The sequence below is a fragment of the Sarcophilus harrisii genome, chromosome 3 (genome assembly GCF_902635505.1).
Source record: "Sarcophilus harrisii chromosome 3, mSarHar1.11, whole genome shotgun sequence".
Lineage (NCBI taxonomy): Eukaryota > Metazoa > Chordata > Mammalia > Dasyuromorphia > Dasyuridae > Sarcophilus > Sarcophilus harrisii.
The window spans coordinates 276,774,667-277,018,459 of record NC_045428.1 but is presented as its reverse complement, the minus strand read 5'-3'; the positions used below and the strand labels follow the sequence as shown (position 1 = coordinate 277,018,459).

The following is a 243,793-nucleotide window of genomic DNA, read 5'->3' as shown; positions in this document are numbered from 1 at the left end:
GATAGTAGGTAGTTTGATTAGAGAATAAGTGCAGAATATCTTTGTTATCTTTATATGCCAATTGTTAGTGTTTATTTCTGAGACTGGAAATCTTTGTAATATTTTCAGCCAGAGCTGAGTGGAGAATACTTTTTGGTGCAGTAAAAAGGTCATTGCAAAGGGGACAAGTAGAGATTAAGATAACATTTACAATGTGCTCTTTATGTTTTCAGGCCATTTGTTTCACTTTTATTTCAGCCACGTGAAAAAGCTCCATTTTTTCATTGTGTGGTTATTCAGTCATTTCAGTTATGTCTGATTCTTCGTGACTCCATTTGGGGTTTTCTTGGCAAAGATACTGGAGTGATTTACTAGTTTCTTCTTCAGCTCATTTTACAAATGAGGAAATTGAGGCAAAGACAGTTAAGTGATTTGCCTAGGCTTACAGCTAGTAGGTATCTGAGGCTAGTTTGAACTCTGAAAGATGAGTCTTTTTGACTTCAGGAGTCAAAATGTCAAGCCTGAAACATTATCGACAATGCCAAATTAAAAATAAAAAAATACACACACACACACACACACACACACACATATGCAATAAAAGTTTGAGAAGGGATATTACAAAGTCATCTGATTTGATCATTATGTAGGGAAGTTAGTCTCCTATTGAAGATCTTTAGGGACTCATGATCCATAAATTCCCTTGGCAGCTCTTTCTAGTATTTATCATACTGTCAAAAACAGTGTTAGTATGGGGCTTTGTATCAGGACATGGAAATGATCTTGTTATTGCAGAACTGGACATCATGATGGCTAAGTATAAAATGGACCTCTCTAAAGTAACAGAACATATTAAAATTAGTGAATGTCTTGAAGCAGATCTGCTTCTTTATCACAGTCTCTTTTTCTTTCATGATTTGCAAAGTAGAATAATATAGAACAACTTTTTTTTTTACATGACCAAACCGTTATTTTGCTGTACAAAAAGAATCAGACTCTGAAATATTGTACAATTAGCTTGTGAAGGAAATCAAAAATGCAGGTGGGCATAAATATAGGGATTGGGAATTCAATGTAATGGTTTTTAGTCATCTCCCAGAGTTCTTTCGCTGGGCATAGCTGTTTCATTTCATTACTGCTCCATTGGAAATGATTTGGTTGATCTCATTGCTGAGGATGGCCAGGTCCATCAGAACTGGTCATTATATAGTATTAGAACAACTAAGTTTTTGATGGGTGCTATTCACCCAGAAGTCTCTCATTGTAGAGGGAATCAATAAAAACTCACATTTATATTATTATTTTAAGGCTTATTGCTTTAAGAAGGTTTCCTTAACTCTATCAGGAAACTAATCAAATATTATTATCCCCATTTGACAGAAGGAGAAAACCAGGGTTGCATGGCTAATAAGTCACAATTAGGACATGTCTTCTAATTCCAAGACCAATCTTCTTGATACTACACCATGTGGGTCATACCTGTACCATATCGAAGGACTATATGTGGTTCTAATAATATTAAGTAAGAGAAACAAAAGAAGAATACTTTTAAAGATATTTAATAAGAATTTTTTTTCAGATCAGTACAAAAATTTAAATACAAAAATGATTTGCTATTGACAAGTCTCAAATCTACAGTGGAAACTCAATAAAGTTACCAGTCTTTTTACTCTTTGACATATTCTGTAAGATATTTGAGGTTAGGCACCCACTAAAGTTTTTTCCCTCCTCATAGATTATCATGCTGCATTAAAATTCTGTACTTAAATAATGGTAATGCCTGTTTTGTCCATTTTTTCCTATGGTCAAATTCTAGTTAATTTCTAATTAAATAGAGATTATTGTTCAGAACAGATTCATGTTAGGTCTGCTTTTACACCAAAGCAAAAGTATAACATATAACACTCAAAGGGGAAACACACACATATAGATAATTATTTTAAACTCTGTTTTTAAATTAAGTGAAAAAATTCATCATTTTGCTATGAGATTAGCACCATTGTAGAACAAACAGTACTTGCATAGGATTTTTCCTCTCCCTCCCCGCCATCTACACATTAGAAGCTTATGCCTGCTAATATACAAATTTAGGCAAATAAGTAACACAACCAATAAATAAGTTTGGAAGCAACTATTATTAATTCTGATAAGTGAAATTTCATTTCAGTTGATTAGGAAATTTCTCCTCACTTCGATGGAGAACTAACTGGAATGTGTGTATATATATTTATATATATATATATGGAAACTATTTCACAAATGAGTTGCCCCAGTTGACCATTTTTATTTCAAGTTAATTTGAAAGCATCTACTCATACACCAGATGGAACACCGATTTGTATTATACTATGTGAGGTTTATTTGTCCCATCAAGAACCCATTATTCTTGTCACATTAATCATTTGAGAGAATAGATATAAAAACTTTATATCTATCAGATGCTATCTGCTGTGAAAATGAATGCTGAAGCTTCTTTGATGAAAACCTTTGGCATTCAAGTAGTAGTGAATAAGTTATTTTATGGCAAGAAATTCATTGATTTTCAGCCCTCTTCAGGAAAAAAAAAAAAACTTGTCTTCCATATCTCACATAGAGAAAGTATATCAGATCAATAAAAATATTTTTTCTGGATTAATTTAGTTAACTAATTAGAACTAGTTCCATTAGAAGTCATTTGCATTGGGAATATACACTACACACTGTGTTTATATCATGTTTCTCTAATTATTTCCTGCTCATTTTTTTCTTCTATGCTACAATCTGAATTTTTAGAGTATTGTCTTTATTCTCCACATTACTAATCATGTCAATAGCCAGGCAGAAATAAGTTTGAAGTGGCTCTTTTGTTTCTTTGAGACCAGAAGAAATGATTTGCTCTCAATAAGTCTTAGATTTATGTGGAAATTCAATAAAGTAACCAACCAGTCTGTTCATTTTTTGGTGTACTCTATATTTGAGGTGAGGTACCTTCTAAAGTAATGTCCTTTGCCATAGGTTATCTTGCTGCATTAAAACTCTGTATTTAACAAATATGCCAAGTGAGCATGTCTTTAGGTCTCTGGATACCTACTTGGAAGTAATTAAAATGTTTTTCCCTTTTCTGAAGAAATTAAATCTATACAAAGGTCCCGATCTGATGCCTTATTTTGGAATGAAGATGATTCTGGGTCCTGGAAAGCTTATCCCAGTGAAGTGCAAGCTGGGGCAGATTCTGTTATACATGGAAGGCTTCACTTGTGGGCTGCTAATGAACTATATGTCTATTGTCTGAAAACCAACCTAGCTAAGTTTGCAAAGGCTTATCAACCTATTGGCCAGAGACAGGGTGAAGAGATTTTTCAGCTGCAGCAGCTCTTGAAGATTACCTATTAAATTTAGAGGAGATGAGATCTAGAAAAGCAATTGAGAAAGGATTGTCTTCTTTCTAGTTGAAGTTTCACAGTGGCTATTTTTAGTGGTGATGGACCCACTTTTTAAAAATTATAGATTCTTGAAGTAGTGAAATAAGAATTGTTGGAACTTAAAAAAATTTTTTTTTTCTAATTCTATAATTTTCATTGATGTAGGGAACAGCCTTCCAGAGAAATAGATCCTTTTACTGGTTCAGTGGGCACTGTTTTGCAATTTATAGTTGCCTAGTGACAATTTTGGAGTGTAAGTGATTTCTCCAACATGTGTGTGTGTGTGTGTGTTTGTGAGAGAGAGAGAGAGAGAGAGAGAGAGAGAGAGAGAGAGAGAGAGAGAGAGAGAGAATGTGTTTGTGTGAGTGTATGAAACAAAACTTGAATCCAGGTCTTCCTAAATTCTAGGACATCTGTCTACTTTGTCACACTGTCTTGCAAGCACACAATTAAATATAGAGATGAAAATGCATGTCTTCAGTTGTGTAGTAAACTTTTATCATACCATTTCTTTAATCTATGGGGCAACATGAAAATCATATGATGTTATGTCCTCTGAAATTATAATTGGGTCTTCAGCAATTTATTTCTATAACAATTCTTGATATCATTTTTCATCATATACATCAGAAAACCATAAGTGGTCTTACTTTCAAGTTCCAGAGATTGATTTTCAAATAAAGGTTTATTTTCCCATAGAATCCTGAAGTTTTTTTTTTTTTTTACCTGTTTTTTTTTAAGTTACTTTGCAACCTTAAAATAGTTTGAATTGATTTTTCATAGTTATTGTTAGGCAAGAAAGTCCCTTTGACATTGAAAAGTGATTGAGAAATTATAGTTTGTCTTCTCTCTGGCTATGGCTTCACAGTGGCTATATTAATTTTTTTTTATAAATATACATTTAATTTACAATTGATGCCTGCTATTAGTAATGAATATCATACAAAATCTGAAGGTTACTGAGGGTAGGGAGCACTTATTTCATTGACTCCAATCTCTTTTCTTCCCAAATAACTTCCAAGATTTTTTTTTTTGGTCTAGTTAGATCTAGTAAAAAATAATAAGAACCAAAGCATATGAAAGAAACCTTAGGGAAAAGTAATATTTCAGGAATAAACAGGTTAACCACTATTCTCATTTCCCAGCAACATTGTAAGCATCTTGAAGATACAGTCCATAACTTGTCCTTTTGTGTCCTCCAGGGCCCTTCTTGGTACATCATCTCAACATCTTCTGGTACTCAATAAATACTTGTTGATTAGTAGATTCAGTGGCTCCCACTGAGTAACAACCCTGTGCCAAGTAAGAATCCTGATGCCAAAACCCCAGCAGCTGGTCGGAAGGGAGCTATCCTTTGGATGTTGTACATTACCTTAGATTACCTCTGCAAAGGTAGTATTACTACATAATTTCCCCCTTCCTGTGTTTCACTAGTAAAATTATTGTGAAAGTATGGGGTAAATGATGTAAGTAAATATGGTATGTGATTATTATTATTTTTGGTCATTGATGCTTCTTTAAGATTTATTCTTGTGTACTTTGAAGTAAACAATATGAATGAATGACTTGCGTTAGCTATGATCCTTCATAATGAAATATTTTGACAACTTTAGAAAGCATGGTATTGTGGAAATGTATAATGTATATTTGCTAATATGATTCAGTGGGTACAGAACATCTGTTAGAAATGTGATACATAGATTCTTCCTGTCATTTTAATAACAAGCTCTGCAGAACATTAAACTTGCATTTTTATTGTTTTTTGACTTTTTTTTTATATGATGGTCCAAACTTCCATTTAAATATAACTTTTCAACAGTATAAACACTTTGAAGCAATTAGGTGTTTTGTGTTTAGTTTGTTTCTGTCACTTCACTTTTCTCTTTTGCTGTCTTTTTGTTTCCTTGTATTTTTCTTACTTAAAAACAAATTTACATGGGATATAATAAATATCCTGAAAAAGAGGAATGGACATATTGTCCCGCGTATAGTCCTGCAGCTTGCTCTGAGGGCATCTGGAGAAAAACCCGGTCTCCTGGTCTAAGCTGTAGCACAGCACTCCCTGAGGCCTGATCCAGAAAGCCCTTTTTGTATTCATCATACGTGTACATCATAGGGTCATTGTTCTTGAACAAAGCTACCCATACATTTCCTCCTTTGCAGTGGACATGGTATGCAAAGTAGTAGACACCAGGGACTTCGCAGGTGAAGATGCCAGTCTGTGGGTTGTAGTTCTGTCTGCCGTTGTAGAGCAATTTGTCAAACTTTACTGGAGCCCCCACTGGTGGGAAGGGCGTGGTCAACTCGGCTGTAAAGGCAGGCATCTCATAAGCTACTCCTCCGTTTTTGCCCTTTTTGCCTCCATAAGCATGTGGAGTTTTTACTCCATCAATCCCTGGCCCCATTTCTGGCAAATACTCTCCATGGGCTGGTGGTGTGGGAGGCATCACAGCTGGGGGCCCCGGGGGACCTGGAGGTCCCGGGGGTCCTGGAAGGCCCGGCTGGCCTTGAGGACCAAGAGCCCCAGGCTTCCCTGGGGGTCCATGGAGTCCTGCTACTCCAGGTTTTCCTACCCCAGGGAACCCAGGAGGACCTGGTAGACCTGGTTCTCCTTTAGGACCTGGGAGTCCAGGAGGTCCAATTGGACCACTTGGCCCCCCAATTCCTGGAATTCCAGATGGGCCTTGTAAACCCTGATCACCTGGAATTCCTGGTTCCCCTTTGGGTCCAATAAGCCCTGGGGCACCAGGGATACCTGGTAAACCTTTATGCCCAGCCTCCCCTTTGGGCCCAATTGGACCTGGCAAACCTCTCATGCCCGGGGGTCCTACTTCACCAAGGAAACCTGGTTTCCCTGGGAAACCCTGTAACCCTGGCTCGCCTTTGGGACCCAATGGTCCTTGTGGCCCCACAGCTCCACCTTCTCCTTTGGGCCCTGGAAAGCCAATAGCACCTGGAGGTCCCATGGGACCTGGAATTCCAGGCAAGCCTGGTTCCCCTGGGGGCCCCCCCATTCCGGGTGCACCTATGGGGCCCTTCTCTCCTTGAGGTCCAAGAGCTCCAGGAAGACCCCCCATACCTCGGTCACCCTTAGGCCCTGGGAACCCTGGCTTCCCAACCCCTGGAAGGCCAGGGGGTCCTGGCACCCCAGGTAATCCTTGTTCCCCTTTGCCACCGGGAAATCCAGGTCGTCCAGGGATGCCATCCTGACCTGGCTTTCCAACTCCAGGCACGCCAGGTGGGCCTTGAATCCCAGGTACGCCTATGGGACCCCGCGGGCCTGGTTCACCTTGCAGGCCTGGTTTACCGAGAGGACCCTGTGGCCCTGGAAATCCTGTCACTCCTGGTTTGCCTACTCCCGGCAGTCCCACAGGCCCAGGAGGTCCGTGCATTCCCGGAGGACCCTTTAGTCCTGGCAGACCTGGCATCCCAAAGCCCTTGTCTCCTTTGGGCCCTTGGAGACCTGGAGGCCCTGGCTGTCCTTTGGGGCCCGGCTCACCCTTGGGTCCTTGTTGTCCTGGGAACCCTGGGCCACCTGGCTTTCCAATGCCAGGGAGTCCGTGAGGTCCTGGGGGGCCTTGAGGCCCAGGCAGGCCCATAGGTCCAATCTCCCCCTTGGGTCCAGCTTCGCCTTTTGCCCCAGGCATGCCCATGCCTCCAGGCTTTCCAGGCATTCCAGGCATACCTGGTTTGCCAATGCCAGGGTAGCCTTGGGGGCCTGGCTTTCCTTTGGTTCCTGGTATCCCATGGCCTGGTAAACCTGGGGGTCCAGGGGGTCCTCTTGGGCCAGGTTCTCCACGGGGACCTTGCTCTCCTCTTAAGCTGGCTAATGGGATTTCTATTGAAAGAGAGAAGGAGAGAGAGGGGGAGAAAAGGAGGATGAGAGGGAAAGGGAGGGAGGGAGGGAGAGAGAGAGGCAGGGAGGAAGGGAGGAAGAGAGGGAGAGGAGGGGAGAGAGAGAAGGAGGCAGGAAGGAAGAGGAGAAGAGAGAGAGAGAGAGGGGAAGAAGAAGAGGAAGAGGGAGAGGGAAAGGGAGAGGGTGGGGAGCATAAGACAGAGGGAGAAGGAGGAGAAGAATAAGAGAGAGAAGGAGAGGGAAGAGGAGAGGGAGGGGGAGAATAAGAGGGAGAGGGAGGAGGAGAATAAGAGGGAGAGGAAGAGGGTAGGGGAGAGTAAGACACAGAAGGGGTGAGAGAGAGGAAGGAAGAGGAGTGAGAGAGAAAAAGAGGAAGAGAGGAAAGGGAGAGAGGGAGGGGGAGGAGAGAGAGGCAGGAAGAAAGAGGGGGAGAGAGGTAGGGAGAAAGAGGGGGGGAGAGAAGAAAAGAAAGAGAGAGAGGGAGAGAAAGAGAAAGAACATGGTGAGATCCATTCCATTTGTCTTAACTTCAACAAAGTTGAAGTCCTGCTTAGTTCAGCTAAATTAAGATACTATTTATTTAGTAAGATAAAGAACAGGAATGGAAAAAGTTGGAACTGTGTGCTATACATTTATAGAATTATACTGAATAAAACTGACACTTCAATGAAACATGTTTTAGAGTATGAAAAGCACTGAGTTTTTTTTCTTCTTCAGTGCTAGCTAATGAAATAACACTGCTCTCCTTCCCGACTTCCCAAGAAACCACTTACCTAGACTCATAACAGATAGTCATTATTGACTCTTATAGAAGAAGTCTTTCCTGTCTTTCTCAATTCTAGCATCTCCCCTCTCTTTATTATTTCCTTTTTTTCCCCTCCTGAATATGGCTTATTTGTATATATTTATTTGCATGCTGTCCTCCCCATTAGATTGTAAGCTCTAGCAGGGCAGAAAGTGTCTTTTACTTCGTTTTATATCTCCAGTACTTAGCATAGTGCCACATATAGTAGGTCCTTAATAAACACTTAGTGACTTACTTTGCAGTAGTTACCCCTCACTTCTAGTCGACTGACAAGTCAAGTCCTGTCTATTCTACAAACATAATATCTCTCATAGTCATCCCTTCCTTTCCATTATTGATGTTCCTCTCCTAGCTCAGGCCCTCATTATTTCTTGCTTTAGCTGCTATAGTTTCCTCCCAACTCATTCTCCTTTAAATCTTCTACCTAGAAGAGATTGTGTTAGCTCTTTTTCAGCCCCCTTTAGTTTTTTTTTCAGTCATGCCTGATTCTTCATAACTTCAGTTATGAAGTTGCCAAATTAATCTTTCTACTACACCATTTTCATCCTGCCATACTTCTTGCTCAAAAATCTTTGATGCTTTTCTATTACCTTTGGAATAAAATCCAACACCCCCCCCCCCAATTTAGTGTTCAAAGTTTCTCATGTTCTGTATTTTGCCCACTTTTCCATTCATACTTTATATTAAACTTTAGATTAGCCTCTCCACTGATTAGGAGGCACATTTCAAGCTTTCCTTCATCTCTTACATTTAGTATATTTTGTTTTATGTGTCCTTCAAACCTTAGCTTCAATGACATTTCTTTCTGTGGAGTCTTCCATGATCCTTCAGGATAGAAGTGATTTCTTCCTTCTCTGAACTCTCAGTACACTGTGTGTGTTCACTGATTCTTACTTATTAAACCATTAAATGCATCTCTACACTTATCTCCTCGTTTCTATTGGAATGTAATCTTCTTAAGGCAGAGATCTAGTTTCCTTGAAAAATCCTAGGGAGCCAATTAGGGGCAGCAAAGTGACACAGAGATAGACTACTAGTCCTGGAGTCAGGAAGATGTTTTGAGTTCAAGTCAGACATTTATTAGCTATCTGAACAAATCATTTAACCCTATCTGCCTCAATTTCCTCATCTCTAAAATATGCCGGAGAAGGAAATTACAAACCACTTGCCAAGAAAACTGAAGTTATGAAGAATCAGACATGACTGGGGAAAAAAAAAAACTAAAGGGAGCTGAAAAGGAGCTAACAAAATCTCTTGCAGATAGTAGGCTCTAAAAAAAATGAACAAATGAATAAAATAACAAATGGAAGAAAGATGCATTTTTTATCTTCCAAACTCTTAAGTATAGGGATCACAGGATTATATCTAGAGCCAGAAGGGACCTCAGAGGTCATCCAATAAACAACCTAATTTTACAAATAAGAAATTGAGGTATAGATGGGTTAAGTGCCGTGTCCAAGGGCACCCAAATAATAATTGTCAGAGATGGGATTTGAATCTAGATGCTGTGACTCTAGAGTCAGTGTTTTATTTATTGTACCTCCCTGTAGCCTTTTTCTATTGTACCCTCCTACTGAAGGCCTTCTAGTCTCTCTCTTTCCCTCTTCTTTTCTTCTATTTAGACAATAAAAAACTTGCATGTATAGTGTTATTTGCATGTTGTGTATGTAACTGGCAACTTATTATTCACAATCTAATGGGGATATCAAGTTGCCATTAGACTGTGAACTCCTTGAGGGAAGGGACTGTGTTTTTAGCTTTCTTATATCTCCAGCTCTTAGTACAAGGTCTAGCACATGATATGATCTTAATAAATGGTTGTTGATTAATTGTCTATTTTTTCTCTTTTTTTAAGAAAGCAAACCCCTTAAGCATTGTGTCTTATGTTACAAGTCTTTGTACAGTTGTATACTTTATACCATTGTATACTTTGTACAATTGTATAGCAGGGTGTAGTGCCTGACACTCAGTAGGCATTTTATAAGAATGAACAGAAAACTAAAAAGTAAAATTTAAAATATGTTATTCTCACTCTCTCTACTTTCAGAGTCATAATTCTAAACCAAACGGATCTCAGATTCTCTCTAGTCCAACCTTCCCCTTTATTAAGATTAGGAAATCTGGGGCCCCATTATCTTATATGCAGATATAATATCTTATTTATCTTTGTTTTCCAGTACCCATACACTTCATTTTATACTAGTCTTTCCAAAACATTCATTTAAGAAACATCTGTTGAAAAAAATAATTTAAAAGTTGTTATTTATTTTGACTTAGCCCATTCTAATTCATCCTATATACTTGTAGCCGAGGTAACTTTCCTGAAGGAAAGACCACATCAAGGATCTACTCAACCAACTCTAATGGCTTCCTATTGCCTCTAGGATAAAATATAAACTCTTCTGTTTAGCTTTTAGAAGTCCTAGACAACATGGCTCCTTGTCTATCTTTTCAGTTTTATTTGACAGTACTTTCCCTCCACATGGCAATCCAATCAAATTGATCTTTCTCTTCTTCATTTCCTCCTTTCATCATCACTCCATCTCCCTTTGCAAGGGGTTCTCCTTCATGTCTGGAATGTACTTTCTCCTTAAACCTGCTTCATAGAATCATTCTCTTCCTTTAAGTTTTAGCTGGCATCATTATCTGCACGAAGAATTTTCTGATCCCCCCTTCTGCTAATTTTTTCACTTCCAAGTTAACATGTATTTGACTACTTACTCTGTATGTGTGTATTCACTTTATGTGTATGCTGTATATGTTTATATATGTACTTCTCTCCCTACCTCTACTAGAATGTAAGAGTTTTGTGAGTAAGGATTGCTTCATATTCACTGTATTTATAGCCCTAGCACCTAGCACTGTGCCTCATATGCAGTTGTTGCTAAATAAATACTTATTAATTGATTTTACCTTTGCTTTTCTTGGGAGCTGCCTCCTTGCCCATCCTGGGCACCTGTGGAATTTCCTTCATATACTGGGGTAGGTGTGGGTATTCTTTGCCATACTGCATGTGGGGCATCTCCTTACCCATGGGAAGTCCATCTTTGCCCAATGCCATGTGAGGTACTTGTTGTCCCAGGGCCTGGTATTGGGGTATCTGAGCTGGGATTTGAGGTGGAAGCTGTTTGATCCCATAATAGGCACCTCCATGAATGGACCTGATGAAACTGAGATGAATGAGGATCACCACTTCCAGTAGCTGAAGAGGGGTCAGGGGAACAGCCATCACCTGTAGAAGGAAAGGGACACATCAACATTGTGAAAGTCTGAAGATTGATCCTATTGGAGGTATGGCAATCTGAAAGAGCAAGTCAGAGAAATTTACAGTTCCACTAGAAGTCACTATAAAGGAAAAGGAAAAGGAAATTGAAATAAAATATTGCATGCTACATGAAGAAATAGGTTGAATTGGAAAATAGAAGCAATGGTTGGCAAATAGAAGCAATATCTTTAAAAAAGATCCAACCATCTCTTCCAATTTGGGATTTAAAGCTTTAAAAGAAACAATGATAATACTCTGAAAGATATTTTTTCAGATGAACAGATGTTTAGTTCAACAAAGATGAAGAGATTTAGTTTTTAAAAAGGCCATTTTTTTTTGCCTATTAATAGGATGCCTCCGTTACTTCAATTCTGTCAGTTAAGTGTAAAAATTAAGGCCACTGAGGAATAGGAGAAACCTTCCTAATTGGAGAAAATGTGATGATGTTATTATTTCTATTATTTTTATTAAATGCCATTTTTACTATAATTTTGAATAAATTAAGGTGGCTAGTAATGGATAGAGTGTTGGACTTACAGTCAGGAAGACCAAGTCCATGTCTTGTCTCAGCCTTAGATATTTGGAACTGTCAAATCTCTTTGTGGCTCAGTTAATTCACTTGCAATAGAGGGAAGTGGACTCTATGTCTCTGAAGTCTAAATCTATGATCTTGTAATTCTACAGTAAAAATTTCCTTAATTTGTATTAATTCTGGAAGATCTCAGATAATTACTTAACCTCTAAGGACTTCAGCTTCCTAATCTGTAAAACTGCACAGTTGAAAAAAAATTACCATTGTTCAACTAGATTTCAATCATTAAATTAAAATTTACCTTAGAATTCTCCACGAAGGGAAAAGTTTAATAAATAAATTCATAGTTTTTGATAAATGTCTGATTTATGAAAACATTGTTTGTAAGTAAATTTTATCTATTTGAACATGAAATCTGTGCCAGTACATTGCCCTCTTCTCCATTTGAATTACACATTTTGTTTTGTTTTGAAGGTGATTGAGATTTTTGCTAATAAATCATAAGGAAAAAGAGCAGATAAGTAAAATTGTCCTAAGCAAGTGCTCAGGATGTGCAAGAAGCTTCCTGAAAGAGACAGGGAAGTGACAAAATTAGCCAATGGAAGCTTAGGTCTGGAATTTCCTTCTGTTTGCCCTAAGTTAGCCCTGGGTGACTTCCTGGGAATAGGGAGAAGAGTGTAATGGGCTGAGGTTTGAGCTGATGCACTGAGGTCCCAAGTACATGAGGCTAGATAATAATTGGGCTATACTCTATTAATATACATGATTGGATTAAGAATGGTCCCTGCCCACTCTCCTTGCAAGTCCTGATGTGTTGTATAGGAAATGACGATTTTGGTGGGTGGAGGCAGAGAGGGAAGAAGAGAAGCTTGGGGAGATTGGGCTGAGTTCGAGACTCTGAGCTGCTGGTTGTGTGGCTGCTGGTCGAGCTAGCTTCTTGACTCAGCTGCACACATTGCTATCGCCGATTCTCTTCCACCTCCGATCCTTCTTCACTGAGAATAAAGACTGACGATTTTCCCCTAACCTGAATTCCTGTCTCGTGCTGATCTTAAAATACAAGATCTTAACAGAAGAGAACCACTTGGATTATATTGAGACTTTCTGTTCCACATGTCAATGACTGGTAGTTAACTTTGGGTGTACAAAATGCTAGGAGATAGTGTATATTGAAACCTGGGACTTTATCTGAGGCAATTGGCATCAGAGGAGGAGGAGGAGCTAAGACCAATGGGGAGACAACCTCTAGATCTGAGGTAGGACTATCTATGTCTATATCTATATCTATATATAGATTTATATATCTATATTTATATATCTATATTTATATCTATATAGGAGGAGAGAAGGACCTGAGTACTCAAGACTGAGCTCTTGTTAATCCTAAGTGCTTAGTGAATCAAAGACTGTTAGATTTAGAATGATCTTGATGAATGTGTAGATAGCATCTTAATCAAAAAATATGATTCCCTTGTTTTCCTTTGTTTATATATAGCTTGGAGAGGGGTTCTCAGACACATAATCTTCTTCCCCCAACCTCTTTGATATAGGGTAAAAATGAGGTTTTGGAATTCCCTGGCCAAACACTGAAAAACTAGGATAAGCAAGAGGAACTTGGAGAAAGATTAGAAGTATAAGTCTATAGGAGAGAGGATTCTGGGAAGGTGGGGAGTAGATCAGTAAATTTTAAGCTCTCCATATTTTCCCCCAAAACAGAACAAATTTATGGCTTAGGATGAATTAGAAGTATAAGTCTATAGGAGAGAGGATTCTAGGAAGATGGTAGAGTAGGTCAGTAAATTTCAAGCTCTCCATATTTTCCCCACAAACAGAACAAATTTATGCCTTAGGATGAATATAAAGGATGAATATAGACTGGTAAAAAATCAAGAAGGCTTGGGACAACCCAAGATCAGCACCTCAAAAAGATCCTTTGTGAAAGACATATAGGAATATTGTTGCCAAATTTTGAAACTCCCAGATCAAAATTTTTTCAAGAAACAAGAAAAAAATAACTCAAATATGCTGGAGCTACAATTAGAATTGTGCAGGACTAATCAAAAGTCACAATAAATGACCACAGGTCTTGGAATCATATATGCTGACAATCAGAAGAACTAGGCATGGTGGTCAAAAAATATCATATCTGGAAAAATTATCCATAATATTGAATGAAAAAGAATAGACATTCAACAAACTTTCAGATTTCCAGGACTTTTTTTTTCAACCAAACCTAAATTTTTTTTTTTTTATTATAGCCTTTTATTTACAGGATATATGCATGGGTAACTTTACAGCATTAACAATTGCCAAACCTCTTGTTCCAAAACCTAAATTAAAAGAGCATTTAACATATGAGTCAATCTCAAAGATTAATTTCAAGGAAGTTAACAGATAAATTATTTATGTTTTATACATGGAAATGTATACCATATGTTTAAGATTGATATGAGTAATGAGTTAGCTCAAAAGGAAGATTAGAACAGAGTTGAATATTATTTGACTCTCAAAAGCAAAACTGTCTAAGAAAAGGTAAAAATTAGTAATTGTGCTATACAAATGAGGTTCAGAGAGAATAGACATAGAGGTATTAGAGGGGGGAAGGAGGGCTCATTTTGAAAACCTTCTCATATTGGGAATGGGTTAAATATGCAACACTGCTTATTTACCATGAAGGGTATAGTACTTTTCAAAATCTATGAAGAAATAAGGGGGGGGGGGGAGGAGGAAGGGAATGTAATAAAGTGAGTTACAGAAAGATGTGTGGCTTTTTGGCAGAGACAAGTTATATAGATAATGAAAAAGGGATAAAGAGGGATGGGAAGGGTAGATAAGTGTGGGTACAGAACTGTCTTTAGATTAATGTAAGGTATGTTAAGGTGTGTAGATAAACACAAATGGAATAAAGAAGGAAGGAAAGAGTGAAGAGACAAGATAAGGTAGTGTTCCATAGGTGAGAGAAGGTTAAATAATAATAGCAAGACAAGTTAAAAAATAGAATTAAAGAGAAGAATTAGCAGGGATAGGAAATAAGAGATATATACAAACATTAAAACAAGGATCTGCAGTAGAATTTATTAGAAAAAAAAGTAGGGCTATTAATCATTGATCCTAGACAAAGTCAAACTTGAAGATTCAATCAAGAGAAATCTACATTAAATTTCAACCATATTATTGTTTTAGATGAATATTTACATATGGATAAATGCATATACATATATATGTGTCTGAGTATGTGTGGGTATTGTGCATATAGATTTAGATATGTGTGTATAGATATGTGTTTATATTTGTGAATCTGTGGGTGGGTATGAATGTGTATATAGGTGTGTGTATATATAAATCTATATGCACTTGGCTATAGCTTCCTTGGGGGGAAGTGTAGGGATGAAAGGGAAAAAAAAGAATAAAGTAAAAAGTGCTCAGGAGAGAACAAAAGAATAACCTACAAAGAAGCAAAGAAAAGATGGACACTCATGAATATAATTTCTTCTATTATATGTGTTTTCTTGAAATGGAAATTTATTGTTATATATTTTGAATCTTTCTTTATATTCTGCTGGGCACATGACAATGTTTACTTTAAAAATTTTTCTTTTCTGTATTTCTTTTTTCTATTCTGTCTTTTCTCATTTTGTATTTAGTTCAATAGAAAAAAAAGGGAGGTTAAAAAAAAAGAAGTCTATAGGAGAGCTTAATGGTTTGTAGGCATTTTTTTTCCATGTTCCCTGTGTTCAATATACTATGTGGCCACAGTATGCCGAGTAATTGTGTCCTGTGGATTTAGGATTTAGGGGTCATTAAAAAAAAAGAACATATTAAAGAGTGTTGATATTCCTTATTATTTCCTAGCTAAATTTTAAACCCAGCCAGTCCTGCCACTAAAAGCTGTTTTGAATTACTTATGGAGATTGAGGTGAGAGTAGGGAGAGAGTGGTTTAGATATTTGGTTGAGTGTCTTTTGATGACCAATATTGGTACTGCAGTCTTTTGGGAAGCTTTCCTATCTAAGTGAGTTTCTGTAGGAAGGAAGTGAGTTGGCTGCTAAATTGATCGTTCAGGAAAAGCCTTATCTAATAAGTAGTTCAGATATTATAATCCCTGGGTAATTAATATAGCAACACACTGATTTTTTATGGTTGGAAGAAGACAGCTCATAAACTGGTTAAGGTCGCTTACATTACTATGGTGCCTTAAATATCACCTCAGTGTATTCACAAAGATCATACTTAAAATTGGGCTAAGAGATTTTGTATAAATATTATCTCATTTGATCTTTGTTACTATCTTAAGAGATAATTATTCCTATTTTGTAGATGAGAAAATTGAGGCAAATAGAAAATAAGTGATTTATCAAGGATCATACAATTAGTGTGTCTGATAACCAGATTTGAATTCATATGTTTCTGATCCCAGACTTATCACTATATTCACTGAATTGTCACTTGTTTATGTACACAAAGTCCATAAAGTGCCATATATGAATCTCCTTTTCATCAAAGCAAAAGAAAAGAGCTGCCTTGGAATTTCATAGTATTTCATTAAGTATATGAAATAGTAATCTCAGTAGAAGACCACCAGATGGCGCATTAAATCCATATTATTGAATTTGTTCAATGAATTCTTTTAAAGAGTGTATTCAGTTAACATTGGGAATATGACTTTTTTTTTTTTTTAATACCCTATGGATCCTGAAAGTCAAAAAATAATGATACATTTAAAGTATATGAAACTCAGATCTCTAGTTGTCATACTATTCGTTCAAAGGAAACCAGATTTTTAACATTAAAAATTGGTATCATAGAAAAACTATTTAGAGAAAACTCGAATTTTATTTGGGGGGAAGGTTGTTTTCCTGGATTTTTCACTTTTTTCTTGACTCATATTTTCTTTTTATTCTATCCTTTAGGATCCTGTATATCAACCTATTATTTGACAATATTAAGAATGCAAGAAGATATCTATTTATTAATCTACTTAATAGGAGTCTCAATTACAAATCTTATTGAAATGAAATATTTCTAAGTTTAATAATGATATCTTTTTTATTTGAAAAACTGGAACAAATAGATGTCTAACTGATAAACTTTCAATTTTGTAATTTTAAGTTGTGCATTTCAGTAACATTTTGTTCACCAAGATAATAGGGAATATAGTAATAAAGTCATAAGAGATAGAACTTACTGATTATCTTTCCTTGAATGAATTTCTAACTGCTGTATTTCAGCTAGCAAAAACTACCAAAAAATTCAAGTAATAAAAGTTATATAATCACAAATAGAATTTTTTTCCTAGTTCACTCATTGATCCATCATGGGAAAGCAACAGGTTTAAGCATCACCCAACAATAACCAGTGAAGGATAGGGGAAAAAAACCCTATTTACTTGGAAGTCACTTAATCCAACCCCATCCTTTTACTGATGAGAATAAAGTAAGCCAAATTAATTCATCGGCGGCTACATAGCTAATGAATGGAAGAATTAAAACTTGAGCTCATACACTCTGTTATTCTAAATTTAATGTTATTTTTGATCTACCCATGGTATTCTCCATATATGAAACAATTACCTTTCAGGGTTTTTATTAAAAAGTGAAGAATGTTAGGTTGGTTTGAGATGGGAAAAAAATTCAGCTAAGTTACTAAAGCCTAAATGACTCTTCCATATATGACAGAAACAACTTCTGGAACATGGTAAATTTGGGTTGATTGTCCTGCCAGAGCTCCTGGGGTTTTAGTAATGCAAGGGAACAGAGGTTAGAGTGCCAGATCTGGAGTCAGGAAGACTCATCTTCTAAGTTCAAATCCAGTCTCAGACCCTTATTAGGTACATGGTCTTGGGTAAGCCACTTAACTCAATTTGCCTCAGTTTCCTCATTTGTAAAATGAGCTGGAGAAGGAAACAACAAACCACTCCATTGTTTCTGTCAAGAAAATTTCAAATGAGGTCACAGAGAGTCAAAAATGACAAATAGTGTGATGCTGGGAAAATCACTTGACCTTTTTCTGTTCAGTATCTGCAACCATAAAATAGGGTTCACCCACCTCCCAGTTTTGTTGTGGAGATCAAATGTGATAGCATTTGTAAAACTTTTAGCACAATACCTGGCACATACTAGGTACTTAATAAATGCATATTCCTTTCCCTTCTTTACTAATACTTATTTTGAATATATTACAACATTATTGTGGGTATTTTGAAGTTTTTAGTTGGCAGTAGAGAGCAACTTGGCAGCTAGAGCCCAACAATGACCACAAAAAATACTCCTTAGAGAAAAGACAGAATGACCAGGACAAAAATGACTCACTCAGAAAAGACAATAAAGCCCAGGAGGGGAGGAAGGGAGGGAGCAAATTAGCATTTCTAAAATGTCTTTTTTTTGTGCTAGACATTTTGCTTTTTTTTTTTTGGTGGGGCAATTTAGGTTAAGTGACTTGCTCAGGGTCACATAGCTAGGAAATATTATATGTCTGGGGCTGGATTTGAACTCAGTTTTTCCTGACTCTAAGGTCAGTACTCTATCCACTATGCCATCTAGATGCCCCTAAATGTTTTTTTTAAACATCCCATTTGATCCTCACAACAGTTCTTCAAAGTAAGTGTAATTATTATGCTCATTTTTATAATTGAGGAACTAAGGCAAATAGAACTTAAATGACAAAGTTAAGACATGACACTCAAACATTAGAATTGTGATATCAGTAGTTCTGCAATATCAGAGGAGTAAATTGCTCTGGAATTATATGTGCTCTGGCCATATATATTTCTTACATGTGTATCTGGCATGCAATTGCCCAGGCAAAGTAGGTTCTAGGTATATTTCCCTTTTTGCATATTCCCTGGCCACATATTTTTAGTATGTGTTCCTTGGACATACCTTTTTTATGAATTTCTACTATCCCCTCATTGGTGATGTACTAAATTATGGGAGTATTTACTCAGTTGTGTCTTGGGAGATATTTCTGTATTAATTTATCTGCTATGCTGTTTAGTTAAAAGGATTTTGTTTTGAACTAATGTGTTTCAGGATTAAATATAATCACAGTAGTGAGGGCTCACAAGCTATGGTTTTGAATGTTGAATACCTTCTAGTTACTACTTGGATAGATAGGCATACTGATTACCTAAACACAAAACACCAATCCTTATAATTTTAAATAGCCCTAACTTTTTTTGACTAAGCACTTATCTGTAAATAGGTCAGTTTCCATACATAATACCTGTAACCAATATCCATGAAGCATTTTAAGGCTTACAAAATGCTTATGGCCTATCACAGAACATATGCATAAAGGTAATACATAATATGCACACATATATATATGTATACACACACACACATATATATATACTGAATGAATATATGTATATTAGTATATATCTATCTCTCTGGATTAGCACTGTGCCTATCATATTATATATTATAGGCTTTTAATAAATGTCAATTAATTATTAATAGTGATTTGACAATTTGCAAAATGCTTTAACATATATTATTTCTTTTTTTATTCCCACAACAAGCCAATCAATCCTGGATGTAGGCTATATTATTATCTCCATAACATAGATAAGGCAGAGTAGGATGTTAAGTGACTTGCCCAACATCACATAGTAAGTGTCAGAAGGAAGATTTGAACTTAGATCTTTATTCTAGGTCTAGTACTCTATCCAACATTCCAACCAAGTACTTCTGCCCCCAAAAGCAATACAAAATAAATAGTTCTTGAAATATATGAAAGCAGTTGTTGTGTTCCCTTCTTTTTTCTCTTCTATTAGTTTCAACAGCCAGTTCCTCTAACCATTCCTCATCTCTCATCATTTCCTTATCTGTCACCATCCTGGCAATTCTGTTTGGGATGTGTTTTAGCTTATCAATATTCTTTTTTAAAGTGTGGCATTCAGAACTGGGTAGTCTAACCAGTGTAGACTACTATGGCACTTTTGCTTTTCCTGATATGGAAATTATACAAACTAATAACTATGTAGATATATAGATGCATATATACATACATGTTAAATATTGGATTATTATTATTTTTTTAATGTTTCATTAAAAATAACTCCCATCAAGCTTATGGGCAACCAAAATTTCTAGGACTTTTTTTTTTTTTCTGAAGCAATTGGGGTTAAGTGACTTGCCCAAGGTCACACAGCTAGGAAGTGTTAAGTGTCTGAGACCAGATTTGAACTCAGATTCTCCTGACTTCAGAGCTGGTACTCTGCCAGTATGCCACCTAGTTGCCCCCAAAGAATGTCTTCTTCATATGACTACTCATTCCAGTAGGATTCCAGGATACCAGTTTAGTATCATTAAGGTAAAGAATGGATGGATGGCTTTGGGCAGAGGGGCCTTCTCAGATGTTGGAGCAGAGCAGGAGAGAATGGGTAATGATTTTGAATGAATTCAAAGTATCAACTTGGGAATAAGATGGACTTTAGAATAGATGGTTTTATTTTCTCTTATAATAAAGCAAGGACCTCTCTGAAAAGGAAGGAGGTAGAGAGGATGGCTTAAGATTAAGGCTTTCTTAAGAAGAGAATATTTAGAACAGATACTGTGAGTTGTCCTATAAAGAGATAATTGAGGAAGAGTAAAAGGATTGCCATGCAGGGGTGAAATTAGAGAAAATAAATTTATATTTAAATCTCTCAGCACAGTTATTTTCAGTGATATTTTGTAGCACAGAAATAAAATAATATTATATAGCTGGGGTCAAATCAGTGCTAGGTTTGGATTGGCTTGAGTAATAAAATGACAAAGGAGAGGCAGTAAACAGTGTAAAATTGAACTGATTAACTCTAGGACCAAGATTTCAAAGAAAGGAAAACTTAAGAAGCTCAAGTTCTATCTTCTTCAAGAAGCTTTTTGAGGTCCTTCTTGATCTTAATGCCTTCCCTCTGAAACGATCCCTCAATTTATCCTCTACACACCTTGTTTGTGGATAATTGTTTGTATGTTGTCTCCTCCATTAGACTGTGAGATTTTTGAAATCAGAGATGTTTATGGTCTTTCTTTTATATCTCCAGTGCTTAGAGTGAGCATCTAATAAATGCTAATTGATTGACTTACTGAGTGAATGAAGCAGAGGGAATATTGTAATGCTTTTAATCTGAAAGAGTAATTTTAGCATTTCAAATCATAATGGCTGAAGATTTACTGGTGAGATGAAGGATATGTTTGTGCCTGTATGCTGCTGAATTAGTCAACTTGGAAATTGAGGATATTGATGATCTAGGAGGAATAGATGGCCAAATTAAAGCTAGAACTCAAGTTTCTTTTTCTTTTCTTTCTTTTTTTTCTTTTTCAGTATGATAGTCTTAGCATACTAATTTGTTTGACATGACTTGTGTGTAATAAATTCATAATGGAGTTTAATGGGTTCTTTCTCTTCTAGATGGTTACAAACTGACAATTTAATAATTCAGACTAGAATTTTTCTGGAGAATGACAACACCCTTTCTATGATGAATAGGAAGAATCAGAGAAGCATGGGAAAAGATACAAATTGATACAGAATGAAGTAACCAGAAACAGGAAAATAGTGGCTACAACAAATATTAGTCTTAAGAACAAAAAAGAAACAACTCTGTATTTATAATAACCAAGTTTGGATATGAAGAAGAGATGAAGAATGACGCTTTCTCCTTTCTTTGCAAATGGGGAGGACTTTAGGTATGGAAAATTGAATATGTGGGGTTGATATTAAAAAAATTATTACTTTCTTATATTAATAACTATTTTTTTCTCTTTTTATTTCCTCATTCAAAGTCCTGTCCTTGTGAAACAAAGAGCTAACAATGAGACATTCTCTTTAATCTTAGGTGAGATCCCACCCAACTGGGAAAGCTTATTTCTAATAAAAGGGTAAAGATAATCCAATCTAGGTGAATTTCAACCCTTTGTCTAGGTTGCCTGAGGTGGGGATGGTCTGACTAGATTATCCGTCTTTTTTGTCTCAGAGAACTGAGATGATCAAAGTCACTTTCCCCAGCCTCTCATTAAGGAAAAAAAAGCCTACCTCTAATTATAATATTCATTCTCTCATTAATTGTTAATCAATAAGAATTGAGTTTTACTCCCAGAGACACCTCCTTTTCCAGGGTATTTAAACATTCGGCAGTAGTCATATAGTCTTTAGTTCCCGAGGGAAACACTGATCTCAATCTGTTGTTTATTTCTTAGTCTAATTAATAAATTGATTATTAATTACCCAGAAACTATGTTTCTCAGGCTTCTCATTCATTTCAACGTGCTAATTAGCCTTTTTTTCTCTCTATTCTATTTTTTGTTATTAGGGATGGCTCACTGGGAAGAAGCTATGTTAGGAAATATAGATGATGTAAAAACAAAAGTTAACAAAAGTAATTTAAATGAAAAACAAACAAACAATCTAGTATATAGTTTGGGGAATCAGATGTTTTCCCTTCTCCAAATTTTTGAAATAAGCAAGTCTGCTACTGATTTTCAAGAATAAGTAGCAGAGTTGCTTATTTCTGATCTGATGACTTAAAAACAAAATCTTTCTGATTCACTAGCTTCCCAGGTAGTAACAATTCTATTTTCTTCACAACTTTCATGGTCCTCTTTTTAACTCCATTTACTTTCCCCTCCTCTCCCAGCAGATTACCTAATTATAATAGCCTTCCAGATGGTCTCCCAGATTCCAGTCTCTCCCTGACTCTATCCAACCTTCACACAGCTGAGATCATGTCCATCTCCTTCTCAGAGATCATCAGTAGCTCCCCACTGCTTCTAGAATAAAATATAAACTCTTTATTTTGGCATTTAAGGCTCTCCAGACTGACAATTGCTTACCCCACTCTTCAGTAAGTAGTTCCTCAGGGCAGATTTCACAGCATTCTTGGGTAACCTGTTGCCATGTCTCCCCTACCTTAACATATGCTTCCTAATACCAAAATTCCAAAAAACCTCTCTCCCCAAACTTTAAGCTCATTTCCTCCTTTTCTGTCCTGGGAGGAGGTGGAAAACATCTGGAGAATATTTTTTTTCCCTTGAAATAACCATTCACATACTTGAAGTCCGTTTTTAACTCATTTTACTTTGGCCTCTGTAAGCACAGTAGTTTCATCAAAGTACAAAATAGTTTAAGTAATAAAAGGTTCAGTGGGAGCCCTAAAAGAGAAACTTCTGAAACAGAGTAAGTTTTTCTCATGTAGCAAAACGAGTAGTGGACCAAGAGAATCAATTCTAAAGACCTAATTTCCAGGCAAGTCACTTCTCTATGAGCCTCAATTTAAAATAGGGGGAGGGGAAGAATGGTGCATTATTGTTCTGGAGAAGAGTGAGACCTACATTTGGGTCTAGAATTCTGGCTCTGTTACTAATTACCTTTGGGGTTTGGGGCCTCAGTTTTTCCATCTGTAAAGTGAAGAGTAAGAAGGAAATAAGCATTTATTAAGTTCTAGGCACAGTGTAAAGTGCCTTACAAATATTAGCTCGCTGATCCTCACAACAACTCTGGGACTTGGTGCTATTATAATCCTTATTTTATAGCTGAAGAATCTGAGGCAGTCAGTGGCTTGTCCTTGATCAGTTAGTAGAGTCTGAAGCTGGATTTGAACTCAAATCTTGTTGTGTCTAGAGTCAGTGCTACCTAGCTGCTTTCAGACTGGACTAGCTGATCTAACCTATCCTTTCCAACTCCAAATCTACAATATTAGATGATTCTTGGTGTCCCATCCAACTCAAAAATTCTGATTCTATGGCCCTGAAATTACAAATTGGGACAAAATCTGTAAGGCAATTTCTAATCCTCAATTCTATGACTTTTTTTTTTAGCTTATTCCTTAACACATGCTATAAAGAACCTATTTTAAAAATGAGGAACATTTCCCAACTTATTTTGTTGAAGGAATTCAAAAGAGCAAATAGATTAGACTGTCTTTTCATTTTCAAATGTTTTGTGGTATTTTGTACTTTCTTGCTGGGAATAAAGATGAAAAGAGAGTGGCCTGAATACCTTAAGAAATATTATTCGGGTAAAATTTGTAATTCAACCTGATCAGAAGCCAATCTTTGACAGGATTATATATTATTTGCATTTTAAAATAACAATACCATATTTTAGGAAGATTATCAGCAAAGGGAGTATGTCCAGAATGGAGCAGAATTAGATTGGTGAAATAATTGAAGACCATGTGAAAGTCAGAGGAATAAAGTAGAGAACATTTGATGCCTATAGGGAAGGAGATGTAATATTTTTCTTGAGTCTTGAAGGTAGGAAAAAAGAATACATTCATACTGTTTGGTTCCAAAAGGAAGATATAGAATCAATAAGTGTGATTTGAAGAGTCAACTTTAGGCAACTTTCTGATGATATCCAAAAAGGGAATGGATTAACTTGAAAGGTAGTCTATCCTTCTATTACTTCAGGTCTCTGATCAGAAGGAGAATGACCTTTTGTTGGGGATATTATAGAATATGGATAGATCATCCTAGCCTACTTTGAAGTCCCTTTCAACTATGAGATCCTATGATTTTGCAGTTCTGTTTAAGTTCAAATTCATGGTCCACATAGTCAAATTTCTACCATATCCTGGTAGAAGAGAGCCTTTATCACCTTGGATGCTATTCACTCCTGGTGTTGCTCTGGATGTGGAGTAAGAAAAGGGACCCTACAAAGGATGTAGGAAAGTACCACTGTCCATTTCTATCAGAATAAATCTTTCTTTTCTACCATCCTAGTTGGTGACTCATCCTTACGCTTTTAAAAAAAAATCATATGTAAAATTAGTACTGGGGATGGGGTATGCAATTCAATTTTCCATGTGAGCTTTCAATCTCTACTATTGGCATCATATGTGTAGAGTGGGCTGTACATTTCAACATTTGTTATAGTAAATAATGGAACAAGAAAAGTTCCTGAGCCAAAGAAGTGACTTTAACACAAACTGTGTCTTTAACCATTTTAGAACATCTGGTTAAATCCATCAGCTCATTGAAAAAAAATAATTGAACACTTTTTGGGAGGATAACCATTTTGTGTGTGTGTGTATGTGTGTATGTGTGTGTGTGTGTGTGTGTGTGTGTGTGTGTGTTTCCTTGCTAGAGGTCTTTTTTTAAAAATTATTTTATTATAGCTTTTTATTTACAAATCATATGCATAGGTAATTTTTCAACATTGAACCTTACAAAATCTTCTGTTCCAAATTTCCCCCTCCTTCCATCCATTCCTCCCCTAGATGACAAGTAGTCCAATACATGCTAAATATGTTAAAATATATGTTAAATCCAATATATGTATACATATTTATACAGTGGATACCATTTGTTAAAGTAAAATTTTCACTTTTTACTTGGTTGCTTTGGTGTCCTGCAGATAATCTCAATCATCTTAACTAAGTTTTTCCTGAGCTTTACATAACCTTAAATAACTTGATGCAATTGAAACACTAAAACTTTTATAGCACATGTGCAAAACATTAATTCAAACCATTATAACTTGGAAAATAATTAACCGATTAGTCTTGAGGTTGACATGATCTTCCCCTTCAGTCAAGATGACAATTCAGCCAAGTTTGTAGTATTTAGTTTTTTTAGCAGTTCTGAGTTTTATACAAAAGCCCCAAAACATCTTGACAATTTCTTGGTCAGTAAAAATGTGTATTTCACCCCACTTTTCTCACATAGTTCAAAATCAGTAGAGTGCATTCATCTGCCCCATTCCAAAATACATTAAGACAAAATTTAATCTCCCCCCCCCCCTGCCATTAATTTTGGAATGTTTTTGATCAATGATTAGCAGCAAGACAGGATCTAAAACCCATCCCCTTTTTAATCTTGCATTTTTGGAGACAACTTTCCAGTTAACATCTAACTCTCTAATAGTCAAAGACAAACAAAAAGCATTGAGAGGCGGGAAACCACAGTTACCTTGGGACTGTACATTTCATTTAAGTAACACGTGGAGTTTATTTTGAAGGAGAGAGAGATGGATTTGCTGTCAGGGTAAAAATCCTAAGGTTTTCACAGCTGATCCATTGAACATATTTAAGACAGGGGTGTGATGGAAGTACAGAGAGGAGATGCCAAAGAATTAGGTGAGAGGCACCAATTTGGGGGAATTCATAAATCAAGGAAACAAGAGTGTGGGAGATTTTTTAAAATGAGTAAGATTTATTATAAAGCATGTGCATTAAGGAAAAACAAAAATCCTACTGACAAGAAATATTAATAATTTAAACGAATCTAATATTGTATGATATAGTAGAAGAGACACGGGTAGAAATAAGGTTTGGGTTGTGGTTTCAACTCTACATAGTGCATGGCCTAGAACTGAAGACCTCAGGTTTAAATAAATTCAGTCTGGGAAGGGGCTCTCAACAAGGAAGATAGCTGACATATTTCTTGTCCTTCTCCCCAGCACAGCAGATTTTGATTTGTGCTTAGCTGTCCACGGGAACAAAATGGAAAAAAGCAAAACAAAACAAAACAAATAAGCAGACCAAAAATAAAAACCAAAAACCAAAAAACAAAAAAAACAAACCAGGTGTGCATGGGAGCTAGCTTGAACTAATTCATGAAGACTCAATATTAAATTTTCAATGTGAGAATTTCTCCCTTAGAAACTGGAAAATTCTAGAAATCAGGGCTTGATTTGTTCTTCTGTTACTTTTCTAGACTTAAGAAAATGATGGAAAAAGCATAGTGCTTTTATATTAATAATATAATTAATGCAGATAATGCAGATTGAATTTCAAAGCTGTTGCCATATAGTTTGGCCAGAAAGCTGGTTGTTAAATATTTACTATGATACCACTGGGAAAACCTCTTCGCTCCCAAGTGTGTTTTAGGCTAACATTAACATTTCATATAAGGTAAGCCTTATTTAACATTGCTTAACATTTCTTCCTGCCTCCCTCCCTGTTTCAGGCCCTCCAAAAAAGAGATGGAATTATGTTTGAGCCTATATATAATCAAAATTCTCCTTCACTTTTCTGTGCTTTACATAGGAATCTGACATGATTTTAAACCTTCCCTTCCCTAATTTCTCACCTATAGAATGAGAGATTTGGACCAAATAGTCTCTAAAATCTAAATGGTATGCTAATTAGAATTTCCTTTGACTTGTTTTGTCTATTTTTCAAGTTCCCAAGTTTTTTCTACCCTGCCATGTTAACAAAGAACCTTGCCCTTTTTCTTGCAGTGATCTGAGAACAAATAACAAATTCAAAACATTTTAAAAGTATGAGTTTGTGACTCCTGCACAACATATAATGTCCCTTTTGCAGAAGAGTTTGTATACTAGAAGGGCGAGGGAATTTTGTTTCCTGTTATTTATTGGGTTGTTGTTATTGTTTGTTTGTTTGTTTTTTTAAATTTCTCATTCTTTTGTTCTAAGCCTCATTTAGAAATATGGTTTATAAATAAATTGTCATCCTGGCTGTCATTCCAGAACCTGGCAAGAGTATGGTACATTTCCTAAATATTATGTCTGCTTTCCTAAAACTATTTTAAATGTGTACCCTGCTTGATTTGCCATATGAGAAAAATCAGCTTCAAAGACCCATCTCCACTTGTTCCCCTTCCATCTGAGAGGACAGCTCAGCAGCTCTCTTTGAGCTGATTCCAAAGAGATTTGGCTTTGGAAGAAAGAACTGAAAACTTTTCTGTGCAATGACAGCAGTATGTTGGGCTTGTCTGAATGGCAGTGGGGGGTTAGGATGTTTTTGAACTCTGATGGAAGGACTTAGGAAAATTAGAAAGTAATAATAGGTTTACACTTCCTAAGGGAGGAAAAGGATCAGCATGCATTCGAGAAACAGAAGCTGTCAGTGCCATTGTTAGGAGAATTAAATTGGAAAAATTCAACCTTTGTCTTTTAAGACACTCTACATAACAAAGACTTTTGTGGAGCGTTTAATTTCGAGATAATGTTTATATCTTTGGCTCTTGTCAGTCTTAAGAATCATACAAATCTCAAGGCAAATTAATATACAGTTCCTTTGTTTTGTAAAGGAAAGGTAAACCGAATAACTGCACCACAAAACAAATCAAACCACATAAATCTCCTTACTATAATAAATCACTCAAATGAATCGTTGAATTAGAGCAGCTCTAAGATGACTTCTAAATTATCCTCATGATGCCATATTTCTGTTATATTATGGGAAAACCTGGAGCAGGATGGAGGTAAGTGAGGGGACCCAGAATGGATGGACTTAGAATGGATTGACTGTAAGATCATGGAAATGAATGAATGGTGGGAAGTTAGAAGAAAGACAAGCATTCTCTCTTTGTAGTGTGGCCCACCTGTGGTAAAATTTCATAATTTTAAGTTTTGTATGGTTTTACCCTTTAGCAATTCTCTGGTTTTAAGACCACACAGCCTTGTCCTGACTGTAGTTCTCTTTGCTTTGGGGAAACTAGCCAAAGATACAATATTGACAGACTGTTCATTTTCTTACGTGGGATGATTCTCCAGACTTATTTTCTTTGCTCTCTTTTCCTGCTGGTTTACAGCCTTCCCTTATGTAGCAGTAAAAGCTCTTGGAAAGTCCTTTTAGGAATGAATTAATGCCACTTAGCTGTATTTCCGTCAGCTGTCTTTTGATGATTCTCTTAAAAAGAGAGGGAGGGAATGACTGCTTCTTTTTGTAATTTTCCTTCCTTTGGTTTCATGTCACCACTCCTCAGAAACTTTAAGTTCTACTCCAAAAGAGCTTTGCTAACAATAAAAAATGTCTGGGAAATATTGTCTGAAGACAAACATCATCTTTCAGACATTTTTTTTTTTATTGGAAAGGTATTTCTATTATAAATAGGCACAATCCAGGATATGTGTGCTTTCCTTGTATTCCTTCAAATACCAGAAAATGTGTCTGAATTCCAGAGAAGTGGAACATGATCTTGTTCTCCACCCTAATAACAAACAGATTAAGAACTGGTCGATGATAGCCTTCCTTCTTCATGTGGATCATAACCTATTTTCTGCTTTCCCTGTTCTGTGTTTTATTCATCCACTGCCATTCTGAGTTTCATTTGGGTCTATCTTCCCTTCTGGGAAATAGCATCAGAGAAATGTTGGAGCACTTTTTCTTATTACTATGGGGCTAGGAATGGGAAAATGTGAGTTTTGGGCCCAAATCTGACATTATGCTGCCTGTGTGGCCTTGAGTATATCTTTCGGATTTTGTAGAACTCAAATTCTTTTGTTATGAAATGGGAAATGCAATGACATCCTGAATTCTAGATTTGTATAGTAGAAAGACCACTGAATATAGAAGATCTGGATTCTAGGGTACTAATTATCTGGGTGATTTCTAAAACATAATTTCCTTTGTCTGTTCCTTATTTTCACCATTGATAAAAGGGATAAGAAGTTAAGGGTTATTTTTTTTTAAAGCTTTTTATTTTCAAAACATATGCATGGATAATTTTTCAACATTGACTCTTTCGTAGTCTTGTGTTTCAGATTTTCTCATCCTTCTCCCATCCCCTTCCGTGGATAGCAAGCAATCCAATATATGTTATACATGTTAGAATATATGTTAATTCAATATGTCTAAACATATTTATACTATTCTCTTGCTATACAAGAAAAATCAGATCAAAAAGGAAAGAAAATGAGTAAGAAAACAAAATGCAAGCAAATAATAACAAAAAGAGTGAGATCTAACAATGGAGTGCTAGGTCTCTAGTCAGGAAGCCCTAAATTCAAACCTGGCCTCAAACACTTACTAGTAGTATGATCCTGGGGAAGTCATTTAATCTCTGCACATCTGGGGAGCATAATAATACCTATTTCCCAGTGTTGTTTGTGAGTATCAACTGAGATAATATTTGCAAAGTTCCTGGACCACAGGTGCTTAATAAATGTTTTTTTTTTTTCCTTCTCTTCCTTTCATCTTTTGATGTGAGTAACATCACAAAAATACCAAAGAGGGGTGGACGTGAATTAAGTAGAGGGTAAGTTTCAAATTCTGGGTTTGGATACTATTTCTGACATATATAAATTATGTACATCGTAAGCTCAATTTCTTCATCTTTAAAATGTAGATTAGAATATCTCACATCAGGGTTGCTGTGAGAATCAATTGAAATCACTCATTTGATATGCTTTAATAAATGTTGCATAAATGTTAGTGATGTTTGTTTTCTCCTATTTCTCCTATTTGAAAATGCACTTTAAATATAAATTATTATAAACTGATAGTATAATTTTACCTTGAAAAATCAAATTTTCATACTATCATCTTGGAGATGTGCACATACATTGGGTTAATAGACAAAACTTGGTCTTTCAAGATTAATTTAATTCTGTCTTTTGACAAATTTGAAGAGAATCTTCTTAAAAAAGAAAGAGGGGGGTGGTGACTGCTTCTTTTTGTAATTTTCTTTCTGTTGGTTTCATGTAACCACTCTTCAGAAACTTTAAGTTCTACTTCAAAAGAGCTTTGCTAACAATACAAAAAATATCTGGGAAATACTGTCTGAAGACAAACATCATCTTTCATATGGTAAACATATATATCCTTATTTTGTGCTCCATTTGATTCTGTTAATCATATAGTAAAGATATCTCCTCTATCAAGTAAGTTAATATGATCTCAACATATTCATAGGAGGCACTTTGTTAGAAGAAAACTCTTGTGGCAGTGTTTTGCTCCACCTCACATTATGTGCTGAGGTAGTGGAATCTACACATGGCCATCCTATTATCTTTGTATAGGTTGATTTTTGGACAGCAGATTATTTAAATATATTTAATTGAATTTGTGGCAATTACTTAAATGTCTTCTTATCTTTATCCTTTCTATTAATTGGGTATTGATTTTCCCCATTGTTTTAATTAACTGATGTTCTGGTTTTACGTACACATCTGATTTGGAAAAAGTTCCTACATCTATAATCATTTTTTTCCTGTTTATTGAGATATACACTTTTTAATTTGTTGTGATGTTGTTTATTATTTGCTAGGTTCAGTGTTTTCTGATGCTTCTCTTAAAGAAAGTATTAATGATATGTGTCAGGTTTATACATGTATGAGATGAACTGAGTGAAGACCTCTCATGACGATGTGGTTTCGACCTATGCCATAACTGTGACTTGAGATTTTGCAATAACAAGTTAATCTATAGCCAAAAAAAAAAAAAAAAAAAAAAAGCTGCAGATGTATTATTATCTTAGATAAACAAACATTTCTCTTCTGTCTCTGCTCCTCTCCCAACCCTTTTCATTAACATTTAAGTATGCAATACTGGGTTCCATATTTAGTCTCTGAGTAAATTAAATTCTCCAGACAATGGGAGAAAAGGTCAGAGGGTGGGGTAGGGGCTTCTGGTTAGGGTCTATATAATCCCATATTTGCAGTTTGTCTTTCTGTCTTCTACTGATACTTGTTTGTTAGGAGTTGCCTTTTCTCATGAGACTGTAATAAATTCCTTTTTGCTTTTTCTTACCTCAAGACTCTGATTGTTTTTGTGGTTGATACTGTCTTACACATTTTGGGGGGCTTGTCTGGGATATTTCCTGTTCATAAGGGGTCTCTTCTGTACCAAATCCCTGGGCAGGCGCCCTCTGGAGAGTTCTCCAGTAGTACATGGACTTGGCTTAGGAACTCCCACTCCAATCAGGTACACTCTTGAAGAGAGACACTTGGAGAAAGCAAAAATGGAAGGGGCTAGCACAGATAGAGGACTAATTTGGCTCAGGAGACAAGCCAGCAGAAAAAGGTTTGAATTGGCCATGTAAGTCATGCACAACCCAGGTGAGTGAGGAATGGTGAGATGGGGAGAGACTAAAAAGAGGATAAGATACTGTGAAACTTGGAAAAGGCCCATTTTCCTTGGTAAGAGTGAATTAGTCCTCCATACTTTTCCTCTGCCAAGAACTAGTGAACTATCTGGGTGACTGCGACTGGCATTGAGAGAATTTAAGATTCCCATTTCCTTTGATATTGGGAAAATTCTAAATGGTTCAAATCCATAAGAATTCTCCTATTTTCCTTTGGTAAGATTGGGTGAGTCACCCATTAGAGAAGACAAGATATTGTGAACCTTGGAAAAGGAATAATCTATCTGGCTCTATCTAGTGTCCTGGGAAGATAGACCTTTAGGAAGAATTGGGATGAAGTACCAACATTTATAGGGATTAAATATCATTGTTTTACTTGGGCAGATGCCCTGCTTATTCGGAGTTAGTTTTTAAGCATCTTAAAGCATAATGATTTGTGTCATGTTGAATTAAGCATCTTAAAGCATTATGATTTGTGTCATGTTGAATTTAAAGTCCATCTACTTAGATATGAAGATAAGCTGTGAACTTCCTAGGATGAATCGCTTACTATTATCAATGTAATTAGGTATAGTCAATACTTATTTAGGATATGTGATCCTTGAGAGCTAAATTCAACTGAAGCTTCAATTAATGAAAATTGCTATTTGAGATAACATCTCTTGGCACTGTCACTGATATTATTTGGAGTTTTGAATGCAGATATGATTGTATGATGGATCATCAAGTCAGTAATCCACCATCTAAAAGAAACATGTCATAAGCTACTCAGAGTAATGTAATCCTGAATTGTTACAGGTAGAGATTAGTATCTGGGCAAGAGTTGGGAGAACAAGTTTGGTGTCCACTTAAGATGGGATCCTTCTGACTCAGTTTTCCTGTGGTGTTCCTTTGAATAAGAACTCACCTTATTATTCCTGAGGCTGGCCATAAGAAGGAATTGTTATTGAGTACATGTAGCTAAGGATGCTTTATCCTGTCATGTATGTGCTCTCAGGCTGAGGCCTGAAAAAAACTAGTGATTATAATTATGTCCCTACTTTTTCCTTTTATAGCAAATTTGTATAATCAGGGCAAGTTTTCAATATAATGTAAGATCTTGCAGTTTTCTATCTGAAAATATGTGGTCATTATATTCTAAATAAATAAGTGAGTATTTGGTTTAGTCATCTGTCTGTTGCTAGATGCATATATCTGTCTATTTATTTTAGCATTTTTGTTATTGCTGACTTTCCTGATGAGCATTTTTATTTGCAAAAGGATATTTACTCCAATTACTAGAGACACAAATGGTTTGGGTGATAGATGGCCCCAGGTTGGGAGGTGGGAATACAGAACTCCATTGTATGCTCAATAGGACTCCAGACCATGGTCAAAATAATTACTTTTTTTTTTTTTCCCTTTTATTACATAATTTATTACTTTGCTGTCTTATTTCCTATTTTTTTCTTTCTTTTTTTTTTTTTTTAATTTAATAGCCTTTTATTTACAGGATATATACATGGGTAACTTTTCAGCATTAACAATTGCCAAACCTCTTGTTCCGATTTTTCCAAAATAATTACTAACCAGACAACAAAAGCATGGATTTGTTAGCAGACCAGGCCATTAAGACTAGAGAAGCAATACTCCAGAATAGATTAGTATTAGACTACTTGTTGACTAAAGAAGGTAGAATTTGTGGGAAATTAAATTTTTGCTGGGTAAAAATTGATGATAATGGACAGGGAGTGAAGGAAATTGCCAAAGATATCAGAAAATTGGTCTTTGTCCCATTCCAGAACTGGTCTTCACTGATGGGATGTGTGGTGTGGGATTTGTCACCAAATGATGGCAGGCACCAAAAGTTGGGGTTCGGTCATAAGAAAAATTCACAATGGTCATTTTTCTTTGGGTGGAGTGGGGGCTTCTGGTTGGAGTGGGGGCTTCTGGTTGGAGTGGGGGCTTCTGGTTAGGGTCTATATAATCCTGTATTTGCATTTTGTGTTTTGCACTCCTCTACTGACACCTTGTCTGTTAGAAGTTGTCCTTTCTTGTGAGATGGTAATAAATCCCTTCTTGCTTTTTCTTACCCACAAGTCTCATACATAATCTATAAGCTTTTTTTTTCTTTTACAATTTCTTTATGCTGAGCAGAACATTGCACAGTTATTATTAGAAAACTGAGGGGGACATAGAGGCAGCCAGGTAGCACTGTGGAGAGATTACTGGGCTTGGAGTTAGGAAACGCTGAATTCAAATTAGTTCAAAACACCTCAAACAAAAGTGGCTCTGTTTGCCTCAATTTCCTAATAATAATGGTTAGCATTTGTATAGCATTTTTAACATATACAAAATGCTTTATATGTTATCTTGTTTGATTTTCACAACAACCCTGTGAGGGAGATACTATTACTATCTATACTTTACAAATAAGAGCCATAAGCTTTTAATGTATGATTCTAGTCATTATCATGTTTTTCTAAATATTAAGTAGATAAAAAATTTTGCATCCAGTAGTGATGTGTTGTACAATTTCTACCATTTCCTCCCATTATCTGTATTGATTGATAAGTCTGGGTTCCTTAAGGAGAATCTTTGGGTAAATTTTAAAAAATGTTATTAAATAGAGATACATGAATAAACACAAACATTTCATTATTAAAAAAAGAAGAGAAAAAGAGGATCATACACAATGAAATAAATTTCTCTTGCCTCCAGATAAAAGTTTTTTTTTTTTTTTTTTTTTGGTGGGGGGTGAGGGTACATATTTGGTAGAGTTCAGTAGTTCCAACATTGTGCTGATTATATGTCACTTTCTAAACTTCCTTTCATTCTCCCTTTTTAAAAAAAATGTTTCATTGATGCTCTTTTATTCTTTTCTTTTTAAAAAAATCACTATCCATTCCTTATAATTCTCCCTTACCAAGGGAAAAATTAATTTTCTCTGCTGTGACAAATAGTATAGTAAAATAAAACAAATATGTACATTTATCATGTCTGACATGTACTTCTCATTCTAAACCTTTAGTTCATGATCACTCTGTCAAGATTGGGAAGCAATTTTAATCATTAGGCTTCAGATCATTACAATGATTTAACTTTTACTATGTTGTAGTCATTGCATAGGGCTGCTAGAGGGTACAGTGGATAAAGTGGCCAGACCTGGAGTCAGGAAGATCAGAGTTCAAATCTAGTTTCAGACACTTACTAGCTGAGTGATCTGGACAAGTGATAACCCTGTTTGCCTCAATTGCCTCACCTATCAAATGAACTAGAGAAGGAAATGGCAAATAGTCTAGCATCTTTGCCAGATAAACTCCAAATGACCTCATAAAGTCAGGCATTACTAAAATAACTGAACAACATTAACAGAAGTCATTTGTACAAAGTATTTCTCTTGATTCTGATCATGTCCATTTTTTGTCAGTTAGTATAAGTCTTCTCATGCTTCTTTGAATCCTTTTGTCATTTCTTAAGGTAAAATGGTACTCCACCATATTCTAATTTTTTGCCACAACAATTGCTGCTAGAAATACTTTTGCAAATAAGGACTCTTTCCTTCTTTCTTTAATCTCTTTGGGGTATAGAAGGCAACTTATGGTATTGCTGGGTCAAAGGATATCTACGGATTGGTGAATATTTCAGTATTGATCCAAATTGCTTTTTAGAATAGTTGAATTAGTGTAGAGCCCCACTAATAGCACATCTCGCATACAATTTATAAATCAAATTTGCATTTCTCTTGTTATTTGTGATTTAAAGTCCTTTTTTCCCCCCATAAGGTTATTGATATCTTAGATTTTTTTCTCTTGAGAACATTCTTTCTCAAATCCTTTGACAATTTATTGCTATATATTTATATTAATTCCATATATATCTTGGGAACTAGATTTTTATTGGAAAATGTTGCTATGAAGATTCATTTCCTGGTTCACTATTTCTAGTTTGATTAAAATGGAAATAGTGTTTCTCAAGTTTCTAGTTAGATATTCATTAATTTTATCTGTACAAAGTATTTTATATGTTATGAAATATTTTATTTAAGCAAAACTCTCCATTTTTTTCCCTGTGATCTTCTTATCATTTGTTTAGTCAAGAACTCTTTCTTTATCCCTAGTTTTGAATTATATTTCTTTCCCTATTCCTCTCATTTTTTTATGTGACCTTTAATAGCTAGATTATGTATCCACCTGGAGTTCATTATGGTATATGGCATGAGATACTGATCTAAACCTAATTTCTGCCAGATTGTTTCCAGTTTTTCCAAAAGATTTATTGCTTAATGAGTCGAGTCTTTACCCCAGGAGTTGGAGACTTAGAGTTTATCAAAGATTATGTTATTATGATAGAATGAATTTGGAGATCATAGAGCTAATTTGTTCCACTGAACACCATTTTTTTTCTTAACCAGTAACCACCATATGATGGTAGTGATTATTGCCTTGTAATGTAGTTTGGGATCTAGTACTCTTAGGTTCATCTACTCACATTTTTTTTTCATTATTTCCCTTAAGATTCTTGACCTTTATTACTATAGTTATAGTTTATTATTTTTTACTTTGGTAATCTGATGGATTTGATACTAAACCTGTAAATTATTTTTGGTGGAATAATTTTATTGTAATCACTTTGCCTAACATTAGCAATTAACATAACTCAAATTATTTGTCTGTCTTTAGTTGTATGAAGAATGTTTTTAATTATGCTCATATAATTCCTGCATATTCTCCAGCAAGTGGGTTTCTGAATATTTTATACATTTTAAAATCATTTTAAAAAGATTTTTTCTTTTTTATCTCAACTTGTTTCGGGTTTTTTGGGAGGTAATTCAGAGACACATTGATGATTTCTGGATATTTATTTTCTATCTTGCCACTTTGCTTACATTATTAATTTTTTCAATTGATTTTTATTTGAATCTTTATGTTTGTTTTAGAAAACCATTATATAACTTCAAAAAGTAATTATTTTGTCTTTATATACATATACTCAATGCATTTTTCTTGTTGTATTTCTATAATTAAGGTTTCTAAGCAATATGAAATACTGGTGGTGACAATGGACATTTTTGCTTGATCTCATTGGAAGACCTTTAGCATTACTATTACCAATTCTTGGCTTTATATATATTCTGTTTACAAAATTAAGAAATGATCCATTTATTGCTATGCTTTTTAAACATATAGGATAATTATATTTCATCAAAAGTTTTTTCTTCATTTATTGATTATTTGATTCCTATGGCTCTTTATTCAGAACCAATCTACTTTCCTGATATATGTCCAATCTGGTCATAATAGATATTATTTTTGTACTGATATTTATTTGTGATATTTGTTGTAATTTTCTCTCTTCACGTTGTCTTCCCTAGTTGAAGTATCAGCACAATATTTCCATGTTAAAAGCAATTTTGTGGCTTTTATTTGTTTTTCAAAATAATTTACATAATATTGATATTAATTATTCACTGAATATTTGATAACATTCACTTATAAATACATCAAATGCTGCTTCCTGATTGGAAGTTCCTTTATGGTTTGTTCATTTTTTTCCTCTGAGATTGAATTATTTAAATTCTCTATTTCTTAAGTCACATATTTTGATTTTTTGGTAAATATTCATCCATTTCTTTATATTATCAGTTTTGTTGGCATATAATTTGGCAAAATGTTTTCTAATAATTTCATTTGAAAGTGTTTCAAATATTTATATTGCTTTATAAATTTTGAGAATTTGGTTTTCTTCTCTTTTTTCTGAGATTAGCTAATAGCTTACCTATTTTATTAGTTTTTTTTTTTTTTTAAAGTCAACTCCTACTCACATTCGTCCATCTTTCAACTTCATCCATTTTTTTTTTTTCAGAATTTCTAGTTTTATATTTAGGTGTATTTAAATTTTTTTTTTTAGTTTTTAAAGTATATACTCAGTTTATTGATGTTTTCTTTCTAGTTTTTGTTAATGAAAGTGTTTAGTGTTATAAGTTATACTAAAAGGATTTGTTTGTTTGCATCAGAAGTTTTGATATTTTGTCTCATTATTGCCATTTTTTTTGACGAAGCTGGCACTATTACTGATTTCTTATTTGACTCAACAATTATTTAGAATTAAGATATTCAGTTTCCAATTAAATTGATATCCTTAATTGATGATAACTGTTATTACATTTGGGATAATAAATAATGGATTTAAAAGTTTTTATGACCTAGAAAATTGTCAATTTTTGTAAAGGTTATATGCATAGCTGAGTGATAGGTACATCTCTTTCTATTCCTAATTAGTAATCACTGGAGAATAGTTCTTTTTTATCTTTTCATTAGCTGTCTCTAGATCTGAAAGGGGCAGAGTCTGATTTCAAGCTATTATCATTGTTGGATGGAGGAACTTAAGTTTTTCTTTGATTATCTTTTCATTATTCCTTCTGACAGATAATCAAATGAAAAACTTAAGTTCCTCCATCCAATAATCCAATAATTGGAGAAGGAAATGGCAAACTAGTTGGAGATGTTTCATGTCACCATCTTAGCCAGAAGTTCAATAAATTTTGGTGGTGATGACCTGGTTCTGAATTGCTACTTATTCCCATGGCCAGACTCATTATTACTATGCATATACATGAATCAATCATTTATTTTGTAGACATTTGTCATCTGAGTATGATTGCACTAAAGAACCTTAATTACGTCATAAATTCCATCTGGAGGTGAATCACTTTCAGTTACATTCCCAAAATCTTGCACTATATTTTTGTTGTTAAACTTTATTGTGGTTCATATGATGTCTTTTTTGTTCTAGAACTATTTCTGTGAGGTTTTTCTTGGCCTGTTTGTCATTACTCTGGGAATATCTAGTCATTCTTTTCCTCTTTTTTCATAAGGAAGTAATAGTTTTTCTAAGGCTTCCTTAAGATAATGGGCCTTGGGTTTTGCTAAAATTGTATGGATTTTGGTTAAGAATTTCCAAATTTATTATGATCCATTTTACAGTTCTGGAAGTGCATGTTACAACTGGTATTGCATATGATTTCATTATTTTGAGCATTTTTTTCTTATTCATGTTTGATTTCAGTGTATCAATAAATCTCTGGTATCTGCTAAAGCTTTTTCTTTTCTTTTCCTATGGTAACTTTTCTTTTCTTCCATTTTTGATGAATCTGTCCAATTTTCTCTACTCACTTTTTTTCTCGAGCATCTCTCTTATTTATTAAATACCATACACTTTCAAATTTTTCTCATCTTTTTGGATGGGGATTATATGGAAACTGTCCTGAGACAAGACATTATCTTGCTATTTATTCCTTTGTATTAAGTTTTATGAAGTGTAGTGAAAGTAGATTAAATAACTGCTTTTTGTCATTGAATAAATGAATAACATTATTATGACTGTTCCACTATAAATACATTTTAATTCATGACCTTGGGGATTTTAGAACACCAAAGACACCAAAGAGTTGGAAGGGCCCTTAGAAATCAGGTCCAACCATCTCATTTTACAGAGTCAACTTGCCAAGGTTGATGAGGTGACTTGCCACAAATCACATAATTTATTAGTATCAGACTGAGACTAGGACCTCTAAAACTGTGAATCTTTCCAATGGGACCATGCTATCTTCCTTGTCTTTTCATTTAATGCTGAGAATTGTTGGTAGGTTAATTGATGAAAATGCTCAAGAAGTTGAATATGACATCCAAAACTTAGCACAAATCCTGGCACACAGTAGGAGCTTAATAAATGTTTATTTTCTGACATCTAGTTGTTTCAAATATAATAACTATTGGAAATGGAAGATGTCAATGTTATTCTGATGACCTAAATTTTACCCTACAATGATACTGTGTAATAATAATAATAAAAATATATTCACATAATGCTTTACAGACTGGAAAGCAAATTCACAAGTACTTATGAGGATGGTAGTGCACATGTTATCAGCCTTATTTTACAAATGAGGAAACAAGCTCATATTGTTTAAATGTTGTATTCAAAGCTATAAAGGCAGTAATTGCCATTGATGAATAGTGCAGGCTGCAGTCCAGGTCTTCTATCTCCAAATCCAGTGCTCTTTATATTATACTATAATGCTATCATTTGGCTTGTCAATGTTTCCTTAGAAGTTTCTCAAAACATATGTTGACCTTTTATAATTTATATATCATTAAGTAGCATATTTCCTTAACAATGGATTTCAGAGGTAGCTTTCATCCAATGATAATCTTTATATGGAAGGTTTTTGGGTTTTTTTTTGATTTAGGTTAAAACAATATACTGTGCAATTTTTGCCTAGGGCCAAGCACTTATAACTTTTCCCTTCTTTCTACCCCATTCTCACTCCCAATATGTGACTAAATGTGTTCATAATGTTTATGAAAGAAGGTTGAAATGTTTATTTTATGGAATACAGCTTAGTATAGACCAAGGTTTCTTAAACTTTTTCCACTCACAACCCCTCTTTGCCTAAGAAATTTTTCATGATCCTGGTTATATAGGTATATAAAATAGGTACACAAATACATATTTACTAATAATAACTCATAATTTCACAATCCCTACATTCAGCTATGAGACGCCATATGGAATTGTTTAGTTTAAGAAGTAGCAAATAGTAAGACTACTTCTTTGCAAGTTTTTGCAAGTTAATTACTAAGCTATCAGGTAGGTATATATCTATATCTATATCTATCTATATTAAGTATATATATATATGTATACACACATACACACAAATATGTATATGTAAAAATGACAGTAATAGCTGACTTTAATATATATTATAGCACTTTGCATATATTAGCTTATTTGATCTTTACAACAATGCTGTAAGGTAGGTACTATTATTGTACCCATATTTATAAATGGAGAAACTTAGGATCAGGGAGGTTAATTAACTAGCCTATGGTTATGTTACAATTACTGATTAGCTTGGTTGAGAGTCAAACCCAGGTCTTTCTTCGTAAATCCAATTTCAATTAGTCAAGAATATCAAGTAAGACACCACGCTAGTCACTGGGTCAGAAAGGCAAAGGTGAAATGGCCTCTTCCCTCAAGGAGTTTACAATCTAGTCAGGTCTCTACCCATTTTGTACCACTACCTTTCTAAAAGAAAGAACAATGAATTTGTGACCTCAGGCAAATTACTTTCCTTCTCTGAATCCGTTTCCTCATTCTGTAAATGAAAGGATTAGATCAGAAAAGCACTAACTTCTCTTCTAACTATATCTCTTATAATGTTCCTATAATAAAAAATCTTGATTTTTAAGAGTTCTATCTTAATGATCAAACTGATTTTACTTAGCTTATCATTTTAAATTCATTTAGTTGTTTAATCCTTGATTTTGAAGACAAAAAGAATAACCAAATCAAAAAGAGTTGAATCAGTGGTGACATGAAAATACAGATTATATTGGAGAAAGCATTCGAAGCCTTGGTACCCTTTAAAGCTGAAGTTGGTTGGATTCTCATATATAAGACATTATTTGGCTTTATAGGAAAGAAAATTAAGGAAATGGAATGACTGACCCAAAGATGTTTTATTTTTAAGACTATTATTAATTTACCTTGATGATATCTGATGACTATTTGCAACATGCTTGTTTGGACTACTTTTGAAATCATTAGTATAAATATTTTAGCCTCAAGTTACATTTTAGTTGTGAATAGATGAGTTGCCTCTTGAGGAGTTTGCTGATTATGGCAATCTTTTCATAATATAATCAAAGGATAGGGAGAAGGGTACATTTCCCATATTTCTTAACATATTCTTTTAGTGTTTGTTTTGTTTTTTAATCATAACATTTTCATCATTCTTTTCTGGTGAATATGTTTTATTTTTCCTGCCTTTCACCTTTCTCTTGAATTTCTGTCTTATCTTATTTAACATCATACACCTTCATATTTTTCCCTCCCACATATGATTCAGAGACTCTGAGGAGGTATCATTATATGGTGATCTACTTTTTGATATTCCACTGAAATGGGGATGATGTGTTGCAGTGTATTTGGTTTGGAACAAAACCTTCATCATAATGAAATGTGACTTTATGAAAGAAATACTCTTAATCCTCTCAAGACATAAGCCAGGTCATCAAGGGTAAATGGGAGGTATTTGAGGTTTCTATTTTCCAGAAAAACATGTTGCATCTACCAGCTGTTACCAAGAACATTAATAAAAATATTGTCAGGTTAGAGTTATTGCTGTTCCTGAAGAAAAGACAAATGTATATATTTTTTAATCTGGACATATGAGAGTTTAAAAAAATATTGTTGTAGAGTTTTCCTGGCTACTTTTCCTTAGCTCTTTCCAAGCTCTGAGCTGGAGGAACTTGAAAGTTTCTGTGCCAAAGTGAAATATTAAATGAAATCCTTGTGTCTGCTGAGCATGAGGATTAATAAGTTGTGGGGAAATAGGTAAGATCCCAAATCAGCAGAGAAAGGGAAAGATAGAAGACGAATGAATCTGTGCTATAAAATTTATGATCTTTTGATACAAGAAAAATCCCACAGGGAAATCAATGGCTAGCATTCATAGAAGAACCTTTGGAAGTTGTATTGACCCTTTTAAGGTCTTATTCTGCTTACTCCTTGCCAAGGCAATATCATCTTAGATGAATCTGAAAAAGTAGGGATCTTTAATAAATAATGTCAATAGAAAGATGCATGATCAAAAATTAGGAGGGATCTTAGAAATAACAACAACCACCATAATAATAGTTGGCACTTTTAGATTTGCAAAGTGTTTTGCAAATATATTTCATTTGAACCACAAAATAATCCTGTGAGAGAGGTACTTTAGGTAATATGGTCTCCATTTCTCAAATCACAGAGGTAATATGTAGTAAGAGAAAATTTAAACTGAGAATTTTTGACTTCATTTGTAGGCTATAATCTCATATTGATCACTCAATCAATCAGCAAACATTTATTAAGCCCTTGCTGCATGCCAGTCACTGTTCTAAGCAGTGGAGATACAAAAAAGGGCAAAAGATACTTCTTGCCCTTGAGGTTCTCACAATTTAATAAGCAGGTTTTCCAAAATCAAAGATTAAGTCTTTTTGAAAGAACTCACTTTAAAAAATAAATTTCCCCTCTTAGGTTATGATTTTTAATCTCAAAGGAAATTCTTAGTTGAGATGAAGTGTCAGTCAAGAGGCAATATAAAGTATAGCAGACAGTTCAGTGATGTAGTATATAGAGCTCTGGGTCTAGAAACAGGAAGACCTGAGTTCAAATTCAGCTTCAGATATTTACTAGCTTTATGACTCTGGAAAAGTTCCTTAACCACTTTATACTTCAGTTCCTCATCCATAAAAGAAGGATAGTAATATCTATGTTCCAGAGTTGTTGCGAAAATCAAATGAGACAACATCTATAAAGTATAAAACTTAGTTCATTGTTGCTATTTGAATATTAGGCAATACATAAATGTTAACTATTTTTATCATCATTATTAATTATGTTTAGAGTCAATAACCTGTTGTATTTGGAGTCAGGAATATATGGGTTCAAATTCCCCCATGACAATTACTATCTGTGTTATACTAGGTAAGTCACTTCTACTCTGTTTGCCTCAGTTTCTTCATTTGTAAAACGAAGAAGGCTGAACTCAAGACAACTTTTTTTTTTTTTTTTACTATTTTATCTTTGTATTTCCAGAATATTCACATTTATTGTTTGTTAATTTTTTGAAAGCTTTTTATTTTCAAAACATATGCATGGATAATTTTTCAACACTGACACTTGCATAGATTTGTATTGCAAATTTTCCCCTCCTTCCCTCTACTTCCTCTCCTAGATGGCAAGCAATCCAATATATTTATCCATGTTAAAATATATGTTAAATCCAATATATGTAAACATATTTATACCTTTATCTTACTGCATAAAATAAGATCAATAAGGAAAGAAAATGACTAAGAAAACAAAATGCAAGTGAACAATAATAAAAAGAGTGAGATTGTTATGTGTGATCACACTCAGTTCCCACAGTCCTCTCTCAGACAACTTTTAAAATTCCTCTAGTTCTCAATACATCATCCTATGGATGCATGATAGATTAGCACAGGTAAACAGGGAATCTGGAGGCTTTACTACTCTCCACTCCTGAGTATACTATGAATTTGCAATACAGTGTAGGATAAATGGAACAGATCAATTAGTTGTGCCTCAGTTTAATTCTTTTTTAAATAGGGCTTACTTATCATGTAGCTCTTTCCTATGAATGATATAAAAATTATGCAGTATTTATTAAGGGTCTTGAAATAGAGTTCTTTACAGTCTAAACACATGTTGAATATTATTAGTGGTGGTAAGATGGATAGTACAGTGGGCTTGGAGTTAAGAAGACTTAAGTTCAAAACTCCTTCCCAAGGCTTCCTAACTGTGTAGCTCTGTACAAATCAGTTAGTCTCCCTGTCTCACTTTCCACATTGGTAAAATGGGAATAATAATAATAGCATCTATGTGACAGAGATGGTTAAACAAGACAATATTTGTCAAATGCTTTGCAAACTTTAAAGTGCTATGTAAATGCACTTATTATTACTACTATGATTAATTCAATCAATTATGCTATTCACTGCATCCTTGGTAAGATAATATGTATTGAATCTGAAATAGTAGGGATCTTTAATAATGTTAATAGAAAGATTCATGATCAAGAATTAGGAGGGATTAGAAATGATTATAAGAATCATAATAATAGTTGGCACTTTCAAATTTGCAAGATGTTTTACATCTTATTTCATTTAAACCCCAAAATAAGCCTATGAGAGAGGTACTTTAGGTAGTGATCTCCATTTCCCAGATCACACAGGTAACATGTAGCAGGACAAAATTTAAGCTGAGGAATTTTGATTTCATTGTAGGCTAATATTTTATATTGATCAATCAATTGATCAGCAAAAATTTATTAAGCCCTTGCTACATGCCAATAACTGTGTTAAATCTATGCAATTAAATTTACTAATAATTTATAAGCCTATCTATGTGGAAAGCTCCTAAGTTTAATTTTTGTCTTATCACTAGAATCTAGCACAGTGTCTGGTGGTATATCTGACTTTATGATTCCACTGAACACAGTGCTATCCTCTCTCTCTCAAAGTCTGTCCAAGTTCACTTTCATTGTTTCTATGAAACTATCTAACCATCTAATCCTCTGTCATTCCCTTTTCTTTTTGCCTTTAATCTTTCTCAACATCAGGATCTTTTCCAGTGAGTCCTATCTTCCCATTATGTAACCAAAGTATTTCATATTTAGCTTCAGCATTTGACCTTTCAGTGGTCATGATACCCTAATTAATTTAAGTATTGACTGATCTAATCTTTTTGCTGTCTAAAGAATTCTCAAAAGTCTTCTTCAGCACTATTTTTTGAAAGCATCAATTCTGTGGCACTCAGCTTTCCTTATGTTCCAATTCTTACAGCCATACATTGCTATGGAAAAGCCATAGCTTTGCCTACATGGACCTCTGCCAGCACGGTGATGACTCTGCTTTTCGGTCTGTTATACATGTTTGCCTTAGCTTTCCTTCCAAGAAACAAGTATAATAAATTCTTATTTAATTGAACTAAATTGAAGGTGAGTGGCCAGTGTAACAAAACTAGTCTTAGAATCAAGAACACCTACATTAGGCACATTTAGGTGGTATTGTGAATGAAGTGCCAGCCCTGGAATTAGAAGGACCTGAATTCAAATTCAGTCTCAGATATTTTCTAGCTGTGTAACTGGACAAACAATTTAATCTTGATTGCTTTCCCTTCCCCTATTGTCCCCCTCCCAGAATACCTCGGTACAAGTCCTGCCTTTGACCCACATTAGCTGGATGACCACAGGCAATACCTTAATTTCTTTGTATCCCAGAAAACTTTTTACAACTACTGGGGGCATGGGATGTTAAATACAAGGTAGAGAGAACTGTTGGTACAGGGGATTTAAAAGATTTTAACAGAGATTTCTTAGAGATCCACAGTATGCAGAGTAATATGCTAGACATTAGGTGTGATACAAGGTTAAGTATTTTATGATCCCTGCCCTCATAGAATTTACAACTTCATAGGGAGAAAAGACACAAAACAGATACAATATTACATGGCAAGTGCTAACATGAGATTTTGGTGTGGTGGAAAGAACACAAGATTTGGAGTCAGGACAGACCTAGGTCCCATTTTGTAGCTCTGTGTCTTTCAAACACTGAGTTTTCTCATCTTTAAAATGGGGATATTAACACTTGTTTTATCTAGCTCCCAGGATTCTTAGGAGGAAAACACTTTGTATCCCTCAAAGTGCTATAAATGTGAAGTGTTATCATTAGAGTTACAAAACCTGTGAGGACTATTAGGATAAGTTGTTTCTGACAACTGGGAGTGTTTTGAGGAGGAGGTAGCATTTCATAGATCTTTCAGAGGGAGAAAAGCCTGAGTGGATAGCTAGTCTGATGCATTCACACAAGACTGTGCAGTGGTATAGACAATAGGTGATCATCAACTTTTGCTAAAAGATCTCTCAGGGGCAGGCAATCCATCGCCTGTTGGGGTTGCCCATTCCACTTTTGGATCACTCATTGTTAGGAGTTTTTCCTTACATTAAGACTACATTTCCATCTTTGAAACATCCACTGTTTTTATTGGGGCCAACAAAATAAGTCTAATTCTATATTTCACAAATCAGCCCTTCGAATACCTGAGTATTGTTCACATAAACATGTCCCCACTTTAGTCTTCACTTCTTTGCAGCTCAAATCTCCAGTTCGTTCAGCTAATCCTCATATAAGATAGATTTATTACCCTTGGACATTTTTTTTTTTGAGGCAATCAGGGTTAAATGACTTGCTCAGGGTCACAAAGTTAGTTAAAGGTCTGAGGCTAGATTTGAACTTGGGTCCTTCTGACTTCAGGCTTGTACTCTGTTCACTGTGCCACCTAGCTGCTTTTAGACATTCTTTATTCTTTTAAAATGTTTTATTTATTCTTTTTATTTTTCATTTAGTATTTTATTTTTCTCAATACATGCAAAGACAGTTTTTAACATTAACCTTTGCAAAACCTTGTGTTCCAAATTTTTCTCCCTTTCCTCCTTTCTAAGACAGCAAGCAATCTGAAATAGGTTAAACATTTACAATTGTTCTAAACATATATCTAAATTCATTAAACATTCTTAATAGCTTCCTTTAACTGTGGTCTCCAGATCTGAACACGATAAATCCAAATGATTTCAACTTTAAGATATGGGTAAGAATTCCACAAAAATACTTCTGAAGATAAAGAAATTGCCTTCCATTTTATTATCATCAGCAAATGAAAAAGGAACGATTCTACTAAAATGAAGCTGAAAACTAGATAATTTTAATGACCAATCTTGGCCTAGAAAAGAGAGAAGGAAATGTATCATGTTCTTTAGCTGAAGACATAGGGGATTCTGGGTATGGAATATTGTCTACATTGTCAAATGCTATAGCTGTGTAGGTTGATTTTGTTGAACTGATGTTCTTTGTTAAAAAGTAAGGATCACTGCTTCTGAGAAGGTGCAGAGAGGGAATATATCTAGAAATAATTGTGATATTAAATTTAAAAAATCAATAAAGCTTTTTGTTTTAAAGGGCTAGTTTTAAAATAGAAAAGATCAGCTCTAAGATTCATGAGCGTAAATAACCTAATGAAATCTTCAGAACTATCTAGAGATGGTTCTGGAAAGCAAGCACCTGTCTTTTAAATGTAGTATAACAATGATTATTACTTTAACCTAATTAAGTACTTTTGTGAATGAATAGGACTAGATGTCCACTAAAGTCTTCTCTCACTCTAAGAAGTCTGTGAAATACCACCTCCTCTTTGAAGTCATTCTTGATGCACCAGTCAGAAACAATTTCTCCCATCACTTTACCTAAAGTTAAACATATGTTAGGGGCATGTCTTCCAAAACAAAAACATAATCTTGATGCTAGGACAGTCAAGACTATTCTTCTCTCCATAACTTACATTTTCACGAAGGGACTTGACACTTCTGTGATGATCAGGGACAAATGCTATATTTGGGAATCAGATGTTCTTCATTGCACTCAAAATGTAGTTTATTTTTTAGGGAATTTATGCATGAAGAAATTGATCAACTCTCTAATACTTTAAATCTTCAAATTTTCTTGGGATAAACTCTGGTAGGAGCATTTTCAGCTTAGAACATTTTGATCTAGCTGTGTATATTTTTATTGATATTCATTTGTGTCTGACTCTGTGACCCCATTTAGAATCTTCTTGGCAGAGATAGTGGAGTGGTTTTTCATTTCCTTCTCCAACTCATTTTATAGATGAAGAAACTCAGGTAAACAGGCTTAAGTAACTTGCCCCCCAGGGTCATACAATTAGAAAGTGTCTGAGATCAAATTTGAATTTACATCCTCCAGATTCCAAGGCCTGTTTCAAACCCAGTTCTTTAAAGACAGGCACAATACCATGCTAACTGCCCCAGCTTGCATATAGACTCTTTCTTACATGGTTGTACTTCAGAAACTGTTTTGTAAAGTTTATTTGATTTTTTCTCTTTTGCTCAGAGCTGGGAGGATCTTGTGGGGAGAAAAAAGAATGGTGCTTGTTTGGACCTTTCAATCCTAATTTTATTTTTAAAATATTAGGGTTTCTTCAAGTGATAAAAAGTACAAGATGGAGTAGACATAGAGAATAGTTTGACTGAAAAAGATTGGGGTTTTAGTGAATTACAAACTGAATTGGAGTTCACAGTGAGACATAGTGAGCCAAAAAAGTTAATGCTATACTAGATTACAATGAGGGGCAGAATTCCAGGTTGAAGTAGTTCATATTGTTTCTGTACTTTGTCATGGTCAGACTATAGTTGGAGTATTGTGAGAAGTAGGTACTATATATATATCTATATATCTATATATCTTTTTTTAAAATGTTGTATCTTGTTTTATTTTAATAGCTTTTTATTTACAAGATATATACATGGGTAATTTTTCATCATTGAAAATTGCAAAACCTTTTGTTCCAATTTTTCCCCTCCTTCCCCTCACCTCCTCCCCGAGATGGCAGGTTGGTAGGTAGCATATTTAAGAAAGAAAATAGGCAAGTGAGAACCTGTCTAGAAAAGAATAATCAGGATAGTGAGTAGCCAAGAAATGAAAACATAATATCAAAGATAATTGAAGAGACCGAAGATGAGGAGATTTCAAAGTCAAGTATTTTTTGAAGGGCAATCTGGAAAACAGATTTCGTCTTTCTAGTTGACTCCAGAGGGTAAAACTAAGGGTAGTGATTAGAAGTTGCAGAATGGCAGGTTTTTAGGCTTGATGTGGAAAAAAAAAACCTTTATAACATTTAGAGCTATTCAAGAATGCAATAGCTTAAAGGGGCAGTGGATAAAGCAGTGGTTCTCAGAGAGACCCTGGAGGTCTCTGAAACTCTGTCAAAGGGTCTACAAATTCAAAAGTAGTTTTTATTTTTAATATGGCAAATGTCTATAAATATAACCCACTTAAACAAAAACTCTTTGGACAGATCTTCAATAATTTTTAATAGCATAAAGATACAGAGAATCAAAGTTTGAGAACCACTGGGATAGAGGGGCCTGGGGCTGGAGTGATATTCCTGAGTTTAATTCTGAGCCCAGATACTAGTTGTGTGACCCTGGGCAAGTCAATTAACCTTGTTTATCTCAGTTCCTCATCTTTAAAATGAGTTGGAGAAGGAAATGACAAATCACTCCACTATCTTATCCAAGAAAACCCCAAATGGTGTCACAGAGAGTTGGATATGACTGAAATGAACGAACAATAGTGGCAAGAAAGAAACAGGCTTCTATTGGAGGGGGTCACATTCTATTGCTACAGGCTTTTACGTAGAGGCAGGATTATCACTTGTGAGGAATATAGAGAAGGAATTCTTTTTAAAGGACTGGTCTGACAACCACCAGAAGATCTCTGAGTTTTCTCCTACATCTGAGGTTGTGATTCTCTCTAGTCAACAGAGAACTGAACATGGAGTCAGAGATTGGATTTAATTCTTGGCTCTACTATATCCTGGTATTTAACTCTCTTGGCCTTAGTTTCTTCACTTGCAAAATGGATACAAATATATATTGCATATAATTATTATTATATTACATTTTGCAAAATGGATATAATAATAATAATAATTATTATATTACACCTGTCACAAGATTATTCTGAGGAGATAGTGTGATTCATAGAATCATTTAATTAGAGTTAGAAGTTATTTTAGATCTCCTCTGGTCTAACTTCCCTAATTTTATAGTCTAAGCCCTATAAGATAAATTGGATGAATTGATTTGAAATTTGAATTCAGGACTAGAAAGTGGAATTACTTTGAATTTCAAATTTAAGTGATTTGCCCAGGGTCACATAGCTAGGAAGTGTCTAAGTCCAGATTTGAACTCACAAAGAGGAGTCTTCCTGATTCTTGACCTGGCACTCTATTCATTGTGTCATCTAGCTGCCCTCTGTGTAGCTAGGTTGATCATATTTTCCAAATCAAAAATCAGGACACAAGGCATTTTAAAGAATATTCCTTTTGTAACATTTTACCCTAAATATGCATTCTCTTTTTGAAATTGGAAATGCCTTGAGAAATCAAAGTTGTGCCATTCCTCTTTATGCAGCTGAAAATCCTTTACTTTTGATGAGTTCTTGAGATTAATTGAATCTTAGATACAGAATGTTTATACTCATTAAAGAAATTGTTCTCTCTCCTCTCATCCTCCAAGGATAGATTTTTCTATACACCAGATTTATTATTAGAACAAGGAATCTTTACTTAGGTATAGGCATAGATGTCAAATGTGAATTTCATGATGGAAAAAAATTACTCCTGAATTTTCATTAAAAACTAAATAAAATTTGGCATTTCTTTCCATTTAAAAAAAACTTTATTCTGAAAAAGGATTCATAGACTTTGTCAGAGGTCTTTCTACCTGTCTGTCTCTCTGTCTGTTTCTCTCTCTCTCTCTCTCTCTCTCTCTCTCTCTCTCTCACACACACACACACATACACACCGGTATTCTACATGGATGTTTTGCAGAAAGTGAGATCAAAGATATTTTGTTTGTGGATCTCTAATTATGATCCCTAGATTTCAGCCTTACTTTTCATGAACTTTCTAATACTCTCACAAAGTCAACCACTTGTTTCTATTGTCATTGGATTGTTTTTTCTCTCTACTTTTAAATATTCTTGGTATTTAAGCTGGAGATGTATAATTGTGAAAGAGATTTTTTTAAACCCACCAAAAAAGGCAAAGAAACATCAGTCATTTTTTTGACTGATCTTGTACCAAGATCCCATCTCAAAATCTGGTGATCTTATGAATGCTAGAACCATAAAACATTTATATTAGTGTTTAAATGAACCTTAGAGAAAATTTGATCCCCCCTAAGTCATGCAGGAATGCTCTCTACTGAATTCTTTAAAAATGTTCATATAATCTTCATATAGCCTTTTGTGACAGCAAATCCCTTACCTCATAAGACAGCCCACTTCATTTTTGGACACTTCTGGTTGTTAGATCTTTTACTTGCTTAAAATGAGTTTTAAGATTTTCTTTTGTCTTTGCTCTATTTTAATATATTTTTATTCTTATTTTCCATTGCAAATGCTCTCTCTCTCCCCTCCATCCCCCATGACCATCACCCATTGAGAAGACAAGAAATACGACACTTATTACTCATGTGAAGTCATGCAAAACATTTTCATGTTAGCCATATTTTTGTCTTTACTTTAGAAGTTCAGATGCTAGTCAGGTTCTAGTTTTTAAGAAAACAGACAAAGTCTTATACTAAGTGGATCTAATCATATGATCTCTTGAATTACATGCAAATTCCCGTAGCATGCCCTCTCATTCAGGAATGTACAAGTGTTTCTTTGTTTCTGGTCTTTGTCTCACCTAGGAAAATGAAATTGCACTTATGGTGCTCCCAGAAAGTCAATTTTATCAAGATCAATAGGTCTACTAATATATGACATAATGGAGAGAGATAGAAACAGTCAGTAAGAGCTGAGTTCATATCTCCTTCAGACACTTACCAAATGGACATCTTTCAGCTAGTCACTTAAGCTCTGTTTGCCTCAGTTTCCTCAACTGTAAAATAAGGATAATAATAGCACCTACATTATAAGGATCAAATGACATAATTGTAAAATGCTTAACATAGAATCTGGCATATATAAGGTATTCTTTAAAGGCTAATTATTGTTACAGTCACTGTTATTGTTACTATACAGCTAGGTAGTACAGGGGATAGAGTGTTGGGCCTGGAGTTAGGAAGACTAAGTTCAAATTCAGCCTCAGACAGTTATTTACCTATAAGTCCCTAGGTAAATCACTTAACCCTGTTTGCCTCAGTTTCCTCATCTAAAATGATCTGGAGGAGGAATTGGCAAACCACTCCAGTATGTTTGCCCAGAAAATCCCAAATGGGGTCATGGTCAGAGATGATTGAATGACTGAACAACAAAAATTGTTATTATAATTATTATTATTATCATCATCAATTGACTATTTGGTCGGCAGAGTAGGTTTATATAGAGAATGACAAAAGGAGTCTTATAACTTCCAATCCTGACAAAGTTAGAAGAGGGGAAACAAATATTGGTAGAATTCCTCTAGAATCAAGGCATGAGCTCAAAGATGATTTTCAACAATCACTTTTAGCTGTCTCCATTTGTATATGTAGTAGATGAGAGCAACAAGTATCTGGGTAGGGTAATATATAAGAGCATAGATGGAAAAAGGAATGGACAAGACTGAAGGGTCAATGGGGACCAAGGAACATACCAAATATTTTAACTCCCTCATGTCATTTTAGTTTATATTACAATCAGATCTTTCCTTTTTGGGAGTGGGGATGAAGAGGAGGGAAGGATAGAATTCTTTATGAGTTCCATACACAAATCTCAGAAGCCCTTGTCGTTTCCTAATCAGAGGTGACAAAATTGCAAATATGAAGATTTATGCCTCCATCACAGGTCTGACACTTGGCAAAGCAGAAAGTTTAGGCATCCCCAGAGAAGTTCTTTCCTTTCCTCCTCAGGTATGTAGTGAGTTGGCTGATGGTATGGTCCAAACTGCTGAGAATGATACAAACAGGGTTTATACATTTTTACTGCCAGAAATTTTCAAGTCTTTTTGAAGTCTGATCAATTGCTTTCTTGAACATTACACATAAGCAGACTTCTTTCGGAAATGGGAGCCAGATGAATATTTTTTTTCCTCAGGAGTTCCTTGGAAAAATGTCATAAAATAGTCAAACAACATTCTTTACTTTTGTTCTGGCCCTTTTCAGAGATGGATGACATAGCACTGAGTCCAGGTTATACATGTAGAGACAGTGTTCCAGTAAATCCAGGGAGAGTTGTAGGTAAAACTTTTTAAAAACAACATTTAAAAACATGCAGAAAAATTGTAATGGCCAAACATGACTTGGATTAAACTGAAATCTATTCTTATAAGACAGTAGTTCTCTAGCACACAAGGCCCTAAATGATTTTTTATTTTTGTTTTTGAACTGCCAAGGAGTATAAGACCCTCAATAAAATGATAGCTCAAATTCTTACAAATTTCTTCTGGGGAACTTTTATATATAGTACCACTATAGCACAGAATGACCAAGAGACCTGCATATTTGAGATTGTTGCTATTTCTCCCAGAAATCAAAAATCCAACTTTTGATTCATCCAGTCTGACATTTCTTATGATGTACTTTGCATAGAAGTTAAATAAATAACAATATACAGCTTTTTCAATCTTAAACTTGTTAGTCATTCCATGTTCAAGTCTAACTGTTCCTTTTTGGTCCTTAAATAGGTTCTTTAGGAGACAAGTAAGATGATTTGATTCTCCCATTTCTTTGAAGACTAGCCATATTTTCTTGTGATTGATTTAGTGTTCTCAAGGAAGAAGAATAATAGTTTTTCTATAATTCCCTTGCTTTCTTCACAACCCAGAAAATGTTATCGAATTTGGTCTATCAGGGCACAGTTTTTGTTTTTGTGTTGCTGTATCTCTATGATGTATGGCAAAATGATTATGGAATGATTTGGGCTTTGTCTTTCTTTCAAATATATCAGCTGTGCTGCATCTTTAAAGGGATACATTAAATGTGATGACTAGGTCTCTGCTGATGGCAATATTTGTATTGACTGTGATGGATCTGTGTTTTCCCATTAGATGGGGGAATTGAATAATTATCTTTGTTTCTTCCTGCTAAGATAAATCTTTGATGTTTTGAGAAAATGTTTAAATTAGGATTACAGCCACAATTAGGTTAGAATGAATGAGGCTCTTCCTCAAATCACCATAACATGAGGGGAGTGCTTTCTGCTTAAGCGAAGTATTCTTATTTCTTCCCTGTTGTGACCACCATTCCCACAGCTTGCCTTGTGGCCTGCCTTAATGTACTAAAGTGCAACCACCCCTGGGCTATCTTCCCCTTGTCCTAGGGTTCACTTTTATACTCCTCACCCCAACCTGCTGAGGTAAAACTGGCTATTCTGGTAGGCTGACTTCCTCTTTTGGCACAAATTAACCTGATTTTGAATTGTCCTATATGTTGCTACTATAGGTTCCATATATGCAAAGCAAAATAATTTATATATTATGGGTTGCTATCTTTAATTTATTACAGAACTCTGTAAACATGCTCAGATCTTTCCTATCCCCCAAACAAAACAAATCTCCACACTTTCCTTTAATTTTTAACCATCCCCTCAACTTATTATTTTATAACGCTTCTTGATTGCCACTGTTAAACTCTTAGATGAAGTACTTTTTAGTCCTTAGGAAATATCTTATCCTCAGCTCCTTGCCAATGGAAGTCTATTGCTTCTAATCTCAGCTTTCTACTGAGATTCAAGTCCAATGACTTCTTAATTATTAAATTCAATATTATTTTCTCAACTCTTGTCTTTCGTATGTCTGTGGCTTCATTAATTTTGTCTTTCTTAACTATTCTCTTTTTCTAGATGCTTTCTCTCTTCCCTTGGTTTCCTGTATACTTTTTCTTCCAGGTTTTCTCCTATCGGTCTGGCTATTGAATCAATTTTGCTGGTTCATCATCGGTCTTCTTACCCCTAGGCATGATTGTTCCCAAAAATTCTGTCATAGACTCTCATGCCTTTAAATTCTAGCTCTTTGTAATCTCATTAATTTGGGGGGTTTCATTATCATCTTTACATACAAAATCTGAGTAGAAAGTATTCTCCAAATTCTCATTTCTTTCTCTACATTGTACCTTTTTTTTTTTTTTTCTTTAATAGCCTTTTATTTACATGATATATACATGGGTAATTTTACAGCATTAACAATTGCCAAACCTCTTGTTCCAATTTTCACCTCTTACCCCCATCCCTCCCTAGATGGCAGGATGACCAGTAGATGTTAAATATATTAAAATATAAATTAGATACACAATAAGTATACCCGAACAAAACGTTATTTTGCTGTAGAAAAAGAATCAGACTCTGAAATATTGTACAATTAGCTTGTGAAGGAAATAAAAAATGCAGGTGTGCATAAATATAGGGATTGAGGAATTCAATGTAATGGTTTTAGTCATCTCCCAGAGTTCTTTTTCTGGGCATAGCTAGTTCAGTTCATTACTGCTCCATTAGAAATGATTTGGTTGATCTCGTTGTGAGGATGGCCTGATCCATCAGAACTGGTCATCATCTAGTATTGTTGTTGAAGTATATAATGATCTCCTGGTCCTGCTCATTTCACTCAGCATCAGTTCATGTAAATCTCTCCAGGCCTTTCTGAAATTATCCTGTTGGTCATTTCTTACAGAACAGTAATATTCCATAATTTTCATATACCACAATTTATTCAACCATTCTCCAACTGATGGACATCCATTCAGTTTCCAGTTTTAGCCACTACAAAGGGCTGCCACAAACATTCGTGCACATACAGGTCCCTTTCCTTCTTTATAATCTCTTTGGGATATAAGCCCAGTAGTAACACTGCTGGATCAAAGGGTATGCACAGTTTGATAACTTTTGAGCATAGTTCCAAACTACTCTCAAAATGGTTGGATTGTTCACAACTCCACCAACAATGCATCAATGTCCCAGTTTTCCCACATCCCTCCAACAATCATCATTATTTTTCCTGTCATCTTAGCCAATCTGACAGGTGTGTAGTGTATCTTAGAGTTGTCTTAATTTGCATTTCTCTGATTAATAATGACTTGGAGCATCTTTTCATATGACTAGAAATAGTTTCAATTTCTTCATCTGAGAATTGTCTGTTCATATCCTTTGACCATTTTCAATTGGAGAATGGCTTGATTTTTTATAAATTAGAGTTAATTCTCTATATATTTTGGAAATGAGGCCTTTATCAGAACCTTTGACTGTAAAAATATTTCCCCAGTTTATTGCTTCCATTCTAATCTTGTCTGCATTAGTTTTGTTTGTACAAAACTTTTCAGTTTGGTATAATCGAAATTTTCTATTTTGTGATCAGTAATGATCTCTAGTTCTGCTTTGGTCATAAAGACCTTCCCCTTCCACAGGCCTGAGAGGTAAACTATCCTATGTTCCTCTAATTTATTAATAATTTCATTCTTTATGCCTAGGTCATGAACCCATTTTGACCTTATCTTGGTGTATGGCATTAAGTATGGATCAATGCCTAGTTTCTGCCATATTAGTTTCCAATTTTCCCAGCAATTTTTATCAAACAGTAAGTTCTTATCCCAAAAGCTGGGATCTTTGGGTTTGTCAAAGACTAGGTTGCTATATTTGTTGACTGTTTTATCCCTTGAACCTAATCTATTCCACTGATCAACTAATCTATTCCTTAGCCAATACCAAATAGTTTTGGTAACTGCTGCTCTATAATATAATTTTAGATCTGGTACAGCTAAGCCACCATCATTTGATTTTTTTCATTAATTCCTTGAAATTCTTGACCTTTTGTTTTCCATATGAACTTTGTTGTTATTTTTCTAGGTCATTAAAATAGTTTTTGGGAGTCTGATTGGTATAGCGCTAAATAAATAGATTAGTTTAGGTAATATTGTCATCTTTATTATATTTGCTCCCTATCCAAGAGCATTTAATATATTTCCAATTGGTTAGATCAGACTTAATTTGTGTGAAAAGTGGTCTGTAATACATTGTACCTTATATAAAGGTTGAGGGAAGGGAAATGACTGTATATTGGAAATATAGCTTTGTTACTTTAATTCTCTCTGACTATAAAAATTTATAGATAACTTTATCCTGTAGTAGAATGGGCATAACTATCCCTGCCCTCTGAGTGACTGAGCTTCCTTGTTGTTGACAGAAAGGAGTCATTTAGGAAAGTGTGAGAGATAGAATGTGGGAATGAGTGGATTACTGTTTCATGCATATTTGTAGAGAAGGTAAATAATTGTGCAGAAGAAGAATCTTTGGACACTGACTCATAGAGTTGTTTCTGTGACTTTTCTTGGCTAAGATGTTCCCAGTATGAATGCCCAATTCTCTGTTAGATATCTGGGGAAAGGGCACCTCTGCTAGCAAGTAAATGGATATAAACATTGGTCCATTGTTAATCCCCACAGAATGATAACAGTGATTGAGGTTTAATGAGTAACTGTGGTTGATATGATCTCACATACAGGATCTGAATTGGCATTTTTAAAAAGATACAGGATAAGAGAATGCTAATAGGAAAGTGAATGGATCCAGAGCAAATGGAGAGATTACAAATACCATGCGTGTCTCTATCCCTGACACACTGGCAATGTCACCCAGTCCCATGGGTTCACTTATCACCCCTCTGTAGATGAATCCCAAATCTCCATAACTAGCCTCAATCTCTTAATTAAACTTCTATCCAACTGCTGAGTGTCTTCATCTGGATGTCCCAGTAGCACCTCAAATTTAACATGACCAAAAATATACTCATTATTCCTCCTCACTAAACCTGACCTTATTCCTACCTTTCCTATTTCAGATACAGAATCATTATCCTGTCAGCCACTCAGACTTGAAGTCTTAATCTTTTAATCTTTTTACTTCCTCATCTTACCTTACCTCAGTTGTCAAATCCTGCCTTACCTTCTCACATTCATCCCCAACCCTCCATTCATAGTCACCACTTTATCCCAGCTCCATGTCTCTTCTTTATTATTATTATGACAACTTCTTACTCTCCTTCCTTCCAGCCTTTCTTTTCACTATCCCATCCTTTACACAAATGCTGAAATAAATGCACATCTAGTAATGTTTCTTGACCCCTCAAAAAAATTGTTGCCTCTTAGATAAAAGACAAATTCCTTAACCTATCCTCAGTAAAGGCTCTCCACCATTTGGCCCAACTCTGCTATTCATTTGATCCAGTCATTTCTTCTTCTGTGCATTATCCTAAGTGTGTCTTATTCCTTAGAATACACTCCCTTAGGACCTTTGCCCTTTGAAATTCCCTCCCCCCTCCCCCCCAGGCATAGCTAAAATTCTATCTCCTTCAGGAAGTTTTTCTGATGATCTAATCTTCACCCCTGAAATTTTCTTAATGCAATGGTTTAATAAAATAAGCACCTAGTCTTGTGGAGCTAGTTCTGGAGAAACATAATGTTAAGCATTGGACCTGCGATTTCACAGGGAACTTCCAGGGGAGAAGTCTTCCTTACCTAGGGCAGGTTAGCACCTTTCTTTATAATTTATTGTCCTAGATGTGATTTTAGAGAGTTACATAGAGCATTGAGAAGCTAAGTGATTTACCTAGTGCCACATAGCAAACATGTACCAGAAACAGGACTTAGATTTGGGTCTTCATGGCTTTGAGTTTGGCTCTCTATCCACTGTTATGTTTATTCTCTTATTTATATAAGACAAAACCAAAATAGTCTCTGTCCTCAAGAAGCTTATATTATATTGAAAAAATTCTTCAAGGCCTCCAATAATGCCTTGTATATATAGGTAACTTGAAAATATTTGTTGAATTAATCAATAATTTTGCTTCTCATAACATGGAACTTTGCAGTGGTTACTAACTGTAGTTTCTTATTGTAAAACAGTTAATATAGCAATACAATAAAATAAATTCTTTCTTGACAATATCCATGTAGATAAATGGGAAGAAATGGGAGAGATGAAAATATATTTTGATGAGCTGTAATTGATGGAAGAAATAGACTTAATAAGAAAACAGGAACCATCTCTCTGCTAAGTCCTTGCAAAAAATAATCTTATTAAAAACAATTTAATTCAACACATATTTATTAAATATTGAATACATATAAGTCACAATGCTCTGTGCTCGATAGATACAAAGATGAAAAATAACATAAGACTTGTGACCAAGGATTTGAAAATCTAGTGGGAAGTGAAGTGGAATGTGATCCATATGCAGATTTTCCTGATATAAGATGATAAGATCAAAGGAAGAATCTAAAATGCTTTGGGAAAATTTAAAGACAATTAACATAAAATCTGTGCAACAAAGCTTAGTGTTTTTTAAAATTCTAAATATTTTCCAGCATAGTTGGACCAATTAATAGCTCCATCATTAATTATTATGACTATTTTCCTGTAGCCTTTTTGACATTGTTTCCATCTCTTACAATCTTTGTTAAGTTGCTTAGATAAAAATCTCAGATTAGTTTTAATGAGTATTTTTCTCTTATTAGTGGTTTGGAGCAATCTTTCATATAGTTGTTGATAGTCTTAAAAAAATCTGAGAAGAAAAATATTACTTTTGGGTAAGGAACTGGGGAAAGTTTCAAGGATCAGTACCATTCAATTTTGACCCCTAAAGGAACTGAAGAATTTCAACAGATAGAGTTGTGGAGAGATGGCTTTTTAGGCATGAGAGACAGACTTCACATATACAAGAAAGGCAAGAAAGTATAGCATATGGCATGTTCACTATGGACCAGCAAAACTAACTTAATTTTTTAAAACACTATTATGCATGTAGATACTGAGATGAGTAGATACTATGGCTTAGTAGAGACCTGACTTTGTAGTCAGGAAGCCCTGGGTTTAAGTGCCCCCTCTGAATGGGGAATAATGGCTCTATTATCCTGGGCAAGTCACTTCATTTCTCACCACTCTAGGCAACTTTCTAAGACTACAGAATACAGAGAAAGTGCTTATCTACATTGATAGAAGGAGTTTTTTCATTGGGAGTTCCATATGCCCAGGAAATCGCCGGTCCAGGTCCCATCTTGAATAGAACTCTATAATTGGGCTCAGAAAACCAACCATACAAATTTAGGATATAAGAGGCAAGTCTAAACATCAAGCTAAACATCAAATCATTAAAATGATTCAAGAATGTGAACTGATTGATAAAACAAAAAATCAAGTATAATCTCAGGTTGTTATATGCACTTTAATGATAAAGATAGCAGTCCTTTCATTTTCCACCAGATTGTCCTTGGACTGGATTCTAACAAGCCCCCAGGAAAACTCCTTATCCTGTTGACACTAGTCAGCACTGGTATTCACACCTCATCAGTATTCTAGTATTCTCTGCCCTTCCAATTGGAGAGCTGGAGGGCAGAGCAAAAATCTCTTCCCAAAGCTTCCATTTAAATTGGGCTCTGAAATCAGTCATCTCTTCATTTCTTACCAGTTACTCTCCTTTGGACTGGACTCCATCATGTCCTTATGCTGCATACCTTCTTCCCTCTTCCCCATTTCATCTTCTTTTTCTGTATTGTTTTTCCTCATTAGATTGTAAGTTTCTTGAAGCTAGTGACTATCTTTCTGTTTTACATTTGTATTCCAGCACTTGGCATGGTGTCTGACACACACTAGGTGTTTTATAACTGTTGACTAATTTCCTACTATTGAGTTGGTCTGACTATATCTAAAGTACTGTATTCGTTTATGAATTTTAGGAAGGAATTTGACAACTGGAAGGCAGACTAGGTAGGTAAAAAAAAAACCGTTTTGAAAAATGTTGGTTGAAATAACTGGGTAAGTTTTAGTCTGGAGAAGAAAAGTCTTGGTGAGGATGGAGAGAGGTAGGGGAATGATAGCTTTCTTTAAGTATTAGAAGGATTGTCACATAGAAAAGGAATTCAATTTGTTCTGTTTGGCCCCAGAACACATAAATAGGAACACTTGATGGATTTGTAGGAAAGCAGATTTCAGCTTGCTATAAGAACAATTTGCTAAGCATTAAAAGCAATCCCAAAGTGGAATGTACAGCCCTGTGAAATGCTTAAGAGTTATCTTCCTATACTTAACTCCAAGTTATTTGGGACCTAAGGACAGAAAGAGAAAACCACATATAATAAGTGGAATTAAACAAACAAACAAGCACCAAGATGGAAAGGAAAGGATCTTTCATAATGCTGGTAGTATTTTTGATAATGTTTAAATAATTTGTAGGTGAAACCATATTGGACATTCTCTCCTCCTCTCCTCTTTTCTCCTTCTCTCTCCTCCCTTTCTCTGTTCTCTCCTCTCCTCTTCTCTCCTGTTACTTTTCCTTTCTCTTTATCTCTTTTTTCTCTATTCCCTCTTTTTTTCTCTCTCTTATTACATAAACAGCCAACTCGATTATGATTGTATTGATACTGCTTAATCAATCAGATAGCCTGACAGCAATCTTTTTGAATGAATCAAACCATTTGTTTTCAAGAATGATAGTTTTGGACTTATATGTTAATATTTATAGCAAAAATTATAGCAGCTCTTTTCTGGGGGCAAATAATTGGAAACTGAAGAGCTGCTCATTAATTGGGGAATGGTTGAATAAATTGTAGTATGTGCTTATAATGGAATACTGTTGTGGTATAAGAAATGATGAGCAGGATGCTTTCAGAAAAACCTGGAAAAACTTCCATGAGCTGATGCAAAGTGAAATGTACTATGTACAAAGTAATAGCAATATTGTAAGATGTTTAGCTGTGAATGCTGTAAGTATTCTCAGCAATACCATGATCTAAGACAATTCTGAGAGAGTTTTGATGAATGAAAAATGCTATCTATACCCAGAAAAGAAACTGATAATTTCTGAATGCAGATTGAAGCATACTTTTAAAACTTTCTTTCTTCTCCTTGAGGTATTTTTGTTTTGTTTTGGTCTTTATTCTTTTATAACATAATTATGAAAAAGTTTTTCATGACCATACATGTATAAATTATACTGAATTGCTTGCATTCTCAACAGGCACGGGGGTGGGGGGACGGGGTAGGATAGGGAGGGAGGAAAAGGAGAGATTCTGGAACTCAAAGTATTTTAAAAAATGAATCATTTCAGATGTAACTGGGGAAAAATAAAATACTAAAGTGAAGGGGAAAAAATGATAGTTTTGAGGTCAGGAGCCTGGAGTTTGAATTTCTTTTTGGACTTTTACTTGCTAAGTGACCTTAGACAAATTACTCAGCCCTTTTGATACTTATATTCCTCCAATATGAAAATGAACAATGATATTTCTACTGCCCATTTCACCATATTGTTGTAAGGCTTTGTGAGCCAGGAATGTAAATGTTTACTACTACTGTTATTAGCATTTTATTGAAAAAGCTAGTTTCACTAATTTCTTAAATAAATTAGTTTTGTTGCTATATAGACAAAGTCTGATTGGCCTAATGAAAAGGAGCAGTGGCCAATTCAAACATCACATCCCAAAATAAGAATGTTTAGTTTGGGAATGTATTTTATTTAAATATATATGTACATATTTATTTGTATATATGCATATTTATATATTCAAATATATATATATATTAGTACATATATACATACATACATAAGCTTTTGAAATCTTGGAATTTCCACCAACACAATGAAGGTGTTTAGATTTTCTACCTTAAATGGTGCTTAGACACTTTCATTTTCTTTCATGATGGGGAAGTTCTTGGAGATTTTTTCAGGAATGGTATTTCAATAATAGACAACTTAAAGTTCTAAGGAGACTTCTGAATTTTGGATTATCTTAATTCTAGTTCCTAGGAATGTTCTGAAGAATCTTTGTGGAGATAAGTGAGAATCCATTATTATATCAAAGTTGAACCTTACAATATCCTGTTGAATTTCACCTTATTAGATTCAGCTCAGTCTCTAACTTGTCAAATTCTAGAGGATTTGGGTTTAAATCCAGATTCTCACATTAAGTGATCATGGGCAAATCATTTAACCTCCCTGGGCCTCAGTTTCCTCATCTGAAAAGTAAAGAGGCTAAATGAACTTAAAAGTGAAGACTTTTGAGGTGATTAGGCGCTCAGATTCTTTGTTTCTAAGATTTTTATGGATCCTGACTGTCATCCAGGTTTATGGTTTGCAGATTCTATTCTTTTCTATTTTTTGAAAATCTGGATAACATTTTCTCTTCCTCCATTCTGTGTTACCTCTTTCATTTCCCATCATCTTTCAAATATTACTGATGTTGGCTTAGCAACCACATCTGCCAATTCTTTCAGTTTTTTTTTAATTTAATTTTTTTTTAGTAGCCAAGGATATATAGTTCATCTGGGCCAAGTGACTTGAATTCATCAAGTGTACTCTTACTATCTCCTTATTTATTTTGGCTATAAGCGCCTTATTAGCCATTTTTGTTCTGCTATTTCCAGTGTAAAAGTTATTTTCATTGGCAGAGAAAGCAGAAGCAAAATAAAAACTAAATAGTCCTACTTTCTCTCTGTTGTCAGTTATCATCCACTGAAAACAGTGGTCCTATCCAGAGATGGGCTAGTAAATGTTTAACAACTGGCTTTCTTTGAAAAAAATGTAAGAATCACACACAAGTTTAATCTGTATCATTAACATTTTCTCCATCACTTTCTTAAGTTCAGACAATTGACAAAACAATAAATCAAGCCTTGATTTCTAGTATTTGCCAGTTTCCAAGGTATAAATTCTTACAGTGAAAATATAACAATGGGCTTTCAAAAGCAAATTGGGACTGGCTCCAACATATACCTGTACTCTTACCCCTTCCTCATAGCTTTCCTTTTTCTTCAATATAATTTTTAAAAATACCCTTTTTGCTGTCCTTAATTTCCTTTGTCAGCCTTAACTGATTATGAACTTTACAAGCCTGATACTGTAAAAAAAAATCTGAATTTGTTGATGAGTTTCCTCTGTTTCAAAATTAGTTTTCAGACAGATTCATGTTTTTCTTTCTTATTGAAATTGTTTCTCCTTTGTATCTTTAGACTTAAAGTTTTATTGATTTTTCCTTCTTCAGGTGACTTCCCCTATAGCATTTTTAGTTTATGGGAAATTACAGATCCTTTACCCTTCACCCTTTGAAATCTTCTTTCCCCCATATCAAGGGTCCAGAATAGACTAGGCTCAGTTTTTTTTTCCTTTCTTCCAAATTCTAGGACAGAACAATCTCTTTCTTCTAATGTTCCCATTTTTTCAACCCCAGCCACCATTCCTTTAGGTTAATGAGAATTATATTCTACTATTGAATTTTTCCTTATTCGAATATTTCAAAGATGAAATTATTATTAATGTAAGTCAAAACATTATTTTCTGCAGTATTTATTATGATAGAGAGCTAGAGAGAGTGCTAGTTAATGTTAGGTAATTCAAGACACTCATCACCATTACATAAAGCCTTTGTGCCAGGCTTATTTTCTCTTTCTTGAACTCAACTCTTTCCTCTTGCCTTCTAGGTGTTCTACAGTAAGGTGTGATGACAAAATCACTTCTGTTTCTATTTCTATTGATCTTCATCTAAATGTTGTCCCTCATACTTCCTTTTCTGATTCTTGGACTTCCTCACATGATTAATGTTTTCTTACAATGCAATCCTACATCAGCCCTATCTTGCTTTTTTTTTTTTTTTTTTAAACAGATAGGCTCATCTAGAACCATATTCTAGTCACAGATTTCATTTTACCAATTGTCAGTGATACCAATGAGGTCAATATTCTCTCCTTGTCCCAGAGGACAGAATTAGCAGCAGTGAATAAACGTTGTAGAGGACTAGAGCTAGGCTTGATGCAAAATAGAACTTTTTAACAATTAGAGCTATTCAAAAGTGCAATGGGCACTTTTGCCCATAGGATGTGATGGGCTCCTCTTCACTAGAGGTGATTGAATCAAGAGGGGAAGACTACTTGTTGGAAATGTTCTAGAGCAGACGATATTAACCTTTTGTACATCTGTTTAGTAATCTGGTGAAACCTTTGAACTCTTAGAAATATTTTGTTTTATTTTAAAATCATAATTAAAGGACACGTTATGTTTCACTTCAAAGTTTACTGAAAATAAAGAAGTAATGTTTTCAACCAAGTTTGTGTATTCCCTGAAATCTACCCACAGACCCTTTAAGGGTAGAGGTTAAGGACTCCTATTTTTAAAGAGACATTTTATTCAAATATGGTTGGATTAGATGAACTCTGTGGACACTTCTAATTCTGAGCTTCTGTGATTCTATAACCATGCCGTAGAATGTAAGTTTCTTGACAACAGCAATATTTTCAATTTTGGTTTTGTATCTTTAGTGGTGAATACAGTATCTTGCATATAATAGACACTATGTTTATTATTGTATTGAAGTTGAGGGATGTAAATTCAGGATGGTGATTAGCTGGATAAATACAGTGGAATACTCCAGCTTGTGTGAAAAAAGTTTACAGATTAAATTTAAATTTGACTACAATCCATTTCAATATTTCCTCCAAAATCCTGTGTCATCTTGAATTGCATTAATAGCAATATAATGTCTGAACAATGTCAGGCCTATTGTACTTTGTATTGATTAGACTATATTGGAAGTATTGTGTTCAGATTTAAGAGTTTAATTTTCTGGTTTATCTTCTAGGAAGCATCCAGAGGAATATGACTAGGATGGTTAAGGGTCTAGACAATATGCTTTAATGAAGAATGATTGAAGGAATATGGGATATTTAACATGGAGAGGAGAATTCTCTGGTAGTGGGAGGCATTTGATCTATTACTTTTGCCTGAGACATAAGAATAAAGATGAAAAAGTCAAGAAAGTGATGTGCAAAATTGAAGAGCAACTTGTCTGGTGTGTAAAAAAGGTCAATATTGTTAAACAATGATAAAGGTCAAGAAACATGAAAATAGAGAAAATTCAATTGGGTTAGTAGTTATGAGATCACTCATGACCTTTGAGAGAACAGTTTCAATAAAGAATTTGACAGAAGCCAGACTAAAAAAAAATGAGTGGCTGTTGAGCTGTCTAGGTAGCAATGAGAAAAAAAAGAAAAAAGAGAGTAATGTGAAGAAATTAGTAGGTACTAGGTAAATATACTTTAAGGTTAGGAAACATTTGAATGCAGAACTAATGGACACAAAGATTTTCCAGATTGGATAGGAAGAAGGGGACAATTGATGGCACAAGGAGATGATAGTAACATAGTTGGAGAGATTAATTATAAAAAGAAGAGGAGATTTTTTTCTTGAGACAGGAAGAAAGGATGATGGAAGTCATAGAGATAGTTTCAGTTGAGGTAAAAAGGGAAGGGAGGGAGCTTACATCTGATGGCTTCATTCTTTTCAGTAAAATACAATAGGGGATTAGGCAATTAGCTGAGAAAGAGAAAAGTATAAAATTCTGAAATAGCCAGAAGGAGTCTGATAGACAAGAAATGTCCATCAAGATCCCATCAAACTTTAAGAGTTTATGATTCTAAGATATCCATTGGGGATTTCTCACTCTTTTCCTCTGCACCCTGAGAAGATACTATTTACTCTGGCTCATATATGTATTATGTTGTCTCCAACATTGGTGTGGTGGAAAGATCACTGAATTTGGGAGCCTTGTGTCTTGAATTCAAATATGGGTTTGGTCACTTACCTAGATAACCTTTCTAATCTCTGAAATGAAGATATTGGATTTAGATGATCTCTGAAGTGCCTCCTAGTTCTAGTTCTAAAATCTAACCTTCACATCTAGCTCTATTCATTCTTAACTTTTCCTTGGATTATGAAACTATCCCCTACTATAATTCCTTTTCCTGAACGAAAGTTGCATCTATATAATGCTAACATGATGCATTTGGAAAGTTAAAAAAAAAAGCCTCACATGCAAAGTTAACTTGTTTTGACTATTTGAAGATTAAAGATTGACTTTTTCTTTGAATTTTGCTATTTTTGGTATCATGTAGATACACAGATAAAGAGACATTGTTCTCCTGTTCTTTCCTTCACCTTCCTATTGGTCATTCATATGAGAAAGTTTAGCTTAGAAATATTGGTATATATCATATGTTTAAGATAATGTCTGACAGTATGTGTGTTTCACTGTTTTGGTATAGGCACATAACAGAATTTTTTTGGGGTTGTAGTGTGCCTTGATATTGCTTTCTTATATATTCAAACCTTTGCTTTCTTTTCTACCTTAAATTCCCTCCCATTTTAATCCATCTTCTAATCAATGCTAAAAATGTTCTTCCTAAAGTCTGGCCATATTATCCTTCTACTCAACAAACTCAAGTGACCCCTTCTTTCATATGGGATTAAATCTTCTTGCAATTCAAAGTTCTTTATGGCTTAGCCTCCTAAATTTCCAATTTCCTCAATTCCTCATCAAGGATTCTGTGATCCAGTGATACTGGCCTCTTAGCTGTTCCTCATTTAAGACACTAACTACATCTTCTATTTTGTGCAATTTTACCAGCTGTCCCCCATGACTGGAATTCTGTCCTTCTCTGCCTTCTTTCAAGTCCCAGGACAAGTGCCTGTCCTCTGTTGATCATCTCCAGTTTATCTTATGTACTCATATATAGTTATTTGCATATTGTCTTTCACCAATAGACTTTGAGCTCCCTAAGAGCAGACACTATCTCTTGTCTCTCTTTTTGTATCTATACTGCCTAACATAATGCCCAGCACACAGAAGTTACTTGATAAATGCTTTTTCACTTGACTTGACTTCAGATTCCCCATCAGTGAGGATACAATTAAGCATGAATTGATTTTTATTGATATTTATATTGATTAAAATAGATATAGATAAATATATTTTTATAGTTATATTATCTAAATATCTGGTCATAATTGGAATTCTACTAAATGTTGATAAGCAATATTCAGCTAAGAAATGCTTTAAAACATTACTTTGGAGGAAGAGCTCCCTATTTTTGGAGCTGTAATATGGTGGGATGCTGTTTTAAAACAGACATCCTGCGATCCTCAGACATAGCTTTTTAGCAGCTCCTGCGCTGAAGCAGGGTGATATGTGTTTTGGATTAATGTGCTTTTGGCTCAGGTTTGGAACGTCTGCCTTGTACTTAAAAAGTGTCATTTAAAACCTGCCAAGGGGAGGGGGAGAGGAAGGATTTTTTTTACCTTTTAGAAAGATGATGCCAGTCAGTGTTTTTGCCAGAGGCTCTTTAGTTCTGGAAGCATTTCTAGTTGTAAGTAGATTAGACTCACTGAAATTCCTCCATTGGGTTCCTCCCCATATCTATTTTTAAGTCATAATATTACCAAAATGTAAGATGGGAAAGATGTATTACATTATCTCTTGTTGCCCTTTTACTAGCTCCATCTTTTTCCTGTTTAGACTTTTAACTTTAAAATAATAGAAACATTTCTCAAAAAGCCTTTCTATAAGAGTCTGAGTACTTTGACAAACTTTGATTCAAGTGAAATTAAAGTGATTTATCTTATAAGTGACCTTTAAAGTCTTCTTTGTTGGGGAGAGGTGGTGGTGACTCTACTCATGTGGGAGAATGTTTGCTATGGAAATTCACTTCATTGCAGACCAACAACTCGTCTGTAAATTATTGGCTTAGAGCAGGGGCTTTTAGCCCAAGGTCTATAGATCCCTAAGGAGTCTATGGGTAGATTTCAGGGGTGTCTGTGAGTTAGATGTGGAAAATACAGCATCTTTATTTCACTTACTTTTCACTAAAATTTAACATTTCTCCCAATTCTTTAAAAACGCTTCTGAGAAGGGGGACCATAGGATTCAGTAGATAGCCAAAAGGAAGCATGACACACAAAAAATTAGGAACATCTACATTACAAAGACAAATTAAATGATTTGTCTAGAGGTGCATAGCGCATGTATCAGAGGCAGAATCTAAATTCCCATCTTTGTGACACCTTTTTGTACCATTCTACACAGCTTTATCAAGAATAGCCAGTAGATAGAGCACCAGACCTAGAATTGAAAAGACCTGAGTTCAAATTCAGTCTTAGACCCTTACTAGCTATGAGACCCTGGGTAAATCACTTAACCCTGTTTGCCTCAATTTCCTCATCTATAAAATGACCTGAAAAGGGAAGTAGAAAACCACTATAATTTCTTGCCAAGAAAACTCCCAGTGGGGTCACAAAGAGTTGGACATGACAAAAATAACTAAATAACAACATCATCAACAACACTGCCTTAATGCTCTCTAAAACAACATAGGGCTTCTCTTCACCTATCAAAAGTCTTTATGGAGATGATCTGATGAAGGAATGGAGTATGTCCCACCCTACTTTCATCTCTCTCTTCCTGCTTCCATCATGATGACCCCTTACCAACAAACATCTCAATTTAAATTTGAGTTAAAATGCTATACAACCAATGTAGGGCTGGGAAATGGAGAGAAGAGACAAGAGTGTGAGTGAATTGAGGATGAAGTGGCCAATCCTGGGACTGAGATCAGAACTACAACAATTTGGTAAATAGTAGGTCCTTAATAAATATTTATTGGTTGATTGAACAGGTGAAAAAGTAGGAGCGGGTACAAGATAGAAGTCAAATGTGGCATCTTAAAGCAAGTGGGAGGACCCCCCAAAAGACTTGTTTGACGACTGCTCTATTGTCTGTTATTCATTATGACTGAGGGTCAGGACTGGGAATTCCATTAAATTGAGATTGTATAGAATGGGTTATAAACACTGATCGAAAAAGAAAAAAAAAACCCAAAAACAAATCCTCAATAGAACCTTAAAAAGAGATTCTGCGAATACTTAGTTTGTGAATCATTAAAAATTATAAGCCAGTAAGATTTGAGAATGAGTCACCTGAGACAGAAATACATGCTAGATAACAGCAGCCCCTCTTCAGAGTAAGCCCCTTTTCATACTTTTGGCTATGTTTCATTTGGCAAAGATAGTTATTTGCAAAATTGATATACTGTTTTCATCCCCCATTTCCATTTTTCTGTCATCTCTTTAAGTTTTTCATCTCCTTTAGTATTCAATCTTTCATCACCCATTCTGTGGGCACAAAATGGGAAATTAGTAATCCTGAAACGTAAGCTATTGGATTTGTATTTGTATGAGTCCATCTTGAGGTTGTCTTATCACAGAATCACAGAATTTGAGATTTGGAAGATATTTCAACAGCTATCTAGTTTACCCCATACATAAAATAAATTTCCCCTGTGATATTCTTAAGGAATGGGTAATTGACCAACCTTTTTTTTTTTTTCTTTCAGACCTCTATGGAAGATGAACCAACTACTTCCTAATGCAGCTGATGCTACTTTCAAATAGCTATGATCATTAGGAAACTTTTCCTGATGTCAAGTACAAATTTATCTTTTTGCAATTTCTACTCATTTCTCTGCTTCCCAGGACCAAACAGAAGTCCTACCTTTCCTCCAAGTGATAGTTCTTTAAATAGTTGAAAGCAGCTATTATGTTATTATGTTGTTTCCTAATTCCTCTCCTCCAAGTGTCTTTTATTCATGTCCAGCCTCCTACCATCCTATCCTCTCAGTATGAAGAAAGTGAAAATTAAGTGACTTGTCCAAAGTGCTAATGATCATAGACAGTAAGTAATTGAAACCAAGTTCCAGTACTATTGTCACTGTAGCATAGTGACCAGAATCCAGTTTTGGGAAGAACAATGACTCTATTGTAGATATTATATATACACCAGGAAAGCAAAGAGATGCTCTCTGTTTAATATATCACTTCATATAAGTCATTTAATGTCTGGGTTCAACTTTAACTTAGTTCTGCTCTGTTTGAGATAGATGATCTCTGTATATATCAATGATGTCTTCTGGTCCCAATCTATTTTCCAGAGATATTATAACTTTCTTAAATCCTCAAGTACCAATTCTATGGCTCCAAGCAAGATAATTTACAAGAAACTCAAGAATTTGGCTTCCTCAGAACAGATTTTGGTTCACATGTTCAGGCATAGGCTTCCATTCTCCCATACTTTTTCCCTCCTTTGTAATATTTCCCCCCTTCAATAGCTTAAATCTCAAGCTGGTATTTCACATTCCTTTGGACTGAGCTATGGACTTTCACCTTGTAATTCCCAAAAGGAGACAGAGTATAAGCTCCCATTATTTGACATTGGTAAACATGCCTGAAGCCAACAAATGGTTTTTAATTATCCAGCCATGGGTCTTTGAAATACTTTTACATAAGAACATTTGGAAATGTCACTTGGGGTCAGGTATTGGCCAACCATCCAGCCTACTGGCAATAGCATCAAGTTTTATGCTCTATATACAAAGCCATTTGTAGCTGCTCTTCATGTGATCCATATCCATATTTTAGGAATACATGCCCAATAACCTTCCTTTTCTCACTATCCAAAGGCTTATAGGAATTCTGAACAGAGGCAAATAGGATCAACTATGCTACTCTCTAATCAGCCAACTTCTTTTTGAAGACCTCCAAAGAAGAGGAATCAACTACTTACCAAGGCAGCTGATTCCACTTTAAAATAGCTTTAATTGTTAGGAAGATTTTCCCCCTAGAATTTTAGAGGCTACAAAGTTTCTGAGAATTGTATGCATAATTCTAAAAGTTAATTTTATCTTGTATTTTATTAATAGAGGCAGTTTGGTGTTGAGGATTGGGTGCTAGCTATGGATATAGAGAGACCAAGATTTAAGTAATACCTATGACACATTCTAGTTATTGACTCTGGGTAAGTGACAGTCTCTCAATGCTTTGGGTCATTTTTTAAAATTGTAATTTATAGGGAAGGTGTCAACCTGATTGCAGAATGAATCTTCTTACTAAAGAAGAGTTCCTCTATACTAATAAAATCACAGATACAGGCCCTATTCCTACATTACAGGCCTAAATACATATATTTCTGTTTTGGGATGTTGACAGAGGGGTGGTGCAATGGATAGAGTGCTGTCCCTGGAGTTAGAAGAATCTGAGTTCAAATCCAACCTCAGATACTTAACTGTGTGTGACCCTAGGGAAGTAATTTTTATCCTGTTTGCCTCAGTTTCTCCATCTGTAAAATGAGCTATAGAAGGAAATGGCAAGCTACTCTAATATTTTTGATAAGGAAATCCCAAATAGGACCACAAAGATTTGGACATGACTGATGCAACTCAACAATAACAACAAAAAGATGGGAGGAGAGGGGCAGAGAAAGGAGGGACAGGGAACAAGCATTTATTGTCAGGTATTGTGCTAATAGAAAGAGATGAGACTGCTAGAATATCTTATTTGTTTGTGAGGAACCTGTATGTGGGTCAAGAAGTAACAGGTGGAACTGAACATGGAATAATTAGTTGGTTTAAGATTGGGAAAGGAATATGTCAAGGCTATATATTGTTACCTTTTTTATTTAACTCACATTTAGGATTCATCATGTGAAATGTCAGGCTGGATAAATCAAAAGCCAGAATTAAGTTTTCTGTGAGAAATATTAAGTATTTCAGACATGCATATAATACCACTCTGATGGCAGAAAGTAAAGAAAAATTAAGTCTTTTGATGAGGGCTAAAGAGGAGAGTGTAAAGGCTTGCTTGAAGCTTAACTATTAAAAACCCCCCCAAAATCTAAGATCATGACAATTGCCCCATTACTTCCTAGCAAACAGGAGAAGAAATGGAAGGAATGTCAGATTTTCTATTTTTGGGCTCAACATCATGGTTGATAGGGATTGCAGCTATGAAATTAAAAGGTGCTTGTTTCTTGGAAGGAAAGTTATATCAAATTTGGATAGCAGACTAAAAAACAGAGACATCACCTTGTTGACAAAGATCTGTAGAGTCAAAGCTTTGGTTTTTCCAATAATTATGACTGTGAAAGTTAAGAAAAGCTGAGTAGTGAGTATTGAAAATTGACATTTTTGAGTTATAGTTAAGGAGAAAACTTTTGAGAGTCCTTTTGTAAGTAAAAAGGTCAAATCAGTCAATACTGAAAAAAATTAATTCAGAGTAAACATTGGAAAGTCAAATACTAAAGATGAAGGTAAAATACTCTGGCCACATGATAGGAAGATAGGACTCATTGGAAAAGACCCCAGTGTTGGGAAAGATTGAAGGCAAAAGGAGAAAAGGATGGCAGAGGATGAGATGGATAGATGGTGCCATGGAAGCAACAAATATGAGGTTGGACAGACTTTAGGAGACAGCAGAAGATAGAAGGGCCTGGCAGTTAGGTGGTAGAGTGGGTAGAGCACTGGCCTTGGAATCAGGAGGACATGAGTTCAATCTGACCTTAGACATTTACTAGCTATGTAACTCTGCCAAGTCTCAATCTCCTTTGCCTCAGCTTCCTTACCAGTCAAATGAGCTGGAGAAGGAAATGGAAAACTATTCTAGTATCTTTGCCAAGAAAACCCCCAGTGGGATCATGGAGGGTCTGACATAACTGAAACATCTCAAGAAAGAGAAGAAGGAGGAAGAGAAGAAAAAGGAGGAGGAAGAAGAGAAGAAGAACAACAGTAGAAGAACCTGATATACTATGGTTCATGGGGTTGTAGGATATTGGATATTACTAAACAAATAAACAACAATATTGTGCTAAAGACTTTACAAATAATACCTTATTTGCAACAAAAAGTCTAAAAATGTCCCAATTTCTATTCTGCATCCAGTGAGGGTTATTTCTCAGTTGGAAGGTGAATAGCATGCTCCCTCCCTGTGGACCATTTTACAGAATGTCCCAAAGTCATAGTGAATTTTTAAGCTATTAAAACTTAAACCTTCCCTAAGCCTTTGGAAATATTCCATACATGAGAACCTGATAATATGGCAGTGGAGAACACTTCACTTGTCCAAGTCTGGAACTCCATTTCTGTATCTATAAAAGGGCTCAATAGTCTTTAAGGTCCTTTTCAGCTCTAAGCCCTGTGATCTTATTAGCACCCATGCCTCAGGAAGAATATGCTTAGAAAAGTTGTGAACAACCTGAAGGTTGTTGCCATTTTGTATGAATTTGAAAGGCAGGATCCTCCTATTCCAACATGGAATGAGGGGAAACCAGAAAATTCCAGAATTTTAGAGATGCAAGGGATTTTAGAGATCACTTAATTCAATCCTCTTATTTTATAGATGACAAACTCAAGGTCCTGAGAAAACAAATGATTTTCTTTAAAGCATATGTATATTTAGACAAGAAAAGGGACAAAATCAACTCTCAGTTATTTTGTCTCCTAACTTTCTCTGCTATAGTGTTCTCTGCCTCTTAGACTGGGAGGAGCTGAGCAGGAGGCCTTGACAAGGAAGCTAAGCTCTAGGCAGCTTCCCTATCCTTCTTCATAGGGCACTTTCCAGTTCTTGTAAATATACTATGAATTCCTAAAAGTTGAGAAAATTTCTTATTCAATATAGATTTCAAAATTAAAACCACAGGCCAGATAGAAATAATTTTTAGATGTGTTGTTTAACCATTTGAGTTATCTGTACCATAGCACCACTCTGACAATGTGAATAATTGAGATTTTTTTTTTTAAGCAAGAGCCTCTGCTTTTTGTACTCTCTTTTTTCTCTTTTCTTCACTTCTTATCATTTTTCAATTCTCTCATACATTCCTCACTCACACCCACTTTTAAGTGTATTTTGGTGTTTAAAGTAGGAAACCTTTTTCTTGGAAACATTCAGATAAAGCAAGGTTTACTCTTATTATTTTATAGTTGATGTCAATCTTCATGAATCATGCTCTACATTCAGAGATATTACCACTGAAAATTCTCTTGTAACATATGTTTGTGACTTGCAATTTGAGCTATCAAAGAGAGAAGAAACTATAGTGTTTCAAGAAAGGTTTGGCCTGTCACTCTATCTTTCTATCTCCCCCTTCTCTCTACCAGTTTCTCCTCCCTTCCTCGATATGTGTGTACATATGTCTGTCTGTCTCTTGCCATGTGTATATTCATCTATCCATCCTCTAAAAGATATTACTGCTAACAATTCTTATTGACTTTAAATGAATATTAAAATCTAGGGGTGGAACAGAAAGCTTGTTCTCTTTAAGGAGCCTTTGTCAAAGAAGCCCAGAGGATTAATATCAATGAAGTTGCTAAATTAGAGCTGGAAACTTAATTGCAGAAATCAGGTGGGAAAACATGCTTCAGAAAAATGTAGCAAGCCTTTTTTTCCTCTCCCTCTTCTAACAATTCATGAGATTAGAGAGCATGCAGTGGCTTAGACATCAGAAAGGTAACCATAGCCTTTGCTGGGAGAAATGAAATGAGGTCTTGACTTTCCTTAGTGGATCTTCTAATTCATTGGGCTTAACTTGATGGGACCTTAGACATCATCTGCTGCAACCCCCTTTGCATTGAGTTTCCATAAATAGCCAACCAGTCAGTATGAAAGAACTTTGGACTTCCATTAAGAGAGAGATTAGAAATCTTTGTCTCTTGACATTCATTAGCTAGTCACCTTTCCTCTTTAAGCCTCAGTTTCTACATCTGAAAAAATGGGAATGGTAGTAATTGCCTCACAGGGTTGTAAAGTCAAATGAGAATTATATACATACACACACACAAACACCCCCCACACCCCCCCACCTCCCATATATATATATATATATATAATATATATATATATATATTTACATACCCATCTACCTATCCATACTCACAGCCACACATAAATATATACACATACACACACATATACATATATACACACACACACATATACGTTAAATTGCATAGTAATGGCTAATTTGCTTTGATAGATGGATTCCCTTGATGAAGGTTGTCTACACAAATGAAACCGCAGGTACAAACCCCAAATTAAAAATAAATATCAATTATTAACATATCAGCACTCTTGGAAAAGAAGAGGCAGAATGATCAAGTTAATATTACCTTTCAACAATCTTCTTTCTAGCACAGAGGATAGTTTGGGAAAGCCTATCATAGCTTATATTTATGCCATGTCTTGGATTTGTGAATAGATTTAAGGAGACGGTGAGCATGTAGGGGAAAGACTGCATCTTTATTTTTACTAATGTCTAGCTGAAATTGAGCATATTCTTTAATTATTTAAAAACATTATTGTGAGAAGGAATCCATTTGCAGGCTTTACCAGACTGCCAAAGAGTTCCAGCACACAAAAAAGAAGAATCTCCGATTTACATAATTCCTCTTCTTTTCTTTAATCAGGCTGTAATTTAAACTTAAATCATATGAATTATTAAACAAAAATAATAATTATATATTTTATACAATTATCCTTTCATAAGTTTATATATACTTTAAAATTCAATACCATATTTTGAATGATTAGAAAACTGCCAAGTATTTCAAAGTTATGATATCATATCATTAGAGCTGGAAGAGATGTTAGATGTCTAACCCCTTTATTTTGCAGAGAAAGGAAATAGAAAAAAGAGAAGTTAGGGATTTGACAAAGCACAGACAGGTGACAGGTGGCTGGGCCAGGATTTGAGCCAAGTTTCCTTCCATTTTTCTAACTTAAGAAATTCCTCCAAAAAACCTATGATATTTTAAACAATTGAAGTAATTGCTATTTGTAGTTGACATATTTTAAATTTGGAATATTCTTGATCCTTTGCATGATAGTTAGATACAAATACAAGAATATCTTTAAACATTAATAATTATTTTTAGGGTTGTTAGAGAACATTAGCTTTTGAATCAGATTACTCTGGGTTAGAATCCCAGAAGAATTATGCTGGGCAAATCACATTGTATTTATGGGCCTTGTTTTTTTTTTTTTTTTTTTTTTTGTAAATCTGGAAAATTAGAAGGATTGGACTAGATGGGTTATAAGATTTCTTTGAGCTCAAAATCTTAGAATCATTTGATTAAAGATTATGAGAAAGGATGGTTAGACCTGTAGTCAGAAAATCTGTATTTTCATCTTGGTTCTTTTATTTGCAACCTCAGAGATCTTGCACAGATGACTTAAACTCTATGGGTCTCAGTTGTCTCATTTGTAAAAAGAAGTTGGACTAGATCATTTCTGAGGTCTTCCCTACCTCTAAACTGATGGTTTAATCCCAAAAAGCTGTTTTCGAAAATCGGAAAAAGATCTGGTCTATATTTTATTACTGTCATATTTTCAAATGGCCACTAGATGACAGCTATGTTCTATTTGACTTACAACCACTTTTTTTTTTTTTTTTTTTAAGACCACTGCAAAATCCCAAGTAAATCTATTTCTTTCTATTTCAACTGACTGACTAGCTGCATTGGTGTTGCTGATTCTTTCACATTGTTCCAGCCTCAACTAAAATAGAGAGGTAAAGTTCAGGGTAGCCCCTCAATGCTGATATTCTCTCCGCAGGATCACCATCTCTCTGCTCCCCCAAAGATGGGAGGGCAGAGAAGTTCCAAGGGTTCTTTCCCTAATTCTCCTGTTATCTTCTCATCATTAGCATTTACACTTTGTCTTATTGACTTAGGAACTATCAGAGAAATTCACATCATTTTTATATCCATTATCTTTTTGCCCCCTCCTAATTTACTAGGCAAATTAAAAGGCATAAATGACTGTTAATTTGCCTGAGGGGGGTGTGTGTGTGTGTGTGTGTGTGTGTGTACTCACATAAATACATTTATGTATATATATATTTATATTTGTAAACATGTATATATATATATATATATATATACACACACATACATAAATATAGCACAGGGAATATGAGAAAATGTGAATTGGATGGATGGAATGTGAAACACGATCTTACTTCAAAGTAGTTGTTTGGCAGGGATATTTCATTAATTCCAAAAATATTGTCACTGCTCAAAACATTTTTGGAAGTCATATCAAAAGCAATCTTCATATCTGGTGATTTCCAGTGCATGGGGTAGGAATAAACCTACCTCCTTTCTCCCTCCCTTCTTTTTTTCCTTCCTTCCTTTCTCCCTCCCTTCTTTCCTTCCTTCCTTCTTTCTTCCCTCCCTTTTTTCCTTCCTTCCTTCTTCCCTCCCTTTTTTCTTTCCTTCCTTCCTTCCTTCCTTCCTTCCTTCCTCCCTTCTTTCCTTCCTCCCTCCCTCCCTTCCTCTCTTCTTTCCCCTCTTTTTCCATCCATCCATCTATCTATCATGTGTGTGTGTGTACACACACCTTGGCAGCCATTTAGTTCAATTCCCTTCAATTTGTGCAAGAGAAAAGTGCAGCCAAGGAAATTTAAGTGGCTTATACAAAATCATATAGGTAATAAACATCATAGGTGGGGTTTGAAATCAGTTCCCCTGACTCCTAGCTAATAGTTATACAAGGCCTAAGGCAGCTAGGAGGTACTATGGATAGAGTCTCAGGCCTGAATTCAAATTCAGTCTCTGACTCTCACTGGCTATGTAATTCTGGGCAAGTCACTTGACCCTGCTTGACTCAAGTTTCCTCACTGGTAAAATAGCTAAAGGAGAAAATGACAAGTCCCAGTATCTTTGCCAAAAAAACTCCAAAAGGGGCCATGAATGGTTATACATGTTTGAAATGACTGAACAACAACATATAGTGCATGCTATGTGCCAGAAACTGTGCTAAGTGCTCTCCCAACATTATCTCATTTGCTCTTTATAACCTGGTGAAGTAAGTATTATTATTATCCTCATTTTGCAGTTGAAGAAATTGAGAAAGGTAGAGGTTAAGTGGATTACTCAAGGTCACATAACTAGTAAGAGTCTGAGCTAGATTTGAATTCCGATTTTCCTAACTCCTGCTGCTCTATCCATTGCACCATTCAGTTGTCTCAATGGTATTTTTGCCTCTTTCCTCTTCATTGCTCCTCACATTTAATCAATTGCAAAGTTCTGTTCATTCTCCTTCCATAATCCCGTGCCTCAATTTCCTCCTTTCATTCTCACAGGCCTAAAGCTACATCAGATCTTTATTACTTTTAGTCTAGAGTATTGCATAAACATCCCAAGTAGTCTCACCTTTAGTCTTTTTCATAGGTTACTAAGATCAGAGATTTAAAATTAAAGGAGATCTTAGGTGAAATTTGGTGGGGATTTCTCCACATTTTATAGGTGAAGGACTAAGGCCTAAAGAGTTTAAGTTATTTTCCCAAATTTTCCCCAAATCTCTCAAATTCTCAATTCCTAAATATCCCAGTACTTGAATGGTAAAATAGCCCATACTATATATACCATTCTCATGGCAATAGTTCTCTTCCTTCCTTCCTTCCTTCCCTACTTCCCTCTCTTCCTTCCTTCCTTCCTTCCTTCCTTCCTTCCTTCCTTCCTTCCTTCCTTCCTTCCTTCTTTCCTTCCCTACCTCCCTCTCTTCCTCCCTCCCTTCCTTCCTTCCTTTTTCTTTCAAATTTAATAGTGTCTTATTTTTCCAAATACACAGAAAGATGATTTTAAACATTCATCTTTGCAAAAATCTTGTGTTCCAAATTTTCTCCCTTTCCCTACCTTCTCTTCTCCTAGACAGCAAGCAATCTGATATAGTTTAAACATGTGCAAGTCTTCTAAACATATTTCCATATTCATCATGCTGTGCAACAAAAATAAGATCAAAAGGGAAAAAACATGAAAAAAAATAGGCAAACAAACAAACAACAACAAAAAGGTTAAAATACTATTCTTTGGTCCACATTCAGTCTCCATAATTCTCTCTGGATATGAATGGCACTTTCCATTACAAATCTATTGGAATGTGGCAGTATTTCTAATGAACGGATAAAATTAAATCACACATTGTGCAAAAATCCTTTCTGTGGAAGAAAATTTGTTTTTTTCTAAGATTCAAGGCATTTTACAAACTATCTCAACCCTTCCCTTTTCAACTTTATTTCTCCTTGATCTCCTTCCCTTAGGAAGGAACCATTTTGGTTTTTGCTTTTTATTTTAACCTCTAGCACACTGCCTGATAGATTATAAATGTTTAATATATTTCTGATATTTTGCATTGAATGAGATATTTATTTTTAAATATTCAGACAGAACAGATGCTTCTGTATACATTATTACTTAGAATCTTAGGACCCAAGACCTTCACCCCTTGTCAACCTGTTGAAATCCTAATACCTTCTGTTCCATAAAGGATTTTGTTACCCTCTAAGGCAAAAATAACCTCTCCTTTCTCAGACATTTGTTCCTTTCCTATGTGTTCATGTTTCATTTTATATTATTGAGATTATATAGCTGTTTTGACATCCTATAATTATAGATTTCAAGTTTTTAGAATGGTGAGATAATGTCCATTTATTTGTATATTTTCTTCCATCCTTTGCAAGGTGCTTTACTTCTAGGAAGATCTTGATAATTTTGAATTATTGAATTCAATCTGTTCCCTAATAATGTTTAGGACAAAAATGAAAATAATAAAAAATGTCAATAACAAATAATTACTGAGAGGTTTATAAAACAGATCACTATTCTGTGAGGCAGTCTATTCCATTGTTAATTATTGGAAAATATTTATTTGTATCAAGCCAATATTTGCCTATTTATAATATCTGATCATTGATGCTGATCCTAGATCAGCAAAGAATATACTTAATCCCCTTTCTAGGAGACAGCTCTCCTGGTCCTCCCTTTAAGTCTAGATAGCCAGGTAGTACAGTGGATAGAACACTGGGCCTAGAGTCAGGAAGACCAGAATTCAAGTCCAGTTTCAGATCCTTGTTAGCAGTGTGATCCTGGGAAAATCACTTAACAATTGTTTGCTTTAGTTTCCTCAAATCTAAAGTGGGATTGATTTCAATACTTATCTGACAGGGTTAATCATGAGATCAAATGAGATGATATTTATAAAGCACTTGACCCATAGCGAGCACTATATAAATACTTATTCCCTTTCCCTTCTTTTCCAGATGAAATCTTCCCAGTTCCATTAACTATTTATACCTCATAGGAGACTATTTCCAGACCTCCCACCAGGGTAATCACTCTCCTTTGAGTACAGTATAGTTTACTGAAGCCTCTTCTAAAATGTATCAACCAGAATGGCATTGAATTATGCAGTTGTGATCAGCCTAGTGCAGAGTACAGTGAGAGTATTGCCTTCTTTGTTCCAGACATTAGGTTTATATTGATGTAACATTAAATTGCATTAGGGCTTTTTATTCTTTTTCAAGTTATGGCTCTCTGTTGACTTATATTGAGTTTCCAGGCAGCTACGGCATCCTGGCCTTTTTCCTGTGAGCTGTTACAAACTCAAATCTCTTCCATTCTGTACCTGTGCAAATACTTTTTTGAACCCAAATGCCAGATTTTTTTTTAATCGTGTTTAATTTATTCTTGTTAACACTGTTTGAACGTTTTGTTCTATATTTTTGTTATGAGATGTAATACTTATTTATCTCTTCCCTCCTTTGTATAAGTTAGGTATTTGTAAGTTATGCCTATCTCTATTCTTCCTCTGTTTTTAGTCAAAGTTTGATATAAATGTCCTATAAATAGAACATGGCCAACTACAGAGCCATATAGCATGCCATATAGCATCTCTTTCCAGATTACACATTCTTATCCTTTGTTAAATGTTTGGATTCCTTTGATATCTAGTGAAATCTATGGATTTCTTAGAACAATGTTTAAAAATGCACAAAATATCTAGAATAATAAAGGAACATAGTTCCACTGAAATATAGTTATAAAAATAAAAATTTTTAAGAAAACCTTTAGTTACATGGACCCCAGATTAGAAACCCCTGTTTCAGATTTATATCAGCTCCTAACAATTTGTGTGATTTTATGTGAATCACTCATTTTCTCTGTACTTCAGTTTCTTCAGTTACAACACTGAGGCTTTAGACTACATAATCTCTATGTTTATCAGAATTTTATTGGTCACAGCGTATTGGAATACTTACACAATAAAAAGTAGGTAAAATGTTATCTTTAAAATAGGTTTTATATGTGTATATATATATATATATATATATATATGTATATATATATATATATATGTATAAAAGAACCACAAAGTTAGAGCTTGTAAATGTAGGATGGAGGCAACATTTCAGTTATTTCATAAATGGAGACATCAGACTAATATTTCAGTTCATCATTTTAACTGTGCTGTCTAAAGTGACTTTAGTGCCATGCGTTAAAGCTCTCCCAACTTCCTTCCAGGTCTAAAAAATTTTTGTGCTTCATTCAAAGGTGACATTTTACCTATCCCAGGGAATTGATATTATTGAAACCATTAACAAGCAGGTTCTATTTTTATTGAGACATAGGATCTGGTTTTGGGTGGAAGAAGCATGCTTTTATATTAGCATATAGATTGTCTTTTTGTTAAGAATATTGAAATCTTCAACCTTGATCTCTCTGCTTGGCCTTATAGAAAATAAGATTGCCTTCTTAAGAAAATCAAAGGAGTACATTTCTACCATGGTTTTCTCTCATCTTGTTTAGGAAGGTTGAATTTCCTGCATCTCTCTCACTATCTTGAGCCAGAAGAAGGAAAAAAAAGATTGTCATAAAGGATATACTTAAAAATATTTGCCTTCATTGGTTTCCAGGAGTGCAAGCTTCAAACATAACTCTCCATAGGTTGCATTTTGGCTTTCTAAGCTTAGGATCCCTGTGCATATATTCTCCCTAGTCTGATGTGGGATCCAAGTCTGGGTTCGAGCCCTAAAAAGCATTATTTTCACATAGCATATTTGTATTATAGATAACTGCAATCATCTTTTAGTTTTTTACATATTGTAAGCTTTGATGTCACATTGATTTCTGTTTAGATTCTCTTGAGAGGGGTTTTAGTTATCCTGGGATTTCTAGAGGGAAGTGTCCAATAATGATCCATCTGGATCTTTTCCCCCAGACTTCTAGCCTTACAGTCTCCACAGCTGGAGCCACTTAATCCCCTACTTGCACAGCTCTGGGATAACTCCAGTTCCCAGGCAGGGGAAATAGGACATGTGGATCCATAGATTGGGTGGCTCAGAACCATCAGGTTTATAGTTGGTCTAGCTTGTTCTTCCTAGTCTTCTGTCCTGTTTCTTAAGCTTGAGTACCTGTATTATTTTCCCCACTTTCTCCTAGAGATTGGAGTTCTGCCCTTGAACCCTAGTCCTTATGGCTGGGTCCTGGCTACCTGCTGCCAGACCTCCCTAAGGCCAAGCATCTGCCTGTTTGGACCTCAGCTTATTGCCTTTTGCCAAACTCCCTTGACACTCCACCCTCCTGTCTAGACTTCCTCCTATTGCCTGCTGCTCGGACCTTCCTGGATCACCTGCCTTGCCCCAGTGGGTTTGTCTAGTCTCTGGTTTCTGACCATCCCCCATCTAGTCTATCCTTCTGCCAACTAGGCTCTAGGTAGTGACATATAAAATACGTACAACATTATGTACCAAAGGCATTCTTTGCTCATACAGAAGATGTATTCCTGTAAGTATGTATAAACAATCACATTTTTATAAATCAATTTTCATATCATATATTATTGAGCAGCTCATTGTTTAAAAGAATGTTATTCTGAATAATATTTTGTAAAGTAAAACATTCTATTTTGCAAAGCAATTAAACCTTCCATTTTATCTTATTTATATTTCTGGTTTTTTTAATATGAAGTGAGATAAACATGTCCTAAATATTTGTTTTAGATTCATTATGGTTTGCTCATTAATAACTTTAATGGATAATATTGTGAAGTCAGGAATAATATGTAGACATGTAGAATATTAATTGCTAGTTTTTTTTTTCTAGAAAATATTTCCTCTAAGTTACTTTCTAAGGAAATAGTAGGTAAAGAGTTCAACTGAAAAGTAAGAAATCTGATGCATTGGGAGATTAAAAGTAGGGAGGAATGTCACAGGCTGTAACAGGATCAGGATGAATGTGAATCATGTTAATCCACTGAGGCTAAATATTTCATTATAGCTAGACAATACAATGATAGATTTAGAACTATAAGGGATCCTAAGGGCTACCTAGTCCTAGAAGTCTCTCTTTTTATTTTTATAATTGAGGAAACCAAATTCTGGAGAGGCTAAATGACTTCCCTGGAGTCACTCAGGTATCACATAGAAGACTCACTATTGAAATACCCAAATCTGGCACTTTCCACATGCTACCATCACTAAAACATTGTCCTTGAACATTTTTTGATGGGCATATGAGAATCTGAGGCTAATAGATGTATCTTTTGCTTCACATAGAGGACATTTAGATTTGGGACTTTAGGCTAGGAACAACCAAATCCTGCAATCATTCTTTGTCTGTCATTTGTCTTTTTTTTTTTTTTTTTAAACCAATCATGACCATTCCCCAAAACTCACGTCTCATTGTTAGTAGAGACAAGAATAGGATCTGGGACATTTGACATTCAGCCTTATGTTTCACTAGAATGTATACTCCAGGCTATATTTTTAAAAAATTCTTTGGTAAATCACTATTATTCATCCTTCCCAACCCCCTCTCCCAAATTAGTAAACAAAATCCTGCTCTGCCCACCCCATATTTATTTAGTAAAATGATAACTCTTAATATTAATCCATCTTTTGGGTCATTGCACTGAGCAATGCTGTCATATGCAGTAGCTAAGCTCAGCATAAACTGAGTTTATACATCCCAAGTTACAGCTGTCAAATGTTGTACTTTATTGCTGTCATTTAGTAGAAAAAGTCCACATTCTTCAAAGCTCCAAATGGCTTCCAAAATGCATTGTGGTTTTCCCTATTCTGTTTATCTCCAACATACAGTACAACCACAAAAAAGGCTTTTCCATAGTGTGCCTGATTAATAAAACAGATATAGATCAATCCAGCAGGTTTTTCATGGGCATTTTTAGTCACAGATGTAGTTTATTAATCCCCAAGTGCAAGGTGCTACCTCTTTATTGTGAATCCAAGAGACATTCCGTTTAGCAGAAAATAGAAACAGGCAAAAGGATGATTGTTTGGAAGTTATTTTGAAAACATGTTTATATGTTTTTTAGCTCATAAAAATGGATCTATCCATAATTCTTTCTATAGATTATGATTCAAGAATTCAATTAATTTGTCAGGGGCTAAGGACAATTGAAGATAACACTTCCAGAATATTCCAAGGGGGAAAACTGTCCATACATTTGTAATGCAGATGTGTACATCTACATAGAGAATCAGTTTCTACAATATATTTCCATTTCCTACTTCATATGTTATTTGAGGCTTTTCCTATTATAATATCCTGGTCTTGACATTTGTAGTTTTTTTTCAATTTTTTGATCAAAATTATTTTAAAACTGCACTGAAATTACTGTACAAAATCCCCATATTTGAACACTGAATGAAATAAACATTATGTGGAATTAAGAGTAACAAGCCAAATCCATTTCTTCCATGCAGCATGCTCACATGCACACACATATATTCAAAAAAATCCTTATTTTTTTCAATCAAAATTTCTATGCCTAAGGATGACTTTCAGCTGATTATTTTTAACTAGAAAACTGTCATGTCCAATTCCTAAGCCTGACTGACTTGATAATTATTTTGAATATAATGTTTATTTTGGTTTGTTCCCATTTCTATTGCTCATGATTAAATCATTTATTAACTACTCTGTGATTTTTATTGCCTTGTATACCCCAGAACTCTTCCTAACAAAGATATTTCATAAAAAAAAATAAGATGGATTTTTTCTATCCCTATTGCAACTTCATGAGTCTCCTCTCTTCTTTTCGCCTTTCCTTTCTTCTCCTCTTCTGTCACCTTCTAGGTTTTCACTATTTTAGTTGGCATTATTATTGTAGTTTTTTTTTTTAACTGTATGAACCCATTGGTGCCCTTGGCAGTAAGATTTGGTTACAGGAAATCCAGAAGCTGATCATGCCTTTAGTTTCAGCAATTATGTTTCTCTTTGGATTAAGTTCAGAACCAGTCAGAGATTGTGAATACAATTCTCATCTTGCCTCCTTCACCACCTATCTTGCAAACAAGTCCCAGTTAGGAAGAAAGTAGCTTTTCTCTTCAAATATACTTAGGGGGTTGATAGTCACTTCTAAATGCTTTAATTTAGTTCTTTAATAAACTTTTTCCATAAGTAAACCGTGCATCTATTTTTTAATAGTGTGAACTGAAATGCCCTTAAGAGCAAAATTTCAGAGAACCCAATGTTTCCCTTTTCCTCTCCCTCTTCTTTTCCCTTTCTCTCTCCCTCATTCTCCTCTCCCTTCACTTTCTCCCTTCCTTCTTCCTTCTTTCCTTCTCTCTCTCCCTCTCTCCTCCCTCCCCCTCCTTCATTTCCTTCTCTGCTTCCTTCCTTCTTTTTTTGTCTTTTTTTTAAAGAGTGTATTTTGTTCATTTCATTTCTTTATGCAATGGAGATATAGCTGTGAAACAATAACTACATGGCTAGTATATTTATACTATATTTTTATACTATATTATATTTAAAAAAAATCTATAGCCATATCTCTCACCATCCTAAATGCCTCAGAATCTTAGTTATTCTTTTTTTACATGTGAAGTTCATGCTTTTCATTACCAAGTAAAATTAAGAAAATGTAAGAAGCCATTGTTTTATTACATATTAGGAAATAATGAGTGCTTCCAAAAGTCACACTTGAGACCAGACAATAGTCATAAGTATAAGATGACTATGGATACTATGAGATAATGTCTACTTGTCAGAAATGGAGGGTATAATCTTTTTCCATCAAAGTTCAAAAGTTAACGATGTACTTTACATTTTTATTGCTTCTATTTAGAGATTGATCAAAGAATAAAAGGAGTACTGGTATGCAATTTTTTTTACTATGAATATTTTCAATATCATGTGTGCATAATACCATATTTGTTGTATGATATATTTCAAAAACATTAGTTCCTCCTTAGGAAAAGTTTGTTGTATACTCCTGCACTCATTGAAAAAGAATAATTTCTTCATTAAAAAATCCATAATTTACAAACAGAAATATCATCAGAAGAAAATCTTTGGTTCATATGATAATGAAAGAAAAGTATGTATGGAAAATATTAGGAGATACATGAAAATATTAATTTTTCTATTTGTATAGGAATTATTTATTTTTAAAATCTACAGTTCTTTTATTACTTGGAAACTCTATGCTTAATCATGAAAGAAGCACATGCTAAAGAAACCTCTCAGTAAAATCAAACTATCCACATATGGCAAACACTTGGGTACCTCAACAGCTCATTTGGAATTGATTATATTTAAGATCCTATTTAACATGCTTGAGTTTAAAAATCAGTTTAGATCATGTGTAACAGTCCATGTATCTTGCTATTTGAAATTCTTACACTAGGCATTAGCAATGTTCTATACCTTGAATTAGATGAAGAGGGAGGTGGGAACCAAGAAAAAGTGAACAGGTTACATGGGGGTCAGCAACAGTGAGAGATTGTTTAGAACTCCCAATGAGGTACCACAGGGTAGCCAGAGTGGGTGAATAAAACCGACGTGAAGAATGGAAGAGCAGTGATAATATCTGTCTTGCTGAACCCTGGTTCTAGATATTATACACTTACATTTAGACTCTGGGAGACGGAAGAATCGCAGCCCAATGAAGTTGCTTTTGACTTATAGCAGGTCTGGTTTTGGTATCTGGTAACAGAAGGAACAGCTTCTCTTGTTTTGTTTCAAATCAGCCCCTGGGGATGGAAAAAAAAAAAAAAAACACTATGTTATGAAATCTGCACAGTATGAGGATATTGAATTCTTATTAGAGCAAGCCTCTTTTTACTCCTGGAAAAATTCAAGTAATAAAGATAGTTTTAAAAAATCTATTTCATATTTAAGTGCTATAGAAAGCTCTGTGTGTCTCTTTTCCCCTTATCTTTTCTCTTCTGGTACTTACAGAAGAGAATGAAATTTCTCCTTGTTACTGCATATGGCTTTCACATAGCTTAGTCTAATAAGGCAAAAGTGCTATAGCTAGTTCAGAATCCACTAATTTGAAGTTTGTGATAATTTACACAGAGGATCTAAATGGGTGTTTTGTTGCATTCTCTATGAAGGAATGGGTTTGCTATTAGACTCATTCTGGAAACAATTTTGAAGTGGGGGAAATTTATATATTTGAGAAAATAAACTTTCTAGGACGTCTTAAATTCACAATACCATTTGCACACACTTGTGTAAGTTTTAATTCATTTTTTACTAAACCATGTAAAACAGTACCTCTATTTGATAATGCTTTAGCAATTTTTTTTTGTTCAATTAGATGGCATAGTGGACAGAGTGCCAGACCTGGAGTCAGGAAAGACTCATCTGCTTGAGTTCAAATATTACCTCAGACACTTACTAGCTTTGTACCATGAGCAAGTCATTTAGCCCTGTTTGCCTCAGTTTCTTTATCTATAGAATGAGTTGGAGAAGGAAATGGCAAATCACTCCAGTATTTTTGCCAAGAGGGAACATGGAGAGTCTGACGGAAAAGTGACTGAACAACAACAAAAATTACTACTATATATTGAAACACTTTTCATTTTCCCTACATATGTGCATATACATATGTATTTCAGATTTTTCACTAGCTTGTGGCATTTTCCCTTTTGTGATAAAATTGCAAAGTTTTATGGTGTTTGCTTTTCAGTGAGAGATTATGGAAGAATAATTTATAGGTTCATAAATTCAGAGGCAGAATATACTTTAGAGGCTATCAATTCTACTTTCATTTTGCTAATGATGAAATCAAATCTGAGAGTGGTTTAGATAACTTACCCAAGTGTCAGCCACATAGTTAGTCTGTGTCTGAGGTGGGATTTGAACCCAGATTTTATTTTGAGCCAAATATAGGTCCAATTCCCCTGATTACTCAGAGAAATATAAAGCAAAGAAAGAGAACTATAGACCATTATAATGAATGAATCAATTGATTCAGAAATATTAAATAAAATCTTGGCAAAAAGATTACAGCAATTATTAAAAAAATCATGAATTGTATCCAAGTTGGATTTATACCAGGGATAGAAGGATGATTCTACATTAGGAAGATAATTGATAAAATTACACTAAAAACAAAAACATCCCCAAACCACATAATTATCTCAATAGTTATAGGGATAAAGTTCTTGACATTTTTGCTAAACACTCTATAAAGTAAAGGCATAAATGAATCTTTTCTAATATGTTAACAAGCATTTACCTTAAACTGAGAAGTAAGCATTATATCTAATAGGGGATTTGAAATTTTCTCAATATATATAGTAGTAACACAAGCCTACTCCCTTTTCCTGCTATTATTTGATAAAGCTTTAGAAATCTAGCAATAGCAATGAGACAAAAATTAAAGGCTTAAATAGAACCAAAAAGAACACAAAACCATTCCTATTTGCTGATGAAATAATGATTTAATTAGAAAATCCTAGGAAATCAGCAAAGAAAGCAATTGAAATAATATTTTTAACGAAGTTGAAAACTATAAAACAAACCCACAAAAGTTAACAGCATTTCTACATGATAAAAAACCTAAGAGGGAATAATAAAAGGGCCATCAGAATAATTACAAAGTTCATAAAATATTTCAGTTAGTCTGCTAAAGCCCACTCAATACTTGTATAGATTGAATTATAAAATGATTTTTAAAGAAATAAAGACTAAAAAAATAGTCGGGGTAATACAGTGCTCATGACTGTACTGCTCCAAAAGAATAAAAATGACAACCATATAAATGCTAATTTACATATTTATTTATGTATCATCCTACTAAAGGAGTATTTTACAGATCCAGATAAATAACTTGCAAATTTGTTTGGGGGAAGAAAAGACCTATAATATCAAGGAAAATAACGGGGAAAAGTGAAGAATGAAGCACTTGCATACCTCCAATTATATTATAATGCAGCAAAAATAAAAGCCATTTGACATTTCAAAATAGAGAAGTAGATGAATAGACTAGACTAAATAAAATAGAAACAGAAATAATTGAACTTAGTATCTCAGTGCTTGTTAACACCAAAATGTAAATTACCTAAGAAAGAGCTCTCCTTTTAATAAGGACTTCTGGGAAAAATAGAAAGCAGTCTTATGAAAATTAGATTTAGACCAGTATCTCACATCATATTCCCTTATTAATTCTAAATGGATATGTGACCTGAAAATTAAAGACTATACTATAAAACCTTAGAAGAGATAAGGATCTATTAGATCTTCCACACTATTGAAAGGGAATGAGATTTTTTAAAAAAAATATTCAATAGATTTTTACTGAGAGTTGTTTTTTGACTTAAAGTTCCTCTGATATTACTCCTTTCCTCATTCCCAGATGAATTCCCAGGAAGTGAATTTTTAATGAAACAATGGATAAAGACAATAATGAAAGATAAAACATAATTTTAATTATATGAAAGTGATTAACAAAATTATTATGTTAAGGAAAAGAATGGAAGCAGTCAATTGGGAAAAAAAAAACTTTGTGGCTGATAAATGTTTGATATATAATATATAGAAAACCAACAAAAATCTAAAAGATTCCAGACCATCCCCCAACAGATATGAGGTTAAAGAATATGAACAAAAAATTCTCAAAAGAAGAGACGCAAACCATTAACAACCTTATGATAACATGCTTCAAATAATTATCAAAGAAATGCATATCAAAACAAATATGAGATCTTAAATCACAACTAGAAAATGGGCAAAAGATAAATAATAATATGGAAAGAGTTGTGGAAAGACAGGGACACTAACAGATTTTTAACTGATTGTGAATTGGTATAACCATTCTGGAAAGCAATATGGAATTATATAAACAAAGTGACTAAAATGTCTGTAATCTCTGATCCAGAGTTTCAGCTGTTAGATATAAAACCCAAGGATATAATTTGCCAAATGAAAGGCTCTATATACATCACAATATTTATAGTGGTACTTTTTGTGATAACAAATTAGAAACATGTAGATACCCATTGATTGGGCAATGGCTAAACATAATATAGTACATAAATGTAAAGGAATATTATTGTGCTGTAAGAAATAATCAGGAATACAAAAAAATGGAAAGATTTACATGAATTGATATAAAGTGAAATAAACAGGAGCAATAGAAAATATTCATGATGATTATAACAATAGGAAGGGAAAGAACAAGAACTGAAAGTTGCAAAATTATTGGAAAGAATGGCTCACTCCAAAGAAGAAATATATGTAACCACTTCTCCCCTTTCTTTACAGAAATCCATAGGTGTAGATTTGAACATCATATATAATATCAAATTTTTAAAAATGATGATTGGTTTTGTTGAATTTTTCTCTTTCCTTTTAAAATTTTTATTTGAAGAGATGGCTTTGGGGGCAGCTAGATGGTGCAGTAGATAAAGCACTATCCCTGAAGTCAGGAGGACGAGTTCAAATTTGAGCTCAGACACTTAACACTTCCTAGCTATGTGATCCTGAGCAACTCACTTAACTCCAATAATCTCAGCAAAAATAAATAAAGTAAATTTTTTTTTAAAAAGAAGGGGTGGCTTTCTGGGAGAGGGGTGGGGGAAACAGAGTAAATGTAGATGATATAAAAATCAAAAGATATCAATAAAATATCTTTAAAAAGAAATTAGATTATTTTTCCTGTCTGCTACTAATAGTTTTTGCTTCATCAGGGTACCAATTATCTTAGGTTGTGTACAGCTAACAATCAGATGTTACTCTACTATTGATGAGTCATTTGACTAAATGAATAATAATCTTTCTGCCTCAGTTCTTTTCTAACAAAGAGATTTAATAAAAATTATTTTACAAGTTGTTGTGATTATCTATAGAGATAATAGGTATTACTTTAAAAGTGAAAATGCATTCTGAAATGCAAAATACTGTGCTATTATGCCATCTTTCTTTCCCTGTTACATTACCCTGGCCCCAACTCTTGCTCAAGACTATTCTGTCACTCTCTCTGCCTCCTTCCCTCCTTTGTTTCTTCAGCCCCCATCTCTCAGTACTCTCTTCTTTTAGTCACACAGGATCAAATCTTGGATAGTAATAATACCTATCATTTATATAGGATTGTAGAGATTGGAAATACTTTATATATGTAACTTTCTGGTGCTATTAAGCACTTAATCAAATGCTTATTGATAGATCCTTCTAACAGTTTTGTGAAGTAGAGACTATTAATAATGTATTCTTCTATTACAAGTGAGGAAACTGTCAGTTCCAGAAAAGTTAAGTGACTTGCCAGACATCATTCAACTATTTCAAACCAGAATTCAAATGCAGTTGTTTCCAACTTCAAGATGTGTATTCTTCCTTACATATCATGACCCTCTAGAGATTCCTTGACTCCTTGGTCTCCTTCACTCCCTGCCAAGTCTTGATCATTTTTATCTCATTCCTCCTTTTTTCATTCACATGGCCATTATCGAAGATCAGAACTTTATTACCTGCAATAGCATTTTACATCATCTCCCTTATTTTAATCTTTTCCTTCTTCATTCCACCTACACAGCAGCCAAAATAATATTCTTAAAACACAGGTCTAACAATATTACTCCTTCAATCAAAAACCTTAGTGGCTGCCTTTTGCCTCTAAGATAAAATGCAAACTTTCTAAGGTTTGACTCTCAATTTATGTTTATTTCATATCGATCCCTTTACACATGCTACATTTCTGCCAAATTGACTTACTAGCTATTCCTAAAATTCAACATTTCATTTTTTTGTCTCTAGGTACAGGCTGTTCATTTGTACTCCTTCCTCACAACTGTCTCTGAAAGTCCTTAGATTGTTTCAAGGTTCAGGTTAAGTGACACTTGTTTTTCCTTATTCCTTTTGTTTTTAGTGCCATTCCCTTCTAAACGTACCAGTTATTTACTTATATATAGGAAGGCTTTATCTACCTCTCCTCCACCAAAGTAAAATGTAAGTTCCTTAAGGCCAGGGTCTCTTTCCTCCTTTTTTCCCCTTCTTTCCACTTGTGTGCCCTCTTCCTCTCCCTCTTCCTTCCCTCCCTCCCTCCCTTCCTTCCTCCCTTCCTTCCTTCCCTCCCTCCCTCTCTCCCTCTCTTCCTTCCCTTCTTCCCTTCCTTCCCTTCCTCCCTTCCTCCCTATACACAGTATCGGCATGGTGCTTTACACATCTCAGGTAGATAGATCCAGGTCTCTGGCTGCCAACTTTGAGAAATAAGATATGCAGTTCCAGATTTTCAGGTTTCTGAAAGTGGCGGGGGGAGACTCAGGAAAAGTAAGCATGTAGAAGAAGCATGTCCTTATCCCTAGCTTACTACAGTATGGACTTTTAGGAATTTTCCCTTGGATAAAACCCGCTATCTGGTGTCTCTGTCTGTCTGTCTGTCTGTCTCTGTCTCTTTCCTCTCTCCTTTTTCTTTCTCTTAACTTCCCCTTCCCCTTTCTTTCTCCCTCCCTTCTTTATTTCCTCCTTCTCTCTTTCTCTCTTCTTCCATTTCTCTACTTTTTTTTTTCTCTCTCCACTCTACACATTCTCCCCGCTCTATCTCATTGCCAACTCCTAATGGGAGCTTATTCATTATGAATATTGAATGGTATATTCTCATATGTACGCCTTCTTTCATTTCTGTTTGCTATTGGCTTGAATAAATGGTTTTATTTGCCACTTACACTCTTTGTGGAACTGACATTTGGTGGAAGGGTCAAACTAAAGGATAGTGATTTGGACCTAAACTGATTCCTCCTAACCTACATTATTTTGGGGGGAGGCAGATAGATATAATTCTAGCCTGGTACCCTTTCTCCAAGGAGAACAGAGAGGCTGGCCATCTTCTGGCTCCAATCTCTTACTTTCTCTTCTGAAAGGAATCAAAGGAATCAAATCCTTAGAAAAGGATGGGAGGAGACTCTTGAGATAGCTATTCATGTCTACCTTTGAGCTACCTTTAGACAGTCTTATGGAGCCATGCATAACTTATATGAGAAGCACCCCTTCCTCCCATCCTCATGCAATTAAAATTTTATACAATTTATCCATTTTGTCCTGACTCAAAATTCCTCCCCAAAAAACCATTCAATGTACCTTCTCCAAGCATGTTTTTCCAAAAACATCTACATAAAAAGGTTTCATAGAGTTCAGTCAACAAACAGTTATTAAGCACTTACTATGTCCTATGTAGTCTGTTAGGTTTTGGGAAGGATAAGTGGGACTTGCATGAATATTTTCCATTGCATTTGATTTTAGTTTAGTGCCTTCATGAAAGGCAGCAGGGCCTAGGGGACAGTTAACCTCTGAGACAGTAAGATCTAGGATTAAGTGCTAGCTCTGACATATATTGGGTAAATCACTTAACCTTTTAGCATTTGAGGCAAAGGTGACCAAATATGAGGCTATAAGCTACACAGTGGAATCAGATTAAAATATTAATTGGGAAATATTTAATAGATTAACTGAAAATACAATATAGTATTAATTTGTTTTTTTTTAAGTCAATATGAAGTCTGAAGGGATCTATTTCTATTTGTATTTGATATTGGGGCTCTAAAAATTCTTTAAGACTATAAATTACAAGGGAAATGTAGAGGGAGTTTACCCTTTTCATGTAATGTAATATAATGTAATCTCATATAGTAAGAGATCCAATCCTTTAGTGTATTTTGTACTCTTTATGACTCCATTTGGGGTTTTCTAGACAAAGATACCGTAATAGTTTGCCATTTCCTTTTTCAGTTCATTTTACAGATGAAGAAACTAAGATAAACAGGATTAAGTGGTTTTCTCAGGGTCACACAGTTACTAAGTGTCTGAGGCCAGATTTGAGCCCAGGAAGATGTATTGAATGAAATTTAGGCTATAAGTTCTTTCACTATTATTTTCATTTCCACTTTCTTTACTATATCAAATACTTATTTTAGGTGAATTTAATTCATATATATTTAGGAATAGGCTTTAATTGTCTAAGATTGTCTACAATGGATAAGTCACTGGGTTAGGTATTAGCAAGATCTGAATTCAAATTCAGGCTAGGATATTTACTATTGCATGTTCCTGTGCATGTCATTTGACTTTTGTCTTCCTTGTAAAATGAAAGTATTGAAGCAGATGACCACTGAGGTTCTTTCCAGCTCTAAATGATCTTATGATTCTCTATATGAAACATTTTATGAAAATGTTAACTTGATATTTGTGACATCTGCCACCAAGGAGAAATTTAATCATATATCATGATTACAATCAATGGACAGCTATCTATCACAGTGTCAGTTTACATGGCATTTAAATCATCTTTTATATACATAAGAAAGTGGTGATAGATATTCTAATGATAGAATGTACTGAAACATCTTCTTCAACTAAGAGACCATTGTACACAGTAACAGTAGTGTAGTAATGATCAACTGTGAAGGACTTGGCTACTCTGATTGATACAATGATCCAAAACAATTCCAAAGGACTCATTATGGGAAAAATTCTATACACCTCCAGAGAGAGAACTAATACATTTTGAGTGCAAATTGAAGTCTAACTTTCACACTTTATTTTTCTTGCTTTTTAGAAAAATATGGTTAATATGGACATGTTTTGAATGATTTCATATGTATAATTGATATCACATTGCTTGTCTTGTCAGTGATTGAGGGAGGGAGGGAAAGAATCTGCAACTCAAAATTTAAAAAGAGAATGTTAAAGATAACATTTTTCTCTTCCTCCTCCTCCTCTTCTTTCTCTTCTCTCCTCCTCCTCCCTCTCCTCTTCTTCCCTCTTCTTCCTCCTCTTCTTCCCCCTCTTTCTCCTCTCTCCTCTTCCTCCTCCTCCTCTCTCCTCCTCCTTTTTCTTCTTCCTTTTTGCTGAGGCAATTGGGGTTAAGTGACTTGCCCAGGGTCACACAGCTAGGAAGTATTAAAGTGTCTGAGACCAGATTTGAACTCTGGTCCTCCTAACTTCAGAGCTGGTTCTTTACCATTGTGCCACCTAGTTGCCCCAAAAGCAATGTCTTCTTCATATGGCTACCCATTCTGCTAGGATTCCAGAGTACCAGTTTAGATCATTAAAGTAAAGAATGGATAATATTAGATACATAGTTAATGAGCATCTACTATATGCTTGGCATTGTACTAAGTACTATGAAAGAAACAAGAAAAACCTCTCCATCCCCATCTAGCCCTATCCCTTCCCCAAGAAATTTACATTTTTTTTGAAGAGACAAGATTGCATCTATGAAACAATTAGAAATCAAGAGCATATCATTAAGCAATACATTGTATGGTGAAAATAACATTATACTCAGTCACATTACAGGTGATTAAAGAATACAGAGAATGAGTTCTCCCTAAAGTCCTGCTAAAGGCAGAGGTGGAAGATGCCTTATGTCATGAAGGATAAGAGGGTTTTCAACAGGCACAGGGATCTGAAGAAGGCAATGGCAAGGGTAGAACATTATGAGTAAAGACAGAGAACTCAGAATGAGATTGAAAGATCTCAGAATGAGAGATGAGAAAGCTAACTAGCTTGATGGGAGAAGAGGATGCATATGTTGGGGAATACTGTACTGAAGATAGGGTGACTAAGTGGTACACAGAATAGTGTACCACTTCAAGACAGGAAGACTCATCTCTTGAATTCAATTTTGGTCTTTGATACTTATTAGGGGCAGCTATTTGGTGCAGTGGATAGAGCACCAACTCTGAAGTCAGGAGGACCTGAGTCCAAATCTGGTCTCAGATACTTAACACTTCCTAGTAGTATAACCCTGGGCAAGTCACTTTATCCCAATTGCCTCAGCAAAAACCCAAACCAAAAAACCAAAAGACATTTATTAGCTATGTGACCCTTAACAAGTCACTTAATCTTGTTTGCTTCAGTTTTTTCATCTGGAAAATGATCTGGAGAAGGAAATAGCAAATCACTCCAGTATGTTTGCCAAGAAAAACTTGGGGTGAGAAGTCTGAAATGATTTAACAAATATGGAGAGATAAGGTTAAATAATGGAATAAAGGCTTATGAAATGATTCAAATATAAAAACAAGAAGCTTTAATTTCAACTGAGAGGTAAAATGAAACTTTTTGAGTAGAGGAATAATGTGATAAAATTATTTTAAGAAGATTAGTTAAGATTGATTAGAGAGAGAAGGGAAATCAGAGTCAGGAAGACCATCCAGGAGATGATTTAGAGCTGGAATAAACATTAGATGCCATTTTACAGTTGAAGATACTAAGTTCCTGAAAGTCCAAAAAGTGATTTATTTGAGATCATTCACATACTTAATATTAAATACAAATTTGAATTCAGATCCTTGGATTCCAAAGTCAATGATTTTTATGACTGTAGATAACTGACACTAAAATTACAACAAACAAATGAATAAAAAAAAACTATGTTTAAGTGATCAAAATATAAGTACTGAAAATGTTGTAAGAAAAGAATGCTAATATTTTATATTTAATTTGGTATTTGTGCGATGCAATGATATTGCATGTTCTATAGTGAATCAGGTATTCAGAATTCAACTAAAAGAATTAAATGTCTATTAATTGTTGGATGTCTATTAACTAGGAACAGTAATTAAAAAAATTAATATTCATAGTCCCTTTGGCAAATAACATCCCCCATAAATTCTGCATAGACCTGAAGAGTGGATACAAAAATTCAGAACTTTGGTAGAATTTATGGATATTCAAACATAAATTGACCTTGGGTTAGCAAAAGGTGGCAATCCATAAAAACAGGGGGAAACAGCTGGGAAATCATGGGATCTTATATGATCTCTAGTCAATAATATGTGACATTTCAATTAAAGAAATTAGTGTTGGGACTCAGCATTATATGTTAGGTAAATATTTGGAAATAAGCTACTCAGAACGTTGAACTTGGCTTTTACTGAGTCCTACATGTATATATAGGAAGACATTATGCTGAATTTTGTGGGACTGTGAGTGGATTTAGAGATTACTCAAAACATACTGAAATGACTTCTTAGGAAAGAAGTCTCCAATTTTAGGTAGTAGAATGAAGGAAATTAACTTAAACAGTTTCAAGTGAGGGGAATTTTCTAATCTTCAATCTAAAACAATTATAAAATCAAGGTGATTTTTGTTAGGAATAGTACCCTATAAATCATAGATATTTAATAAACAATTATTGAACATTGTTGGTGGAGTTGTGAACAGATACAACCATTCTGGAGAGCAATTTCTAACTAACTATAAAGGACTATCAAACTGTGCATATCCTTGGTCCAGCAGTGTTTCTACTGCCTTGTATCCTAAAGAAATTATAAAGGAGGTAAAGGGACTCACATGTGCAAAAATATTTGGGGCAGCCCTTTTTGTGGTGGCAAAAAACTGGAAAATGAGTGGATGTTCATCAATTGGAGAATGGCTAGACAATTATGTTATATGAATGGAATATTATAAGAAATGATCAGCAGGATGATTTCGGAGAGACTTACATGAACTGATACTAAGTGAAATGAACAGAGCTAGGAAATCATTATAATGGCAACAGCAAGATTATACAATCATCAATTCTGATAGACATGGCTCTTATCAACAATGAGGTGATTCAGATCAGTTCCAATGGTCTTGTGATGAAGAAAGCCATCCACACCCAGAGAGAGGACAGTGGGAACTGAATATGGACTACAATATAGTGTTTTCACTCTTTTTTGTTGTTGTTGTTTGCTTGCATTTTGTTTTCTTTTAAATTATTTTTCCTTTTGGATCTGATTTTTCTTGTGTAGCATGATAATTGTGGGGAAATATGTATAGAGGAACTGGACATGTTTAACATATATTGGATCATTTGCCAACTGAGGGCGGTGGGAAGGAAGAGAAAAATTAGAACACAGAGTTTTGTAGGGATGAATGGTAAAAATTATTAATGTATATATTTTGAAAATAAAAAGCTATAATTAAAAAACATTGAAATATATAATTTACTTTATATTTTTGAGATTAATTCTCAAATGTATAAAAAATTAAAAGTACTTTTTAATTGAGAGCAAAATTAGCGAATGTAGAGATTCCTTCTAGATATATTAATTAATTTTGGGGGTATACTTTTGAAAATAATTTGATTCTTTAGAATTAACAGAGGCACTCTTGAGACCAGCCAAGATGGTGGAGTAGAAGAAAGTAGCACAGTCAAACTCTCTCCTGAAATTCCTCCACAAAGATATAGAAAACAGTTGGTTAAGTCCTAATTGGGAAGCCCAAGGAAAAAAAAATACATTAAGTTATTTTTCCAGGCCAGGTCAGCTGGGAAACAAAGCAGTCTATGGACACTAGAGTCAGGGTATTATAAAGAATATATAGCCCAGGGCTTTCTAATTCAGGAAATGAAAGAAGGCCTGCCTACTTCTGGTGGACTGGGGAAAGCAAAGATCCTACATCAGGGATAGAAGGGCTTGATCTCATTCAAGGAACAAGAACTCATATTGATAGGGAATTCTGTTGCTCACTACTCACTGTTAGGTCACAGTTCTAGTGAAGACTGAGGTGGCAATCTGTACCTTGAATGGGGAGAAGTGCTATAGGGGAAAAAATGGTCATGACTCCTAGGCTATGTATTGAGTAAGGGAAAAGTATGGAAGCAAGTATCAATTGGGTGACTCTGATCCCAGGAGGAGAGCTTTAGATGTATCCCTCAGCCCAGTCTGAAAGCTATAAATGCATAACTAGATTGGGAAACTCAGACCAAAGGGAAATCTGCAGTTCTGTCACCTCAGCCAGCTGGGGTTATTATCAACCTATTGACAATCATGACAAATTTACAATTATGTCTCTCAGACCCAACTACAGGTCAGGAACTCAGACCAAGAAACAATGCTCAGACTTTACTTTGGTTCAGACTACTTTGTGTATACTGAGAATTGTAGGTCTCTTGCCTGAACTGTCCCTGAGATCCTGAAATAACATAATAGTCAGTACCTCTATGAGACTGAGCATGATCCAGAATTCTATCTAGAAGTTCTCAGACTGATTTTAACAAAAACTCAGAAGTTAGGAAGTAAGATGGAAAGCATGAGCAAACATAAAAGGACTTCCATTATAAAGAAATGTTATGCAGACTGGATACTCAAGATCCAGATCCAAAAGAATATAATGACTCTAAACTCTCTATAAGCAGAATTAAAAAAAATACATAGGCTGAACACAAGTTCCACTAGAATTCCTAAAACAATTTTTAAAATGATTTAATAAATGAAATGAGAGCACTAGAGGAACAATTTGAAAATAAATTCATTCATTAGGAAGAAAACTGGGAAAGAAATGAGAACTATGGAAGAAAGAATTGGAAAGAAAACTAATAGCTTGGCATAAAAGGTAAAAAACTTTACCCAAGTAACAGAATGCTAGAAAAATTAGAATCAATCAAAAAGAAGTTAATGATTCTAAGAAACAACAGGATATATTAAAAGAAAATCAAAAGACATAAAAAACTGAACAAACTATGAGGTATCTCATATAACAAACAATTGACCAAAATTAAGTCGAGAGAATCATGACTTAGTAGACCACATGGGTGAGGGAGAGGTATTAAAGAAACAAAAGGAATGTGAAGCTGAAAATAAAAAAGAATTATTAGATCACCTGAGAGTCATGACCAATAAAGGCGTCTATACATCATATTTCAAGAAATCATAAAAGGAAATTGTATAGATTTCTTTGAACTAGAGAGCACAGTAAAAATAGAATAGAATCTACTCATCATCTTCTGAAAGAGACCTCTAAATTAAAGAGACCTTTCAGGAAAATTATAGACAAAATCCAAAGCTTCCTGGTCAATTGAAAAAAATACTTAAAGTAATCAGAGAAAAAGAATTCAAATATCAAGAAATCACAGTTAGGATCATACATGATTTAGCAAAAAACACTCTAAAAGAGCAAAGAATTTGTAATGCAGTATTCTAGAAGGCAAATGATATGTTTAACCAAGAATAACTTATTTAGAAAAAGTGAGTATAAGATTCTACAGAGGGAAAAAATGTATCTTTAAAGATCTTTAAAGACTTCCCCCAAATTCCTGATGAATGACTATTGTTCTATGAAGTATAAATGCAGAAATTAAAAAAAACATAAAAAGGTGAATATGACTGATCAATAATAAGGAATTATGCAAGGATGAATTTTTTTAAGCATTCTAATATGTAGAGATGATATATGTATCCCCTGAGAACCATATCATTATCAAGGTTAATAGAATCTAGTTAGATTAAAAAGCCTTGAGAGTATTTTTGTTTGTTTGTTTGAAGATTTTATAATTTTTAAATAATTGGAAAAACCAACACAACAAAGCCAATATTCTTCCAATCCACTAAATTAAGCTGCTGGGAAGACTTAATTCCTCTGAGCCTACCTATAGTAATGGCCAAAAGCCCCTTTTCCTACTGGTAGGAATTTGAGTTTCAGCTAGCTACCAATTTCCCAGGCTTCCCTCTCCTTTCCCTCATTCTCCAGTATAAATAATCAGCAGTTCCTAAACTTTGATCTGCATATGAGGTCCAGGATTCTCACTCCTATCCACCAAAATCAGGTTATAATTGACTTAGATAAAAATACTGTTAAAAAAAAACAACAAACCTTTGAGATCTTACTGGTTTTACAAGACCAACTCCAATCAGCTTCCTCCCCTCAACCTCCCTGCTCTGGATCTGTTTCCTTCACCCCTGACTGTCCTTTTTATTGCATTTTCACCCCCCATCCTCAAGGAAGTATTTTCTCCTTGTTTTCTTTAGTTTTTCCTGGAATAATTTGTATTACTCCACTTTCTAGCCATGACAGTTTTCTCTTTAGAAGAATTAGCCAATGACTGGGATTTGGACTTAGTATCTCAGTCACCCTACTTTCTAAGATTCTTCTTAGGAAATGTAGAATATAAAGCTAAACTGGGAACCTCATACTCTGAATATAGGAACTCCCCCTTATCCTTGCCATGAGCTCTCTGATTATGGATATACTCCCAGTCATATATGTCTCAGGTTTTCCCTCTAGTAACATAAGTGGCTGTTATGGGGGATTGCCACCTTTCCTTGTACTGGATTTGGAATCTTTAACCTTAAGCTACAATAAGAAAACAGAGTGAAAGGAAAGGGAGAAGAAGGGTAGGGGAAATTATTTCACACAAATTTAGGTGAACAAGTTGAAGTTTCTACAAATGAAGAGGAAGCAGTGTGTGGAAGGTGAGGGAAAATGAGACTTGAACCATGTCATTGGTCAAAGGAGGTTGAACAGAAATAAACTCATAACAAGGGGTGTCCACCTCAAAGAAATGTTTAAAAATAAAGGATAAAAACTTGTAATTTGACTGTGGATGAGGGAAAGAGAATTGCAGAAGGGAAGACAAATACTTTCCATTAAATCTAGTGCACTAGAGTTAAACATACTCCTTTCTCATCAATCTCTAAAAGAAGGAAGTGCCTGAAACCCACCAATGAATGCAACAACTAACCATGACTTCAGAAGACTCCTGATGAAACATGCTACTTAACTCCTGACAAAAAGATGATTGATTCTAGGTACAGACTGAGACCCCTGTCTCCCTCCACTTTTTTTCTTTTGATGTGACCAATGTAGAAATTTGTTTTGTTTTGCCATGAATATTTGTCACAAGAGTTTTGTTTTCTTTTCATTTTCAATTGGGTAGAAGACAAAGTGGATTTTTATTAATTGAGAAAATAAAAATAAGTTTGAGAATATAAATTAACATCTTATATGAGAAAACCTAAAATTTTAGAAATGAAAAAAGACTTTGGCATTTCACTTAACTTGACCCCCTCATTTTATTCTTAGCTATATTACTGCTCTCTTAAACATGTCTAATAAATGTACATATTTTTAAGTGTACAGCAAAAGTGAATGAGATAATTACAAATCACTTTTGGATTGAAGATTTGAGATGCTCACTGACACACAAATGACACAGAGCTCATATGCATAAAGTTTGATTCTTTAAAAAAATCAATTTTATGTTGTTGTTTTTTTTTTCCTTAAGAAACAGAATATTGACTTTGTTGGCTACCAAAACTGTTTTAGTCCCTCTTCAATGGTTCTGATAATTATAATGGCTTCTTTTACATGGTTCTTGACAGTTTGAAAAGCCTTTTCCTTTCATCAACTCTGGCCAGTAGGTAGTGTAAATATCACTAGACATTTTATAGAGAAGGAAACTGAGACTAAAGGATAAAGTCATTTCATCTGCTTTGACATGTTGCTGCTGCCTTTCAGACTAACTTCCTGAGTACTTGGACTGTGTTTTTGGTTTTTGTATTCCCAGCACCTAGAAATAGGACCATAAATTTGGAGGTAGAAGAGATCTGAGAACTCAGTTAATAGTGCCTCATTTTACAGATGAGGAAACCCAAGTCCTTTCTTCAAGGTTCCATGAAGAGAAATGGAAGATTTGGGATTCTATATCAGCCTTCTGTTTCTGTGATTGAATGTAAGTCATGTAAGAACAAGGGATGTTTTGTTTTTGTCATATCTCTAGAGCTTACCACAGAGCTGATATATAGCAGGTACTTAATTTAGGTGACTATGGTAATTATTTTATTATTGCTTGGATAAAATATTTCAAATGAACTAGATATTTGAATTGGTCTGAAATGTAAGTTTTACTATAAAGGCACCATTGTGTGAATGGGATGAGGCTGTAGAATAGCAAAATATCAAAATTTCATTTGTCATAAATGTGTAGCCAAAAAAGAACTCAAGTAACCTATTTTTGAGGAACATGGGATTCAGGGATAATGATATATGAAAGGAAATAGAAATATTAAGTAGAAAAAAATGGGATTTGTACCAGATTACTCTGAAGTTCAAATGAGATAATAAATGTAAAACTTGTTGCTGCTGTTGATTATTATTTTTAACCTGCCTCTAGTCTAGTGAAGACTTCATTCCCTGAGGCTTCTACTTCATGTACTTCTTCTGAGCTCAAGATGTGCTTTTGAGAATCATAAAAAGTTATGATGATAAATACTGAATAATTTGTCTAGCAGGGGAAAATGTATGCATATTTATATATATAGTTATAGTTATAGTATGCATTTTAGCACTTTTTAGTCTAGATAATCAACAAAATAATAATTCAAGCCCTGATCTGGCAATTGCTGATTTCTCAGATGTAAAAATTCACACAAGATTTAACAGTTCCTAAAGTCAGTTAGAGATGCCTCCAGCACACTCTTCCTTTCATTTCAGATGTTCCGAGACCAAATGCAGAATTATTTCTACTTCATATATTTATCTTTATGCCCCTTTAAAGGTGGATATGAAGGAAGGGGATTTAATCCCTTTATCTTTCCCCATTACTTAGCTGGTAGAAGTTCCTTATTCTTTAGATTGCTGTTTGCAAAAACAGTCACTTTTTTTGTTCAATCTCTTCTTTTTTCACTTGTATCCAATTCTTCATGACCCCATTTGGGGTTTTCTTGGCAAAGATATTGGAATGGTTTGCCATTTCCTTCCAAATAATTTTACATATGGGGAAACTGAAGTGAATAGGGTTAAGTGACTTACCTATAATCTCACAGCTAGATTTAGATCTTTAAAAAAGTTTATGAAGTAAGGTATTATAGATATTTTTATCCTCATTTTATAGGTGAAGAAACAGAGACTTGGACATGTCAGGTGACTTGTCTTTGGTTGCATAACTAGTAATAGGTAGTTTTTGAGTTCATTTTGCCCTAGCTCTAAGTATAATACTTCATGCTACCTCATTAACTTTTTATTTATTTGAATAACAGCAGAATACTCTCTATTCCTACTGAAGTCCCAATTCTACAATCGTAGCTCAAGTCTAATAATTAAGAAAAAATCAAATCAGTAAACATTTATTAAGCTCCTACTAAGTGATTGGCACTAGGGATACAAAGAAAGACAAAAATAATTCTTGCTGTAAGAGAATTCACAATCTAACAGGGGAGACAATGTATAAGTAAATAGTTGCATTTAAGATACATATAGGATAAATTAGAGAAAATCTCAGAAGGGAGATATAGCATTAAGGAAAATCGGGAAAGAATTTTTATATAATATGGGATTCTAGCTGAGATTTGAAGGAAGCCAGGAATGTATACCTAGATGAAGAGGAAGAACGTTTTAAGAATTGAGGGACAGATATTAAAAATATATGAAGTTGTATACCTTAACATATTTAACATGCATTGGTCAACCTGCCATCTGGGAAAAGGGGTGGGGGGAAGGAGGGAAAAAGTTGGAAGAGGATTTGCAACTGTCAATGCTGAAAAATTACCTATGTATATATTTGTAAATAAAAAGCTATTTTAAATATATGAAATTGGAAGATAGAGCATCTTGTTCAGGGGGATGGTAAGGAGCGCAATATCATTGGATATAGAATACCTCAAGAGGAGCAAGGTGAAGGAAATAGAAAATTCCATGCATTGTTTCAACTTCTCAAGATCTCTAAGATCTAGATCCTTGAATCTCTTGACACATTTTAAGTAAATTGTCTTTTTTGGCACAAAAGCTATTAAATCATAACAGAACAATTCAATTCAAAAGCATTTAAGTGTTTACTACTATATGCCAGGCACTGTGCTAGATGCTAGACATACAAAATTCTTATTGATGAAGCATATATTCTGAACTAAAGTCCATATTTTGTGGTGAGATAGTTTAAGAAAGTTAACCCTACATGAACTAATAAATAAATAAACATAAAAGAACTAAATATTGACAGCATCTCTTAGAGATGGCTTTGAATGTCAGCAGCCTAGAATAAAAAGGATGGTGGGAATAGGAATTAAAACTATGGGATGAAATTGAGAAATGTTAGCATGAGGCTTATAGCAAGAGACATATTATGCTATATTATATTATGCTATGTATTCCATTCAAAATGTATAATTGAATATAATACTTCAAGTAAATTTCCAGATAATAGCCTCTTCTTAGTACTAAAACTTTACATCTCTGCCACATTTGACACTATTATGCACCTTTTTTTTTCTATTAGTTTTCATACTACCCTCTGCCCCAATTCTTCATTTCATCCAAAGGATGAAATTTTGTAGGGTGTATATCTTACAGAGGGTAAATCCTAGATCTCTGTCCTGGGTCCTCTTCCCTATCTATAGTTTTTCACTTGGTGACCTCATTAGTTCTCCAAATTTAATCATGGAACTCATATATATGTATGTATATATGCAATGTATATGTGTGTTTATATATGCACATACACATAATATATATATACACATGTATGTGCATATATGCAGATATACACATATAGATATACATGTTTACACACATACATACTCATACACCTTTCCTATTTCATATGAAATCTTACATCATCAAGTGTCTTTTGGACAATTCTAACTGGATGACTTGTGGACATCTTAAACTCCATATGCCCTAAACAGAATTTATTATCTTTCTCCATTATCCTCTCTTCTTCTGAACTTTTCTATTATTATTGAGGGTACTACTGTCTTCCCATATTCAAGGATCATAACCTTAGTATATTTTTTCAACTCCCTACTCTGCTTAATAACGCATATCCACTCAGTTACCAAATCTTACAGTTTTCTCCCTTCACAGCATTTCTCTTTCTTTTTTTGGTGAGGCAATTGGGGTTAAGTGACTTGCCCAGGATCACACAGCTAGGAAGTGTTAAGTGTCTGAGGCCAGATTTGAAATCAGGTCCTCCTAACTTCAGGGCTGGTCCTCTATCCACTGTGCCACCTAGCTGCCCCCCTTCACAGCATTTCTTGCATTCAATCCTTTTCACTACTGACTGCCACACAAGTTTGGATCTTCCTTACTTCTCACTTGGAGTATTGTAAGAGCTTTCCTATTGTTCTCTGACTTATGCTTCTCTTCTCTTCAATGCATCTTCCCTACAGCTGCCAAAGTGATTTTCCCTCAGCACAGTCTGATCATATTACTCCTCTACTTAGTAATTCCAGCAGCTTCCTTTTACCTCTGAAATAAAACATCAACTCTTCTAATTTGACTTTTAAATCCCTTTATTACCCCATCTTCTGCCAGCCTAAGTCTATATTACCTTTCTCCCACATTCTATGGTTCAGACAATTGCTATTCACACAAGTCACTCCATCATCCATGGAAAATAGAGGCCACCTTCTTCCTTCCACATGTTAAAATCTCTAATTTTCTTCAAGACAATTAATACAATATCTTCTACAAGAAGTCTTTCCAGATCTTCCAGGTCCCAGCGCCCTACTTCCCCAAATTTCTTTGAATTTATTTTGTGTCTTTTTATACATATACATGACTCCTTAATAAAATCTTCCTGGAGATCAGAGACTTTGACTTTAAAGTACCAGCATGTAACACAGTGTCAGAAGAGTAATAAAAACTAAATAAATGTCGATTGAAATAGTAACAGTGTCTCTTCAACCCCGGGTAGTATTTAGCACACAGATCATAGCTTCTTGAAGGCAGCTAACATTTCACTTGTATCTAGTACATAACAGGTACATAGTAAATACTTGTTAATTGATAGGATAACTCATAATAGTCAAAAAACATACAAAATTCACAGAAGAAAATACAGGAAACATGTCACTCACAACAGTAGCCCTTGAGGTTCCCTTCAGAGGGGAGCTGAATTCGGGTCACCAGAAGGCAATAGATTTAGTTTATCCTTTGAGGTTCCATATCCCCCCCATATCTAGCTGGACTTCCCCAGCTAGATTCAAAGAGCTACCCTTTGGATTTCCCCTAGATAAAAAAATGCTTTCAGCATTTGTGTGTAAGCAATCAATAATTCAAGCAACTAGAGAACATATATTAAACATCTACAATCACTTATTAAGCCTCTACTATTAGGTGCTTAGGAACAAAGACAAAGTAAAATAGTCCTTCATCTCAAAGAACTTAGTTTGTGTCAGGAGGCAATAAATACATATGCAAAGAATACTGAACTTGGAATCATGGGGTACTGAGTTGGAATCTTGGTTCTGTCACTTATTACTCTGATGACTTTATGAGATTCACTTCTCCCTTACCCCTTATTTTCCTTGTATTCAGAATAACCAGAGGACCATAGGTCAGGCACCCAAAGAGATATAGGATAGTTTCTTCTGGATTTGAGTTTTCATGCTTGTTAGATTTTTAGTTAAAGGAACCTTTGAACATCAGATACAATTTGGAAACTTTTCCAGAGGTTAGTTGATTTACCAATAACTTAGGAACTATTAGGTACCATAGTATTTGAACCTAATTCTTTCTGAGAATATGATCAATCTTCTCTCCACCACTAGGCTGTGCTGCCTCTCTCTATTATTTTTCACATACAACTAAATAAGTTATTTTTTTTAAAAAAAGATGAGGCAAAAATGGACTACATGAATTATTTAGTGTTCTTGATATCTCCAAGAGGACAAATATTTACTGATATTGCTAGGAGAGAGTGGGTTTTCCTCCTGACAATACTAGCTACACAAAAACTTCTTTGGAGTCTTTAGTCTCATTGACAAACTATATCCCATCCTCTCCCTCATATCTACTCCCTACTAGTTTAATATAGACAAGATAAGTAAATCTTGGCATATTCCAAATTAGCAAATACTATTGTAGTTATTCCAAGGGAGACAGGGTGATGCAAAATTCTTTTTTAAAGTTAATGTTGAACAGCAACACAATTATGTGATGATCAACTGTGATAGACTTGGCTCTCTTCAACAATGAGATGATTCAGGCCAATTCCAATAGACTTCTGATGGAGAGAGCCATCTGCATCCAGAGAGAGATCTATGGGGATTGCATGTGAATCACAACATATTATTTTCACCTTTTTATTATTGTTATTATTTGTTTGTTTTTCTCTCATTTTTTTCTTTTTTGATCTACGCAGCATGATAAATATGGAAATATGTTTTGAAGAATTGTATATGTTTGGTCTATATTGGATTGCTTGCTGTCTATGGGAAAGGGCATGGATGATGAGAGAGAGAAGGATTTGGAACATGGGTTTTTGTAGGGGTGGATTTTGAAGACTATCTTTGCATGTATTTTGAAAAATAAAAATCTATCATAAAATTAAAGTTAATGTAGATATTTTAAATCTAAAACATAATTCTTCTGGAGCAACATTTTAAGAAATTTCTTAGTAAACCAGAAATAGTGATTACAGTCCACCAAGACTATTCCTTAAATCTTAATATAAGATAAAATTAAAAGGGTAAAAATAAGGATTTTAGGTCATCCAAATTATTTATTCAAGTTTCCTAAAACTTGAATTAAACAAAAAAAACCCTGTCTTCTGCATTCTCCCACACATGTGTGAAGTTGGGTAAGTCATTTCTTTCTAGTCCTCATCTTTAAAATAAGTGTATTAGAGGAGATGATCTTTGAGGTTCTCATCTGCTTTAATATTCCACATGTCAAAGTTAATCACAATGATGGAAGGAATATCATTAATTGTACCTATATATGAGGGAATTAAATTAGGTAGCTTTTAAGATCTCTCTCATTTCAAATATTCTGAGTTTAGAGTTCCTTTTGTCCAAACAGGATAATAAAAAATATCATTTTACATAATGGCTCAAATTGAGACTATGTGACATCTAGTTCATCTCTTGTCATTTTCTAGAGATGTTCTTCACCCCCTAACACACACACACACACACACACACACACACACACACACACACACCACCCACCTTAAAGTGATTTATAGGTGTATATTATCCATACATTCTCCAAGAGAGTGATGAGATAGGAATTGGATCTGTGATTTCATTAGTATTGGCAATTTCTTTAATAAGGCACATTAGCCCCTTCCCTGCAATTTAAAATCTATAGAGAATTGCCTAGTGCACTGAGAGGTTGTGATTTTTCCAGGTTATACTCCTTATTATACTCCTTCAATCTATCTTTCCTTGATGGGAAAAGACACTCAAAAATTTCCTAATTTAACTAATATTTCAGGCCCTGCCTGAAAGAGGGTCAGCATGTATCAAAGTCAGGTCTTTGTTAGCTTCTATACTAACTCTCTATCCACTAGATTCCTCTGAACAAGTGCTATTATAACTTTTTCCTCTGAACCTGTAAATTCACTCACACAGGGAACTACCAATTTGGAAACTCCCATTCCCATTCTCTCTCTCCCTAAGCTCCCAATAACTCCTATCCTGCTGCTTGAAATTGGTGACTCCTCCACAATTTATCTTCCCAAATAATAAAATAATATTCTAACACTTAAAATCATTTAAGAGTCTGAGCTCTTACTAAAATATATGAGATCTTTTGCTCTCTTAAATAAAATATTCTGTGGAAAGAATTTTCATCATCTATTAGGAATTTTGTAGCATTGTGAATGGCAGGGCCTGAAATATTAGTTAAACTAGGAAATTTTTGAGTGTCTTTTCTCATCAAGGAAGGGTAGATTGAAGGAGTATAACCAGAGAATTAATAAGGCTATCAATCTGTAACAAGGATTAACTTTATAATTCATCTAATTCTGGCTTCTCATTTTACAGAAAGGAAACTGAGTCTCAGAGAGAAAAAAATGATTGGCCCATGTTCATACAGGTAGTAGTGCCAGATCTTGGATTTGAACTCAGGTCCAAAGCTGGGATTCATTCCACTTTCCACCATATGCAGCTTCAGGTGAAGACTGAGAGGTCATTGATGAGGGAGGGAAGGGAATTAATTTTATTAAAATAATTCATTTTTTTGATTGTAGACATAAAGACATTTAAGATGCTATATGTCTTCAATCAAGAAAAATGAATCATTTCAGTAACATTATTATGGATTGCATGCTGGTGATCTAGGAAAGCCTCCAAATTATATCTGACTGTTGACAGATTTCTTTAGCTGAAATTCCAAACAATAGCGAGCATATTCATAATTTTAAAAAAAGGAGATCCATAGGGCAGGCACCCAAAGAAATACATCCTTCTTTCCTCTGGGTTTGAGTTCCCCATTTTATTGGATTATGCAAACTTGTTGATTACATTATTTAAAGATCTTTTCTCATATTTCACTTTAGCTTTATGCTTCTGTCACCAGATTCTGTTTTGTTCGACTTTGATGCCCCAGCAACACAGGATGACACAGTCTGTGTTGCCCACAATTCTATTTATTATTTAATTAAATAGTGCCAGTTTTTTGAGGGAAGACTGAGAGTGCCAAGTCCCATACAGATTGGTTCATTCAGTGCCAACCTGTGTGTGTGGTTGCTTGAGGGTGGGGGTGGGGGACTGTGTAAGGCAATAGAAATAGACATAGTTCCTTTCCTCTAGGAACTCACAATAAAAACCAGACAACAGGGACGTGGCAAACATTAAAAAAAGGCGAACAGATGCACAGCTGTATAAACAGAGACATCCAACACATTTGAGTATTTTTTTTTTTTTTTTTGGTGAAAGTTAGTGCATGTGTCCTTTATAGGGTGAAAACTGGAAAAGGCAAAAAATCAGGTAGTGAGTGAATTGTGTGACAAAGATATAGGAATTTTACTTCCTAGTAAAAGAAGAGGCTTTCTTTTTATGAGTATCTAGAGTGAATTCTGTCATTACCTAGTCCTATACTTCTCTTGAAAGTTGGTTGAAACCAGCCTAGAAGAGAAAAAAAATTATTAAGCATGGTAGTATACTCTGCCAGGGGGATTTCATAAGTCTCTTTTCCACTGGAAACCAGGCTAAAAAGTAAATAAAAACCAGAATGCACTGTAATTGTATGTTCCACTTATAATCAAATAGCACATGCCAGTTGAGTTTCCAAGGAAATTATTACTTTTCCTTTTAAGAGATGATTTTTTTTTTGCCATTGTCTAGCATTTATTGCCTCTGACATCCTGAAGATGGTCAGTAAATAATGGAGAATCAGAGAGAATACAGCTGAAATGAAATTCCAAGCAAGCCTGATCACCCAGGATTTATGGCTATCTTTCTCTTTCTTAAATATACTTAGATAGGGAATTGTAAAATCTTCCTTGGTAACTTATCCCAGGATTTTTAAAACCTTTATTCTTCACTTAGATCTTTTCATCTAACATAAATCCCTCTGGCTCCAATTCAGAAGAGTATAGATTTTTAGAGCTGGAAGAGACTCCAGCTCTAATTTTGTTCAATCCTCTCATCCTACAGATGAGGAAAAAGGCATAGGATACTAAAACATCTTGCTCAAAGCTATGCAAATACATGTATCCCAGAGGGAGATTGGAACCAATCTCCATAGACTCTATACCTAATATATTTCAATTCAATTTAAAAAACATTTATTATCTTTATAATGGACACGCAAAGTGTCTTTGAGACTATAAAAACCAAAACCAAACAAAGTTCTGCCTTTATCTAATTTTAAAAAATTAAATAAAAATCTTTATTTTAATCTGTTTATTAAAACAAAACCTCTAAGGAATTTTACTTGTTAAAGTAAATTTGATTCTACTTCTGTGTCTCTTATCTTCTATGACTGATTCATTTTCTACTATATCACAATAGGAGCATTAGATGGAAAGGTGACTAGTGTGTCAGGTTTAGAGTTTGGAAGACTTATCTTCCTGAGTTTAAATCTGGCCTCAGACACGTACTAGTTGTGTTAACCTTATTTGCGTCAGTTGGCTCCTCTGTAAAATAAATTGGAGAAGGAAATGACAAATTGGGTCATGAAGAGTTGGGACTGAACACCACTACTACACTAGGTCATTTTACATTATGCTAATTTAAATTCATTTTTTATTATTCTGCCCACAGTAGAAATATTAAATTAAAATATCCCCTTGCCTAAGAATCTACATTAAAAATAGTAGTTAACATTGCCTAAAGCCCTTTTTTAGGGATATATAGAGCTTCAGTTTGGGTTTATTGTTTTTCATTTCTTACTTCTCCACTGGCCTGCTTCCTCTTCTGAGTTGATTTATTGTCTCATCTGTCTGTAGCTGAATTATTTCAATCTGTCCCATACCTTTAATTCCAAGTAGGCCTCATTTGCTTGTTAGGTCAACAAAGATTTTTAAAAGCATATTGTTGGCACTTGAAAGGTGACATCCACAAGATACAAGTATGTTTTCATTGAGTTTTGATTAAATAAAGCTGCTATCTTTCCTTTACCACACTCATCAACACTCAGTGTACCGATCATTGAGAATAATGGTATCATATCTCAGACTTCTCAAACAGGAATATTTGAATCACTTGCAACTTGCCACTGTCTAATTACTCTGGAAATCCAGTGACAGATATCTGAGTTTTGTAATATGGATTTTGACATGCCAGGGGGAAGGTTGAAGTTTATATGCTCCTCTATCTATAGGTATACATGTTTTCAGATCTTTATAATCCAATAATTTTTTTCTTACCTTATAAATCATATAATATAAAAATAAGCCTGTGGAGAATAAGATGAGATGCAGATTTTCTATTAAAAAGTAAATCTGTCATTTCAAAAAGTTAAGCAGGATGGAACTTTAAAGGAGGAATTCCAGCCACAAAAGGAATTCTTTGATTTAAGGCAGGGATAAAATCCAATTCAGAAATGTTCTCTGAGCTCACAGGATTCAGATTTGATTATACATTTGATCAGTTTTCATTTGACTGCCATTATACTCTACTCCCTTCCCTTTGAGAGAGAGCTTTCTAAAGAGGATACAGATGGGTAGAACAATTAGGTTGGAAAAAGTGCATATTGAGGAGATCCATGCTGGAAGTGAAACAATTGTGAAGGTATTGATGGAACAATATATAGTTAACCCTTCTACGTCATGGGGGTTAGGAGTGCAACAGGCCCCTGATTTGGGAAATATGCATAAAATATTTTGGCCTTCCAAAGAAGAAGGCTGAATTTTTCCTTTTTCTTTTATGAGGTATTTACTGTACTTTATTGTAAAATTTGGGTGAAGTATTTGGTTATAAGTTCAATGTCATCTGCTGGTCTTCACATCTTGTCTGCTGCTTTTGTAAAACTCCCTCCCAAATTCCTATTTAATTTCTTATGCTGACCTGTGATTGATATATTCTCCATGGGGAAGACTATTCAAAGGGCCTAATTCTCACAGGTGAGTCTCCACTTTTAATTACAACTCCCATTCTCCATTTCTATATTTTCTTTTACCCTTATTTGGTTGGGTATATACCACTTCTGCATCTATCAATAGCATGTTTCTTATACTAACTTATGGCTTGCCTCTATAAATTTTGTTTCCTCTGTTCCTAAACTTTTGGTTTCATTTCTTAGGTTTCAGTTTCATTCTCTGCATTTCTCTAATTTAAGTTCTTTTCTGATTTTTTACATAACTCTGTAGAAATGAAATCCTCACAGACCTCCATCATTGAAGGGAACTTTCAAATCAATGATATCACATTTTAGGACTGATTATCTCTTTGAAGCTCAGTTCTCAATGTGGATTTAGTACAATCATTGTAAAGAGGCAAGAGCTTAATAACTAGTTAGTCTCCTCCACTGGGATATAGCCTGTTGTCAATTTACATCTTCAATGTTTGCAGAAGAAATGCCTTTATATCTAGATGTAATTATTATCCAAATCTCCAAATTGACCGAATCACTACATAATTTTTAAGTATGCTTCTTGTAAATCTTATAAATGTAATCCTGCCAACTAATTTCTTTCCTTCTCCCCTCTTTGTTGGTATTACTTGAGTGTTGTTCTTCTTAAATCAACAGAAAGACAGTATTCTATTGTATTAATTACTCAGTAAGGAAGAATAACATTTGAATTTATCTACTTGTACCATCAGTTTAGTCTTGCCAGTTACTATCTTTGGCCAGTACACAAGAAAACCTGATTCTGTAGTATTTATTTGGTGCAGTATCCCAGCTGGACACTGCACTGGAGCTAAGGTGATTCACCACTGCTCTCCTCTACTCTCCCCTTAAACCACCTGCAGAGATGCTAAATTATTTAGGATTAATAATACACTGGGACAGAAAGTTGGAGGAGTGTAGGGTTGAAATTCAATCCAGGACATGGAGTAGAATATTGTTGAAAATATTAAAATATGTATGACATTTGCTGTCTATAACTAGCTCATACTCTTTCCCCTAAGTTCTATTCTCTCTGTTTTCTATTGAATTCAGAGACCATTGTGGGCTGTCTAAATTAGTCTAGTCAATCAAGTTTAAGGTACACAATTTAATAGATACTTAGGGACCAATAAGATCCAATAAATGTCATTTCACTACTTAAGAATGAAAAGAATGTGTTTTAAAAGAAAACAGGGTTAAAATAAAATACTACTCATACCTGCACGTCAACAAGGCCAGTAATCAGGAAAGTCTTCCCAAGAGGCCAAGAAAGGCAGAGGGGATGTTTTACACTATTTTTCCCCAGGCTTAGTTTTTTTTTTAATATTTCAAGTGGCAGAAATCCTTATCTTCTTCTACGACCAATATATCAATGATTATTGTTCATCTTTCCTTCTTGAGGATCATGATGCAGAGAGGTGATGCCATGACACCATGACAAGTGCAAGTGAATTGGATTTAAGTAAGGATGGATTGTGACCACTCACCTAGGATGATGAAGAAAGGGGAATTCAGGGGACAGGGATATAAAGAGAAAGAAGTGAGATAGGGCTCTATCAGAAGCATTTAGACCAAATAACAAATGAAAGGGAAGGAAATAAGCATTTATATAGTGCCTTCTATATGTGCAAAGCATTGTGTTAAGTGACTTTCATAAATATTATTCTTTCATTTGATCCTCACAGCAAGCCTGGGAGGTAGATGCCATTACTATCCCCATTTTATAGTGAGGAAAACTGAGGCAAATGAAGATTAACTGCCCTTTTTTTAGGATCATACAGATAATAAGTGTCTGAGGTCAGACTTGAACTCAGATTTTCTTGATTGCAGTCCCAGACCTCTATTTACTTTGCCATTTAGCTATCCCCAGCATCTCTCTGGTTATCTACATAAAAACTGTAAAGCTCCTCACACAGATAGTTGGCATACTTATTATATATCAAAAAATAGTGGAAAAAAAGACCAAACACTCCTATAAGGAGACATTCACCTTTATTCATCTCCAAGTTCCCCTCCTGTCTCCTTTCAAATATTCAGGTATGAAAAAGATCCTTTAGTTCTTGGAAAGGGTATTTTCTTCTTGCTTACGACTCATAGGCTAAAGACATTGAGGGACTTCTGTTCTTAATGTCAGACTCACTTATAGATTAAAAGGATTATCAGTTTCTACACCTCCTCAGCTGGACAAGATTTACAATAATTTTGGCAATGTCAAAAATTCTGAACAGGGATCTTATTCCTTTGCACAATGCATAACCCATAAAGAACATTTAGTAGGTTCTTGTTGCACAAAGCTGAATTAAGAATTATTTGTGGAATGAATAAATGTATTTTAAAGATATAATACTGTCCCTCATGGAGAAAGCTTTATGACATTTTTAGCTGATCCAAAGATTCTAGAACTTTGTATCAGTGTTGATGGATAATAAGGAAGAAAATACTGCTGATCATAAAAATACAACACCAGGAAATAGCTAAGGAAAAATTAGTAGGGCATGCAGACCACCTGGAGATGGAAATTATTATCTAAATGAAATAAATATATCATTGTTTTGGTTGTGACGAACAAAGAACTTATCTGGCAAAACTTAGCTAATACAAATATGGTTCTGAGTGAGGTGTATTTTAAACTAATTTCCTTCAACCATTCCTCTTTTTGATGCATTGATCTAATCATGTCATCCCTTTGTTCCAAAACCTTCCAAAGCTCCCTATTGTCTCTGAACAAAATTCAAACTCCCTTGTCTGGCATTCAAGGCCCTCAGCAAAAATTGGTTTCTTTTTACTTTTTTTCAACCTTAGATAATATCACTCATGTTCACACATTCTACATTTCATTCAAACTTCAGTAGTTTCCAATAGTTTCATGCTCACCTTCCCCCAATTTATGATTACTAATTTCTTTCTTCTATAATTGCTGATACTATTGACTGTGCCTGGAATGTTCTTTCCCCCACACTTGTTGAAGTGCTACCCATCAGTTAAAACTCACTTTACATACTGTTTCCTCTATGAAGTTTACTCTGATCCCCTGGAAGTAATGATATTTCTCCTCAGATTTCAGGTAGCATTTTCTCTTATGCAAATATCATTGATTACTTTGTATTATAACAATTTGTGTATGTGTTAGATCTTCAAATTCCTTGAAGGGAGGAGCCATGTCTTATCTCAATCTCCTTCCCTTGCTTATACCCAGGGCCTAAAACAATGTTCTTATAGTAAACACCAAATATTTGTTGCATTGTTGCATTTCTGAATGAAATGACTCTTATTCATGAAGGATTTGTGGTTTACAAAACCTTTTATGTGTATTATTTGCATTCATCCAAAAATATATGTTACATAATAACATATTGTGATCCTTCTTTCAGATAAGGAACTTCAAACTCAAAGAGTGCCAGTGACATTGAGTCTGAATTCATAATCATGTACTCTGATTCTAGGTTCCTTATCAATGGTGTGTGTGTGTGTGTGCGTGTGCACATGAATCTACATGCCAGGCTTATACTTTTATTGACATAAGAAACTTCTTCCACTTCAGATCAGCGTCTATGCTGCAATTATAGTTTTATTATTGTTGACAGATACACCTAGAGATTAAGTGAGCTGATCAGGATCATATGGGCAACACCTGTTAAGGGGGGAACTTGAACCATGTCTCTCTGACTCCAAGGCCAGCTTTCTAAGCCAGATGCTATGTAGCCCTCCCTCTATAGCATTCTATAGAAGTCCTGGTTGAATTTCAAGTCATCTGTTTATCAGCTAATGCCTTTCCCTGAATTTGAATAAAATATTAGGTTCCCTGGGAAATACTTCTAGGAATTCTCCCTATTGCATACAAATATGTATCTAATATCTTGAGATTTAGAAAGAAATTTTAAATGGAAGAGTCCTAGGAAACTTATTTTCTAGAGAGATAAAAGCCCATCTTTTTGTAATGGTGGCTAAAGGAGTCTTCCGACTCTCAAATTCCATATTAGTTAGATGGAATTCATGCATGTATTTTGGAACTTATAGCAGGAAAGTATGAGCTCTAACCAAGAGGATTTGTCTACTGGTATAGTTTTAAGTACAACAGAAATTTACCTGCTTATTCACAATACTTTATGGGAATGTAGCCAAGTTGAAAAATTCTGGGGTATAAATAATAATCTAAATTGGCAGCACTCCTTAGAAGAAATATCAGCTCTTGAACTTTGAATCACATCCAAATGCAAAGCTTCTTTAGTCTAGGATTTCATGAACCCCAGTGCTACTGTTCCAATAGATAACCACAGATTGGCATGAATTTGAAAACAGAAAATGATTATCATTCTAGAAATATGGACTCACATGTGTGCAATTGGAACCCTCAACCCATTTTGGGTTAAAGGCTTAAAGTAAATGTTTTGATCCTGAGAACCAGTGGAATTATGAGATGTAAAATAAAAGGATTGACCTTTAACTGAGATACAAAGGTGCCAAATGCCATGTGGGTGCCCTAGGAGATGGTCCTGGCATTCTAGATACATATCAATAGACTTAATTGGATTTTTAGCAACTTTTGCTCCCAGAGGTCTATACTTATTCATCTTTAGTCATATGGATTTAATAAAGATTTTTTCTTCCTCTGGGGGGAAAAAGAAGTTTATTTCTAAGGTCAGTACTTATTGCCAAAAACCCATGCTGCAGAAATGGAAATTTTATTTAGAAAGAAGAGTGGTCACTTCTTGGAGTGGCAAACTGAAATAGAAAGAAATGATTTAAAAAGGAGTTGAGAATTCTAACTATTATTTTCTCCTTCTGATTCCACCTTTTAAAAAAATTCTCCTTCAACTTCAAAACCCAAATTAAATTTGCTGTATTTTAATCTTTCTCTAAGCAACATAGAAAATAAATTGCAGAGAAAGTGTCCTAGAAGGTCTCTATACTAATCAATGACTTTCTTGGATTTTTTTTTCCTATATCCTCAAGGTTTAGCCCAGTACTTAGCACATATCAAAGACTTAATAAATTTTTTTTAATTCATTCATTTCTTTTCAATCCTAGAATTCAATTTTTAGATAATTCTTGCCATATTTGAACATGGGCAAGATATCAAGGGTGAACTAGGAAAAAAACTAGGAAAGATCTCCTAACAGAATGGTCCTGATCTAACATAAAATGAGAGAGGGAGAGAGAAAGGGAAAGGGAAAGAGAGATATACAAAGATTTATGACCTTAAATAACCTGTTCTTTCCAAGAAAGTCATCTGCAGATGTCATTAGTTGCTATGGGGCTCTGAAAAGACAAATTGCTTGGTAATTATGTAAAGTCTGTCAGCCATTTTGAAAGCTAAAGATAAGGACAGAGACATCCAAGAGAGGTCAGTTATATTCTTGATTCTTTACTCTTAAGTGGAATTATAAAGTGAAAGACTCAGAAACTTAAAGATTCCAGATGGAAATATTATTTCATTTAGCTCTTGATCCTGTAGAGGGTTGGTCACTTCTTAGTAAGCAGGGAAGGATGCAGAATTAGACCCAATAAAAATTTTTGAATTCAGGCTTTTGAATTAAGTAGCACATCCAGTACAGGGAATCAAATGCCCTAGCTGGAATTTAAAAGGGATTGAATACTCTTACAACCAATAATAGCATCTGTAGTCAAGAAATCTAAGATAAAATGGAACAACACTCAAACCTGGAAGGCAAATATTAATTCTTTCAGTAGGTCAGGAAAGAATTTTCCTCTAATATCCTTAATATACAAAGACATTTTTTGGGAATTATTGCTTACAATGCATGATGTTTTAACTATTGCTCTGCACAAGAGTGCAGTGGCCTGATTGGTGTTGTCCAGTCATGTCTGATTCTTCATGACCCCATATGGAGTGGCAAAGATACTGGAGTGGTTTATCATTTCCTTTTCTAGCCTAACTTCATGTTGAAGAAATTGAGGTAAATGGTGAATTGACATGCTCAGTTCACACTGTTAGTGTCTGAGGCCACATCTGAACCCAGGAAGACTCCAAGCCTGACATTATGATATCACCTAGCTGCCCCAAGTGGTCTGATAGAAGACAAAATGAAAAACTATTATCTCTTTTTACTCTCTACACTCCAACCCCCCCCAAAACATCCCACTTTCCATCCTCTAGCTGATTTGTATTCTTTTTATATAGCTTTGTTGATAGCTGAGTAAGATGTTTGCTATTTAACAGGCTTTTTGGTAACACATCATAAGCCCACATAAAAATTCCCTTGTCATGGCTGCTAATAGATGTAGACCAATTATCTTCAGGAACTCAATAAATTTGCATTTTAGCTCTGAGAGTTCTCATGGAATGTTTGTCTTAAAAGTAATTTTTTCCAGCAAAACTCCCAGGGTGCTTGTTCAAGAAGCTGAGCTGACAGATGAACTTTTGCAGGAATCCAGAATAGTTTGGTGTTTCTCAGTTGCTGCCTGACAAATGGGAAGCTAGCTTAGGCTGTCTGGACAAGTTCTCAGCACATATTTAGGTACAAAACAGTCAGATAGAATAAGTCTTCTGAGAGAATCTCTCTTCTCTTCTAGAGAAGATATACAGAAAGAGGCTTGTGATGGAGACCTAGCATATTTGGTGGTATGGCAAACTCAAGGACTTAATTTGGAATTCACATGAATAACCTGTGAGCAGTTCACTGATTGCAAGACTCTTCCACATCTGGATAAAAAAGGGTATGCTAGGCAAGGTACAATTACCTAAATAAAAATTATTTTAAATGCACCCCAGAGTTGTTGCTGAAGACCTTTTAATTGTTATAAATTGACCTTATGTAATATTGACACACAACATGCTGTTTGAAGAACTAGCAACAGTAACTAAGGAATGACTGGAACTGCCTATGCTAAAGATTTCAGAGTTTTCCTCTACCACATTCTTGTTTCTTTTTTACAATGCTACTTTGTAAAAGCAACAGGAATATGTTAGTTAGTTGGACACATAGAACTGGTTTCACTAGGGTAGGGAGATGAGAAAAGCACACATTATTTTCATTTAAATTAAGGCACCATTGTAAGGGAGAATTAAGTTTTCTTTATTGATTGATTACTATACAATTTTGGTTTTCACTTTTAAGTTTATCAGACAATGAGCATTTATTTATTGAGTGCTTACTGGGTGGCACAGTGGATTGAGTTCCAGGTGTGGAGTTAAGAGGACCTGAGATCAACTCAGGTCTCAGACCCTTACTAGCTATATATGATCCTGGGCTAGTCAACATTTTTGATTCAGTTTGCTCATTTGTAAAATGAGCTGGAGAAAGAAATGCAAAATTCTTTATTATCTTTGCCAATAAAACTCCGAATGGCATCACGGAGAGTTAACAACATGTGATATGACTGAACAACATATGTTAGACACTATGCTAAATGCAGAGGATATAAAAAAGGCAAAAATAATGATCCCTTTTCTTTAGGATTTTATAGTACATAAGTGAATATCTAGATGCTTACTAGGTAATACAGAGAGGAGATGGAAGGCAGTATCAGAGACAAGACACCAGTTGTAAGAAATAACTGGAAAAGGGGGAATTCGAGGTGAGCTGTGAAGGAAGCTAGAGGACCCAAGAGGCAGAGTTGAGGAAGGAGAGAGTTTCAGCTACGGAGGACAGCCAGGGAAAAGACAGAGTGTGAAATGAAGTGCTGTGTGTGAGGAATGAGAAGTAGATTGGGAAAGCTGGACCCTAGAGTTTTTGGAGTAAAACAGAAGAAGACTGGAAAGGTAGGAAGGAGTCATTTTGTGAAGAACTTTAAAAGCCTAAAAAAGGGAGCCATAGCTGCTTATTGAGTTGGGGAAGGGTGGCAATAGAGTCAGACAGGAAAATTACATTGGCAGCCAAATAGGGCAAAGTTTCTTATACTGTGAGTCACAATCCCATGTGGAGCTGTGTAACTGAATTTAAGGGTCATAAAAATTTTGGTAACAATAAAAAGTATCAAATATTCCACTAAAATTTAATTATTTATGTAAAAATAAACAAGCACATCCATTTCAATGACATGCAAATTTGCTTTGGTCTTTAATAAATGGTAAAATTATATATATATCCATATATATATCAAAGAATTGTTTTAAAATAAATTTCTTTAAAATTCATTATCAGTAAATGCTTGATCTATCTTATATATCTACCTTATATAATTATATAACAGGATTGACAAAAATTTCTCAGGTGAAAAGGGATCATGAATGGGAAAAGTTTAAGAAGCTCTGGAGCAGAGAATGGATTACAGTGGAGAGACACTTTGGGCAGAAGACAGATTAGAACTATTAGTAAAGTTTAGGTAAGGCATGATGAGGAACTGTATTGGGGTGATGGCTACTTAAAAGAAGACATTTACAAGATAGCTATAGCAACAGATAAAGAATTTATTAAAGAGATGGGGATAAAGACTAGAATGCAACAGCAGGTAGAAAAGACAATATTTGGCAATGATTGTGTGTGTGTGTGTGTGTGTATAATGACAGAGAAATAGAGACAGAAAGAGATAGAGAAGAAAGAGGAATTTGAGATTATGAGCCTAGGCCACTGGGAAAATGATGGTATTCTTTTTTTTTTTTAATTTATAGAATTTATTGTAAGTATATATTATGGAATATATTCAAAATAAATACACTGTGACGGAGCTACATTTGGCATTCAAATAATGTGCCTAGACCATCAGTATTGTGCTCTTTTCAGTAGAGTTTGAGTGTTTGGCAGTTCAGCTCAAGAAAGAACTTCACTGCTCAGTACCTATTTTGCTAGGTGATCTTCAGCAATTTCCTAAGGTGTTTCAAAAGGGAAAAAAAAGAATGATGTATTCTTAACAGAAAGAGGAAACTTGGGAAGAGAGGAAAGTTTGGGGAGAAAAAATGAATTTTGTTTTGGACTTATTGAGTTTAAGATTAGTATAGGACATTCAGTTTGAGATGTCCAAAAGGCAGTTGGTGATATGGGACAGAAACTCAGAAAAGCTGGGCTGGATAAGTAGAACTTGAAATATAGAGATGGTGACTGAATCCATTAGGACTCGATTAAATCATCAGGTGAAATAGTATAGAAGTTAAAAAGATAAGGACTCCAGTTAGATCATTAGGGGATACCCACAGTTAGTGGGTAAAGGATTGAGACCCACTAAAGAAAGTTAAAAAGAAATAGTCAAACAGGTAGGAGAAGAATCAGGATTGAAAAGTGCCATGAAAACCTAGAGAGAGGAGGGTATCCAGGAGGAAATGGTAATTAATAATATCAAAAACTGCTTAAAACTCAAGAAGGATGAAAATTGAGCAAAGGTCTTTAAATCTGGGATAAACTTTAGGTAAATGATGCCTACAATATTGACACAAAAAAGGTAGGGTTATGCTTATTTTGGCCTGATCTGTTATTGACTGTTTGTAATGACTTCCTTTTCTAAATGCTTAGTAAGGAATCATTGGAGAGACAGCACTGGTATATTAGAAGGAATGCTGGATTTGGAATCAGGAGAGTTTAAATTTTTCTCTGACACTAACTGATTGTAGGACTATGGTCCAATCATAATCTTGCTAATTCTCAGCTTCTTCATCTGCAAAATGGGGATAATAATACCTGTAGTATTTACCTCACAGGGTTGTTGTGAGGATCAAATAAGATAAGGTTTGTATATTTAAAAATAACTTAATTGTTATATTTTAGTTGTTACTAATAAATAGTATATAATTTTGCCAGGATTCAAAGTCTGACCTATACTTTGCAGACTCCAACCACTTTTTTCCTCCCTTTTTGAAGATCGGGATAACATTTGCCTGGTTCCATCCTGCATGTTGTCTCCCATTTTCCAGGATCTCTAAAAGATTACTGACAGTAGCAACCTTTATCCCTTTTTCTGCCACTCCATTATCACTACTATGAAACTAACATGGTGGTCCAAGGGAATGGAGGGACATTTTTGATTTGTCTTCAATTCTCACATAGGCATCTCACAGTGGCTATATACTCTTGGAACACAAGAATTATGAGATTAAGGATTATTTCATTCTTTGCATTTGTATCCCTAGCAACTACCACAGTGCCTGTCACACAGTACTCACTTAATTAATGAGTGATGCGTCTCTCTGTTATTCATTAGGTTAGCCCTCAGACAACAGATTTTGTTCATTGTTGAGATCAAGACTTTGCTTCACTTCAAAATCCATACAAGAAAAAAATAAAAATATTTTTTAAAGCCTGTTGACTAGATTGATACAAATAATTGGTTTATAACTTGTTGAATTTGTTAATTAGTACATATATTTGGGATAGGCACTGCATATGGACAATGGATACAGAATTGAATAAAAGAAAATAGGGATTGACTACATTTGGGAGATTGTACAATTTTTTATGATCTCAAATCTGCTTCCTGATATAAAGGCTGATTTTTTTTTAACACAAATTTTCTTGCATTAAAACTATATGGCTATTAATCTTAGAACACCATAATTTTAAAGAAATTAAAATTGTGAATGCCCTAAAATTGTCAAATGCCCTTTGGCTTTGAAGAGATGCATAATGGGAGAAAGTAGGTTCTAGTATATTTTTAATCTATAAATACATAAATGAAAATGGTGGAACAATTGTGTTTTATGAATCAGAGATAGTAGAAGGATTGTTTAAGGGTTCTAGGGGTACTCTTAAAATGTAAAAAGACCTCTAGGAAGGTTTCTAACAAGTTCTATGGATCTTCTTTATAGATATGACAAAAGAAAATAAACCAGACTTTGCCAGGAAAAGAGAGGTGGATTGTAGTTTACACTGATGAAGTGGATACCAATATCAAAGAGACTACAGACTGATTAATGTATTGAAATTAGACTGTGATTCAGCAAATACATTACTCATTTCAGTTCCATGGGATATGGTTTGCTTGATCCTGGCAACTAGAACTCATGGAAAGGTAGGAACTTTCTTTCTATATCCTTATTTATTTTGGGATTTGATTTTCCATTAGTACACTTCTGTCCAACACTTTCATGAAGAATCTGATAGATGAAGAACCTGAGATGAGGATATCTTCTAAAGTCACACTGGTAGCATGAACATTATAAAGATTTGAATATTTAGGTCCTTCTTATCACTCTAAATACTTTATCCTTTCTACTATTCCATGCTGTCCTATTTTGAAAAAAAAAATAGTTCTTTTTTGAGATCCTTATTAAAACAAGGACCTAGAATAATTGTTCTAATGGTAAATCCACCCTCTACCAGAAAATATTAAAGGAACCGTTCACAGATGATAAAGGAGAAAACAATAGCCATAGTATCTAGGCTGAAAATAAGTGTCCTCTTCTTACATAGTCTCCTATTTCCAAGTTATCAATTTATCAGGAGTTAATGGAGTCATTAGAAAAAATAATCTGGTCACATGAAATGAAAGAGTTTTTGCACAAACAAAAGTAATACAATCAAAATCAGAAGGAAAACAGGAAAACAGGGGAAGGAGTTTGTGGCAAGTTTATCTTTTAAGATCTCATTTCTCTAATATATAGGGAAAAGAACGAAATTTATAAAAAGAAGAGACCTTCAATTTATAAATGGTCAAAGGATATGAACAAGTAGTTTTCAGAGGATATCAAAGCTACTGATATAGAAAAAATGGGCTAAATCAGTACTGATTAGAGAAATGCAAATTAAAAGAACTCTGAAATACTCCCTCCTACCTGTTATATTGGCTAACATGACAGAAAAAGGGAAATGACAAATGCTAGAGGGGATGTGGAAAAATTGGGACCCTAATACACTGGTGGTAGAGTTATGAACTATTCCTATTATTCTGGAAAACGATTTGAAATTCTGCCCAGAAGGCCATAAAACTGCATAGCCATCACAATTGTGATAGAATACTATTGTGTGCTATAAAAAATGATAAGCAGCCTGGTTTTAGAAAAATCTGGAACACTTATATGAATTCATTCAAAGTGAAATGAGTAGAACCAGGAAAATGCTGTATACAGTGACAGCAATGTTTTAAAGGTGACCACGACTTAGTTACTCTGATTCAAAACAATGATTCAAGACAATTCCAAAGGACCCATGATGAAAAATGTTATCTATATCTAGAGAGTACTGATATTCTTTGAAACCCGGCTAAAGCATACTTTTTTATATAACTTCCTTTGTTTTTATTGTTTTATTTATTTATTTTTTTGCATCATGACTAAGATAAAAATGTTTTGCATGACCTCACATATATAATTGAAATAAAATTGCTTGTCTTCTTAAGGGGAGAGGGGCAGGAGGAAAGGAGAGAATTTGGAACTCATTTTAAAAATAATTTTTATGTTTACGAAACTAGAGTAATAACCATATTATTCATTATTCATGGGTTTCTTTAACACAAAATGTTTCAAAATGTGGTTTCAGTGAAGAAGTGATTTCACTACTACTCATTATTCCATTTCAACCACTAATTCAATGACATTTTATAATAGCTATTGTGGAAAACCCACTTTCACACATATAAGATGTTACAAATAATAGTAAAATTTGTATTTGGGGGTGGTGGTAATATAAACCAGAAAATTCTTAATTTGCTCATAGCTGAAAAATAAAAATACTTTCTTTTTTCTTTTTTTTTAAATAGTATTTTCTTTTTTTCAAATCATGTTTTCAACATTCATTTTTTGTAAAACTTTAAGGAACTCAAAATTGTTTAAAATGAAAGACTGTATCATCACTCGTATTTTATCCTCTGGTACTAATGCTTAGACTTTGCTTTTGTACAAACAGATATGTTGGAAACAAATAGAAGAGTAACATCTAACTTTGAAGTAGATTGAATTTTAGAGGAACCATTTCAGGACTAATTTGAAAACACATAGCTTGGATCAAGAAGAATTTCAGCTACTTGCATTAACAATTCCAATTGTACTGGAGTGATCTTTGCATCTATCAGTCACAAATAGATACTATTTAGACATTTTCATGGATATGTTGAGACTTTAACTTTAAAGGTGAAGGTCTGTTTTTATTCCAAGTGCATGTAGGATTCTGTTAACAATTGGAAGTGCTTTCCATTAGTCCCTAGTTTACATTAAGCTAGCAAGAGCCAAGTCAGTTCTAACTTTCTCTTCCTTCCATGCTTAGAACCACAGTAAGTGGAATATCTTTCTGTCCTTCCATATTTGTGGAGGAAATTAATTAAAAGAGTTCTAATCCTCTTCTCTTAAGGAGAGAAATTCTGCTCCTGAATATCAGACATGGTGGGCACATCACATGCATTGTTGCCTTCTGTGTTTCAATAGCACACTGTTTAGTTTTTTCTAAATGGCATTTTCTTCCCAAATCTACCCCCAGAGTTTATAATACTCTTAAGATGTAAGCTGGCCCATTACAGTAACAACTCTATTTAAACACTGTCCACTTCACTCCTTTAGGGAAGAATTAAATAGTATTCATGGGCAGCTGTCTGCTAGGGTGCTTAAGGCAGGAGAAATTGCACAATAGCCAGGATAAGTGATTGGAAGAATGTTTTAGAAGGCAAGAAGGTTCAAGCTGATGCAAGGTTTCAAGCAATTTTGTATTAAAAGTTTAAAACAGACTGCTCCATTCCATAGAAGCAAGCGGATTCTGTTTTAGGAGGTGCTAAACCGATTGCCTTTTTACAAGGGATGACTGACTTTATTGGTTTCACTCTTCTTAGGCTGCTTCTTGAGGGCACATCTGGCATCTAGCAAATAACTAGGGGTAGTAAAATAAAAAAAGAAGAAAAAACGTGTCTTGTTTTAATTTTGTCTGAAAATTCAGAGGCGGCAAAGAAGCCTAACCTACTTCAAATGACAACAGGTATTTGTCAGCTGTGCTGAAAGCAAACCACTAAGACTAAATGAGGCAATATATGTGCATTGTAAAGTACTTTGCAAATTTAACATAATGAATAAATGTCAACTGTAATTATTGTGATCATTCACCTTACCCAGGTGAGATAACTTGTCTGTTATTAAGTCTACTTTACCTGAATTACTGAAGTTTCAGCCATGGGGTAAATGACGGAAAACTACCATGTGATTCTTTATCCATTTCCTTAGACCATGTAGCTTTAAAAAAAAAAAAAAAAAAAGCTCAACCTCGAGTTTAGCATAGAACCATTTAAATTCATTTTGTTTCAGGGGAAGCCTCTGAAAATCTCACCTCACATTCTCTGTCAACTCAGGATAAAATGCAGTTATATTTTCAAAAGGAAAAAAAAAAAAGCCTTCCCTTGACATACACAATTCTGTTCCTTTCAATTTATGGTTTATAAATCAATGGGCATGAGTGTCTCCCAGGCTGGGAAGTAGAGCATGGAGAGGGATCAGGATAAACTGAAATGACTTCTGCCATTGGTTTGGCTAGTGCTCTTTGCCAAGCAATCTTTCCCTCGATTTTTTAGACTGATCACTATTAGAAGGGGAAATGTACTCCATATGTTGCTGATGCCTTTAACCTTAATTCACAAAAAATGCTTTCCTCTAAGAGCAGTGGGGTTTCCAGGAATTGCTGGGAGTTTCTCTCCTCATAAGAAAAGGAAGGACCAATTGGTCAGTTGCAAATAATTCTTCTCTTCATGCTCTCAGCTAGTGGTGGTAAGTTTTAGATTAAAGGTGTGTTACGATTTAAATATGGTTCAAAAGACTTTTGTCTTATATTTCTTCTGAAGCTCCCATTTCATAGGATTCTCACATTTCATATCATAGGATAAATGAATTAAGAACTAAAAATGGATCTAAGAGGTACTCTCATTCAGCCTCCTCATTTTACAGATGAGAAAACTGAGGTTCAGAAAAGTGAAGTGATTTGCTTAAAATCACATATATATGAATTTGGAATTTGATCTTAGGTTCCCTGACTTCAGAATCCATGTTGTTTCCTTTATACCACATTTCTTCCAAAGATTACAGGTCTACTGCCATATAACAAACACATTTTGTAACATATCAGTTGTATTGGTAGAAATAAAAGAAAAAATAGAAAGGTTCAGTTGGTTTAAAAAAGTACTGAATTCAGTTCAATTATAAAAAATAATTATTAAGCACCTTCTTTGTGTAAGGTCTGTGCTAGGCACTAGAGACAAAGTTAAATGCGAGCAAGTTCCTGTCCTTAAGGAGCTTATATTCTAAAAGATTGATGAAGCACATGTACATAGGTAAGTAAATAGAAATAAAAGAAAGAAAGAAATAGAATTATTAGGGAAAAAGGTGAATTCTGTTTTGGAGATGTTGGATGTAAGATTCAGCATTCTTGTGGAGCTATCCAGCAAGCTGGTGGAGATTGGGAACTGGAGCTCTGAAAAAAGATCAAGGTTGCATATGTCGATTTGGGAATCATTTGAATGAACACAATAAGTTATATCCATGGTAATTGATGAAGTTACTAAGGGTAAAAAGAGAAGGAATTGTGGGCTCTACAAGAGAACGTCAAAAGAATAATGTCATGAAAACCCAGAAAGAAGAGACATAGCAAGAGTAGAGAGAGATGGTCAATAATGCGAAAATACTGCCAAAATGCTCCCAAAGCCTGGTGATACTATAATAATACTGAGTTCAATCATTGGCATGACAATGTACGAATAATAATGATAAAATAGAGAGTCTGGAGTAGCAAAGGGCCTTGATGTCATGGATTAATTGGAGGAACAGGGAATTTCATCCTGGAAAAAACTGAGGCTGTGTATGACAGATATCTTTTAAGTGTTTGAAGGGCTATCACATGGAACAGGAATTTGGCTTGTTTTATTAACTCCAGAACAATGGATAGTGAAGCTGCAAAGAGGCAAATTTGTTTGTCATAAAGAAAACAATTCCTATAATGAAAGCTCTCCCAAAGTAAAATAGTCTATCTCTAGAGGAAATGGGTTTTGCTTTTTTTTTTTTTTTTTTTTTTTTTTTCCTTTCAAATCAGGGTTAAGTGACTGTTCCAGAATCACATAGCTAATGTTTGAGACTAAATTTGAACTCAGGTTCTCATGACTCCAGGGCTAGTGCCGTATCCACTTGTGCCACCTAACTGCCCCAATGGATTTAATCTTAGACAAAGTGTTCAAGAAAGGTCAATTGTGAAAAGTGGATAGTTATACAAGATAGTTAGTACTTCTACTTTGTGACAGCATTCAAACTCATGTATTCTATCAATATTTCCCATTTCTCTTCTATATAGACTCTATATACAAATCAAACTACATGACTCTGCCCTCTGATCACATCCTGCTTCCCATTTCCTTTGCTTAATTTCCTATATCTTGCTTATTCTAACTTAAAGTGAACCTTAAAGTAACTGTCTTTCAACAAGGACCATTTTGAGTATTGCCTCCTCCTCCACAAAGCCTTTATTTACCTTCTTTCCCTCTTGGCACTCCAAAGAGCAAGATCTGTGTTTTATCTCTCTTCAATTCTCAGTGTCTCACAAATAATAGGTGCTTAATATCAATAAGCAAATATTTATGAGGAACTTAATCTATGGGAAGAAGTTTACTAAGTGTTGGAGATACATAGGCAAGATGAAAGCGAAATCATTCTTGCCTTCAAGGAATTTACATTTTAATGGGAGATATATAAACACAAAAGATTATATGCAGAATATATTAAAATATAGTATTAGAAGGGGGTCCTCTAGTAGCTAGAGGACTTAGGAAAAGAAAAACTTCATAAATCTTCATAGCACTTGAGTTTTAAAAGAAAATCAGAAATTCCAAGAAATGGGAAGTATTTCAAAAGTGTGTGTGTGTATGTGTGTGTGTGTGTGTCCTGGAGAGCAGGGGAGTATGGCTGGAATGCAAAGGAGAGGAGTGTAAAATGTCAAGGAAGACTGGAAGGCAGATAAGGGCCAAGTTGTGAAGAGTTTTTAATGTTAAAAATCAGTGATATTTGATCCTAGAGAAAATAGGGACATTTTAGATTTTAGGAAAAATCACTTAGCTAAATAGGGCAAAACTTCTGAAACTGTGGGTTGTGAGACACATAACTGAATGTGGGGGGAGGGCTGAAATTATGATTTATTATCAGTAAACATTTGATTTGCATTTAATATACTTAAATACCCATGAGCACTTGATCATGTAAAATTTCTCAGGAGAAAAGGGGTCGTGAGTGGGAAAAGTTTAAGAAGTCCTAGTCTAGGAGATGAATTGTGGTTGTCAGGAGAGGCTTGAAGCAAGGAGACCCAAAAGGAGGATTTTGTATTGGTTAGATGAGCGGTGATGAGGATACGAATTAAGGTGGTGGGAATAAAGAGGAAGGGGACATTTTCAAGAGGTGTGGAGAGAGAAATGACAAGATTTGGCAACTGAATGGAAACATGGGGTGAGTAAAAGAAGCCAAGAATCAGATTGAGGTTGCAAACTTGGATTACCAGAAAGATGATGGTACCCTCAACCATAATAGAGAACTTTGGAAGAGGGTGAATTTTTTGAGAAAATTATTGAGTTCTACTGTAGACAGGTTGAGTTTGTGATACTTCTGAGACATCTAGTTAAAAATGTACAGTGAGCAGTTGGTGATTCAGGATTGGTGCTCAAAAGAAAAACTAGGAATGGATATATAGATAGTTGATAATTAAACTATCATTAAAGTATATTTAATTATAAAACTACATTGTTTTTAAACTATAATTAAATAAATTATCAACTATAGAGTTGATCATTAAACATGAATGAGTTTATAAAGTACCAAAAGAAAGAGTATAGAAAGAAAAAGAGAAGAGGGATCAACATATAAAGCATATAATCTTAGCTAAATTCAGTTAGTGGCTGTGAAGTGGATGATGAACCCACAAAAGAGATCAAAGAGGAATAGTTGAACAGTAGGGAAAGCAGAAGAGAATACAATCCTCCAAACTCAGAGAATGATTGAACAATAATAACTAGTATTTACATAGAGCTTTAAGATTTGAAAGCACTTTACAAATACTGCCTCGTTTTATCTTCACAATAATCCTGGAAGGTAGATGCTATTATTATCCCCATTTTACACATGAGGAACCTGAGACAGAGATTAAGTGACTTGGGTAGATTCACACAGCTAGTAAGTGCTTGAGGTTGACTCAGATTTTCCTGATCTCAGGTATACAATTTGCTACTATACTACCCAGTTATTGGGAACTTAAAATATCCTAGGGATGTAATAGGTGGGAACTAGATATTAGGTCCAAGTGAGGTTTTTTTTCCCAAAAAATTTTGGGGAAAAAGAATTACTATTATGCAGTTCTCTTAATATCTCCTACCAGTGTGTAACCTTGGACCAGAACAACTTAACCTCCCTAGGCCTTTAATTCCTCATATATAAAATAATACCTTCTAAGATCTGCTTTAGTTCTATATCTATGCTTCTATGATTTCTAACTCCTCCTCTCTGATCACAAATGTAACATTCACCTGTGTTTTGGAATCAATTTGTACACAGACTCTAGTGGTGTTTTCTATGTTGGTTGTGTGAAGGCTAGGCAGAGCTGAATTATTATGCCTTTATCAGTTAAAACCCCCGACTCCACCCCTACCCCCATATCTACCCCCACCCTTAGGTATTAGGTCAACTCAATTTGTTTGTCTGGCTGGAGCTGGCCTCCTCTGGGGGGAACTGGAGCCAGCTTGGTTCAACACCAGAATGTGAACCTGGAACTGACACATGGCTTTTGCAGATGTGCAAAAGAATCCCTGGAGTTCTAGAAGAAAAAAAAGTGGGGGTAAGGGGTGGATTTGAGAAGAAAAAATGAAGGCTAAAAACAAAACAATTAATCAAATGATGTCCATGACACTTGCTCCTATTAAAGTGACTCATTTTCCCTGCATCTTTTTCATTTTCTCTTATATTTGCCCACCCAATCATTTTTTTCTTTTTTCTTTCAGAGGATCATAGGAATTAGAATTAGAACAGATGATCATCTAAGCTAAATTCTGCGTCTCATTGTGATATTAGCAGCTGAAAACCTTTTGATTCTAGCACTGTTGAAGGACAACAGTAACGAAGTGAGAAGATTTTGGTGGGTTCTAGTCTTGTCTTGGTCACTAACTCCTTATGTCATCTTGGGAAATCAATCAATTAATCAATAATTATTAAGTGCCTATTAAGTGCTAAGCATTATACTATGTGATGGGAGATACAAAAAGAGGCAAAAGATGGAGCCTGTCTTCAAGGAATTTACAATCTAATGGAGGAGACAACATGTAAACAAACACATACAGACAAAGCTATATATAGGATAAATAGAAAATAAGTAAATGAGAGAAGGCACTAAAATAAGGGGGGTCAGCTTCTTGTAGAAGGTGGGATTTTAGTTGGGACTTGAAGAAAGGTAAGTCATCTAATTTCTGTCCCAAATCATGGAGCTGCCATTTTCCCATGTGGGAAAACAAATTGGATTAAGTGATCTCTTAAGATTCCCTTCAGATTTAAAATTCTAATCAATAGAATTTTTTTTTTATTTTCATTAACAGGAAAAGAGTTCATAAAAAAGTTTTTGTAATGGACAATTTGAATTGCCCACAATCAAAGACATAGCAAGGAGAAGGTAAAGGGAATAAGAATGCATTAATCACTTACTAAATGCCTGGCACCATGTTAAGTACTTTACTAATATTATCTTATTTGATCCTTGCAACAGTCTAGAGAGATAAATGCTATTAAAATTCCCATTTTACAGTTGAAGAGACTGAGACATAGGTTAAGTAACTTGTCCAGAATGGCATACTTAGTAAAGGTATAAAGTTGGATTTAAACTCAATCTCTTCCCAGCTCCAGGCTCAGTATTGAATCCATAGTACCATTCATCTAGCTTTAAATAATAATAATAATAGCTAGCATTTATATATTGCTTTAAAATCTGCAAATAGAATTTCATTTTATCTTTATTTTATTTTTTAAGGAATTTATGTTTTCCTGTGCATACCCTTTGACCCAGCAGTGTTTCTATTGGGCTTATATCCCAAAGAGATCTTAAAGGAGGGAAAGGGACCCACATGGGCAAAAATGTTCGTGGCAGCCCTTTTTGTGGTGGCAAGAAACTGGGAACTGAATGGATGCCCATCAATTGGAGAATGGCTGAATAAGTTCTGGTCTGTGAATGTTACAGAATATTATTGTTCTGTAAGAAATAACCAGGAGGATGATTTCAGAGAAGCCTGGAGAGATCTATATGAACTAATGCTAAGTGAAATGAGCAGAATCAGGAGATCATTGTACATGACAACATTGATGAAAGTGACTCTTTCCAACAATGAGATGATTGATGTGAATTCCGATGATCTTTTGATGAAGAGGGTCATCTACACTCAGAGAGAGAACTGTAGTGATTGAATGTCATAACATTCTTTTTGTTGTTGTTTGCTTGCATTTTGTTTTCTTACTTATTTACTTTCTTTTTTTTATCTGATTTCTCTTGTGCAGCAAGAGAATTGTATAATTATATTTATTCATATTAGATTTAACATATTTTAACATGTTTGATGTATATTGAATTATTTGCTATCTAGGGGAGGGGTGGGGGAACGAGTAGAAAATCTGAAACACAAGGCTATGCAAGGGTCAATGTTGTCAAATTATCTGTGCATATGTTTTGAAAATAGAAATGCTTTATTTTTTATTTAAAAAAAGGGAATTTATGTTTTCATTTCATACGCCACCCCTGCCCAAGGCATTTGGTACCTTGGAAAAGAACTCCAGAATTGCAAAGTACATGCTGCAAAGATAGCAACTTCCTTTTTTCTTCCTGGGTTTGGGTAGATAGTCTTGTTAGAGCCGTCAAGAAAGTACAACTTTCCAGGAGAGCTTCTCTGGGTGCTGTTTCTCCTAAAAGTAGTAGAGCTTCTCAGAGAGCCCTTACTGTCACTGCTCAGATCTTTGAGAAATGAGACATATGGTGGGGACTTCAACCCTACAATGCCAGGGAGCCTTACTAATGTTTTGTTCTCTTTGTGGTCCCAGAACCTCACCTGTGGCTTTGCTCATAGTAGGCATTTAAATATTTATTAAATTAATACGTGAATTTGATAGTTTCTCTTCAGGGACCCCAGTTTCTGTTAGTCACAAGAGATTTAATATACAACCAAGATGGAATGAACTTATGTGAAAAGGGAGCAAGCCATCAGCTGGTTTCCTTCCCCTACCCCTCAATTTTTTATGATAATTAGATCTTACATTTGTTGTATCTTTTGTTGGAAGACTGAGAGTGCTTTCAGTGTTCTGGGGAAACATCCTGGTTACCCTACAAGTAATTTAGATTTATTCATTTTTCCTTTGGATTGATACGGACTAACTTAGTTGGCTTCCCTTTTTTCCCTAACATTAGCATTCCTTAAAATAGATGCCACTTTAGTACTTGGCTTTCCTTTGTTGACCTGCCCAGCATGGAAAACATTGAAGAATATTATATTATGAGATCATTCAGCTTGTTCTGTCTATTTTCCATTTCCAATTCTTCCCCCACTTGCTATTTACTGTGCCACACATTTACGTGGCTTTTCTTAGAGGAAGTAAAGTGGACCTGAAATCATGAGGCAGACCCTCCTCACCTCACTCTTGACCTACTGCAGTAGATTTCTCTCTTTTTTTTATTATTATTTATTTTTTATTTTTTTAATAGCCTTTTATTTACAGGTTATATGTATGGGTAACTTTACAGCATTAACAATTGCCAAGCCTCTTGTTCCAATTTTTCGCCTCTTACCCCCCCACCCTCTCCCCCAGATGGCAGGATGACCAGTAGATGTTAAATATATTAAAATATAAATTAGATACACAATAAGTATACATGACCAAACTGTTATTTTGCTGTACAAAAAGAATCTCTCTGAAATATTGTACAATTAGCTTGTGAAGGAAATCAAAACTGCAGGTGGGTATAAATATGGGGATTGGGAATTCAATGTAATGGTTTTTAGTCATCTCCCAGAGTTCTTTCTCTGGGCATAGCTGGTTCAGTTCATTACTGCTCCATTGGAAATGATTTGGTTGATCTCATTGCTGAGGATGGCCAGGTCCATCAGAACTGGTCATCATATATTATTGTTGTTGAAGTATATAATGATCTCCTGGTCCTGCTCATTTCACTCAGCATCAGTTCGTGTAAGTCTCTCCAGGCCTTTCTGAAATCATCCAGTTGGTCATTTCTTACAGAACAATAATATTCCATAATATTCATATACCACAATTTATCCAGCCATTCTCCAACTAATGGATATCCATTCAGTTTCCAGTTTCTAGCCACTACAAAGAGGGCTGCCACAAACATTCGTGCACATACAGGTTCCTTTCCCTTCTTTATGATCTCTTTGGGATATAAGCCCAGTAGATTTCTCATTGCTAAATCCACTACCTCTTTCCCATATCATTCTATCTTTTATCCAGATCCTGAAGTGATCTTTCTAAAAATTAGAAAAATCTCCATCTCCCTACTCAATAAACTATCATAAACTACTACCTCCAGTATCAAATATAAATCTATCTGTTTGACTGTTAAAGTCTCTTATAACTTAACCTTTTCCTGCACTTCCATGTATTCTGATTTTGTGACACTGGCCTCTGGGCAAATTGTTCTACATATAGTTAGTGTAGGTCCTGGCACAAAAATTACAAACCTACTGGGTCACTAATAGTAACTGGAATCCCTGAAGCTAAGATCAAACTCTGTGAAATTACAGCTATATAAACTTTGCTCTTTAGGTCTCAGGAGTGAGGTAGTATCAAATCTGAAAAAAAAATCTTTAGGACTCTCCATATTTTCCTATTATGTCTTTACAAATGAGGAAAAAAATGGACCAATAGGTGAGGAGCATCCTTACATAGGAAGACATGTATTTCCTTGATATTAGAAGAACGATACTTTTAATACAAATTCTTCTTCAATGGATCACTGGTATTTATGCCTAACTTTTCTTTCTTTCTTTTTACTTGAATAGTTCAAAAAAATATGGGATTTAATTATGTGAATTGGAAAATTATCTATGCACCATGACACAGTGGATGGAGAGATGGGTCTTGAAGTCAGGAAAACCTGACCTCTGATACATACTGACTGTGTGATCTTTGGCAAATCATTTAACATTTTGGTGCTCTGGGAGACAAATTGCAGAATAGTTGGTTTGATGTAATTTCATCACTGGTAGTTCCCTACATGCAAAGAAACTGCAGGTTTGCCTAAAAAGAGAGAAGAGAGGATAGAGTGTAGGGAATAAATATTTTCATTAATAGATTTTTTTGGATAACTGAGAATTAAGCAGGAAGACTACAGTTCCTGCTGAACTATCCCTAGCTGTTTCATCCCTAGCTGAAAATATCTAAAATGGATAGTTATATGAAAATGAACACAATTTAAATCTAATTTAGAACTTAAATTAGGAACTTTCCAAGCCTCAGCATTATCCTTCTGAATAAAAATTACTAATTGAACAGTATTACAGATGTAGAAAGTGATATAGCTTGAACTGATTCTGCATTGTGTCAAGGATGTCAGAAGAAATATTTTAAAAAGGAAATCTCCATTATAAATTTGTTTTCAATCAATAAACATTTATTAAGCACTTACTATGTGCTAAGCACTCAGCTACATGCTGGAGATGCAAAATGAGGTAAAAGATAGTTCCTGCCCAGCTCACAATCTAATGGGAAAGATAACATGTGAACAAATAAGTTTACATGTAGGCTATATACACAGGATAAATAGGAGATAACTAACAGAGGGAAAGTATTGGAATTAAGAAAGATTAGGGAAAGCTTCCTGCAGAAGATGGAATTTTTGTTGGAATTACAGGAAGGCAGGAAAATCAGTAGTTAAAATAGAGGAGGAAGAAGATTCCAGGCATGTGAGGGATAGTCAGAGAAAAATGCCCTGAACCAAGAGATAAGAGTGTCTTTTTCATGGAACAGCCAGCAAATCAGAGTTACAGAATTGGAGCACATGTTGAAAATAAGGGTAAGGTAGGAGGAGGCTGTGTCATGAAGGTTTTGAAGGCAAAGGAGAGAATTTTGATTTTGCTCCCACAAGCAAAAGGAAATCACTGGAGTTTATTGAATTTTCTTTTCTTTCTCCTAAATGTGAAATGTGTTCAGAAATTTTCTGTTAGTTGAGGGCTATCATAATTTGAGTTCAGATTAATTGAAGTTTTATATAAATATAAAACTCAATGTTTTATATTCAAGATAATTGAGAAGCAAAACACTAAATTGTATAACTTTGGAAATACTTTATGCATTGGGCCTAGACAAAGACAGGTAGGTTGCACAGTAGAGTTCTGGGCTTGGAGTCAGGAAGAATTTAGTTCAAATGTGGCTTCAGGCACTTACTAGCTATGTGACCTTGGGTAAGTCCCTTAAACCTGCTTAACTCAGTTTCCTAATGTGTAAAATGAGATGGAGAAGGAAATAGCAAACCACTCTAGTATATCTGCCAAGAAAACTCCCAAAAAGGGTCACAGAGTTAGACACTGCTAAAAAATGATTAAATAACAACATAAAACAAAGAACCTTCCTCACTGTGAAGGTGCTGCGGGTGATAACATTCCTTTAAATTTGTACAGTATGTGCTCAGGTAAGCTCAGGAGAACAGAAGCATGTTTTTCATGTAATACCTCCTAGTACTAAAAAAACATTGAGGGTAGAAATGAGAGGAAGAAAATATGTATCCTGGGTCTGATTCTATCCTGAAACTCTTACCCAAAATGCCTCAAGTTGTTGGAAAAATGTAACCAGGAACAGAATTTAGTGGTGTAATTAGAAAATTATCTCTTCCTAGAACATTTTGTGAAATGTTGCTGTGAGGTGTCAGCAGGTCTTTATGGAGCTATATTCAGTGGAGATCAACTAACATGGCAAATACCACATTGTTCAAAAAAAGCCACTGTAAAATCTCAAATATGTGGAAGGAGTTTGGTGTCTTTGCCAGGATGTTTTTTTTTAAAGGAAAATTCTGCTGAGATCAAAGCAAGAGGGGAGGAAGTGGGCTCTGACCACAGGAGGAAGGTTTTACAATCAGAATAACTCAAGTTGGTTATTTTCTAAGAACTGGGCCAACCTAGAAAAGTGAATGACTGAGCAACTGAGGAGAGGTGCCTTACAGACTGGAGAAAAAAGAGGTAGCTATTAGTCAGAGTGAGAACCCCCTCATACACACAATTCTTCTGCATCTTTGGTGGTGGCAAAATCTCCTTTTATACTCCTAAAAGTGAGTAGAACTTTTTTTAGGACTCGTCTACTTGAGACCACCTTACTTAACTTCTTAGTCTCAGTTTCCTCATCCATAAAATGAGGGTGATAGGCTCAATGTTTCTGAGTTTTCTTCCAACTATGAATCAATGATTATATTATGACAATGATAATTAGTATTTATATAGTGTTTTAAAGTTTTTAAAGTTTTCTACATAAACCTGATTTGATCCTTAAGCCATTCTTTTGAAAAAGGTGCTATCATCACCCCCATTTTATAGATGAAATTATTTAGGCATAGTGAGATTCAGTGGCGAGCCCAGGGTTATAAAGCTACCAAGTATATGAGACAGGATTGGAAGTTGGTTTTCTTGATTACTAGTTCCATTCAAACCACTGAATCATCTTGCTGACCTATTTTCCTTAAAAAGCTCTATGATGGATAAACTATTTTCTTATCCACCTAGTTCCCATCACCATTTGTATATATAGATGAATCAGATGAAAATAATAATAATAATGGCCGTAATTTTCTATAGTGTTTTAAGATGTGCATCTTTTCATTTGAGATCACACAGCAGCCTTGGGAGGAAGATGCTTTAGGTATGACCATTTCTGCCATGGAGATAAAGTGAATTGTGAGTCAAAGAGGTTACTAGTTAACAGGAAAGATTTGGTTCAGAGTTTTCTGAGTCCTTTCCCAGCACTGTCTACCACACCATGAATACTGGCACATCTTTTGAGGAAAATAGTCAAAAACAGTAACCTGAGAAGTGTATGTTGGCAGAAATTGAGATGGGGCAATTCCAGACTACCTTGGTGAAATTGTGTACAAGGCATTTATTTATAGGGTTGTAAATATATGCATATAAAAAAGTCTCCATCTTTTGTTTTAATACTATATGATGCCATTAATGTCTTTCATCCTTACACTGGCTCTCTTAGTTACCATTCAGCAGTAAGCAAGCTCCCCTCTGCCTCTGCCTCTGCATCCCATACTCCCTACTTAAAAGACATGGAAGGGTGAAGATAGGGCCATAATTCCATGGTCTTGAATGGTTTGTAGTGGCTTTCTTGAGCTAAAGAAGCTTAGTGTGATGAATTAAAATTATACTGAAGGACAGGGTGATACATGGGCAAATTCCATTAGGGCACCACCTTTTTGCAATTGAAATGGGAGCTTTTCAAAACCCCAAACCATGGAAATGTCATAGATTTGAAGATTGAAAGCAAGACTCAGAGGGGTAATATGGAACAATGGTAAAATGTTAACAGAGGTTTTGAGGTTCTTTGGCTTTACCACTAATAAAAACCAAAAGGCACTGTTCAAGCTGGATGTACCACAGAACAAATACCCAATGGTGCTTCAGTGTCTAATTCATAACTACTGTGCCTGGAGGATTCTACCTTGTGGCCATGGTCCTTTCTTAGAAGTAGTATGCTGCTACAGGCAAACAAGATTCGCACCGGGCCTTTCCTTCATTTAGTCATTTGTTCATATTCCTCCCCCCGGGGTGGCTTTAAGAAAAGAATATTGATGTTTGAAGGGAGTCCATGAAAACTCAATGTTCTTCATTAACACCCCCAGATTCTGTCATTAAGGGGGATTTAAGGAAGTTGGTCTTTTTTTTTTTTTTTTTTTTTTTAACAAGGTCAGGCTTGGATTAACTATTCATGAAAGAGTATGAAGAGGCAAACATCAACACTATTGAATTTGTCTGACAGTGTACAGCCAGGTGGAGAACAGAACTGGCTGAATTCAGACTTAACACTTCAGACCAGCCAGGGATCAAGACATTTCATCATGATCAAAGAGAAACTATTTTTTGCTATAAGGAACATGAGGCCTTCAGTCTGTGAACACATTTAGGGGGTGAGAATCCTTTCCAGCATCCAGAAATGGTTCTATAGCTCTCCCTTAGCACAATTCTTTTTTTCTTTCTCTCCCCTTTTCCCCTCCCAAACAGAAAGATTGCATCAAGGTCATTAGGATTAACTCTTTCTGTTTCAAAAAAAGGATTCAGAACTTCCAAGTTTTCCAATAGCTTAGCATAAGAATATTCTGAGTTCAAGAGATGGGGAGGGAAAGGTACCCCATTGTCTTGATATTAGGCTACATTGAGTCAACCTCCCCCCACAAAAAAAAAAAGACCAGGCTTTAGTGTTTCATGCCCTGTTTCAACTTTTACACCCGTCTGATTGTTTAGACTTCAGTCTGTCAACTTGTTCATTCCCGAGAGTTAGAGGATTCATATATGTGGAAAGGTTAGCATCTAATTAGGGTTTAAAAATTTCCCAGGGTGCATACATAAGATCACTGCTTTCATTTAGCTACTGTAATATATTTTCTGTTCCCCTACTCAGTTCATCACAGTTCCACCTAGGGCCATATTTAGGGCAGGGTGACTGGGGGCTTTATTCCAAGGTCCACTTCAGGTGGTGATGATAGCACATTTTTAATTCATTTTTCCCCCTATGCAAGACCAATCTGTTACCATGACTAGCCTTGGGCTAAGAGTTTGGTTCTTATATTCTTCTCTCAGGGCACACCTTTTTGGTCATTCAAACTTTATATATTTCTTCTCCTTCCTCCTCCCAGAAGTTAGGAAGTCAATGTCCATCAACCATGCCATGGGAGCTCAGGAAGGACAGGGGAATGAAAATCACCCTTTTTTGTAGCTTTCAACTCTTTTTGCGCAATTTCTATCCATTACAACTGAAAATACTCCAGGGTAAAAGAATTCCTATGTTCAATAGTGATATGTCTACAATAATAATACCTCATAATTTACCAAAACTTAATGATTTTTGCTTAAGCAATTTTATTCTCTCTCTGTAGCTATCTCTGTGTTTGAGTATTTCTTTCTTTGTCTCTGTTTCTCTGAAAAAGTAAAAGGTTTTTTCATTGCTGGTCTTCAGATGAAGTAGAAAAGTTTGCAATGTATTCTACTTTGTTCAACTGGTCCTCCAATTGATAGATTCATGGGATCTTTATGAAATGTCTGTGTCTCATGACACTTTTCTAGTGAGCAAATATTTTAACTTTAGGGAATGGAGAAGAAATAAAATTTAATGATCTGTGTGTTTTTATTCTACCTTTGCATCAGATAGAAAACACTGATCATACAAGCAACATTATTATAAATGGTGGTCAGATCCCCATACTAGTCTTATTTAACCCATAATATAATTAAAGCTTTGACACCAAACTAAATTCTGGATTTTAGGTGAAGAAGGAAGGAGGAAGACAAAAAGGAAGAAAAATGCTTCCATGGGTAAAAGCATAGTCCTAGGCAAAATTTCAAAATATGTGAAATTTGCCTTTCCTTTTTGTATCTTAATTTATCTCCTAGTACCCCTCCGTACTGGCCTCTGGTGAAACAGCCTACTCTGTCCTATACAGATCTGTCAAGTGATGTAGCAGGCACAACAAGCTCAGCTTTGCAGTATGTCTAAGCCAACATTTCTGAAGCCATTCCCTTTCCCTTAGGGCTTGTTTATGTCAGATGCTGGGGAAGCAACCACAGTAATAGCTTACATTTGTAAAGCATTTTTATCTTTCCAAATGATTCACTATCTATGACCTCATTGCATTATGCACCACTAAATGGAAGGTGAGTAGGTAAGCTTTATGGAGAGGGAAAAAAATACTCATGTAAATTTGCAGGCAGCATAAAACACAGACACTCAAAAACAGACTAAGAAGAGACTTGTGGACTTAAATAAAATGATAAAACTTGTGGCTTTGAGGAAAGATAGGGATAATCTTTTGCCTTAATCAGTATTTCTACCACTTAGTCCAGTACCTGGAATATAGTAGACACTTTATTAGTATTTATTGACTTTATTGATATTGTGGGACTTGTTAAAAATGTCCAATTGCCTTGGCAAAGATAAGTCTTTCTTTTCCACTAAATCCCTAAATTTGCTACCATTGGAGTTTTCTGACACTAGTGAGAATTCTGAATTGCTCCAGACTTGGAGTTGAAGAATTACCTGAAAATTGTTTTTAGTAGTAGTCCCTTTTCATCTCAACTTCAGTTATTTAAACAGCTAGTCTCTCAGTGCAGTTCGATGAATTAAACACTGGGTCTGGAGTTAGTAAGACCCGAGTTCAAATGTGGTTTCAGACTTTACAAGCTATATAATCCTGGACAAGTCATTTAACCCTATTTGCCTCAGTCTCTTCATCTATAAAATAATTTGGGGAAGGACATATCAAACCACTCTGATATCTTTGCCAAGAAAACCCCAAATGGAGTAATGAAGAGTCATACATGACTGAACAACAATAGAGAAGTTGCAATGGCTCCCTTCTATTTATGTCCTATATTTCAAAATGAAGGCTGAAATTTATATCCTCATAGACCATCATGCTCTAAAGGCAGTTAATTGCAATGTTGCCAAAGAAGCATCTCCATTTCCTTAAAAAAAAAAAAAAAAATTCACCCATTAATTCTATTAGAATTCAAGTGGTGAGCTTTTCAAGGGAAAGTTTACACTGTATCCACCCATATTATGGTTGGCTCAGGTTAACACCATTATTTTCTCTTTTTATGTTTTAAATGGGGGAAATTTAGTTTGTAGAAAAGAAAATATAATCTAATATTTTTCCTCATATGTGTGTCCCATGAAAAGTAAATTAAAACCAAGCTATTTAATACTAATTTTTCTAAATAGAGTTCAGTGGGAAAAACTTTATCCAAAAATAAGTTCCTGTCTCCTATTTACCTCATTCAGTTTTCTGCTGTGGCTTTTTAGGATCCATTCTCTTAATAGTTTCCCCAACATGTACAGTTCCATTCTAAACTCCAATCATGACTCAACGGTAGAAAAGTATCTTGCCTTATAGAATGTAAAAATCTGTCTTCCAACTGCATCCCTTTTAAAAACTCTAGTGCTCAAGGACAGACTGAAGCAAGTTTGTGAAATAGGAAAAATCTGTTTGTCCTTTTTTCTTCTTGAATATTCTCTCCCCCTTATTTTTTTCTCTTTGCAAGCCCCTATCCCTTCAAATGCCTAGTATCCTTATAAGATATCTATCTACTGCCCCTCTTTAATACTGCTGCAAGCATTATATTTGTGGAAATATTTATAGAAGAATTGCACATGTTTAACATTTATTAGATTACTTGCTGTTTAGGGAAGGGGTAGGGGGAGAAGGAGGGAAAAATTTGGAACACAAGATTTTGCAAGGGTGAATGTTGAAAATTATCCATGCATATATTTTAAAAATAAAAAAAATTAATTAAAGAAAAGAAGGAAAAAATACTGCTGCAAGGAAAATATTTGATATCAGCCATTATTCTCTGCTGTTGTTCAGTTGTGTTTAATTCTTGTGTGTGTGTGTGTGTGTGTGTGTGTGTGTTCAATTCTTTGAAATCCTGTTTGGAGTTTTCTTGGCAAAGATATTGGAGCAATTCTTCAGCTCATTTTACAGATGGGGAAACTGAGGCAAATAGGGTTAAGTGAGTTGTCCAGGGGCATACAGCTAGTAAAGACTGAGATCAGATTTGAATTCAGATCTTACTGAATACTAACCACAATTCTCAGGTAATTTTTCAACTCCAATTTTGGAGCAGTTCAGGGTTCTCACTAGTCTCAGTAAACTCTAAATAGCAAATTTAGGGATTTAGAGGGGAAGAAAGACCTACCTTTACTAAGGCAATTAGACACGTTTAGAAGGCTACTCAGTTAGTCACCCAGATAATAAGTTTCTGAGGCTGCATTTGAACTCAGGTCTTCTTGACTTCAGGCCTGGGACTTCATTTCTGATTTTTCTCTCCAAGTAGAGGACTTTTTAAATTATCAGTGATTAGTTAGGATGAAGCCTTACCACTTCAATCACATACTGTGTTCTAATAATGGGAAAATCAAGGAGAAAATCCTTCTTGATTCTATTGAAAACAGCACCACATATATGATCATTTAATCTGTCTAAATTTAAGGATGGACCTGCAAGTAGGGCAGCCAAATAGCACAGTGGACAGAGTAGGCAGACATAGAGTCAGGAGGACCTGAGTTCAAATGTAACCTCAGATATTTATTAGCTATGTCATCCTTAAATTTAATTCATTTTGCCTCAGTTCTCTCATCTGCAAAATGATCTGGAGAAGGAAAAGGAAAATACTCCAGGGATCTTTGTTTAAAAACCCACAAATGGAGTCATGAAAAATCGGAAATGACTGAAAAATGACTGAACAACAGTTTCAGATACTTACATTGAACATTAAATGAAAGGTAAATGCCCTCAAAAACACTCAAATTTCTTTTCTAGGCCCTGTGCTAGCTAACAATAAATGTTCCCAGAATACTTCCCACATTATTAAGGGTGTGTGAAAAAGATTCCTTATTGTGGGTCTAATATTTTATCCATCCATTCATTTAGGAATGTAGTGAAGCTGTGAAAAAAATGGAAAATATAAAACCAAAACTAATTCTGCAGAATTAAGAGTATTCACTTGGTTTTCTCAATTTCTACATCAAGAGGTTGGGCTATAATAAACTTAAGGAAAGGAAACGATTTGTGGCTTATAGTGGGAGTGTGAGAATTTATCTCTTCCTACTGTGGGAGAGACAGAGGAGGTATTTACTGCTCCAGAGGGGAATTTGTTGTATAATATGGAACCAGAAGGAAGAATTGAGCTGAAGGCTCATTATTTAACAAGTATTTATTTAGCTCTTGCTATGAGCTCAGCATGGACAACTAGGTGGCACAGTAGATAGAACACTGTGCTCGGAATCAGGAAAATTCATCTTTCTGAGTTCAAATCCGGCCTCAGACATTCACTAGCTGTGTGATTCTGGGCAAGTCACTTAACCCTCTTTGCCTCAGTTTCCTCATCTGTAAAATGAGCTGGAGAAGGAAATGACAAACTTTTTCAATACTTTGTTAAGAAAATCCCACAACTGAAACAACTGAACAAATGAGCTCTGGCATGCAGTAAGGCCAGACACTAATGGTGCAGAGAGAAAAAGAACTCAGATTTTGCCTTGAAGGAGTTTATATTCTACTTCAGAGAAACCATATGTATGCAATTAAATATTTACAAAGGAAGGATAGAGAATCACCAACAAAATAAGCTTGAAATAGGAGACAGCATGTGTGCAAATCCTGAAGAAAACTAAGGATTCTAAGAGGTGGAGGTGAGGGAGAAGAACATTTTAGAGTAGTAATAATGTTGATAAAGTGCATTAAGATTTGCAAATTGCTTTACAAATATTATTTCATTTTAGTCTCATAGTCACCCTGAGCAATAAGGTGTTCTTATTACCCCCTTTTTACTGATGAGAAAATAGAGGCAAATGGCCGGTAAATGCCCTCCCAGGATCAAACAGCTAATAGTTGACTGAGGTCAAATTTGAACTTAAGTTTTCTTGATTTCAGGCCCAGCACTCTAACCACTATACCACCTAGCTGCCTCTACAAAAGCATAGAGATCTGACATGCAATTTCAAATATAAGGAACAACAAATATGACATTTTCTCTGGAAGTTATTGGGAAAAAAGGCCTGATATGCAAAAATCTAGAAAGGTAGCTGGAGTCAGATGGTAAAGAAACTAAATTTAAAAAAAAATTATTTTGTTAAATATTTCCCATTTACATGTGAAACTCATTTTCATATTCAATTAAAAAAATTTTGAGTTCCAATTTTTCTTCTTCCCTCCTAATCTTTTCTCCAACTTGTGTAAGCAAGCAATTTGATGTTAACTATACACATGATGTTATATAAAACATGTGAAAGGTTTTACATGTTCCTACATAGGAGTTTATATTTGATTGTAGAGGCAACAGGGATCTATTGGCATTTCTTGAGCCAGTGGTGACATCAATCAATCAATATTAATATGCCAGACACCATGTGAAATTCTGAGCAGGCTTATGTCTTTGTAATATCAATTTAGTAATTATGTGGAGAAGGGACAAGAAAGGGGAAAGATTTGGAGAAGACAGTGTGATATAGCAAAAGGAGCATTAGACCTCAGTTCTGGTTCCTGTGATAACTACCTAACTTTGGCAGGATTCATTTCTTTCACAAATCATCTCAATTCTCTGGGCTCTAATTTTCCCATCAGCAAAATTCAGTGTGTTGGTTTAGATGATTTCTGAGTTCCTTTTAGTCTTGGAATTTTTATAATTCTATTCATTCAGCATTTTATGTCCAGTGTATATACCCTCTTGCTTAATAAGGTCCTGGTCCTATTTGTGAAAGGATTCTACATTCTACAATTGAAAATATGAGAGAGAAAAAGAGACAGACACACAGAGAAAAAGAAAAAGAAAAAGAGAGAGAGAGAGAGAGAGAGAGAGAGAGAAAGAGAGAGAGAGAGAGAGACACACAGTAAGGAAAAAGTCATTATTATGGGAATTATATATTTGTCTGTACTTTAAATAAGATAAAATTAAAACTAAAAATAACACTTTGGAGCTGTAGGCAGCTAGGTAGTACAATGAATAGAGTGAGCAAAAAAGATCAGAATTCAAATCTGGATTCCAATTCTTCCTAGCTGTGTAACTAGGCACAAATCTTTTCATTCATCTTCAGTTTCTTCAATTGTAAAATGGGAATAATAAAAGCACTTGCCAGGTTTGTTGAAAGATCAAATGAGATATTTGTAAAGTGCTTTATAAAACTAAAAAAGCTTTATCAGTTCCAGCTTTTGTTATTAATGACCTTTGATTTGTGTGTCTGATACTACACAATCTGGGGATATCCCATTTTGATAACAAAAGGATTTTGATTAATTGGGAGGGGGGGAGTATTATTCACTTATGTTTCTGCTTTTGCTATCTAGTTATGTGTGTGTATATATATCTTGTCTCATTCCAGATTGACCTCATATTCCTGGCTGTCATATATTTTCTAGCTCAGTCAAACTGACTCACTCTATATCCCAAAGAGGTAAAAATTTCATCTCCTGATTATGTGCCTTTCTTTGTAAAGCCTGGCATTTTTCTTCTTCACCTGTGTCTTTTGGAACTGTTGTTCTTCTCAAGGCTTAACTCAGTTGTCATCCACAAGAGACCTTTTCTGATTTCCCTCAGTTGCCCAGTGCTCCCCTCTGACTTCACTGAAATGGCTTAATTTATTTTGTGTAAACGCTATAATTTATATTTATTTAATAAGACACATTATTCTATCCAACACAATATAGGGTCTATTAAAGCCAGGATGTTTTGTTTTTGTTTTTGTTTTTATTTTTAAGGTGACTTGAAATTAGTATCTGTTTATCAAATTGAAATTTAGTAACAGAGAGCATTAGATTTGAAACTGTGGAATCTAGGTTGAAATGTTGCCTCAACCATTCATCATATTTTTGATTATGAGTAAGTCATATAACCTGACTTTTCCCCCCTTTGTAAAAAGAAAGGATCAAATATGTTATTACATGCCCAAGGAACTGAATTAAGTTATCACTCCTCTCCCTCCTTTCCCCACCAAAATATGAGCTTCTAGAGAAGAGAGATCACATAGTATTATTATTTTCTATCCTTATCAGCACCATTGTTCCAGAGTCACAATAGTTTTAATTGAATGAATACTATACTCTATAAAAGTAAGAGCAATAAGTAGATTTTGCATGAAAAGAAAATCAGTTTTTAAGTGTGTTCTGTCTTAACACACCCAGACAGGCTCCCACAGGTTCCCACACTGAAATTAACATATTGCCATTTTTTTTTAGAACATATCTAAATTCTCCAGTGTTTGTCAAGCTGAGTATCAGTGAAAATGGAGAAATCTATTTGTTAGATTTGTGTATTTTACAGGCTACAGTCACACCTAAGTGCTGAAAGATCTTCAATCCACTGAGTAATGCCAAAATTTTTACTGCCTCAGAGGCAGTATTTTTGAATGAACTCCCCGAAACAAACTTTTATCTCAATTTGCCTACTCTTTGTAGGAGATGCCAGTATTTTCAACAATTTGGTTGTTTTTCTCCTTGCTTCCTAATCTGAATATGTTAGTTCTGAGTCATCAACCTGTAAAGGTGATTAGTAGATCTAATCAGTCCCCCAAATTTCTGTAGGGCTGACTACTCCTTCAATATCTCTTATAGTCAACAGGAAACATTTTCATACCTAGAACAGGGTTCCCAGTTTTGAATTGTGCATTTCAGACAGGGTTTGTGGCAAACACTGATTGGTCCTGTATTTTTTCTTTAAACTTTCTTCTTAAAAAACATCTATTCAGGAAAGAATTCGGGTGGTGACAGGGTTGAGGGGGAAGCATAACAATGTAGGCCTGGACCAGTCATGTCTAAATATGGATTGTGACCTTAAAAATACAAAAAACAAAACAAACCCACCAAGAAAATATTCTATCAATTACATTATACTTTTTAGTATAAGACCCTAATGATGATTCATTTTATTCAGCCTATTTTCTGACTTTTTCATGTAAATAAAGCATTCTGACAAACTGTAATCTCCTAGTATAGTTAGAGAAGGACCAAATAATTAATTCAAAGGATCATAGGTTTGGAGGAATTAAATTTGAAAGATAATTTTAAAGTCATGGGAGTCCAGGGCTTCTTACACTTTTTCTACTCACAACCTCCAGTTAAGAAATTTTTATGTGATCTCAGATATATGGCATATAAAATAGGTATGTAAATCAAACATTTACAGATAATAAATCATATTTTCACAACTCCCATATTCAGTTATACCCTATATGGGGTCATGACCGGCAGTTTAAGAAGTTTTGATCTAGTTGAATCCCTTCAAATTATAGATGAAGCTACTGAAGGCAAGAAGTTGATTTTGCAGCGAGTTTAGACTCTAAACCTAGCATTCTTCATTAAACCATGCTGCTGCTCATATCTTCTTCTGAAACTTATGTAAATAAAAGTCAGGGCAATTTACTGGCTATACATTGATTCCTTTCCTTTCTTTCTTTCATTTCTTTTTTCTTTTCCTTTTTTTCCCTTCCTTTCCCTTCTTTTCCCTTTCCTTCCCTTCCTTCCCTTTCCTTTCTTTCTTTCCTCATTTAACTTATTTGTAGGACTTACTGTGTTTTCTGTCATTTGTAGATATATTAAATCTTCTATGATTACCTTATTTATCTTCAGTTTTTGTAATCATTATCACAATATCCTGTCATCTTTCCCTTTTTTTTTGGTTCCTTAAAATAAAACTCAAAAAAGTTCCCTATTCATTCAACCAAGACATATTTAACAAACACCTGTTACATTCAAGGGTCTCTGATAAATGTGACAGTTTCTACTCTTGTAGAAATTGCATTATGATTATGCATTTCAGACAGGGTTTGTGGCAAAAAAGGAGACTGGTTATGTATATTTTCTTTAAAATATAGAATATAAACAAAATTTGCATTGATTCACTGGAGATAGAAATCTATTCTGGCTGGGAGTTGGGAAACCAGCATGGAGGAGTTAGAGCTGGGCTTTTTAAAGGATGAAGAGGAGAGTAGAATTTTCTAGACATAGGGAATGCTACAAAGAAATCACCAAAGTGGACAAATGTGGGATCCACTAAGGGATATAGCGCGAATTTTTTACATAGGAGAGAATAAAATTTATATGATAGAAAAAAGGCATTTTGTATATACAGATATATGACCAGACCTGGGATTTTATCAGTGTAAAAATTCTCTCACATATTGTCAACTAGTTTTCAAATTATTGTTTTAGAGGGTCACCTGGTACATTGAAGGGTTGCTCATGGCTACATAGGTGGTGTGTTTTTTCCTTACAAAGGCAGTATGGCACAATGGAAGAAAAACTGGCTCCAGAATCACTGGCTTAAGGTTCAAATCTTTCCTTTAATGCTCATTCTTTGTGTGATCTTGGATTAGTTATTTAAGCTTTCTGGCCAGCAAAATGAGGGGAGTTGGACTAAATGAACTTTGAAGTACTTTCTTGTTCTAGATTGATGATGCTTGGGGCAGTTAGGTAGCGCAGTGGATAAAGCATCAATTCTGAAATCAGGAGGACCTGAGTTCAAATGTGGCCTCAGATACTTAACACTTCCCAGCTATGTGATCCTGAGCAAGTCACTTAACCAATTGCCATACACACACACACACACATATACATACATGCATTTTTATGTATACATATACATGTATATGTACATATATATGTCAGAGTCCTGTGGATCAGAAAGGTATTTGAGGACAACTTTTAATAATCTGTATAAAACACTCTAGGTTATATCATGCTTATATTCTTCTTTCCAATCCTGGATCTTATTTGATCCTCACAGGAACTATGAGGAGTAGGTAAGCAAACAAGGCCTAATTATCCCTAATTCATAGATGGAGAAACCAAGGTTTAGAAAACTTGTGACTAATTAACTTACTAAGTGGCAAAAGCAGTGCTTGATCTTGACCCAGTGCTATTTTTCTACATCACATTGACATGACTATGACATGCTATGTTATAGATTCAGTTGTTTGTCCAAATAGCTTGGTGACCCTTACAATGACATATAACAGAACATCTTATCTCTCCCTCTGTCCCTCTTTGTCTCCTGTCTGAGGAGAATAGCCCCAAAATGCATGCATGCATATGCATACACTTTCAGAATCCAAAGGGAATAGAAAGAAAAAAATGTCAACCTGTGGAATGCATATACTTCTGTGATTTCAGGGAGAAAAGAATCTGTAGCCTTAAAATAGAATCTTTTGCTCTGATTTTTGTTTATTTGTTTCTTCTGTTGGCTTCTGTTGGCTAAGATAGCTTGGCTGGCAAACTCACTGAGGTTTTCAAGTGTTCTGGGCTGTGTAAACACTTGAAGATAAAGGGAGCAAAATAATTTAAAGCAGGGGCTCACAAACACCCTGGGATATATATAATCATGGGGTTCCTGCAATCAAATGTAATTGAATTAGAAGTGGTGGTGGCAGTGGTGACCGTAGATGGGGGGAAAAGGAAAGGAGAAAGTCAGCATTTTGGCTAATGTAAAAGCTTCCTTACTGTCTGAAAAAGCAACTAGACAACCTGAAACCTGATTCTTTGCTAAGTATCTCTAGGAGTAACATAATTTTATTACACAGTAGTCATTTTAAACTGAAACAACAACAACAACAACAAAAAAAACAAAACCCCAAAGTATCCAAAAGTTAAAAACAAAAACACAGCTTTTTCACAAGAATTGAAGGTTAGGGGAATTACTGTTCATTTGTTGTAACATTAACACTTGGCTACCTAATCCCAGCACTCTGGGAACATTTTCTTGAAATGGTCTGGTGAACTAGACTGGAAAATCTAATAAAGATATCCAAGTGCTAGTCCTGGGTCTCATGTTAACTAGCTTTGTGATCCTAGGCAAGTTGTTTCATTTCTTGGAGTTTAGGTTTCCTTATTAGAATATGATGGAGATGAATCGATTTTTCCTCTATAGTTTTCTTCATCTCAAGATGGGAGAGCTATTGATTTAAGTATTCATTATATTTTTGAATGGTACTTCCAGGAGAGGAGCACCCTGTAAAGTGAACATCAGGAGAACTATATTTCTAGTTTATTATTTGTCCTTTGTTCTCTAAGAGGACCATGACATTAGGGAGTTGATGTCATGACTTGCAAATGAATTGGATTTAAGTGAGGGGAGGGCTGTGCAAGATCACCTGCTTCATTCCTTGCCCCTTGCCCCCCAAGCCATCTGGATCCAGTGGTAAGATAGAGCTCAAGACTACTGGAGATAAATTTGGATAAATAGCTTATCCTTTTCAACTCTGCCATTAAGTATATGGAATGCCTAGAAAATAGTACTTTGGCCAGATGTCATCTTTTGGAGAAGAGTAGCTTGATGTCACACACTGATCAACTATCCAATTAAATATTTATTTGGTATCTATTATTGCCAAATAAGAAAGAAGGAAGGGAGAGAGTGAAGGAGGGAGAGAGTTAAGGAAGAAGGACAGAAGGAAGTAAGGAAGAAAGAAGGAAGGAAGGCAAAAAGAAGGAATAAAGGGAGGAAGGAAAGGAGAAAGGGAGGGAGGAGGAGAGGGACAGAAGAAAGGAGAGAGGGAAAAAGGAAGGAGGGAGGAAATAAGAGACAAAGGAGAGAGGGAAGGAAGAAAGGAGGAACGAAGGAAGGAAACAAGCAGCAATCTAGGTGGGTCAGTGGATAGAGTGCTAGGCCTGGAATCAGGAAAATTTGAGTTCAAATCAGGCCTCAGATACTAGCTATGTGATCTTGGGCAAGTCATTTAATCTCTGTTTGCCTTAATCCTCTAGAGAAGGAAATGTCAAATCACTCCAGTATCTCTGTCAAGAAAACCCCATGGACAGTAGAATCATGGAGTCATGAAAAGTTGAACATGACTGAACAATTGAACAACAGATACCAGATGCCCTACTAAATTCTAGTGACATGTAGATTAAAAAATATTAGTCTCTGTCCACAAGAATATCACATTTTATTTGGGAAAATAATATGTACATATATAAATATTTATGAACCATATACAAAGTAATAAAGACATAATTGGGGAGAGATTGGGAGAGGTCTTAGCAGCTGAAGAATCAGTGAAGCTCTCTTGTAGAACGTGGTATTGAGGCTGAGTTTTGAAGAATGCTGAGGATTCTAAGAGACAGACAAGGAATAAATGTGTCCATAGGGAACAACTTATGTAAAGTAATAAAGATGGGAGATGGAATGGTATGTAAATAAAAGTCAGGGCAATTTACTGGCTATACATTGATTCCTTTCCTTTCTTTCTTTCATTTCTTTTTTCTTTTCCTTTTTTTCCCTTCCTTTCCCTTCTTTTCCCTTTCCTTCCCTTCCTTCCCTTTCCTTTCTTTCTTTCCTCATTTCCCTGCTTTCTCCCTTCATCCCTACTTTCTTTTCCCTTTCTTCTCTTCCAAACTTTGATCAAGCCAAAATCTCTTTCCCTCCCTCTTTCTCCCCTGATGTTCCTCCCTTCCTCCTTTCCTCCTATAAGAATATATATATATATATATACATATAATATGCAATAATATACTGATATATACGAATAAATACATAGATATTTATGAGTAGGAGAAAAAGATCTGTAGAGAAATATCTTTACATGTTTTTTGGGATAGATTATTCTATATTTCTTATCTATTTGGTAGTTCTTTCTATGTGAAGCCTTCCTTGATCTCAATGCCCTTGTGTTCATTTTGTAGCTATTCTATAAAAACATTTGCATACATATTGTCTTCCCCAGTAGAATGTAAGCTCCTTGAGGTCTGAGTCAGCTTTGATTTTATTTCTGTATCCCTAACAGAGTATCTTTTCAACTTTGGTAAAATTAGTTTTTGAGTTAATCAGGGTCCAAATTCTTTGTGCCTTTACTGAATTTTCTTTTTTTTTTTTTTTTTAAAGGAGCATGAACTATTTCTTTAAATTAGAACAGTTACCCATACAAACCATTAAGAAACCAATCCATGAATTTCCACGTAGAATTTTATGTTTACTTATCATCATTGCCCAATGATATTTTTGAGTCCCTGGGTGTGCATGGCAGTGATTAACAATGTTAATGGAAAAAAATGACATCCTATGCCTGAAGGTGCTGGCCTTCTAAAAATAGTATCATATGTTATTAAAAGCATGCAGCATGTTCACAGCACCATAGTTCATTCTCCACAGTCACTGTGAAGCAAATTTTTGCCCAAACTTTTTGGGTAATTACTCTTTCTTCTATGTTTGTCTCTTTTATCTCTTTTATCTGGCTGTTCAGTTGTAGTGAAAACCAATACAAAATGTCCCTGTAGTTTTAAGGTTATAACATTAAACTATAGTTAGGGGAATTAATTCAGATCTTCACAAGGATGTGGCTAAGCCCAAAGGTCCAGTTCTGATATTCTTATTATCTTTTAGAGGGATCTATACAGAAGAGGGACAATTGAATCTGTGCTATTAGGCTTTGTAATGACTAAAAACTGAATAGATAAGATAAATATTTAGCTTTAAAAGAGAATGTCTGTCTATCACTTTTTTTTCTTGCCTCAAGAGGGTTGCTCAAGGAGAACAACCAGAGCCCTTAGCTGTATTTTCTTATGTGTACATAAAATGAACCAGAAGCATCATGGGGTAGCAAAAGAAATATTTGACAGGAAGGTTAGGTAACCTGGGTGCCAATCCCAGCTCTGATTAACTAGCTATGTGATCCTTAAGCAATAATTTCACCTTATTGGATGTCATTTTTCTTTATCTAAAAAAGGAAGCAGTTGTCCTTGATGATCTCTAAGATTCATTTAAATTCAGAAAAGTTATGTATAAGTTGGCATTCATCTTTGGAAGAAATGCTGTTAATATACCAGCAGTGAGGATATTACCTTAAATTTTTTGCTTTGCAATTGGTATTAGGTTTGTGTGATTTTCTATGGTCTTTCTTATGAGTAATGGCATGCATTTTGTAAGATGTGACATTATCTAGGGGGTGGAGCCAAGATGGCAGAGAGAATCCTCTCCCACGACCCTCAACTAATTAGCAGATTCAGCCTCTGAATTAGTTCTGGACTGGCAGAATCTACAAATATTGGGAGTCCAGCAAATTACCAGCAGAAGATAATTTCAAAGACTGCCAGAAAGGTCTGTTTTGATTGGACATGAAGGGAGGTGGCCAGGCACAGACAGGCAGAGCACTGACACCAGAACACACTATGCAGACCCAGGGTGGTGTGCAGTCTCTGCAGGGTGGTGCAGACTCTGTGCTTCAGAGAATCTACAAGGAGGAATCTACACTAGTATTGGCTATTCTGCCCTGGTTGCAAGCTAGTAGATCAACAGAGAAGTTATAAAACATCCAATACAAACACAAAAGGTAAATAGTGAATCCCTAAACACCAGAGTCTCACTGGACCTGGCAATGCCCACCCAGCACCAGGAGTGAATCAGCACAATCCCAGTACAGCCACAACCCACTTCTCAGCTTGTAGAAGAAGTTCAGAAAAACCTCCCTTGCCCTAAAAGTAGATACCAACTTTTAAAAAAAATTAGTAAAAAGGCAAACAGAATTCTAACTATAGATAGTTTTTATGGTGAAAGAGAAGAACAGATTTCAAACCCTGAGGAGACTAAAAGCAGATTGTCTCCAGATGAAGCCCCAAAAGGTGGTATAATCTGGTCCCCATCATACAAGGCTCTCCTAGAAAAAATTAAAAAAGGATCTTAAAAGAGAGCTAGAAGAAAAATGGGGAAAGGAAAGGAAAAATTTGCAAGAGAGTTTGGAAAACACATGTAACTCATTGATAGATAGGTTTGACAAAATGGAAAAAGAAAACAGCTCCCTGAAAAACAGAATTTGTGAAATGGAAAAGGAAAATAACTCCTTAAAAAACAGAATTTGTGAAATGGGAAAAAATTCCATAGAACAAAACAACTCATTTAAAAACTCAATTGGACAAATACAAAAAGAAGTAAAAAAAATGAAGAAAATAATTCTTTAAAAACCAGAACTGAGCAAATGGAAATTAATGACTCAATGAGATATCAAGAATCAAGCAAAATCAAAAAGATGAAAAAATAGAAAAAAAGTAAAATATCTACTTGAGAAAACAAATGACTTGGAGAATAGATCTAGGAGAGACAATCTAAGGAATATTGGGCTTCCTGAAAATCATGAAGAAAAAAAAAAGAGCCTAAACACCATTTTTCAGGAAATCATCAAAGAGAACTGCCCTGATATCATAAAATCAGAAGGCAAAATAGCCATTGAAAGAATTCACTGAACATTTCCTGAAAGAGACCCCAAAATTAAAACTCCAAGGAATATTGTGGCTAAATTTCAAAACTATCACACCAAGGAAAAAATATTAGAAGCAGCCAGAAAACAACAACAACAACAACAACAACTCAAATACCAAGAGCCACAATAAGGATTACCCAGGATCTAGCAGCTTCCACATTAAAGGATCAAAGGGCCTGGAATCTGGTATTCTGAAAGGCAAAGGAACTTGGAATGCAGCCAAGAATAAACTACTCAGCTAAACTGAGCATTTTCTTCCAGGGAAGAAGATGGGCATTCAATGAAAAAAAAATCATGAATTCCATTTATTTCTGATGAAAAGATCAGAGCTAAACAAAAAATTTGACCTCCAAATATAAGACTCAAGGGAATCATGAAAAGATAAAAATAACTCTTGAGAGCTGTATTTCTGTTATGGGTAGACATAGAGAGTACATGTACAATTTGATTTTACTGTTATAATGTAAAAAGGAACTAGAGGTGTAAAGGGGATTATACCCCAAAAAAGGGAAAAGTGGAAGAAAAATGAGGGAAATTACATCTCATGAAGAGGTAAAGGAAACCTATTATATTTCAAGGAAAGAAGGGAGAGGGACGAATATTGTGTGAATCTTACTCTCATCAGATTTGACTCAAAAAAAACACATCTGGTTTACAGAGAAACTTCTCTTACATCTTATTGAAAAGTGGGAGGGAAAGGTGAAAAGGGAAGGGGTAGGCTAAATAGAAAGGAAAACAGAAACAGTAGGGGAAAGGTATAAGAAAGGAGGAGGGATTCTATTTTTTTTCTTTTTCTTTTTTTCTTTTTAAATTTTTATTTAATAGCCTTTTATTTACAGGTTATATGCATGGGTAACTTTACAGCATTAACAACTGCCAAACCTCTTGTTCCAATTTTTCACCTCTTACCCCACTCCCTCCCCAGATGGCAGGATAACCAGTAGATGTTAAATATGTTAAAATATAAATTAGATACACAATAAGTATACATGACCAAACCATTATTTTGCTGTACAAAAAGAATCAGACTCTGACATATTGTACAATTAGCTTGTGAAGGAAATCAAAAATGCAGGTGGGCATAAATATAGGGATTGGGAATTCAATGTAATGGTTTTTAGTCATCTCCCAGAGTTCTTTTTCTGGGCATAGCTAGTTCAGTTCATTACTGCTCCATTAGAAATGATTTGGTTGATCTCGTTGCTGAGGATGGCCTGATCCATCAGGACTGGTCATCATCTAGTATTGTTGTTGAAGTATATAATGATCTCCTGGTCCTGCTCATTTCACTCAGCATCAGTTTGTGTAAGTCTCTCCAGGCCTTTCTGAAATCATCCTGTTGGTCATTTCTTACAGAACAGTAATATTCCATAATTTTCATATACCACAATTTATTCAGCCATTCTCCAACTGATGGGCATCCACTCAGTTTCCAGTTTCTAGCCACTACAAAGAGGGCTGCCACAAACATTCGTGCACATACAGGTCCCTTTCCCTTCTTTATAATCTCTTTGGGAGGAGGAGGGATTCTAAAGGAGAAGGACTACTTGAAGCAAGTGGTGCTCATAAGTTAAATACTGGGGAGGAGGGAAAGGGGAAAAGAAAAAAAGAAAAGTATAATCTGGGGATAATAAGATGGCAGGAAATACAGAATTAATAGTTTTAAGCATAAATGTGAATGAGATAAACACTCCCATAAAGCAGAAGTGGATAGCAGACCGAATTAAAAGCCAGAATCCTACAATTTGTTATTTACAAGAAACACATTTAAAGCAGAGTGATACATACAGAGTAAAGGTAAAAAGCAGGAGCAGAATCTATTATACTTCAAGTGAAATAAAAAAAAAAAAAAAAGCAGGGGTAGCCATCCTGATCTCAGATCAAGCAAAAGCAAAAATTGATCTAATTAAAAGAGATAAGGAAGAAAACTATATCTGGCTAAAGGGTATCATAGATAATGAAGTAATATCAATATTAAACGTATATACACCAAGAGGTGTAGCATCTAAACTCCTAAAGGGGGAAATTAAAAGAGTTCCAAGAAGAAATAGACAGCAGAACTATAATAGTGAGAGATCTCAAATTTGCATTCTCAGAACTACATAAATAAAACCACCAAATAAATAACAAAGAAGTTAAAGAGGTAAATAGAACACTAGAAAAATTAGTTATGATAGCTCTTTGGAGAAAATTGAATGGAGACAGGAAAGAGTACATTTTCTTCTCAGCAGTTCATAGAACCTATACAAAAATGGCTATGTATTAGGAGATAAAGACTTCAAAATCAAATGCTGAAAGGCAGAAATAGTAAATGCATTTTTTTAGATCACAATGCAATAAAAATTACATCTAATAAAAAGCCAGGGGAAAATAAACCAAAAAGTAATTGGAAGCTAAGTAATCTTATCCTAAAAAATGAATGGGCGAAACAGCAATCATAGACACAATTAATAATATCATCCAAGAGAATAACAATAATACCAAAATTTGTGGGATGCAGCCAAGCAGTAATAAGAGGAAATTTTACATCTCTAGTTGCTTACTTGCATAAAATAGAGAAAGAGATCAATGAATTGGGCTTGCAATTTAAAAAGCTAGAAAAAGAGTAAATTAAAAGCCCCCAATCAAATACCAAACTTGAAATTCTAAAAATAAATGGAGAAATTAATAAAACAATGTAAAAAACTATTGAATTAATAAATAAAACTAAGAGTTGGTTTTATGAAAAAAAACCCCAACAAAATATAGTTAATTTGGTTAGAAAATGGAAAGAGGAAAAGCAAAGTGTTAGTCTCAAAAATGAAGAAGGAGAACTTTCCACCAATGAAGAGGAAATTAGAGCAATAATTAGGAGCTGCTTTGCCCAACCTTATGCCAATACATTTGATAACCTAAGTGAAATGGAAGAATACCTACAAAAATATAGATTTCCCCAGATTAATAGAAGAGGAAATAAATTGCTTAAATAGTCCTATTTTAGAAAAAGAAATAGAACAAGTTATTAATCAACTCCCTAAGAAAAAAATCCCCAGGACCAGATGGATTTATATGTGAATTCTATTAAACATTCAAAGAACAATTAATTCCAATACTATATAAACTATTTGAAAAAATAGGGAATGAAGGACCCCTACCAAATTCCTTTTATGACACAGACATTGTACTGATACTCAAACTAGGTAGGATGAAAACAGAGAAAGAAAATTATAGAACAATCTCCCTAATGAATATTGATGCAAAAATCTTAAATAAAATATTAGCAAAGAAATTACAGAAAATCATCCTCCAGATAATACACCATGACCAAGTAGAGTTTATACTAGGATTGCAAGGCTGGTTCAATATTAGAAAAACTATTAGCATAATTGATTATATCAATAACCAAATTAACAAAAACTATATGATTATCTCAATAGATGCAGAAAAAGCATTTGATAAAATCCAACACCCATTCCTATTAAAAACACTAGCGAGTATAGGAATAAATGGACTTTTCCTTAAAATAGTCAGTAGCATCTATTAAAAACCATCCATAAGCATCATATGTAATAGGGATAAACTGGAACCATTCCCAATAAAATCAGGGGTGGAACAAGGCTGCCCACTATCACCATTACTATTCAATATTGTATTAGAAATGCTAGCTTTGGCAATAAGAGATGAAAAAAAGATTAAAGGAATTAGAATAGGTAATGAGGAAACCAAAGTATCACTCTTTGCAGATGGTATGATGGTATACTCAAAGAACCCCAGAGAATCAATTAAAAAGCTATTAGAAATAATCCACAACTTTAGCAAAGTTGCCAGATACAAAATAAATCCATATAAATCATCAGCATTTTTATACATCACTAACAAAATCCGACAGCAAAAAATACAGAGAGAAATTCCATTTAAAATAACTGTTGACAGTATAAAATATTTGGGACTCTATCTGCCAAGGGAAAGTCAGGAACTATATGAGCAAAACTACAAAACATTTTCCACACAAATAAAGTCAGAGCTAAACAAGTGGAAAAATATCAAGTGCTCTTGGATAGATCGAACAATTGTAATAAAGATGACAATACTACCTAAACTAATCTATTTATTTAGTGCTATACCAATCAAACTCCCAAGAAACCATTTTACTGACCTAGAAAAAATAACAACAAAACTCATCTGGAAGAATAAAAGGTCAAGAATTTCAAGGGAACTAATGAAAAAAAATCAAATGAAGGTGGCTTAGCTGTACTAGAGTTAAACTGTATTATAAAGCAGCAGTCACCAAAACCATTTGGTACTGGCTAAGAAACAGACTTGTTGATCAGTGGAATAAGTTAAGTTCATAGGACAAAATAGTCAATTAGCTATAGCCATCTAGTGTTTGACAAATCCAAACTCCCCAGCTTTGCAATCACTTTAGTCAGGCCCTGGTAAAATAGTGCAAATGATAGGCTTAACATTCCCCATATATGATATTCTACCTTGTTTCTACATCATCTCTTGGAAGAACTGTCTTCAAAGTTCAGTTTAAGCACCAACTCCTACAAGACATCTTAATTCTTCAGATATTGTTAGTCCTCTCCCCATCCTGCCAACCAAAATTACTTCTTTATATTTTGTGTATATTTTATACCTACTGACCTGTGTGTTTGATTTTACTACTAGGAAAATAGAAGCTCCTTGAAGTCAGGCCCTCTTTGGTTGTTCTTTTTCTTTCCCCAGCATCTACAGTTAGAAGTGAAATTAGGTTTTCTGATTCTGGATAGTTAGATGGTACACTATTGCACCTGGAATCTTGGAAGTCAGCATGACTCATGTTCATGAATTCAAATCTGGCCTCGTGCATTACTAGTTGAGTGACCCTGGGCAAGTCACTACATCTGTTTGCCTCAATTTCCTCATCTGTAAAAAATGAGTTGGAAAAAGAAATGGCAAATCACTTCCCTATCTTTGCCAAGAAAATCCCTCATCTATTTGTGTACACTTTCTGGATTACCTCAGCTTGTGTCCTTCAAGGATGGGAGGGTGGTCCTCCTAGATTTTTTGCTACTCTGGAGGTCTCACACTCCTAAAAATAGAGTACATGAGCCTCAAGCTGTACATTTTCCTCTAAAATTCAGATGCAATTAGCTCAGAGCAAGAGCATTTGCTAAGATGCCATAGTAATAGTTGTGATTAAACAGTATTCTTCCTTATGGGGTTATGAAGAGTTGGACATGGCTGAACAATAAACAACAATTTCTGATTCTAACTTTTTCATAGTCCTTTGTGTATACCCTTTTTTGAACTTATTTCACTATATCATATTTTTTGGAATTATTTCTGTACTATTTCCTCCCTGTTTTAAATTGTAATCCTATCTATCTTTATATGTTCAGCTCCTAGATCAGTTCTTTATATGTAATTGGTTTTAAATAAATATTTGTTGAATTTAATTTATCAATTAAATAAAGGTTGGACTAGATGTGATTTAGGTCCTTTCCAACTCTGATGTCCTTTCCTATTAGTTCTCTAACTTGTCACTGCAGATTTCTAATAGAGAAGCTAATGAGCTCATATTACTGACTCTTTCTTTACTGTGCTCAGGAACTATTTTCTCTTTTTTGCTTTCCTCATTAGTGATTTCAAAGCTTTTGGGTGAATGAACAGGTGTTCACTCACAAAAAACTGTTGGGGATATCATCCCAAAGATGGTATCTAAAGTAAGAGCAGTAGCCAGAAAAAGCCTTTAGAGGTATTCTGTCAGGGAACTTTATACATCTCAGGTATATTATATATATTTTTTTGAAAATATCGATGCCAATATTATCTCAACATTTTCTCAGATTAGTAAACTATTATATAACTCCAAGTTTCCTACAAGGAACATTAAATTTTTTTTAATTCAAGACTAGTAAGGAACTCCCTTCACAAATGCATATTGGTACCTCCATTGAACATGGGAGATTAGGACTGTTTCCATGATTTGAGATATTCCTGATTTAAAGGCCAGGCCTCTATTTTACTTGCAACACATATGCCTTGCAACCTACAACATGAATGAATGAATTATAATGCCTCAATGAGATTTTTAAAAAATTTTCTCACCAATGGAACATTAATGAACTTAGCCTCTAATCATATAATATCAATTTAGAACTGGAAGAGATCTTAGAGGTTATTTAGCACATTTTAGAAATTTAGAAACAGTGTGTGGGAAATTATATCATTTGCTCAGTCATACAAATAATATGTTATTCAAGCCCCAAACCTCCAACTGCCTTCTCTACTCCTCTTCCCTCCTCTCCCCAAACACTTTTAAAAGGTGCAGAAAAAGTTCCCCAATGCATTTGATAGAATGTTTTTGGGAAGTCATGGAGGGACCACGACAAGACCCAGTAGGAAAATATTGGATAGTTTTTGATCACAGAGAGTTGAGTAAAGAAATCAGTTCCAAGAAACATGGTCCCTGATAGCAGATAAGAGAGCTAGTAATGCATTCAAGAGAGAACTACCTCTCTCAGTTGAGAATCAGGCTATGGAGAGAAGCAGAACCAAAAAACTCAGGTGAGACTGCCTAGCAGAGACATTATGCCTAGGGAAGATGCAGCATAAGAACCCTATGACAGAAGAAAGGACATTAGGGCCATCAAATACTAGAGTACTTGAACTCTTGTTTTTCCTACCTCTGTGGATTACCAGTCTTCCTGATGATTATATGTATCTTTGTGGGAGAGGGTAGTCTAGGTTTATGGGAGTGGGGATAAGGAAGAATACTGTTTAATCACAACTATTACTATGGCATCTTAGTAAATGCTCTTGCTCTGAGCTAATTGCATCTGAATTTTAGAGGAAAATGTACTGCTTGAGGCTCATGTACTCTATTTTTAGGAGTGTGAGACCTCCAGAGTAGCAAAAAATCTAGGAGGACCACCCTCCCATCCTTGAGGGACACAAGCTGAGGTAATCCAGAAAGAGTTCACAAATAGATGAGGAAACTAAGACCTAGAAAGATTAAATGACTTAAGGGTCACTTCCAATGCTCTTTCTACTCTACTGTGTACTTACTCTTGTATTTACATGTATCTATTCTTGGGTAAATCACTTAATCACAAGGGATGTTGGAAAATGGAAGGAGCTGAACAATAATGATGATATGAGAAAATGATGATGATGATGATGATGATGATGATTCTACCACCTGGTGTAAGCAATTTAGATTTTGAAATATTACTTGACAAAACATATGAGAAGAAATTCTCAACTAAACATAATTTGCAGATGTTAATGTTTTGGAATACTGAGGACCCCCAAAATTTTAATCTTTCTTCTTAAAGCTAGGTCTCCTAATTGTCTTCAGGGTGTGAATTAGGCTGTTACTTGTTTCTTTTGAAGTTAATGCTGAATTTTTTGATGTCATTCAAAACCATCTTCCCAATTATATAAGTTTATACTGGAGATTACTATGTTTAAAATGTTCAGAGGTGAACTCTGAACTGGAGATCAATCATATGATCAACCATATCATTTTACAGAGGAGAAACCTTAGTTTGTTTTATTCTTCTGATTCATGGGGAAATAAAAGTTTTTACCCTTCCCTGATGTTTGTTCTTTCTCAGAACATAGTACAAAATATTTTGCTATGCTATGTCAATAGTTATAAAAAGTATTAATTTTGTAGTATTTTGAATGGTTTTCCTTACCAAATGTATGATTACATTGCAGATATCACATTAGATAGTTGGCCTGGAAGTGATATCTTTGTTCTATATTTCTAGGTCTAATTACATTAGCAAAGAGTACAATAATCCAGTTCCAAGAGAGCCAAATCCAAGTGAGCCATTAAAACTTTGAATTTTCATATCTCCTTTCTTCTCTTGTATTCTCCTTTCTATCCCCACACATTAATTTTTTTTATTCTGAGAATAATTAGGTAATTGAAGCATTATTCCCATGTGTACAACAATTTTGGAAGATCACAAATACAGAAATCACAATATAAAAATTCATACAACAGAGAGTCTTAACATTTCTTAGTGTTTGAAAGATAAATTTGTCATTAAAATAGGCATAGATATTTAGACAACAATGGGAAATGAATTATCAGGATCCTTCACCATTCCCATTTCAGACTAGAAAATGTGATTATTCACCATTTTAGGAATAAAAATACTATATATGCATTAGAGATGGCCAAATGTTGAGCCAGAGTGGATGTCACTTAGCACTTGCTCCCTAAATCTAGTACTTTACTGCTTAGCATTAACACAGCCCTTCTCAGAGATCCTTTCAAGAAGTTGCCTGAGGTCAAAACTATTTTCATAATAATAATAAGATGGTTTAATTTCTAATATGGTAAATATTGAGTGATATAACTAGATATGTTCAGGAGCCATCCCAAACCAGCTAGCAAAAGCCAGTTAAGTTTTTAGTATGAACATTTACACTTGCAAATCAGCAAACATTACAATTCAGGGCTTGATTGTTTTGACATAAGAAAGTGATGGAGAAAATACTATTAATGTTACATTGTTTATATAATAATGTTAATTATACATAAAAGTGTTTTGGGCTATATCTCTCCCTTCCCATAATCTCTACTCTCCCTACTTCTTGTTAAACTAGCATGCCCCTGGATATAACTAATCTAATAAAAACTTTTGGGGATTCTCAGGAATTTTGAGATCAAAAAGTTTGAGAACTGCTGCTCTACCTCAAGACAGTCATATAGTAAGTAAGCAAGAAAAGAAGTCTTATTCTTCTAAAAAAATTCCTAAAACAAACAACTCTCTCATTGTACAAGACATATTTTTCTTTTTTTCTCTCTTATGAAGGAGGTCTCTAACTTGTCATGGTATAATAGATAAAAATTTTTATCTTGAAATCAGGAAGACTTAGTTTCAGATCTGAGCTCCTATATCTGCTAGCTAAAGGATTGTATTCCAGTTGTCCAGTTGTTTTCATTTGGATTGACTATTTGGGATCTCATTTGGTTTTTCCTAGCAAAAATACTAGAGAGATTTGACATTTTATCCTCCAATTCACTTTACAGATAGGGAAACTAAGGCAAATTTGTGACTTGCCCAGGTTCACATAGTCATGTGAATATATGTTCATATGTGATTTGAATTTAGGAAGATGAGTTCTGACTTCAGGTCTGACACTCTGGACATTATACCACTTAGACACTCTATATTTCAATGCAGAGAATAGTTTTGGAAAGAGGCTTATGATTTAGAGCATAAGATAATGGTGAGATACCAAAAAGAATGGGGATTCTTTTCACTAATCCTGAGATAAGATAGGTATCAGAGGTAGACTTGAACTCATTATTTTATTTTAAAAAGTTGAGGGGACTTTCTCTACCAAAGCAAGTTGATGCTTTTTCTGCAACTTATAGACTTAATTGTTGCTTGGGGTGGGGCACTGAGAAGATTTGTCCAGTGTCATAAGATATTACACATATATGAGAGGTAGCACTTGAATCCAAGTTTTCTTCACTCTGATTTACTCTTTCATGCTATCTTTTGTTTCCTTGCCTACAAAAATGGGTGTAAGAATACATATAATACCTACTTCATTGCATTGTTAGTATCAAATGAGACTAGCTAAAGAGATTTACAAACTTAAAAATTCTATAATCAGTCATTTTTATTTCTCTAGTGATCACAGTGCCCAGCTTGTTGTTCATAATTCCACAATGCCTTTCTTTATACATGAAGATCATTCTTAAATCAAGCTGACAGGTCATTTCAAGAAATCTGTCCCTTAAGCATCATGGAGATATATCTCTATTTTCCCTAGAACAGACATTCTGAGGACATTCTGTTGTTTTCTATAGTGAAAAAAACTGATTCTGGAATCTGAGGAAGGGGGAAGGGGTCAGATTCTGCCTCTCATGCTTACTGCCTATGTAACTTTAGGTAAATCAGTTAATCTTTTTTATCTTCAGTTATAAAATGAATGGGCTGGATTAGAAAGCCAGCTTTGACTCTCTGATGTATGATTCACCTCAGTAGCTTGTTTTAGGGAGTTAACAACTTCTAACAGGGAAATTCTTCATGGTCTCTAACCCCAAACCTTCCTGTTATAATTTAAGACCATTTCCTCTTTTTCTAGTCTCTAAGGAAATGGACAACAGCTGGCCATCATTCTCTGGGTAAAATCGCTCTATAGAAGGAATCCCTTAGAGTTCTCTCTTCCAGACTAAACAGTCTCTCTGGTCAGAAACTAGTTCCTTTTGCTTTTCTCCTCACAGATTCCCCCTTGCCTCTTCTAGCCCCTCAATCTTTTTTTGGGGGGGGGGGAACCTTTGAGGAATTAGCTCACTGATCTGGAAATTATATGTAACCTTTGCCCCTCTGAAGTGAGGCATGGGATATGGGACATGTTGGATAAACTGCCACTCTGACTGCTGACCAAGTCTTGCAATGGAGATGTGTGGAAGTAAGGGATGAAGGGACAGCTGTCAAGGAAATGCCCTAGCAATCAGGCTACCTCAAGAGATTAAAAATATTGTCTATTTGTTAACATTCAAGTCAAATTAATTTGTATTGGAGTTAGGCCAGTTGATATGGAGGCAGCACCGTAAAGTGAAATGTATCTCTGTAGAGATACAGGTTCAAATCTTATCTCTGCCATGGACTAATTACATGAACATGGAAATTCATCTAACTTTTCTTAAGTTTTAGTTTCTCTCTGCGTGTGTGTGCTTAAGGGGGAGAGTCTAGTTGTGTGATTTCAAATTAAGTTTAAGGAACTCCTAAGATATGCAGCTCTTTCCTGATACAATTCAGCTACTCATCTGAAACATAATTCTAAAGATTTTTCTGAGAAAATAGAGAGGAGAAATAATTTACCTATGGCTAATGCTAGAGCTTAACTGAGAGCTTCCTGCTTCAAGGATGGCCCCGATCTCCATTCTTCCATGCTATCTTTATCTCATCTATAAAATGGGTACAATATTCTACATATTACCTGTCTCACAAAGTGGTTAGTATCACATGAAATAATGTAGGCAAAGTACTTTGAGGATTAGAAAACACTTGTAAACATTTGCGCTTGTGTTTCTCATGATCACAAATGAGGTTTCTGTATGAAGTAGAAAACAATGGGAAAACATTACATAACACACACACACACACACACACACATGCATACACATATAGATATGTTGAATTGGGGAATGAGTGATTCATCCAGTGTCACACAGCATGCTAGTGGCAAAGTTAGTGCTTGAATCAGGATTCCCAGCTGCCAATCTGGTATTTTTTTCTAATACTGTGTAGATGCTTCTTGTTAGATTCATAGAAATAAGAGTTGAAAGGGACATTAGAGACTCTCTGGTCCAAGCCCTTCAATTAAAAAAAATGAAAAAACTAAGACCCAGAGAGGCAAGATGAGGTGCCCATGTAGATGTAACTAGTGAGGATGAAAGATGGGATTTAATTAACTGGTTATTATTGAATACTGGAAGTAAAAGTCTCCAGAAAATATTAAAAGATGCATTTTTTAAAAAATCAGAAAGGACCTTCATAATTTATTAGGCAAATATTTTCCTTCTTGAGAAAAACCAAAGTAAGCAGTGGACACCTAAATTACATTCTACTGGGTAAAAGGTAGATATTCCAGTGATGATACTTTGCTCTCCTGATTTACTTTTGCTACAAGATAAATGTGTCCCCTTCCATAGAAAGTCTTCATCAAGTTCAGACAAGTAAAAGTGGAGGGGGGGGGTTTAGGGAGAGACTATAGTCATATTATTCTATCTTAAGTGAATCTTCTCTGGATTTCATGGTTACCCTTCTTGGATTTAGCAGATTATAATCTTGGCTAAAAAAGGAGAAGATTTACTCCTCAGGCTATTTTCTCAATTGCAGAAATCTTCAGGGAAATTAGGTATGATTATAGCACATGTGGTGTTCATCTCAGATAATTGCTAGAAGCTGCTCAGTTTGATGTCCATAGTGTAGAGAGTAGCGTACCTGTAGTCAGGAGAATTTAAATTTAAACCCCATCAACCACACCAGTTATGTGAACATGGCCAATTAACCTCTCTGAGTTTTCTTACTTATAAAATGAGGATAAAAAGATCTATAAAATCTGCCTTGTTTTGTGTGATTCAAATTAGGTGGCCTACATAAGGTATTAAAAAACTCTTTTATAATTCTGAACCATTATTATGTTCAGATTTATAAATGTGAACTCTTATTAAAAGGAATTTATCAAGTACTTACTATCAGTCACATTTAAGGACAGCATGACCTAATGGTTTGACAGTTGGCCTCAGAATCAGTAACACTTGTGTTCAAGTTCCTACCTCTGATCTACTGGTTAAGTGATGATGGATAAGTGATTTATTCTTTTCACTGCCCCAGGCCAGCTTTAAATATCTAAGATTTCATATTGTAGAAAATGACTATTTTACATTGATAGAGGGAGTATCCCAATCTTTGAGCATTTTGCACAAGTGAAAATAGAAGTCTCCTCAGAGGGAAAAATGTGCCAGGCATTGTGCTAGAATTCTGATTACAGATATGTATATATCATTAGAAAAGATTATCTCATGTACAGAGTATACATGTTTATGGGAGAAATACTATTTGATGCTCTTTGAGTAAGGGGTCTAAAATGATATAAATCTCAAATATAATTAGTAACAGTGATCTCTTGCTGGCATTCACCCATTTGGGGTGGGCTTCCACATGGCCAAAGTAGAGAATACCATTTCAGGTACCCATATTGCTAGGTTGCCCACCAGAAGCTTTCATGAGAAATTCAGATTCATTATAGGTCCCAGACTCAATTCCTGATTTTTTATCTCAGAAATTTTGGGACTTCTCTGTAACTCTGTACAGAATGACTCTACTATAGGTTGGGAGGGCAGGATCTATCCCTTCTGCAAAAATTTATGACTTTTCTATCTCTTGCCCTTGTGTGTGAACAACTGGGCTCATTGCATGTAAAATTAGTGCATTAGTGATACTTGTCCTTCTCACTACCTTGTAAGGATCTTAGAAAGATCAGTGAGATAATGTCTGTGAAGTGTATTGGATGGAATGTACGCCGGTAAAGCATTGTTATTTAATGTCCAGGATGAGTTATGTTATTGAGTTAAAAGGGAAAAAAAGCCCAACTCAAACAAAACCCTTTTATTTTCTTGTGATTCTCACAAAACCATTGGCAACCTTGAGGGATATCTGCACAGATTTTCCCATGCCTGTAAGTTTAACTCATCCTTGCCAACAGACTCTGGGTAATTCATTTGTGGTCTGTGTAGGTGGCCAGCTCCCATCTACCTCTTCAACTTGGGGAGCTCTGACCTATACAGCTGGAGCTGTTTTGAGTAGAGAAACGTGTGCAAAAGTCCAGGGGGAGAGAGGAAGACATCACAAATCTGACCCATGAGTTCAACCATTTCATCACAAACAAAGCAACTGTAATGCCTGGAAGAATCTCTTGATGTTTAACCAGAATGGTCTGTTAGTTCAAAATTACTTTCCTAAAAGATTATTCTTTGGGACAGAGGTTCTTAAGCTGTGGACTCCTTTTGTCAGAATAATTTTTCTTTCTGAGGAACATAGCTTTTCTATTTCAATCATATTGGAAGTATACTGACAGGCAACCTAGTGGCCCTCCATTCCCAGAAGGCCACCACAGTGGTGTTGGACTTAGTGCAGACATTTCATTGGTTCTAGCTCTTCTATAGCTCAGAACACCTGAGCTCAAGCAATCTGCTAACCTCCATCTATGTAACAGTGGGCATTATAGGGATGTAACATCAAAACCAGTTCAGGATAATGCTTTTAAGTTCATTAAACAAAATATATAGAATAATAAAGAATTTAGTTGTAATAGAATAGCATTATCTACCTACCTACCTATTTCATGTTAAGAAACCCTAGTTAGAATTTTCATGAGATATTCTATAAAAAAGTTGGCAACATCAATAATAATTTATATTTATATAGCACTTTATAAGGCACTTGTCTCATAATCACTTATAGAAGATGAAACAGGTCAGTGGTATCTTACTCAAATTTTTAAAAAAGGGATCCTTATAAGTTACACATTGACTTAAAAAAACCTCAAATTAATATTATTCATATTTTATTGTATTTTTATTTATTTTGTTTAACATTTTTAGTTATACTTTAAATTGACTGGGAGTGGGATATACTTGTGGTCTAAGTGACTTTTTCACCCATACACAACTAATAAAGTGGCAAGGCCAGGATTTAATGCTGGTTCTTCTGGTTTTAAATCTGGTATTTTTTCTCCTACTCTCTTATGTGAAAGTAGAAACAATAGCCAATGGCCCCTATGTATAATTTTTTTCTTTTCTTTAAGAAACATAACTTTAAAATATAATTTCAAGAAATATATGTTAAAAATAACTTTTAAAATAGTGGTTTCTCCTGGTTTTCTTGAATGTTGTGTTGATATTTTTTAACTTATTGTGAAACCACATGAACAGGATAGAGTAGGAGGGTAAACTCTGTGGAGAACAGAGAATGCCCATCAATCTCTTTAATTACTACAAATTGCCAAACAACTGCCATCTATGGGATAGTCAAACCAGTTTAGCTGAAGTAGCAAAATGTCCTAAGGGAAACCTAGGAATTGCTATATGCTTGGGGAGTCAAACACTGTTACTATCTTTTATAATCATCTTCCCTTGGACCTTGTGGAGCCAGTCAAGGACCTAAAGTCCAACTGTTCTGGGAATTATGGTAATGATCAGACCATGGACTAATGTTGCTTCTAATTTAGCCCAACCATCATTAAAAAGAGCCTACATTTTTTTAGAGGAGTTTGATATCCCTTCAACCACTAACACCAATGGCCCTCCAACTATTTTCCCATTGGTAGGTTAGCCCCAGACTCCCAAGGAGTGAGTCCAAGGAATATCTGTACCCCTTAGACCATCACCCTACTACCAGTCAAGCCCACAGACATAGATAGACATTTTCAGGGTAGATTCTCTTTTGGAGATTCAATCTAGAAGCACTTTGTCAACTATTATCATTATTTAAAGTTAAAAAACCTATTAGAACATGCACTTCTTGAGGGAAAAGGCTTTCTTACTTTTCTGTTCGGAGCATTTTGCACAGTTGTTAGCACATAATAGGCACTTGATAAATGCTCATTCAATTTGCGATGTCTTTGAGAAATACAGCATTCAGAAATGAAAGGCAGAGAATATAGAAAATATTGCTCATGGGTTAAAAAAACAGATTTAGTATATCTATAGAATTTATATAGTTATCTTTTTTAAAATTATTAAAGCTTTTTATTTATAAAGCATATAAATGGGTAATTTTTCCAACATTGACTCTTGCATAATCTTTTGTTTTATATTTTCCCCTCCTTCCTCCATCCCCTTCCCTAGCTGGCAGGTAGTCCAATACATGTTAAATATATTGAAATACATGTTAGATCTAATATATGTATACATATTTATACAGTTATCTTGTTGCACGAGAAAAATTCAGATCAAGAAAAAGAAAAACTGAGAAAGAAAACAAAATGCAAGCAAATAAAAACAGAGAGAGTGAGAATGCTATGTTGTTTTCCACACTCGGTTCTCATGGTTCTCTCTCTGGGTGTAGAAGGCTCTCTTCATCACTGCGTAAGTGGAACTGGTGAATCATCTCAATGTTGAAGAGGGTCACATCCATCAGAATTGATCGTCGTATAATCTTGTTATTGCCATGTATAATGATCTTCTGGTTCCGCTCATCTCACTTAGCATCAGTTCATGTAAGTCTCTCCAGGCCTCTCTGAAATCATCCTGCTGTTCATTTCTTACAGAATAATAATATTCCATAGCATTCATATACCATAACTTATTCAGCCATTCTCCAACTGATGGGCATCCACTCAGTTTCTAGTTTCTTGCCACTACAAAGAGGACTGCCACAAACATTTGTGCACATGTGGGTCTCTTTCCCTCCTTTAAAATTTCTTTGGGATATAAGCCCAGTAGAAACACTGCTGGATCAAAAGGTATGCACAGTTTGATAATTTTTTGAGTATAATTCTAAACTGCTCTCCAGAAAGGTTGGATCTGTTCACAGTTCTATCAACAATATATCAGTGTCCCAGTTTTCCCACATCCCCTCCAATATTCATCATTATCTTTTCCTGTCATCTTAGCCAATCTGACAAGATACCACAATCTGTAGTGGTATCTTAGAGTTTTCTTAATTTGTGTTTCTCTGATGAATATGGAACACCTTTTCATGTGGCTACAAATAGTTTCAATTTCTTCATCTGAAAATTATCTGTTCATATCCTTTAACATTTATCAATTGGAGAATGGCTTGAACTTATGTAAGTTATCTTAAGGGAGAATTATCCTATCAAAATATAAATTTTCTTAAAATGAACACTTTGATACTTATTTTGTCTGTTCTTATTTGTATGCTCCCTAGATTAGACCTAAATATATATTTGTATGTGCCTTCTATTTGTTCATCTGTATATATGTTATTTTCTTTCTTAAGGAAAGGGACTATTTCATTTTTATTTCTATATTTTCAATGCTTAGCACAGTACCTTGTACAATGGATGTTTGATAAACTGAATTGAATCAAAATGCCCTAGACTAACAATGTACAATAAGGAAGAAAGTGAGCCATAGAAAGAGAAATTATTTGAGAGAAGTAATGAAAACTACCAAATAATTTTGTCATACATTAATAGATATTAGTTTGCATGGAGAAGAAACTTGCACTATGTCCTATTCTCTTATGAACATGAAAATGGCATTACTAATGGGCTGCCATGTCTCTTGCTAAAGGGAAGACTATTCAGCTATTGTAGGATCCAAAAAATGCTGCCTATGTTTATGTTCAGAAGCTTGTGAAGTTTAGTAAACTCATAACCCTGACCATTTCACTTTCTCACTTTATATATTAAAAATATGTATTGAAAGCTTGACAGTCCTTTGTATAGAACACACAACTAAAAGGGTGCCTTTTTTACTTCACTGGCAGAAATGATGGAATTAGTTGCATTCTTAAGGGATTTTTGCTCTAGTAAATTACATCTGAGGATTTTCCCAGCCCTCAAGAAGGCTGATCCATCAATCTATGATCCATCATCATAGATTATCTATTTTGATATTGAAAAGAACAGTTTTCTGAAGGAGTTTCAATTGCATCCATTTTTTCCAGATCTATCATCATTATCATTATTGACCTTGTACACTGCCATACCAGGATGGTACTATTACTACCTATGTATTTTACTTCACCCAATCAATTAACAGCATTTATGAAGAAGCTACAATGTGCCAGACATCATGTCAAGCACTGGGAATACAAAGAAAGAAACAATTCTTACTTTTAAGGAGCTTGCATGATGACAGAAAATAGGATATATAGAATAAATTTTAAAAGGATAAATTCAAATACATACAAAATAATTATATAGGCCACTTAGAAGGGAATTCATTAGCAGCTAATGAGGATGGGAAAAGTAGATCCAAAAAGACTTCATGTAGAAGGTGGTACTTGAAAGAAACTTATGGCCAGAAAAATCTAAATTTGCAAATTAAGATTACAAAAGGATGCTTTATTTAAAAAGAAATCATTGTAGACATTCCTTAAGTAATAAACATCTCTAGTACATTTAGAATTTACAAAAATTCAATTCTTTTGTTCAGTTTTATCCTACTTTTCTTGACACCACTGAGGATTTTCTTGACAAAGATATTGGAATGGTTTTCCATTTCCTTCTCTAGCTTATTTTACTGATGAGAAAATTGAGGCAAACAGGGTTAAGTGACTTTCCAACGATCACAGTTAGTAAATGTCTGAGGTGAGATTTGAATTAGGAATTCAGATATATGAGACTTCCTGACTTCAAGCTTATCACTCTACCTAGCTGCCCCCAAATCCAAGATGCACACAGATTTTTATCAGCAATCTATCACAAAGTAACAACAGCAATGACAATAACAACAACAAAGTACACTTTTAGTTTGTTGTTGATTTGTTATGTTTTGGACAAAGGTAACTTCTGAATTTACCTAGGAAGGTTGATTTCTGTGATCAGATCTCTGAAAGCTTAGCCTTACATTCAGTCACTTCTTGTACATGGCAGTCACAATTTGAGAAGATCAGGGAATTTGTTATAAATGATGACGTTGATTTTATTCAGCAAATAGCATAAACTTTAGTAAAGTTAGAAGTGAAAATGAACTAAATAATTGAAATATTTGACTTTTTCTTTGAGGCAGTTAACAGGATATTATTTTACCTCTTTCTGAGACACTGTTAAAGAATTTTTAATGCATACATTATGTTTCATTATAAAGGTATATTAAAAATGTAACAGAATCTGGGTGGAGTACAGAAACCAAAATCTACATCTCCTAAACTGCCTGGGTGGAAAGGAAGGCTGTTTGCGGCTAAGCATGTTTGGTTTGGCCCATATGACAAGGGAGTCCCCTCCATAGGGAGCATTTTTTCTTTAAAATCCTCTCTGACTTTGTATCTTCCAGAGTCTATTGGTTTTCCAAGAACTATCCATTTCCAAATTATCTCTATATAATAGGTGTTTCCTTTTAAATTAAAAAGTGGAGAGTACTTGGGATTCATTGTCTTCAAGCAGTAGTCAAAAAGTGAGGATAAACAAAAATGTTAAAACCACCCAACAGAAGTATAAATTGAAATTGCTTACTTTTCTGAGGCTATGCATATTAAGTAGTTAGATTTTTATTGGTTATATTTATTCACAAACCAGTCAAATATTCCATTTTTCAGAAGAAACAATGTCTTAGCTATACTTTAATAAATGGTCATTTGAAAAATTCAGGTAGATCAAGAGGTCACATTTAAACAATTTTTTTTTGTTTTATCATTTTAGTCATATTTGACTATTTGTTAACCCCATTTAGGATTTTTTTTTTTTTGGCAAAGATACTGGTGTAGTTTGTCATTTGCTTTTCCAGCTCATTTTACAGATAAGGAAATTAAGGCAAACAGGGTTAAGTGACTTGCCCAGGGTCACATAGCTAGCACATAACTGATGTCAGATTTGAACTCAGGATTATGAATCTTGCTGATTCCAAGCCCAATCCAATGTTCCATGGGTTGTACCATCTAGCTGCTCTTTCCAAACAATACACAAGGTTTAATGATTTCAGATCCACAGCAAAAAGAAGGGAGAATAAAAGAAAAGGCTAATCAGTGGAAATGTTTTCTTTAAAGGCCATTTGTTTATTTTTACTTGGAAGTTTTCACAAAGTGAAATAATCTTTCACATTTTAGGTGGATAGTTTTTATGGTTTGGTAACTATAAGAGGAAAAGATGGATTGAAAATAGTTTTGATCAGTTTATGTACAAAAGATACATCATATGGTAATGAGAGACATTGAGATGTCTGAAGGCATGATCTAATCATAGAGGTTATTGTGAATGTGATCTTTGATTACCTGCTCCTTACAACTATTGTCAGAGGTTTAGACTACTGTGCTGTTCCCATAATAAGTCTGACAGAATATGGGAATTCTGAATACCTCACATTCTTTATGAATCCAAACCATTAAGAAAAAAACATCAAGCTACAAAAAAGAAACAGTATCAGAAATAAAGGTGATATATTTCAAAGTGATGCTACTTTTTAATTCAACAACTGAAGAAATAGTTATTAAGCACTTATTATATATATAAGGCAATGTATGAGGTGCCTTGACAAAAAAAAATTCCTTCCATCAAAAAACTTATATTCTAATGGTTTTATGTATTACTATTTTCAATCACATGTTTTTATCCAATTTACCTTTGAGAACCAAAAAGTGAATTTATTTCATTTTCAACTCTAAAAGCATTCATCATGAATCAAAGCAATTAGCAATTTCTCTACATAAGAAAAAGCAATGGATTCCATAGGGGAGAGTTAATAAATTTAGAAGTTTTAAGGGAGAAATATGAATTCTTTTTTTTCCTTATCATGACATCAAATATAAACTAGATAGTATGGTTTTGTTGAAAATGCTGTAATTGTTGACTGTGAATTTAATTACATTTTTTGACAGAATTATAGCTGAATAGTTCAACACACTTTTGGTAGATTCCAGGGAAAGCAGACTTAGGTTTTGAGGCAGAAAGCTGAATCATAATCCAGTTAAATCGATCCATTAAGAGAGTCAAGATGCATAATTCATGCTCCAAAACTCAATTTAGGGTTTAGACTTAAATTTAGATGATGTTTATCTAGGCTATTTAGCTTCTGAATTTTCATTTCATTTTTTCCATATTCATGACCATAGAAGTCAATGCCTGGTCCTGTCCCTCCCCAAAGAGACTAGAATTTTTCTCTACACTCATTTTTTAGTTATTGGAGAAGTTTTCCAAAATTTCAGAGATTTGAATGTAGCTGCTTTTAAAAAAAATGTATGCTTTATCTTTATGGAAAAGATAAGGAATTCTATGTGTGATGTCATGGATATAGAGAAACAACTGGATAAAGAAACTCCCTTTGCCAATGAAAGTCAAAACTTTCTCTGCAAATTATAATCTTAAAGAATTAGGAAGAACAGACTTCAAAGCTGGCTTTAGATATTTACTTAATTAGCCATGTGATCCTAGGCAAGTCACTTAACCCATTTGCTTCAGTTTTCTCATTTGTGAAATGAGGATAACATCTATTTCTCATGGCTGTTGTGAAGATCAAATGAAATAATGATTATAATGTGCTTAGCATACAGGCTGGCACATAGTAAGTGCTATATTAATGTTAGATATTATTATATTGTTATTATTATCATTTTTTCTTCTGTTTTAGTTTCAAGGGGAATCCAGATCTGTGAACTTTTTTAGTGAAGGGAACTTTGAGGGGAAATTCCTTCTAGATAATGGATATCTTCTTTATAGAAACAGATCAACAATTCATCTGCACCCATGATCATAGAACTAGTAAATTTTGTAGGCAGTATTTGAATATAGGTTTTCCTATTTTAAATACTGATAATAATTGAAATAGAGATATAATGTTTTACATACACTATCTCTTCTGATCTTTACAGTATTTTTATGAGACAATTGTTATAGATAGATTTCCCCATTTTACAGATAAACTAAGGAACAGATTTGACTCGTCATTTGTGTTTAATAAACTTCAGGGATCTTTCTATTATCTCTAGGATCATATATAAACTCCTTTGTTTGGTATTTAATGATCTTTAAAACTGCACTCAAATTTCCTTTCTGACGTTCTGGGTTCAAATTATACTTATGGCCCTTGATAAAACTTCTCTAGGTTTCTGTTTCTTCATTTATAAATTGAGGAGGTTAGAGCAAATGACCTTTACTTTACTGTCCAGTCAATCTAGCTTTCTTATTATTTCACATATTCTAAAAAACCATCTCCCATACCTGGAACGCATTTCCTATTCACTTTTATTTTTTAAAATTCTTTGTAGCGTTTAGTTTGTTTTAGTCATATCTGACTCTTTGTGACACCATTTGCAATTTTCTTGGCAAAAATACTAGAGTGATTTGCCATTTCCTTCTCCAGTTTATTTTATAGATGAGGAAATGGAGGCAAACAGCATCAAGTAACTTGCCTGGAATCACACAGCTAGTAAATATCTGAGGTCAGATGTGAACTCATGAAGAGGAATTTTCTTAACTCCAGGCCCAGCATTCTATCCATGGTGTCATCTAATTGTCCTATTTAGAATCTCTAAATTCCTTCAAAGCGCAAGTAAAACACTACCTTCTCATAAAGCCTTCCTTATTCTACCTCTCAATTCCTAATACTTTCCTTGATAATTTCCCCTTCCTGCCTCTCATTACCTTGTATCTATTTTGTGTATTCCTATTAAGCAGAGCTTACACTGGAGCACTTCCATTAAGTCAAAGCATACTTTTCCAGTTCCAAAGGAAATACTCCACTTTAAATCTATTCCAAATCTAATCTTGTCTCCTTCTGGACAAAATGTAAACTCCTTGAGAAAAGACTGTGACAAATTCAAATTATTTCAAATACAAATTTCAAATTTGTATCTCTAACAACTAGAGCTGGTACATGGTAGGCATTTAATAAATATGTATTGATGGATTGATTAAATGACTTGCCTGAAGTCTCAAAGTAAGTCTTAAGAGATGGCATTCAGATCCAAGTTTCTCCAAGCCTAGAGCTCTTTCCACTATCTCAACACTGCTTTAAATACTGCTTTGCCTGAGGTCACAATTCAGGGATATACCCCGGGCAACTCTAACCAGCTCAAGAGACCTACCCTTTAAAATTTCAGTGTGACCATTTACACCTCAGCAATCAGCAAAAACTACAGATTAGGGCTTGATATATCAATTGGTTGATGGCTTTGGCATAAAAAAGTGATGGAGAAAATGTCAATATTACAGATTAAATTTAAAAATGTGTTCTAGAATACATCCTCCACTTCCCCATGGCTGGTTATAAAACATTTACCAATACATCACTGTGTTGCAAATATATTGAGAATGAGTTAAATACAGACATAAAATCCATGTCTTTTGATGATGAGGCAAAAGTTTTTCCATCTGGTTTAGCTGTATCTAGACATAACCTCAATAAAACCTTCTTTTTCTGATTCTCAACACCATTTTAAAAATTGTTGTTATAGCTTTATTCCTTTTACACACAGAGAAAAGGGGGTATGACTTAGATACACATGGTTTTTAAGATAAAGGAGAGAAACTACCAGCCAAGTATGTGACTTTGAATAAGATGTTCATCTGCTTTGTATCTCAGTTTCCTCATCTGTATAATGAGGGTTTAGATTAAGTCCCATCTAAAATCCCTTCCAGCTCTAACATTTAGCAATTTTACCCTGGGCAAGCACTCATCATCTCTCCATTTTTCCATCTCTGAACTGAGAAGACTGTATTATATTAGTTTTTTAGATATTTGGATGGCTTTTAATTTAATGAGTTTTATCTCCCAGAATGAGTTCTTGCCTCTAACTGTCTTGTCAACTCTAACACTTAGAGACCATGAAGAATACGAGTGTATGTTTACATTTTAGAGGCAATGATTCTACTTCAAGAAAAGCACACCAAGGGATTAAATAGTGAGAACAAGAAAACTGCAATGGATGAATGAAAAATTGAACTCAACTTTAAGAAGGGCATTTGATGACATGCAAGAGGATACTCAACAACTTCCTTAATTAAGTGCACTAGAAACCAAATACTTTTATTTGAGACAGGATTTTTCTCCTCTCACTGAGTGAAAACATTTGTTTTATTTTAGCCAGCCAGTTACAAAAAAAGAAGAAAGCAAAACACCCACCACCCTAAAACAAATTCTGTTTGTAATATCTCTGCCAAAATGGAAAAAAAAAGATACAAAAATTCTCATTCATTTCTGGTCTTTAATTTTTAAAAAAACATTTGCTATTTTTCCCTCTTCATCCCTCCCCTCCACCCCAACCCCAAAGTGTTTCTTCATTTTAAGTGATGGCTTGGCTACTGCAAGAGTGGTGATTCAATATTTCCAAGACAGCTGGTCAAGAGACTCTTCATCTTTTGGGCCACAGTATGTTAAAGAAGTCAGTTAGCTTATTAGATAATGCTCAGCAGCATTCATGAATTGGACCTACCTAGTCTCCTTCCCACCCTCTTCTGTAAGTATAATTCTCTAAGGAGAAAACTCCAGACACAGATGGTACTGAATTATTATTTTTTGAAATAGAAGTGGATGATAAAGTACAATTTAAAATAAATCATAAACTGTGGGCTCATGTCTGAATGTCTGCATAATTCTTATTCCTTTGTGCTAATAATACTTTCTGGAAAACCTATGAGATACTGATTGAAATAGGGGACAGACATTTTTCATTTGATCAAATTTAAGTGTTTTAATATCTCCCCTTAAACTCACTCTGTCTTGTTCCTTTCCTTCTCATTTTCTCTGAGAAGGGACCATACTTAGAGTCCAGTTTGTTGTGAAGGAACTAGAATTAAAATAAGAATGTAGTAAGAGGGATTTTGTTTAGAAGAGGAAAGCTCTTCCCATCTTCACAAAATGGGATGGAGGACTGACTGGTTTAGTGTAATCTCTTTTACTCAGTGTATTTAAATAGTATAACTGGTCGCCTGTTTTGGATAAAGAGTGCTATTTAGAGAAAGAGGCCTGGATGAAATCAACCTCCTTCTGTACATCTCTTTTAGTTGTGGGATTCACTACAAAATAGCAAGTGAAATAATTTTAAGAGATATTGTCAAAAACAGGCTCTAACAATGGGGTCTGCTGAAATGAAGGGAAAATAATGTTCAGTAGTTTTCAATTTTTTTGGTCTCAGGACCCCTTTACATGAGTTAAATTTTTTGAGGACCCCAAAGAGCTTTGGTTTGTGTGTTACTGATATTTATCATATTATATACCTTACTGATACTTATCAATGTTTACCATATTAGAAATGAAAATATCCTAATATTATTATGAAAATAGTTTTGAACTCTTGGACCTCTGTAAGGGTCTTGGACACTCTCAGAGTTACTTAGGTCATACTTTAAGAAACTAATGCCTTAAAGTAATGGGTCCCCAATTAATATGTAGAAGAAAGAGCTCTGGATTTGGACTTAGAAGAATTAGGGTTATTACTGGCTTTGTACTTTACTAGTAACTTTGGGGAAAATCACACACTTTTTGAGCCTCAGTTTCCCAATTTGAAAGAGTTGGAACTTTGAAAGACTTAGAATACTGATCAATACCATGACAAACCTCAATTCTTGGGTTCAAAATGCAAAATGAGAAATACATTTTTTTATATGAACAATAAAGAATTTACTTTGCTTAAATATGCATATTTACTACAAAGTGTTTTGTTTTTATTAATTAGGAGAGTTATTGTGAGGGAAAGAAAAAAACTTCAATTAAGTAAGAAAAAACATAATAGCTATAGCTAATAATAGCTAATAATTATGTAATTTTAAATTTTAACTAATAAAGAAAACATTTAAACAAGAAGGTTAGAGTAGATAATTTCAAAGGTTCTTTTTATTTAGATCCTATGTTCCTTTAATTGAAAGGTGAATTTGGGGGAGTGCAGTGTGGGATAATGGAAAGAAGGCTGATTTTGAATCTCGCTTAAGATACTTCCTAATTATGTGACCATGAGCAAATCACTTGACTTGAGCCTCAGTTCCTTATTCTATAAAATGGCAATAATAATAACTATAGAACCTACCTCATAGAGTTGATTGTTTAGAGTATCAAATGAGATGCGTGTAAAATGCTTTGTATTCCTTAAAACACTATCCTATGTGCTCTAAAGCACCATCTTAAAACATCTGAAGAATTAAAGTTATTAAAGCTTAAAACTTCATCAAGACTTTTGAGATACCTAATATAAATGTTACTTATTATCTTGAAGTCTTACGGGATATTTCTCCATTTTTCTTATCATGATTCCCTCTAATGAGTTTTCCAACACTCCCAGAAGAATAAAGTATATATTTGGTAATTATTTTTTTCTCCTTTGCTTTACTCAGAGACTTTCCTGTCAGGGTCCCATTCTTCCTGAATTTCTCCTTCCAAAGGAACTTAGATTTTCAGTGAAGAGAAAAGCAAGAAAGTTCTTGCAGGAAGGTTTTTATGTTAGATCTGAAAACTACTGAGATAGTAAAATTCAACCTCCTTATGTTGCAGGTAAGGGATCTTCACAGAGGATTGAGAAACTTGACCAGATTCTAAACTGAGTGAGCCGTAACTAGGATGGATAGAGGAGTTTTATTCTTATAAGCTCAGAATTCTTACCCTCTGCTTCCCCATTTATCTTCATAGAATCCATTTGACACAGGAGAGATAAGGCAATGGTTAGCACCTAAAGGTTTGCAAATCACTTGACCAATTTTATGTTACTTGATCCTCACTACAACCTGATGAAACAATGCTATTATTATCTCCTTATTACAAGTGAGGTAACTGAGGTCCAAAAAGATCAAGTGAATTGTCCATAATCATATAGTTAGTATTTGTGGTGGGATTTGAACTCAAGTCTTCCTGATACCAAGTTTAATGCTCTTTCCATTATAATATTCTAGTGAAGGTTTTTCCTCTGTGTCATAAAGGAGATTATTTCAGGTAACTTCTGACAAAATTATTTGTAGGAAACTACAAGATAAACTGAGTCAAGAAGTAGAGCCAAGTAGACTATGCTAATCTTTCAGACATTATCTTTGCCAAGTGGAGCTATCTTTCCTAACTAGTTAATCTAAAAAACAAAACTAAAACATGTTCAATGCAGATATCATTCACATTTCATCCGGGTTAGGCTGTAGATGGATGTGTAAGGAAAATGCTGACTGTCTCATTTATATTGGTAGGAGCTGTGGCGGGAACAAAACATGGCAAGAAAAACCTACAACATGAAACATACCCTGCAGAGAATAAATAATAAACATCTGTGAGTTATGGCACATGGATTTCATCATGAGATTTTGGTGACATTAGATCCCAGAAGAGAAGGAGGTTTTCTGACGCTCATGAAGCTCACAGCAACCAGAGATGGAATGATTGTCCCATTATCAAATGCTCCTGTTTTTAATTTTTCTCTAAAATATGGATTAAATTGAAATATTTATCTTTATTCTTTCTGCAAGATGAAGAGTTTGGGAAACTAGCATTCCCTTGAACCTTCTGAGGATTTAAGGATTATAGCTCCATCATATCTTTGGTGTTTCCATCAAGATTCCAAGTGCAAAGACCTACGTATGATTTTATGAGATTCAGAAGTATAATGATAGGATCACAGATTTAGAAAGATTATCTAGTTCATTTCTGCCTCTCCGCCATTTTTCAATTGAGTAAACTGAGGTCCAAAGAAGTGATTTGCCCAAGGGAACTTGGTGTGTCACTGGAAGAAAAGTTTTAATTCTCCAATGTAGGCTCCCATTCACCTGAACAACAGTAATAATCTCTTGTCCATAGCCTTTGTTATTAATTATTTTTTTTGCAAGGTAATTGGGGTTAAGTGACTTGCCCAGAATCAAACAATTAGTAAGTGTTAAGTGTCTAAGGCAAGATTGAACTCAGATCCTCCTGACTTCAGGGCTGGTACTCTACCTAGCTGACCTTAACAGTAATAATCTCTTAATTGAACTCCTGGCTGCCATTTCTCCTCTATATGATTCTCTGGAACTACTGAAATAAATTTTTTGGAGTATATGTTTTACCATCCCACTCAGGAAACTTCTGTATAGTCTTGTTTTCTTCAGGATAAAATACAAACTCCTTAGATAGGCATTTAATTAAAGCCATTTGTAATCTGACTCCACTTATCTTTTCATACTTATTGTACTAGATTTCCTTGAATGCAATCAACATTATCAACCAACCTGATCTCACTTGTGTTTTCCAAATCTGACTTTCTATTTTAGAATAGGTATTGTGGTGAGTATGATAGTGACAAATAAAAATAAATATAATAGGTTTTCCATGACATGCTAATGTCTCAATTAAAATAACATGAATTTTTAAACAATCATTTTTATAATTTAATTTTTAAATGTTTTACTGATGTCTTCACATTTATGCCTTTGTGCAAGTTACCATGCCTGGAACAAAGTCTATTGTAACCTTTGTTATTTAAAATCTCCAATCACTTTCAAGGCTCAACTTATGGGCCAGCTTCTCCAGGAAGACTTTCTTGATCTCAATTATTAGTGTGCTATCCTTCCTCAAATAATTATGAACATGCCCATCCATTTAAATTTTGTCTCACTTAAATCCAATCTATGTGTAAGTCAAGACCTTATTCTCGTGATGTTATTGGCCAAGAATGAAGAACAAACAATAATAACAATAGTAATAACAATAAAAATTATGTCTTAACACTTTTAAAGTGCTTTACAAATATTACCTTATTTGATATTTACAACTTTGGAAGATAGGTATTATTATCATCTTCCCATTACAGATGTGGGAACTGAGACAGAAATTAAATAATTTGACCAATATCACACATTTATTAAGTGTCTGAAACAAGATATAAACACAGGTTTTCTTATTTCCAAGTCTAGCTGACCCCTGTCTGAGCCACCTATTTGTCTAGAGACATAAATATCCCATTTGCTTATTGTATCCCCTTCAGTGGAATATAAGCTCCTTGAGAGCTTGTTTTTGTATCTACCTACCACAGGATGTGATATATGGTTGTTCAGTTGTTTTTGGGTCCTGTCTGATTCTTTATGACCCCATTTTGAGGCTATTTTGGCAAAGATACCAGAGTAGTTTATCATTTCCTTCTTCAGATCATTTTACAGATGAGGAAACTGAGGCAAATAAGGTTAAGTGACTTGCCCAGGGTCACACAGCTTGTAAGTGTCTAAGGGTGGATTTTAAATCAGGACTTCCTGACTCCTGACTATTGTTGTATCCTCTTCATCACCTAACTGCCTCCTGGCAGTTAAAAAAATGCTTATTGGATTAGATTGATTTCTAGGACATTGGATTCCTACAATGCAACTTTCTGTAGTGTGAAATTCAGTGCATCATCTATTTCTTTTTGCCCTAGTTTTAGTGTTGGTACTTCTCAAAAATGTCTCCTTGTAATTATATTGGAGTTTCACTTATGATATGGCCTCATGTCTTGGACCAAAAAAAACATCATGGCAAATCTCTGAATATGAAACTTGGCAATTAAGGATAATATTATTCTTTCTTTCCCTTCCATTTTCTCTCCTTTTCCTTTTCTTTTTTTTTCCTTTCCTTTTTATTCATTTATTGAGACTTAGTCTTCCTATTTCTTCCACTCAACAGGCTCAATACCACTATGGCTTAGAAGAGTCTTCAACCTGCTCCATTTCCAACCTGACCTGGTTTATCTCACTTTTAACTTGCTCTACTGGCCCTACCATATTAATGCTAGATGAAGTACTGACTCCCGATTAACTTTGGTTCCATTGTAGTTTAGAACCCCTGAACTCAAGTAAACCCATCAGCCTTAGTCTCTCCCCTATTAGAAATTATCAGCAAGTGCAAACACAATGACCTATTCTGGGCCATTTATAATCAGTAAATATTGAGTATCTAATACACAAGTGATACTATATTCACTGTTGTACTGTATTAAGAAAGAACAAAAAGATTATCCCTATTGAACTTAAAATCTATCTATAAACAAAATTTGAATGCAATACTAAAGAAGTACATTGTCAATCTTTGGAAGAGCAGCACTGGATTTTTTAGAGTTAAGCTAGGAACAGTTGTAAGACTTAGTTTCCTTTTCTGTAAAATAAGGGTAACAATACTTAGATTATCTTCCTCACAAAGTTCTTTTGAAGAACACTTTTTGATAAATTTTAAGTGCTACTTTAAGTGATCATTATTATTGTTGTTGTTCCAAGAAATAAAATGATAAACATATTTACTACATTAAATGTCACAAATACAACATACATGCATGTTATGCTACATATATGTCTGTTAACCAAAGAACTCTTATTATATGACCTTTCCACTGAGAGGAAGAAAAGGAGATCTCTCACTAGACCAGTTTCCTCTGAAATTTTTGTAAATGGAGAAATCAAATTAACCAAAAAAGAAATGTCAGTGAGTGTTTTGGAGAAAATTAGGATTCTGGCTTGATATACTCACCCTGTCTTGATGAGATGAGAGCCAAGTTACCAGATTGTGGTATAAACTGTGATTTTGTTAATTTATGGCAGTTGTATGGGTGAAAAAGACTCTGTTCATTATTCCCTTTTTATTGGCATATTCCTTGTGTCCACAAACCTATATTATATAAAGCTGTTGGGACAGGAAACAAAAATGCTGTTGGAATTTAGAAAAACCAACAGTGGGAAGCAGTCCATGTCCTCTAAGCATGTGCCGTCCTTAAGGACAGCAAGACCCACATGTTTTAAGAACATGTAAATCGAACAACTTATATGGGACATGCATGCTTTAGTATAAATCAAGTGCAGGCTATACTATGAGGTCACAGAATGAAATATGGAAAAGGAATGTCATTCATCTAGTCAAGAATCATTTATCAAGTGCCTTAGTGGAGGGAGTTTCCTCATCTGGGAGTCCCTTATTCCAATGGTACTTCAGATCTAGTTCCTATTCTATTTCCTTCCTTAATCTCCAAGTGCCTTCAATTTCTTCATTTTTTAAAAATATGAGATGATTTTTTTGTCTCTTTCCTTGGTTTTCTTCAAAACTCATCTCAAATCCCACCTTCTACAGGAGACTATTTTCCAGTCCTCCAGACTGCTACTGGCTTTTCTTTGAAGGTTATTGTTCATCTACTTTGCATTAATCTTACATGTCATCTTTCATCAGAAGTTGAGTTCCTTGTGAACAGGGACTATTTTTGTCTTTTTTTATATCCCTGACACTTTGTCTAATGCTTGGCACATAGGGGGAATAGTTATCAAAAAATACTTCATTATAATTATACTACAATTTTGTCAAGAGTATGTTATTGTTCAGTCATTTTCAGTTGTGTCTGACTCTTCTTGACCCTATTTAGGGTTTTCTTGGCAAAGATACTGGAATGATTTATTATTTCCTTCTCCAGTTCATTTTACATCTGGGAAAACTGAGGCAAACAGGATTAAGTGCTTGCCCAGGATCATTCAACTAGTTAGTACCTGTGGCCAGATATGAACTCAGATCTTTTTGTCTCCAGGTCCAGTGGTCTAGCCAATGCTTTATTCACTAAGGACACAGTCTCACGTTATAGACTTGGGTTGACCAATAATTACACTTGTATTACTTCACAATGTTGTTTTGTGATTCAATCCTTTGACAGGTACTTAGAAGTGGAGCTCTGTTGATGGGGAAAGGAAGAATGGGATGAAATTCCCCCAAATATTATGTGTATTCATATGAGCTGCCTTCCAAAGGAAAGCGAAAGGAAATCTTCCATCACTACACGACTGGAAAGTATATGACTACATACACCGGAGATCTGGATACAAAAGGAGATTTGAGATTTTAAAATTGGAGATGCCATCATTGTCATTGTCCTCATAATTATTATCAGCTAGCCTTGATGAAGTTGCTTTTTATTTGCAAGGAAGACACTTGCACTTGATATGCACTTGGAAATTTTTTGTTTTAGTCTTTTACAAAGTGAAGAGGATTGTCCTAAGGTTGTGTACTAAATAAATGTATACTCACTCTTTCTCAAAGCTCATGGCTTGTATTTGGGGATGATTTCACTTTTAAATATCAGAAACCAAAGACCAAAGATTATAGAATCTTAGATTCATAAAGTTTGATTGGAGCTAGAGAGAACTCTAGATATTATCTGGTGCCATTCCTTCATATAAAAGATGAGGAAATTGAGGTTCAGGGAGTCCAAATGATCACCTGCAACAGAGGCAGTACCAGGACCTTTTTAATGCACAGACTAATTCTGTTTTCCCTAAGATCACAGTTATAAAGTAATTTTCTTATTTTACCTAGAAGCTTTGAAATTAGTCTGAGTTAACTTTTAAAAAGTGAATGGTGACATTTTATATAAAGCGAATACATAAATGTACTCACTATGTTAGTTGGAGAAGTGATGGAAGACTGAAATCAGTGGAACAGGTATCTAAGGAGATATGTACCTCCTAATTGGAATTTCTATTTCTTGGGGTTTGTAAGACGCAGACCAATTCAATGTTTGTTTTATGGAAGTAGGCATCTAATGTTCCTGAAACTGGGCAGGGTTTGTATTTCTGTATATGAGAAAAGGATTGGATTGCTACAATATATTTCTTAGAAACAAAACATTTAAAACTGAGAGGAACCTCACTTGTTGCATCTTTAAAGTGGGCATAATGACAGCTGTATCCAATTCACTGGTCTCTTGTGAGGCTCAAATGAGATCAAGTATAGAAAGGATTTTATAAACCTTAAGAGTGTTAATGTCACATATTATTGTTTTTAAAATAATCATAATGGGAAGATAATCATGTTTTCTAAATTTGAAAACAGGTTACAAAAAAACAACATAACACTGAAGTACTACCTCTCTTTGACAGAGGCAGGCAAGAGCTCTGTGCTAACATAAGGGAAGCCATAAAAAGCTTTCAAGCTACTGCCTTGTCTGTTGGAATTCTGTGTGCACAGTCCTTCTGGGTATTATGTACAATCACTATGTGCTGACCTGACATGAAGCAGGCATTTTACCATTCCTAGGGTGCAATATTGCAGTTTATTAAAAAATAAAGAAGTTGGGTCTGGATGAGTTCATATGAATTTTTTGTGGTTTATTGGCACTTTTTGCTAGTAAAGTATGTTTTCAATTATTCTTAAAATGTGATTCAACTTACTCTGAGAAAGTCCAAGATTTATTATTTTTCCTGATAGGATCACATACATTCTAGTTTAATTGAGACCTAAGATACATCTGATTTATATCAAGTGGTCAGAGAGGGCATAAGGGCTCACTAGGAAGGCAAAGAATAATTTGGTGATATTAATAGCTGAAAGATAACAAGCCAACATTTTCAGTCTGGTTATAAGCATGGCTATAAATGGCTAAATTCTAAGATCCAAGGGGAAAAGAAGAGACTCCTTGGAAAACAGTAAAAAAGGAAAATATTGGCTTGAAATGATCTCCTCTTCCTCAGATACAGATTTCTAGATATTTTTACTACTTAATCAGAGTAATATAGTGAACAGATTCCTAGATCTGAAGGCAAGATGACCTACATTTAGATCTTGTCTTTTATGCTTCCTACTTGTGTGACCAATGTCATATCATGGAATCTCTTTGAATATCATTTTTCTCATCTGTAAAATGAAAATAAAAATGCCTTAGCATTTATTTCTCTGGCTTGTTGTGAGCATCAAATGGGATATACTATATAAAGGGCTTGGTAAATGTAAATGTAGTATAAAACTACAAATTATTGTTTAATAATGATAATAATAATAATATTGTACAGATTGGAGATCTAAAACCGTAAGCTGAATGGGGCTTAAAAAATGACATTTTGGGGCAGCTAAGTGACATGACCTGACGTCAGGAGGAACTGAGTTTAAATCTGGCTTAACACTTCCTAATTGTATGACCCTGCGCAAGTCACTTAATCCCAACTGCCTCAGCAAAAATAACCAAACAAATTAATTAATGAATGACTTTTTTGGTATCCCTCAATGGATTAATAATTATAAACTAATTCATAGTTAATACAGAAAAAAGAGGACAAATCCTAACCCAACATTGGAAAAGGGTTTTTCCTAGATGTTTTCCTAGATGTTGAGTAGGAGTGGTAGATGAGGTGACTAGATGAAGATGGATTGTACTCTTTGCTATCCTAGTCAACAAGCATTTATTATGTATCAGGAAGCACTTATTATATACCAGGTGCTGTGCTAAGTGTGAGAGGTGGCAGTAACACAAGGACCTAGTTAGTAGACGTGGACCGTTAGGTGACTCAGCGGGTAGAGCACTGGGGCTGTTCAGTTTAAGTTTGAATCTGAGTTTAAATCTGGCTTCAGACACTTACTGGTTAAGTGACACTGGGCAAATCATTTAACCCTCTTTGCCTCAGTTTTCTTATTTGTAAAATAAGCTGGAGAAGGAAATGGCAAACCTCTCTGGTATCTTTGCCAAGAAAACCTCAAATGAGATCACGAACAGTGGGACATTATTGAAAAATAACAACAGAGGAATTCGACAATTAGAAGGACACTTTACACATTCCTGTCTATAATGAAAGGCAAATCAAGTTGATAAGTAGATGGTTCTTAACAAGATTGTATATATGGGTAGATATACTCCAATTATGGAAATATAAAGAAAGACAAGTCAAAAGTCAATCCTTATTCTCATGGAGCTCAGTGTAATGAGAAAAACAATACAAGTTTGTACCAACAAGATAAATGGAGAATACATTGAAGATAATTAAAATAAAGAAAGTGTTTGCATTAGAGAGGATCAGGAAAGGCTTCTTGTAGAAGATAAAATTTTCTCTGGGAAGAAAACCAAGGAATTTTGGAGGTAAAGAAGACTAGTGGAGCAGAATGTTTGAAAGGCTGTCAGACTTATCAACTGTATTTGTTGGTTTTGTTGAAAGCATTTTCTTTGTTAATTGGGGATTTCTGAAGGGAGGAAAGTGGAGGGTGAGAAGAAGAAGGCATGGGAAAAGGGTGAGTATCAAGAAAAAAGATGAATACAAAAGTAAAAGGCATCAATAAAACATCTTAAAATTTTTTTTAAAATTTATGATCCCATGATCCAATTATGTGTTAGTAAACTAAACATGATGCTAGGTAAGTCTAGATATTTAAAGGAAAATTAATTGACTTATAGGAGGAATTAAACAGCAAAACTTTATAGGAACAATGAAGCACAAATACAACTATATAACCTCCCTATTCGATGAACTCTAGGGGCCCTCAATTTGCTTCTAGATCAAAAATAAAATTCTCTATTTATATTTTAAAGTTCTTTATTCCTTGGGATTGCTAAGTGTCACAGTGGATAGAATGTTGGGCCTAGAATTAGGAAAGCTCATCTTCATGAATTCAAATTTGGCCTTCGAAACTTTTACTAGCTATGTGATCTTCAATAAGTCACTTATTCCTGTTTGCCTCAATTTCTTCATTTTTAAAATGAGATAGAGAAGGAAATGGCAAACTAGTAACTTTGACAAGACACCCCAAATGGGGTCTTGAAGAGTTGGACATGACTGAAATGACTGAACATTAACAAAAACAACCTGGTCCCTTTTTACCCTTCTAGTATTTTTATATCTTAAGCAATCTACTCATTTTGTGATCCAGTCATACTAGTCTTCCTAGTGTCCCTCACATATGACTCTCAATCTCCTGGTTTTAGTGATTTCTACTGATATCCCCCATCTCTGAGCCTCTCTCCTTTCTTTATCTATACTTCTGAGCTTTTCTGACTTTCTTTGAGTCTCAGCTAAAGGATCAAGTAGACTTCCCCAGTCCTATTCAATATTAATACCTTCCCTCTGATATTATCCAGTTTACCTTGTATATATCCTATTTGGACATAGTTATTTTCAAGTTGTCTTCTCTATTATATTATGAACTCCTTGAGGATGGGGATTACTTTTTGCTTTTTGTTACATATCCAGTGCTTAGAGCAGTGTTTGTCATAAGTAGGTCATTTAAAAATATTTAGTAATTGACTGCATTGTATGATATAAAATAGACAAAAATCATCATCCCTTCTGTATATTACCAACAAAATCCAAGAAGCCAATATAGAAAAAGAAATTTCTTTAAAAATAATAACAAATCTATAAAATATCGGGGAGTCCAGTTTTGATATAAATATAATTAAACACTCTTTAAGAACTAAAAAAAATCCCTTAAATTTGGACTCAATAAAAATTACGTTACTTAATTTCTAGATTAGATTATAACAATCAAAATACCAAAGGTGTCTTAAAACTAGACAATATAAGAAGAAAATTTATTTACAGGAAGAAAATATTAAGACTCTTAAGGGAAACTGAGAAAACTAGGAAGGAAATGGACCTAGCAGTACTAGATCTCAAACCACATGAAAGAGAAATAACCATCAAAATTCTGTTACCAAAAGAAACATAGATGAGTTGATCATTGCATTTTAGCATTCCAATGTGATTAAAATATTATGGTTGAATTTTGAGTTATTAGTTCAAACCTGGTAGAATTTAAATTCCTTGAGATCAGAGATTTTAACATTTTGTTTTTGTAACACCAATACCTAAAACAGTGACTTTGACAAAGTCTTGCTATTCAGTCATTTTCAGTTATGCTGACTCTTGGTGACTTGATTTGGGGATTTTTTAGTAAAAGATACTGGAATGGTTTGCCATTTCCTTTTCTAGCTCATTATGCTATTGAAGAAACTGAGGCAAACAGGGTTAAGTGATTTGACCAGAATTATACAGGTAGTGAGAGTCTGAGGCTAGATTTGAACTCAGGAAGATGATTTTTCCTGATTCTTGATCCAGTATCCACTGCACTATCTACTTTCCCTAGTTGACAAAATGAACTCTCAATAGATACTTGTTTAATTTAATTGTGGAACTCAATTGGAGTCATCAAAATTAATTCATTGTCTCTACCTAACCTTTAATCACAGAATGGGTGTTGCTTCAAACAAACTGACCTGGGAAAGACATTAGATTGAAAAGGCTGCATCCCACTGCATCTGAGGCCATCTCTAGTTGTCCTGACCTATGCCTTATTACTGGGTTCTGATAATTAGAAAAGAGAGTGAGATTGATGACATTGCATAATCCTGCTGCACTTAAATCCAATTTGCTTGCAAGTTGACATCACTTTCCTGATGTCATTGGTTCTCTTTGAGAACAAAGATGAGCATCATCAAATTCCTAGTTGCCTAGATCTTCACTCACCAAAGAATGACACAATTTCCCTCTATCTTAGTTGTACCAGATGTCAAACTACACAAATAATAATCACAGAAAATCTCTATTACAAATTAAAATGTAGAAGAATTGGTCATCATCACATGTTAGTATTCCAGAACAGCTAATCAATTATGTCCACAGATTAGGTACACAAGACTGAGAAGTAATTTAACAAAATAGCCTAAGTGGATGAATTGTTGAATTTAATTCTGCCCTAAAGGCAAGTTCAAGCCAAGATAGTATCCAAGACTTTAAAGAGTGAGGTCTGAAAAACCCTTAGATGAAAATATAAATATTTCACTAAAATGAAATGTAGCCACCTCCTTTTATCAGAAAGGTCAGAAGACAGAAAATTGCATCAACAGGGAGAGAATGCCTAAGTGGATTTTTCTCACAAATGAATAACAGTGGACAGAATTGGAATGTGCCATTCTCTCCGCTAAAGATGTTTTTCCACTCTTGGCCTTCCAAAACCCCAAGTTCAAAGCTTCATTACTACTTTTTTATGTAAGAGCAAATTGACCACAGCACTATTAGAAAAAGACATGAGTCAGTGGATTTGGCTTTCTCTTTGTTGTGTTCCTTGGAAAGGAAAAATTTTAAGCAAAGAAAAGTAGAGCAAGATTTACTTTCTTTGTATCATTTTCTTGAGGGGGTGTCTCCTATATGAAATATTAAAGTCATGGGGGAAATAATAGCAATAAGAAAGAAAATAACTGGAATTTATGATGTCTTTCCAACTTTTAAAGCAAAAATAAAGCCCATCAGATCCCCAGTGAAGTAAGTTCTCATTACACTCATTGTAGAAATAGATATATTGAGGCACCAAGCAGTGAGGTCATTTCTTTGCTGGCCTCTCCTTTCCCCATTCGTTTTCTCCTTCATTTCAACTATGTCCTTTGAAGAGAAAGTAAGAATTCAAGGATTTGGATTCTAGATCCGTTTTGATCATATTCTTATTTGAAATTGAGAAACTCAAAGAGTTATCCAGTATATTTGGGGAATATAATTTTCTGGCTTAGCAAATATTCTTTTAAACATCATTCTTATGGTAGAATAGAAAGAACAATGCATTTGGAGTGCAAGGACCTGAATTTGAATCCTGGCTCTTTCATTTACTAAGTACATGACCTTGGGTGGACACCTAACCAGTCAGCTTCTATTTCCTCATCAGTAAAAGATGTACTCAAGTTCCTTCAAGCCTCAGCTTTATAGTCATATGGTAATATGATAAAGATTGCTGGTTTTCAAACAATTAAAAAGCAAGGTAAGAAAATATTATTCATTCTGAACCTTCAGAAAGAATTTTTATATGCTTAAAATTCTGTATAGCCAAAGGTTTACTCCATTATGCATTGAACCTATTTTATTATTTTAACCCTCTGAGGTGGTGGCCTTTCCAAAATGTACCATACACTTTAAAAACACCATATACATAAATGTATTTGCAGTTTCATTCATATGGGTACTACCTCCTTCAGGACTTATCGAAATGCATTCCTGACTTGTCAGCCCATTTGATTTTTGCCTACGTCCTGCCAGAAATCCTCCAAGAGTGTAAATTAAAGATTTGATTTTGTCAGTGTATATGTTCCTTTCAAAGTGGATAATTCTATAATTCAGTAGAATTGCAATTGTATGGTCAAAAAGATATAATAGAGTCTCTTTACTCTTACTTTATACACAATTATAGTTCTTATGAAATAAGCTTTCATTTGAAATATGAATATGAAATAGTCTTTCATTTTCAAACCCATAATAGTTTAGAAGCAGAGTCATAAAAAAACAGTCAATTGGATTTAAAAACTTGTGTTTGTGTCATCATTATGAATACTAATAACTTTTGTTGTTCAGACATGTCAGTCATATCTGACTCTTCATTACCCCATTTTGGGGTATTCTTAGAAATGATAACTGCAGTCATTTTCCATTTCTTTCTCCATCTTATTTGATAGATGAAGAAACTGAGGTAAATGGGATTAATTAAATTGCCTAGGGTCACATAACTAGTCTGGGGTTAGATTTGAACTCATGAAGTACTTTGCTGATTCTAAGCTTAATTTTCTATCCACTGTGCTACCTAACTGCCCCAGTTAATGACTGTACTATGTTGTAATAGAGTGATGAAATCAATGCCTATTGAACCCACATTAAATAAATTTTTAGCTTTTGTGTCTCTTTTTCAAATAGGTTTTCTGACTTTCGTCTTGATGTCAGGTTGTCAGATATAACTTTGTATCTATTTATATACTTGTTTCAATCTTTGGATCCTTTATTTGTTACTTTTCATTTGATGTCAGGTTGTCAGATATAATTTTGTATCTATTTATGTACTTGTTTCAATCTTTGGATCCTTTATTCATTACTTTTCAGGCATGGAAACACATTTTTTGGAAAAAAAGTGGTTATAATTCTAAACAGACTTAAAGTGAGGGTATAGTTGTTATTCTTTGACTATACCACCTAAGGTTAAATAAATGGACTTAGTTACTTTCTCTTCATTGACTAAATTTTTTTCATTTATTTCCTGATTTTCAGCCTTGTTCTGGATACTTTTGATTACTATGCAGCTGAGTTCCAGATAATAAGTTGTTACTATAAAATAAGCCTAACCCTAAAAGCTATACTGAACAGAATTTAAACTTTCCCATTATGATGTCATTTATATTTGCATTGGGAAAAAAAATAAAGGAAATACTACAGACATTTTCAGGGAACCAATGTTGGAAAACAAAGAAATTTAACTTGCTCTTTTTTGACCTCAAAGGGAGCAGGAGGTGAAAGCACTTGACTGAATCTAAATTAAAATGTTGTAACATTAGTATTGTAGGATTGCAGACTGAGAGTAAGATCTTGGACCTTAGGGGTCATTTAATCCAACCATTTCATTTTACAGAAGGAGAGGCTGAGGATCAAAGACACTTAATGACTTCATCTAAGATAATAGAGAAGCCCAACATAGATTGGTTGGGCTCAGGAGGAAGCAGAGTTAAAAGTCATTTAACTCTGTTTGCTTCAGTTTTATCATCCATAAAATGAGCTGAAGAAGGAAATGGAAAACTACTTCAGTCATGACTGAAATAACTAATCAACAACTATCTACTGCACCACTCAATTGCCCTCCTCCTCCTTCTCCTTCTACCTAACTCCTCCTCCTCTTCCTCCTTGTCCTCCTCTTCCTCCTACCTAACTTAAGATAAATAATATAGGACTCAATATATGCCATCACTAGTGATCTTACCTGGAAGTTACATGACCACTCTTCAGTGATGTGATAGAGGGATTTTTATTCAGATATAGGTAAGACACTTTCATTTCAGAGATTTTGAGTTTAGATGTTTCTTGTAAGAAGAACAAGATTTTGAATGGGCTGTTTTAAGATCTTTTCTTTGGTATTAACAGGGAGGGATAGAGGGCATCTGGGTGCTATAGCGAATAATAGAGTGCTAGTCTGGAGTCAAGAAGTATCTTGTTCAAATTGTTCAAGTCTTTGTGATCCCATTGGGGGTTTTCTTGGCAAAGATACTGGAATGGATTTCAATTTCCTACTCCAACTCATTTTACAGATGAAGAAACTGAGGCAAATAGGATTAAATGACTTGCCCAAGATCACACAATTAATGTGTCCAAGGTCAATTTTGAACTCTGGTCTTTCTAACTATAGCTCTGTCCACAATGCCATCCAGCTGATTGGAATTGGGAAAACATGAGTTCAGATTTGACCTCAACACTTATTAGCTATTTATTCCTGGGCAAGTCGTTTAACTCTGTTTGCTTCAGTTTTATCATCCATAAGATGAGCTGAAGAAGGAAATGGCAAACTACTTCAGTCATGACTGAAATAACTAATCAACAATAAGGGAGGGGTAGAAGTAGGAATCAATGAGTGAATATTGGTTATAGAGAAAGATGAGCGATCAAATGCCATTAAAGAAGAAAAAATATACCAGTTGCTCTTATAGATTGGAGGAGAGGATGAGGGAACATATGGCAAAGGCAACAATCCTGTGAGCCAGAAAACTGTTGGCCCAAACATCTTTAAAAGCTTGTTGATAGAGTGTGTAGAATGTGATTCTCCCTGTAAACACAAGAGGGTGCTACACTGGATCCAGTGGGCTGGGACTCCATTATACTCTTGTAAGGCAGCTAGGGGATTTTTGCTTTGTTGTCTCCAAGTTGTCCATTAAATTTTTCTTTAGAAATGTCTGAGCCTACCAAACAAAGTGAATAAGCAACCAAACAACCAAGATGTTTATTACATTTCTAATGTGCTAGGCACTAGAGATACAAATACAAAATGTGATATATTCAGATATAAATAAATACAAGATATTTTTGAAAAATAACGATGGAGGGTGTCAGGAAAGGACTTTTGTGCTGAGCCTTGAAGGACTAAGAGGATAGAGAGCATCCCAGATGGGGACGATGAGGGGGGAAGTGGATGCAAGGCACAGAAGCAGGAGATGGAATGTTTATAAAGAAAAATTACCACTTCCACCAGCACCATCACACTACCACTACCATTACTACAACTAATACATTTTTAGTCAGGTCTGACTCTTCAAGACTCCATATGGGTTTTCTTGGCAAGATAGTGAGTGGTTTGCTATTTCCTTCTCTAGCAACTGAAGCAAACAAGGTTAAGTGACTTGCCCAGCAACACATAGCTAGTGTCTGAAGTTAGATTTGAATTCAAGTACTCCTGACTTCAGGCCTGGTGCCCTATCTACTGCACCACTCAATTGCCCTCCTCCTTCTCCTCCTTCTACCTAACTCCTCCTCCTCCTCCTTGTCCTCCTCTTCCTCCTACCTAACTTAAGATAAATAATATAGGACTCAATATGTGCCAAAAACTATACTAAGCACTTTATAATTATTATCTCATTTGTACTTCATAGCAGATCTGGAAAGTAGGTGCTATTCTTACAAATAAAGAAACTGAGGCAAACAGATAAGTGACTTGCCCATGAAATAGTGTCTGGGGTAGCATTTGAATTTAAGTCTTCCTGACTACAAGTCCAGCATTTTAATTTACTGAGACACCAACAGCTTCTAAAGCAGTAGACCAGTTGGACTAGAAAGTAGAATATAAAGAGAGTAATGTTTCATTGGTCTGGAAAAATAAACAGCAGAACTGCCAAATGGGGGAGTTCACATTTTATCCTGAAGGCAAGTGAGAACCACTGAAAATTCTTGAGCAAAGGAGTGACATGTTAAAACTTCTGCTTAAGGAATATGATTTTGATAATTATGTTACAGATTACAAAGGAGTTAGACTATTGTCAGGAGAAGTAATTAGGATAGATTGGGGGAAAGGTGAGAATGGCTTCAGTTAGAGTGGTTATAATGTGAATAGAAAAAAGGGAATGATGTTAGAGATGTTTAGGAGGTATATTGACAAAATTTAATAACTGATTGGTTGGGGGGTGGGTCTAGTAAGAATAAAGAGTCAAAGATGACTCACAAGTTGTAAATCTGAGTGACTAGGAGAATGCTGCAGTGTTTGACAGAAACAAGGAAATTAAGCAGATTAGAAGTAGTTTCAGGAGGAAAAAAGATGAGTTCTGTTTGGATATGTTGAATTTCAAATGCTCATTTGATACATCCAACTGAAAATGTTCATCAATCAATAGCTGATATGAGGCTGAGTTTAGGGGAAGGATAAAGGCTGAATAGGCAGATGTGAAGATATTTGAATCAATGGAGCCAATGAAATCACAGAGAGAAAGAATATAGAAAGGAATGCCAACATAGTCCAATACAAAGCCCTAGAGTACAGCTATTCACAAGGGACAGGACATAAATGATAATCCTGCAAAGAGATCAGGAAGGATCCTCATGACAGAGCAAGCTTACAGAAACCCTGGAATGAAAGAATATTCCAGAAGAAGGGGATATTCAATATTTTTAGATGTTGCTGGGATGTAAAGAAATACAAAAACTGAGAAAGTGGTCTTGGATTTAGAAATGAAATCATTATTAGTGACCATGGAGACTTTTCAATCGAGGTGAAGATGGAAGCCAGATAATAAGGTGTAGATAAGTGGAAAAAAAAAGGCACAAAAATAGAGCAGACTGCTTTTTCTGAGAGATCGAAGAGGGATGAATAACAGAGGACAATAACTTGATTTCAATCTACTTTTCCAGATTTGCTTCATTTGTATTCCATCTCTCTCTCTCTCTCTCTCTTTCTCCCTTCTTCCCTCTCCCCCACCCCCATCTCTCTCTCTCTGTCACATTGTTTATCTATGTGCACACACATACATCCATATACACCCACAAACATATATGTATGTATATTTGTATATCCTATATATGTGCATAGATGCACGCACACACAATACAATACATACAAGTATATATACACATGCATGCACACACAAGCATATAAACATGTATGTGTGCATATACATATATGTGTGTATATGCACATACATATGTACACACACACACAGAGGGGCGTGGGTATATGTTCCAGACAAATTGGGTGATGTTTTTGTTTCCCGCTCATGGCAATTCATTTCCCACCACCATGCTTTTGCAAACGCCTTCATCCATGCCTGGAATATATTCAGTCTTCACTTCTACTTGTTAGAATCCTTACCTACCTTTGTGGTTCACCTTCAGTGAGAAGCCTAATTTTCTTAAAATTTTCTTCCATTTTCTAATTTGCTTATTTTTGTATGCTCCAGTGTAATGCTTGAGGGTAGGGTCCTTATCACAGATTTAGCACAGTGCCTTCCACATCAGAGAAGACTAATAAATATTTGTTTAATTGAATTGAACTAAATGATGACTGGGATAGTGGAAGGAATTCAAGTCTGAAAACCTGGATTCAAATTCTGATTCTGCCATTACCTGTGTAACCTTGCACAGCTAATATCTTCAGACCATAGATTTCTTATCTGTAAAATTAGGTGGTTGGAGGAGATGGTCTTTAAGTTCTCTTCCAGATACTTTTAAAGTATCTGATACTTTGTGGCCCTCTGATTTCATTGGTCTAGGGAGCTCCCAAGAAAGGAAACACCTTTCATTAATGTAGGCTGACACCTTCTTTTAAACTTATAGTGTAGGGAGTTGCCTTAAAGCATTGTAGTTAAATGACTTGCCTAATGTCACATAGTCAGTCTATGTCAGATACAGGATTTAAATTGAAGTATTCTTGGCTTGGAGGCTGTTCTTTGTTCCTTAAAACAAAGAAATTCTTGATACTTTATAAAGTACCTTTTGTTTGTTTCATCAAATGATTTTAATGATAAATAATAAATAATAATTTTGATAAACAGTTTATCAGATAAAGATCTAAGATCTAAAATATATAAAGAATTTTGTCAAATCTATAAAAATGTGAATCATTCCCCAACTGATAAATGGTCATAGGATATAAACAGGCAGTTTTCCAATAAAAAATCAAAACAATTTATAGTCACATAAAAATGCTCTAAATCATTATTGATTAGAGAAATGTAAATTAAACCAAACTTGATGTGTCATTTTATATCTGTAAGATTATCTAAAATAATTGAAGGGCAAAGCAAAAAAAATGTTGGAGATGTGGAAAAATTGGGATACTAATGCATTGTTGGTGAAATTGTGAATTAATCCAATCATTTTGGATAATAGTCTGGAATTATGCCCAAAGAGTTTTTAAATTACCTGTACCCTTTGGCCCAGAAATGCTACTAGGTCTATTTCCAAAAGTGATTAAAAAAAAGGAAAAGAACCTATATATTCTAAAATATTTATTGTAGTTCTCCTTGTGGTGGCAAAGAACTGGAAATTGCAGGGATGCTCAACAATTGGTAAATGGCTGAATAAGTTGTGGTATATGATTGTAAAATTATATTGCTGTGCTATAAAAAATGGAATGAACTGCATGAAATAATGAAAAGCAAAATGAACAGAACCAAGAGTATATTGTATACACTAGCAGCGATATTATTTTAAGAATAACTTTGAATGAATAAGTTACTTTGACTATTATAAAGACTTAAAATAACTATAAAGAAGGTATAAAGAAAAACTCTATCTGTATCCAGAAAGAGATTTGACAAATATCAGTATGTATAGAATAATTTTACACACACATGTATATACATATATCCATGAACACACATATGTTTATGTATTTATATACATCTGTGTCTGTTTGTGTCTAGTGGTAGACATTTTTAGGGAGGGGGGGAGGAAAGTGTAGGAAAGGAAAAAAAGAAATTTATATGATAATTTTGTTATATATTTGAAAGGAATCACAAGTTAGGCAGAGTAGACTTGCAGCTTTATGTTCAATCATCTTTTTTATTATATTGTTATAGAAATACTTGTTTTATTCCATAAGTTAAGAATAAATAAATAAAAGCAATAACAATAATAAATACTTGACTTGTAACTTCAAAAATGTATAGAATTGTTTGGGGGTTCCTGAGGATGACTTACCCAGAATCACACAGCTAATATGGGTCAAAGACTACCAGTCTTTGTGAAGCCAGAGAATTCCCAGCCATTTCACTATGCTTCTCAAAAGCAAAAAAGTGAATACAACTGAGTGAACAGATAAAATGACAGAGTAGAAATAGAAAAGCTATTTGGGGTTTTCTTGGTAAAGATACTGGAATAGTTTGCCATTTCCTTCTCTAGGTCATTTTAAGATGAGGAAACTGAGGCAAACAGGATTAAGTGACTTGCTCAGGTTCACACAGCTAGTAAATATCTGGGATCAAATTTGAACTCAGGAAGATGAGTCTTTCTGAGATCAGACTCCATGTTCTATGCACTATGGCACCACCTAGCAGACCCTAAAATAGACATGACATCTTACATTTTAGGCAGTATTTAGGACAACTTACAGGATTGGTTTTCTCTCCTGATGTGGGCTTTCCTATGATGCCAATTTTCATTAATTACAACTTAAAATCTCTTTGTCATAAACCAGCCAGAGAGAATGGTGATCTGTCCTTTGAGGATCAGAAAATATGAAAATCATTAGCTACCTAAATATACTCAGATTCCTGAATCTTCTTTAAATGATATGGTCCTGAATATAAAGCCCTACAAGCACATTCTAATTTCTTAAGTGGTCTTTAACAAATCATTTCACTTTTCATCTACCTCAATTTCCTATTTTGTGGAATCTGGGCACCCTGAACCTGAATGACCCACAAAATATTTTCACTGTGAAAAGTTCCAAATCAAGATCCAAAATCTTTTTCTGTTCTTCTTTCTCAGTTGCTTTCAAATTTGCAAGACACACCAGCATTTTGAATATATTCTTTTAGGAGGAAATCTAGATTCTCTTTTTACCCATAAAGCAGCATGCCTACTAATGAGAATTTTATTTGTATGTCTCTTAAGTGTGATTTAAACACATAGTGATTTTTTAATGGATAAAAATAAAAATTTACAAGTTCTATATTATTACTATCTTTACCATTGACTTGAAAATTTGCTTATGCTATGATTTGTAAATATTTTACAAGGCAGGGGAAAAAACACACACCCATAATTATTTTCTCAATGCCGCCTGGCATGCGATTGCAGGACTATTTTTTTTTTTTAAGTTTTCATTGAAACTTTTTTCCAGGGCCTCCAAATAAACTGAGCTGTCCTTAGCTGTGAATGGAAAAGACACAGCTGATTGTGCTGGCTTCTGAGATGGCATCTCTTACCCCCATCCATGGCTCTTAGCTGAGTCAGAGGGAAGGCATTTGCTGTGTCTGTCCTCTGAAATTGTTAAACATCTCCTGTAAATTGTTGCTGTTAGACTCTGGTTTGTTTTAAAAGAGCTTATTAACAATTCTAGATCTAATCTGTTGCCAGATGACATTTAATCTTTGGGCTGGCCTCCATTGTTGATAAGAAGGACTACCAGGCTCAGGATTTTATTGCACTATTTGGTGTTTGTGACTAGGATTCCTAAAAAGACCTCAGAAAAGGCAGGAAGGGCTAGAAGCATATCACTGTCAAATACCAAAGACTGGTACCTGCATTGACCTACTTGTAAAGGTTTATAGTCTTTCTCAAAAGTGCCTGAGTTCTAAAGCCCAGTTTATATGGGTAGAACCAAATACTTAAGGTTCATTTGTGATTATAATGAGTAAAAATAATGAATGAATACAGTAACAACAGAAATGATGATGATAACAATAATATTTATATAGTGCTTTATGATTTATAAAGTCCTTTTTATAAATAATATATTATTTAATCTTTGCAATAACCCTAGGGAATAGATGTTATTTATATCCCCATTTTACAGATGCACAGATTGAGGCTGAGGAAATAACATAAGAAGCTAACATAATAAGATAGTACTCACCATTAGTGCAGGCTGGTTCTCTGAGATTACAGCAACATTCCTAGGATAGTTCCATTTACAGTGCTACCACACAGAGCTTACCTCTTTCTTAAAAGTCAATTATAGGTAAATCCTCTTGGACTTCAAACCATTCTTATGTGGATGTCTTATCTGTGAATACAGCCACTTATTGGAAGTTTATTCTTTTAGCTGTAGATACTAAAGGTATCTTGTGGGAGAATGGGGGTCCAGAAGGACTAATCCATGAATCATTTCAGAAAGCTTTGAGAAATCTCAATAGTTCTAGAAGTAAGATATTTCCAAGTACTCTGGCATTAAACATGTCTATGGGAATAGTTGGATTTAAAAACTTGCCAATGAAAAGAATTGAATTTCAATGACATATAAAATGTTCTTAATTATATCAGGTTCTTTGAGACTAAAAATGAATGGGATCAAACTGAGCCAAATGAGTTAACCTTGGGATGGGGAGATGAGAAAGGAAGTTAAAAGGACATACTTTTCCCAGTTGTCCTTATCCCAAGACATTTCCCCCTCTGGTTTCATCTGTGTTACTTGTGGTTTTTCAGTTGCGTCCAGCTCTTTGTGACCCCATTTTGGCAAAGATACTTGGGGTAGTTTGCTATTTCTTTCTCCAGCTTATTTTACAGGTGAAGAAACTGAGGCAAAGTGAGTTTATTGACTTGTCTAAGGTCACACAGCTAGTAAGTGACTGGTTGGATTTGAACTCACAAAGATGAGTCTTTTTAAATCATCTGGCACTCAATTCTCTGAGTCACCCAGCTGCTGATTTTATCTGTAACTCAGAGGAAAATCTGGAGTCATGCTTGAGTATAACTGCCCTTGTTCGAGGATCTGCAGCAATGTGGCTTGTTGGAAAGTGTTAGATTTACACTGGGTTCACATTCTAGAAATGGTATTCAACTGACTGTCATGATCCAGGGCAGCCAAATTCGTTTGTTCAATATTACTTCCTCTTAACACCTTTATTCTAATGCTGTCTCTCTCAAATTTGCCTGAAGATTAACATGAAAATTTGCTACCCTCTCCCTCTGAATGGGGCCAACTTGAGTTGCCCAGGTGAGATTTTTATAGAGGATACCATAGTCCTTACAAATTATTACTCCAGGGACACATGAGGCTACCTTCCTTTGTCAAATTACACATTCTTTATTTTCTGGCCCTGAAATGGCAGTGCATTCAGATGTTTTCAAAAACAAAAATTAAATTACATTCTTAAATAAAAAACAGAGCTAGTCTATAGTGACTTCAAGAAGGGCTATTGTCATTCATTCACTTTTTCTGAAAGTCAGGAATGACTTTGTTGCAGCTTCCAACTGCTCTAATAGTGACCCTAGGCCATTTAAAAATAACATGTTAGATTCTTCCCTTCGTGTTTGGATGGGTGTTAGCCGCAAGTGAGCTGTCTGGCTGTGGATGGGAGCTCCTTCTCAGGGCTTTACTTTCTAGACAGCTTACATCTTGACAAAGAAAGGAGTTACCCACTTGCCAATTATCTATGGATGACTTGATGGTCAATCTGTAGTTTGGATGAGGAATATTGGGAATAAAGACATTCAAAACATCCTGAGTATTTACTGATACATTGCTCTTTAAACAGCGATGTTCTTGTCATAGACGTTACATCTTTCATTAAGTAAACTTGGGTGAGAAAGAAAAAATTACAGAAAAAAAAGTTTGATTAATGATCCATAGCGAAAATGGACAAATAGAGTCGACTGAATTTTTCAGGGCTGATGAGTCAGTTTCTAGACCATCCAAGCTCCTTTTTTTGTATTCTTTTCTCTCCCTTAGTTATTCCTTTTTCCCATTAGTAGCACTTGCTAGAGAAGGGGAAAGAAAAGGGATACTTCCAGTTTCTCCAGCATCCTGCAGATGAACTGGGAGAGGAGGTTGAAATGAATGGTTAAAATAGGAGGATGAGAGACATATTTTATACATTCTTGTTCACCTTGTCTTCCATTGATAATAAATGATATAACTGATCCAAAGATCAACTGATATAATATTTAAAGAGTAATTAATATAGTGTCTGGTACTCAGTAGGTACTTAATAAATGCTTGTTCCTTTTCTTCCTCCTTCCCAACATTGACATTCTTGAGTCCACTTAAGTTATTCTGTTCTAATTTATTTGCTTGTGTTTGTTCTTAGCTATCTGAAAATCCATTGTGGAGATTGTTTCTTATATACTCACTTCAACTTATTATTGGAGCAAAGTATTAATAATAACAATAATACATAAAGACAGCATGGTGTTTTGAGCAGGTGACATAGATTCAAGTCCTGTATCTGACATGGTCAAATCCCTTAATTTTTAGCATTCTATAAAATAAAATTGCAGAAAATGTGCTGACTTTCATTGGTAGAAGGAATTTCCTTATTTATAAAGCTTAACATCTTCTACATCAATAAAATCACAGATCTAGTTACTATTCTTATAATAACTTATGGACTTTAAAAAATAGCTTACAGTTTTCAAAACACTTTCACAGGTTTACTTATCTGATCTTTATGACAATTCAATGAGGCAAGCAGGGCAAGTTTTATTGCCCTCATCTGGAACCAAGGCTCAAGAAGATAAAATAAATGTTCATTTTCACTTGGCTAACAATGACCAAGCTTGAATCAGAACCCAGGTCCTGAGGCACAGAAAAAGAACTGTTTCTATCATGGTAGAAAAATCCAATATCTGATAACTTCCAAAGAAATAGGATGATAAGACATGATAGTTTTTACATTACAGAGTTATTAATAATAAAGTGCTATTAAGAAATTATTAAAATAAATGTTAATAAACTCATCAATTTGAATTCAACCAGAAGTTGATGAAATTTTCTTAATGAATTATTCTTATTTTGATGGTTACAGGAAATGAAGGGGTGAGTACATTCTCTGAATATTATTTATCATCCTTTTGCCTTCTTTAGGTGACTTAATTTATCTATTCCCTCAAGGGAGCTTGGGATTGTCTACAGTCCAGGGGTCAAATTATGGCTGATGCGGCAGCTGAGGATGTTTAACCTCCTCACCCAGGGCTATGAAGTTTCTTTATTTAAAGGCCCACAAAACAAAGTTTTTGTTTTTACTATAGTCTGGCCCTCCAACAGTCTGAGGGACAGTGAACTGGCCCCCTATTTAAAAAGTTTGATGACCCCCCCGGTATACAGTTCAGGACAGAGGTTTCCAACTTCTTTGAGAACCAGCATCTAAGTGTGAGAGCCAGCATCTAAGTGTGAGAACCAAAAAGCTTCATCCTCTCCTCCACTAACATTTTAGCAGTAGTTCTATGGTGATCCATTCCTAATTTGAGAAAATGTGTGACTAGAAGCCACTATGAATTCAGTAACGCAATATTTTTCTGTTTTGTTGATCACAGTATCATCTACATACATTTAAAATTACCGTATATTAAATATATACACTAATGTATATATTAATGTATTATATATATGTGGAATGCATATATATATTATATGTATAAATATACATATATAAAATATATGTATATAAAATGATAATACATAAATATATAATATAGTAATACATATAAATAGCAATATATATGTATGATGCTATTTATATGGGATACAGAAGTTATGTTAGTTTATTCATGGATTCAGTTATGAGTTTGTGGATCTCATTTAACAAAAGAATGCTTGACCAATAGAATGGGAACCCTTGGTCTAATCATTAGCTTGGACCTTAAAAGGTCATTAAGTGCTTGATATTAGAAATCCCATTTATTCTGATTTTATTCTACATATGTACAATGAGCTACTTCCAGATAGTTCCTAGTATGATTTCTCCAACACTGATGAAGTAATACTTTTACCCTACATTGTTTACCAGTGTATAAGGTGATCAAAACACATGGTAAGGTATAGTTTAAATTAATCTTCACAATTTCCCAAGGCCCAGAGAATTACAAGATTTATCTAAGGTCGCATAGCTAGTGTCAGAGTCAGGATTCAAATTTTTTGACACTGGAATGTTTTATCTACTATTGACTCAGGTGTACCTGAATTATGTTCTTAACAAGTAGATTCCCAAAACACTTTCTCTCTTCATAAACAAAATTGACCTGATATATGTGAATAGTGAATCCCTGAAGTGGTTACCTTTTTGAATTCACATGGAATATTTCTCTTGGACTAGAGATGCTTAACATATTATATATAATTACAACTTTGAAAAGTAAAAATTCAAATACATGCAATCACTTCAACAGGTTTGTTATTTGCCCTAATTGAGACCCTGGTCTATTACCATCAATAATAGCCAGGAAGAGTCCATAGCTTCAATCTAATGAGAATGTTGTTAATTAGCAAAACCAGTTGCCCTTTTTCAGTGTGCCAGGGAAACTGCTCTTCTGTTGACATGATTCATGTCCGTTCCCTTAAAGTGTTCCAAATTATGCAAGTGTCTCAAGTCTTAACAAGCCATCCACACTCAGCTGTGCAGTGGAAATGTTTGATACAAAGGGCAATTCACTCCAATCTAGGGCTAGACTATTGCAAATTCCCTCGAGTGACCACAGATGCTGAGGAACAGGTTTTGTGAGGCTATCTTCCAAGGGAAAAAATGGTGAATTAATTTCTGCTTTCTCTTCTCCTCAGCTCACCTTCTAATAGGTTCATAGTGAAATGGCAGTAGGACAAGTCATGAGAGGGCACTGTGGTTTTCTTTTGGGGCTGGCAAATCTGTCCTTGGGTCTTGGGTCTAACCTTTAGAGACTCTTTCCTAGCTGACTCAGGATCCAGAAGTTGTTTGTTACTGAACTGAGCTTTTAAATTCAGTCTTGGCTTTGTGATGGTCTTAGAGAGAACATTTTCTGAGATTACCTCGGTTTTCTTTAAGAGAAAAAAAAACAACCTTCAACAAGCCCTGACATTTTGGCACTATTAAAACTCAAAGATTTATTCAGAGGGTCTTATATTAGGATTTTTTTAAAAAAGGAAAACCAACTGTGTGAAGTACTACTATGGTATATTACAGCTCCTGATTCTAAGGAAACATTACATCCATTTTTCTCAAGATAAAAATCATGCAACTTTTTATTCTGAACTTCTCCCTTCTCTATCAGTAAAGAACTTTTGAAGTGATGTTGAGGGCAGAGAGGACTATCAACTAGAGAGAAACTAGAAAAGAAATAAAATTACAGAAGATCCAAGAGCAGAAAGAAAACTTATTGAAATGTTTGCTAAATTGGTAGCAAGGTGGACATCTTTCCTAATCCCCACCCCCCTCCTCAGGCATTATTTGATAGTGGAACACAAAGTCACAAGCCAATTTAAACATTTCCTAGAACTTTAGATATTCTAGACATGGTCTTTCTCCTAAAATATTTCTTAAATTCTTGACCCCATCCCTGTATTCTTCCTTTTATTATCTTTACTCCTTGATTTCATCTTATTTTGCACTTTCTAAAAAAAGGCTAACTCAACTGATCAGTGCCAAGACCCTGGTATAAGTTTTTACAGTTATAGTATCCTTAAGTGGATGGTCAACTACATGGCATAATGAATAGAGTACCAGAACTGAATTCATAAAGATCTAAGTTCAAATCTGGTCTCAGACCCTTAGCGACCATGTGACACTGGGTAAGTCATTTAACCTTATTTACCTACAATAATGAGCTGGAGAAAGAAATGGCAAACCACTCAAATATTTTTGCCAAGAAAACTTCAAATGGGGTCATTACCAGCAACAATAATCCTTACCTAGTTATCTATTTAAAAAATAGAATGATGTAGAATCATTTCAGAAATAGGCTTTTTTGGAGACAATTAGGGATAGAGACTGAAACTATGATTTCATTGGTATTGGGAACTCAGGTGAGAAATAACTCAACTCCCCAGTAGTATAGATTTTCAACGGATTTCCCTAGAGCAATGAGGATGTAATTTACTCAGTACTACAAAAGCTCCCTCTATGTCAGAAAACGATCTGACTTCAGCACTAGTTTTCTACCTACTATACAACTTATTCTGTGACAGATGGACAAGAATATGAAATGAGCGGAGCAGTTTCAAAACCCGCAAAAATCCTCCCCAGCTGTGTTTGAGTAAATACTAATCCCCAACACCCCTAAGGAGTATTTACATTGTTGTACTTGGTATGATTGTGTGTGAGACCTTACAAAGTTTGGCGATACACGTCTTCTCACTGCGTACGTGCGACTTGGATAATGGAATCTTTTGGCTGGGCTCTTGAAAGTACAGCTGCTGAGTGTTGGCAGCATGGGGGACTTGAGAGACTACCCAGCAGGCTGGAAGCAGTGGAAGGTTGAAGTACACGCCCATACCCAGGCCCATTCATCAAACTTTTCCCTCTAGCCTGGTTTGGAGATTGGAGAATAGCTTGACGACTTTATGGATCGGATTGTGAGTAATTGCAAGCTTGTCTCTAATCTCAGCATGTCAACCGATGGCTCTGCTTAAAAGAATTCATGATGTAAATACATCAATAAAGAGCTTGTGAGAGGCAGTCCCAAAGCCTCTTTTTGGAAGCTTTTTTTTTTTTTTTTTTTTAAAGAAGTCATTTTCAGATTAATGATTATAGATGGAATACTGTATATAAAATTTTACACGCACCAGTGTGATTCATGCCTGTTGCTTAAAAATACAAACAAATAATAGGTTTGTTTTAGAGAAAGTAAAACCAAACAAACATATGGTCTGATAACTTGAATAATAGAGACCTTAACCTAATTTTTTACCTTTATGATTTTTTGCATATTAAGTTTCTTAATATTATTTCAAATATGCAAATGTCTATGACCTGATAGTGTGAAAAACTGAATGAGATGTAGGTCTAAAAGGAATATAACTGTGTATAAATGTGATTTTTTAAAATGGGCAGTTAGGTGACACAGTTGAAAGAGTCAGGAACACTGAAATTCAAATCTAGCACCAGACACTGGGCAACTCATAAACTCTGTGTGCCTCAATTTTTTTCAACTGAAAAATGGGATACTAATAGCATACTACCTACCTCCTTATTTACCTCCCTACATCCCAGGTTTGTTGTAAGGATCAAACAATGTCATTATTGTGAAGCATTTAGCACAGTACCTGGCACAAAACAAATGTTATATAAATACTGAAAAGTGAGGATAGTAATAGCACCTACCTACCTCTCAGGTTTGTTGTAAAAATCAAATAATTTCATAACTGTAAAGCATTTAGCACAGCGCCTGGTACATAGCAAGCATTATATAAATATTAGTTATTAAAATGTTAATCATAGTAAGTATTGAAATCAAAGAATTCATATTTTTACTGATGTTATATGCCCAGGAATATGGGTGCCCATGAAAAGGTTCAAAGAAATACTGCACATAATAGCAACTTGACTTTGGATGAGTAGCAGTGTAGCACATGGGACGTCTGTTACTCTTTTAAAAATTTTTAACAAGGATTTATTAAGCACGTACTATGTCCCCGGCACCATGCTAAGCACTTTATAAGTATTTTCTCATTTGATTCTTAAAACTCTGAAAGAGAGGTACTATTATCATCTCCATTTTATTGGCAAGGAGACTGAGGCAAATAAAGATTTGCCTGAAATTACATAGCAAGGAAGTATCTGAGACTGGATTTGAACTTGACTCCAAGCCATTATTTACTGAGCTACCCAACTGATTCTCATTTCATGCTGGACTCAAGGGAAACAAGACCTGGATTTAAATGCTGAATCTGATACTTACTACATGTCTATGTGCAAATAATTTTATCTCTTTGACCCTAAGTTTCTTTATTTGTAAAATGGAAATACTTAATAATAATAAATATATTCTACAAGTAATAGCTAACATGTACATAGAATTTTAAGGTTTGCAAAGCAGCTCACATATTTGATTCTTACCACAACCCTGTGAGATAAGTGCTATTATAATTCCCATTTTATAGATGAAGCAATTGAGCCTGACAGTTGTGATTTGGCCAACATCACAATTACTAAATATTTGAGGCAGGATTTGAAGATCTTTTTGATTTCTAGTCTAGCACTCTATCCACTGGGCTACCTAAATGCCATATGAATTCGTTTTGAGGTTCAAAATCACTTAAAAAACTTCAAAGTGTCACATCTATATGTCACTTATTTGTCCTAAAATTTAAAAAAGGAAAAGTGGGAAAATTTAAAAGTTATTGCCTCCTTGTTAGGGTAAGAGAGATGGGAAGTTTATAGAGAAGGGCTTGATTAGGTAAAGCATTTCCTTTGGACTAGTGCTTAAGCATAGACTGAATGAGGGTAGTACCCAATTTTTTCAAGGGTATAAAATGAAAGAAAGGATGTTTTCATTGTCACAAAGCAAGTTGAGAAATAATATTACTTCTCTAATAATATTAAAAATAACTCAAATTTATTTTGTACTTTATTCATTTGATCCTTACAACAACATGCAGAGTAATTATTATTATCAGTCCTATTTTATGGACAAGGAAGCCGAGACAGACAGAAATTCAATGACCTAGCCAGGATCTTACAGCTAGTAAGAATCTGAGACTAACTTTGAACTCAGGTTTTCATGACTGCAGGTTCAGTGGTTCTACCACTGAGCCATTGATTTATCTTCTCTGTGTCCTCAAAAGTATGATTAAACATCTTTATAATCTGAAAAACTTAGTGGACATTCACAGAATTCCTAATACGATACTAGATGCTCTGAGGTTTTTGTAGTAAGGATAAATGAATCAGGTATTTATTAAGTACTTCTTATATGCCAATTTCTGGGGATACAAATGAGAGAGTAAGATAGTCCCAACTCTCAAGGAATTCTTGTTCTAATCAGTGTACACAATATACATAAGTGAGTATAGCTGCAGAGCAGATGGAAAGTTCCATAATTATATCTTAAGAATACAGCAGTGGGATAGAAGCAAGGCTCAGGGGTCTTTTTTATACTGCAGCAGGGTACATGATGAAGTATAGATCATACAGTGAGTTGATTAAACTACTGTGGAAAAAGGGATTGGTGATTGAGGAGCTAGGGCCACAACTTTTTTAAAAAGAATATTAGTGGGTTGTTGTTCAGTCATTTTTAAGTTATGCATGACTCTTTTTGACCCCATTTGGGAATGAAGTGGTTTGCTATTTCCTTCTCTGGTTCATTTTACAGATGAAGAAACTGAGGCAAATTTGGTTAAGTGACTTGCCCAGGGTAACAGAGCTGGTAAGTATCTAAGGCCATAGTTAAGTTCAAGAAGTGGAATCTTCTTGATTCCAGATTCTATACTCTACCACACAACCTAGCTGCCCAGTGTCTCAATGCACAGTCATTTAAAAAAATAGTAATAACTCATTTACATAGCACTTTGAGATTTACAAAATGATTAAAAATTTCTTTCCTTTTAACCTTCTAAAATAATATTTGGGAAAAGGCAAAAACCAAGTAAATTTTAATTTGATAGGATGCTAGTATATACTCTGCCTAGAAGAAAGAGCCACTGGAATGGAAAATATGATCCATGAGGAGAAATGGAGAGAGTTTGGCTTCCTCAAAAATAAAAAAAAAGAAACCAAAGGGGAGGCCTTGATAACAATCTGCAAGTACAGAAAAATTAGAGAGATGGTAAAAAATTTTCTAGAAAAGGTTAAAAGTTATGGTCTTTAATAACAAGAGTAGGAGCTTAAGACTAGTCACCAGGTAATTTGTGAAATTCCAGTAGAGTTTACTTAGGAAGATTATAGAGTTGCATTCACCAAAGAGTTTAAATACTAAGTGAGACAATCAGCTAAAGTGATTATTAGTTACAATCGCCCTTGTGTTAAATCAGGAGACATGACTCAATGAAACTGCAGGATCCTTTCTGGCCATTGCGTTTATGATTCAGTTTCTTGGCTAATTTTTTCTTGATTCTTTTCAACCACTGTAGTTTCAAACTGCCTTGTGGATTTTTGATTACAGCATGACCTCAAAAGGCTCAGACCTTACAGATATTCCAAAGCTGTATTCTCTGTTCTGTAGATGCTTCCCTACCTCCCTGCTTTCTTCATCCCCTTCACCCCCATTCAGCTGGCTTACTGAAAGAGGTAGAAGGTTCAGTTAGCTCCCAGAGTGCTTAAATTTTTTTTATTAAAGTCTTTTAATTTTATATAGAAGTCTCTTCCAAATATATCCCTTTCCCCTCTTCTCTTTATTTTAAAAGGGGGGGGGGAGCAGACAAATAAAGTTAATCAGCATATTGATCAGGCAATAGTTAGTATCCATAATACCCTACTCTCATCTCTACTTCTACAGTGAGAAAAGGGAGGTTCATTTTTTTCTTTTAGAGGCTCTAGGAGTTACTAACAAATAAAGGTTGTTCAGATTATTGGTGTCTTCCTGATGATCCAGAAATTTATAACTCACTTTCCTTTTACACTGTTCAGTCTTGCCTCTCTAGAAAGGAGTGCTGGCATATCCTGGATAGTCTAGTGACTGCCAGTTCTCAACAAGATCATTTTTCTTATTTATTCAGCATTTTGTGAACAGTAGTCCAGTAATTCTTAGAAGCTTAGGTTTGGTGAGAGCCCCAGTTCACACAACATTAATTGTGGAAGAGGCTCAAAATTCCTGAGGGAATTGGGTTCTGGCCTTGACCTTTCCCTCTCTCTCTGCCCCCTTTTCCCATTGATAAGGCAGTATATATCTCAGAAGATTTCTCTGAAATGCACTCTCTGAGTTTCAAATTCTGCATCTTTCTGAAATAGCATATGTATATTTACATTTAGGGTCCAGTGAGCAGAAAGGAAAGCAGACTAGAAGGTCTTTATAGAATGGTTCTGAAGAACACAAATGGTATTTTGAGGTCAGAGGTGGAAAAAAGTTGTGAAGTCTCTGATAGTATTGTAGACATACACACTGGACTCTGGTGGCTAAAGGAAAGAAAGAAGAAGGTTTTTTAAATCCATAAGATAACAAGAAATCTTTCCAGAAATAAGCAACTGTGGGAAGATGTGGTAGTATATTTCTCTCACTAGCTCCAATCATCCAAAACTGAAGAAATAGATTCTGCAAATTTATAGTTAAAATGTGTCAGGAGTGTTTTATATGATAAATTGCAAATTCCCCTGGATTATGTGTCAGGATAAGTATAATTCTAAAGAAAGTTTGACTATCCCTTATCCCAGATGGCGATATAATAGAGGTGTGTATCTCATAACAATAGAATCACTGGAAGGTATTAACAAGACACATAGATGATGGTAGAGCAGATATGTTCTTCAGTCAATTCAACACACATTTGTTTCAAAGCAGATTTATTAAGTGCTTATGTGAAAGAACCAAGGGAAGCACTAGAAAGTTTGGTCTGCTGCTTAGAATCCCTACTTTCCTTCAAGGCTGAGTTTGAACACTATGTTTTATATGAACCATTCCCTATTCATCTCCCTCTGCTAGTCCATTCCTCCCCCAACCACCCCACCTAATTAACTTGTATTTGTTTTTTAAAATATATATTTCTATATATGTCTATCACTAGAACATAAACTCCTTGAAGGCAGGGATGGATTCATTTTTGCCTTTATTCCCAGTGTTAAGCACATGGTAGTAGATGCTCAGAGATTGTATATTTACAGCTGAAAGCAACCTTAGAAACCATGTAGTCCAATGTCTTCATTTTACAATTGAGGAAAACGAAGCCAAAGATGTTCAATTCATTGCCTGGCCATCAATCAATCAATCAATATTTATTAAGTACCTATTTCAGTGACAGAGATGGGATTCAGGGGAGTCAAACCCAATTGTTGCATGTTTGGTGTGGGCATTTATGCCTTAGAAATGGCAACGGCTACAAATTGGGGCATGCTTTATTGTTTTGTTGATTATTAGGACCTCAGAAAGTGTAAATAATACAGATTAAACATAAATGTGTACACAGACCTCCCTCCAGGGCCCTCCAAGAATCCAGTTGTTAAACATTTTTCAGCATACTACCATATTTGAATCCCACATCTTCCTGACTTTCAGTCCCCTTAATTTAATGAACACATTCTCTTAATTTGATGAACACATTCTCTTAATTTGATATACACATTCTCTGTTCCCTTTTGGTCAGCAAGAAGAATTGTATTAGTTCATTAGATCAAGAGATGAAGGCAAGAGGAATCTCAATTCCTCAGCTGGCAGAACCATGGGGATAATTGACAAGAGAAAGGTACTTAATTTCTTTTCTTTTTATTTCTCACTTGATATTATCCTACTTAGATGATTAGAATAATGGTTTGCTCTTACTATCAGATATGCTGGTGTTCATTTCTGGAGCCTATTTCTGTACCTAAAATTTGTCTTCTTCTGCCTTGAATATGTATCCTTACTCTATCCTCTAGTATGATTTTCTGTCCTGTGCCTCATTATTCCTGTAATTGATCCTAGAAAGCAGTCAAAACACTTTACTCATGCCATTTCTCTAATGGGAGGCAAGGCAGTGGGGCAACGGAGAAGGAAGGGTGGTGGTGGTAGAATTTGTCAACTCATGCCTTCTTTGTCTCAAAGTTAAAACTTAATTCAAAATTATCTATCTTGGTAATATGACAGTGAGGTATTAACAAAATATATAGATTGTGGTAAACATTTGTTTCAATGAGAAATTATTAAGTGCCTATTCTTCATGTACAAGAACCAAAGGAAATACTAATTTTGTCAAGCCATGTCATGCTTTTCTCTGCCTTATGCAAGAGGCCTCAGGAATTAATAGACAATTTGAAAATACCTGAAAAAAAACATGCTAAGAAAGTTAGGTCATGAACACTCAGACTGTCTCAAATAACAAGGATAGCACATTACAGAGCATTGCTGAATTAATCAACAGATGTTTATTACCCTATATCATTAACTGATTTAACTGGACAGTACATACCAAGGCACATTGACCAGGTCAAAGAGAATAGAGAAAGCAATCAGAAAGAACAAGGAGAGATCAGCAAAGACCTTCTTTTCCTTTCCAGATGAAGGTGTGTTACAAGAATTCTGTTTTCAGTTTGGGAAAACATTTTCTCAGAAAAGAAAACTTTTCTCCAAAGGACACGATGTCCAGAAAAGTACATTATCCCCCAAGCAATGATGCTGAACTGAAACAAAATCAAATCACAACCTTAAACAAGAATTGGCTTGAACATGCTACACATTTCTGGTGCTTTACATAGGCACTTATCATGGTTGATTACTCATTTGAAGCAGACAAAAAAAGAGCAGCTTGTATTTAATGACGAGATAAAAAATATCTCCATGCACCCAAATCACAAATTTTCTTGATTAACTGGGAATTTCATGTCATCTTAATAGAAACTGCTCTTCTAGGTAATTAGCTTACTGAAATAAATTTTCCAGGACATAAAACCTTTGAATAAGTTCACTACCTCTCCTTCATTTGTATCAACATTAGACCCTCTCCAATAGATTTTTTTTTAAAGAATTACTTCTTAAATAAATAAATTTTAAAAAGGAATGATGACCTGAAATGGCATCAAATGTCAGCTTTTAATGATGGTCTTTTTTTTTAAGCTGTGAGGAATTTTTGACAGATTGATTGCATGGTCTTTTTCTTTTGGGAGGGGACAGGAAGGGGAAGGAAATAATCAAAATAACATGAAAATGAAACATTTTCCTTTCCCACTTACAGGACCCCTGACTAATAGAGTGGTTTGGTTTCCTGAAAGGCAGGCTTGGGTTTTCTTCTTTAAGAGGGCTCTTACACAATCCAAACATGTGAAGAGGTTTCCTTTGCCACATGAGAGAGATGCAGTACATCGAAAACAGAACACAATGTCTTGGATTTGGAACTCGGGGCAGAAAGTAACTACTTTAGACGGCCACTATAGAGTAGCTTTTTTTCCTTTCAAAGGTGTGCAAATCCACATCCCTGGTACTTAGACATTATGAAGATAGCCTGAATTTAGGGCTAACATTTTAAAGGGCTAACATATGATTTCAATAAATGTATAACTCTGAGAAATAGGTGCCATTCAGACAAGTTCAATTTAGTTCTAAAAACTAAATAAGCAACAAGGAAAGGATGAGCAGAGAGATACAGATAAAACTTCCAAGGATGACAATAGAGATTGGATCTGTGATGACACTGCAATAGTGAACCCCTAGTGAGGGACTCTCCCTCAACCAATGCAAAATGAATTCTCTTCAGTTTTAAGTCTTGGGGAATTACCTAAGCATTAAGAGATCACATAACTTTTTTAAAGATCTGGTTTGTGTCCAAGGTGGAGATTGACCCCAGGTCTTCCAAATCTTTATTTTCCCCTCCCACTTTCTTGTATATAGAGGCAGCATAACACAATGTAGAGGGAGTCAGTTTTTAATCCAGTAAGAGTTGGACCCCTCTTCAGATACATTGTGACCCTAGAAAAGTCACTTAACCTATGAATGTTCCATGCAAACTCTTGAAAATGATAGATTGAATATAAAGTGCTGATCTGTTTTGGTAAAGGGAGTTTACCAATTGAAATCATTGGTTCACTCCTATTTCTTTTTGTCTAATACTATTATGTTTTCCTTAATACTTTTTTCTCTTAAAGAGATCATTAAAAAAAAAAAAAAACTATGGGGAAGTGTATACATTAATTCATACAATTCTTGACAGACTACCTTTATTTAAATAAATTCTTCATCTTTTACTAGTTTTAAAGTAGCCCATTTTGCCCCAGTCTGCTCATTGATGTTCATCCTTTCCTATCTACCAGCCACCTGATTCTGTCCTTCTGCAGGGCAGCAGCCCACATCATTTTTTCCAAGCACTGAAACCTGGAAAGATTTTTTTCCCTTTTTTCTTTTAAAGAACTTACAGAAGCAATCTTGGGGGTTTGGAAAACATCACAAAATCGTTAACAGAATCTTTGAGTGTGCTATTTTAGGAAGGCAATTGTATTCTTTTAAAATAACTATTTGACAACATGACAAGACTTTTACTTTATTCCTCCTATTAATATGTAAAATATTTGTAATGAAAAGTAAGCAAAACAACCTCACCGGACTCATTTTTACTTCCCCAACAGTGGAGGTGGGGGGGAAGAGAAAAAAAAAAGAGAGAAAATGTTTCTTCAATATCTATGCTGCTGTTTCTCCACAAGATGATTTTTTTTTTTTAACTTCACTGTTCAAACAGGAGTTTGTTTTTAAACCAGATGCTAGTTAAGAACAGCTGATCAGGCAGGCATCGCACAAACCCGTACCAACACCTCGAGCAAAACAGTAAGCGATGTGCCACAAAGGCTACTTACTCCTTGGGGGTTGCTGTGTCCTGGAGAGTCGGATGCCTGAAGAGGTATTGTCTTACCTGGAATCTTTAAGATCCAAGGAGAGAAGAACAGTGGCTCCCAACAGAAGAGGACTGTGAAAATGCTCTCTGATCAGCTGCTGGTAACAAGCACTTGGCTTTTATGGGCAGGTGGGAGGAGCCGCTTCTCATAGTAGGTGGGCAGAGGGAAGGCAGGCAGGCAGGCAGGCAGGCGGGTAGCTCTCTAAAGGAACTGGCCACTCTATTCTCTGGGGAGGGAGAAGGATCCCGAAGTGGAGAAGGAGAAAAGGGGAGGGAAGAGGAAAAAGCAGGAAAACGGAAGGAGGAGGGGGTAGTGGAGGGAGAGGAGAAAAGCAAGGAAGGGAAATTGGGGAGAGGAAAAGAAAGATGTAATGGCAGAGAAATGGAGAAGCAGCTATATCTAAAGGGATGGAGAGAAGAAAAAAAAAAAAAAAAAAAAAAGAGCCAGGCAGACTAATAAAATCAGTAGCCAAGAAGGACTTCGGGGATGCGGGTGGGGAGGAGATTGAAATTATTTAATTTTAGCATGAAATTCTTTGTATGTATGAATAAAACACAACGGCTATTTGAATCATTACTGTTATGGAGTTGGGGGGAGGGGTGATGGGAAAGCCATTGCCTTTTAATTTTAAAACCTACCATAAACAACTGTGAAGGGAAATAAAAAGAATGAAAGATCAGGAGGAAATTTAAAGGAAAGGGATATATAATTTAGAGCAGCAAAGTCATTTAATTTCAGCTCAGTCCACAGGGTATAGGGAACAGATTGCTGATTCCTTTAGTTACCTTATACACACATACCCCTCCCCAATTTCACCTCAAACCCCTAGAGCTACCCACCTCTCACTGAAGTTGCCAACTCCAGATCACTCTTTATAAAATTTATTTGACAAGAGAAATATCTTAATCTAGGTTCTATGGTGTATGTCTCAGGACTTCCAAATATCCATGGGCTGTGCTTAAGGTATTCTGTAGTATTAGGATAAGCCAGAAAAGTTTGTGGGAGGATCAGGGGAGATTTGTTCACAGAGAATGGAATCTCTAAAGCAGCTACAACTCTCTAACATCTGCTTATATAACATAGGACTTCAGTAAATCCCGCCTTTTGGTTATTTTCCGCCTTTTAAAAACTTCCATTCCTGACAGCAGGAAAAATTCCTGGTGCCATAATTTCCTGAGCTTTGCCTTGCCATTGAAACATTGGGAGTGTATGACACCAGTCATACCAAAGAATCCAAAGACACTATTCTGAAATCTTTACTAGGGACTCTGGGCTGAAGAAACATATATATTTAAAAGGTACTCCGTCTGCTTCTCCCTGCTAAATAGTGACTCATTCTCTAGTCCCTTCTCCCCATCTCCACCAAACAAATAAGTGAGTTTAAAAAGAAAGTGCTTGATCTAAGATTATAGTACATGCTTTTGTATGATATTAAACCCTAAGGTCCCTTAGTTATGACAGCTCTGGGCTAGAGATGGGAGGGAAGGAGAAATTTCTTTGTAGGAATATAGTGATAGGGTCATAGATTTAGAGCTGGAAGGGAACTCAGTATTGGATCTGATTGTATAGATGAGAAAACTGCAGGTTTAATCTAGTCTTACTAAATATGAAAGACCCAAAGGATTTGAACTCAGTTCCCCAGCCTCCAGAGCCAGCATTCTTTTAAATTCATTATATTATCTCCCTTATATCATGTTCAGAGCACCCTAACTTTAATTGCCTTCCTACTGGTCTTCCTGCTTTCATGTTCTTTTTCCTTCGATCTATTCTTCACACCACTGCCAGAATTATCTTCCTAATGGATCAGGTTGATCATTGTATCCCTTTTACATTCTAGAATTACATTTTATTGCTTACAGAATAAAGCTCTCCAAATCTGACTCTAACCTTTCAATTAAGTCTTGTCTGATAATTATTCCTTTTCCCAAAATCTATGTTCAATGTAATCCAACTGCTTATTATCACCTCTTTTTATCTTTACTTTTTCTCATCTCTCTGCTCATTCTATCCCCATATTTGGAATGGATTATCTCCCATTTTTCCATCTGCTAGCATTCTGCTCTTCCTTCAAAGCCCACCTCAAGTGTCACCTCCCTTGTTAAGTCTTCTTTGACTTTCTCAAAGGAAAGTGACTTCTATTTAAATTTCTTCTAACGCTTTGCTTCACATCCCTCCTTGTTACTTTCTCCCTTGTTACATTATATAACCTATATTGGTTGGGTTTTTGTCTGTATTTTCCTGCCATCTCCAGGTGCCAGAAAAAAAGCAGGAAGGGTGGAGAGGATTTGACTGGGTCATTTAACATAAAAAGAAGTTGCCTAAGGTCATTGTAATGTGGCACTATGAAGAGTAGGACATTTAAAAGGAGGGGGAAGAGAAATCTTGCCAGGTTTGACTTGCTGACCAGTAGCCAGATGGCAGTGAGATTATTTCCTTCTTTCCTCATGAGACTTTGAAAGCAGATGCTGGGGCATATTTCCCTAATAAGGTATAATAAATGCTCCCCCCCCCAAAAAAAAAAAAAAAACTGTTCAGAAAACTGGGTGGGGGCAATTTAAGATTTCAGACCTTACTAGGAGTGGCAAGGTGCTGACATTGGCAGTTTCATTTCCTCCCCCCTGTAGTCAAGAGTCCATTTTAATTCACATATGAATGAATAATCCTTTTAGTTCAGGTAAATTTGGGAAGGAGATTAGAATCTCAATGGGATGAATGCCAACATGAAGCAAATAAATTGTGGGTTATTGTCAGGAATGTTTCCATACCCTTAGATGAGTCTAGAATGAACCCAGACTAGGGGCACTAAAGGGAGAGCTGGGAATTTCAGGCAAGACATGTTTGTACAAGTGGACAGAGACTGAAAAACGCCTTAGAATTCGGAGGAACCAGGTGTTATAGGGCCCTCATTGACCTAAGGGAGCTAGAGCAGCTTGAGCTCAGAGCACCCTCTGGTGGTATCTATAGAGATTGCATCCTGAACAGTCCTTTCAAGCCCTATTGCTGTTAATGAGAGGAAACACTGATCTTTCCTGGATCAAATCAAAATACAGCACAATTTGGCCTCATACATTTAGTAGTTGTCTGGGAAATTCACTTAACTTCTGTCTGCCTCATTTTCCAAACTGTAAAATAGGATAATAACAATACAATCCTCCCCAAATTGTTGTGAGGATCAATCAAATAAAAATTTTTTTTTTTTTTTTAAAGAATACTTAGCATAGTGTTTGGTACATTGCTCTTATTGTTCGGTCATGTCCAACTCTTTGTGATCCCATTTGGGATTTTCTTGGCAAAGATACTGAAGTGGTTTACCATTTCCTTCTCCGGCTTATTTCATAAATGAGGAAACTGAGATAAACAAGGTTAAGTGACTTATCCAGGGTCACATAGTTAGTATGAATCTGAGGTTACATTTGAACTCATATAATATTAATTCCAGGCCAAATTTACTATCCCAATGAGCCACCTAGCTACCAAAAATGCTTGGCACATAGTAGGAGCTAAATAAAAGCTTATTACCCATTTCCTCCCCATTTTAAGTGCTTGAGAGCAGGATTGCTATCTCATATATTCTTATATGCCTAGTGTCTAGCAGAGTCCTAAATAAATGTTTATTAAGTTGAATAACTACTAAGTAATTAAAATCTCCAAACCAGGAAAATGAGTTCCAAATGACCATTCAAAGAGAAAGTTTATAGAAAGGTTGTCTCCACAAAAGCAACTTCTAAGGGTAATACCTGCCTGATCTTTCTGGACAATTCAGAATCCCATAGCTATTCTTTCTATCCACAATCTACATCCAAGACTGAGCACAAGAGGAGAACCTTTTGATGACAATAGAAGAGAGGTGAGCTCCATGTGGAAACTCTTTTCCTTCTCACCCCTCTTTTTTCATGTTCTTTACTTCTTGCTTCCCACCACCCCCCCTTTTTTTTTTTTTTTTTTTTTTTTTTTTGCAGAGAAGAGTGTGTAGTAGTTCCCTTAGAAAGCTGTGGTGTTTTCCTATACATATAACAGCAAACTGGGAAATTCTGAAATGAATTTTTAAAATGACTTAATAAAAAATGTCCTCATCAAAAGTACTGATTGTTTATTGGATTAATAACTCAGTTGATACTTGAGATGAAAAACATGACATTCTTTCTTTTTTAGATTTGCATACATAATTATTAATTTTCAGCCTCAGATAATTCAACAACAAATTGCCCATATGAAAAAAGGAATGAAATGGAATAAGCATTTATATAGTACTTAAAATGTGCTAAGCATTTTATAAAAATTATCTCATTTAATAAATAATACTTGAAGATAGGAGCTCTTTTTATCCTCAATTTTAATAGTTGAGAAAACTGAGGCAGAAGTTAAATGACTTGTCCAGGGCACACAGCTAGTAAGAACCCAGGCCCTCCTGACTTCAGGCCTAGTACTCTATCCACTATTCTACCTAGGTATCTTGGCCCATAGTATCTACTTATGTTTTAGACATTTTTTGTTCCCCCAAACCAATTTTTTATTGGGATCATTGACCTTTCTTATGTCCTTTCAAGGTATAAATAGAAATGTACCTTGATTTAATACTTTCTTTTGTTTTTTCCCATTATGAAAGCTTTAAAGGGTCATTAGTTCCTATGGATTCAATGATTATTCCTATATAGATGATTTCCTGTTTCTATATATATAGCTCCAATCTCTTTATTACTTATTGTTTTTTAGACATCTCCATCCTGTGGGTAAATGTGAAATGTACAGATGGAGTCCATCTCCCCTTTCCTCCCTCCTCCCCCCAATTTTTTTTATCCTCCCAATCACCTAGAGTCATAGCCTTAATGTAATCCCTTGACTCCTTACGTCTTCTCAGTCCAGGTAGCCATTATACTGTCAAATTTTTTTCATTTTTACCTTTAAAGCATCTGTACTACATGTTTCTTTCTCTCCAGCTACATCAACACTGCCCTTGTACAGGCTATCATCAACTCTCACCTGGATGATTTCAATCACTTTCTGTTTGGTCACTGCTTCAATATTCCACATATCACAACAATACCATGTGCGTACATATTTATTTGCATGTTATCTTCCTCACTATAGTGCCAGTTCCTTGAATGCAGGGACTGGTTTCTTTGTGTCCTCAGAGCATATTAGCATACACCATGGCATTAATCAGAGCTTAATTGTTCATTGAGTTTCTTTGCTTTCATTTCTCCATCCCTACCCTATACCAAAGAGAGAAAAAAAAAATAGAAGGGAAATAGTAAAGAAGATTCTAAGAATGATTCTTCATTCTTGTTTCTCTCATCCAGACTTTGAATCTCCAATTTGACATGGAAAAAGTAAAGTTCTTGAAATAAATAAGAAAAAACACTATTCACTGTTGTATAGCCTCTATTATTTTCTTCCCACAGTCCCTAATATAATAATTGCCTTCATTTGTTATTTCTTGTTCTTCTTTTCTGTTTTCCTGTTTTGAATGTCACTCTTGTTCTGTTGCTTTTTTCTGTCATAAATAAATTCCAAGTTAAAATAATTTATTTCATGGCCATATTTTACCCCAAAGTTAATGTCAGCAATATGCATTCTATAAGAATAGCTAATCTAGTGGTCATGTTAGTCTGGTCAGAAGTTCCTCTTGTAAGAGAAAATGAGTATCAGCAAGGTTTTGCTCTATCAGTGTCTGGAACCCATGAAAAAACACCATCAGTTGAGATTTCCAGCACCAATAAAAATAGACATTATTTATATAAAATATTAACATATTCAAAGTTCTTTACATATATTATCTCATTTAACTCTCAACAACACTGTGAGCTAAGTGCTACTATTATTGCCATTTTACAGATGAAGAGACTCGGATTAGTAAAAGGAGAAGTTAAATGACTTGCCTAAGTCATAAAACTACTAAGTGTTTGAGGCAAAATTTGAACTCAATTCTTCCTCACTCTAGGTTCAGTGTTCTACTCAATATGGTACCTCATATGCCAATATGGCATACTCACCAAGCCTGAGTACCTTGTTTTATCCCATTGTCTGCCTAGAAACAGAGTCTACAATCTGTTAATTGCAATAGATTTTTAATAAATGTTTATTAATCCCACTTGATGTAATTTGTTTCCTGGTCTCTTCCACGATGTGCTACTCTTCTCCATTCTTTCTATTCCCTTTCTCTCCCTACTTTTATGATCCTTTCAGCATTTCCTCTCTTTTAAGATTTATAAAATTAAATTTGTTGTTCAGTTGTGTCTGACCCTTACTCCATTTGAGGTTTTCTTGGCAAACATACTGGGGTGGTTTGCCATTTTCTTTTTTTAGCTCATTTTACAGATGAGGAAACTGAAGTAAATGGAGTTAAATGATTTGCTTAGGGTCACACAGCTTGTAAGTGTCTGAGGCTAGATTTGAATTCAGGTCTATCCACTGTGTACTATCCTAGCTGCTCATAAAGTTACATATTATTTGTTAAAAATCATAGCTACAAATCTTTAAGAACATCAAACAGTTGACAGTTTTACAGCTGACATTTGTCTGCTCCCATAGGTATCACCTCAATTTTTCTTCTGAACTTTTTCTGAGGGTATGGTATTCATCAGACTATGCCTTGGAGCTCATTTCTGTGCTCCTGTCCACTGGCTCTAAAGGAGTGATGGTGGAGAATATCACTTCATGGTATCCTTGGAGAATCTCCATGACAGCAGGGAGGTCAATATATGGAGAGTCCCACATAACTTGGACTCTGCTTTATTCTGGAATTTGTTTTCTAAACATGAATGGATAAATGATTGGCCCTCTTGGTGTCTGCTTGGAGCAACCACCTGACTTTGAGAACACATTGAGGCTGCCAATACCAGCTTCCCCTTTATTCTGGCAGTCTACCTGCTTTTCCTAGAGTGAGAGTTATGCCCTCTTGGAGTTTCCTTCTGTGCATAAGGAAATACTTAAGTCTATTTTCAAGATACTATGAAAACATCACATTTATTGACACATGGCTAAATGAATATTAAAATACTGAAGTGGAAGGGGAGAGAAAAGAGATGACCTGCTAAAAATGAAGCATCAGTCAGTTACTACTCAGAATCCATAGCCATATTTCATTATACTGGAGATTCTATAACTCCATTGCATTATAGAAATATAACACGTGGTCATTGTTTTCCTTCTGGCTACATTTACTAGTACAGATGACAACCAGGCTCTGGTAGTAGGATAAAGGCGGCTCCCTGACCACATGAGCACATCTGATCACAGAAGAGGTATTTTATGCACAATGAAAAGAAAACTATCTCTGAAGTTAGAGAATTTGAGTTTAAATCTTGCTTTGGCCATTTTCTACCTGTTATGACCCTGGTCAAATCACCAAATTTCTCTTAGTCTCAAATTATTAACTAGATCTTGATCTATGATCCTATTTAAAAATTTCATTAGGGATATGTGGAACACCTCTCTGTGAACAGGTCATTATTGGTGAACTAAAAGATTTCTTTGTCAGAAGTGACATCTCTCTTACATGAACTGATGCTGAGTGAAATGAGCAGGACCAGGAGATCATTATATACTTCAGCAACAATACTATATGATGATCAGTTCTGATGGACGTGGCCCTCTTCAACAATGAGATGAACCAAATCAGTTCCAATAGAGCAGTAATGAATTGAACCAGCTACACCCAATGAAAGAACTCTGGGAGATGACTATGAACCACTACATAAAATTCCCAACCTCTCTATTTTTGTCTGCCTGCATTTTTTTTCCTTCACAGGTTAATTGTACACTATTTCAAAGTCTGATTCTTTTTGTACAGCAAAATAATTTTATGGACATGTATACATATATTGTATTTCACACATACTTTAACATATATAACATGTATTGGTTAACCTGCCATCTGGAGGAGGGGGTGGGGAGAAAGAGGGGAAAAATTGTAACAAAAGGTTTTGCAATTGTCAATGCTGAAAAAAATTACCCATGCATATATCTTGTAAATAAAAGGCTATAATAAAAAAAATTAAAATAAATAAAAAAGAAGTGACATCTCTGAAGGAAATGTCAAATGTTCATCTGTGCACAAGAATGTTTCCTTTTAGCAGGTTTGTTTGTGTCAAAGTAAAATTGTCAAATGTTGGTAGTTAGACTGCAAATTCTTTTATGATCTATCCTACATGTGCATGTATGTCCTGCAAGCCCAGCACTATGTGGAGCACTCAAACAAAGATCTTGATTGATCTCCAATTTATAAAACCCACAAAACTCCCCAACTATTAGTACAGTGATATGTTGTTGTCATTCAGTCATATCCAAGTCTTCATGGTTCCACTTGGGTCAAAAATACTGAAATGGTTTGTGATTTTTCTCCTCCAGTTCATTTTTTACAGATGAGGAAACTGAGGCAAATAGGGTTGTTAGTTACCTAAGGTCAAAAAGCTAGTAAATATCTGAGGCCAAATTTGCACTCAGGAAGATAAATATTCCTTATTTGATGTTCAATGCACTGTCCACTGTGCTATCTAGTACAACATTTCTTTTTTAAAAAATAGTATTTTATTTTTCCATATACATGCAAAGATGGTTTTCAGAATTCACTTTTGCAAAACCTTGTGTTCCCAATTTTTCTCCCTCTTTCCTCCTCTCCTCCCTCTCCTAGAAAGCAAGTAATCTGATATAGTTAAACATGTGCAGTTCTTCTAAACATATTTCCATATTTATTATGCTGTGCAAGGAAAATTGGATTGAAAGTGGGAATTATACAAGAAATAAAAAAAAAATCAAGCAAACAAACCACAAAAAAGGTGAAAGTACTATGCTTTGACCCACATTCAGTCTCCATAGTTCTCTCTCTGGCTGTAGTTGGCTCTTTCCATCACAAGTCTATTGGAATTGCCTTGAATCCCCTCATTGTTGAAAAGAGCCAAATCCATCACAGTTGATCATCACATAATCTTGTGCAACATTCTTTTCAAGGTTAAAATGCATACTATAAGGTGAACAAAGGAAAATGGTACAGTGAAAAGAATAATTGATTTGCAGCTTAAGGGTTAAGGTTTAAATCTAACTTTTCTCACTTACTACCTATGTCACATTGAATAAGTCAATTTAAATTTTTGGGCCTCAGTTACTTCATCTCTAAAATGAGGGGGGTTAAATGAGATGATTTTTCCCTTTATACTTCTAAATCTTCTGGATAATGGTGGGTTCTTTTCCTTTTCCATTTCTCTCCTTAGAGAAGGAGAGAACAGAATCCAATGAGTGAGAGTGGACAATAGTGGTCTGGTTCACAAATTCTAAGTCCATTCTCCCTCCTGCTATCCGCAATACAAGAATGAAAATGAAGCTCCTCACCCAGACTTATGAGCATCTAGGAGATCATGGATAGTGCTCCCTTAGAATCCTTTCAAAGCATTTTTGGCAAGATCGCTGATCGCAAATAATAGATGAAGTTTCTACTAAATCCAATTCAACCTTGTTTAGGATGCTAGAGAATTTTGGAGTTGTGACAGGATGCATAAGATGAAGCCTAGAGAATAGCTATAATTTAACAGAAGACCGTCCTGCTATCAACACTTGTGAGTGCCTTGTTCCCTTTATATACTCGGCAAAAGGGCACATTTCTCAGGGTGTGTTGAGATAGGCACATTTAAGAGGTAGTGTAACATAGTGGGCCTCAGTTTCCTCATCTGGAAACTGAGAGAGGAGGACAACTTTATAGCCTGTATATCCCTATGAACTTGAAATGTAAAGTACTATAATGTGACTAAGAATAAATATTCTGTGAGTGTGTGTGTGTGTGTGTGTATGTGTGTGTTTACTACTATATAATTCAATACTAGTTAACAGCAGAGGTCAAGGGAAAAGGATCTTTTCCTTACTGAAAAGTTTTAATTCTTTATCAGAAATTACAAACATAGCCAATTCTCTATCTCATATGAACTCTCTTTTGTTTGATCATGAACTCTTCTCTTATCTATAGATGTGATATATAATTTCTTCTGGACCCTCCTAATTTGCTTATGATGACATTCTTTTTATCTTTAAATTATCTGCCCATTTTGACCTTATCTTGAGAATATGAGATTCTAGTATATGTTCAGTTTCTACCAAAAAAACTTTCTAGTTTCTTTAGTAGATTTTGTGAAATAATAAGTTCTTGTCCCAAAGATCCTGAGATTTTTATCAAACATTCTCAAGATTATTGTGGTTATTTGCTTCTTTATATTTGATATATTTGGTAGGTACTTCAGAGTTGTCTTAATTTGCATTTCTCTAATAATTGTGATTTAGAGAACTTTTTCATATAACTAGAAATAGTTTCAATTTCTTCATCTGAAAATTGTCTATTCATATCCTTTGACCATTTATCAACTGGAGAATGGCTTGAATTCTCATAAAATTAGTCAATTCTCTCTCTATATTTTTTTGAAATGCAGAACTTTTGAATGTATTTTTCCCCCTGTTTATTGGTTTCCTTCTAATCTTGTCTGTATTGGTTTTGTTTGTAGAAAAACTTTTTAACTTAATATAATTGAAATAATCCATTTTGCATTCCATAATGTACTCCAGTTCTTTGGTTAAAAATTCCTTTCTACTCCTCAGATCTGAGAGGTAGACTATTCTTTGTCCTTTTAATTTATAATATCACTCTTTATGTCTACATCATTAACCCATTTCGACCTTATTGTAGTATAGGGTGTTAGATATGGATCAATGCCTAGTTTCTGCCATAATAATTTCCAATTTTCTCAGCAATTCTTGTCAAAAAATGAGGTCTAACCCAAGCTAGAATCTTTGGGTTTATCAAACACTAGATTACTATAGTTATTGACTATTGTTTCTTGTGAACCTAACCTATTCCACTGCTCAATCAACTAGCCAATACCAAATGGTTGTGATGACCACTGCTTTATAATATGTCTGTAGATCTGGTATGTCTAGGCTCCCTTCATTTGCATTTTTTCATTAATTCCCTTGAAATCATGGACCTTTTGTTCTTCCAAATGAACTTTGTTATTATTTTTCTAGCTCTGTAAAATAATTTCTTGGGAGTTTGATTGGTATGGCACTGAAAAAGTAGATTAATTTAAGTAGTATTGTCATTTTTATTATATTAGCTCAGCCTACTCATGATCATTTGATATTTTTCCAGTTGATTAGATCTGACTTTATATGTGTGGAAAGTATTTTGTAATTGTGTTCATATAGTTCCTGACTTTGATTTGGCAGGTAGACTCCCAAATATTTTATATTGTCTACAATTATTTTAAATAGAATTTCTCTTTGTATCTCTTGGTGCTGGACTTTGTTGGTAACATATAAAATGCTGATAATTTATGTGGATTTATTTTATATCCTATAACTTTGCTAAATTGTGAATTGTTTCTAGTAATTTTTAATTGATTCTCTAGTATACCATCATATCATCTGCAAAGAGTGATAACTTGGTTTCCTCATTACCTACTCTAATTCCTTTAATTTCTTTTTCTTTTCTTATTCCCAAAGCTAATATTTCTAATACAATATTGAATAATAATGGTAGTAGTGGTCAACCTTGTTTAATCCCTTATCTTATTGGGAATAGTTCAAGTATATTCCCATTACATATGATGCTTGGTTATGGCTTTACATAAATGCTATTGATCATTTTAAAGAAAATTCTATTTATGTCTATATTCTCTAGTAGTTTTAATAGGAATAGGTGTTGGATTTTGTCAAATGATTTTTCTGCATCTATTGAGGTAATCATATGATTTTTGTTAGTTTGGTTATTAATATCATCAATTATGCTAATAGTTTTCCTAATATTGAGCCATTTCTGGTATAAATCTTACTCATGGTGCATTCTCTTGGGGATAAATTGCTGTCATCTCTTTTCTAATATTTTATTTAAGATTTTTGCATCAATAGTCATTAGAAAAATTGATCTATAATATTCTTTCTATGTTTTGACCCTACCTGGTTTAGGTATCAGTACCATGTCTGTGTCATAAAAAGAATTTGGTAGGATTCCTTCTTTCCTTATTTTTCCAAATAGTTTGGATAGTATTGGAGTTAATTGTTCTTTAAATGTTTGGTAGAATTCACATGTAAATCCATCTAGCCCTATTTTTTTCTGAGGGAGTTGATTAATACCTTGTTCAATTTCTTTTTCCAAAATGGAGCTATTTAAGTAATTTATTTCCTTCTCTGTTAATCTGGAGAATCTATATTTTAGATTATCGGATTTATTGGCATATAGTTAGGCAAAAATTCCTGATTATTGCTCTAATTTCCTCTTTATTTGTGGAAAGTTCATTTTGATACTAACAATTTGATTTTCTTCTTTCCTTTTTCTAATCAAATTAAGTGAATGTTTATCTATTTTGTTGTTTTTTTCATAAAACCAAATCTTAGTTTTGTATATTAGTTCAATAGTTTTATTACTTTAAATTTTATTAATTTCCCCTTTTATTTTCAGATTTCAAATTTTGTATTTTGTTAGGGTTTTAAATTTTTTATTTTTCTAGCTTTTTTAATTGCATGACCAATTCATTGATCTTTTCTTTCTCTATTTTATGCAATTAAGCTTCTGGAGATATAAAACTTCCTCTAAGAATTGCTTTGACTGTTTCCCATAATTTTTGATATGTTGTCTCATTATTGTCATTCTTTTGGATAAAATTATCAATTGTGTTTATGGTTTTATCTATTCATTTTTTAGGATCAGATTATTAATTTCCAATTAATTTTTAAATCTATTTCCCTGGCCTTTTATTACATGTAATTTTTATTGCATCATGATCTGAAAAAGATGCATTTACTATTTCTCTTTATACATTTGATTTTGAGATTTTTATGTCTTAATATATGGTCAATTTTTGTGTAGGTTCCATGTATCACTGAGACAAAGTGTACTCCTTTCTGTCTCCATTCAATTTTTTTCCAAAGGTCTATTATATCTAACTTTTCTAAAATTCTATTTATCTCCTTAACTTCTTTCTTATTTATTTTGTGGTTTGATTTAACTAGTTTTGAGAGTAAGGTTGAGATCCCCATTAGTATAGTTTTGTTGTCTAATTCTACTTGCAGTTCTCTTAACTTTTGATGTATTTTGCCTAAGAGCCTCACAGTAGTTTCCCTAGAGCAAATTGCCCTGGGTCACTGTCTGTGCCTGCACTGGACTGCCTCCTCTGTGCCCAAATGAAACAGACTCTTCCTAAAGTTCATGCATATATGCTTAGTATTGATATTATTTCATTATCTATGGCACCCTTTAGCAAGATGTAATTTCTTCCTTATCTCTCTCTCTCTCTCTCTTTTTTTTTTTTTAACTTTGTATGTATCATTCTGTCATTTTGCTTTAATTGTGTTTCTTGTAAACAATATATTATAGGATTCTGGCTTTTAATCCAATCCACTATCCACATTCATTTTATGGGAGAGTTCATCCCATTCATATTCACAGTTAAAATTCCTAACTCTGTACTTTTTGCCATTTAATTTTCCCCATTATACTTTTCTCTTTACTTTTCCCCTTTCCTTCTTCCCTAGTAGTTTGCTTCTGATCACCACTTCCCTCAAACAGCTCTTCCCTTTTATAGCCCCTCTCCCTTTCTTATACCTTTCCTTTTCTACTCCTGTTCTCCTTTCTATTAGGCCCCCCCTTTTCCTTTCCCCATTCCCCTACTACTTCCCTATAGAATAAGACAAGTTTCTCTGTGAAGCTAAATATGTCTGATATTCTGTCTTTGAGCCAAATCTGATGAAAGTATGATTCACACAATGCTCATCCCCTCCCTTCTTTCCCTCAATTGTAATAGTTCTTTTTTTGCCTTTTCATGAGATGTAATTTACCCCATTTTACCTCCATTTTCCTCTTCTTCCAGTACAATCCCCTTTCAACCTCTAGTTTCTTTTTTATATCATCACAAAAAATCAAGTTATAACTGCACTCTCTAAATATACTCACAAGAGAGATATAGTTCTCAAGAGTTAAACATTTAATTTTCCCATATAAGGATGTAAGCTTTTTAACTTTTAAAAGAAAGTTATTTTTTTTTCCTTTCGTTTTTACCTTTTTATGCTTTTCTTGCATTCTGTATTTGAAAATCAAAATTTCTGTTCAGTTCTGGCCTTTTTATAAAAAAAATGAATTTCATATGTTTCATTGAATGTCTATCTTTTTCCCTGAAAGATAATGTTTAATTTTGCTAGATAGTTGATTCTTGGCTGCAATCTAAGTTCCTTTGCTTTTTGGAATATCAGATTCCAGGCCCTTCTATCCTTTAAAGTAGAAGCTGTTATGTCCTGAGTAATCCTGATTGTGGCTCCTTGATATTTGAATTATTTCTTTTGGCTGTTTACAATATTTTCTCCTTGATCTTAAATTCTGAAATTTAGCTACAATGTTCCTTGGGGTTTTCATTTTGTGGTTGCTTTCAGGAGCTGATCAGTGAATTATTTCAATAGTTATTTTACCTTCTGGTTCTAGGACATCAGGGCAGTTTTTCCTTGATGATTTCCTGAAAGATGTCTTTTTTCATCATGGTTTTCAGGAAGTTCAGTAATTCTTAGATTGTCTTTCCTGGATCTATTTTCCAAATCAGTTGTTTCTCCAATGAGGTACTTTACATTTTCTTCTTTTGTTTTATTTTTTTGGTTTTGTTTGACTGATTTTTGATGTCTCATTGAGTCACTTACTTCTATTTGTTCAATTCTAATTTTTAGTGAATTATTTTCTTTAGTTAGCTTTTTTTAATCTCCTTTTTCATTTGACCAATTGAATTTTTAAATGAGTTGTTTTCTTCATTTGATTTTTTTCCATTTCATAAATTCTGGTTTTCAATGAGTTGATTTCTTTTTCAAATCTACTTTGTAAGGAGTTATATGCTTTTTCCATTTTGTCAAATCTATTTTGTAAGGAGCTTTCTTCAGATAATTCTGTGTTTCATTTTCCAAAGTCTCTTGCAATGTTCTCGTTTCCTTTCCCCATTTTTCTTCTAATTCTCTTTAAAGGTCTTTTTTGAATTCTTTAAAGAGAGCCTTATGAAATGGGGACCAACTCATATGACTTTTGGGATTTCATCTGGAGACAATTAGCCTTTAGTGTCCTTAGAGTTTGAGGTCTGTTCTTGTCTTTCTCCATAAAAGTTATATATATGGTCAGGGTTCCTTTTGCTTTTTTTTGCTCATTTTTTAAAGGTTATGGTCTGCTCTTAGGGCAAAGGGGAAATTGTCCCAAGCTTCTTGTACAGGTAATAGCAGCTTTTTGCTCTCGTGGGCTGGTCCTGCTGATGTCCTTCTTGTGCTGGGTCGGTGTGGCCCAGAATTCTATGGTTCACTATTTGCCTTTTATATTTGCACACAACTAATCTGCTGATCCACTGACTTCTGAACCAGGAGAGTAGACAACGCTGATGTATTTTGACTAAGAACCTTGCTAGTAGTTTCCCCAGAACAAACTGCTCTGGGTCACTGTGTTGTGTCTGCACTGGACTGCCTCCTCTGTGCCCAAAAGAAATAGACTTTTCCTAAAGTTCTTCTAAAATAGCTTCTCCTGGAAATTTGTTACAATTCAAATATTCTGTCACTCCAAAACCAGTTCATAGGCTTGATCTGGTGTTGATCTGTGGGATACCAGGAAGAGCTCAGATAAAGACATGTGCACTCTCCACCATCTTGGCTCTGCCTCCCTGTCAAATTCTTTTTATCCTGTACCTATGTTAGTACAAGAGTTCCCTAAATATCTCCTTCTGCCCAGGTGTCTTTACTGTCTTTACCTTCCCTTAGTGCTGGATTCTTTACTGAGCCACTGCCGCAGCTGTTGCCATTTTCTACATCTACATTGTCTCACTTAGACTAGCCACCTCATTAGTGTTCACAAATATCATTTTTGTCTTCCTAAAATACCCTGGTTTAGAAAAAAATGACTTACGGTGATTCTTTCTTGATTACTCCATTCAAAATTTAGATGATTCATTTTTTAAACTTGTTTAAAGGGGCAGCTAAATGGCATAGTGGATAGAACACTGGCCCTGGAGTGAGAAGATCCAGCCTCAGATATTTAACACCTGGACAAAGTCATTTAACCCAAATTGCCTCTCAAAAAAAGAGTTGTTCAGAGGGATATGACAGGAGAAATCAGAAAAAATTCTCAGTTTATTACACCATCCTGTTTTCACCCTTGTGAATGTCTTTCTAAAGCAAATAATACAAGAAGTCAGTCATTTTGGAAAGGAAGGGGAGCATTTATATATATGCCAGGTTCTATGCTAAGTGTTTTTCAAATTTTTTTTATCCTCATAATAGTCTTGTGAGGTAGGTAATTTATTATCCTCATTTTAAAACTAAGAAAACTAAGGCAAATAGACATTAAGTTAACTTTTCTAACCACTCTAAACAACTTTTTTTTGAGAGGCAATTGGGGTTAAGTGACTTGATCAGGTTCAAATTCAGGTTTTCCTGTCTTCTAGTGTTCTATCCATTTGTTAGATCAGAGCACTACCTCACTGTCTCCTTTAGAATGCATTAAAGCACTTTGTAAATTGTTTATCACCATAGAAATAGTCTTATTTTATACTTTTATGGTGGTTTGGACCAGAGAGATTGTCTCTGAGGTTCTTTCCAGCTCTAGATCTATTAACTAAACTAGAAGGTGGTATATTACATCAGTTTGCCTTATTGATTACAGTTTGTTTTGGTTAAAATTAAAATGAGCTTGTCTTTAATGAGCATAAATGGAGGAGGCACCAGGCCCAAGAAATGGGAAATAAGGCCAAGAAGTGTACTGGGTAGCAGGAGAAGCAAGTTTGGGATTAGAAATTGGCCATAGAAAATCCCCAGTGTGGATAATGACCCTGAGGATTCCCCAGGGGCTCATTGTGCCTGTTGGCAAAGGTTGGGCTGGGCTCCTTTCCTGGATGGAGTTCCTCCTATTTGTCCACTACCCAAGAGAGCCATCTGCCAGCAATAGGAGCTGTATGACACATACCGTTTTCACCCATTACAATCCTGCATTGCTGGTGGCTGGAGCTCTGGTTTCTGTCCATGTCACAGAGCTGCATTCAGTCAATTTGAGGTGTGGCAGTTTGCCCATGATTATTCTGAACACATCTCAGTAAAAGAAAGTGGCTTGATTGTTCCAAAGATGAGAATGTTTGTTCATTCTATGGATGAGCATGGGACTAGCTATTTATATACTTCTCTCATTGCTGTCTAGATAGAGCAATTCTCAAAAGAACTGATGGTGTTCTTGGAACCAATACTCCCACTCTCTAAATGGAAATTTCTAGGACATGTAAATTTTGCCTTTCTGTCCTCATCTGTGCTTTGTGTTTATTGGAGGGAGTTATATTGTGAAATAAATAAGTCCATTTTCAATTCATTTCAAGAACCTAGACAGAGTCCTTTGGACCAGGGGCAATGTAAGCATTTAAAAAAAATGTTTGTTATTTCCATATAAGTTTTTGTTTTGTGCCCTGGATGGCTGCCATTGTCACCACCATGAGACAGCCAGAAAGAAATTTAACTTGGTGCTAATCAAAAGGGTTGTGGTTTATGAATGACCTTGATTTTCACAACAATTTACTATGTCTGTAGACCTGGACCTGATAATTCAAAAGATGGAGCTCCTGGAGAAATAGATTGTTTTAAAGTAAAACTTTTTAAAAAAGAGTTATCTAGTTAGAGAATTTCCAAGCAGTATTATATTTAATTGTAGAAAACCAAAGGCAATATTAATGCCCAATAGTAGACTTGTTATTTGTGGCATTGTACATTATTGTAATGGCATATCAAAATGGAATTGAGACTGACAACTTTGAAGAAATCTGGAAAAATATTTATGAATTAATTCAAAGTGATTAAAAGTAGAATTAGAAAAATTGAATACAAAATAAATGTAATGATAGGAGATAGGGACTGAATCTTAGATTTCATTATGTTCCTATCCAGGGAACTTCTGGACAAAGAAACTCCCTTTTCCAACGGAGGGCAATACTTTCTCAGTAATTTAGTCTTACAGAGTCTTTAAGCCACTTACAGAGTGGCTTACAAATATGGGCCACTATAGGGACACATGAGGCCCACAGCACTCCAAAGTACTACCTGAAATTTATGAAAGTGTGGCACAGGATATTTAACAAAAGAAATAAAAATAAAATAAAACATAGATGACATTATGATGTATTTTTCTGAATTAATATGCAGCCCACAGAGTCCTCTTTCTATGTGAATTTAGCATCTCTGGTCTAGAGACATATTAGGTGACTTGAGCAGGCTCATGCAGTTAATTTGTGTCAGATTTGACCCCTAGGTCTTTCTGACTCTGTGACTAATTCTGTATCCACTGAATGACAGAGTTTCAAACTGTGATGATATAAAAGGAAAAGCAAGTGAAAAAAATGCTCATGAACACTTAGAATGAGTAGTTGGAGAGATTTTATGTTATGTTAAGGTTTGAAATTAATTTCTAATATTTTACTAGTTCTTTAATTAGTAGTATCAATATTCAAGATGAAATCTGGCTATTTGAGCATAAGTCAAGTCAATGAAACAAGTCAACATAAGCATTTCATTGAACATCTGTTATGTATCAGGCACTGGATTAAGCACTGGGGTTACAAAGAAAGGCAAAAACAAAAAAAAAAAAAACAAAAAAAAAACCCAGTTCCTGCCACCACAGAGCTTACAGTCTAATGGGGGAGAAACAGGAAAACAATTCTATAAATAAAATATATACAGAATAAATTGGGCATAATTAGCCAAAGCAGTGATTGATTGTAGTAGTTGGGGTAGTAGCTGTCCAAAATGCTGGATTGAGGTACAGTGATGTCTTTTGTGTCCAACCTATGGTAGAGCCTTCTGAACTCATATTGGTATGATGACGGCTGATAAGATCAATATGAAGCTCAGAAGGCACTCCATAGATTGGGCATTGAGAGTGGAGATGTCTATATGTTTGAACAAAATTGTGTTTCTTTTGAGCCATCACAATTCTGCATTGCTCATAGAGTACAGCACTTTCTTTGATGAAGGCAGATCACTCCAGTGTCTCCCTTGTCTTGTAATTGATACTAAAGTTCTTCAGAGAGACCTTGAAAGTGTTCTGTATCACTTCTTCTCACCTCTATGTGAGTATTTGTCTAGTGTGAGTTCTCCATAAAATAGCCTTTTAAGCCAACTTAACATGTTTAATATTTGAACAACAATAGCCAGCTTGTCAGAGTTGTGCTCTCTGTAGCAGAGTTTGAGAAAGGAACCTCAATGTCTGATACTTTATCCAATCAGGTGATCTTCAGAATCTTCCTAAGACATTTCAAATGGAAGCGATTCATTTTCCTGGCATGGGGTTGGTATATTGTCTGGATTTCACGGTCATACAACAATGAGTTCAGCACAATGGCTCTGTAGGTTTTCAATTTGGTAGACAGTCTAATTCTTCTCTTCTGGCTTTGGAGACTCTCAAAAACTGAACTAGCTCTGGCAATGTGTGTGTGTCAATACTTCCAAGGTAAATGAACTTATTTAGCATCCAGCAGTTCTCCATTTGCTGTAACTGATGTTTGCACATAGATGGTGTGGTCCTTGCTAGTGGAGAGCCTCTGTTTTCTTGGTGTTAATTGTTAAGACCCATTTAGACCGGGCAGCAGAGAATCAATCTATACTTTGCTGTATCTCAGTCTAATAGAGTGCGCTGAGGATGCAAATAGTCTGTGAACAAAAAGTTGAGCGCCAACTCTCTCCATGAGGATAAAAGCACAGGTTAGTGGATAGATATCTAGTCTTAGCATCAGGAAGATATATGTTCAAATACCAATTTGATATATACTGTGTGATCTTAAGAAAGTCATATACTTCCTTAATACTCTAGAATAGTTCTCAAGAGTGTAAGCCTCCTATTTGTTTTGATAGAAGGAATTGCCCCATCAGAAATCCCTCCACCAATGAAATCTCAGGTCTGGCTTTTTAAGTTGATGTGGAAAATAAATCTTATAATTAAAAACATTTTTCAACATGATCCTCTTTTTCACTTGATCTAATCTTCTTTCTTGTTTATTTTTGTGTCTTAACCAGCAATCCCATTGAAACTTCTTCATAAAATAAATTTTAATTTCTATTTTTCTGAAAAATTGAATAAAATTTGACTATAAATGATGAATATAATTTCATACATGTTTTTTGGTGCATGGTTATCTATTACTATGTTCCTACATCATTGTTGAAAAAAATAAAACATTGGATTTGATTCTTTATAAACATGTGGTTACAAAGAACTCTTAAATTTATACAGGGGAGAATGCTCTTTTCAAAATCTCTCTTCTATAATCTCCATTAATTATGCTAATGTTGTTCAACAAAACAAATATTTATTAAGTGCCTACTATGTGCCAAGAACTGACCCAGGCCCTTAGTATATTAAAACAAAGACCAAGCTATCCCCACCCTTAAAGAGGATATATTCTACAGGCTACTATGTAGACCTTACTGTCATGCCCTTTTGGAGAGTTTTAATAAGAATATAGCAACTTCTGGCCAGTCCACTACTGATGAGAAGGGTCCATTGCTAGGAAGAATAATAAAGATGATGGGAGATGGGGAAGGAACCCTTTCAGGTGAAGGGAATTCCAAGGAAGAAAGGAGGGAATAATTATTTGCATACAACTCAGTATCCTAATTTGAAAAGGGTTGGTGCCTGGACTTACGAGTTTAATACAGAGTATTCCCACTGAGAAAACTCCTCTACAACTACAGCAACTTTGATTTATGGTCTTAGCTTCTTAAACTCTTTTCACTTGCAATTCCTTTTTTCCCCAAGAAATTTTTAGGTGATTGTGGGTATATAGATATATAAAATAGATATATAAATCAAATATTTACTGGTAATTATATCTTTGTCACCTCCATTCAGTGATGAGATTTCTTGTGGGGTCAAGACCTACAGTTTTAGAAGCTGGGTCTTAGAGAACTAGTGCACTGAGAGATTAAGTGATTTGCTGAAGCTCACAAAGCCAGGAAGGACTGAAGTCAGGTCTTCCTGGCTCTGTGATGGACCCTTCTGAAAGGAATCTTCTCCTTAAGGGAACATGAATGGCTTGAAAGTTAACTCAGCACAGTAAAATGAGATAACTCCTTATCAAGTTTAATGGCTTTGGTACTATAAGACCTTTTGCACCATGTTGTGATCATGGACTTGACTGTTTTCACTTGAAATGCTGATGACTTGATCTGGCCTTTTGGGCTCCATGTCTGTATTCTCAGCTATCCTTCTTGGATTGGCAATTCACTAACTCCATTTCCTTCTTGCCCTGGGACTTTCTCATTGCTACTCTGACTTCCTCTTTCCTTGTTTTCTACCAAATCTTTCATTTAGTATTTATTGCCTTCCTCACATTTGGAATAGAAGAGGCTGTGGTGTACACTGAGAATTTAAATGAGTGCAAGAAGAGCAAAAATCAGAATATACTGGAGAGGCAATATGGAGAAATAGATAGAACACTGGTTCTGAAATCACATAAATTTGGGTTCAGATTTGCCTTAGATAATTGCTGACTGGTCAAATAACTAAAACTTTTTGGGTTTGTTTCTTCATCTGTAGAATGTGGAATGAAGGAATTGGAAATGATGACTTTTGTGGTCTTTCCCAGATATAAATCAATGAGCCTATGATTATAGATCAAGATGACTTGAAGAGGAGGTAAAAGTTAGCAGCAAGGTCTACCATGACTAGACAAGAAGGGGTGAGGCGTTATCAGCATGCAATCACTATCTAGCAAATTTCATAAGCAGAGCTTGCTTTGAAAAAAAAGTCTTTTATGAGGGACTACAAGAAAATGTTTGGTACAAGCTAGATGACAGCATAGTGCATAAAGCCCCAAGCTTGGAATCATCTTTCTGAGTTCAAATTCAGCCCCAGACACTTACTAGCTGTGTGATCTTGGACAAATCACTTAACCTGTTTACCTCAGTTTCCTCATCTGTAAAACAAGCTGGAGATGGAAATGGCAAATCACTCCACTACTATCTTTGCTGAGAAATCCAAGTGGTGTCATGAAGACTCACTCATAATTAAAATAACTGAAGAACACAAGGGAAAGCTACCCAGCATTAATTTTTAAGTGCCTCTTGTGACTAAAAATCATGGCATGATTTGTAAACAAATGGTGATAAGAATGCTCAGGACTAGTTCTTCCCTTGGGATAACTAACTGTCAGGTGGGCTCTTTGAGATTCAAAGATGTGAACTCTGCTGCTGATTATGTGTGAATAAAGATCACTAACCTAACAAGTAATTGTGTCAAATCTTAGAATGACAACATTTGAACTGGCAGAGATTCACTGCTAAATGTTTAACAATTGACTCTCCAAATATTTATTAACATGTTAAAATCACTTTCTTAAGTAGAGACATTCAACAAACAATCTATCAGCTCATGATTTGTATGTTTGCTGATTTCTTAATTGTAAATGTTCATATTGAAAACTTAACAATCAGATGTTAGAAGATGGTTTGAGCTGGTTCCAGCCCACACTTTCAAGAAAGTCATCTAGTATAATCCACTCATATTAATCAAAGGTGTGTAGAATTAGAATTGAAAAGGATGTCAAAGATTATCTGTTTCAACTCTCTTATTTTAAAGATGAGAAAATGGAGACTCAGAGGGGAAAAGTTACTTGCCCAGAGTCTTACAGGTAGTAAGTTACTAGTTGCAAGTTCTGGCAGGGGTAGAAAGGCATTGGGAGTTTGAGCAGTGTTATTTTTATTAAGTTTTCTGAGATATCTCTTAGCAGAGATTCCTTTTGATGTCTGTTTTCAGTCTGCCTTTAGAGGGTGATAATTGTTTCCAACTTATCCCATAGAAATACTAGACTTGGAGAATAGTGCTTGAAGGCAGGGTCTCGTGATTTTGAGGATGATCATTCCTTATGACTCACACGGGGTCACACAAGTAAGTGTCTGAGTAAGGTTTTGAACACAGGTCTCGCTTATTCCACACCCAGAATTCTATCCATTATGTCATCTAATCACCAGTCTCAGTTTACTTGTGTGACCCTGAGTGAATCACCCTCTCTTAGCCTCAGTTTCCTCATCTGTAAAATGAAGATAATAATAGAGTCTACCTCACAGGGATTGTTGTGAAGACCAAAAAATATTATATATGTTTAGTGCTTCGCAAATCTCAAAGTGCTATATGAATGCCAGCTCTTAAAACTCAGAGTAGAGTTTTAGGACACTTAGTGGGTGGTTTTGAAAACTTTATACAGAACTGTCAAAAATTCTAAAATAGAAAGGCAGTATAATAGAGTGGGTAGAGAACTGATCTTAGGAACTGAGTTCAAATCTTGCCTTTGACATATAACTAGCTGGGGAACCCTGGGTAAGTGATTACAGCTCTCAGGATTCCTAGCAATGAATCTATAAGTCGTACAGGAGGAGATGAACTGCATTAATAGTAGAAATTCTTCATTCAGGAGTTTTCTAGACTAATGAAATCACCATTCCAGGATGTAGCTCTTTAAATATTACCTATTATTATTTTAATCTTTAATTTACTGCAAGAGAATATTTAGTGGGCTATTTTTCAAAGATCCAAGAGAAGAGTCAGACATTCCAATACAGAGCTTGATGACAGTATCCTTCATTTGTTTTTAATAAAATGTTTCTGGGATATTTATATACTACAGTAAAAATTCTAAATATTTTACTTGTTTTAGCTAAAGTTCTTAATGTCTTTGCCAAAAGTTGAAACCAATTTTTTTTTTTTTTAATGACTAGAAGAGTACATTATCACTGAGGTTATAATTACATACCAGTCAGATTCCTTATATATCTTTTCATTAGCTTTTGTAACAGACACATGCATTTCTTTGAGCCATATGTTGCTGAATGATTGAATGTCTCCCTAGGACACGCACACATATAAGCACGTGTATATGTGTTTGTATATATGCATACACATGCAAACTATATATAATAGATACGTGTACTTTCTAAGTATCACTTTTTCTACACATAACTATGTATATTTTAGTGTATAAGATATGTATAATATGATATAACATGACAACATAATGTAATAAAACATAATATATTGTATTGCATGCCACAACATAACATAAAATAGAATAGCATAATGCAATGTAATATATTATACTATATTATATATTATTATTATTATTATTATATCACATATAACAGTATATTATGTAGGTAATGTGTGTACATTTGTTAGTACATATAGTTTTAACATAAAACAATTGTACAAAGATTTTTTGAATGCTCTGTATATACACACATACACACACACATCTGTGTGTCTGTGTTTATTGAAGCCTCAGTTTTACCTTTTAGACCTCCTAGAACTTTATTCAGTGTCTCACTATGTATACTGCATATGTGATATGGTGATTGTAATGGATTATGTCAATAAATTAGAAATTAAGTTCTGGACTCAGCTGTCTTTGTGACCTTTGATTTACTCATCTGTGAAATGGTGAAATTGAGCTCAGTGATCTCTAAGGTGCCTTGTAGTGCTAATATTTTGTGATGTTAAAGGCCCTGTATCTGGCTTACATGATTTGCATCATACCCACTTGAATTGTTATCATTGTACCTATTATTGCTGTATTATTATTAGTGGATTGCAATTATTATTATAGATTGTAAACTCCCCGAGGGCAAGGATCATTGTCTCATACATTTTAATATGCCCCAAGGGCTTCAGGACATTGGATACTAGACATATTTTACTTAGAAAATCTCAAGTGAAGCAAACCTGCCTTATTGTTGGATGTGTCAGAGAGACACAGAGAGCCACAGTAAGTCCAGGAGCTCTACACAGTATTCCACTTTAGGTCTTGTCTCAAGTCCCTTTTAACCCTTCTTCAGTGTGAACAATATCTTTGGCTTCAGGAACTACAGAGACAGTAATGTGAAACTGAACAAAACACTAAATATTCCTGGTCCTCAACTTCCTCACCTGAAATCCGGAGGTAATATCACTTAGATTACTTGACTCACAGGAATGGTTGTAAGGAAAGAAGTTTGTAATGTTAAAAGCCCTGTGTAAAAACATAATCAACATGGGCTAGGGGCTAGGTACAAGTTTGGGGCCTTCCAGGCTTCTTTTTCCAGAAAAGGTCCCCTTAGCTCTATCTCAAAAGCACATGGACAGGGTTCAATTTTAGAAGAGTCTGTCCTTCAAAGAGAGGGGTCAAGCTCTTTTTTATTTAGCTCTCTGGCTCTTTAAAACACCTACCTATGAGCAGGAGTATGCTAAAGCCAGCTCACAATGGGTCAAGAGAGCAGAGTGTTAATTTTTCTGTTAAAGCATTTACATCTCAGAATTGGCAAATATTATAAATCAGGGATTGATTTATTATTTTGTTCATTAAATAGACTTAAAGTGAGAGAAGAAATGTTAATAATGCAAATGAACCTTTAAAATGTATGTATATACATATATATATATATATATGTATGTATTTTAGACAGCCTATTAAACATTCCTTATGAGTATACTGTACCCTTGTTCAAAAACTCTGGCATTCCCCTTTGTCTGACCATAGTCTCCTCTTTCCATCTCTTCCTATACCTCACCCCTCTTAACTTTATTGTTCTCCCTTATCACAACCTCTAATTCTTCCATCTTCCAGTATTTTCTGAGGCCATAAATTCTGCTCTGATTTCAGTTAGTCATCTAATATTTAATAAGTGCTTATAGTTTGGTAGGCACTAT

The 243,793-nt window shown here is 34.9% G+C and overlaps 1 protein-coding gene and 1 long non-coding RNA gene across 7 annotated transcripts; one reads left to right on the top strand and one right to left on the bottom strand.

Annotated features, from left to right (window-relative positions):
- Positions 1-1,516: 1,516 nt before the first annotated feature.
- COL8A1 (collagen type VIII alpha 1 chain) lies at positions 1,517-218,324 on the bottom strand. Of its 6 annotated transcripts, XM_031959558.1 has the most exons (6): positions 218,062-218,324; positions 127,360-127,441; positions 87,045-87,167; positions 22,467-22,591; positions 10,955-11,273; positions 1,517-7,218 (listed from the first exon to the last, which is right to left on the bottom strand). In XM_031959558.1, exons 5-6 carry the CDS (start codon positions 11,268-11,270, stop codon positions 5,312-5,314), a joined length of 2,223 nt encoding a protein of 740 aa, XP_031815418.1. In that variant the 5' UTR covers positions 11,271-11,273; positions 22,467-22,591; positions 87,045-87,167; positions 127,360-127,441; positions 218,062-218,324; the 3' UTR covers positions 1,517-5,311. The 6 variants fall into 6 exon arrangements, with proteins under 6 accessions (XP_031815418.1, XP_031815419.1, XP_031815414.1 ...); XM_031959559.1 differs by lacking the exon at positions 22,467-22,591 and having other exon boundaries at positions 11,072-11,273; XM_031959554.1 differs by lacking the exon at positions 22,467-22,591 and having other exon boundaries at positions 1,518-7,218.
- Positions 11,243-70,846, top strand: LOC116422363. The gene is made up of 3 exons (XR_004232970.1): positions 11,243-11,332; positions 21,234-21,511; positions 69,904-70,846. It is a non-coding gene; the product is annotated as an uncharacterized LOC116422363 (long non-coding RNA).
- Positions 218,325-243,793: the final 25,469 nt, after the last annotated feature.

Bases quoted from the DNA above. Each gene is read 5' to 3' on its own strand.
- COL8A1 (XM_031959558.1), bottom strand. From the start codon at position 11,270: ATGGCTGTTCCCCTGACCCCTCTTCAGCTACTGGAAGTGGTGATCCTC. The intron at 7,219-10,954 runs GTAAAATCAATT...CTCTTTCAATAG, and splicing joins AGCTCCCAAGAAAAGCAAAG to AAATCCCATTAGCCAGCTTA.